The 262,874-nt window shown below is 39.5% G+C and overlaps 4 protein-coding genes and 1 non-coding gene across 34 annotated transcripts; 2 read left to right on the top strand and 3 right to left on the bottom strand.

The window, feature by feature from the left end:
* Positions 1-31,320: 31,320 nt before the first annotated feature.
* LOC144340284 (uncharacterized) lies at positions 31,321-39,589 on the bottom strand. Its single transcript, XM_077999456.1, has 2 exons — positions 37,977-39,589; positions 31,321-31,536 (listed from the first exon to the last, which is right to left on the bottom strand). The coding sequence occupies exons 1-2, from the start codon at positions 39,300-39,302 to the stop codon at positions 31,456-31,458; spliced, it is 1,407 nt and encodes a 468-aa protein (XP_077855582.1). The 5' UTR covers positions 39,303-39,589; the 3' UTR covers positions 31,321-31,455.
* On the top strand, positions 38,073-95,158 carry GPR161 (G protein-coupled receptor 161). 5 transcript variants are annotated; one of them, XM_028850125.2, is made up of 6 exons: positions 38,073-38,367; positions 69,985-70,402; positions 77,402-78,126; positions 84,028-84,132; positions 86,995-87,114; positions 88,925-95,158. In XM_028850125.2, exons 1-6 carry the CDS (start codon positions 38,361-38,363, stop codon positions 89,188-89,190), a joined length of 1,641 nt encoding a protein of 546 aa, XP_028705958.1. In that variant the 5' UTR covers positions 38,073-38,360; the 3' UTR covers positions 89,191-95,158. The 5 variants fall into 5 exon arrangements, with proteins under 5 accessions (XP_028705958.1, XP_028705960.1, XP_028705959.1 ...); XM_028850127.2 differs by having other exon boundaries at positions 38,082-38,592; XM_028850126.2 differs by lacking the exon at positions 38,073-38,367 and adding an exon at positions 38,735-39,017.
* Positions 95,159-98,848: 3,690 nt separating this feature from the next.
* On the bottom strand, positions 98,849-240,248 carry DCAF6 (DDB1 and CUL4 associated factor 6). Of its 26 annotated transcripts, none has more exons than XM_015125234.3 (22): positions 239,972-240,248; positions 224,308-224,369; positions 209,694-209,786; positions 198,682-198,867; positions 185,782-185,895; positions 182,132-182,267; positions 179,798-180,012; positions 170,701-170,794; positions 169,287-169,406; positions 168,487-168,747; positions 156,827-156,997; positions 149,672-149,731; positions 134,480-134,597; positions 129,849-129,964; positions 128,333-128,419; positions 127,777-128,104; positions 122,136-122,177; positions 110,514-110,652; positions 108,493-108,649; positions 107,767-107,855; positions 105,760-105,865; positions 98,849-99,313 (listed from the first exon to the last, which is right to left on the bottom strand). In XM_015125234.3, exons 5-22 carry the CDS (start codon positions 185,890-185,892, stop codon positions 99,249-99,251), a joined length of 2,415 nt encoding a protein of 804 aa, XP_014980720.1. In that variant the 5' UTR covers positions 185,893-185,895; positions 198,682-198,867; positions 209,694-209,786; positions 224,308-224,369; positions 239,972-240,248; the 3' UTR covers positions 98,849-99,248. The 26 variants fall into 26 exon arrangements, with proteins under 26 accessions (XP_014980720.1, XP_014980735.1, XP_001091235.1 ...); XM_015125249.3 differs by lacking the exon at positions 239,972-240,248 and adding an exon at positions 239,789-239,819; XM_001091235.5 differs by lacking the exon at positions 239,972-240,248 and adding an exon at positions 239,474-239,785.
* Positions 174,519-174,630, bottom strand: MIR1255B (microRNA mir-1255b). Its single transcript, NR_130432.1, has one exon. It is a non-coding gene; the product is annotated as a microRNA mir-1255b (primary transcript).
* Positions 240,249-240,487: 239 nt separating the features above from the next.
* MPC2 (mitochondrial pyruvate carrier 2) lies at positions 240,488-258,161 on the top strand. The gene is made up of 5 exons (XM_015125250.3): positions 240,488-240,752; positions 251,884-251,924; positions 255,739-255,823; positions 256,287-256,398; positions 257,951-258,161. The coding sequence occupies exons 1-5, from the start codon at positions 240,644-240,646 to the stop codon at positions 257,985-257,987; spliced, it is 384 nt and encodes a 127-aa protein (XP_014980736.1). The 5' UTR covers positions 240,488-240,643; the 3' UTR covers positions 257,988-258,161.
* Positions 258,162-262,874: the final 4,713 nt, after the last annotated feature.

The following is a 262,874-nucleotide window of genomic DNA, read 5'->3' as shown; positions in this document are numbered from 1 at the left end:
AAAAAAAACTCTGTAAAAGGTTTTAAAGAGATTTATTCTCAACCAATATGAGTCACCATGGCTCGCGGAATAGTCCCAAGAGGTCCTGAGAAAGAGCATCCGAAGCGGTGGCGTTACTGTTTGTTTTATACATTTTAGGGAGTTGGGAATTGCTGGTAAAGTAAGTCAATATATGGAAGATATACATTGGTTCAGGCTAAGGAAGTGGGATGTCTTGAAGGAGAGGCTTACAGATCATAAGTGGATTGAAAGATTTTCTGATCGGCAATTTGTTGAAAGATTTAAGCTTTGGTCAGGTGAGGTGGCTCCTGCCTATAATCCCAGCATCTTGGGAGGCCTAGGTGGGAAGATTGCTTGAGTCCAGAAATCTGAGACCAGCGTGGGCAACATAGTGAGGCCTCATTTCTACAAACCATTTTAATTAACTGTATATGATGGCATCTGCCTGTAGTCCCAGGCTACTTGAGAGGCTGAGGTGGGAGGATCTTGAGCCCCAGAGGCTGCATTGAGCCATGATCATGCCACAGCACTCATGCCTGGATGAGCAAGACCCTGTCTCAAAAACAAACAAAAACAAAAACACAGGCCAGGTGCAATGGCTGAAGCACTTTGGGAGGCGAAGGCGGGTGGATCACCTGAGGTCGGGAGTTCAAGACCAGCCTGGCCAACATGGTAAAACCCCATCTCTACTGAAAATACAAAACTTTGCTGAGCACGGTGGTGGATGCCAGCTGGCAATCCCAGCTACTAGGGAGGCTGAGGCAGGAGAATCACTTGAACCCGGGAGGCAGAAGTTGCAGTGAGCTGAGATGGTGCCACTGCACTCCAGCCTGGGCGACAGAGTAAGACCTTGTCTCAAAAACAAACAAACAAACAAAAAACAGTGTTAAGCTTTGTCTAAAGACTTGAAGTCAATAGAAGGGAATGCTTAAGAAAAGGGAGTCTGCTATCTGTCATGTGATGCTACACCAGTCAGGTTGGAAAGTAAGGCACACTATACCATTGCACATAAAAAAACATTTAATGAGATTTTATGGTTTGTAGGGCATGACTTAATCCTTGCCTTGCATGGCCATAGGTCTTGTTTATTTGTACTTATTTATTTATTTTGAGATGGAGTCTCACTCTGTCGCCCAGGCTGGAGTGCAGTGGCGTGATCTCAGCTCACTGCAACCTCCGTCTCCCTGGTTCAAGCAATTCAGCCTCCCAAGTAGCTGGGACTACAGGCACGCGTCATCTCGCCCAGCTAATTTTTGTATTTTTAGTAGAGATGGGGTTTCACCATATTGGCCAGGCTGGTCTCGAGCTCCTGACCTCGTGATCTACCTGCCTCAGCTTCCCACAGTGCTGGGATTACAGGCGTAAGCCACCGCGCCCAGCCTAGGTCTTGTTTATAGTATGGTATCATATTGCCACAGAGTGTTTTGTCAGTCTTATGATCTCTAGTTTAACCTTAATGGTGGTCAGTTGTGCCTCAACTCTAAAAGGGAGAAGGTATAGAGGTGTGTCTGACCTCTCTTCCCATCTTGGCCTGGAATTCAGTTTTTAAGGTTTTTCTGAGGTTCCCTTGGCCAAGATTGGGTCTTGTTTTCTATCTAAAATTTCTTTTTATTAAAAAAAATTTTATTTTTAATTTTTATGGTACATAATAGACATATTTATGGGGTATATGAGATATTTTGATACAGGCAAGCAATGTGTAACAATCACATCAGGGTGAATGGGATATTCATCACCTTAGACATTTATTATATTTTTGTGTTGCAAACATTCCAATTATACTCTATTAGTATTTTTTGTTTGTTTGTTTGTTTTTGAGACGGAGTCTCGCTCTGTTGCCCAGGCTGGAGTGCCATGGTGTGATCTTGGCTCACTGCAACCTTTGCCTCCTGAGTTCAAGCGATTCTCCTGCCTCAGCCTCCTGAATAGCTGGGGTTACAGGCACGCACCACCATGCCTGGCTAATTTTTGTATTTTTAGTACAGATGGGGTTTCACCATGTTGGTCAGGCAGGTATCGAACTCCTGACCTTGTAATCCACCCGCCTTGACCTCCCAAAGTGCTGGGATTACATGTGTACAATAAGTTATTGTTGCCTGTAGTCACCCTATTGTGCTATCAAATACTAGATTTTATTCATTCTAACTATATTTTTGTACCCATTAACCATTTCTGCCCCTCTTCTGTCCCTTTCTACTACCTTTCCTAGCCTCTGGTAACCATCATTTTACTCTCTATCTCCATGAGTTCAATTGTTTTAATTTTTAGCTCCCATAAATGAGAGAGAACATGCAAAGTTTTTCTGTGCCTGGCTTATTTCACTTAACATAATGTCCTCCAGTTCCATCCATGTTGTTGCAAATGACAGGATCTCATTCTTTTTTGTGACCAAATAGTCCTTCATTCCATATATATACCACATTCTCTTTTTTCTTTTTTCTTTTTTCTTTTTTTGAGATGGAGTCTTGCTCTGTTGCCCAGGCTGGAGTGGTGCAGTGCCGCAATCTCGGCTCACTGCAACCTCCGCTTCCTGGGTTCAAGCGATTCTCCTGCCTCAGTCTCCCTTAGTAGCTGGGATTACAGGTGCCCGCCACCACACCCAGCTAATTTTTGTATTTTTAGTAGAGACAAGGTTTCACCATCTTGGCCAGGCTGGTCTCAAGCTCCTGACCTCGTGATCCACCCGCCTCGGCCTCCCAAAGTGCTGGGATTATAGGCATGAGCCACCGCACCCAGCCTGTACCACATTTTCTTTATCCATTTGTCTGTTAGTGTACACTCAAGTTGCTTCCAAATCTTGGCTATTGTGAATGGTGCTGCAGCAAACATGAGAGTACAGGTATCTCTTCAATATACTGATTTCCTTTCTTTTAAGTATATTCCTAGCAATAGGACTGCTGGATCATAGGGTACTTCTATTTTTAGGTTTTTTGGGGTTTTATTTATTTATTTATTTAACAGACAGGGTCTAGCTCTGTTGCTTAGGCTGAAGTGCAGTGGCATGGTCATAGCTGTCTGCAGCCTTGACTCCCTTGGTTCAGACAGTCCTCCCACCTCAGCTTCCCTAGTAGCTGGGACTACAGGCACCACTGTGCCCAGCTAATTTTTGTTTTATTTTTTGTAGAGATGAGATCTCGCTATGTTGCCCAGGCTGGTCTCAAATTCCTGGGCTCTAGTGATCCTCCTGCCTCAGTCTTCCAAAGTGATGGGGTTACAGACATGATTGACCACACCCAGCCCATTTTTAGTTTTTTAAGGAATCTCCATACTGTTATCCATAGTAAATGTACTAATTTATCATCTAAAATTTCAGCTGCTTCTAGACAGGGTAACAGACCACTAATTTACATAATCAGTCATTTAAATCTCACTCTAAGTCATGTTATAATACAGTTTTCTATGAACTGGCCTTGATAGAGAAGTACCATGCCACCATTTCCAGAACTGAGGACTCAGTGCTTTCCTACCTACCTTCCCAGAACACTTGTCTCTTTTCAAAATTTTTCCAGACAATACATTATGAACACGTCCTCTAACAGGCATATTTTTATTTAAATATAAAATCTAACAAACCAGTTTATGACCTCCACTCCAACAATTTATTACAGGACCCTAAGACTATAATTCTTTGATTAGACAAAGAAGTAAATCTCTAAAGGTACAATTTCAAGCACACACACGTTACAGAGATATTTGGGTATTGGTGGGTATTTTCAGAGGACATGCAAGTACCATCATGCATCAACTATCTGTTTTATAAAACTGATTGTTGGGATGGAATAACATCTGGGATTTGATGGATGGAAGGAATTCATTTTCAGCCAAATTGGGAAAAGGATGTAAGAGCCAACTAACCAGTTGGTTATTAATGAGTTATTATAAAAACTTTATACATTCAACAAAACATTTTTTGGCAACTACTATGGTGCTAGAAACTGTTTTCAGGTACAGTTTATAAGGACACAGGAATGAATAAAAAAGGTAAGATCCCTTTCATCTTGGAACATGCACTGTAATATAGAAGATAGGTAATAAGTAAACAAAACTTACGATTTCAGATATTGACAGATTTTGTGCAGAACATTAACAAATTAAGTGGAGAGGGCAAGAATATGGGGAGTGGGGAACAGACTGGTAAAGACAGAGTGATCAAAAGAGCCCTTTCTTTGGAGTTTACACTCAAGCAGAGATCTGCTGGTAAGAAGGAAAATCCACAAGAAAATCTGGAGGAAGAACATTCCAGGCAGAGGTAGCATCAGGTCCAGTGGAGGCAATGGGTTTGTCCCACTTCAGGAAGAGCAAGAAGGCCAGCGTGGCTGGAGTGGAAGGAACTGAGAAGAGTTCAGAGCAACAGGCAAAGACTTGATCATGTACATATTGTAAGCCATACCATATCCTTTCTAAGCAATCTTATCAAATGAATGCACAATTTTTTAAAATGTCATTAAGCAGAAGCTTACCACCTCTAAACAGCTTGTGCCATTTGTGAAGCTCCAATGATAAGAATGTTCTCCCTTAAGTTAAGCTAAAATGTACTTCCTTGTTACTTATATTCTTTGGGCCTGGCTTTTCCCTCTGGAGCACCATGGAAAAAGCAAATTCCCCCTTCCACGTGACATTTTTATTTTAAAAGTAAATAAATGCAAAGAATACCATGACATCTGGCAATAAAATGGTGTGTATACATGGATATGGTATAGAGTGGAAGGAGTAATTAATTCTTCTGTGGAGATCAGGAGCAATTCCCAAAGGAACTGATCCCAGAACAAGGTTTTAAAGTAAAAATAAGATTTCAACAGGAGCAGACAGTCTACTTTAAGGACAAGGACAAGGAACAGAAGATGCATAGGTATGAAAGCATGGAACAGCATGTATGAGTAAAAGAAGTGGTAGGTGTGGGGCACAAAGAGAGCTTGCACCCCCTTGCAAGTTAGCTACCTCAGATGAAGTCATCCAAGTGTCTTCATGTCAGAAACGATTTCATCAGAGAGAAGGAGCTGGGGATTACAGGATCAGGGTGCTTGAAATCCTCCCAAATCTTACTACTCCAACTATAAATTTCCCACTCTTGGCCAAATAAATGTCCTAAATTCACACAAGCAATCCACAAGCCTGCAAACCTATGGTGAAATTCAGCAAGCTGTAGGACCATAACTGCAGCTCATTTTCTGCTATGTCAGCCATATGGCTATAAGAGGCCAGAGATGTTTATAATCATTGAAGAGACTTCCTAGTTTTCTGGCTTAACATGCACTAAGCCAAATATTTAAATTATATATTCTATTTCATTGTGTTTAGTGGTCCCCCTCCTTTTTTTTCTTTTTTTTTTTTAAAAAGTCAGGGTCTCACTCTGTCACCCAGGCTGGAATGCACTGGCACAGTCATGGCTCACTGCATCCTTGAACTCCTGGGCTCAAGTAATCCTCCTGCCTTAGCATTCTGAGTAGCTGGGACTACAGGCTCACGCCACCATGCTTGGCTAATTTTAAAAAAATGTTTGTAGAAATGGGGTCTTGTCATATTGTCCAGGCTGATCTCCAAACTCCTGGCCTGAAAGGATCCTTCTCCCTTGGCCTCTTGAGTCACTGGAATTACAAGCATAAGCCATCATGCCCAGCCCTGCCCTGAAATTTTTAACATGCATATTTAACAAAGTCTATTAATCTGTGTTACTATCCTCCTGTCAAACAACATAAGGATCTTAGAGTGTTTTAACTCTAAACACCAATCTCACTTTCTGTTATTTTCCTCCCAGGTCTTAAAAAATCCACTGGGTGACTCCCTGTTTTTAATCAGCTGTCTAAATGAAATTTTAAAAAATTCCTCAAAAGGAATTGTGCGCATCTCAAAACAAAACAGAGGAGGCAGCAGCTAGGAACCCTTGTTCTGTTCCAAAGTAGGCCATGAAGAAGAAAACTTCCTAAGAACAGTGGACGGGCTGGGTGCAGTGGCTCACACCTGTAATCCCAGCACTTTGAGAGGCTGAGGCAGGTGGATTACGAGGTCAAGAGTTCGAGACCAGCTTGGCCAACATGGTGAAACCCCTTCTCTACTAAGAATACAAAAATTAGCCGGGCAGGGTGATGTGTGCCTGTAATCCCAGCTACTCTGGAGGCTGAGGCAGGAGAATCGCTTGAACCAGGATGCGGAGGTTGCAGTGAGCCGAGATCGTGCCACTGCACTCTCTAGCCTGGGTGAGAGGGCAAGACTGTCTCGGGGGAAAAAAAAAAGAACAGTGGATGGAAGCAGCAGATCTGTGAGATAATTAGTGGAGACCTGGGAACAGGGAGCAGCTCTCAGGGAGTTGGCCTGGGGCCTAAAGCAGTCTTCAGGAATTATAGGCCTGAAGAAGGCTTCAGGATCCCTCAGTTTAGTGATGATGAAACTCCTAAACACAAAAACACATTCCCTAAGGGTGTAGTACCTTAGCTGAGTTACTTTGGGTTGAAAGTAAGAGAAACCCTCTGCAAACCAGCTTTAGCAAAGCAGCCTATTCTTGAAAGAGAATGATTTCAGGATTTGGAGTTACCTCTTGCTGTGTGAGGAGAAAGCGAACAATCAGGCCTCAAGAACGAAGGACTGAGGAACTGAAAAACCTGGGGTGCTGGTCAGCTGAACGCAGTCTCTCTAACTCTCTCACAGCTTCTCATCTCTCTCATTCTCTTCTTCAATTTAGCTCTCTGCTTTCTTCTCTCTTTTTGCAGACTAGCTCTGTCAGCTTCTCTTTGTGCGTGCTTCCCCCGCACCCATCCAAAACACACAGCTTCCCAGTAGACATCTTGATAGCCATTTCTTGGTTCACCTTTCACGTTCCCAAAAGAGAGAATCTGATTGGCTCAGCTTGAGTCAGGTGTCTATCATGGCCCAATCAACCATGACTAGATTTGGCCATGCTGGTATAAGCCCATGGGGTCTTGGGGACAGTGGTTCTCAGAGGCATATGCTCCCACATGCTCAATGTCTGTAACTGGCCTTTGTGCTAATTAGCAGAAGAATAAGAGGAGTTTTAATGTGGGACTGCTGGTATAGGCAAGCCCAGTGGTTGGGGATAGGGCTGGCAGAAAAAGGTAACAGAGTGGAATATGAAAAGAGGAAGGAGTGGCTGAGGGCGGTGGCTCACACCTATAATCCTAGCACTTTGGGAGGCCAAGGCAGGTGTATCACCTGAGGTCAGGGGTTCGAGACCAGCCTAGCCAACATGGCCAAACCCCGTGTCTACTAAAAATACAAAAATTAGCCAGGTGTGGTGGCACATGCCTGTAATCCCAGCTGCTTGGGAGTCAGGAGAATGTCTTGAACCCAGGAGGTAGAGGTTGCAGTGATTGATGGATTGCACCACTGCACTCCAACCTGGGCGACAGACTGAGACTCCATCTCAAGAAAAGAAAAAAGAAAAGAGGAGGGAGAAATGGAAAAAGTTGTAAAATTTAACCTGCATTTACAGTTTTTGTAGTCAAAAGCACACCTAATGTCCACCCAGCACTCTGGCAAGGTTTGAGGACCCACAAAAGCATGGGTAAAGAGGTAAAGCAAGTATTAGGGTATTTCCAGGTAACATGAAACTATAGTCAAAAGTCAAAGATAAAATTACTGTATGTAGGCTCCCCAAATATGCAAAATGGGAATATCTACTTATAAGTCAGGCTTCTAGGTCTTTCATATCTATAGTCATAATCCAATATACACTGATTTTGGATTATGAGAAATTAGGAGAATTAACACTTCTACTTTAGCTTCTAAACCATTTCTTTGAATTGACAAGGAAAGTGAATTTTCAGCTGTCTGGAGAGCTGATCAGCACCCACCATGTGGCCATTATCATAGCGGTCCCCCGCTTATGCTGTAATTAGTCCTCTCAGAACACTCAGCTGGGTTATAGTGGATCAGCTTGGAAATCAATAGAATTGTTTATATTGATTTTTGTCTTTGATGTTATTTTTTGGCAAAGTTTTCATTACATAAACATTTTAATGCTCTGATATATATATGTGCATATATATATATATAAAATACATGTACACATTGTCAGGATAGATTTAAGTGTATGGCATGCAAAGTGGCAAAAAGACCTGATGGGGCCAGGTGCGGTGGCTTATGCCTGTAATCTCAGCACTTTGAGAGGCCGACGTGGGCAGATCACCTGAGGTCAGGAGTTCAATACCAGCCTGGCCACCATGACGAAACCCTGTTTCAACTAAAAATACAAAAAAAAAAAAAAAAATTAGCCAGGTGTGGTGGTGCATGCCTATAGTCCCAACTACTTAGGTGGCTGAGGCACAAGAATCCCTTGAACCCTGGAGGCAGAGGTTGCAGGGAGCCAGGATCATGCCACTGCACTCCAGCCTGGGCAACAGAGCAAGACTCTGTCTCATACAAAAAAAAAAAACCCCAGCTAATGGAACATGGGTAAATAGGCTTACTTTAGAATCATTTATAAAGGGAAACAGCTGCACTATCTCATTGTTACAGTAATTAGTGTTAACTATTGAAGTAACTGTGTCCACTTTATAGAAAACTGGTGTTTTGGTATAAATGGGCATTCATTCAGGTACTCAGGAAAATATAAACATACAAAAGAGCTTGATTCAAATGTTACTTTTAAGGTTGTGAGAAAATCACTAGATAATTTCTTGTAAGACGTATTAGACCAGGGGTGTCCAATCTTTTGGCTTCCCTGGGCCACATTGGAAGAAGAATTGTCTTGGGCCACACATAAAATACACTAACGACAGCTGATGAGCCAAAACAAAACAAAACAAAACAAAACAAAAAACAAACAACAACAACAAAATCTGTGCATAAGTCTCATAATGTAATGTTTTAAGAATGTTTATGAATTTGTGTTGGGCTGCATTCAGAGCCATCCTGGCACATCTACATGTGGCCTGACTGCCATGGGTTGGACGAGCTTGCATTAGACATTTAAAAATGTGTTTCATAGCAATAATCTTTAGTACAGGATAGATTTTTGTATGTGTGTACTTTAATTGAGGTTACCAAAATGCCAAGCTATAAAACTTTAGGAGATGAGCAAAATATCATTATGGGAATTATTTCATCCTAATTTCTGAAGATAGAAATGAAGCAGGTGAACCAGAAATTTCTAAGATAGCTACCAGGGAAACAGAGAATAAAACAAAACCAAGCAGAACTATAATAGGAATTCATACTCTTTCTGTCCAGCAATGTTGTATGGTCAAAATATTTTTCTTTCTTTTCCCTGCTTATTTTGGGAAGGAGAAAAAGGGTAAAAGAAACTGAGGCAATTTACATGCAAGGAATTCGAATGGGCAAACATAGTCTTTCTGAAATCATAAGCTTAAGTTCAACCCCTGGTGATAGGAACGAGCTGGTAGAGGGAGGATAAAGGAAGACGAGGGCTGAGATCTAAGCAGATTCCCAGGTGGTGTCAGGCCTCTCTCCTGGTGAGGAAAAGCAGAGGCTGTTATTGCCACAGTCAGCTGTGGACCTGGAAGCAGAGCCCCATCACTGCAGTGTGAGTTCCATAACTGATAGGGAAAGGAATGGATGGGAAAAGAAGGGGAAGGGAAAGAGGAAGAAGAAAGGGAAAGGAAAGGAAAAAGAAAAGGTCCCAAGGAAAAGGTCCCAATGGGGTATTGCTATCATAGGATGAGATCAATCAAAGCAAGCTGAGCAGAGAAGAAAAAATTAGGCTTTGGCAAGTGGATTCTTCAACATTTACCCTGAAATGGGAAAAGTTGGCTGTGGCTTATGCTTGTAACCCCAGCACTTTGGGATGCCGAGGCAGACCAATCACTTGAGGTCAGGAGTTTGAGACCAGCCTGGCCAACATGGTAAAACTGCATCTCTACTAAAAACACAAAACTTAGCTAGGCACAGTGGTGTGCGCCTGTAATCCCAACTACTTGGGAGACTGAGATAGGAGAAAATCCAAGCTACTTGGGAGACTGAAGCAGGAGAATCACTTGAACCTGGGAGGTGGAGGTTGCAGTGAACTGAGATTGCACCATTGCACTCCAGCCTGGGTGACAGAGTGAGATAATATCTCGAAAAAAAGAAAAAAAGAAATGGGAAAAGTCTAAATATGTATGACGGTTAATACTGAGTATCAACTTGATTGGACTGAAGGATGCAAAGTATTGCTCCTGGGTGTGTCTGTGAGGGTGTTGCTAAGGGAGATTAACATTTGAGTCCATGGGCTGGGAAAGGCAGACCCACCCTTAATCTGGGTGGGTAGAATATAAAGCAGGCAGAAAAACGTGAAAAGACTACACTGGCCTAGCCTCCCAGCCTACATCTTTCTCCCATGCTGGATGCTTCCTGCCCTCAAACATCAGACTCCAAGTTCTTCAGTTTTGGGACTCAGACTGGCTCTCCTTGCTTCTCAGCTTGCAGATGGCCTGTTGTGGGACCTTGTGATCATGTGAGTTAACAAGTAATAAACTCATATATATATATATATATATATCTGCCTCCAGGGTTCAAGGGATTCTTGTGCCTCAGCCTCCCAAGTAGCTGGGACTATAGGCATGCGCCACCACACCCAGCTAATTTTTTTTTTTTTTTTTTGTATTTTTAGTTGAAACAGGGTTTCATCATGTTGGCCAGGCTGGTCTTGCACTCTTGACCTCAGGTGATATATGAGGTCATATATCACACATATATCATATATGTGTGTGTATATATGATATAGGATTCAATTGTATATAGGATATACAATTCTTCTTCCAATGTGGCCCAGGGAAGTCAAAAGATTGGACACCCCTGGTCTAATATGTCTTACAAGAAATTATCTAGTGATTTTCTCACAACCTTAAAAGTAACATTTGAATCAAGCTCTTTTGTATGTTTATATTTTCCTGAGTACCTGAATGAATGCCCATTTATACTAAAACACCAGTTTTCTATAAAGTGTGTGTATATCCTATTAGTTCTGTCCCTCTATAAAGAACCCTGACTAATACAATAGGGGAGGAACTTAAGTGGCTAAGCACCAGGAATATGGAGTTAGGCTGCCTAGGTTCAAATCTTGGCTCTGCATTTGCTCATTGTGATGTGACCTCTGCCAAGCCTCACTTTTTTCATTTTTCTCATTATTATTTCTAGTAATAGCATACCTCATAGTATTGTTAGGAAGATTAAATGAGATATACACAAGTCCCTAACATAGTGCCTCTCAAAGGTGCTCACTCAATACACTATCCATTAGTATTATAGAGTAGCAGCAATGGCCTTGTGCGTTCACAGTGATGCTGTTTCTCAAAGTATGGTGCTGGAGCTGCACGTACATTAGAATCATCTGGAATGTTTGACAAAAATCAGATTCCTGTTGCTCCACCCAGAACTGCTGATTCAGAGTAAGCATGGGATCTAATTCAAGGGGTGGTCTTGGTTTTTAACAAGGTCCTCAGACTAATCTTATATACACTCAACTTGGAGACTCTGGACTAAGGCAATCACAGTAGCTACTTACAAGCTGGTACATTCATCAGAAAGAGACAGAAGACACTTGGATGAAATAGGATGTCCCTACAAGTTGGTAGGCACAGTGCTTTTCTTCTGTTAGCTGTGTGTGTGTGCATGCACACTTAAACACACATGCACTTTGAGGAGTGAAGAGCTGGAAACTAGTAATAGTCATAATGATAATAATAACTGTGATTTATTGGGTACCTATTCTGTGCCAGACACCATGATAAGCATTTTACAACTTGAGTTCGTTTAATTCTTAATATGAATAAAATTTAACTCATTATTCTTTTACGTAAAAACATGTTATGATTTCAGATTCACTAATCGTATGCAGGTGAGACACCTGGATGTTACTACCATGAGAACACGACCCAGGACTCCTGCCAGTCTAGTAGCAGTTTACCCTAATTGCAGCAAAGTGGGTTCAAATAATTAAAATAGCTCCTGAGGATGTCTTGCTAGGATGTTGGATGGATGGATTCCCTGCTGGACATTGAAGTCATCCATGAAGATGGCAGGAAGGAAGGCAATGGTAGGCCAGGTACCAAAGCATTCAGTCAGGCTGAAGACAACAGTAAGGAGGAAAGGGGCAGCGTGGTGGAGTTGGGCGATATAGGCCTCTAGTGGTGGGGGGTTACACATGGAGGCAGAAAAGCAGTGGTCCTGAAGCATCACGGTGGAGTGAGGATACTGAAACCCACTACCATCTTGGAGGTATTTGGGTGAGAAAGAACGAGCTGTATCGCTCAGGAGGGCTGTAGGGAAGCAGAGTCCTCAGAGGAGAGTCAGATTTCATTAAGGTAAGAGTTTGAAAGGGGCAATAAGGCAACTTAAGAATTACTCTAATGGTTTGTTTTTCACAGGATAAGGATTCTGGAGGGTCCAGCAGATGTTTGGAAGGGAGGAAAATGGGGAATTTGGGAAGAGGAAAAGAAAACACAGAGCAGGACCTGGATGGGAGGAATGATGAATGACATGGGGGAGTAGAGGCCTGGTGGGATTTTAGGCACCAAGTTTTCAAGCAGTGCTCGGGCATAACACTGCCTCACTGGAGTTGCCCAGGTAGAGTGGAAGGCACCATGACACCAGCAGCTAATGGCTTTCTCTGTAGGTACAATGGGCCTGGGAGCAGGACCTAGGTGGCTGGAGCTGACTCTATAGTTACTGCAGCCCTACAGTGCAGGCAGAGGCCCCTTGAGAGTAGAGAACTCAACAGTGAACACTGAAACTACTGTAGAAACAGGCCCAGTGGGACACAGGCTTTGTCAATAAGCATTACATTCCTGATATTAGTAAGTGGCACCTCTACCCCATGCCATTCAGTCACCCAGTCTAGGATCCAGTGGGGGAGGGGGCACTGGTCAAGCCATCATACTCATCTGTTGATTCATCTGCTTAATAACTCTGGAATCTGTCCCCCTCCCTTCATCCTATCATAACTGTGCTTCAGAGCCTCACAGCTTCTCTCTGGGGTTGCTACAGCAGCCTCCCAACTGTTCTCCCTATTCTCCCCTCCTCTAGTCCTTACTCCACCCTGCAACCAGAGTGATTGTTCTGAAATGCACCTGTGAGTATGTTGTGTATGTGGTTGTTTGTTGTTGTTGTTGTTGTTGTTTTTTAATTTTTGTGGTGAGGCGGGGGTTTACAATCACTTTTTTTTTTTTGGCTACTCTTAAGGTAAAGTAGACTCCTAGCTGGGCATGGTGGTGTGTGCCTGTAGTCCCAGCTACTTGGGAAGCTTAGGCAGGAGGATCACTTGAGCCCAAGAGTTGAAGGATGCAGTGAGCTATGATTGCAACACTGCACTGCAGCCTAGGCAACAGATTGAGACCCTGTCTCAAAAAAAAAAAAAAAAAAAAAAAGATGAAGTAGATTCCTAAATATGGCCCCAAAGATCTGATGTTCTGGACTCTGCTTATTGCTCCAGACTCAGCCAACACTCCTTACCTCTGAGCTCCCATCACAGTGTGCTGTCTCTGTTTTCTCAATACAATGCTATGATCTATTCTCTCTCTTCTTCACTGTGCCCCATTATCTCAGTACTTGTTAGGTAACTAGCAAGATCACCTAATAAACTAATTTAAATAAGTATGCTAGTGATTTGCATGCCACTCCAATTTAATCATTAATGTATATTCCAACAGGGCTCTTCAATGCCTTCTTGCAAGGATCAAGTATTTTTTTAAAAAAGTTGCGACCTGTGACTAGATTTCTTTATTTACTCAAAAGCATCTACTGAGAGTCAACCATAACACAGGCTCTGACTAGAGTCAACCATAATACAGGCTCTGATTAATCAAAGATAAGGTAAGGTGCTGACTCTTTTTTTTTGAGACAGGGTCTTGCTTTATCGCCTGGGCTGAATTACAGTGGCACAACCACAGCTCACTGCAGCCTCGACCTCTTTGAGCTTAAGCAATCCTTCCACTCTGCTTCCTGAGTAGCTGTGACTATAGGCATGTGCCACTATGCTCGGCTAACTTTTTTTTTTTTTTTTTGAGTTGGGGTTTCACTGTTTTGGCACAGGCTAATCTCAAACTCCTGGGCACAAGCAATACTCCTGCCTTAGCCTCTCTAGGAGCTGGGATTACAGGTGTGCACCACCACGCCTGGCTTAGGTGCTTACTCTTTTTTTTTTTTTTTTTTTTTGAGACGGAGTCTCGCTCTGCGGCCCAGACTGGAGTGCAGTGGCGCAATCTCGGCTCACTGCAAGCTCCGCCTCCCGGGTTCACACCATTCTCCTGCCTCAGTCTCCCGAGTAGCTGAGACTACAGGCACCCGCCACCATGCCCGGCTAATTTTTTGTATTTTTAGTAGAGACGGGGTTTCACTGTGTTAGCCAGGATGGTCTCGATCTCCTGACCTCATGATCCACCCGTCTCAGCCTCCAAAAGTGCTGGGATTACAGGCCTGAGCTTAGTCTTAAGGTGCTGGGATTACAGGTGCTTACTCTTAAGGAATTTACTTCTACACCTAGAAGACAGATGCATAAATATGTCATTAATGCAAATAGACACATGTATGAAGTGCTATGAGAATACCAAGAAAGGAGCTAGTGACCAGACTGGAATGGTCATAGGATTCTCATGTGAAAGGCCAAGGAACAATGCCAAGATTTTCTCATGGAAAAGGCATGAAGAAGGAACAGTGTAGTGTCTTAGGTGAACTAGAGGTAGTTTGAGAGACTACAACATATCAACATACCTTATTCTTATTCAAAAACCACTGGCGGGGGTAGGGGGCGCCTAGCGCCATGGTTCACACCTATAATCCTAGCACTTTGGGAGGCCAAGGCAGGTGGATCACCTAAGGCCAGAAGTGAGAAACCAGCCTGGCCAACACGGTAAAACCCCATCTCTACCAAAAATACAAAAATTAGCTGGGCCTGGTGGTGCACACCTGTAGTCCCAGCTACTTGGGAGGCCGAGGCAGGAGAATCTCTTGAACCTGGGAGGGGGAGGTTTCAGTGAGCCAACATCATGCCACTGCACTCCAGCCTGGGTGACAGAGTAAGAGCCTGTCTCACAAACAAACCAAAAAAAAAAAAAAAAAAATAGACACTGGGGGTAGATTTGCTTCATTTGTGGGTTTGTTTAGGGTTTTTTTTGTTTTTTTTTTTTGTTTTTTTTTTTTTTGGTCATGCTATAAATAAGCAGTTAGTGAAAGTTTAATATCATTAGAATAAATAATTTTATAACATATTCCAAAAGAGAATCTTCTGAAAACTCACTTATTCTAAAATCTCAGTAATGAAATCATATTTCTAATAATACAAAATAATTTGGAAGGCTTTGATAAATTTGGTTTCACCTTCCCTGCACAAACTCTGATGGGTTAAATGGGACCTAGGAACCTTCTGAAAGTCAGGAAAAGTCAGCCTAGAACTCAACTTTTCTTCCAGAATCCCCATGATGGATAACCTATATGAAGATAAAGAGCATCTATAACACATATGAAGAAATGGGGCTAGATCCATATAAACACAAATAAAATGACTAGATCTGAAAGTACTCTGTCCTATTTTCTGAACCATCATATAAAGAATGAGCAATAAAATAATTGCTTTTGCATCCTACCAGTATAAGTCCACCTTCCAAATCAACTACACTGAACCAAACCATAGCTCTGCAGGTCAGGTCTGTTTTTATATATGTCACTGTGATGCCACAAACTCTCCTTTCTACTTCCTTAGGTCCATTTACTGTTCCAACCCGCCCCCGCCAGTTCTCTTTCTTCTAATTTCAAATAACTTTCAATTCCTCATTAATTTCTTCAAGTTGAAGCTATTGTCAAAATTCATCAGATTCCTCAAAATTCCTCTTCAGGAGCAGGGAATTCATCAGCATTAGACCAACCTTACATGAAATACTCAAGTGAGTCTTACATCTGCAAGTGAAAAGATAACAACCACAATCATAAAAACATGAGAAACTATAACACTCACTGGTACCAAGGATCAAGAGAAAGGAATCAAACCTTATCACTACAGAAAACCAGCTAACCACAAAAATAAACAACGAGAGGAAGTAGAGAAGAAAGAATACACAAAACAAACAACTAGAAAACAATCAATAAAATGAGAGGGCTAAGGAGGAAGTCCTCACTTATCAATTATAACCCTGAATATAAACAGATTAAATCCCCCCATTTAAAAGATATAGACTGGCTGAATAGATAAAAATATAAGACCCCAACTGTATGTTGCCTAAAAGAAACTGACCTTATTTATAGAGACACACATAGGCTGAAAGTGAACTTATGGAAAAAGATATTCCACACAAATAGAAACCAAAAGCAAGCAGAAGTAGCTATACTTATATCAGAAAAAGACAGACTTCAATTCAAAAGCTATAAAAATAGTCAAAGAAGGACATTATATAATAATAAAGGGACTAACTCAGCAAGAGAACATATGCACCCAACACTGAAGCACCCAGATATATAAAATAAATATTATTACATCTAAAGGGAAAGATTAGCCCAATACAATAAAGGCTAGGGACTTCAGTACTCCATTGTCAGAATTTGACAGATCAGCTAAACAGATAATCAACAAACACTGGATTTAAACTGTACCACAGGCCAAATGGACCTAACAGATCTTTACAGAACATTTCACCCAACAGCTGCCAAAAACACATTCTTTTCATCAGCACATGGAACATTCTCCAGGTTTGGCCATATGTTAGGACACAAAACAAGTCTCTAAAAACTTGCAAAAATCAAATCATACCAACTATCTTATAACCACAGTGGAATAAAACTAGAAATAAATAAAAGAAAACACTCAGAACTATATGACTATGTGGAAATTAAACAACACACTCTTGGATGATCAGTGAGTGAAGGAAGAAACTAAGAGTAAAATTTAAAAATTCCTTGAAACAGGTATAAATAGAAACACCAAAACCTACAGAACACAGCAAAAGCAGCATTAACAGGCAATTTGTTAGCAATAAATTCCTACATCCAAAAACTAGAAAGATTGAAAATAAACAACCTAATGATGCATTTCAGGGAACTAAAAAGCAAGAACAAACCAAACCCATAATTAGTAGAGGAAAGAAATTACAAAGATCAGAGCAGAAATAAATAAAATTCAGACTAAGAAACTGCAAAAGATGAACAAAACAAAATGTTGGTTTTTTTTTTTTTTTTTTTTTTAGAGACGAGGTCTCACTGTGTTCCACTGGCTGGTCTTGAACTCCTGGGCTCAAGCAATCCTCCCACGTTGGTCTTCCAAAGTGCTGTAATACCAGGTGTGAACCACCACAGCTATTTTTTTTTTTTTTTTTTTTTTTTTTGAGATGGAGTCTCACTTTATCACCCAGGCTGGAGTGCAGTGGCGTGATCTCGGCTCACTGTAAGCTCCACCTCCCGGGTTCACACCATTCTCCTGCCTCAGCCTCCTGAGTAGCTGGGACTACAGGCACCCGCCACCATGCCCAGCTAATTTTTTTGTATTTTTTAGTAGAGACGGGGTTTCACCGTGTTAGCCAGGATTGTCTCAATCTCCTGACCTCATGTCCTGCCTGCCTCAGCCTCCCAAAGTGCTGGGATTCCAGGTGTGAGCCACTGCGCCTGGCCCCACCACACCCATTTTTTAAGAACATAAACAAAACTGACAAACCCTTAGCTAGACTAACTAGAAAAAGAGAGAGAAAATCAAAACAAATAAAATCAGAAATGAAAAAGGAGATGTCACAAAGGATAGCACAGAATTACAAAGGTTCGTTAGAGATTACTATGAATAACTATATGCCAATAAATTAAAAAACCTAGAGGAAATGGATACATTCCTGGACACATACAACCAACCAAGATAAAACCAAGAAGAAACAGAAAACCTGAACAAACCAACAGTAAATAACAAGATTGAATCAGTAATAAAAGTTCTGCCAACAAAGAAAAGTTCAGAAGTGGATGACTTCACCAATGAATTCTACCAAACCCTTAAAGAAGAATTAATGCCAATTCTTCTCAAACTATTCCAAAAAATCGAAGCAGAGGGAATTCTTCCTAACTCATTTTATGAGGCCAGCATAAATCTGATAGCAAAACCAGACAAGGACACAACAAAAAAAGTATCCCTGATAAACATAGAAGCAAAAATCTTCAACAAAATACTAGCCTATCAAATCCAACAATACATCAAAAAGATAATATATCATGATCAAATGGGATTTATCCCAGGAATGCAAGGATGACTAAACATACACAAATCAATAAATGTGGTACATAACATCAACAGAATGAAGGAGAAAAACATATGATTATCTCAATAGATGCAGAAAAAGCATTTGATAAAATTCAACATTCCTTCATGATAAAAATTCTCAATAAATTATGTATAGAAAGAAAGTACTTCAACACAATAAAGGCCATATATGACAAACCCACAGCTAACATCATATTGAATGAAGAGAAGTTGAAACTTTTACCTCTAAGAAGTGGAACAAGACAAGGATATTCACTCTTCATCACTCTTACCCAACACAGTACTTGAAGTCCTGGCCAAAGCAATTAGGCAATAAAAAGAAATATAGGGTATCCAAATTGGAAACTGGAAGGTCAAATTATCCCTTTTTGCAGATGACATGATCTCATCATACATAGAAAACCCTAAAGACTCTATAAACAGCTTATTAGACCAGTTAGAGACTTTTTTTGTTCCTTTTCCACTATTGCTGCTTTACTTGACTATCCTAAAGAAAAACTTGTTATAACTGATTTAAAAATTCGGTAAAATTATAGAATACAAAATCAACAAACAAAATTCAGTAGTGTTTTTATAGAAAAAGAAATCAAGAAGGCAATCTTGTTTACAATAGTTACCAAAAGCAAACAAACAACCAAAAAAAAAAACGCCTTGGAATAAATTTAACAAAGGAGGTGAAAGACCTCCACAAGGAAAACTACAAAACACTGATGAAAGAAATTGAAGGGGATACAAACAAATGGAAAAACATCCATGCTCATGGATCAAAAGAATTAATATTGTTAAAACTACCCCACTGCACAAAACTATCTATCGGTTTAATGCAATCCCTATCAAAATTTCAATGGCATTCTTTACAGAAATAGAAATAGAAAATAGAATCTTAAAATTCATATGGAACCATAAAAGCCCCTGAGTAGCCAAAGCCTTCCTAAGCAAAAAAGAACAATGCTGCAGGCATCAAACTACTAAACTTCAAACTACACTACAAAGCTGTAGTAACCAAAACAACACATAGTACTGGCATAAAAAGCAGAAACAGAAACATAGGCCGGGAGCGGTGGCTCATGTCTGTAATCCTAGCACTGCACTCCAGCCTGCATGACAGGAGTGAGACTTCATCGCAAAAACAAAACAAAACAAAACGAACAAACAAAAAACCCAGAAACCCTGAAAAATAGACTGATGGAGCAGAATAGAGAACCCAGAAACTAATCCATGTATCTACAACCAACTAACTTTAGACAAAGGTGCCAAGAACATACATTGGGGAAAAGACAGTCTGTTTAATAAATAAACCATTTGGTACTGGGAAAACTGGATATTCATATGCAGAAGAATGAAACTAGCTCTTACCCTACATAAAATCAACTCAAAATGGATCAAAAACCTAAATGTAAGATCCAAAATGATAAAACTACTAGAAGAAAATATAGGGGCAACACTTCAGGACATTGATCTGGGGAAAGATTTTATGAATAAGATCTCAAAAGCATAGGCAACAAAAGCAAAAATAAACACATAGGATTATATCCAACTACAAAGCTTTTGCACAGCACAGGAAAAAATTGAGTGAAAGAACAACCAGCAGAATGAGTGAAAATATTTGCAAACTATTAATTTGACTGGGGATTAACATCCAGAATATACAAAGAACTCAAATACTTCAATAGCAAAAAAAAAAAAAAAAAAACACTAAAAAATGGGCAAAAGATCTGAACAATGGGCAAATGATCTGAACAGACATTTCTCAAAAGAAGACATACAAATGACCCACATTTATATGAAAAATGTTCAACATCACTAATCATCAGGGAAATACAAATCAAAAGCACAGTGAAGTATCATCTCACCCCAGTTAGGTTGGTTATTATCAAAAAAACAAACAAAACAAAACAAAAACAAATGCTGGTGAGGATGTGGAGAAAAAGGAACTCTTACACACCGTTTGTGGGAATGTAAGCTAGTACAGCTACTATGGAGGATGGCATGGAGCTTCCTCAAAAAACTACAAATAGAACTACCATATGATCCAGCAATCCCACTACTGGACATTTATTTATCCAAAGAAAAGGAAATCATTATATCAAAGAGACATCTGCACCCTCTGTTTACTACAGCGCTATTCAGAATAGCCAAAGTATGGGATCAACCTAGGTGTCCAACAGCAGAGAAATGGATAAAGAAAATGTGGGGCTGGGCCCAGTGGCTTACGCCTGTAATCCCAGCACTTTGGGAGGCTGAGGTGGCTGGATCACCTGAGGTCAGGAGTTTGAGACCAGCCTGGCCAACATGGCGAAACCTCGTCTCTAGTAAAAATATAAAAAATTAGCCAGGCATGGTGGCACATGCCTGTAATCCCAGCTACTCAGAAGGCTGAGGCAGGAGGCTCACTTGAACCTGGGAGGCGGAGGTTGCCGTGAGCCGAGACCGTGCCATTGCACTCCAGCCTGAGCAACAGAGATAAGACTCCATCTAAAAAAAAAAAAAAAAAAAGAAAAGAAAAAAAAAGAAAATGTGGTATTTATACACAACGGAATACTATTCGCCATAAAAAGAATAAAATCCTATCATTCATGGTAACAGACATGGAACTGGAGGACAATATGTTAAGTGAAATAAGCCAGGAATAGAAAATTAAACACCATATGCTTTCATTCATATGTGGAAGCTAAAAAAACTTGATCTCGTAGAAACTTTTAGAAAAATAGAACAGAGGATACTAGAGGCTGGAAAGGCTAGGAGCAAGAGGGAGTTAGGGAGAGATTTGTTGAAGGATACAAAGTTACAGTGAGATAGGAGGAATAAATTCTAGTGTACTGATATGGTTTGGATTTGTGTCCCTGCCCAAATCTCATGTGAAATTGTAATCCCCAAAGTTGGAGGAGGGGCCTGGTGGGAGGTGATTAGATCATGGGGGCGGACTGTCCCCTTGCTGTTCTCATGATAGTGAGTGAGTTCTCATGAGATCTGGTTGTTTAAAAGGGTGTAGCACCTCCCACTTCTCCCTCTTTCTCCTGCTCCCACCATACAACTTGCCTACTTCCCCTTTGCCTTCTGCCATGATTGAAAGTTTCCTGAGGCCTCCCCAGCCATGCTTCCTGTACTGCCTGTGAAACGATGAGCCAATTAAACCTTGCTCCTTTATAAATTACCCTGTCTTAGGTATTTCTTCATAGCAGTCTGAGAATGGACTAATACGTGTACTATAGCACTGTAGGATGACTACAGTTAACAACAATGTATTATATAGTTTCAGATAACTAGAAGGAGGATATTGAATGTTCCCAACATGAAGAAATGATGAATAAATGTTTGAGATGATGGATATGCTAATAACCTCGATCTGATCAGTATACATTATATGTATCAAAACATCACTATGTATCCCACAAATATGTACATTTGTCAATTAAAAATTAAATATAAATATATAAAAATTATTTTAAAAGAGCAAGCACCTTTTTTTTACTCATATCTATGTTCCCAGAGCCTGGCTGGAGCTGCAAATGACACTATGGCCAATCAATAAACTATTCAAGGGATTGTACAGACGATCTAGGGCTTGATTAATGGTAGGAAAGGCCAGGCTGGAAATTAAACGGACCCACAGGGTCAGGGCAGGCATTGGGATGGATTCTAGAGGTGCTTGGTGGGAGGATGCCCACAGCAACAGACAGACCCCCTCAGGAGAAGTCCAACACTAGGCAAGCAGGGAGGCTCCTGTTCTGAGTGGGAGCACAATATGAAGAGGCAATTCAGGCTAAAGGTCTACCCACAGCTAAAGGCAGTCACAGATCTGAGGACCAAGAGTAGGGCTCTAGTTCAACAGCAGTAAAGGGAGGAAGGCAGAACCTCATCCATAGAAAATTATAGTGCACCAAAGTATCAGACATAGAGGGAGAAAAGAGGGCTCCATTTCTGAAAACAGAGACTCAGCCATGGGGAAACAAGGGAAGCTTAGACGCTGAGCTGAGACTGCTCTTACCTTACTTTTTTTTTTTTTTTTTTTGAGACAGAGTCTTCCTCTGTCACCCATGCTGGAGTGCAGTGTCACAATCTCGGCTCACCACAACCTCCACTTCCTGGATTCAAGCGATTCTCCTGTCTCAGCCTCCCGAATAGCTGGGATTACAGGTGTGCACCACCAGGCCCAGCTAATTGTTGTATTTTTAGTGGAGACGGGGTTTCGTCATGTTGACCAGGCTGGTCTTGAATTCCTGACCTCAGGTGATTCGCCCGCTGCGGCCTCCCAAAGTGCTGGGATTACAGGCATGACCCACTGTGCCCGGCCTTATTCTTTTGTGTATTCTTACATTAAGCCTCTCAGAACTTGAGAAAACTTCACTGAGTTTCTGTTTCTTACAACCAAAGAGCTCAGTGGGGACAAATAACTACTTTTTTTTTTTTTTTTTTTTTTGAGGTGGAGTCTTGCTCTGTCGCTCAGGCTGGAGTGCAGTGGTGCGATCTCGGTTTGCCGCCAGTTCCGCCTCCCGGGTTCACGCCGTTCTCCTGTCTCAGCCTCCCGAGTACCTGGGACTACAGGCGCCCGCCACCACGCCCGGCTAATTTTTTGTATTTTTAGTAGAGATGGGGTTTCACCGTGTTAGCCAGGATGGTCTTGATCTCCTGACCTCGTGATCCGCCCTCCTTGGCCTTCCAAAGTGCTGGGATTACAGGCGTGAGCCACCGCGACCGGCCCAAATAACTACTTTTAACTTCTCCTTGAGTATCTCTCTCCCACTACTGTTTCATCCCCAAATATTCACATAAAATGTATCAGGAGATGCCAGGTTCCTGGGGAAAGGGAAGGAAGGAGTAGAAAGAGAGTGAGATAATTCAGACTCTGGAGAAATCAAAAAGAGGGAGGCATAATAAGGATGAGCGTATGAATATTTCTACAGGGTAAGGAGGTAGGGAAAGAGGATATAGATGATTTAGGATTTGTGGAGCTGAGAGAAGAGCAGAAGTTCATTGTATCCAAATTCATTTTCTTAAATGTTGCCTGTTCTCACTTGTGGCGTGATTTGGAAGTAAGACTAACTAGTAAAAGAGAAATAGTAGCCAGGCATTGCAAACATTCAGAGGGTTTCAGAGAAATATATTAGCTGTCTTAAGTTGCAGAACAAAAAATAAAAGGGTTCCAAGTTATATTGGACTTTGTTATTACATCAACATGAAACAATTCTCTTTTCCTAACAGAGCTGGAACTAATTGATTTCTGCATAACCATAATTTAGTAATATTTCCTAATTAAGGCAAATCAACTCAATTGCAATATCACATTAACTTGCCTAATCTCTTTCCTATTAATTACTCCCCTAAGAAATATCTTTTTTTTTTCTTTTTCTCCTGAAGAGCACATCTGGTGTTAAACCATCTGGGAATTGTCGTGGTTCCTCCCTAATATAAATGGCAGGTTGTTTGAAACCAAGGGTGGTTACTTAAGTTTGGCCATAACTGGGTTTGTCAAGAAGTGACTGAGTGTATAAGCCTCTTTCCTCCCTAAACACTAATAAAATCTTTGCAGGCTGGCAGAGACTGACTTCAGGGGAAGTTATATTAAAAAGACAAACAAAAGACAACAACAAAAATCACCGTGTGGTATAATGTGAAGAATACAAGATTTGCAGTCAGTAGATTTGTTAGTTTCCTGATTTGTTACATCCTGACTGTTCAACTTCAGGTAATTTTTTAAAAAGTTGTTTCTGCAACATAAAAGTAACAGTAATGATATTACTTGCATATTATTTGCCTTAGCTTGCTTACACCTGTGAAGTCCCTGTATAAACCATTAATTGCTGTACAAATATCAGTCATTATAATGGTTAAAAGTATTCAAACATGCAGCTCTGTTTTCTGAGTGGGGAACTCAATTATTGGAGATGTGGAAAAGATACACCATTACTAAACCCCTGACACACAGTTCTAGAAATATCTAGTGATTTTAGCTCTTTGTTGTGCTAAAAATAGAAGAGTAACCCTGGGGTCACCTCAGGTGACAGTAGGTAAAGAATGAGGGACCAGGACGTGAACTTCATCCTGGAATCCTCAATCAGCAGTCTTGCAAAGATTGTATTAGTCTGTGTATTCCAACATGTATGAGCCTGGTTTGTGCTGCACTGGGGATGGAGACAGGAGATATGGATTGTAACATCCAGGAACAGCCACGTTAGAGTGAATCGCAGTGTATAAGGGGGGTTGTAGGCCTGTAAGTAAGCCGAAGGGGGAATATTTTGATTAAAGACACATCTTATCCAAGAGAACACCTACTATGTATCTTCTGTATTCGAGGTGCTGCTCTAGATAACAGAGGTAAAAGACAACATTTCTCCCCTTAGGAAGCAGCTCGTGTATTTGGGAAAGGAGACATTTATGTATAAAAAGACGTGGGGCCGGGTGCAGTGGCTGTAATTACGCCTGTAATCTCAGGACTTTGGGAGGCCGAGGCGAGCAGATCACCTGAGGTCAGGAGTTTGAGACCAGCCTGGGCAACATGGTGAAACTCTATCTCTACTAAAAATACAAAAAAAATTAATAATAATTAGCTAGGCATGGTGGCCCCCACCTGTAATCCCAGCTAATCTGGAGGCTGAGGCAAGAGAATCTCTTGAACCCAGGAGGCAGAGGTTGCAGTGAGACAAGATTGTGCCAATGCACTCCAGCCTGGGCGACAAAATAAGACTCCGTCTCAAAAAAAGAAAATACATAAATAAATAAAAAATAAAATAAAAAGACATGGACACAATCTGCTTATGTGAGCTCCATGAGGGCAAAGACTTTGTCTACTTCCCTCACCGTGTCTGCCACTCAGAAGGTGCTTCAGAAATGTCAGGCGTGTGAACAAGGAATGAGCAAGGCAAATGCTTCAGGAGTTCAAAGAAAGGAACATGGCCTAGTGGTCAGGAAAGGAAGGAAATGGACAGTGCTTGTGTTAAGACCTCAAGGATGAAGCTGGATTCAAATAGCAGAGGTGGAAAAAACTATTCCAGTTGCTGAAGCATCATGTGCAGAGGCCAAGAACTAGGACTGCCCAAGAGAATGAGAAGAGGGACGATAACAGTGGTCAGCCATAGACAGTCATAGACACTGTTACAGACACACACTCATTCAGTCTTCACATGTCACAGCTCCGTGTGCTGTGTGTTATTATTACCCATTTGACAGATGAGGAAGCCGAGGCTGAGAGAGCTAAATAGCCCTGTTTCCCCAGTATTACATTGCAATTAAATGAATAAGAAAAAGAATAAAAATGTCACAGGTATTTGCAACCACATAAAATATTCCTATGTATTTCCTTCCTTCCTTCCTTCCTTCCTTCCTTCCTTCCTTCCTCCCTCCCTTCCTCCCTCCCTCCCTTCCTTCCTTCTTTCCTTTCTTCCTTTTTTCCTTCCTTCCGAGACAGGGTCTTACTCTGTCATCTAGGCTGTAGTGCAGTGGTGCGATCACAGCTCACTGCAGCCTTGACCTCTCAGGCTCAAGCTATCTTCCCACCGCCCAGATATCTGGGACAACAGACATACACCACCATACCTGGCTAATTTTTTCATTTTTTGTAGAGACGAGGTCTCCCTATGTGGCCCAGGCTTCTCTTGAACCCCTGGATTCAAGTGATCTTTTCACCTGGGCCTCCCAAAGTACTGGGATTACAGGCATAAGCAGCCCCACCCAGCCTTTTAATGTATTTTCTTTAAATCAAATTAAACCCAAACTCAAATCCCAGACAAATAGAATATGGACACCTCACCTGATCCCTGTCCACCCCTGCCCTTAGGATAATGCAAAGGTTCTAGGGATGAATCTAGATTTTGAGGGAGAAAAATGCTCGAGGAGGCCTTTCTGCTCTTGGCCTACATGTTCACCTCTGAGATGCCCACAACCCCTACCTACGAGGCCCCACGGCCTGTGCCCAGCCTCCTGGGAGTGTCCATTCCTCCTCTGAGGTCCTGCCTTCTCTCCAGGATTTAGGAGACGCGGGAGGAAAGTCTCTGCCAGCCGTGGTTTTCCCTTTTCATTGTGAAGAACTCGGTGTCTCTGATTTTGCCTGTGTCCCACCTCGCCTCTCCTCACCCTCTCCCACCAAACAATACAAATCTCCCTCAAAACTTAGGAGTACAAAACCTTACTTGCCTTTGGATAAAAGGAGAGAAAATACTGAGAGCACAATACAGATGGCTTTTTTTTTTCTTTTGGATAATTCCACAGCAGTAAAAATATATATAATATACAAATTAACACCACAGTAAATTAATCTACCACAAATAGTTAACCTTTCTTAGGAGCCTGCTGCATGGCAGGGGCTGTAGCAAGCCCTTCACCTATGAGGTAGGTATGATTACCATCCCTATTTTAGAGTCGGAGCAACCAGAGCTTAGAGGGGTCAAATATCTTACTTAATATTACAAGTAATAGAATCAAAACTCAAGCTCAAGAGCATCTGGCTGGAACGTCTGAGTTCTTTTCACTACACCATATAAGGGAAGCAATGCTTCCCCACTAGAGTCCAGAGCAGCAGTTTCTTTTTTCCTTTCTCTTCAGACAAAAATCAAAAGCAAAACACTCTACATAATTACAGATTCCGTATTAAGTAACACATCTAAAAAGAAATTTACTCTTAGTATCATAAAAAATGAAATCAATTTTTACTTCTTTGTCACCTTCTAGAACTTTCCATTTGCATACTTAATTTTTACATATTTACCACAATATAATAGGTAGAATTTATAGTCCACATTTAAAATTGCTATTATATTACACTATGTCACAGTCTCATTATTTTAATACATTCTATATATTGTATATATTGTATGTAAATATATCATATTTATATATTTTTATTTCATACACACATCATTATGTTTCCATAGTCTTGGTACTCTTTTCCTTACAACATCCTTGCCCTCTCTCTGTGCCCACCCCTCCCCATAAACAGAAACAATTAGAGTCTAGTGTGTATTTTCCCATGCATTTCTCCATAGTCATACACCCATACAATAGCACAAGTATTGAGGAATTGACCATTATTTGTTTCCTATATTTCTTACAATACATAGTTTGATACACTTATATACTCTTACAAAAGACATGTCTCAAGTTATTGCTGTACTTTCTTAACAATATACATTGCAAAATCCCTTCCAGGTCAATTGACATCACTTCAACTCTTTCTTGTTTAATAATACAATCTACTGTGTGGTTATTCTACAGTTTATTCAATCTTTCCTCTATGGATGGACATTTACGGTTCACTGCAGCCTCGACCTCCCGGGCTTAAACCATTCTCCCACCTCAGCCTCCCAAATAGCTGGACCACAGGCATGCACCACCACACCTGGCTAATTTTTGTATTTTTGATAGAAATAACGTTTCACTATGTTGCCCAGGCTGGTCTCGAACACCTGAGCTCAAGTGACCCACCTGCCTTGGCCTCCCAAAGTGCTGGGATTACAGGTGTGAGCCACCGTGCCAGGCCTCATATGTTTTTCTGTACTGGTGCTTTTCTTTCTTTCTTTCTTTCTTTTTTTTTTTTTTTTTTGAGACAGAGTCTCCCTCTGTCGCCCAGGCTGGAGTGCAGTGGCTTGATTTCGGCTCACTGCAAGCTCCGCCTCCTGGGTTCTCGCCATTCTCCTGCCTCAGCCTCCCGAGTAGCTGGGACTACGGGCACCCGCCACCACGCCCAGCTAATTTTTTTCTATTTTTAGTAGAGACGGGGTTTCATTGTGTTAGCCAAGGATGGTCTCCATCTGCTGACCTCGTGATCAGCCCTCCTCGGCCTCCCAAAGTGCTGGGATTACAGGCGTGAGCCACCACGCCTGGCCCTGGTGCTTTTATTTCTATGAGATAGAGTCCCAGGAGTAGAATTTCTGGGTCGAAGGGTATATATTTGTTGTAATTTAATAGATACTGCCAATTGTCATGTTCATGCAAATACATACTTTTATTAACGGTGTAGGAGAGTGCAGGGTCCTAGTTCCAAATGCTAATCTGAAGACAACTCACCTCCGGAAACATCCATCTAGAGGTGTTGAAAGGGAACCAGGAATATGGATAGTTTCAAAGCTCGACATGTAGTTGTTTTGTTTGGTATGGTTTTTTTTTGAGATGGAGTCTCGCTCTGTTGCCCAGGCTAACCTGCAGTGGTGTGATCTCTGCTCACTGCAACCTCTAGCCTCCCAGATTCAAGTAATTCTCTTGCCTCAGCCTTCTGAGTAGCTGGGATTACAGGCTCCCACCACCACACCTGGCTAATTTTTGTATCTTTAGTAGAGACGGGTTTTCACCATGTTGGCCAGGTTGGTCTCGAACTCCTGACCTCAAGTGATCCACCCGCCTTGGCCTTGCAAAGTGCTGGGATTACAGGTGTGAGCCACTGCGGCCGGTCTCTACATGTTTTTTGTTTGTTTGTTTGTTTGTTTTTTGGTTTTTTTTTTTTTTTTTTGAGTCTCTGTAGTTGCCCAGACTGGCGTGCAATGGTGGGATCTTGGCTTACTGCAACCTCTGCCTCCCGGATTCAAGTGATTCTCCTGCTTCAGCCTCCCGAGTAACTGGGACTACAGGCACGCGCCACCATGCCCGGCTAATTTTTTATTTTTAGTAGAGCCGGAGTTTCGCCATATTGGTCAGGCTGGTCTTCAACTCCTGACCTCAGGTGATCCACCCGCCTCAGCCTTCCAAAGTGCTGGGATTACGGGTGAGAGCCACCGCACCCGGCCTCTACATGTAGTTCTAATAGGTAATAGGGTTTGGGAGTCACAGGTTCACTTCACTGTAGGGTTTATCAAGAGGGAGGAATAAGGGGCAGGGATCGGGAGAGCTGTTTGATGTGGATTCCCTTTTCCAAAGAGCCTTAAATTTAAACTTTTTACCTTATCTCCAAATAACGTTATCAGCAACAGAGATACCCAGACAGGACTGAGGAAAGAAAATATTACTCATTCAACCTCAAATGTACGCCTCATTACCCATCCACCCCACTGATAATACTTAATTTTTTGTCGTTAGCACAATTACATGGAAAAACATTACCATCTGTGATGGGACATTTTAAGTTCTATTAAAACTATACCTTATGTGTGACATACGGCCACCATTCAAACGGAAATTGGAGCAATTTTTTCAGTAATCCTGTATTTTTTTTTTTTTTGTAAAAATACTATTGTTCATATCAAAATACTTCAATGATTCTAATTTTCCTGGGTAAAGAAACAAATTACTGCATGGTATGGGAGATTATTAAAAGTATTTATTTGCCAAAAGTAAAGTAAATTTATTTGCTAGAAGTAAATATTGAATGTTTTAGAAGCCCGTATTGTCATTTCTCCTTTTTTTCTTCTCTTTCCTGTCTTTTTCTCTCCCCACTTCCCTCTTCTCCTCCCACTTCTTCCCGTCCGTTCCTTTCCCCTAAACTCCCCACCCCCCGCCCCTCCCCGCCCCTTCCCGCCCCTTCCCACCGGTCTAGGAGGCTCTCAGAGCAGGTTGGAGCCCCTTTGCTCTCTGAGAGGCTCTTCTTGTTCACCAACCAGCAGCCAGGCCCACCCAGTATAGTGGTGGAGCTGCTGCAGTTCCACTATTGGCCACTAGGGGCCCTCTGCCTCCCTGGCCTAAGGGGAGAGGAAAAGAATGTCTTTTTACTTCTCTAACACTCCTAGTAGAAATGAGTCTCATGGGTAGTTCCAAAAGAAAATTCTCAAATAAACCAGGGGAAAATAAAGCGAACCAAAGAAAAGAAGCTCCAAATAACAAACATAGTTTTCGACCTTAAGGTGACTAAAATCTACTCCTGGTTGTCTTGGCTGACACAGCTAACTGGGCACAGCCTTCGTTGCTCTCTTTCCTCATCAGAGGAAGCACAAAGCACAGATAAAATTAAATTGACCGTGATACGAGGGTTAGAAGGAGCCTCACTGCCTCTCAAAACGTTGTTGTTTAGCAGCATCACCTGTCTTGACATGACCTTGGGGTCATTCTCCCAGCCCCTGCCCCTCCACCCTGGGGAGCTTTTCCTCTGCAACCATCCTGATCTCTGACTCTATCCACTGGTCCAAAGGCAAGATCTCCCAGGCTTCCTGTACCAGCCTGGGGGTTTCTTTAGCCCTCTTAGAGGCTCTGTGACCGTCCACACGGGAAGTTTGGTCTCTTCAGCCCCTTCCCTTGGAGTATCTGACTCTTAATCCTCATCTCACTGTGGGGTCGCGACCATCAACAAGCCTGGGCAGAGTCACGATCAAAATCCAGGTCTCTGGACTCAACCCATGGACTGATGTTTACACCACAATCTCTGCCTCAAATGCATGAGGTGACTAAAAAAAAAAACAAAACAAAACGCAATGGCAGTAAGAATAGAAAGGTATGAATTTAATACACTAACAATAATAAAGGATCTTGAGTTCTAAAACTGAACAAATTAAGTGTGTAGAAAAATAAATACACGTATGCCTTCTCAGGTGGTTCAGTTTCTACAGAAAAAAAAAAAAAAAAAAGATTTTCCCCAGCTTGCAGTGTACTCGTTTTAAAAAACTCTGTTTTTCATGACAGTGTACTTTCCAGGTACGCTGGGCTTAGATTCCATTGCTGGCCAACGTCAATGGCTAAAAGACAACACAAAATTAGCACAGTAGCAAACTGACAATTAATAATGGAGAGAAAGCCTGCTCAGGGTGAAATCATAAGGTGGGTGGGAAAGTGAGGGTAACATTTCTCACTCTGTCTCCTATTCCACTGGGTCATTCTCTTAGCTGGTGGTCAACCAAGTCAGGAATTATTGCTTGGAGTTTAACATAGATATTTTTTGACTTTCTTTTCTGCTCAACATTCATCCACCATTGCAAGATTTATTCAAGAATACTTCCTAGATGGTGTTGAGTACTTCCTATTACATTCCATTCCTGTGTGATACTAAGATTGATTGGTTCCCCATCAACTATTCACTTAATGGTTTTAGTATACATTGATCACTGTTGCCTGCAACAGTTATTTCATTAAGGGTTGCAAAATAGTGATTTTAAAATTCTATTCTTTGTGCATTTATTTGTAGAGTAGTCTTTGGTCACACCGAGTGCAATTCCTATTGGAAAAGTGGAATAAATGTTTGATTCCTTCGTTTTATTTACTAATTTTTCAGAGGAATGAATTGGTTGCCTAGTAATCACCAATGGTGACCAATTTTTTAAACTATAAACTCAAAGATTTTTCCATGTGGGTATTATCTTAGTCAGTTTTCTGTTACTATAACTTAATACCTGAGCCTGGGTAACTTATAAAGACAATGAATTGATTTCTTACAGTTATGGAGGCTGGGAAGTCCAAGGCCAAGAGGCTGCATCTTGGTGAGGGCATTCTTGCTGGCAGGGGCTCTCTGCAGAGTCCTGAGGTGGCACAGGGCATCACATGATGAGGAGGGTGCATGAGAGACAGCCAATCCAGACCCAGATTCTAAAACAGACCCACTTTTGTTACAACTAACTCACTCCCATGATAACCTATTAATCTATTAATCCATTAAATCCATGAATGAGTTAATCCATTCATGTGGGCAGAGTCCTTATGGCACAATCACCCCTTAAAGGCCTCACCTCTTAATACTGTTACATTAGGGATTAAGTTTCAACATGAGTTTTGGAGGATTCAAACATTGAAGCTTTAGCAGGTATGTTCCAATCCATTGCAATTCTTTTTTTAGAGATGAGGTCTCACTATAATGCCCAGGCTGCTCTCGAACTCCTGACCTCAATCCTTCTACTTCAGCCTTCCAAAATACTGGGATTATAGGCATGAACCACTGTGCCTGGCTTATTATTCTTTTTTATGTTCAAATTGTCCCTTCAGATCAGCTCTTGTATCTTTTCAAAATGACCCCATTGCTCTTTGAAACCTCTTTTCTGGTACACAAAGATGTTCTAGATTCATTTTATATGCTTAAAAAAAAAAAAAAAAAAAGTCTATAAAGTCCAGACCTGGAATAAGCCATTTCTGCAAGGAGCCTAGTTCCTCTTAATGAGAAGTGGTATTTTGAGACTACATCTGGTTGCTAGCAGTGTTCATTGCTACAGGAGTGCTCACTCGTTCTGTATTCTCATTACTTCTTGCCCTTTAAGTGGTTAGGGTTGGCAAATGCAAATTATTCTTTGCAGGTAGGTTTTTACTTACCTATTCACTTTTATATTTGATCACTTTTTTCCTTGCTAAAAATCACAGGTCCCACAACATAAAGGTAATTACTTATTTGCTTTTTTCTATATGTCTTTTTCTTTTTTATTCTTTTTGAGACAGAGTCTCGCTCTGTCACCCAGGCTGGAGTGCAATGGTGCGATCTCGGCTCACTGCAAGCTCTGCCCCCCAGGTTCACGCCATTCTCCTGCCTCAGCCTCCTGAGTAGCTGGGACTACAGGCACCTGCCACCATGCTCAGCTAATTTTTTTTGTATTTTTAGTAGAGACGGGGTTTCACCGTGTTAGTCAGGATGGTCTTGATCTCCTGACCTCGTGGTCCACCCACCTCGGCCTCCCAAAGTGCTGGGATTACAGGTGTGAGCCACCGCGCCTGGCCTTTTTCTATATATCTTTAATTGTTTCAGACAACAATACCAAAGTACCACTGACATAAGAGAACTGGGTGAGATTGAGATTTTTTTTTTTTTTTTGAGATTCTTTTTGTCCTAGGAACATATCCCACTAGGAAAGTGCCATCAAAATATTATATTCTAAACTGATTTTATTTATCTTTTTTTTTTGAGCCAGAGACTCACTCTGTTGCCCAGGCTGGAGTGCAGTGGCACGAATCTCAGTTCACTGCAACCTCCGCCTCCTGGGTTCAAGCAATTCTCCTACTTCAGCCTCCCAAGTAACCGGCACTACAGGTGTGTGCCACCATGCCCAGCTAATTTTTGTATTTTTTTTTTTTTTTAGTAGAGATGGGGTTTCGCCATATTGGCCAGGCTGATCTTGAACTCCTGACCTCAGGTGATCTGCCCGCCTCGGCCTCCCAAAGTGCTGGGATTAGAGGCATGAACCACCGCACCTGGCCCAAAAATTTATTTTTTTTAAACTTCTTTAAAAATGATTTGTCTTTTTCTTTAGAGACAAGGTCTTGCTATCTTGGCTAAGCTGGTCTTGAACTCCTGGGCTCAAATGATCCTCCCACCTCAGCCTCCCAAAGTGCTGGGATTATAAGCATGACCCATTGTACCTGGCCTTGAAATTCTTTATATTGTTGTGGCAGAATTGGAAGATAGCTTGACAAAGACGTCGTTTCCTAATCCCCAGGACCTTTGAATATAATGAGATATCACTCCTAGGATTATGTTATTTGACACAGTTGACCTTACGACAGGGATATTATCCAGGTAGACCTGACCTATCACATGAATCCTTAAAAGCAAAGAGCTCTCTCTGGCTGAAAGGGGAATGAAGGGGAAGCCAGAGAGATCAGGGTATAAGAAGGATTTGACATGCCTTTGCTGACTTTGAAGATAAGGGGGCCCCATGAGGAAGAATTGCAGGCAGCCTCTGGGAGCAGAGTGTGGCCCCACTGCCAGCCAGCAAAGAAATGGGGGTTTCCATCCCACAGTGGCAAGGAACTAAATTCTGCTGGCAGCCTGAACAAGCTTGGAAGTAGAGTCACCTCAAGAGCCTTCATGTAAGAGCTCAGATTAGCCAACACCTTCATTTTGGCATTCACATGAGCAGAAAACCCAACTGAACCTGCCTGGACTTCTCTCTAAAGTGTGAGATTTAAAAAAAGTGAGTGTTTTGCCAGGTGTATTGGCTCACACCTGTAATCCCAGCGACTCGAGAAGCTAAGGCAAGAGGATTGCTTGAGGCCAGGAGTTCAAGACCAGCCCAAACAACATAACAGAGTGTTTTAAGCTGCCAAATGTGTGGTAATCATTTTGCAGTGATAGAAAACTAATAAAAGTTCTTATGCCCCCAACTTGATATTCATCCTAGTTTTTCTTCAATTTTTGGAGGTTTTTTCTTTTTTAACTTTTCACAAATTTGTAAAATACATACTTAGTTTCAAAGTCATACAGCAAGGAACCTTCCTAGAAACCTTGCTTTCTTTTTTATTCCTTCTGTTTGTTCCTTTCCCTTATTGGAAACCTTCTTTTTATTGTTTTTGGTTTGTTTTGTTTTTCCACTTTTAAGTGTAAGCAAATACCTATATATTTATTTTCTTTCCTTTTCTCACATAAAAGATAACATAGGCCAGGCATGGTAATCCCAGCACGTTGGTAGGCCGAGGAGGGTAGGTCATTTGAAGTCAGGAGTTCAAGACCAGCCTGGCCAACATGGTGAAAACCTGTCTCTACTAAAAATACAAAAATTAGCCAGGTGGTAGTGGGGTGTGCCTGTAATCCCAGTGACTCAGGTGACTTGAGCCTGGGAGATGGAGGTTGCAGTGAGCTGAGATCGCACCACTGTACTCCAGTATGGGTGACAAAGTGAGACAATGTCTCAAAAAAAAAAAAAAAAAAAAAAGATAACGTATAACAAATATTCCTTCACCTTGCTTTTTTTCACTTAACATCTTTGACACCACTACATGTTAGTGTATAGAGATTTTTTTCATTCATTTGTAGCACTGAATCCTAACTTATACCTCTAATCCCTATTGACAGACATTTGGGCATTTTAAATCTTCTGTAATTACAAATTTATCCCAAATATATAATGTTGCCTTTTATTGGCAACAGAAGATAAATGTGTACTTGAGGATTTTTTTTTTAATAGATCAAAAGATAAATGTACTTGAGGATACTTTCTTAACCTGACACAAAATATGTGGAATTTTTTCCAACACCAATCAATTCTCTGACACCAACTGGGTATCCAACAATTCAATTCAATTCCAACACTAACTCCCTGAGATAGTGCAGACTCCACAGATTAGGGACTCAGTCCCACACACTATCCCCACTTCAGGCACCACATGAATGTCCAGGGCCTCCAGTACTTCTGATCGACTTGGCTTCAGATCAGGAGTTCCCATGGCCAATAATTTCCTATCACAGCTCACAGAGCTCAGGAAAGCACTTTACTTACTTTGATTACTGGTTTATTACAAAGGATACAATTCAAGGGAAGCCAAATGGAAGAGATATGTAGGACAAGGCAGTGGTGCGAACTCAGCTCACTGCAACCTCCACCTCCCCGGTTCAAGTGATTCTCGTGCCTCAGCCTCCCATGTAGCTGGGACTACAAATGTGTGCCACCACGCTCGGCTAATTTTTGTATTTTTAGTGGGACAGGGTTTCGCCATGTTGGCCAGGCTGGTCTCGAACTCCTGGCCTCAAGTGATCCACCTGCCTCAGCCTCCCAAAGTGCTGGGATTACAGGAGTGAACCACTGCACCCAGCCCAATAATGCTCATTTCAATATATCAGCCCTAGTGGATGACATCATGAAGTGGTCAGACACTTGAAATTATAGACAGAATCACTGCAAATGTGACATAGATATATAAATGTAGATCAAGTCACCTAACTTGTACTAGTAAATCTGATACCATGAGTGGCATTGTTAATAGTGAGGTGATTTCCAAAATACTGAACAACTCTTGGTAAGGTTTGAGTAAATCAAAGTGCAATCTTCCCTCAATTTACATAGTACTTGCATTCCTGGACAAATTGCTGTACAACAAAACCACGCAAAAAAAAAAAAAAAAAAAACCTTCCATGCGTATATGTAAAACAGTTTGTTTCAGACTTAGAAAAGTACAGACAGTTTTTATTGTCACGTGTGAGAGGAACTGTTCTTTTTGTGTAGGACTATTTCATGTACTGCAAGATGTCTGATATCCTGGGCCCCACCCAATAAATGCCTGGGGTGTCCTCTAATCATTGTGACAAACCCAAAATACCTTCCAAAATGTCATATTAAGAACCACTGAGTTAGATGCTTTCTGTTCCAACTAACAGAGAAATAAACCCATACTGATTTAATAAAAATATATATATATATAGATTGGCTCTTGTTTCTGATCAGTCCAGTGGCGCACCAGTTTCGGGGAAGTCTTCCTCTGAGGTCAAATGGTTTTACCATTCTATCAGCGGAGGTGTACTGTAAACAAATAAATAGAAAAATTGATACGTATTTTATAAATTTGGACACATTGTATGTAGAAAAAGAAGACAGCTATGAGAGAGAGAGCAGAGATCAGAGAATTTCTTTTAGATTGGTCAGGGGCTGAGTGCAGTGGCTCACATCTATAATCCCAGCACTTTGGGAGGCCAAGGTGAAAGGATAGCTTGAGCCCAGGAGTTAAAGACAAGCCTGGGCAACATAGCAAGATCCCATCTCTAATCAAAAAAAGGAGAGATTGGTCAGGGAAGACTTCTCTGAGGAGGTGACATTTAAGCTGAGATGTGAAGGGCAGGAAGGGCTTGGCCTGTAAAGAGTGGGGGAAATAACATCCCACGTGGAACAAATAGCATACTTCACAATTTTGCTTTCACCAGTTTTATGTGGACTGCTAGACTGAAATGATATTTTACATAAAACATGTTTCATATATAAATTATTCAACACACATGTGAGGTTCAGTTGGACATGGCCTCTCATTTTAGTTTATAAGTCTTTGTGGATGTCTCTAAAACAGAATGGTTTATTAAACTAATTTGGAAAAGGAGAATTAGTGTGTATCTTTCTCTTTTTCTGAAAAAAAAAATACATTCTTGCACAAAAGCAGTCACGTTTTTCACAATTATCACCTATACAATGATATACAGTGAAATAATTACTTTAATAACAATTTGTTTGTTTTCTCTGCATCTGACTGAATTCACTCATAGCTCAATATTAACTCCAGAAGGGAAAAAAAAATCTTAAGACAGCAATTGAAAATGCATTTGTTGGCAGCAATTTCTATCCCTGAATGCACAGTAAGTTCTGAGCTTATGAGCTCAGAAAAAAGAAAAATCTTTGTGATAAATAATGTATTTGATAATGAGCAGCAGGAGAAAAAAAAATGTCTTCTGTTGAACAGTTCAAAATGAAATAGAGTAAGTATGGGAAAAGGTTGTTCAGTATGAAGGACATCTTTTGCATCATGAATGGGTATGGAGCCAAAACAGCCGTAACTGTTTATTTTTTACTCTCATTCTTGCCATGCCAGTCCATGGCATATATTTTCAGACCTTTCGTGAATACCAATTTTCAAAAGGGTTTAGTTCTCCGAATTTATGACACTGGTGATTTAGTTACATGACCTCATTTGACCTTTTCAACTCTACAGATAGGAAGGTATGAGTATCCCCATTTTGTGTATGAATAAGCTGAGACTCAGGAAGGTTAACTCACTCCCTCAGGCTCATAGAGCTTAGCCGACAGCTGAGCCAGTGTAAATTAAATAAATAACAGGGAGTTCAAAATAAGTGTCTAAAATACTCTTAAGAACAGAAAGCTTTAAGCTCCTTCAAGGGTCTGGCTTGCCGGGTGACCTAGACTCTAAGTGGAGTGTCAGTTTCCAGTTTTTGACCAAATAAAGCATTTATCCCATAGGAATATTAAGGCATCCATTTACTTTTTTCTCCCCATTATCCCATTTGTCCCCGGAGCAATGTGGGTGTTTGGTAGGTGCCAGACAGTAAATTACTGTTCTAAATGGTGCCTCAGTGGCCCAATAATATTAATAATAAGGAAGCATCTCCCACAGTGTCAATCTGTAGACAAGGGAATAATTAATGTATTTATCAAAGCAGATGGATTTCAGAGGAATGTGAATCCTGCTGTAAGCACAGCACCAGGGTTTTTTTGTCTTTTTTTTTCTTTTGCTGAAGTTTAGTGAACTGGGCTTTATAACTTCTTACCTGATTATTTTGTTGCCCTGTTTGTCCTTCCTTCTTTCCTTTTTTAGCAGTTCTACTCTGTGCTTCAACTTTCCATCCCCTTATTAAGACTGCTGCATAGAAAACGTAGGAGGCTGGAGACAGGCAGGGAAAGTGGGGAGTGTGGAAGGCAAAACAAACATTCTGAGAAGGAACTGTTCCGTCCCCCGAGCTGACAGCGCCCGCTCTTTGTTTTGTGATGACTGCTCCCTGGCCTTTTGGCTCCGAGGGAGTGCAGGGCAGCAGTGTGAAGACCTGTTTACGTCCACTCCCCACTCCCCGGGGCGGATTCACTGTGGTATTCACAGAGCCCGGGACAGAGCCTGGCAGGACGCAGATGGATGCTCGTGCCCGTCGGCTGGATGAATGAAAGGTGAGCAGCAAAGGCGATACCAGGATCTTCCACGGCGGGACTGGAGGAGGAGAATGGGACTGTGCGGAGCCTGCGGGAAGAATCTGAAAGTGTCTGTGTGATGCAGAGAGACATGGAAAAGGGGACGTCCCAGCGGCTGGAACTGGGACGCAGGAACGGGAACAGGGAAGGCCTAAGTTAGGGACCACAAAGGTTTTCAGGAGAAAAGTGCAGCGAGCCGAGAGGGTAAGGGCGAGACAAAGAGCAGCAGCCGAGGCTGTTCGTGGGAAGAAATGGGAAAGCAGCAGCCGGGAGGGCGGGCGAGCTGACGGACGCGAAGGAAGGGGCGCGGGTGGGGAGGGGCGCCGGGAGCCGCGCGGGGCGGGGCGGTGCGGGGCGCGGGGAGGCGACTCGGGGCTTTGGGGGCCGGAGGGGCCCGGCCGGGCGTGGGGAAGGCGGGGCGCGGGCGCCGCAAAGTTACTTGGCCTGCGTTCGCCCGGGTCCGCGTGCTGGTGGCTGGCCCGCGGGAGGAGCGAAGCGGGGCTCGGCGGGCTGAAACCCGAAACCTCCAGTCCCGGAGCGCGGCGGGGAGGAAGGAAGCGGCGGCGGCGGTGGCCGAGGCGGGGAGGCGGCTGGGCCGGGGCCTGAGCTGCCGCGGCAGCGGCTCCTCGGTGAGCACTCGGCGTGGGACGCGGTCGCGGGCCCGGGCCCGGGCGGAGAGGGAGGTCGGGATGGAGCCGGGCTAAACTCATTGTGCGGGGTTGAGGGCTCAGGTTGCGGGCCGGGAAGGGTCCCCGCCCCCACGGCGCTCCCCTTCTCCTCGCGCCCCTCTCAGGGGTTGGGGCTGTCCTCTGGCCGCACTGCGCCTTGCTTTGGAGAGCTGGAGCTCTTTGTGGGAAGATGTTGGGGGCGCGCCCCTCGCCTGCGGCCTGGGGCTTCTGAGAGGCCCACCCCATTCTACTGGGTGCAGCCCGCCCCCGTTTCTCCGGCGCCGCCCGAGGCCCCCTACCCAGTCCGCTGGATGGGAGGGCGTAGGTGCGTGCCCGGGACTCGGCCGATGCGGGCCGCGCCCCCTGGGGCCAAGAGACTTCACGACCCGCTCAGGGCAGAGGGTGTGGGGAGAGGCGGTCACGCCCCTCGGCTGGAATCCGTGAGGACCAGGTGAGCAACCTTCTCCCAGCCGGGACTCAGGGCGCTGTCTCCCCGAGCCTGGGCGGACGGCGGATGGCGCGCCCAGAAGTGGCCCGGCGCCGCGGGGTGGGCGGCTCTGCCTCTCAGATCTGCGGGAGGGAGATTCGGCTGGTTCTTGGAAAGGGGAGGACTTGACCAGCCCTCGGCGCCTTCTGGGCCAAGCTTAACCCCCGTGCAACCTTTGGACAAAGGCATATGGGATGAGAACGTCTGTGGGATAAGTGGGGTGTCTCCTGTGCTTCCCGGAGGTCTGCTTACCAGTAACCACACAGCTGCGCATTGGCATCGCTTTATATCACATCTTGGAGGCTATTTTTGCTCGTTATTGTACCTTTCATCCCTTTTGCAAAGTGCTTTCAAGAGCAGGTCATTTGATCCTCCTCCCTGTGAAGCCGTGAGGAGGTGTGTGGTTTTGGAGGGAAAGAACCTCAGTTCCTTGATTGTCCAGTGGAGACACTGATAACCTCAGGTGAGCCTGTCTCAGCGTGCTAGGGGCTGGGGGAGGATGGCCATCGTTGTGGCTCCTCCGTGGAGCCAGGCGTGGATTCAGCCCGGCCTCTTCTCCCCTAGTGACCTGGACCTCCAGATGAGTTCTGGAGAGCTACTGCTTCGGGGGAATAGGCGGTTTTCCCTTGTAATCTATTTTACTGCAGCTACTGGGAGCAAGTGAAGAGAGGCATTTTTCAGGCCCTCAGGGCAGAAGGAGGAGGTGGGAGGGACCTCGGGTCACAGAGAAAGAGGCTCTTCAACTGTAACTGGAATCCATGGCACCCATTTCTGTTACTTCTTCCAGAGCACCTCTCCCGGTCCTCCTCCACACCTGTCTTATTTTATACTTGTCAGGTGCTTACAAGCACTTTCATATACACTTCTTCCTTCACACAACAGCCTTGTGAAGCTCTGCTAGCCCATTTGATAGGTGAGGAAACTGAGGCTCAGGAGAGATGAAGCATTCTTGCCCAGCTAAGTAAGCAGCCCAGATTGAACTCAGATCTTTTGCCTTGGTAATGCTTTTCACGTGGTTTCCTGATGGCACACAGGTGGGTCCTTTAACTCAGGGCTTCTCCCTGCCCTGTAGCTCCACCACCATAACATCAAGAATAGAGACCCCTCATTAAGAGGCCTGCTTGACATTTTGGAACTAAATCCAAGGCCGCAACGATATCCAAACCGTTCTCTTTGTGTTGCAGTCTGGTGCACTGGGAGTCCTCTGAGAGGTGAAGGAGCACTGTGTGGTCAGAGGGCTGTGAGCTCTCTGTTTGGGTTCCGAGGAAGACAGAATGGGCTGAACTGGAGCTGACCTAAATGTCAGCAAGAGGAGGTACAGTTCTGTGGTGTAAACGCCACTGCCAGTCGGGACCAGTCAGGAAGCCTGAGTGCAGGAGGCTGGTGGACAGGAGGGCTGAGTGGGAGCTGTGTGCTGCTAAGCCTGTCTCCAGTAAGGGGGCAGCTGCAGGTGCGGTAGGGCTCCATCACATGGTTGCCTGATCTTAGTTTTGGGGGAAGCTGTACATTTTTACGGAAAAAAAGCTTCATATGTTTTTAAAGATAGCAACTGATTCAAAACATTTTTTTAAATGTGCATGCAGTTTAACCAAATTATGTGTGCAGGCTGCTTGTGACCTGCAGACTGCCCTTTTGCGTCTTCTGTGTGAGACCTTTGGAAGCTCTGACTGTCATTCTGAGATGCAGTAAAGCATGACAGCAGGGGAGAAATGGTGTCTTCTTGCTGTTTTTGTATAAGAACAAAAAACATCAACAGAACTAGAGATAGCTATCAATGCTACCTGGAGTTTGGAGGAGGGATTGACTTTATGACTCCATACTTCATTCATTCACCCAGTACTCATCTATGATTCTGTTTCTACACCAAGAGAAAAGGCTTACAACTAGTTTTAATCTATTTCCTTGAACATTTTATGTGCTCAGCAGGGGAGAGGACGGCATTCATGGCAAATATGTTTAGGGAGTGCTGGAGCATGAAAGAATTTGCAGTTGGCCAGGGGTAAAACATGAGGAGGTATATTTCAATTTTATTTTGGTTTGTGTTTGTTTTATACTCAAGCAATGGGTGAGAGAACACTGTGTTAAGAGCACGATCTGAAGTCAGCCTACCTCCCAGCCCTGCCCCTTATAAACTTGTGACCTTAGGTAAATAATGTAAAGCATTCATGGAATATAGTAATTTTTCAAAACTAAGAGCTGTAAAATATTTTTAAAACATAGTCACATATAGGAAAATAAATTAAATTCCCTTCCACCTCTTCTCTATTCCTTCTCCCCACCTTTGAGATAATCACTGTAAATGTCTATCTTTTTAGGTCTTTTTCAATGTGCTTAATACGCTCACCAAGCCTGGAAACATAGGCGAATATATAGTTTATTGATATTATATAAAACATGATAAAATAGTATTGTCTACATTTCTGACTTTAGGACCAACCTGAATATATTGAATATACTTGAAAAAATACATAAATGAAGCTGGGCATGGTGGTGCACACCTGTAGTCCCAGTTACTTGGTAGGCTGAGGTGGGAGGATTGCTTGAGCCTGAGAGTTCAAGTCCAGCATGGACAACATAGTAAGACTCTGTCTGTTAAAAAAAGAAAAACATCCGGCCACTGCACTCCAGCCTGGGCGACAGAGCATGACTCCGTCTCAAAAAAAAAAAAAAAAAAGAAAAACATAAATGGGGTTATATAATAATGCTCTGTGGTTTATTTTTTTGATTTAACAGTGTGACTTAGAAGTCATTCAGTAACAATAACAGATACATTGTACTTCACTCTTTTTAATAACAGCATAGTATTTCATAGTGTCGGTTTCCTATAAATTATTTAAACATTCCCCTATTGATGGACTCTTAGATTGGCTTCCAACTTAATCTAGATTTTCTGTGTATCTTTATCTGTGTAAATGTACAATATTTCTGGGTAAAAATTGTTCCTGGATGTGAGATTTGTGGATCAAAGGAAATGTACATTTTAAGTGGTTATTTATGCAGAGTTCTCTTTGTTTCTTTAGGTCTGGAAGATTGTGTAGAAAAAGAGACTGAATTATTTACTGTATTTATTTAAGGTTATTTGTTTGAGAGTAAGTAGTGAATTGGAAAGGTATAGCATTCAAAAGTTATAAAAGGCAACATCTCCCTCCCACTCCTCTTTCCTAGCCCTCTTTTTCCTTTTTTGGATATAACTAATTTTACCAGTTTTTGTGCATTCTTTCAGAAATAGTCCATGCACCTGCAAGCAAATAAAATGTACCTTCTCAGCTGGGCACAGTGGCTCATGCCTGTATGTAATCCCAGCATTTTGGGAGGCTGAGGCAGCAGATCATCTGAGGTCAGGAATTCAAGACCAGCCTGACCAATAAGGAGAATGGCTTGAACCCGGGAGGTGGTGGTTGCAGTGGGCCGAGACCGTGCCATTGCACTCCATCCTGGGCAACAAGAGCAAAGCTCCGTCTTAAAAAACAAACAAATAAACAACCACAACACAAACAAACCCAAAAATGTACCTTCTGTTTTCTCTCTTTCAGAAATAAATATGATAGCATATTATATGCCCTGTTCTACATAGGGCATTAGAAAAGTTTAACCTAGATCTTGGAGACCATTTTATATCAGTTATGTGCATTTTATTTTTATTACAGGCGTGTGCCACCACGCCTGGCTAATTTTTGTATTTTTAGTAGAGAAGGAGTTTCACCATATTGGCAAGGCTGGTCTCAAACTCCTGACCTCAGGGGATTTGCCCCCCTCGGCCTCCCAAAATGCTGGGATTACAGGCTTGAGCTATCGCGCCCGGCCAGTTATGTGCATTTTAAATGCTGATGTATTCTTCCAAGTTTACCCTAAATTGATTGCTTACACTTCCTCTAATTCCTCCATCAAAATCTTTGCCAATTTTTTTAACTGAGCTGTTTGTAATTTCATCAACTTGTGAGGCTCTTTCTAAATTCTGGACTTTAATCCTTTTCTTGTTAATAAATCAAATATCTTTATGTCTTCTTCCCCAACTTTGCTTATTGTACCTTTGATTGTCCAGAAGTATTTAATTTTTATGAAGTTAAATCTCTATCATTTTTCTTTGTTTTCATGTTTTCTGTCTTGCTTAGGAAGTCCCCTCCTATTTCAAGAGTACATTTTCCTAAATTTTCTCTTTTCTCTCCATTCTTTCTTTGCTTTTCTCCATTTAAAAATATTTTAAATTTTGGCTTTTCCTGTATGTATTTTTCCTCCTTGTCACTTTAGCCAATCTATATTTTCTTTGACTTTTATAGTAACTTTTATTTTTTCTTTTTCTAACCAAGTCTTAAGGATGAGCTCTTCTCCAGGTGGGTGAGGAGGGAGAGATGGTATTCTGGGCGGTGACAACAGTGTACAGAGCCACAGAGTTGAGAACAACAGTGAGTGTTTGGAGAACTGTGAGAATTCAGGATGGTCGAGGTAGAGGATATCTGCAAATGAATAAATTCTGCAGGTGGCAGGGAATAGCATGAAATGGTCTGGCTGTGTAGGGGCCAATCAGGCTGGCAATAATTGGGAGGAGAGATTGGTGCGGGGCGGGTGAGATCGAAGATATGAAGAAGAGAGAAACGCCTGTTAATAGTCCAGGGAAAAGATGGTGAGGCTCTGAGCTGGGGTAATGGCAGTGAGGATGAAGTTTTGACTTAGAACTAGTGATGCACTGGAAGTCTGTGATAGAAAATGGAACCAATTGCTTACGTTATCTCATTCAATCCTAGAGAGTCAGTATGGAAATCCACGGCTCAGACATGTTCATTAATACACCCATGGTGACACAGTCAGAAAGTGTCAGTCAGGGCCTAAGCCCCATCGGGATTCCCTTAAGGAGTGGCCTAGGATGTCCTAGGCTTCTCTCCTGAGAGATTGGGTGGGTGGTGATGTTTTATCTAGGGTAGAGAAAAATATGAGGAATAGCATAGTGGGATGGTAGCAGCAGAGATGTGAATTCCATTTTGTGCATGTTATATCTGAGGTGCCTGAGTGTGACATATGGGAGACAACATCTACAAGGTGGGTGGATGTGAATCTGGAGCACCAAAGAGTTTCTAGGCTATAGATGGAGATTTTGGAGTCATCAGTGTTTAAGTGGGCATAGAGAGGGAGCATATAGTGAGAAGAGGTATCAGATAGGATTCTTTCTTTTGCAAGTGGTAGAATATCCAGTTCAAATCCACTTAAGCAAAAAGGAAAGCTATTGGCTCATGTCATTAAAATGCTCGAGTGTATTTGGCTTCTGGTGTGGGTTCAGGGTTCAAGTGATTTTTAAGAGGACCCATTTTCTCCCTGGTTTTTGACCTTTATGCTAAGATTCTGTGTGGTGATCCCCAGCAGCTCTGGCAAGGGGGAAAGCTGCAGGTTCAAATCCAATGTGAAAGGGATACCATCCTCCCAGCTGTTTCAGCAACACTGTCATTACGTAAGAGGAAGTTGGAAGATGCTGACTGGCAAGGCATAGGTCATGTGTCCCCCATCCATGACGCCACATGGATGCGGTGTGTGAAAAGGGTGGGTCTCCAGAGGAGCAACTGCTGGACAAGGGTAAGAGATATTGAGGAGGCTGACAGTTAATTTCCTCTGTAGATGAGAAAGGAATAGTGCCCCAGAGGGCATCTTGGAAAACTGCAGCACTTACGGCGTAGGATGATTAGCAGTAAGCAAGACTGGTAGGGAACCAAAGGATGGAGAAACAGGAGAGAGGCACTCAGGGGAGACAAGGGAAGAGGGAGTCTCAAAAAAATGAAAGGAGTCAGAAGTGTCAGATGCTGCCGAGAGCTCAATAAGGGCCCACTGGGTTTGGCTAGGATGTTATGGTGACCTTGCCCAAAGCAAAGAGTCATTTATTTTGACCTTGGCTAGGACTACCCTCTAGAGGACTCCTGTGCTTACCTGTCTCTGCATTGCCCACCTCAGCCCTGGGTTGGCCAGGTAAGGGCAGAGGGTGTAGTGATGGCAGTCAGGAAATTTGTGCTTTGTCAGTAGGTAGGTCTATGACTGTGGGTAACTCATTTCAGCCCTTTGGGCTTTCATTTTGTCATCTGTAAAATGATAGACTAGAATGAGTTACTTCGAAGACCTCTTTTAGCTCCAAAATGTTGGCATCTTTAAGGAGATTAGTGAATCTAAACATTTCTTAACACCTCTGTTACCATGACCCTGGTCCAAGCCTTTGTCTCCACTTGGGCCACAGCGGTGGCCTCCTAACTGGGGTCCCTGCCTCCACGCTTGCCTCCTGCAGTCCACCCTCACCCAGCAGCAGGCACAGTGACCTCTTGAAAACGTCAGTCAGTCATGTCTCTCCAGCGGCTTCCTCTCACACGTAGAATCCAATCCATGCTCTTTCTCCATGCCTGCAGTGCTTTTTGTAATCTGGCTCCCGACTGTCTCCAAAGTCTGCTGTTCTCTTCCTCACTCCTCTCCAGCTTTCTTGCTAATCCTTAAACACGCCGAGCTCATTCCAGCCTCAGGGCCTTTGCAAGGGCTCTCCCCTGTCCTGCCCGAGATTCCCTCGCATCATTTTCTGGTCTCTGCCCAAATGTCATGTCCTCGGAGAGCCTTCCCTGATGACCCACCCCCAACCCAGACACCCATTCCCTCTCCACTTACCCTGTTTGATCTTTCTTTACTGCACCTACTACCCAGAATTGTTTCCTATTTTTTAAATTTATTTGTTTACTGTCCGTGTCCCCACCTCCAAAATGTAAGCTTCTAGATGGGAGAGATTTGAGCATGTCTTGTTCAGGGCTATGCCCCAGCTGTAGAGTCGAGCTGGGCACAGAGCAGCTCTTCAGTAAACGTATTTTGTGTAGCTCAATGAGGAATGGGAAAACAAGAATATAGGAGTGTCCAGAAACCAGTGGCAGTGTGGCTATCATGGTGAGGGAGGGAGGGGACAGCCCTGTGCCTGAGGCATCTGTCTCACATATGGCCATCAGAAAAAAATGTACTCCTTTTAACTGTTTAAAAATAATATTCTCAGTTTTAGCAATATGGGCTTGGTTTGCCTGGCTCGATGAGGATAATAAATAAAAAATAATTAAGGGTAAAAACCAATTCACGTAGTCATTATTGTTTATCTTGTGATAGAAGTAATCATCTCAGTCTTGTTCTCAGCACAGCTTCCATCTCTTGTCTTCTCAGAGCATGTGTATGTTTTTGTTTATGGAAGGGCCTGTTTTATTTTTCTTGATCTGTTTATTAAGTACATACAGTAAAAAACAGAATGAGAAGAATGAACCCAAATTGTTCACTTAGAGCAGGTTTTCTCAACCTCCGCACTATTGACATTTTTGACCAGATAATTCTTTTGTTGTTGGGAGCTATCTTGTATATTGTAAAATGTTCCGCAACATCCCTAGCCTTAGATGCCAATAGTATCCCCCAGGTGTGACAACCAAAAATGTCTCCAGGCATATCCAGATGTGTGGGATCTGGAGAAGGGGGATTGAAAACTAGTGATGTAGGATAGTGGGGCAGGGAGTGGGTTTGATTGTTATCTAGTGTCTTCTGCTTGGACATTTTCAGACCCTCCCCAGCTAACCTCATTCTTTTCACTTATGTCATTTCAGCTCTTCTGCTTAAAAAGAAAATATATGCAATTTCAGGGAAGGGGTTTTGAGCCAAAGGAAGCATGGAATATCAGCCCCACAGTTACAGGTGGAGGTAAATTAAAATTTCATCTTTCTCAGTCAGCTGCTTACCTGGGTGCCCACAACCCTCAGCCTGAGCATCTGTGTGGTAGCTGAAGCAGCCCAGTTCTGGGAGGGGGCATCTTCCTACAGTGGGGCTTCAAATCTTGAGGCCCTGAACCCCTTACGGAGTCAAAGACACTTCCATTTTGCATTCTCTTGCAATGCATCTTTTCTGTCTTCCATTTCATCTCTTCCTTATCAACAAGTAGTTGATATGTTCTGGCTGTGTTCCCAGCCAAATCTCATCTTGAATTGTAACTCCCACAATTCCCATGTGTCATAGGAGGAACCCAGTGGGAGGTGATTGAATTATGGGAGTGGGTGGGTCTTTCTTGTGCTGTTCTCATAGTGCATGACTCTCATGAGATCTGATGGTTTTAAAAATGGGAATTTTTGCCTGCTGCCATCCATGTAAGATGTGACTTGCTCCTCCTTGCCTCCCAGCCATGTGTAACTGTAAGTCCTTTTTCTTAAACCGTAAAACCTTTTTCTTCCCAGTCTTGGGTATATTTTTATCAGCACTGTAAAAATGGACTAATAGAGTAGTTGAATGAAATCTCTTTGGCTTTAACTACAATTTAAAAAATTTTTTTTTATTTTTATTTTTTTATGAGATAGAGTCTCACTGTGTCACCCAGTCTGGAGTGCAGTGGCGCCATCTTGGCTCACTGCAACCCCTGCCTCTCGGGTTCGAGTATTCTCCTCCTTAGCCTCCTGAGTTGCTGGGATTACAGGCGCCTGCCACCATGCCCAGCTAATTTTTGTATTTTTAATAGGGACGGGGTTTCACCATGTTGGTCAGGCTGGTCTTAATCTCCTGACCTTAGGTAATCCACCTGCCTCGGCCTCCCAAAGTGCTGGGATTATAGGTGTAAGCCACTGCACCCGGCCAGCTTTAATTAAAATTTGAAAGGGAAAAAAAGAATTGAGTTTTCTTTTCATGTCTTAAGTAATTTTCGTAAACATTCCTTGAGTTTATCTTCTGACAACTTTCTGCTTGCTACTTTTACCCTCATTACCTCATAGATTCCTCTTGGCAGTCGTATAAAGTAGGGTATATCTACTCTGTTTTTTGGTCTTAGGAGAAATTGAGTCTCAGAGAGGTTAAGGGACACACACACAGTCACAGGAAATTCAGACCTGGGTTTGGTGAAGATTCCAAAGCCCATGTTCTTTCTATTCGATATCAGGTTTAAGTGGATATTAGTGTAGGGGGAATATAAAATATTTGTTTTCTCCACATGCAGAGTGCTGTTGGGAATTCAAAGGGGAAACTGAGGAAGCATTCATAAGCTTTCTGGAAGGGAAAACATCCTCACCTAAAATAAAATCTTGTATTATGACCGGGTGTGGTGACTCATGCCTGTAATCCCAACAATTTGAGCGGCCACTGTGGGCAGATTGCTTGAGCCCAGGAGTTTGAGACCAGCCTGGGTAATATAGCAGAACCCCCTCTTTACAAAAACAGTACAAAAATTAGCTAGGTGTGGTGGCACACACCTGTAGTTTCAGCTACTTGGGAGGCTGAGGTGGGAAGGTCACCTGAGTCCAGGAGTTTGAGGCTACAGTGAGCTATGATCACTCCACTGCACTCCAGGCTGTGTGATAGAGTGAGACCCTGTCTCAAAAAAACAAAACAAAACAATACTTATGTTATGAGAAGACATGAATGTCTGAAAGGATAACTAAAATATAAAAAGCAAACTGTAGACCAGAAGAGATGGTAAGGGTCATTGTAGAGGTAGCATTTCCTGGAAAGGCAAAGGCCTCTTCAGAGTTCTTAAGGTGGACTAGAGATAGATGGTGTTCAAATAAGTGGCAAGGTGAGTGGCCGGGGTAGGGAATGGCTTATGGTGGTGACCTCCGAGCTCTCTCAGGCTGCGTGCATCCTCTCCTGCCCTTTAGTGTCACTTCAACTGGAGAAAATGCTCAGTTACAGAAAGCTGCTGTGAGTGAATGACAACATAAACAAGGAATTTGAATTATATTGACCGCAATAGCATCTACAGACATTTTCAGAATAATAGTTTACATATGTGTGCAACCTCATTTATTTGGTCTTCAGACAGCTAGGGGTATATTTGGTTGGGAGACCCTTCACAGTAGCTGCCACCCACGATTTGGGAATGCCTAACTTAGAGGATGTGTCATAGTAGAGTTTATAGGGGAAATAAAAATAGGGCTGGGCGCGGTGGCTCACGCCTGTAATCCCAGCACTTTGGGAGGCTGAGGCGGGCGGATCACAAGGTCAGGAGTTTGAGACCAGCCTGGCTAACACGGTGAAACCCCCATCTCTACTAAAAATACAAAAATTAGCTGGGCCTGGTGGTGGGCGCCTGTAGTCCCAGCTACTCGGGAGGCTGAGGCAGGAGAATCGTTTGAACCCAGGAGGTGGAGATTGCAGTGAGCTGAGATTGCGCCATTGCACTCCAGCCTGGACGACAGGGTTTGACTGTCTCAAAAAAAAAAAAAGGGAAAAAAAGGGAGAAGCAAGATAAGATAATCAAGAAATTGTACATGTTATGCAGGCCCATGCAAATATCTTCTGCACTGACACCTATGGTCTCTTCAAAAAAATTCTTATTTTCTGGAGTTGGCCTTTTGAAAGATTCTAATGAAAGTCTTTCAGTATAAAACGTATTTGTCTGCACTTACATATTGGCCTTTCTGATGGTCTAAAATCCAACAGGACTCAAGAGTCTTGTTTAAATTTTTGTTTAAATTCAGCAGTTTCCCTCCTATAACTTAAAACATATTAAGTCCTACTCTGGGCCCTAGACTATTTCAAGGGTCCCTGTTTCCTGGAACAAATGAGCCCTCCCCAAAGGCACAGGAGGAAATGACTTGTGTCTGACAGAGTCTGTACTCAGAGAACTTTGCACTGAAGCCCTCCCTCAGGATAATATTAGCATTTACTTTACGCAGACCTTTAATACGCTTGACAAGGGAAACTGCAGATAAGTATACTTTTATAGGGAAAAGGGGCAGCTGAAAGTTGAAAGAAATTACAGAGAAAGTATAAAAAGGAGACAGAGAATGTGCAATACACATTTGATGTAAGAGGAAAACATTTTGGTTATAAGTCCATTTTGTGTTGCTATACAGGAATACCTGAGGCTGGGTAATTTATAAAGAAAATAATTTATTTGGCTCATGGTTCTGCAGACTGGACAAGAGGCATGGCGCCAGCATCTGCTTCTGGTAAGGCCTCCCATGGCAAAAGGAGGAGCAGGCGTGCACACAGCTTGAGAGGGAGTGGGAGAGCAATGGGAGGAGCACCACCCTCTGCATGAGCTCATAGAGCAAGAACTTACTACTATGGGGATGGCACCAAGCCTGCCCCCACGACCCAAACACCTCTAGGCCACACCTTCGACACTGGGGATCACATTTCAACATGGGATTTACAGGGGACAAATATCCAAACCATATAAACGACCTTTACCAGTCTTGAGGGAATCACTGTGTTTTGGATCATGTAATAATGACTCACTGTGATAACCCACTAGCTGAGTGACTGTGGGCAAGCTAACAACCTTCTCCGAGGTTCCAGAAGAAAATGCTCCCATTAGAATTGCTCTCTAAGGTTTTTCCCAAGTGAAAGTTTCACGTATCTTGGCATTTAATGACCTCAAATTATTATGAAAATTATGTTTTGTATACCTTATTTTAAAATACAGAAAAATGTGTGATAGATTTTCATGAATTTTGCTTAAAGGCTTAAAGAGTTTTGGTAGTTTCAGGGTGGTATTAATAAAACTCAACCAATTCAGAAAACTCAGCTCTCTAGAATGGAGCATTTCCTGAGGATTAGCTTGAGTGTTAGTGCATTTTTGAAAGGGAAATTGTAACTGGACACCCTCTTCTTCCAATGATTAGAATGTTTGATTTTATTTGGAGTTATCATGGAAAAAAGGGATACGAGTTAGGGTTGCAGCAGTGTTTGAACTGGGGGTTGAGGAGAATGGGACAGGGTGGACGGAAGAGGGAGATGGATGGGCAGATGAAGACGTGGTGGCAGCAATCCTTACCAGCAGCTGAGCTGACTGCATCATCATATTCATCACAGCACAGTTTGCCTTCCTCAGCACCTCTCTTCTCACTTTCAACCTGTGTGTCAAGTCAGGATTGCTTTTCACAACATGCGAAGGCAACCCTGCTACAGGACTTAACCAAAAAGGGGTTGACTAGCTGGGGTTGGGTGTAGTGACTTCACAGTTCATTAAGTAGCTTGGACTGCTTCAGCATCAGACGGACTTGGAACAGCCTTGGGCAGTTCTGATCTTTTGTGACCCAGCTTCACCTTAGGGATTTTCTGCTTTCTATTGCATGGGACTTACAGCTACATGATCAAAAAATGGCTCTTCACATTCACCTTCAAGCATTGACTTTGAGTTCCAGTCAGGAGAAAGGGAAAGGAGAAGGGTAAAAGCCACAGCTGAGTCTGTCCCTTTGTATTGGGGAATGACTTTCCACCACTTTGTAGACTGGGTCTAACGGCCACTCCAGCTTCCATGCAAGCAAGTGTGTATGTGTATGTGTGTGTGTGTGTGTGTGAATGTAATTTTTTTGAGACAGGGTCTTGCTTTGTTGCCCAGGCTGGGGTGTAGTGGTACAATCGTAGATCACTGCAGCCTTGACCTTCTGGGCTCAAGCCATCCTTCTCCCTCAGCCTCCTGATTAGCTGGGACTACAGGTATGCATTACCATGCCTGGCTAATTCTTTGTTTCTTTCTTTGGTTTTTAGCAGATACAAGATCTTGCTGTGTTTTCCAGGCTGCTCTTGAACTCCTGAGCTCAAGCAATTTTCTTGCCTTGGCCTCCCAAAGTGTTGGGATTATAGGCATGAGCCCCCATTCCTGAACCAAGCCAGTATATTTTTGTAGGCACATTTGGTACCCCACATGAAATCAGGGTTCTTTTGATAGAAGAGGAGAATGGATGTTGGCTGGATAATGAATAGTGTCTGCTACTCTTCTGCAGAGTAAACAGGAAATGCCTAGTGTGTCAAGGTGTCTAGTGTCCCATTGTTCCTATATTTATTCATCACAATTATTGAACATCTACGATGTGCCAGGCACTTTTCTAGGTGCTGATTAGAAAATTTACAGACCAAAATTTCCTCGCCCTCGTGGAACCTACAGTCTTGTGAAAGAGTAAGACATTAACAAGATAAATAAGGACACACACATGTGCTAAGGACAAAAAGCAAAGAAGGGGATGGGCCAGGAAGTGTTGGAGTGGGTATGAAGTGTTACATAGTATGGATGGGGAAGGCTCTGCTGAAAAGGTGAGTTAAAGGTAAGGGCATTCTGGGCACAGGAAACAGCAAATGCAAAGCCCCTGAGCTGGAAATGTGCTTGATGGATTTCAGAAATAGTGAGGAGGCTAGTGCGTTGGAGTAGAAAGAATCAAAGGTAATTTTTATTATGAGATTGGAGTGGTAACGGAGAGCCAGGCCTTGGAGGGAGCTGCAGGTCTAGGTAACAACTTTGGGCTTGCTCTGAGTGACATGGGAATCCTTTTACGGTTTTGAGCAAAGCCGTGACTTGTTTTGATGTCTGTTTTAACAGGTTCACTGTGGTTGCTATATTGAGAAAAGGGGAAGAGTGGAAGCAGGAGGATTCGTGGGAAGCTATTTTAATAATCCAGAGAAGATATAATGTAGCCTGGTCGAGAGTGGTGGTAGCAGAGAATAGTAAGACAAAGGTGATTTCTGGATACTTTTCAAACCTAGAGCCAGTAGATTTGCTAATGGACTAAGTCCAGGGCATGAGAGAATGAGGAGCCAGGAGTGACTCCATAGTCTAGGGCCTGCACAACTGGAAGGATGGGGTGGCGCACGTGGAATGAGGAGGAACACAGGAAGAGCAGCTTGAGAGGTGAAAGACTCAAAATCTGGTTTTGGACACAGGCTTGCAATGCCTGTGACATGCAGGTGCAGATGTTGGTCGGAGGTAGGAGTCTGGAGCTCCAGGGAGTGGCACTGGCTTATCTCCATCTGAGCAGGGGCTCCTGGCACGGTTGCCTGTTGAAACACCACAGCCACTTCTGGCAGCAGCGCCAAACAGACTTACAACAGCCTTGGGCAGTTGTGATCTTTTGTGACCCAGCTTCACCTCAGGGATTTGCTGGGAGGCCAGGCCATGGGCCAGTGTCTGTGGAGGCTTCCTCACGCCTGCTCTGGAAGGGCTGGAATTTCTGCCCTCTCCCACGGAGGGAATGACGTGGTTGAGGCTGGGGCAGCCAGCGGGCTACCAGAGGAAAAAATCCCTGCCTAATGTGCAGCTCAAACAGTGATTTCTGTGAGGACTTGCTTGATCTTCAGGTTGCTAAAGCTGTCACAGAAAGCTGTGTGGATCCCCAGCTGTTTTTTCTTCTCTATTCCTAAAGCGCTTTCCTCTGGGGACCTGAGACTCTCCCCAGTGTGAGCTGTCTTCATCACGAGTCCTGCTAGTTGCTTGTGGATTTTCTAGGAGGCTGACATGGACCTCTGCTGTCTGTGCTGACTGGGAAACATGAAGGGGTGAAGACCGCTTTTAATATAAGAGGTGGAGACCTGGGAGAGAGGCCAGTTGTCCTTTTAAAAAATTCACTGACTGTCTATGGTTGAGAGCCCAGTTTTGCTTAGGATTACGTGTCCCTCACATTTTCCTACATGCCGCAACAAAAACTGCAGAGGGAGTTGATTCACAAAAAGTAGAGTTCTGTTTTACCATGTCACCTGGGGAGTTGTCCCACTTGCTGGGGTGGGCGCAGCATGATTAATGGTTTTATTCAGTGGGCTCGGCCTTGGAAGTCACTGCTGTATTAGTTCCTTGAGAGCAATAATTAATGCCAGACAAGGTCTTAGTTTCCTCATATGTTACAGGAGGAGGTTAGACTAGATGTTTTCTAAGGATCTTATCTCTAACAATGGGTGAGAAGCTGTGGAAATAGCTGGCTTCCTTCATTTCATGACTCTCCAATCCCTGTGGGACAGAGAAGTTAAACAGAAGATGCCTAGATATGTTTTTTCTTCCAAAATTTTAAAATTATGGTAAAATACACATAACATAAAGTTTACTGTCTGCATTAGTTCGTTTTCACACTGCAATAAAGAAATAGCTAAAACTGGGTAATTTATAAAGGAAAGAGGTTTATTTGAATCACAGTTCTGCATGCTGGGTAGTCCTCAGGAAACTTATAATTATGGCAGAAGGCAAAGTAGAAGCACATACCTTCTTCACAAGGCAGCAGGAGAGAGTGAGCACTCAGGGAAACTGCCACTTTTAAAACCATCGGGTCTCCTGAGAACTCTGTCAGTATCATGAGAACAGCATGAGGGAAATTGCCTCCATGATCCAATCGCCTCCCACCAGGTCCCTCCCTCAACATGTGGGGATTACAATTTGAGATGAGATTTGGGTGGGGACACAGAGCCAAACCATATCATTCTTCCCCCGGCCTCTCCCAAATCTCATGTCCTTTTCACATTTCAAAACCAATTATCCCTTCCCAACAGTCCCTCAAGGCCTTAACTTATTCCAGCATTAACCAAAAAGTCCAAGCCCAAAGTCTTATGTGAGACAAGGCAAGTCCCTTTTGCCTAGAGCCTGTAAAATCAAAAGCAAGTTAGTTACTTCCAAAATACAATGGGGGTACAGGCATTGGGTAAATGTTCCCATTCCAAATGGGAGAAATTGGCCAAAACAAAGGGACCACAGACTCCATGCAAGTCTGAAACCCAGCTGGGCAGTCATTAAATCTTAAAGCTCCAAAATCTCCTTTGACTCTATGTCTCACATCGAGGGCATGCTGATGCAAGGGATGGGCTCCCATAGCCTTGGGCAGCTCCACCCCTGTGGCTCTTCGGGGTACAGCCTCTGTGGCTGCTTTCACGAGCTGGTTGAGTGCCTGCGGCTTTTCCAGATGCATGGTGCAAGCTGTCGGTGGATCTATCTTTCAGGGGTCTGGAGGACGGTGGTCCTCTTCACACATCTTCACTAGGCAGTGCCCCGGTGGGGACTCTGTGTGGGGGCTCCAACCCCACATTTCCCTTCTGCACTGCTCTAGTAGAGTTTCTTCATGAGGGCTCTGCCCCTGCAGCAGACTTCTGCCTGGACATTCAGGCATTTCCATACATCCTCTGACATCTAGGTGGAGGTTCCCAAGGCTCATCTCTTATCTTCACTGCACCTGCAGACCCAATACTACATGGAAGCTGCCAAGGCTTGGGGCTTGCACCCAGTGAAGCAATGTGAGGACTCCCTCACTACCACGAGAACAGCATGAGGAAACCACCCCCATGATCTGATCACCTCCCAGCAGGTCCCTCCCTTGACATGTGGGGGTTACAATTTGAGATAAGATATGTGTGGGGACACAGAGCCAAGAAATATTACCATCTTAACCATTTTTAAGTGCACAGTTGAGTGGTATTAAGTACATTCATTTTGTCGTGCAGCCATCACCACCATCCATCTGCAGAAGTCTCCAGCTTGTAGAAACCCTATTCCCATTAAACCACAGCTCCCCATTCCGCCCTCCATCCAGGTCCTGGCAACTACTATTCTACTTTGTATTTCTAATTTTGACTACTCTAGATACCTCATGTAAGTAGAATCATAAAATAGTTGTCTTTTTGTGATTAGCGTATTTTACTTAGCGTATGTCCCCAGGTTTCATCCATGTTACAGCAAATGTCAGAAGTTCCTTCCTTTTCTAAGACTGAATAATATGTATGTATGTATATATATACTACAATTTGCTAATCCATTCAGCCCTTGATGGAGATTTGGGTTGCTTCTACATTTTAGCTATTGTGAATAATGCTGCTATGAATATTGGTGTGCAAATATCTCTTTGAGACCTTGCTTTCAGTTCTTTTCATTATATACACAGAAATAGAATTGCTGGATCATATGGTAATTCTATGTTTAATTTTTTGAGGAACTGCCATACTATTCTCCACAGTGGCTGTACCGTTTTACATCCCTGCCAACAGCGTAAAAGGGTTGCAGTTTCTTTGCATCCTCACCATTTGCTTTTTTTCTTTTCTTTTCTTTTTGATAGTAGCCATTCTAGTGGGTATGAAGGTGATATCTCATTGTGGTTTTGATTTGCATTTACCTAAATCATTAGTGACATTGATCATCTTTTCATGTGTTTATTGGCCATTTACTCATCTTTGGAAAAATGTCTATTCAAGTCCTTTGCTTATTGAAAAACTTTTATTAACACATTTTTTTTTTGAGACAGAGTTTCACTCATGTTGCCCAGGCTGGAGTGCAATGGCACAATCTCGGCTTACTGCAGCCACCACCTCCTGGGTTCAAGCAATTCTCCTGCCTCAGCCTCCTGAGTAGAAAATTTTTTTGTGTATGGATTTAAGGGGTACAAGTGCAGTTTTGTTACATGAATGGATTGCACAGTGGTGAAGTCAGGGCTTTTAGCATATCCATCACTGGAGTAACGTACATTGTACCCACTAAGTTGTTTCTCCTCATCCACTCCCCTTCCTAACCCTCACCCTGCTGAGTCTCCATCGTCTACCACTCTACACTCTACACCACTTCTATAGTCTATGTCCCTGTGCATACATTATTTAGTGCCCACTTATGTGGTGTTTGTCAGAGTTGCTTCACCTAATATAACCCTTTGCTTATTTCTGAATTGGATTGTTTGTGTTTTTCTTGTTGAGTTTTAGGAGTCCTCTATATATTTTGGATGTTTATCCTTTATCAGATATATAATTTGCAAATATTTTCTCCCAATCTGTGGGCTGTCGTCTTTTTACTCTGTTGATAGTGTCTTTGGATGCACAAAATTTTAAACTTTTCATGAAGTCCAGTTTGTCTATTTTGTTTTCTGTTGCCCGTGCCTTTGGTGTCATCTATAAGAAATCACTGCCAAATCCAGGGTCATCTGTGACTTGATATATTGTCTGTGCTGTTTCCGAGCCTCAATCTCTTCTCTACCCCACTTATTTGTTTCTTTCTTTCTGTTTTTAAATAGAATTATTAGCCCAATAGATCAATAAAATGCTTTATACTTACTACATCTTCATTCATTCCACAGACAGGGAGAGTCTTTCAAATAAGCAAAAGCAGAGTGGAAATGGGAGAGTGCGGCATGGCTGGCTGCAGCAGACGGCCTGGGAAGGGGTTGGTGGTGAGGAGTCTGCAACACAGTGAGGCTCGACCTTGTAGCATCTCATCTGCTGTGGTGAATGGACGGATTGAAGATAAACAGTAGACTCACAGGCACATTACCAAGTTGTAGGGCTAATATCTACTGGTCTCTTGAACTAGTCGCTTAACCTTTCTGAGCCTCAGTTTCCCCATTTTATTTATTTAACAAACATGTAGCACTAAGCACTGTTCTAAGCACAGTACAAATATTAACTCATTGACTCCTACCACCAATCCTATGAGGTAGATACTCCTATTACCCCTGTTTTACAGATGGGGAGACTGATGCTGGGAGGGGTTAAGTAACATGTCAAGGCCACAGAGGCAGTACGTAGCAGAGCTGGGATTTGGAACTCAGGCTTTCTAGTTTCAGAGCTCATGCTCTTAACCATTATGTCATGCTGCCTCTTTAAAAAGGGGGAGAAGTCATCCCTACCTGTAAAAGTTATTCAGAAAATCAAATGAGATGATGTGTGTAATAGTATGTCATGTATTACACTGTGTTTTGCAAATACTGTCATTATTAATAATAATTAAGCAATACTCTGGAAATAGATAAAATTCTCAAGGAATCTCATAGGAAGAAAAGAATGGATTAAGGATTGAGCCTTGGGAATGTCTATACCCAGAATCCAAGAGCTTGGATTTGGAACAATATTTGATAGACTCGCTGCTGATGCCCTTGTGGACAGGGTCACAGTCAGCTGCAGAAGCTGGAGAGAAACCCCAAACTGCTGACTTCCAGCGGCATTTGCAGAAGGATGTTGTGAAGGGCAGTGAGGTGCTCAAGTTGATCATGTACGTGTGGAGAGCACCAAAGCCAGTTCTCTCCCACTGGCGAATTCAGAATTCAGAAGTCCGTGAGGCCATCTGGGGTTCTGACTCTTCTTTGCCTTCCCGCGGTGCATTTTCCCAAGCAGATCAGAGCTCAGACCTGCTGCACTTGTTAAGTGAGAGGTTTTGAACAAAGACATTGCTAGATTTGTGGTGCCCTAATGGGGAGAGGGCCAAAGCACTGTGCATTGCAACAGACTCTGGGTTGGCTGGGTGGGTACATGCCCCTGGGGTTGCAGAGGCCATGTCCTTGTGCCTGCTATCTGTGGGGCAACTTTCGGTCGAGTGCCAGGGAAGCATGGAGGGAGCACAGGAGGGAGCCTTCGCACCTGGCTGTTTACACATAGGTGTGGACACCCAGGGAGCCCATGATCTCTTTCTGCCTCTCAACGAGCTGTGTGGCCTGGTTTGTGGTTGGGATGAAAGTAGGGGTTCCCTTTCTTTATCTCAGTTACAGGGTGGTTATTAGAACCTTCTTCCCAAGCCTACCCCCACCACACACCCTGCCCCGGTTAGTGACTGATGTGTGTGAAGTGCTTTGAGGTGCTGAGATGAAGGGGCCCTAAGAGTGTGGCCAAATGGGCAGCGGGATGATTTCCCCCAGGCTTGTTGGAAGAGGTGTTGAGGGATTTTCCTCACCTGGAGGACTATTTATTTGAACAGCTTATGTACCTACCTGTTTGCACTTGATTTCTTTAGAAGAGGGCAGCTGGAGGTCCCAGCGCATCAGGCTGGTCCGCTCTTCGTAAGAATTGATAGTGGGATTCGCAGAGTGGAAATGGAATGGTGCATTCTGCTCTAAAGGAGCCTGTGGAGGAGGAAATGGAACACTGCCTCACTCAGGCAGATTTAAGGATATCAGAAGAGACCTTTATGATTTAAAAAAACCCATTTTCTCTGGAGCAGACTTCTGGAGAGGACAGGTGTGTCTTGTCCTATGCAGGAGACCCTCATTAGAGAGGCGTGAGGACCCGCCTCCTTCCGACCACCACACCCCACCAGTAATCCCAGGCCTGTGATTTGCAGGTTCTCAGGCTGTCCCTTGGATGGCCTCCTATATGAGGGGCATTGTGGAGATGGGGGAGGTCTCACTTTCCTTGCAGTGGCTTGTGAACTGGGACATAGATCTTCTGATCCTAAAGGGACACACTCTGGGGGTGAAGAGCTTCTCAATGCCTCCATATGAGAAGAGTCTACTTCCTAGGGGGGCCCAGGAGCCCATGGCAAAAAGAGGAGGAAAAGGAGGAGGCTGAGGCAGGCAGAGCTGTGCTTGAGTTGGCCTACACTTGACAAAGGGAAGGCTTCTGGTAGCAGTGTCCAAAGAGGTGGAGTCTCGACATGCGGTATGTAGATCATGATATATCAGAATATTAGGATTCTGTAAGTTGCAAGTGATAGAAACCCAGCAAAATTAGTGTAAGGAAAGGAAAAAAAGTGACTGGCTTATGTAACTAGAAAAAGAAGATTCAGAATCTCAAATCCTTTTATCGGCATTTGTGGATGAATTCACCTGTGTCCCCCCGACCTATCCACCCCTTTGTCCTGTGCTCTCATCCTCTGCTTTATTTGCTGGTAAGCTCCTCCCATGTAGTGTTAAAGATGGCCGGCTGCTGCAACCCTGGGTTCGTACTTTGTCACACTGCCAGCCCTGTGGTAAGCTAGCCTGTCCTCCAACGCTTCCCGCCAAAATCCTGGACCTAGGGTTAGGTGAGCATCCCTAGCCCCATCAGGGAGACTCTCTAGCCACCCTAGTTGAGCTGACCCCTAGAGCTGCAAGTGATGATGGCTTTACCCAAATCACATGGCCTAAAAATTTGAAAAGGGTAGGCCAGAAATAGGTCATTTCCCAAAGTAAAATCAGGTTAAACTCTTCAAATGGTAACACTAGCATGCAGTGAAGTGTTACTGTGCACCAGATGCTGCTCCAGGCACTTCGTACAAATGAACTCAGTCCTCACAATAGCTCTAAGAGGAAGATGAGACTCATTTTATAGACAAGGACACAGAAGGCAACTGTTTTACTTAGGCTTATGTAGCTAAAAAGTGGATGGGCTGGGCTTCAGATCCAGACAGTTGGCTTTAGCATCTGTGCCTTTTTTTTTTTTTGAGACATAGTCTCACCCTGTCTCTTAGGCAGATGGCGCAGTCTCGGCTCCTGGGTTCAAGCAATTCTCCTGCTTCAGCCTCATGAGTACCTGGGATTACAGGTGTGTGTCACCATACCTGGCTAATTTTTGTATTTTTAGTAGAGACAGGGTTTCACTATGTTGGCCAGGTTGGTCTCGAACTCCTGACCTCATGATCCAGCCGCCTCGGCCTCCTAAAGTGCTGGGATTACAAGCGTGAGCCACAGCGCCTGACTGGCATTTGTGCTCTTAACCATCAGGGCCACACAGTCTTTCTGACAAGTGCAGGGCAACAGCAATATGATCAGGAAGAAATTTTTACCTTAAGTCAATCAAAATGAAAGAGTTTTAGGTAAAAATGTGAGACCACAAAATAACCCAGATTTGCACAATAAATAATAGAAAGAACCTAGCCTTATGCTGTAGTAATCCTGTCCTTGAAGCTCAAGGCATTTCTGGAATTATTTCTTGGATATTACCATGCAAAGCAGTTTATAAAACACAACAGATACCTGTCTCAATACTCTAGTGTTGCCTTGTTTTTGATTTTTGTTTTTTAACTTTTAAGTTCAGTGGTACATGTGCAGGTTTGTTATACAGGTAAACTCATAACACAGGGGTTTGTTGTGCAATTATTTTGTCACCCAGGTACTAAACATAGTACCTAATAGTTATTTTTTCTGCTCCTCTCCCTCCTCCTATCCTCCACCCTCAAGTAGGCCTTAGTGTCTGTTGTTCCTCTCTGTGTTCTCATCATTTAGCTTCCACTAATAGGTGGGAACATGTGATATCTGGTTTTCTGTTTCTGCATTAGTTTGCTAAGGATAACAGTCTCCAGCTCCATCCTTGTCCCTACAAAGACTATGATCTCGTTCTTTTTATGTGTACATAGTATTCCATGGTACATATGTACCACATTTTCTTTATCCAGTCTATCATTGATGGGCACTTGGACTGATTACAAAATGGTATTAATTACTGAATTGAGTGATAAGATTTGACTTTGACCTGAAGCCGTTGCCAGTAGTCTAATCCAGCAGACAATTTACTATCTCTGGAAATGCACAAGAAGACTGAAGACAATTCTAAAAGAGGAGTGACCACAATACTTTGAGCTGTGGTGGCAAGGATGAGTTAGTGATCAGCTTCTCTGATGACCTGTCTGAGAGGGATAGCTCTCTTTCTCAGGGATAATTTCTGATAGGTTTACTTCGTCTAGCTGTTTCTCGGAGAAGCAGTGCAAGGTGATTTACTTGGCCAGGGCAGGATGTAGTGAGTGTGGGAGTTCTGAAGCACCTTTGTGTCTGGCAGCAGAACAGCCCCAGAGAGTGGAAATGTGAGTCACACTTGAGCTTGCTTCCATTCAATGGGCCCTGGCTTGTTGGGCCCTGGGTAAGCTGGCTGCCCGCCAGGAAGCCTTCTCTGGCAGGGGCATTCCAAACCACTTCTCTTGTTCTTTAAAGATACACCCTGAGGGATTTGCTGAGGCTTGTGCCTTCCCTACTCCAGACCTCCTAGCAGAGACTGGGATTTTGAATTTCGCTGGGTGGGCAGCTCTTAGGCCCACATTCCTCCTCTGTCTCCTGGGGAATGTTGGACCAGAAGGCCTGAAAGACGGCAGCCAATTCTGGGCTCTCTGATTCTCAGGTCACTGGTGTGCTTGCTAAGACAGAGTCTCGCTCTGTCGCCCAGACTGGAGTGCAGTGGTGCGATCTCAGCTCACTGCAACCTCTGCCTGCTGGGTTCCAGTGATTCTCCTGCCTCAGCCTCCTGAGTACCTGGGATTACAGGCACCCGCCACCACTCCTGGTTAATTTTTGTATTTTTAGTGGAGATGGAGTTTCACCATGTTGGCCAGGCTGGTCCCGAACTCCCGACCTCAAGTGATCCGCCCACCTTGGCCTCCCAAAGTGCTAGAATTAAAGGCATCAGCCACTGCACCAGGCCTAAATTTTATTTTTTATTGCTCCCATTTAGATTTATCTACGTATTTACCAATTTTTTTTCTTTTTTTGTTTGAGACAGAGTCTCACTTTCTCACCCAGGCTATAGTGCAGTGGCGCGATCTCGGCTCCCTGCAAGCTCCACCTCCCAGGTTCACTCCATTCTCCTGCCTCAGTCTCCCGAGTAGCTGGGACTACAGGACCCTGCCACCACACCCGGCTAATTTTTTGTATTTTTAGTAGAGACAAGGTTTCACTGTGTTAGCCAGGATGGTCTCGATCTCCTGACCTCATGATCCACCCACCCCGGCCTCCCAAAGTGCTGGGATTACAGGTGTGAGCCACCGCGCCTAGCCCAAATTTTTTTCTAACAATTGATTCTTGTATCCTACCTCTTGTCTCTGGATTGTTTCCTTCTTCGTGAAATGTATCCTTAAGCAGATCACTCAAGAGTTGTCATTAGTTAACTATTCGGGTTTTGTTCACCCCAAAAGTATATTTACCTTCTTTTGAATGATATTATAGAACTTTAGAGCAAAGGTTCTTTTCCTTAGATATTATTCCATTGTTTTCTGGCTTTTTCCGTTTCTCTGTATGTTGGTGTTTTCATTTTTTATCCTGATGTGTCTTGATGCAGGCTTTCAAAAAAATTATTTTCAGAATCTGTTATGTTCTTTCAATTTGAGGACTCGTGTATTTTTTTTTAATCCTAGAAAATGTTCAATCATACCTCTAAATTCTTGTTAACCCTAGTAGGTTGGATATGTTTGACTCAAGTAACAGAAACCCAACTGAAAATAGCTTTAAAACCAGTTTTTAAAAATGTATTACTTCACATAACAAAAAACCAGGAGAAAGGTGACTTCAGGATTTATTAATTTATTAACCCAAGGATCAGCCTTTCTTTTCAGCCACGCTCAGCATGTTGGCTTCGCATCCCTAATTGCCTCAAGATGGCTGCCACAGCTCCAGGCTCCCTTTCTGTCTTTGCCTCTAGGGTCATTGGAGAGATTTGTCTTCCTTGTGTCTTTGTGAGATCAAAGCAGCTTTACCCAAAAATCTTTCCCCTTCCCCTCATCAAAGACTTTTCCTCCTGCCTAACTACAGGGGAGACTGCCAGAACTGCAAGAAGAAAGGGAACACGGTGATTAATTTAGACCAATCAGGATCTGTATCCCAGAACTAGGGATAAGATCAGCCTTCTCTGAGGCACTTGGAGGAGGGTTGGACACCAGACAAAGTCAGAGGTCTGCCAGTTAAGAAAAAAACTGAGAATGGTTTGCTGGATAGGTAGCCAACAGTGTCTACTCCTTTAATTCTCTCTAACCTCACCTGCTGCCCTTTTGTTGGACACACGTTGGATTTTCTTAGCCCATTCTTCGTGTATTTTTGACTTGTATTTTGACTTTTATTACATAGTTTCAATTTCTTAATTTTTCTCACTGCATACTGAGTAATTTCCTCAGACCTCTCTTCTAGGAATCATCTTTCAGTTAATCATCTTTCTCTTTAGCTAAATCTGCTGTTTAACATACCCATTGGTTTGTCTTGCATTATGGTTTCTAGTTCTTTTCCTTTCTTTTTTTTTTTTTTTTTTTTGAGATGGAGTTTTGCTCTTGTCTCCCAGGCTAGAGTGCAATGGCATGATCTTAGCTCACTGAAACCTCCGCCTCCCGGGTCTAAGCAGTTCTCCTGCCCCAGCCTCCCAAGTAGCTGGGATTACAGGTGCCCACCACCACACCCAGCTAATTTTTGTATTTGTAGTAGGGTTGGGGTTTCACCACGTTGACCAGGCTGGTCTTGAACTCCTGACTTCAGGTGATCCACCCACCTCGGCCTCCCAATGTGCTGGGATTACAGGAGTGAGCAACTGCACCCGGCCTCTTTTCTTTTTAAAAGTTTTAATTGTATTGGTTTTATTGTCTCTTTCTTTTCCTTCCTTCCTCCTTCCTTCCTCCTTCCTTCCTTCCTTCCTTCCTTCCTTCCTTCCTTCCTTCCTTCCTTCCTTCCTTCCTTCCTCCCTCCCTCCCTCCCTCCCTCCCTCCCTCCCTTCCTTCCTTCCTTCCTTCCTTTTTTTAAATGGAGACAGGGTCTTACTCTTTCATCTAGGATGGAGTGCATTGGTGTGATCATGGCTCACTGTAGCCTTGACCTCCTGGGCTCTGGTAATTATTCTCCAACCTCAGCCTCCCAAGTAGCTGGGACTACAGGCACACACCACCAAGCTTGGCTAATTTTTTTGTAGAGATGAGGTTTCACCACATTGCCCTGGGTGGTCTCGAACTCCTGAGCTCAAGCCATCCACCTACTTCGGCCTCCCAAAGTGTTGGGGTTACAGGCATAAGCCACTGTGCCTAGCCACCATATTTTTTCTATTAATTCAAATTCTTGGAAGTCAGTTCTTCTGTTTTGTTGCTGTTGTTTTTGACCATCCCTCATGGGGAATGCTATGTGTTCACTTTCATCAGGTATTTTTTTGTGTGTATTGTGAGTGTGTAAATTCCTTATAGAGGTATTTTGATTTACTTCTGTCAGCATTAATTTTTACATGGGTTTATTAACTTGGATTTCTGTAGCATGCAGAATGTACACATTTAGTTGTGTTTGTTTTGTTTTGAGACGGAGCCTTGCTCTGTTGCCCGGGCTGGAGTGCAGTGGTGCGATCTCGGCTCATTGCAACCTCTGCCTCCCAGGTTCAAGCAAATTCTCCTACTTCGGCCTCTCAAGTAGCTGGGACTACAGGTGTGCACCACCGCACCTGGCTAGTTTTTGTATTTTTAGTAGAGACAGGGTTTCACCATGTTGACCAAGCTGGTCTCGAACTCCTGACTTCAGGTGATCCATCCGCCTCAGCCTCCCGGAGTGCTGGGATTACAGGTGTCAGCCACTGCACCCGGCTAGAATATATTACTTTAGAACCCTCATTAGCATGACGCATGTCTTAATGTTTGATTTCTCATGGAAAAAAATGTTAGTACCCTGCCCAGAGCCTCACGTTAAGTAACTATATTTTTGCCACTTGGCTATGCCAGTGGGAGGAGCTTTCTAATCCCTTTTCCATGAAGGAGAAATCCCTTCTAGAACCTACTCTTTATGTAGGATGTTGGTTCTAGTTCTCTGCTTTGTAGGGCCCAAAGTCATTCTGCCACCTAAAAACCTCTGCCCTAGGGGACTTGAACTATGATAGATCTAATACCCTGTAGTTACAGGTGTGAGGTTCATATTCTGCCTTTTAGTTTTTTCTCTGTTACCTGTAGGTTTCTTTTTTCAAGTTTCACTTTTTTAAAAAAATTAAATTTTGGGTTATATTTAATCCAACTTTTCTGTGCATTTGAAATAAGAAACATGTTCACGTCAGTGACGTCTACCATGTTGGGGGAGACTCCCATAGTAAGTGAACAACGCTATACTTTGCTTGGATAAAGTCATTATACCTTATGAAGTGCTTCCTAGTCATGTTTTCATTTGCCTTTTACATTTTCAATTTCTTAATCTTTCTGACTGCATTTTGGGGAACTTCCTCAGACTAATTCTTGTATTTATGCTTGAATAGTGAGTTCATACTGATACGTCCAATCACCAATCTAACACAAGGTGTTTTCTCACTTCCCCCATTCTGTAATTTGTATCTTTTATCTCCCACAGTAAAATACTTGATTCCCAACATAAGCATGGTTATAGTTCCAACAAAAGCATTTATACACAATTGCCCTACAGTCAAATAGGTGTCAAATTGCAATACCATTACCAACATCTAACCTAATAAGTAAACTTAGTAAACTTAATTTTTTTCTCTTTATGGTTATATCATTAATCTGACATTAGGCTTTTTTTTTCTGTCTACAGTCAATTTTATGTTTACTTTTTATAACTTTTTTATTTAAAATTTTTAGTGTGTAAAATATTTACATGGTTCAGAAATCAAAACTATGAAGAAATACTTAGAGAAATTTACTTCTATCTCTCTTAATTTCTGATTTATCTTTCCTGTGTTTCTTTTTAAATAAACATATTTATGTATATTTGTGTGTGTATGTATTCTCATTTCAACTTCTTTCTCACTTATTTCTAATTTTTTTTTTTTTTTACAACTAGTGCCTCAATGGATAAAATAACTTTGTCCATCTGTTATTTCATATTACCAACTTGCATCTTCAGGGTAGCGGAGTAGCTGGGCCAAGGGTGTGCAATGGTTTGGAGGGTTTGGACATGGTTTTGGGGGCCACGCCAAGTCTCATGTTGACATTTGATCCCAGTGTTGGAGGGGGGGCCTGGTGGGAGGTGTTTTGGTTGTGAGACAGATCCCTCATGGAGGACAGCATGGCGCCATTCCTGTGGGAGGGAGGGAGTTCTCACTCTTAGTTCCCACTAGAATGGGTTGTTGAAAAGAGCCTGGTACCTCCTTCCCTCTCTTGGCTCCTCTCTCCCCTTGTGGTCTGCACACACTGGCTCCCCTTTGCTTTCAGCCATGAGTGGAGGCAGCTTGAAGCCCTCACCAGAGACTGATGCTGCACCATACTTGTACAGCCTGCAGAAGGGTGAGCTAAATAAACATCTTTTCTTCGTAAGTTACCCAGCCTCAGTTATTCCTTTATAGCAATGCACACAGACTAAGACAGGGTGGATGCCCGTAGTATTTTTACCTTTGCCCAATTCCTCTCCCTAGGGTTCTGCCATTTGCATTTGTACTGGAAGCGTAGGAGAGTGCCTGTTTCCCCAATGCCTTGCCTGCAGAGACTGCTGCCAAACTTTGGAATTTTTGCTGGTCTAAAAAGAAAGAAATGGCATCTCATTGTAGTTTTAACATTGATTTCTCTTCTTTTCAGTGAAATTGAGCATCGTTTCAGTGTTTGAGTACCATTGGCATGTCTTTCTGTGAACTCTGTGTTTAGGTCTTTTTGTCCATTTTCTGTTGCTTATAACAAAATACCTGAAACTAGGTAATTTATAAAGAAAAGGAATGCATTTCTTACAGTGATGGAAGCTAAAATATCCAAGGTTGAGGGGCTGCATACGGTGACGGCCTTCTTGTTGGTGGGTTCTCTGCAGAATCCCCATGCGGCACAGGGCGTCACATGGATGGGGGCTGAGTGCTAGCTCAGGTCTCTCTTCCTCTTCCTATAAAGCCACCAGTCCCACTGCGTGATAACCCATTAATCCGTGAATGCATTATTCCATTCACGAGAGCAGAGCCCTCATCAGCCAGTCACCTCTTAAAGGCTCCACTTCTCCATGTTGCCCATTGGAGGTTAAGTTTCAATGTGAGTTTCAGAAGGTCCAGGCATTCAAACCATAGTAGTCTTATGGCCACTTTTTTATTCTGGGTTTTCATCTGTTTTTTTCCTCTTGATTTTAACTAGTTCTTTACAGATTAGGATGATAAGATTTTTATCTGTGATATAAGCTATAAATATTTCCTCTCTTTATTTCATTTGTCTAATGATTCAAGCTCTATTTTCTTTCTTTTTTTATAATTTTCACATTTATTTTAGATTTGAGGGTACATGTGCAGGTTTATTACATGCAAAGTCTGTTTTCTTAATCACCATGTTGTCCCTTGTGCAGTAATATGCTTATTTAGAAGCTTTGAGACATTAATTAATTTACCTACTAGCGTCAACAAACCCAGAACTCACCAACTAAAGACAAAAACCAAAAACAACCTTACGAAGACACAGGCATAGAAGGCACACCTAGAAAGTATCTTCACAGCACAAAGCTGGAGTAACTAATATGTTGCATAACTGAATCAAAATTCAGAATACTTTAGCAGCCTGGAAATATGGGCCAAAATGCTTAAAGGGAAATTTAGTCGAAATAATGTTTTGTACTTAGGCTTAAAAACATTAATTCCACATGTTCAAGATTAGGGACATCTGTCTTCATAGAAATTCATGTATGTATAAACTTTGGGATTTAGTTGATCACACACTTATATAAGCCCAACAGAACTAGCTAGTTGCTACAAGAAAATTTTTTGAGACAGAGTCTCGCTTTGTCACCCAGACTGGAGCTCAGTGACACAAACAGCTCACTGCAGCCTCGACCTCTGGGCTCAAGGGATCCTCCCACCTCAGCCCGCTAAGTAGCTGGGAGTACAGGCATGTACCACCATTCCCGGATAATTTTCTTTTTATTTTCTTGTAGAGACAGTTTCGCCACATTGCCCAGGCTTGTTCTCAGACTCCTGAGCTCAAGCAGTCTGCCCACATGAGCCTCCCAAAGTGCTGGGATTACCGGTGTGAGCTACCGTGCGCCCTGCCTCCAGAAAATGTATTCTTATGGTGAATAGTGTGAAGGGGATTATTCTGATCATGGAGAAAATTGCCCGTTTGGACTTGACACTTATCAGAATACATCCAGAATGGCGTGTTCAAGTTTGGGGACCACAAATCAAGAGGGTCATAGATATCTGAGAGCAAGTACAAAGCAGGGAAGCTGAGTTAGTGAAGGGTCTGGACATCACCGTACAGCTTACTATGAGGGAAACTTTCTCTCTGGCACTTATGACTGCTGGTGAGGGGAAGGACTGCCTTATTAACCCGCACACTCCCTCTGGCCAAAGAGCGTTTGAAGCAGTGGATCCACCGTGAGGGTTGTGAGGGTGGCCCCGCTGCTGTGTATAGGGAGTTTAGGCGGCAGAGTTTTTGTCTTGATCATGGAAAGCAATCTTTCCTTTCTTTTTGGTGTTTTCTATGTGCAGAGAATGAGAGCAGGTGGGGAAAGTGATCTGTGGGATTTTTTGGCTAACTGAGGTATATGAAGAGTTTTGGAGAAACATCAGTCTGTAGGATTTAATGTTAACATGTGTCAACCTGGGGCTTTAGCCAAGATCCCAAGCCAGTTTCCTGAGGGCAGGGACTGTACCTTATAGACAGTGATGTCTGTGGGCCAGGACCTCAAATGGTGCCTCTACTTCCCCATTTACAGTTAGTGCTTGCCCTCCCTCGCCGTGTCTGATGAGAACAGTAATGGTGTCCCCATATAAACTGCACCTGATTAATCCGTGCTCAGGGAGCTCACAACAATTCCCTTGAGAATCTTACTGTCAAACCGTAATGTGCACCAAAACCGACTGGCACTGGGGCTAAAATGCAGGTTTGTTTCTGTGAGATGGAGATGCGGAGCCTGAGGTTCTGCCTCTCTAGTGAGCTCCCAGTGATGGTGATCCTGCTGGTTCAGAGCCCATCCTGAGTAGCCAGGGTCTAAACACAGCAGTCTGCAGAGTGCCTCCCATAGACCACTTGTAACAACCCCCTGCCCCCATTTAAAATGCAGATTCCTAGGTTGTGCCTGTGATCTCTGCGCCCAGAACCTCTAGTGGTGGAGCTCAAGGATCAGCTTTCTAAACTGGCTCTTCAAACGATTCTTAAGCACATTAAAAGTTTTGAACCAATGGCCTTGGGAAAATGGATAGGATGGGTTAGACCAGAGGAAGAAATTGGTCAGGGGGACGTAAAGAGTTTCACACGTAGTTGGTTATAGAAAATGGCCCGCTTATGCGGCGCTTGTGTGGGGGAGTCCCGCTGAGAGTCTGCACTGGCTGGGTGACCTCAGGCGTAGCACTTAACCCCTTTAAGCCTTTCTTCCCTAAGGTGGAGACGATGATTTGATGAATCTTTTCCTATCCCCTGGTCCTGCTTTATCTTTGCAGTCGTCCAGCATGCTGTGCCCACCCCATGCCGAGGTGCACTGACCATGAGCCTCAACTCCTCCCTCGGCTGCAGGAAGGAGCTGAGTAACCTCACCGAGGAGGAGGGCGGCGAAGGGGGCGTCATCGTCACCCAGTTCATCGCCATCATTGTCATCACCATTTTTGTCTGCCTGGGAAACCTGGTCATCGTGGTCACCTTGTACAGGAAGTCCTACCTCCTCACCCTCAGCAACAAGTTCGTCTTCAGCCTGACCCTGTCCAACTTCCTGCTGTCCGTGTTGGTGCTGCCTTTTGTGGTGACGAGCTCCATCCGCAGGGAATGGATCTTTGGTGTAGTGTGGTGCAACTTCTCTGCCCTCCTCTACCTGCTGATCAGCTCAGCCAGCATGCTAACCCTTGGGGTCATTGCCATCGACCGGTAAGCATGCTTCACACTTAGAGAGTTGAGGAATTGCTGACGGGCACTCATCTGGTGCAGTGTCCCGCTGACTGCTTTAGTTCCCTGGAGAGTGTCAGGGGCTCCCGCCGGGGGAGGATGACCAGGTGGAGTTCTGCCTCTGGAGCCGTCTCTTCAACCAAAGCACGTCTCGTTTTGTCTGTGGATGTTACATACAATTTTATATTTTAAAAAGAGGTTCCGTTGCCTAGAATAAAACATTGTAGAAACCTCTGATTCTTGGTTTGTAGGTGAAGAAACCGACGCCAAGGCAGGTTTCGGTTCTGAGCCGCATTGGGTCCAGGGCCTCTGACTCTGCTGCTCTTTCTCCCAATGTGACCGCTGCTCTGTCTTGCTTTGATGTTGACCAGTGCAGCCCAAACAGGGAACACCCTCACTCCCCACAGCCCAGGACTGGAAGGAGAGCAGGGGGAAGGAAGACAGCCAGAGAATACTGCAGTGACACCGGGGAGAGGCCGTGTGCGCATTTGGAAACTCGGTTGCTCCCGCCCTCAACGTAGCTGATGCACGGGGAGGTCAGGCGCGGCTGATGTGCCTAAGCAGCATCTCGCAGGTTCTTCAGGTTCCTGCATTATGCTGTCAGATTTAGTTGTACAAGTCTCGTGGGGTTTGGCAGCGAGTTTCCCACAAATTAGTGCATTTATTAGAATTTTGCTAATGGCCACTTCGTTCATCACAGGCACAGGTTGAGCTTCATGAGGACAGGGAGGATAGATTCAAGGTCTGTGTGATTTGCCTGGAATTGGGGAGGAGAGTAAGTAGTGGGGTCAGGGAAAACACAGAGTGGGGCTAGCCAGGGATGTTGTCACTGGGTGACACAAGTCCCTGGACTTTTTTGAGACCATCAGTTTTTTAGCCGATGAGTGGTAGTGGAACTGTCCACTGGGAGCACAGACTGCACCTAGACCTGAGGCTGGAATCTGGCAGCTCTTTGTGGCTGCCTTGCGGAGGCAGAACCAATGAAGCCATTGGTCAAAACAAATCAGCTAGCTTCTCTCTCTTTTTTTTTTCCCTGAATAGTAAAAGTAATACAGAAAATATAATGAATGAAATTAGAAACACTTGTGATCTAACCATCAGAGCAATCACTGTTTATGTTTTTAGTATATTTGCTTCCAGTAATTTTTGGTTGTATACAGCAAATTTTTGAAATAGGCTTCTGGCACCTATGGTTTTCTGACCTCCTTTTTTCATGTAGGTGATGGTGAGCATTTTCTCTTATTTGCAAATATCCTTGAAGAAGGTGATTTTTCATGGTTACAAGGTATTCCATCCTGTGGAGGTATATAAATTATTTTCACAGTCCCCTATTACTGGATTAGGTGGCTTCACATAGCTTGCTATTCTCTATAGCATTCTGAGGAGCATGTGTGTTTGTGGAATTGCTGTATTCTCAGTAACAGTAAACATGCTTTCAAGGTTCTCGATATATAAAAGGCAAATAACCCTTCAGAAAGTTGTACAAATTTGTACTTCAGCAGCTGTTTGTCAATATCCTATCAGGACTGATTATATAACATTTTTTTTTTAAGTTTGGAAGTTTGTTGGCAGGGGGGAGGAATGGGATCTCATTGTTTTAACTTTTATTTATTTTTTGTATTTATTACGTTTTGAACATCCCTTTCTGGGCTCTGGGTCCCGTGGAACATGGAGTGAGGATAAACAGCTTAGTTGCAGAGATGGAGAGATGGTCTCTGAGTGCCCCTCTCAGAGCTGTCTCTATATGGATGCTCAGTAAACATGCCAGGCAGCATCTGCAGGGATAGCTCCAGGAGACTGTAAGATGCTTGCTTAAATCTGGGGTCTAGATGAATGAGAATGAGATTTTCTACCAGCAAGCATGACAAATCCTCAAATCATGCCAGCAAAATACTTCATCTGAGAGAGGGCTTACCTCTTTCAGGGCCTTGGATGTCTACTCCAGGAAAGGCCTGTGCCCAATCCTTGGGGTGGTGGGCTGCAGTCGTGAGCAGGACACAGACCCTGCCCACCAGGGGTTTACTGTTCAGTGGCAGAGGCTGACTTGTGGGTGCCGATTTAACACAAAAGTAGAAATAACCACCATCGACAGCTCCACCAGCCACTGCTGCTGAAGGGCTGGGCAAGGAGAAGGTGGCATTTGAGCTAGGCTCCTAAACAGCGAATAGGATAGCAGGTATGTAACAGGTGAAGAGGCCCCTTCTGACTGAAGGAGCAGCTTCTGTGTATTCACTTGGTAAGCAATTATTGAGCACCTATTATATGCCTAGCACAGTGGTTGGAGCTGGGAATACATAGCTGAATAAGATGAATAAACACGCTGAGGCCTAGCGTAGTGGCTCATGCCTGTAATCCCAACACCTTGGGAGGCGAGGCGGGTGGATCACCCGAAGTCAGGAGTTCAAGACCAGCCTGGCCAACATGGTGAAACCCCGTCTCTACTAAAATACAAAAATTAGCTGGGCATGGTGGCAGGTGCCTGTAATCCCAGCTACTTGGGAGACTGAGGCAGGAGAATCACTTGAACCTGGGAGGCGGGGGTTGCAGTGAGCCGAGATTGTGCCATTGCACTCCAGCCTGGGTGACAAGAGCAATACTCCGTCTGAAAAAAAAAAAAAAGAAAAAGAGAAAGTAGAAGTGGAGAAGAACAAGGGCAGTGGGCGTGATTTTAACTATAAAATGTTACACGCTTGTCATATTCCTATGTACACTGTTTATCAACATTTAGCTCAGCTAACCCTCATGATAACCTTGTTAGCCCCGATTTTGCAGATGAGCAAAGTGAGGTTTTTGAGGCCTTAAGTAACTTGCCCAAGGTCATGGGGCTGGTAAGTAACTCTCCCAGTTTTGAGATGCCCAAACCTGGACGCTTTGTCATTATACAACACCGTCAACTCAGTCATTCCAGCAGCCGGCTAGCATAGCTCAGGGTTTCTCCACCTTAGCACTATTGACATTTCAAGCCAGATAATTCTCTGGGGTGAGGAGCTGTCCTGTGCCTTGTAGGATGTACAACAGCATCCTGGCCTCTACCCACCAAATGCTGGAACACCTCCCCAGTCGTGACAGCCCAAAATGTCTATAGACATTGCCACATATACCCAGGGGTTCCCAGCTGTGGACCTCAGCTAAAGTAACTGGCCAGACAGATGAACCCAAAGAGTCTGTCTTGTAGCTCCATGAAAAGAGAGCAAAGACAGATATAAAAAGAATGACTGCCTGGAGCGAAATTCACAGTTTGTCAATGTCCTAAACCAGCCAAGTAGAAGTAGGGCCTGCTGGGGACACCATTTGACCTGCCAATGGTTCCACTGTGAACGTCTGTTACTTAGAAGAAGTCTGTAACGGTGGTCACCTCTATCATCGCTGCCAAGCCGCCGGAGTTCCGGGTCTGTGGAGAATAGTTCTCATATTTTCATTCCACACCACAGAGGGTGAAACTCCAGGTCTGAAAATAGAATTTCAGTACATGAAAGTATCTAGAACAATGGGATGAGTAGGGCTAGCAAAACTGACTAGTGCTTTTAGGAGACTGTTCCATGTAAGTTAGCATGTTACCCCTCCGTTGCGTGAAGTTGGCTTAGATTCTGTTTCTGTTTTCACTAAAGACAACTTATTAAGAGCAGGGCTTGCTGTCAAAGTGGCTGGTCTTGTGGCAGGAGCCTGAAGCATCGGAAGCCCCTTCCCACATTACAACTTTTCAGTTACCTGTGACGTCATGAAAGCCTCTTTGGGGTTCGAGAGTCGTGATTGGGCTCATGTCTAAAAATGAGTTGTCGGAGAAGAGATCGAGAGCCTCAGAAGACAGTTAAGAGAATAGAGGGCAAAGAAAAACCCCTCTCTTTTGGTCTGTGTTATTAGCCCACATAGGAGTCGGGAGTTGCTTTTGTTGTTTTCCCTTGAGTCTTCAACTAGGCTTAAATGAGGCTTCAGCTGCAAAAAACGACTTTGTAAATCTGTGATTGAGAACACATATGCCCATTTTTTTCTGAGGAGATGTAGGACTGTTCTTTTTTTTTTTTTTTTTTTTTTTTTTTGAGACAGGTCTTGCTCTGTCACCCATGCTGGAGTGCAGTGGGGCAATCATGGCTTATTGCAGCCTTGACCTCCTGGGCCCAAGTGATCCTCCTCCCACCTCAGTCTCCCAAGTAGCTGAGTCTACAGGCACACACCACCATACCTGCCTAATTTTGTTTTTTATTTTTTGTAGAGATGGGTCTCCCTATGTTGCCCAGTCTGGTCTCAAACTCCTGGCTTCAAGTAATCCTCCTATCTTGGACTCCCAAAGTGCTGAGATTACAAGATGTGAGCCATTGCGCCTGGATGGAATGTTCTGTATCTTGGTAGAGGTGTAGATACGTGCATTTCATTGTACCTACCTTTTATCCTCCCACCCCCATCAAAAACATACTTAAAAACAAAACCCCTGGAGGACATGGCTGTACATGGGCAGGGCTGTGCCTGTGGGGCTTCTCTGCCTGTAGGAGGCTGACCTTGACTGAGCCAGCACCCAGCTTCACTGCCCCAGCTTCCCGATGGCACTCAGGATGCAGCTGGGAGAAATCAGTGTCATGTCACACTGGAACTGCCTGTGCCTGAACCTCAGTCAGTGAGTGATATGGGTACCATTTGTTACAATAAATGAGAAGTCTTGCCATAAAGTAATAATAATAACTGGGTGTTGAGAAGAGCCAGAAGGAAATCTGGCAGAGGACAGCACATGAATTGTAATCATTTTTATGGCCTCCAAACAGGGTTGGTGGAAGGAGGCCTATGGTGAACATTCACCAGGCCTGGCTCCCACAGCCGGCTGTACACTCCCGAGGTGACTGAGGGTGAAGTGTCTGCATGCTCTGTAAAGGGACAGAGAAAAGTAGAAATCTCTGCCTTGTTTCTTTTGAAAAGTGAAGGAAACCTTCCTAGACCCACTGCTCCCCTCCCCGCAGTCCCACCCTAGCAACCCCCTCACATTTCATTTGCCAGCATGATGTCAGACAGGTCCAGGTCTCAGCAGGCCACCCACAACGGGAAGGAGACTACCGTGTGGCCTGCTCACCCCCCAGGGCTCAGAAGGGCCAGTGTCCCGTGGGGGTCATCGCAGGAGCAGGAGCAGTGTAGGGCTTTTGTCCTCAAGGAGGATGGGGGAAAGGTCGATGGCCAGTCCCCCATTGAAGGGTAGGCACCATCCGGGCCTTTTCCATGCTCTTCCTCATTCGTTCCTAGGAGCAGACCTGTGATGTGGGTGCCACAATTCCCGTTTTCTAGATGAGGGAACTGAAGCTCTGAGAGGTTCATCAGCTGGCTAAGGTCACACAGCTAGTAGACATCAGAGCTTCCATCTGAACTTGAATTTCCAGCTCCAAAGGCATGCTTTTTCCCTTGGGCTGCATGGCCTTTGCAAGATGCAAGCCCAGATAGCAGTGAAAGACAGTAATCACCTTACCCAGCCACTGTGCAGTGATTCTGTAATCGACATCCTAATCACTGCGCAATCTTCTCCTCAGGCCCCACAGCTGGAAATGCTCTCTTTCCAGGCTAGATCCTGGCCTGGGCTCAAGGCTCAGCTCAGAGCAGCCCCAGGCTCACCCCTGCTTAGGAAGACCAAGGAGGCATCACCTCCAGTTAGCACGTGGCAGTTCAGCTGCTGGGGCCCAAGGGTGACTCAGGGCGGTCCCTGTGGTGGAGCTGGCTTCCCAGGCGATGTGTGAGGCACGTAGCCACAGTCATTTCCCAACGTCCTGCCTGTGCCAGGCGGCATCAGTGTGGCAACCCGTCCCTTCCACATGTTGCCCCCATGGGAACATCCTATTTCCTTTGGATAAAATGTCTGGGTTGGGAGGGTGGTGGCTGACTTTCAGCCCTGTGGTCTAAGTCCTCCCACCCTTTCCAGTTAAAGGGCCAGTCCTTAGCTGGGCCTACATGCCCCGGCCATGCCCACCCGGCCTGCTTCTCTCCTCCTCTCTCCATCCTGCACTCTCTGTCCTGCCAGGTGGAGCTCCCTGTAGCCTCCCCTCTGAGATGGTGCTCACTCACATCGCCATACCCCACCAGGCTAGCTTTCTGCCTGGGGTGGTCCTGGTCAGTGCCTCCAACGCTGTGAGACCTGGGTCTGGAGCATCACCTGCATCAGGAGCCTGCTGTGACCTTCTGTGCTGGACCGGAAGCCTGCCAGTTTGAATTGATAGCACTCCTGGCCCACCTCCTTCCTGGCAGCACTGAGTGATTTGGAACCGCCCCCTTGACTGTGGAACAAGAAGGCTTACACAGAATTGCTGGGCGTGTGCACTGGGGATTGTAGAGTCAGATTGCCTGGGTTTATGTCTTTCTCCCATGGGTCTGGGGTGCATTATTTAGCCTTTCCCTGCTTTAATTTCCTCATCTGTAAAATGAAGATAATGACATACCCACGCTCATGGTTGCTGTGAGGACTCAATGTGGCCCTTACCACTCCAGGCCGTGATAGTTGGCTCAGGTGTCTGCCTCCCTCACATCTTCTCAACTGCATTTCCAGGACATAGCACAGTGCTTGGCACATTGCAAGCCTTTGGTAAATGTCCATTGATTGAATGAAGCCCATAGTCCTTCAACATCATTCTGGTTCTGATGATCCCTCTGAAAATTGATCTGAATCGATTAATGTCAGCAGCAGCAGAACTGATGTGGCCCAATGCATAATCCCTTAGGACTCCTGTAGGTATCTCAAGACTGGCCACACCCCCAAATATGAGTGGGCTCTGGTGTGGTGACTTGGAAACAGGAAGGTTCGAGCTCTGTGTCTTGCCGGTGTTGAGCTCTTCTCTGGTAAAGGGCTCTGCAGAGCTGTGGAACATGATGTGGTCTTTGTAACTTGTCTGGGGAGACCTGGGGGAAGGTGCTGCTTTTAGAAACATCCAGGCCAGTCATGGGAGCCCCTGACGCAGGAAAGCAGCAGTTTTCTCTCTGCTGACTTCTCTCTCTTGCCTCCCTCCATCCCTTTTCTAGCTACTATGCTGTCCTGTACCCCATGGTGTACCCCATGAAAATCACAGGGAACCGGGCTGTGATGGCACTTGTCTACATCTGGCTTCATGCACTTATCGGCTGCCTGCCACCCCTGTTTGGTTGGTCGTCTGTGGAGTTTGACGAGTTCAAATGGATGTGTGTGGCTGCTTGGCACCGGGAGCCTGGCTACACGGCCTTCTGGCAGATCTGGTGTGCCCTATTCCCCTTTCTGGTCATGCTGGTGTGCTACGGCTTCATCTTCCGCGTGGCCAGGGTCAAGGCACGCAAGGTGCACTGTGGCACAGTCGTCATCGTGGAGGAGGATGCTCAGAGGACCGGGAGGAAGAACTCCAGCACCTCCACCTCCTCTTCAGGCAGCAGGAGGAACGCCTTTCAGGGTGTGGTCTACTCGGCCAACCAGTGCAAAGCCCTCATCACCATCCTGGTGGTCCTCGGTGCATTCATGGTCACCTGGGGCCCCTACATGGTTGTCATCGCCTCTGAGGCCCTCTGGGGGAAGAGCTCTGTCTCCCCGAGCCTGGAGACTTGGGCCACATGGCTGTCCTTTGCCAGCGCTGTCTGCCACCCCCTGATCTATGGACTCTGGAACAAGACAGTTCGCAAAGAACTACTGGGCATGTGCTTTGGGGACCGGTATTATCGGGAACCGTTTGTGCAACGACAGAGGACTTCCAGGCTCTTCAGCATTTCCAACAGGATCACAGGTAACTTGGGCGTTGTTAGGATAGTCCCTCCGAGGCAGATGAAATCTGTGGTCCTCTCAGCCACGCTGGCCTGTTTGTGGGTGGGTTCTCAGGCTGACTGGTGGTGAGGCTCAAAGCACAGATTTCCTGTGGGAAGAAACATTCCAGAGGCTCTGCTGTGATTCCCAGGGAGCTTCCTGTCACTCAGCAGTTCACGGCCATGCTGACCAGGCCAGCAGAGCTCCCTGGTGCCCTGATAGGCATCCCAAAAGAACTGGGCAGGGGACACCATGGGCTAGAAATCTGCTTTCTGAAACCCCAGCCATGGCCCTCTAGCCTCCAGCGTATGTATAGTTTCTTTTACTTTTTTTTTTTTTTTTTTTTTGAGACAGGATCTTGCTCTGTCGCCCAGGGTGGAGTGCAGTGGCACGATCTCCATTCACTGCAATCTCTGTCTCCCTGATTCAGGTGATTCTTGTGCCTCAGCCTCCCAAGTAGCTGGGATTATAGGCACGCACCACCACAGCCAACTACTTTTTATATTTTTAGTAGAGACAGGGTTGCACCTTATTGGCTAGGCTGTTCTCAAACTCCTGACCTCAAGTGATTCACCCACCTCAGCCTCCCAAAGTGCTGAGATTACAAGTGTGAGCCACCACGCCAGGCCTGGGGTATATTTACTTCTTTACTAAAGGTAAAAGAATCCAAGCATTGGACCAGGCCACCTTCTCTTGGCACATCCACATCCTTTCCTTCAAAGTTTCCTCTTGTCAGCGCCCCCTCCCCACCTCAGCTGCTGTCTTCCTCCTCAACCATTCTCCTCCTGCTCACAGATCAGTGATCTCCTCAGATGGTCCCAGACAATCCAGGGGGTGTCCATGCCAAACCTCAGCCCTCCACTGAAACATGGCCTTGTATGTGCGAGGCTGCTCCTTTCTCTGATGACTGATCCAGTGTGCACAGGTTTCCGGACACAATCCCACCATTTTTGATGGGACCTGGAGGAATTACTGTAGTTAGGAGTTACATTTTTTGTTAAAACTTTTTATTTTGAAATAATTTTAGATTTAGAGAAGACGTGGAAAAACACTACAGAGAATTCCCACACACCCAGCTTCCTCTCGTGTTACTGTCTTGAAAAACCATAGCACAGTGATCAGCTCTAAAACGTTAACATTGGGGCAGTGCTATTAACTACAGACTTGATTCAGATTTCACCTGTTTTTTCATTAATGTCCTTTGTCCAAAGATCCAGCTCGGGATCCCATATTGTTTTAGTCAATCTTTGACAATACTTTATTCTTCCCTTGTCTTTTATGACATCGACAGCTTTGTAGAGTACTTACCAGGTATTTTGTAGAGTGCCCCTTAATTTGTGTTCATCTGATGCTTTCTCAAGATTAGAATGCGGTTATCCATTTTTGGCAAGAATGCCACAGGGGTGATGTGCCCTTCCTGTACATCACAGCAGAGGGCACATATGCCAATATGCCTTATTGCTAGTTGTGTTGCCCTTGATCTCTCGGTTAAGGTGGTGCCTGTCAGCTTTCTCCACAGCAAAGCTGCTGATTTTCCCATTGTAATTAGTAAATACAACGGAGGAGATACTTTGAGATGATGCAAATACCCTGTTTCCTCTTTGGCCCTCTCCCACTGACTCAGGACACATTTGTGGATCTTCCCTCTAGCATTTTTACTGTGTAGTTTTGAGGTCAAGTAGCTGGATTTTTAGGGCCAAGTTGAAGGGAGACCATCACCTGGCCGAGCCACTGGGAGAGAGATTTGGAGGACATTCAGCTCGGACCACAGTCCTCATCTCTTGCCAGATGACTTTGGGCAACTCTTCAAACCACTCTAGTTAATTTCTCCTCTTCATGAAATAGAGAGGTCTGTCTTCCACTTTTCTTCTCAAGAGGGCGAAAGAAATAATAACTCTAATTATGCACACCCAGTGGCAATGATGACAGGAGATCCTTTCCATGTGGCGATGAGACACACTGGCATCACTGATTTATTTCACAGGCTGATGGAGTTTTATTTCCAAGAGATGAAGGAAGTCTGGGACTTTTAACCATAGGAAAAAAAATGTCTGTGTATCTCAGTATTTTAACCACTGAGATGCCCACCGCTGCCAGTTGCAAGCCCACATTTTCACATATGACCTGGAACCCAGCAGTCCATTCAATGTTGGGCTTCATCTCACTGATTAATGTATTAGTTCAGGTTTTGTAAAATCACTTGTCTTCTAGGGAAAAAATAATAGATGTTTTCTATATCAATGAAGTTAAAATGAGGAAGGAAAAAAAATGAGGACAGAAAATGGAGCAGGAAAGGGTTCATAGAACAAAAAGAAACACCTGCTGTTGGGGCCAAGATTTTCCATGCAAGTCACTTGCAAGTGTCCTAGAAGAGCTGGTGAAGCTGTGAGCACAGGCGGAAAACACCAGCTGTGGTCGGTTTGGCACATCCCAGGCAGCTGGCAGCCTCGTCTTCATTGAGGGAAAGCAGGCTTGTGGGATGCTTTTGGGCTGAAGAGCTTATGGGATGGGTTCCAAGTCATTGGCCTTTCCGCGGAATGGGAGCTGGGGCGGGGGTGGGGGATGGTTCCTCTTGTTCTTCCCCGAAGGTCCTGATCCCAGGAGGAGGCAGCAGCATCAGTAAGAGTGTGGGAACCAAAGCAGAATGTGGTGCCCCAGCCCAGCCACTCACCCTGCGCTGTCCATGGCTTTCTGACTGCAGGAGAGAGCCCTGGCCTCTGCCTTGTGTCCCTGGTCCCTCTGTCTGAGCCAGGGCTGACCACACCCTCTATGGGCAAGGCGTTGATATGCAGCAGATTCTGAAACCCTAATCACTTCCCCCGCCACTGGCTCACCTTAGTGTTAACTAGAGGCACGAAGGATGATCTGATCTGTCTCAAAGCCAGCAAGAAGCAGCTTGGAGGTTCTTTCTTGGTTCTGTTCCTCTCAATTTGTATGGGCACTTGGAAAGGTTTAACCAAAGTAAATGGAATAAGCTCTCCTAAAAGTAGTACATATGAGCAAAGGCAGAAACAGAATCCCACACATTTCTGGCGCTTCCCAGCTGACCTGGATGTCAGGAGTCTCCTGGGCGCTTGACAGTGTGTCCTTTCTATCTAACAGATTTCAGCCATAATCAGTGGTTCTGCTTCTCTCGTTCTGTTTGTCCCAAAGTGAGGGAGTACAAAATCTTAGGCTTTCCCTGGGTGCCACATGTCACTGGGCCACCAGATACTTTCTGCTTGTGAGGTCTCCGTAGCCAATTCCCACGGGGAAGGTCACTTAGGAATTTAGATCTCTGGACTTCCTGGAGGTTGCCACGCAGCGCCACCATGTGGCGGATAGGTCAGCCCTGCATGGACATTGCTAAATGCTACCAGGTGGTCTTAGGATGCTAAAGCACAATTCAAAGCTGACTGTGGCAACTGGCAATGGGAGTCAAGAAGAGGCTTCAAAAGAAAGCGCAGGCAGCCCCTCCACCCGCCCTTCCGCTGGCCAACCCAGAACCTTCACTCCAGCCAAGGCTGGAGAACCCGAGCACCACCCCTCTACCCAGCCAGGGAGGGTGGCCCAGGCAGTATCAGGGGGCACCCCCTCCAAATGCCGCCCTTACGAGACCCTTGAAGCTCCTGGGCATGGAGCCTTTCCCGTTATCTCCTGCGAAGGACACTGACTCACGTTTGTCCAGGGGAAAGCTCCTTGCTCCAGGTTCTTCCTTGAGAGGGCCTAGCTCGAGGGCAGGGAGGGCGACCCTAGAGCCTTTGGATTCACTCCCTTGCCTTCCTAAGTTCCTTTGCTGTGTGTGGCATCAGGAGGTCTTCCAGTTACCTCAAAGTACCTGCAAATGTAAATCATGCCCCTGTTCTTTCAGCTTCTCAGAGCACTGTGACTTTTGCCCACCACATGCCTCTGGAGAGCCACAAACCTGATTCACCCAGCCTGTGCCTTTGTGCTTTTTTCTTGAGGGGCTGGATTGGGCTTAGCCAGTAAATATATTGTTTCATGTGAACAATCTCAGGGTAATTGTCTCCACCCTCCACTGGTAAATGCTCCACTGGTAAATGCTGCATAAACACAGAGGAGAGGGATGCCACCTGGCTGCCCCATTTCCAGACCTTTTAGCTGAGCCACACTGGCCTGGCTCAGACCATTCCTCCCCCTGGTGCAGACCAAGACATGTTCCTGGCCTTCACCGCAGCCTCAGAGATGGTGTCCAAAACCCGCTGCGGCTTCAGCCATCCCAGCTGGCAGGCGATGCCCCCACAGGCTCTGCTCCCTAAGCCAGGCCTCCTGCTGAACAGTCATGTTCCCAGGCCGAGACCTTGGGGGGATGGTCATGTGTGGGGAAGAGGATTGGAGCCTTTCCGGTCCCCGCTCCCTACAGCAACCCCCAGTCAAGGGGAAGGCCCCTTGCAAAAGCAGGATTCGCAAAAGCAGGGAGAGGGAAGTTCTGAGAGAAGCCTGCTGTGACCGCCCCTCCTGCCCACCCCATGTCCTCCTTGGCTCCAGGGAGGAAGGGGAAAGTGCATTCTATTGCCTTGTAACCTCTGAAGAATTGGGGCAGAATGAAGGAATGGGGTCTCCTCCTATCTGTGAGTGTATCATAAAATGCAAGAGTGTCCTTTGCAACAGACCACAGAATCTGCCAGGCAGTGGATCTTCTTCATGCGATCTGAGGACTTTGACTTCTTGTGCCTTGTTTTTAATTTCTAAGAGCGTTTTGTTATCTCCATGTTCCTTTTCTCGTAGCCTGCAGCTCTTTTTTTATTTTCCTAACATTCTGAGGATGACCCATTGTAATATTGTTTGGTTTCTTAAGCTCCCTGCATTGAATCTTCCGAGGTCCATTTTTCTTTTCTTTTTTCCCATCTCTGTCTTTCACGCTAGTACCTTCTCTTAAATGTCTAGTGATCCTTGGGCACTCCTTCACCTCCAATAACGAGGGCCTAGAAAACCACAGGGAAGCCCTGGGTGGTGGGGTTGCAGGCAGGCTTCCTGACTGGGGGTTGGTCTGGCAGGGCCATTTCACAGGCGCCTGACTCTCAGTGCCTGTGAGTCTTTTCTCTAGGCTTGGTGGATTTTGCCAGGGAAGAGTTCTCCAGTCTCCAGGCCAGGTTAAGTGGGACAAGGGGCCAGGGTCCCACCATTTAATACGTAAATTTCCACAATACCCTCAGTTTTCACTGTGTCACTTCTGGTGCACCTGTGCCCAGGGCTCACTGTCCTCTTCTACCAACACTGGGCTCTGGCGCCCGAGGCCTAGCCTGGGGAAGAGCAGTAGAAGGGCCAGCTGCTTCTTGGGGAGACTTTCTCTCCTGGCCCCTACCCCCCAACCCTGTTCCTGAGTTTTGGGAGCCTGGTGAAGCCTGCTTCTCCTAAACTTCCCCGTTGCCAACCTCAGTTCTCCATTCCAGGTCAGCTTATCACTCTCACCCATCTGCTTTCCAGCTGACAAAAATTCTCTCCTTCCTTTGGGGTGTAAGCCTCTTAAAAACCCCTCTTTGATAATTCAAGTAGGATTTCAGGAGGTAAGTGTGGGGTGGAACCCTCCATCTTTAACAGGAAGATCTTCTCACCTCACATTTTCCCTCCTGCCTGCCTTGGTGTTCTGTTTTGTCTGTTTTTTGATTTTGCTCCCTGGCCCTCTGTCATCACCTTGGTGGTGTTTGACGTTGTCAGGAGAGTTTCCCCTTTGGGGGAACCCAGTGAGTGCTGCTGACACAGTGGGACAGAAAAGAGGGACGAGCTGGGAGGGAGCAGCTAAGCTCTCCTGTTTTTCAGGGAGTTGAGAGTGAGTTTTGCAAGGGCGAACAGGAGGGCAGGAGATGGGTCTGTGGGGAAACGGAGGCTGGGGCCTCTCCTTGCAGGGTGTGATTGTGTTGTCAATGCCAATTTTGTCTTTCAGACCTGGGCCTGTCCCCACACCTCACAGCGCTCATGGCAGGCGGACAGCCCCTGGGGCACAGCAGCAGCACGGGGGACACTGGCTTCAGCTGCTCCCAGGACTCAGGTAACCTGTGTGCTTTATAAGCCTCTTGTCTGTCGCGTTTTCCCCGTGTTGCGTTTCCCCCATGTCGTTTCCCCAGTGCAGGCTCAAGAGCTGGCCGAGGGGCATTTCCCACAGTGGGTAGGAGGTGAGAATCGTAAGTCTGGGTTTCCAGTCATGGCTTTGACTTTTCAGCTTTCCTGTGTCTCAGTTTCTTCCTCTACAAAATGGGGTTCTCAGTTCCTGTTCTCCCTGCCACACCGTGTTATTGGGGGGTTGAAAGTGAGTGAAAGCCTTTGCAAAGTTAAAATGAGAAATGATGATAATAAGCACTGGCCCAGAAGGGCCTGGAGTCAGCCTGCCTGGTCTTCAGTCTCCAGTTGGCTTTTTAAGAGCTGTGTTATCTCAAGCAAGTTGCATGATCTCCTCCCAAACCCTCAATTTTCCCCATCTGTGAAATCGGGGTACTAATCCCTGTCACAGGGCAGCTCTGAGAATTGAGAGAGACCTAATGAATGTGCAGCACTCATCTTGTTCTTGGCACAGAGGGAGCCCTCCAGCAAGGTCAGCTGGCCTTGTCGCCTCACTCCCTGTCCTTTGATATGAAACTTAGTCTCCCTGTAGAAATGCATCTCCACCACAAGTCCTGCGGAGCCCTCCCTTTAGCCTCTGCCTAAAGGATCTTGCAAACCCAGGGCTGCTCCTTGTCTGAGCGGTCGGCTTCCTGGCATTAGAGCCATGGCACCGGGGAGGTGGGGATGTGGGGAGCTGCCGATGCTGTATCCTGTGCTGGAAGCACGCTGTTAGAGCCGCAGGAGGCCCTGGGCAGAGGTGCATGGGCAGAGGCAGGGAGTGCCTCTCTGTCAGTCACACCCATGGCTCCACATTGCTGAGGAAGAGCCAGGGTGTCTGGCCACACCTGCTGCCCATCCCCGGTCTGGCTGTTGGTGCACTGGCGCCTGGAGGGAGTGCTGCTGAAGCCGGGAGCACAAAGCCACAAGCCTGGCCGTGGGTCTGCCGCTCCCAGCTTCTCCATCTCTCTGCCCTTGGGAGCCTTTGAAAAATCATCTCTGACTTGACCTGTGTTTCCTGTTCCCCGTGAGTGCTCCAGGGCTGCGCCTGAGCCTGTGTCATGGAACTCAGGAGTGAGCCTTGGGGTTGGCACCGGGACCAGTCCGTGACCTCTCTTAGTCATGGAGAATTTTCCTTGGAAAATTTCTTACCTGGCAACCCAGAGGGCCCCGCACCACACGAGTCATATATGAAGCACTGATCACACCCTGCCCTCTAGGCCTGAGTCCCTCGTGTGAGTTAAGGAAAGTCTCTGTTACTCCCCAGACTGCTTCTCTGTTCTCAGACAGCTAAAGGGATCCAGAGGCACTGCCACATTCATTCATTCAGCAGATATTTGCCACGTTCCTGCCTTGGCCGGACCCTGTGCCAGGTGCTGGGGGCACAGTGGTGAACTGCCACTGTTGTGGAAGCTTCAGTTCATAAAATATTGAGCTGTAAAGTATATAAAGATTGTAAAGTATACAATTGTCATTGAATTGTATACTTTAAATGAGTCGGTTACATGGCATGTGAATTACATCTCTATACAACTGGCTTTGAAAGATGATGAATGTGTTGAGAGCTGTGAAAGGGGAAGCCCCAGTGGGGTGGGAGCCCGTGGGCTGCTATGGGTAGGGGAGTTAGAGAGGCTGCTCTGAGCATGCGATGGTGAAAGCTGAAGCATACGTGGCAGGTGCCCCAGCGCAAGGAGTGAGGGGAAAGCATTGTAGGCAGAAGAAAGAGCGTGGGCTTCAGGGGCACACAGACCTGGTGTGAATCTCAGCCCTGCCCTTTCTTCGCTGTGTCCTTATCAGGAATGAAGGCCCTCCATTTAGCCCTTGCTGTGTGCCAGCACTGTGCTGGATGTTTACATGTCTTAACTCAAAATCCCCACAACTCCGTGAGGTAGACTGAATGATGACCCCAGGTTTACAGACATGGAAAGATACTGAGGCATTAAATAACCCGCCAGTGATTCCAGGTCTGTCCGACCCGAGCCTATGTGTTTAACCACTGTATTCTACCTCCCAGAGGACCGTTTCTTCTGTATGTCAGGTAATCACACCTCTGCAAGGTGGTCTGAAACAGCATCTAAAGAGTTCTAGGTTTCCCTTTCTTCCTTATTTTCTGAGCTTCCAGGCCTTGATGGGTTGAAAGCTGGAAGCTAAGAACGGGGCTGGATCTGACACTGGCCCTAGTGTGGGGCAAGAGCACCATTGAGTGTCCCATTTCAGCCCTTCCTTCCCTCCCTTCCCTCTGTTACATCTTCCTCCCTCTGCCCGCTCTGCCCACCTATCTCTAGGAGGACTTCCCTGACCTTCTATCTTTATTTCCCCGCTTTTTAGGGGTACATTTGTCAATTATTTTTTGATCCCCAAAGAACTCTACGTTTTGGAGCTTTAAGTGTTTATTTAGTACAACATATTTTAATTGTGGTGATAGAAATTCAGACTGTAAGAAGAATCACTCAGAATGTCAAGTTCCTTTTAGTAGGACCCTCTCCTCCACTCGGCCCTTCTCCCCACTTCCCTTCCACGCTGGGCTGGCAGATGCCGTGCTTCTGGGGTCTGGCCATTGAGGCACACAACCCCTACTTCAGATAACTTGGCCGCATTTTCTGTGTGGCTGAAGCAGCCCCACCGGCTGTCTGCAAACTCGCTGAAACGGGATGACAGGCGGGTGTTTCTTGGGTGCGTGCTGTGGCACGCTCAGCTGCCCTTGATGATGGGTTTGGATGAACGGGAGAGGGGCGGAAGGGCTGTTGAGAGGGGAGAAGAGGCCAGGAAGCCTTTGGATGGTAGTGATAGATGTGCATTCTGCCTGTTGTTTTAGGGACAGATATGATGCTGCTTGAGGACTACACGTCTGATGACAACCCTCCCTGTCACTGCACTTGCCCACCCAAGAGAAGGAGCTCAGTGACATTTGAGGATGAAGTGGAACAAATCAAAGGTTGGTTTCTGTGACTGATTGCTTCGAGAAAACATAGGGAAACAGAAAGGATCTTAGGACAATTCCTTGGCTCAGACTGGCTCCCGTCCCGGAATATGCCAGGGCTCCATCCCTTTGCCCATTCCCTGGTTACTTCCAGCCCTTTGGTCTCACCTAAGTCCTTAGGCACCCAGCTCTCAGAGCAAGCAGCATCGAAGGCTGGGCATCCAATGGCTGTCAAACTCCACACCCACCCACACACCCCGCACATGTGTTCATACACACAGCCCAGATACTGGGTGAGGTATGGTTATAACTGAACTTGCTCTCCCCGAGCCTCAGTTTCCTCCTGTGGAAAATGAAATAATGGTCCAATGAGTGTGTCTGCTTTACTGGAGGCCGAAGCTGCCATCTTGCTTGTGCATCGCTCCTACAGCGGTGATGGCCCTTGGGTCCTGTGAGGAGAATGAGTTCTGCCGCAGACCAATCCCTATGTTTTTCCACTCCATCTCTTCCCCACTCACCCCCAGCGCTGTTGTTTACTCTGGAACTTGGGATTCATTTCCCATCCAGACATGCTGATTAGGAGAGTGACAAGAGCCATCCAGATACCAACATGACTGGGCTATGGATTTGCTGGAGTCCAGGGGCTGTGCCATGTAAGGAGGCTCTTCAGAAATGTTGAATATGGAAATAAACATGGCCTCTGTCAGAGTTTTAGGTTCATAATTAATCACATCTCATCTCCACACCCCTCCCTGAGTTCAGAATGAATGGAGAGGTTGTCACAGAGGTCGGAGGTGGAAAACAGATCATTCGCTTCACTGGCAAAGCAGATTACAGAACAGAGCCTGGGCGAGCAGCCTCATGGGCTTTATAATACATTGCCCTTCTATAGGAAAAAATGAATGAAATGCTCCCCAACCCCCCAGCCCACGTAGGACCACACTTGCCCCATCACGTCTGTTTTGTGGGCGTGGCAGCTCCAAAGGCACCCTCCAGGCGGTGCAAGAGCAAGGCCCTGCCAGGGGGTCCTCCCCTCCACGAGTGAGCGGCAGGGCAGAGAGTGGCCGGAGGCCCCTCCAGTCTTCCCCTCTTGGAGAGTGGGGTACAGGTTGCCTACTCTCCAGAAAATGTAGGGAGAGGATAAATTGTTCCCCTGAAATGTCCAGAGAAAATAGGGAATGAGTTAATAGTAACAGGGCACAGGGTGTGAAATTGAAGGGCTCCCCGCTCTCTCACTTCTGTTCATTTTAGTTTAGGGCTCCTAATCCTGGGAGGGGGCTTGAACCTGTAATGTCATGTCCAGCCTTGAGGTTCTGCATGGCTCGGAACCTTGAGGTTCTGCATGGGGAATCTCTGAGCAAATATGGAGAGGAGAGAGTGACATTAGGGTTTGTGGAAGTTTATGGACATAGATATTACACTGCTTCAGGGAGCTCGAAGACCAGAATACTCTTTCAAAGATGTAAAAATGTTGGTTAGCATTAGTAGAAAATATCAAGTCTTTTCTATGGGCCAGACATAGGCCAGACATCTTAGAAAGAATTATCTCCTTTAGTTATCACAGTAACTTTTTGCAGTAAGAGGTGTCTTATTATCTTCTCTTTACAGATGAGGAAACTGAGGCTAGTTAGATACTTTTTCTAAGATTTCCCAGGTAGGAAGTCAGGGAGTCAAAGCTTTTGGCCTAGGAATCGAACTTTGAAACCCACACCCTTAACTGCGGTTTGTCTCCCTCCCTGGGGTGGTGGAGCAGCAGCAGCTTGTCCCCAAGGTCGTCCCCAGGCCTGGCTCCTCAGCTGACTTTCTTTTCTGCCTTCTCCCTCAGAAGCTGCCAAGAACTCGATTCTTCATGTGAAAGCTGAAGTACACAAGTCTTTGGACAGTTACGCAGCAAGCTTGGCCAAAGCCATTGAGGCCGAAGCCAAAATCAACTTATTTGGGGAGGAGGCTTTGCCAGGGGTCTTGCTCACGGCACGGACTGTCCCGGGAGCAGGCTTTGGGGGCCGCCGAGGCAGCAGAACTCTTGCGAGCCAGAGGCTGCCGTTGCAGAGCATTGAAGAAGGGGATGTTTTAGCTGCCGAGCAGAGATGAGGGCCTCAGGGTGCCCTGGGGCTGCAGCCCGAGAGGCCTGCCTGGGGAGGAGTTCCCATCACCGCCTGTGTCACGGCCTTGGGAGCACGTCACAGTGTACAGCTGGCCACACACAGGGAAGGAACAGCATCTGCTGTGCAGCCACCAGGACAAGGACTGAAAATAATGTCTACAGCCCAGGGCTTCAGCGTTTCCAGAGACCACATGTGAGCTTCTTTTAGGTCCCAGTGATGGGACCAGAAGCATCTAAAGCCAAACAAACAAACAAACAAACAAAAAAACATATAGAGATGTGGCTGTGGCTTTTTGGGAGGTGGGGCATGGGAGGACCAGAGACGAAGGGCTTGGAAGGAGACCCCCACATGCATCATTTCCTCTTCTTCACACTGTGTGCTGGGAGTCCAGCCGTGCACTGTGCCAGAGGCCTCAGGAGGACAACCCTCCCCAGTGTACTGTGGAGGATGACACAGCACTTCTTCCTAATGACACGCGACCATCCTGGTGCTTCTACATGGTTGATGCGGGCAGTGTGGGACCCTCAGTTCTAGGACTGGTCCGCAGAGCGAGCACCCAGGAGTAGGGCGAAGCGGTCCTCAGTGGCGCCACCTGCTGGTGCTAATAGGAAGAGCCACAGGCCTCTTGACCGGCCCACCCTGCCCACTTCCCTACTGACAAGTTCTGTGGTATTTCAAAAGGGAGAAACCACTATAAAAGACAAGAGGAAGGGCAGATAGTAGGTGTTCCATTTCCAGAATTTAAAAAAAAAAAATCAATTTAAGATGTACCACTGTTTTACCAGGACTGAATGGGATTGTAGTGCCAAGCACAGCCAGGAAATAGAGAAACTGTTGTTATTGAAGGGAATTTGTTCACATGGGAAAGCCTCATTAAATAGATTCTATGTGTGATGTTTGAGTGACCAGTGAAAATAGCTGGCCTCGGCTCTGCAGGGCGCACTCCCAAGAGCAACAGTTACTATTATTACAAGCCTGGCATAAAATAAGATAGAAGCAGCCCTGGGCCCAGAGGCAGCAACCTGGGTTATTGGCCCAGCTCTGTCTTTGTATGCACATGTCATTTGGGACATCCTGTCACCTCTCTAGGTCCTCTGTAAAGTGGGAAAACGGAGTGGAGTTGGATTGAATGATCTCCAAGATCATTTCCGGCTCTGATCTTTGGTGTTCTCGGGATTTGTAAAGCAGAGATAGGTAAAACACAAAAGCAGACCCAGGGACCGACCTTCGTATAACTTTGGAGCGTGGTTGCTCACGTACATGTGAAGTGCAGCCAGATCAAGGTTCTGTGGCCTTGTCTGCGCTGTCCATCAGAGCACAGTCTGGATAGAATGCCAGCCACCAAGATGCGTGAGGGGCAGGGTCACCATCTCGGAAGGGGAAGTCCAAGAATGTGATTGGGATGGTTAGACCTCTCTTCTCCTCCCTTTGAGTTGGAACAGCAGTTGAAGTTTGGTCCTGGAGTAATCGCTGTGATGACTTGGGAAGCCATTGGATCTCCTCTTGCGTCTGCCCTTGAGCCTGCATGACTAAGTAAGTTCAGGACTGCTCTGCTTTGGTTGGCAGAAGGTAGATTCCAAGGAGATCTTGCTGGTTGCTAAGAGGCAGCTATTCTAGAAAGTGAATTACCCTTGTGCTGTTTTCTTTGGGGCCTAGCTAGCTCCTGGTGAGGTAGCGTTTTTGTGTTGTGTGGCAGAAACCAATGGTTAGCTGGTCCGCTGGTCTGCAGTTTGTAAAAGACCTTTCATGAGGACTGGAGTCTTGCTACCTGTGGTGATTGAACTCAACAACTATTCTGGCTCACTGGATGCCAGGCGCTGGCCTAGCTCTTGGATGGGAGTGGGAAGGAGCAGAGGGCAGGTTCACCTGTGCAGGTCAGATACTCCGCTTCCATCACTGGATGGCATTCCTACGTCTGCGTGTGGTTCACGTTTTCTATATATATTCCCTGTATGTATTTTTTCTAGCACTTGTCTACTTTCTGAAGGGACCGTATTCCTGATCAACTAGTGTGCACAGAGGTGGAGCAGGACAGAGAGACCTTTATCTCTAGGATGGGTGGCTGGTTAGGTGCAGGCGTTCTTGAGTGCAGCGGCTTGGCTTTGAAACCTGAGGGTTGGAGAATGCTCCCGACTGTACTAGACTGGGCTCTAGGAAAAGAATCCTGAAACAGCCTCCCACTCCCCCACTGACCCCACACTAGCTGAGATAGTATGGAATTTAAATAAATCTAGAAATACTGCATTTCACAAAATGATTCACTGTGTTTCCCTTTTTTAACTGAGGTCCAATTCATTTAGTCATCTACCAGACACTGCACATCCACTGTGTGCAAAGCACCAGGCTAGGCTCTGTAGGCAATACCACTGCAGTGTGCACTATGACTTAGGGAGCAGGACCTGAGGGATACCGATTCTAATAACTAGCAAAGTCAAGTCGTGGTTATACAAAGAAGTGTGGCTTCGGAGGGAGGTGGGTAGTTCCAACTACGGAGTCAGGGATGGCTCCAGGAGGTAGGTGACAGTTTGAGCTAAGTCTGGAAGGATATTTGGCAGCTAGAACCATATTTTTCATATTCAGGAATTCAAATTTGTCTTTATTCAGCTAGAGACAGAGAGAGAGAGAAGGGGCGGGTGGGGGAGAAGGAAAAGAATTTTCACACATTCTGAAGTTCCCAAGAGGCATTTTTGAGGATATCTGCCACTAGTGCAGAAGGTCGAAGCCCCCAGTGCCCCCACTAAACCCAGGTCCATTAGCTGTAAACTGCCATGCAATGGCAGTTCCGGATGGGACCACATGGACAGTGGCACATGGGACATTTGGCTACTTGTTAGCTTAAACACCTCAGTCCTGTGTCTTCTGATTTTGACAAGACCACATTTAGGACTGCTGCCCATCTCTGTCTCTCTCATTGAGATTTCCGCCTTACTGGGTCCCTGTGCTATGCCACAGATACCAGGTTTGGGGTTGTTTTGACCCGGAAGGCATTGGGAGTCCCACATTACAGAGCACACGCACAGCTCAACACAGCCATTTTCCCGGGCAGAGGCACCAAGACTGAAGTTCAGGCCCTTGGACACTAGGTGGCAGCGATGTGGCTGTGCAGAGCTAAGGATGAACCTGAGAGCTTGTTTGCCTCTGGCTCAGCGTTCTTGTTTTGAATTCCTTTGCCCTCATGGTGTAGTCCACGGCCTTGGTGACCAAGGACCACCTGGCTAGCCTGCTTACGTGCATGACCCCATCCAGGTTCACAGGTATTGCCACTGAGTGATCTTAGGTAGATCACTGCTCCTGGAGAAGCAGAGTTGAGGAGTGTAAGACAAGGGTCATCTAGTGCCAATGTTCCTTGATTCTTATTTGAGGAGCTACTATGTGGTCTTTCTGTAAACAACTGAACAACCAGTGAGACTAAATATTTGCAATAGATAGGCTAAGGAATTTGGGTTGAGACAGGAGAGGGAGGAAAAGTGCTTTGATACAATGACAGATTGTTAGTCTGTTCAGGTTGACCTGTATGAGTATTTTCCATCCCGACAATATGCCTCTTAGATACTTGCAGATTAGACATGTCTCTGGATGGACCACAAGATATATTCACGACATGTGTCCAGCCTTGAGCCCTGGCTGTGTCCTGTCTGGAAGGAACTGTGAGGATGATGTGGCTATCCAGAGGAGGCAGTGAGCTGGCATGTGAATGCCTACTGTGGGCCTGACCTGCTTGACATTTGAGGGCCTATGATGTGTTTGGTGCTGTGTTAGGTACTTCCAAATGTTTTATCTCATTTCACTCCAGTGCAGATGTGATATAGTGAGGATGGTGAAGAGTAGGTCTGGTTAAGTCATGAGCTCAGATCCTGTACTTCCACTTACTACCTGGGTGTTTTCAAGCAAGTCACTTGGTATTTCTACTTATGAGTTTCCTCATCTGTGAAGGGAAGTTTTGTCATCTGTTTCTATGTGGAGACACAGAATTGAAGGAGGCCTCCGTCGCAGGGCGATTGTCTGGATTCTATGAGGAAATACTTGGAAAGCATCAGCACAATGCCTGGGGTGCAGATGAAGCTGAGCCACTGGTGTTTCTTCACAGTATCTGTGGGGAGGGTGTGTTATCCTTGTTTTATAGGGATCTCTATAACAAAGCGAGAATCTTGAAAATATAACTGCTATCCTAGATGGGAGGTATTAAAGGTTGTTACCTTGGGAATTGTCATATTTGTTGCACAGCAAGGAAGGACTTTCGGGAAAGCAGGGACGTGGTGAGGAACAGAAGTCAATAGAGAGCAGGGAGGAAAGGCTAAGTAGCTTCTGGAACTTGAGAGGTCTAAGGGATCCAAAATGAGATTTTCTATTAAAAATGTCTATCCTTGGCCGGGCGCGGTGGCTCAAGCCTGTAATCCCAGCACTTTGGGGGGCCGAGACGGGCAGATCACCAGAGGTCGGGAGTTCAAGACCAACCTGACCAATATGGAAAAACCCCATCTCTACTAAAAATACAAAATTAGCTGCACGTGATGGTGAGCACCTGTAATCCCAGCTACTCGGGAGCCCGAGACAGGAGAATTACTTGAACCCAGGCGGTGGAGGTTGCAGTGAGCCGAGATCGCGCCATTGCACTCCAGCCTGGGAAACGAGCAAAACTCCACCTAAAAAACAAAAAAAGAAAGAAAAAGTCTATCCTTTATGCTACTGGCCTGTTTGTACAAAGATAAAATCATTCTGATTTGTCCTGAATGACTGTCAAAGATGATCAAACCCCCGGGGCCTGGTGTAAACTTCCATATCATAGCACAAATACAGCTTGACCTTCCTCATAGTCCAGAAAGGACATTCTCCCTGAGAAATGCCCTTGGTTGCTGAGGACAGCTCTGTCCTGTAGTGGCAAAGAGACTGCCTGGCTGTGGCTCTTGGGTTCACAGAATCCCTAATCTTCCAAGCCCCTAAGAGGCAGGGCAGGGATGCTACCCACAATATATGCAGAACCCCAGAGGGAGCCCGTGGGAGAGAGGAGATTACCGTTTTCACTGTAGGCAAAGGATATATGCCTACAAGAAGGAGCAGAGCCATACTGTCCTTGCGGGTTGGGAGAGGGGACACAGAATCCAGGGACATTGTCTGAGGTCTCTAAGTTAAGCCAGAGTCAGAGCCAAACTCCAAGTCTTGGCCAAGGGGCTGAGAAAAGCAAGGAGCCAGTCTTACAGGTCAAGGAGATGAGGGATAGTTAAGAGTCATCAATATCGTAGAACAGGCCAGCAGAGCCTTATTAGGTAGGTAGAACTGTTTTAAACCAAGGATGTTGGGAGATATTTTAATATCTGCTAGCCAGACCTAAAAACACTGAAGGCCCAAGGAAAGTGACTGGATTCACTGGAAAGTATTTGGCTTCCAAAGTATTTCCAATACCTTGAAGATTCCTTTGAAAATATCAAAGCACAAACTCAAATCTGCACAAGATTACAAAAGCACAATTTTGGTCAGTGTTATTTTTAGAATGCAATACACAAAGCTGTGTTCATTTCTCTCAGCAAGCATTTTCCTGGGCAGTATTAATAGCTTAGGAATCAAATGCCACTTTTGTTTTTCCTTTTTTCATTAGTTTGAAATACCACAAATCCCTAGTGAGTCAGTCCTCCCAGAGGAAAAGACAGTCCTAGGGAGGACCACAGGCCGGGGCAGACAAGGTCACACCGAGAGCAGCGGAAGGAACCTGCATGCTTAAGGGACAGAGGACTGTGTTGTGTTCTGATAACAGACCCCTGGATGCAGAAGTAGTTAAAAAACCAACCTTCGAAAAACAAAAATCCCAGGCTAATCCTGAAATATATTTAACTTGAAGTCTTTGGATAATTTTTTTAAGGTTAAAAAATGTTTAGGATTATTATAAATCAACATTTATAAACAAGCAACAGTGTATTTGGAATTTTTGTTTACCTGATTAAATGTTTTTGGTATGTGTATAGCTGTGGAAATGGTGAATTTGTACTTGGACTTGTGGTCTGTGGACTTTGTTGGGTGCCTCTGCCTTTCTCCCATTTTCTGCAGCCATATCCCTATTGCCAACCTCCCTTCCCATGGGCTAAAATGAGGGAGACTGAGCAGAAAGGGGTGGATTGCTGCAGAATTGATAGGGGAGTGCCCATACCAGAGTCACCTGCAAATACTCATCCATGCATTTTTCATAAATTCCTCCAAGGTAATTAAATTCAGAACTGTTTAAATGACCTACTTCTCACCATGCCCAAGAAACACTCTTAACCCAAAGTTTTTATAGGAGCTATGCCCTGTCTATCCATGTACAGATAAATTCTCTATCCCATAATCAAAGTCAGAGGGCAAGAGGCAGATTATCGTTACCATTGAGACTCAGAACCACCTCAGGGCACGAAACCCACCTTTTCCTGACCCCCTTACCTGCTACCACTGAAATCATCTTCCGAGTGGATGGTGGCCCTAGGGTCCAGTTTGGTGGGCTTTCTGGGGTCCTCTGACACACACCCAATCTTGGAAGCGGCTGGCACTTGTGAATTCTGCCTCTGTAGAATGTTCTCTCTTTGCTGCCTCCTGATGGCTTGTCTGGCTCGCCCTGCTTCTAAGCAATATACACCATCAAAACTGCAAAATCACTGTGGGTGGGGGACCCAGTTCATTTAACAAATACTTTATTTATTTATTTATTTATTTATTTTTGAGACGGAGCCTCGCTCTGTCTCCCAGGCTGGAGTGCAATGGCGCAATCTCGGCTCACTGCATTCTCTGCCTCCCGGGTTCAAGCTATTCTCCTGCCTCAGTCTCCTGAGTAGCTGGTATTACAGGCACAAGCCACCACGCCCAGCTAATTTTTGTGTTTTCAGTAGAGGTGGGGTTTCACCATGTTCGTCAGCTGGTCTCGAACTCCTGACCTCGTGATCCACCCACCTCGGCCTCCCAAAGTGCTGGAATTACAGGCGTGAGCCACCATGCCTGGCCAACAAATACTTAAAAAAAAATATTTTTTTTAAGAGCAGTTTTAGATTCACAGCAAAACTGAGCAGAAAGTAGAGTTTTCATAGCCCGTCTTCCCCATCAACATCCTGCACCAGAGCAGATGAATACCATTTTGATTTTCTTCTATTGTTTTTCCTGACAGTTACTCCTTCACCCCACTAGTCCTCCAGTATCCTCTGTCCTGTCAATTTCCCAACACGCTGCTATAGCACATCCCTTACTGTCTTATTACAGTGGAAGAAATAACATACTGTGTGCTTACAGTCTTTTCAGTTATCCTGTATAACAACCCGTCAATCTTATGGCTCCATCTTGCCCTAACATAGCCCCTGTGACATAGGTAGGGCAAATATGACCACCCCCTCCCCTTTAGAGAGGGAACAAACCCAGAGAAGTCAGGTGGCTTGAGCAAGGTACATAACTGAAAACTAGAAACTAAGACCCTTGCACTTTATGGAAGTCAAGAAGTGACCTTGTTTGGCTAAAGCTCTGATTTCTTTATCCTCTTGACCATTTACCACGTTTCCTAATGTGGCTACGCATGTGCCTTTGTCAAGCTGGATGTTGAAGTCCAGTTGAGTCTACTGAGCTTACTGAGTAATAACCTACTGCAGCTATTTTTCCGCTATACAAAAAGCTAACCCATCTTCTCAGCAGCAGATGTGTGTGGCTGTGGCGGAGAGATCCTTGTTCTCCATATGGGAGAGGGATGCCCTGCTTGACTACTGACTGGTCTGTGAGACCAGTCGTGGCTCAGCCAGGGGATATCATGTCTTACTCTCAGTATCTGACTTTGTCCTTTCTCTCCAAGACATTTAGATTCCTGAAAATAATAGGAACATTTCAACTATCTGCTAATTAAACAATAAGAGATCTATTACTTTCAACAAAAAAGGGCAGCTGTTATAGCACAAACACTGAAAGCATCAACAGACAGGGGCCCAGGTTTGAGATGACCATGGCAAAACATCACATTTGCATTGGCACCAGCCTCTTTCAGCCATCATGTATAGTCACCAATGGTATGATATCCACTTCCAGAGTGTGATCAAAAGCTAGAGCTCAAGGCTGGTGCTGATGATGATGGATAAGCTGTCATATGATCCACAGCTCTGACCTTGGCAACTCCAACATTTTCTTTCTTGTGTCAGTGTTATAATTTTGGCAGCACTGAATGGCTGTTTCAAGATGGGTTCAATGATCAGTCCAGCATGGAATTGAATGTCTCCTCCAGCTGCTGGTTGGCAAGGAGGTATAGTGAAGATAGTTACTGCTGGACTATAGGTCATGGAGAAGTTGCTGGGTTTATTTCTGTCCTTCACAAGTGAGACAGTTCCTAAGAGCCCACTGAATGGAAACTCAAAGACTTTTCCCACTAAAAGGGAGAAATGATGTGCCATCCCAGAAACCTACAATAGCAAAGGCCAAGCGTGTGTGTGAGGGTGTGTGTGACAGTGAGCATGCTTTTGAAATCGCGGACCACTAAACACAACACTCTGCCATGCTTGCGATTTTGCCTCCGAGATATTATGAGGCAGCAAACTAACTGCCTCACTCCCACCCGGCAGGTCTCGGTTCTAGAGGTGGCTTTGCATATCCAGAAAGTAGCAAAGAGAAGCCATAGACATGTACTATGCTCATATGGATGACAAGAGGAGGAGGGAAATCAGAAAGTATATAGAGAATAATTTGGTGTTAAGAAAAGATTTTATTTCGTGAATGAACTGAAGAGACATGAGCATGTGAACAGACTGAGGGGAAGATACCAGCAGAATGAACATTTAGTAGAAGCGAGGGAGGTTGACTGAAGGGTTAGGTCTGCAGGAGCAGTTTTGGGTCATAACCTATAGGGTATGTAGGCCTGGGTGTAGATGACTTGGATAGTCAATAACTTGCAGTGAAATTTAAAATTTGGAGTGAGAGGTAGGCCAGAAGCCATTTCCTTCAGGGCTAGTTTATGCTACTATGTGAGCTACCCATGATGCTCTCAGTCATTTCTGCTTGAAGACTAACTCCTGTATTTGTGTAATGAGGTTCCACTTATCAGGACAGATGATGTCTGGGGGTAAAAATATAGTTGACCCTTGAACAACATAGGTTTGAACTACATAGATCCACTTATATGTGGATTTCCTCTGCCATCCCTGAGACAGCAAGACCAACGCCTCCCTCTTCCTCAGCCTTCTCAACATGAAGACCTTTATGATCATCCATTTCCTCTTAGTGAACAGTAAATATATTTTCTCTTCCTTATGATTTTCTTAATAACACTTTCTTTTCTGCAGCTTACTTTATTGTAAGAATATAGTATATAATACACATAATATACAAAATATGTGTTAACTGACCATGCTATCAGTAAGGCTTCCAATCGACAGGCTGTTAATTATTTTGTCAAGTTTTGGGGAAGTCAACAGTTACATATGAATCTTCAACTGTGAGGGGGGCTGGTGCCACTAACCCCTGGGTTGTTCAAGGGTCAGCTGTACCTTGGAAAGACAAATGATGGAAGTCCTTCTATGTGATTCCATCCCACATAAGTAAAAAAGGAAAACGTTGTTAAATCTAGAAAATACAGAAAAATAGTTGTCATATGCTACAAGAGACTGGAAAATTGTGGGTCAAAGTAGCAAGGCATTAAATAAAAAGTCAAATTCAGGGTATCTTAAAACAACCAATTTCTTTAATTAGAAAGCAACAAACATGCAAATGGCAAGTGTAGAAATTTATTTGAACCAACATTTTCACTATGATGAAAATTATTCTTCAACATCGATCCAAGCTCCCACATTTGAAGGTTAGGGAAAATATTGCACTTTGCATTTTCTAGCACTCCTCATACATGGCAAAAAGTTTTAAAAACATTCTGCTAGTTTTGTTTTATACAATCTCCCAAATTCATGCACACAATCATTCCAAACCAATGTTAGGTTATCCCCAAAAAAGGGAAAAACTCCAAAAACCATAACCTTAAAATTTCACTAAAGCTCTGTAAAGAAAAAAAATATAATAAATGTCTTATACAAATTTCAGAACATTTAAGTGCTTGCCAAAAAGAGTTTATTATTCCTCATCCTCATTTTCATTCTCTTGACCAGAGCCTTCTGATCTGTCACCCTCCAACCGGTCTGGAAACACAGATAAGAGAATCGCAAAGAGAAATACTTTTAGTAATTACAATTATAAATATTTTTCAATGCCTTTTATTTAAAACTCATTAAAAATCAGTTCACCACTATGTGTGGATGTTTTTTAGAGGCAAATAAAAGAGTAGAGAAAACACAGTATTATTAGCTTTGATTATGCATGTTATTCTAAAACATATAAAAATGAAAAAAGAAACCCACTCCTATAATCTTGATATATTATATTCTACTGCAGTGGTTTTCAAACAGTGTTCTTTGGAGTCTAGGTTTCTAAGGAGGTACATCAGGTGCTGCAAAGGGGAATGAGGAGGCGGCTGTGTGAAAGAAAATATGTGGGCCATTGTTGAGGATTTGTGTAATTCTGTTTGTAAAACGATTTTTTTAAATTAAATACTATGTTCCAGGCATTGTGCTAAAACCTGAGGATACAATGGTGACCAAAACAGATTTAAGTTTCTGGTCTCAAGGAGCTTATTTAGGTTAAATACTCAAGTGAATATAAACTTACAAACTGGTGAGTACAGTATGCTCTGTCAAGTTTTCAGGATTGACACTTGCTATTCTTCTGCTTGGGATACTTTTGCCCAACTCTTTAGGTATAAAGGTTCTTACTCATCTCAATACAACTATTATCCCCTCTGTGAAACTTCCTGGACGTTTCCAAACAGGCTATCTGCAGAATTTTGAACTCCCTCCTCCACATTCTAGAATATCTTGTATGAACTTCATAATGATGATCCTAATTACAGTAACAGTTGTTTGCATGTCTTCTTGCAGACCAGACTGTGAGTTCCTGGAGGGCAGGAGTTACTTCTTTTTATCTTTATATCCTCAGAGCCTAGTATAGGATGTTCAATGAAGGTTTACTGAATAAATGAATGTAAGTTTTATGAAGGTAAGATACATTACATGAGGGTATTATGAAGAAGGCAACAGAATGAAATCACTACCACCACTGAGATGGAACTAGGATGTTTCTGCCCCAGAAACATTTCCACATGGTAACATGGAAAATATTAAGGTTAAGCATAAGGAAAACAGTTCAGTCCCACTGTCAACAGCAAGAGAAGACTGAATCCTGAGATTTTATTTATTATCTACACAGGCTTAAATGCTCCCACTGGCTCCTAGGTCAACAGCCCCAAGAAAAGTACACTGAAGGGACTATATATCCCTTTTAATTGTTTAATTGTCCAAGTGAATTAGATTAAATCTCCTCTATGCCAACTCTAATCCAATGTCAAACCAATGAGATAATATATGTGTAACCTTTATAACCTTAATTATACAAATAAGTATTCAATATAAAATAAATGAACAAAATGAATAGACCTTTATAGATCAGTAAGGAATTTAAACACAGTAGAAGAATTTCTGACCAATAAAATGCTATCTAAGGCATATTAGTATTAAAAAATTACATTGTTTTTATTGTGTGATACTTTCAAGAGAGAACAAAACATGAAGTTGCTATTCTACTTAATTAGGGCTCAGGAATGGGAAACCTGAGTTTATGACTGAATATATTCAAGAAACCTATTCTGTCATGTTAGAGCATGATAAAGCAATAACGGCCTATTTCAAAGTTGGCAGGCTTCTTACCCAAATTTCTTTTGGTTGTCACATTATAAAGAAGATGGGGCAATAGAGAGTTAAGAAAAAATGTCACAGCCTTTAAATCAGTAGTGGTTAGACTTTTGCACTCAGAAGCACACAATAAAGAGACAAATGAGGGCCAAGAGTCTTTTACGATAGGTGACAGAATAAGTGACAGTGGCTTCTGAAATGAGGAAAGCAGAATAGTTGTTCTCTCCTCAAATCCAATTCATTTACATGATGCACAATCACCTCTTCCAGAATATAAGCCCAACTTCTTGGAATAAATTAAATCTTCTGTTCATGAAATGCTACTGAAGTAGTAAGGCTGCAAAGCAGTTAAACACACAAATCTCTGGTTGGCAATTATGGACAAGAAGGTCTGAAGAACAGTGTATTCTTTTACATAAAAACTGGAAATAAGAATCACTTCTATGTATATTGTTTTTCAAAAGTAGGCAACGTCAAATTGCTTTTGTAAATAAGGTTTACATTTGTAGAAAGGTTCCTTTTATTCTCTGTTGGAATATTTCTTCAGGAAAGTATTTTTGGCGGGAAAGATATGATATGAAGAAATACTGAGTTTGCTGCAGAGAGAGGGAAGGTAAATAAGAAAAAAATTCCCCAATGGAAGCCTGTGTTCCACAAAAAAATACTGTTGTTTTATTTTCCAGGCTATCCTTTACAAAGAATTTATTTACTTTCTTTAAAAGAAATAATACAAACTCATTGTTGGCTAGAGATTTGATACTAGATGTGTACTTATTTACCAGATTATTCAATATCTATTGAGCCAACTACTATGTGGTAGGCACTGTTTTAGGAGCCTAAAGACCCAGCTGCCAATTAAGACAAACTGGGTCTCTCCTCTTTATAAGCTTACTTTCTAAGGAGGAAGACAGACAACAAACAAGGTACCACCTGTATTTTTCTCCTCTAATCTGTAGTAAGACAATAAATAAAGAAACTAAAACTTAAGAGTGATAAGTACTTGAGGAAAATAAGGCAATGAACAAAGAATGACTAAGTGAGAGGGAAGAAATGAGAAGACACAGAAAGCAACTTTAGATTGGGTGACCAGGGAAGACTTTTCTTTCTTTCTTTTTGAGACTGATTCTCGCTCTGTCACCAGGCTGGAGTGCAGTGGCGCGATCTCGGCTCACTGCAACCTCCGCCTCCTGGGTTCAGGCGATTCTCCTGCCTCAGCCTCCCGAGTAGCTGGGACTACAGGTGCGTGCCACCACACCCAGCTAATTTTTGTATTTTTAGTAGAGACGGGGTTTCACCATGTTGGCCAGGCTGGTCTCAATCTCTTGACCTCATCATGATCCACCCGCCTCAGCTTCTCAAAGTGCTGGGATTACAGGCATGAGCCACCACACTACCAGGGAAGACTTTTCTAAGGAGGTGATATTGGAGCTAAGTCCTCAATTGTATGTGAAGTCCTGGGGGCAAAGTTGGGCAGAGGAACAACAAGTGAAAAGGTCCTAAATGTGCTATTAAGCTTGATGAGTTTGAGGAAGAGAGGCCAGTATGGCTAAAATGTAGTGAGCTAGAAAAAAAGGTGGACTGAGTGGAAGTCAGAGGTTGGCAGAATGTTTGTCATGTAGGACCTTGAAGGCCAGAGTAAGAAGTCTGGGTTTTACTTTAAGAGCAATTGGGAGTCCCTGAGAATTTTAGGAGGGGACGATATCTAATTTGTGTTTTAAAAAGGTGGTCAGCAGACTATAGCCTATGGGCAAATACAGCCCACTTACTGATTTTGGTTTTGTCTGACACAGAGTCTCGCTCTGTCACCCAGGCTGGAGTGTAGTGGCGCAATTTTGGCTCACTGCAACCTCCACCTCCCGAGTTCAAGCGACTTTCCTGCCTCAGCCTCCCAAGTAGCTGGGATTGCAGGTGTGCACCACCACGCCCAGGTAATTTTTGTATTTTTAATTTTTTGTATTCATCTTTTTGTAGAGACGGGGTTTTGCCTTGCTGGCCAGGCTGGTCTTGAATTCCTGACCTCAGGTGATTCACCTGCCTTGGCCTCTCAAAGTGCTGGGATTACAGGCATGAGTCACTGTACCTGGCTCTGTTTTTATAGATTAAATTTTATTATAAGAGAGCCATACCTGTTCATTTACATACGGTCTATGGCTGTTTTTGCATTACAATGGCAGAGCTGAGTGGTTACAATAGAAACCATATCTGGCTATTAACAAAAAAATTGACCCATTTTGAAAGGATCCCTCTGGCTGCTGTGTGAAAATCAGACTGAATGAGGACAAGAGAAGTAGAAGCAGGCAGATCAAGGGTATGTAAATATTAGGTCTACTCTGGAGTAAAGTTAGTATCACTTACTGATGGAGTCAATCTGAAAACGATTTAATAAGTTACTGTGATCTCAATAGGATGACAGGCTTTGCAAACCCATGACAGAGAAATGATAATTATCTGTGCCAAGGTCCAGAGGTATAATGGGAAGAATGTCAAGAGATAATGCAGGGTTTTATAAGACATGTTAACACATTTGGACTCTACCCTAAGAACATGTGTGGGCAAAGGAGAATTTTACACAGGGCAGTAAAGTGATTCTAAGACATTCTAGAGGAGTCTAGAATGATCCATGCACACCATTACCATCTTTTCAAAGCCTCTCAAAACTTCCAGGGATGTTAGAACTGCCTTTCCATCTCAAGAGGCCACTAGACTAGCAGTCTTTAGTGCATTATTCATGAGATGAACTTTGGTTGCTTTTTAAAAATGTAGAAGCTTAATCTCTATCCAGCTAAAATGAACCAGAATCTTTAGCAGGTGAGACCTAGGTAAGTATTTGTAGTTTGTAAAAGCCCTACAGGTGATTTGAAGAGGATCCTTCATTAAAAATCACAGCTCCAATAGAAAGAAACTGTCTTCTATCTATTCCCTGGACTTCCTAGGAAGCCTTCTGGAGTAATGGATGAGCCAAGAGGTACTTTGTGGCTACCATGTGCTTATTTGATCCAAGTCCATTTTTAACTCTCCTGAACATGCACACATTATTGTACTTGGAATGCAGGACACTGGATAGGAGAGGAAAAGAGTGGTTGACTAACTGACCCATCAAATAACTAGATATCTTAAGGATAAGGGCAGCAGAAATACAACTCTTGGGCACTTTATTCTATCTAGTATTTTGTATAAGAGAAGCAAGAAGACAAGCTGACTAAATCAACTAGAAATTGTCTTTTTGATTGCTGGCAAAAAGAGATGAAAGAAAGAGAATTTTTATATTATAAAACATCTTATCTAATTCTAAAACCAAAGAAGGATGGTAGTAGCTATTAACTAACCAACCATTGCCACATTAGCACAAATTAGATTTTTGTGCAACTGGAAAGAGAATTTTCTGCAGGAAAACTACTGAAGAAGAGCCATCCACTAGATGGGTAAGCACATTTTAGGTGTCATTACCAGTAAATGTTTTTCTTGTTTTAAAATGCGGCTTCCTCAAATGTGGAATTCAAATGGATGAATTTTACGGGTTACTTGCTGTTATTGAACAAAATATATTTTTAAAAAGTTAAAGTGTTATTACAATTTAATAAACAGAGGAACCCAAAGAAGTATTACAAAAACATTTTGTTGGTCTACTAACATTTTTTGTTTACATTCCAGGTTTATTTTTTGTTGTTATTTTCACCATTTGAAGTTTTCCCTCCTTCCTGGTAATAGTTAACATTTACATTTGAGGATTATTTTCTCTCTAATTCTTTTAATTACAAACATATGGGTCTTCTTTCAATTTTTCAGATGTGCTACACTTTCTCTCCTCTGTAAGGGCTTAGAAAAATGCTATCTGCTGTCTACTTTGTGTGGAATACTTGTTTCCATTCCCCACTCTCTCTGAGGAAGTGATATTTAGTTCATTGCTCATGCAGTTCTTAAAATAAGAAGTTATCTTAACAGAGTGAGGATGGGAGGGGACAGCATGATTATAAAAACGCTGAGGTGGGAAAGAGTTTGATGTATCCCCAAAAATCAAAGAGGGCCAGTGTGGATGGAGTAGTCACAGAAGAAAAGAATGCTGTAAATCAGCTAGAATAGTTTGAGATTAGACCATCCAGAGGTTTGCATGTCATATCAATGATTTCAATATAGTTCTGTAAGTGAAACTTACAGTTCAAAGGGGAGTAAGGGCTTGGTAGCTAATTTCAAATTCTGGCTTTAACATTTATCAGTTGTGTGACTTGGGCTAACAATTGGAGCTAAATGAGGATAAAACTGTGAAATAATTAGTATAAGCCTGATACATTATAGTTACTCTAAAAATGGTAGCTATTATTATTAAATGAGAGCTAATACCAAACGTATAGAGACATTTATGAAATCAGTGAAGAGTGATAAACTCTTTTGTTTGATAAACGTATTTTGCTTATAACAGATACTAGACCTTTTGTTATAAATTATTCGATTCCTTCTTGAACATTAGTTGTAATATATGCATTTTTATGTATCTGTGGCACTGCACCTCAGAGTTTATCTAAAACAAAAAAATACTGAAAAAACAAACTGAGGTATGTTTCATTTCTTAGCATGTAACATTTATTTTTGTCTGGGCTATGACTGATTTTCAACAAACCTACCATTAAAGAATATGCACTATATCTTAAGGTCTACAAATGTAGTTCATGAGGAACTAAGTTACTGTGCTAAGAACAAGCATTCACAGAAATCCTAGTTTAGAAGTTAAGCTACCTTCATTTTGTGATATTAAAAAATATATAAACCCCTTTAAAGTAGATCTTAAATAATAACATGTTTTTCAAATATAAAAGTGGTTTTCGTAGTATACTTAAAGTTCCTACCAGCTCGGATATGATTCAGTGAAGCCAACATCCTCAACATGAAAGAGGCTGGAACTGTAATGGTGTTTCTAGTTTCTTCCAGCATGAGTTCATTTCGAGTTATAACCTACAAGGCAAGTTAAAAATCATATCAAAGATCAAAGCGTAACTGTACCTTTTCCTTGAAGATCAGGCAAACAATAAACAATCAGCCAGTACCAGGAGGAATTACTTCATTCTTTATGCATCTGATGTCTACATTTCTGCCTTAAGTCTATTCAATGCCAAACAATCACTGTAGCTTGCATTTAAAGGAGGAAGGTCAGAGAACACAACTCTTTCAACTGGCAGAAAAACAAAGGTCAAACTTAAAACATGAGGCTGCTTAAAACAGTTAAGAATTTAATTTAGCTTTTACTTGCAGTTTCTTTCTGAGAGCAATTTACTTTGTAGGTTCCTTGTTTTCCCTATAGGAGAACTGATAACTTTAGCGATACAATACAGTTAAATTATTATCCATGGGCCACTTGAATCCGTTCAGAAGATGTTGCCTTGACTGAAGCAGAGTAGTCTTCAAAAATAAATTTTGGGGCAAGGGTTAACAAGGAACTGAGCCTTAAGTACCAAGAATAGTACTTGAATATTCGTGAACATCCAGAGATGCAATATGTAACCATGAGCAAAGGAAAAAAGTGGAAAAGCAAAAAACATGGCAAAGGAAAAAAAGGATGAAAGGAAGAGTATCAGATGAAGAGAAAGATGCTACTCTGATCAACAATTCCCCAATACTGAAATAATAAATTCCCAACTCATTAGGGTGCCTCACAGGGCCCTTTATAATCTTACCCTCACCTACCTGTTTAGTTTGATTGAGCTACTTTTGTGCATGTACTCTAGGGTTCCAGGCACACTGATGGTTCATTTACCCTCTCATGCTTTGGCACATGCTGATCCTTCTGTCTTAAATGCTCCTTTGCTCCCAATCTGCCTGGTGAACTATTCTCAGACTTCTGTCCAATTCTTATTTCTTCTGTGAAGACCTCTCCACCTCATCTACCCCACTTACAAACACAGCTGTTCCTCTCTGTGGGCTTCCGAAACACTGTGTGTATACCTCTGACGGACACAGACCCCACTACAGTATGTTCTAGTTGTTTACACTGTCTTTCCTACTAAACTCTGAGGGTAGGGCTTTATCTTTTTTAAACCCAGCATTATGTATAACATACATCAAGTGTTTTATAAAGGTCTATTCAATGAGTGAAAGTATACATGGGAATTGTGCTACGAACAGTCAGTGTTAGTCTAGAGTAGTGGTTTTCCAACTTACTAACATTTTTCGCAATGGATTCTCATTTTCATAAGAAATAGTATATGAGAACCCACAAATAAAAACCCTGGCTGAAGTTGGGGGGGGAAAGGCCCAGAGTAATGCCTTCCTATTATCTACCTTCCCTCTCCCAATCCCAGAAGAAATCTAGAGCTCCAAAGAACTCATGTTGAAAATACCGTTTCAACAGGCTTAAAAATATCTTAAAATATAATGATAAAGGAAAAGATTCTTCAATCATTTGTTCTGCTATATACTAATTCTGAAAAAGAAAGTTCCATTTCCTTTTTAAGAAAAACTCAAAATGGAAAAATAGCTATACTAAAAATGGAAAAATTGCTATGCTTTTGGAGAAACAGCCATAATAAAATTATTTTCTTAAAAGGACAGAATTTTTTGTGTGTGATTCTTTATTGTAATGACGTGAATACTCAAACCTGTTTTTCTTAAACTACACACTAATCTGGTATTACTGATGATCAGTATTATAATTAGTAAGCTACTATTTTGATTTTACCTCCCTAGTATTATAGACATACTTTTATCTTAATTTTTCTTTTTCTTAAAATTTGACCTCCTTAACTGCATTAACTTGTTTCATATTAGCAACTAATAATAAACTGTTTTAATTTTTCTTAGGGAAGCATTTTAGGAACAAATTGAAATATGGTCTGTAGTAAGTACAATAAAAATCTTACTTCATCAGCAAGTTTTCGGTTAAAAATCCTTGACTCTTCTAATGGTGACCAGATCTTTATGTCATAATCTATGCCAGATGAGGCTAAAACTAGAAATGAAATTTACATATTAATATGAAACCTAGAAACATGCCATTAATTCAAGACATGCTTATATTATGCATATATGTATATATAGCAAAACTGAGCTTGAACAGCAATTGTACATTACACATTTAACTGTTAATTGAAAATATTATTTTGACAATTTCCTAAAGTTATCCTAGAACATAATTTTAAGACCATGTTGAAGTCATTCCAATTCACTGTTGAGGTCACTTATTCATTGTTCTTTTATGAGATATGTGGGCAATTTCAAAAAGAAGACAAGAGCAATGCTCTTTTGTTCTGATAAATTAATTCAGACATGGGAAGACTACAAATGACTGGATGTTCAATTTGGATATACAATAAAAAGTTCAGTCATATCAAACCTCTTACAGCTTGTAAAACTTAGAAGAAATATTGGGAGGATAAACTTTCTAACCTATTTTCTTTTACTTTGTGCAAAGAGCAGATTATAGGGGTGTCTGAAGTTCAAGTACAGCTATTATTGACTCTAGTGGTGCCTAGTCAGATAATTTGCATTATTCTTATAATATTAACAACTAAAAAAAAATTTTTGTGTGTGTGACTGATGAGTCATACAAATAATTTCTAGCGCTCGCCCTAGAAAAGAGATCTTACTTGGGTCAAATGGATGTGGCTGCAGGCAGTTTACCACATGATTATCAGCTTCCAGAAGCATCAAATGCTCAGCAGTGTGCCGATCCCAGATGAAAATGTGGCCACAGTCAGAACCACTCATTACAAAGTTAGCACCCCAGAAATTGGCTTCTTTTATCTAAAGGTTGAAAAAAATTATTTAAAAATTCAAATCAAAGTTATTAAAACAAATATTTATGCTGTTCTTACAATTTTTTTCATTCTTACATTTTTAAAAAACTGCCTTAGAAAATAGTAAAATTAAAAATTGATGCTGGGCACAGTGGCTCACACCTGTAATCCCAGCACTTTGGGAGGCCAAGGCAGGAGGACCGGCTGAGCTCAGGAGTTTGAGACCAGCCTGGGCAATACAGTAAGATCCTCTCTCTCTAAAAAAAAATTTGACAAAAGTCTGTCTTCTAGTTTCTTTAAATTATGATAGAAATTCATTAGCAAGGGTAAGATGGCAGTAAGTAATAGAAAATCCCCTTTAAGAATAGGGATTTTGCTTTGTTCAATACTGTATTTATAGCACCTGAAACAGTCCTTAGGACACAATAGGTGCTTAATTATTTACTGCTAAATGGATAAATAGGATTTCTGGGTTTTGGACAGTGTAATGGTAGTGTGTGTGTGTGTGTGTGTGTGTGTGTGTGTGTATATGTTGTTGAACTTTCCAAAAATTGTACCAATTTAGCTTTATAAGACTATGAAATAATTCACAGAAAAAAGAAATCATCTTTTGTATTTTGCTTTAGACTCAAAGAATAGAAAGCACCAATTTTTTCATTAACTATTATAAGCTAACACAACTGAGAAAGATATAAACATATTTAATTTTTGAAGCAGAATAAAAGGCATATGATATACTGGAATAGTTATAATGACATTTTTAAATGAATGCACACGAGTGAAACATCAAAAATCTTTGTATTTCAAACGAGGATTTTAAAAACCTTTAACTGCAGCTGCTACTTTGCCGTTTTTTGGTGCTCTCACAAAAGAGGGAAGACAATTTTATTGTTATCTGAGCTACTGTTACATTTACTTATCTTCTCCTTTCTCACTCCTTCCTCTAATTATGTTCATACTAACTTTTAGGCAATAAAATGCAAGAAATATAAATTGGTTACTTCTATTAATAATGAGAACCTTTTAAAAATGAGTAAATTGTAACTAGCAATGATATTTATAGAAAGAGCTAATTACTTCCCCACCCCAAATGTTAATTTTTTAACCTAGATCCTAAAGAAAGCAAGATACAAATTCATCAGCAAGAGTAATACAGCAATAATAAGGATTAAAACTGATTCTGTAGATACCTTATGATGCAATGAATATGAGAACAACACTTTCTAGATATAAAGGGATCAGAGTAACAGTTACACTAGTCATCTCAAAAACTTTTCTTACTAAGTAATTAATATCACACTGGGTGTAGAAACTTGTAGATTGTAAAAACTACAAAAAGATTTTAGAGATATTTCTGGTCTATTCTTATTTCATCTGGTAAGTCACTAAAACAAATTTTCACTTGTCGATCTTGAAAGTGGTAAAAGTGGCCTGACTATATTTTGCAATCAACTTAGATTTTATAGATCCAAATCCTTCTCTCCAAAACTAACAAAGAAAGCTAATACAAGCTAAAAAATAAAAAATAAAAAAAAAAATAAAATCTACCAGAAACTTTTCAGGTAGACAGTAAATGTGCGAGAGCAAAAAAAAAAAAAAAAAAAAAAAAAAAAAAAAAAGCAATGATTACTTGTATAAACTAAAAATTTTTTAATCTACATTTTTTTTAGTAGAGTTTTCTTGTAAAAAATAATGGTCTTTCACAATATATTATAGGACTAAAAGAACCATGTTGGATAAAGAGATAACCAAAGATTTAATAAATGTAATACTGAAATCCCACTGGCAATATATGAAGATAAATCATTATGGAAAAACATTCATAGTATGAAGCTGCAATTTCACCAAAAAATGCCATGAACATTTGGTACCATTGTCCTGGAGTTGCGATGGCCTTTATAAACCATTTTTACTAATGGCCTTCTAATGTTCAAAGTATCCAATTCTTCCATTTCTTTCCGTTCTTTTCTCCGTCTGAAGAACTCCTGAATACGGGCAACAGCAGAGCGTCTATGAATCACATATTAAAAAGCAAAAATAAATAAAAATATTCACAAAGAATGATAATGAGAAGCTGATGGAAATATAGTACATCTAGGAAATACATGAACATATTATCTCAATAAGGCACCCCCAACCAAAAGCATAAAAAGGCAGACACAACAGTGAGACATAAGACTAGTTGAGTTACTACAACAAAGTATTTTAGTTAAAAGATCACTTAGAAATTTGATACTGGTTGAAAAGTAAAGGCAATAGCATGCGGCAAACTGGTTTTTAAAGGGCTATTTTATAAAAACATAATACAGACAAAATTCATGTGCAATTTTACTATAAATAAATTTTATCCAATGTTCTTTCCCCTCTTCTCCATATTAAGAAAACACATAACGAGAAATGAAAAGAAACTAAGGGTAACATATAATAGCAGTGGATAGAATTCTATTTTGAGATTTTATTTAAAATACTCCTTAAAGAAGTTCCAAAAACAGACTACTCTAGGTAAAAAGAATAATGAAACCCCGTCTCTACTAAAAATACAAAAAATTAGCCAGGTGTGGCGGCAGGTGCCTATAGTCCCAGCTACTCAGGAGGCTGAAGCAGGAGAATGGCATGAATCCATGAGGCGGAGCTTGCAGTGAGCCAAGATCGCGCCACTGCACTCCAGCCTGGGTGACAGAGCGAGACTCTGTCTCAAAAAAAAAAAAGAAAAACAAAAACAAAAAACAAAAAACAAAAAAAAGAGAATATTAATATATAAGCAATAAAACAAGGACCTTCAAATAGCATCTTCTTTATGGACTCCATATTTTAATGGATTTGGAACTAATTAAGCAGATTTTACTCTCCTAAGAAATGGTTTGGTGACAGAAATGAGATTGAAGAACAAAGGATTCTTAAAAACTGATTTAACTATTAAAGTAAACTTCTCCTAACACATATTACTTAATAATTTTGTCAGTTTGAATTTATTTAAAATATTATATTTTGACACATAATAGACCAAATGTCCATAATCTTTAAAAAGTTTACAAATCAGTAAGAAAAACAGATCTCATAACAGATAACAAAGATGCTCAGTCTCACTAACAATAGGATAAAAACAAAAAACTGATCTGCAAATGTTTATTAGATTGAAAAGACTTTTATGTATATGAGAATGGTAAGAGTTCAGGAAAACAGGCATTACTGACAGGAGTTTGAAGTGGTTTTTACACATAAAAAAGATATTGTAAACTTTTTACTAAATATAACACATATACAGGAAAGTTGAAAATCATAAGGTAAAAAGCTCAATGAATTTTTGCAAACAAAACAGGTCCATATAATCAGCACCAGTATTTAGAAACAGTATAACCAGATTTCCTGAAGTCTCCTAAGTGCCCCATTCCCATCATTACTGTTCCTTTTAAAGGAAACCATTATTCTGACTTCTGATATCATGAATTAATTTTGCCTGCTTGTGAACTTTAATTAAGTGGCATAATACATTTTTTTGTGTCTAGCTTCTTTAGCTCAAAATTATGTTTGTAAGATTCATCCATGTTGTACTTGGCTGTAGTTTATTCATCCTTTCTGCTGCAGAGTATTACTTGGTATAAATATATTAATATTTATCCATTCTACTGTTGGTGGACATTGGGTTGTCAACATTTTTGATTACTAATATTAGGCTACTATCCACATTTGTGTATGTCTTTTGGCGAACTATGTACATACTTATGTTGGATATATACCTAGAAGAAGAGCTGCTGGACCTCAGTATGTGCATAATGTTCTGCTTTAATAGATACTCTCAAACTGAAGATCTATTTGTGGTTTTCCAAAGTGGCTGTATAAATTTACACTCCCACCCATAGTGTAAAGTTCCAGTAAAATATATTTTTGAAAAGAAATAAAATAATACAAGCTTTGACTCAGCAATTTAACTTTTAAAAAAATGTATATTATAGAAAAATTTAAATATGTAAATACATAAACTTTTTTTCACTGCACAACTGTAATTGAGACATATTGGAAATAATCTAAATACTCATATAGAAAGAATAGGTTAAATAAATTATGCCACATCCATACAATGAAATACTTATGCAGCCATTAAAAAGGATATGAATGATCCATAAACAACCACATGAAAGATATCACCATTATACTGCTTAATCAAAAACACAGGCTAAAGAATAATTCATAGAACAAAACTATATATGCATAGAAAGGGTTTGGAAAGATGGACATTAAATTATGACTAACAATTTTTAAAATAATGATGTAACAATTATATACTTCTACTTTCATAATAAAAAGATGTTTACTTTTTCATCAACTAAAATGGTATACTTTAAGTTACACAGACTTACTTAAAAAAGTGTTTTAAAAACTTTTTTCTATGCTAAGTATATCAAAGAAAAAGGAATCTCCACATACATTTTTAAGTTAGATACAGTTAGAAACTCCCAGAAAAGCTGACATGTTTAGTTTACTCTATCTCTTTCTGATTGGGAGGTGAGAATGGGAAGGGTAGAGAGGTCAAATATTCTCGAAAGAGACATACTTAAGACACACAGGCTTGGATCTCTCTATCATGTTTCTGAATGGAAGAAAAAGGAACAATGAATCAGTTACAAATATGTGATTAGCAAGAAACTAATAAAGAAAAAACTCTTTTGCTAAGAAAGTAGAGTTATAGGTAGTAGAAGAAATAACTGTGTTGCTAAGCCAAAGGACATAAGAGCTATAAATGGGAAAAAATTATGCAACAAGAATTTAGATGGCAGCTCAAACCATTTATTTTATCACTCAGGCTGGAGTGCAGTGGCGGGATCTCAGCTCACTGCAACCTTTGCCTCCCAGGTTCAAGTAATTCTCCTGCCTCAGCCTCCCAAGTACCTGGGACTACAGGCCTCCACCACGTCTGGCTAATTTTTGTATTTTTGGTAGAGATGGGGTTTCACCATGTTGGCCAGGCTGGTCTCGGACTCCTGACCTCAAGTGATCCACCTACCTCAGCTTCCCAAAGTGCTGGGATTACAGGCATGAACAACCGTGCCCAGCTTCAAATCATTTAAAACAAGATGTATGGACAAAATTAAGGCTGTATTAGTAAATGAGGTAGTAATAATTATGAATAAATGAGAACTGTATCAAAGCATAAATGTTCATTTAAAAAATATGCTCTAGGCCAGGCACAGTGGCTCACCCCAGTAATCCCAGCTACTCGGGAGTCTGAGGCAGGAGGGCTGCTTGAGCCCAGGAGTTCAAGATCAGCCTGGTCAACACAGTAAGCCCATCTCTAAAAAAAGGTGAAAAAAATTAGCTGGGCATGGTGGTACACACCTGTAGTCCCTGCTATTTGGGAGGCTGAGGTGGGAGGATGGCTTGAGCCCAGTAGTTCCAGGATGCAGTGAGTTAAGATCATGTCATGTATTCCAGCCTGGGTAACAAAACAAGGATCTATCTCTCAAAACAACAACAAAAACCAAAACTCAAGAAATCTATGGGCCAATTAATACAAATAACAGAAAAGGAATGTGGCTGGATACATAATCATATGCAAGTTAACTACATTTCTAAATATCAGCAAGGGACAATTAGCCTAAATTTTAAAAAGAATGCATTTATAACAGCAACCAAAAGTGTCTTTAAGTTACAAAAAATATGTGTAAAACTTGTTCACAGAAAAATAAAATGTTACTGAAAGATATTTTCTAAAAGGCCTAGGCTGAGCATAGCAGTTCACACCTATAATCCCAGCAGTTTGGGAGGTTAAGACAGGAGGATCCCTTGAGCTCAGGAGTTTGAAACCAGGCTGGGCAACATAGTGAGACCCCATCTCCACGAAAAAATAAAAAAAATAAGCCAGGAGTGGTGGCACACATCTGTGGTCCCAGCTACTCAGGAAGCTGAGGTGGGAGGATTGCCTGAGCCCAGGAGGTCGAAACTGCAGTGAGCCGTGATCATGCCACTGCACTCCAGCCTGGGTGACAGAGCAAGACCCTGTCTCAAGGAAAAAAGAAAAAAAGGTCTAAATAATTGTAGATATAACATTGTATAGTAAAGATAAACAATTTTCACCCAAATTTATTTTACAAATTTATTACAACTATAAGCATATTCTGATGACTTATTTGTAGAACTTAATAAAATCAACCAAAGGACAAAGAATAGCCAAGATCCTTCTAAAAATGAATAAAGAGAAAGAAGGGTCTTGCCTTAGCAGCCATTAAGATTTATTACAAAGCTATAATAATTACAAAAGTATGATACTGACAGAGAGACAAATTGTCTGATGAAACAAAACAGCCTAGAAACAGATTTGTGTTATATAAATCTTTGTAATATGACATACGTGGGATAGCAGATCACTGGGAAAATTCACCATTTCATAAATGAACAGGGGAAAAACTGGCTATCTAAATGGGGCAGGGAAAAGTTACACATATACATCATAAACAAAAATCATTCCCAAATAAATTAGTAACTTAAATGTCAAAAGTAAAACTTCAAAAGGAAATATAGGTAAATTTTAAAATTCCAGATAAGGACTTTGTAAATAAAATAAAGTGATATGCATAAAAGATCGATAAAATTTAACTATGTGAAAATTAAAAATGGTTCATCAAGAAACAGCCTAAAAACAGTGAAAAACATCATAAAATAGAAAAAATATTTGTGCACTAATACATGATAGTGGATTAGTATCAAAAATGCATTAAGAATTCTTATAAATCAATAAGGAAAAGAAAAACAACTCAATTAAAACAACCCAGTAGAAAACCAGATCAGGACCGGGTGCAGTGGCTCACGCCTGTAATCCCAGCACTTTGGGAGGCTGAGGCAGGTGGATCACTTGAGGTTTAGGAGTTCGAGACCAGCCTGGCTAACACAGTGAAGCCCCATCTCTACTAAAAATACAAAAATTAGCCGGGTGTGGTGGCATGCACCTATAATCCCAGCTACCTGGGAGGCTGAGGCAGGAGAATCACTTGAACCTGGGAGGTGGAAGTTGCAGTGTGCTGAGATCGTGCCACTACACTCCAGCCTGGTGACAGAGCGAGACTCCATCTCAAAAACAAACAAACAAACAGATCAAGAGATCAGGCTGAAAAACAAGAGATGCATAATCTTCTTTGTAAATTGGGCAACGAACATCAAGACCATGAGATATTACTGTACACCAAATCAATTAGAAAAATCAAGATATGTGACAACAAGAATCAGTGATGTGAATAAACATGATTTTTAAAAAATATTGTTATATATTGTATTTAATTTACACTCCCACTTTGGAGAACAATTTTAAATTATTTTGCAAATGGTCCATTCCTAGGTATATACCCAAGAAAAACTTTGTTATCAGGAGAAATATTTGAGAATGCTCAAAGCAGCACTGTTAATACCAAAAACTAGAAACAACCTAAATGTCCATTAACAGGAAAATGGATAAACTATGGTTTAGTCAAACTTATTATTAGACAGCAGTAAAAATGACTGGGCAAGAGCTACATATAACATGGATGAATCATAGTAAGATAATATCTGAGAAAAAAAAAAAGCCCCAGTCTCGTATACAGTATGACATCATTTTTATTTAAAGTTCAAAAGTGGGTAAAAATTTATGTTTATATGTTTATGTTTTGTTTTTTAAAGCAAGGCATGATAACCATAACATTCACACACTGGTTACCACTGGTGTGGTAGGCAGATGGACAAAATAGGGTGAACAGGTAGATTTAAGTTACAGCGAGTTTTTTAGTTCTTGGATTGGTTGGTGGGCTCGTGGGTATCTAAAGAAAGAAAAGGAACCAAGTATGAACTAACAATAATAGTGTGTCATAAACCAAGAATTATAAAAATACAATTCTCCCCTTCCTCAGGTTAGATGAGGGGGTCCTTAATACTCTCAAAGCCCTGCAAAGCTCTGTCAATGCAATTACTGTATTGTAACTATGTATATATGTCTGTGTATCCCACTGAACTGAGAGTTCAACGAGGGTAGGCGTTGTGTTATCATTATCACCAGCACCCATCAGAGTATCTAGCACATAAGAGGTTTATTGAAGTAACAAAATAATAGGTAAAAAATTGATTATCCAGCAATTTCAAAGTAATAACAAAACAGCTCAAAGTATCAATTATTATTCTATTTGGAAGAAACATTAATGGAGAAAAAGACAGTAAATCTGAAGGATGTACAACTAACCTAAGAAAATAAAACGTAGACTCCTGACTTTGTATTTTACTATTGCATATTCCAGGAAATCTGGAATCTTGGAGATAACGCCAAGGTTAAAGTATGAAGTTACATGAAACAGTCTATAAACCCCTTTTAAAAGTACTAGTCACATTTAGTAAAAAACTAGGCTAAAATAAGGAGAAATTCATTAAAGAGCACTAAAAAATGAATTACTTTGCATACCATTTTCAAGATGGTAAACCCTTTCATAAAACACCATTACACATAGGTAGAAGGGCACAAATTAACTGATATTATAGGTATGAGTAAAATACCTTACAAGAGAACAAAGACTTTTTAGGGTGGGAAAAACAGCATAATCAAAGATTAGGAGAGGATAGACCAGGAATGAAATGACTTAAGTAATTCAGTTACCAAACAAGGTTATTATATAAAGGATACTGTACTATGGATAGAATACAAGAACATGACTAGAATTATAGCAGGCGAATTTTGAATAAATTCGTAGAAAGAAATTATTTGCTATGCAAAACACACAGTGAAACACTAAAGGGAAATAAAAGCTTCTCCTAGTCCAGGTTTCTAAGGAACTCAATACTTGTCTAGAATGTAGTTAGAATAATCTGGAAACAGAGCACTTCTCAAACTTGGGATTTTTGTAGGTATTCCACAAAATAGGCTTATGATAAAGTAAGTGTGGAAAATGATATACTAAACAAAGCTTAAAGAGGTTTTTTTGCTGCAAGTCTTCTCAGAGGCTTTATTATGCCACAAGTTCTTGTGAATCTCACAAAGATGTATACACAATGTAGTATTTCCCAAATTTTGTGACCACATTGTAGAGCATCAGAACACTTTGGACAACAGTGACCTTCATCTTCTTAATTTTGTAATTAAATTATTCCACTCAAAAATAAATTGAGTGTGAATTTATTATAAAAAACTTGAGCTTGATTTTTTTCAATTCAAAGACTGAAGATCTAGGTTCTTATAAACATAGGAAAGCTATCCTCACCACCATCTCCTTCAATAGAAGAGTCTCTGCAACAATTATTACATTTCTATGTCTCTACTTTCACAGTAACTATAAAACTTTGCTATAAGAATTAAAGTTGCTATGCGTATGTGTTAAAGATGCATTCTCCAGGCATAAATAAGAAAAAGGATATTAAAAGAATAGATTAAATTCCATGTATTTATGGTTCACTGGAAATGCTCATTATAATTCTGAATACACTGTTCTTCAGTATATCAAGTTAAAAACCCCATCTCTACTAAAAATACAAAAAATTAGCTGGGCATGGTGGTGCATGCCTGTAGTCCCAGCTACTTGGGAGGCTGAGGCAGGAGAACTGCTTGAACCCGGCAGGCAGAGGTTGCAGTGAGCCGAGATTGCACCACTGCACTCCAGCCTGGGCGACAGAGCAAGATTTCACCTCAAAAAAAACAAAAACAAAAACAAAAACAAAAACCCAGTAAGTTCTTTTAATTTACACTATGTATATATTTTTCTTATATTAGCTTAGCAGTTCTTAGAAAAGAAAACCTCATTAATTTGAATCTTCTTATATACAACCTGTGATTATTCAGCCAGGGTGAAGCTAAAATTTTCATTTAAATTATAAATGTTAAAATGTTTGCAGTCCAATTGAATGCTATAAATAAGAGTCTAGAAAAAAGTTATTAAAAGATAAACATTTTAAGTGCTTTAAAACACACACTTGGTTTATAGTAAAAGCTATGTGCTATGGTTTGCATGTCCCCTCCAAAACTCATGGTGAAACTTAATCCCCAATGTGGCAGTATTGAGCGGTGGGGTCTTTAAAAGGTGATTGGATCATGAGGGCTCTGCTCTCAAGAATGAATTAATCTACTTATAGATTAACAGATTATCATGGCAGTGGGGACTGGTGGCTTTATAAGAAGAGGAAGAGAAGCCTGAGCTTAGCCTTCTCATCATGTGATCTCCTGTGCCAGCTTGGGACTCTGCAGAGTCCTTGCTAGCCAGAAGGCTCTGTGGCCCTGCTACCTTGGATTTCCCAGCCTCCGTAACTGTAAAAAATGCATTTCTTTTATTAATTACCCAGAAGATTTCTATCATAAGCAACAGGAAATGAACTAAGATACTATTAATACATCAGCGTTATCTAGCTTTATCAACAAAAAAGGTCTATATGTTAGAACTTCTGTCATTTCAACACGTATCTTTACAAGCATCTGAAATAAGTGAGGGAGATAGGTTGCTAGACAGTATCTTGCTGTTTCTGCTCTTTTGTGGGGGCAAGAAACTGGATTCTTTGCCTTACAATGTATTAGTAAACAAAAGTAAGGGATAGCAGGTCTGATGCTGCTATCTTTAGAAGGGTCTGCTTATAAGGCTGGCCCTTGGCTGGTGTCTGAGAACTTGACTTTTGGCATGTTACGTTGCTCTGCTTGCCTGGGATACAACCCTGCGGGGCCAGCTTGCGTAAACTGCAAAAGTAACATGATTTGTGGTAAACACCTACTTTCCTTCTGGGTCTGGAATTCAGGTGACTGTGGTTAGGCACACAGGCAGAGGTGTCTACATGACCAGCCCCCAGTAAACACCCTGGATTTTGAGTTATAAGCAGGTTTCACCAGGGCAGAAAAACTACACAAGTATTACTGTATTTTATTGGGAAGGGAGGTGCACATTCTGAAAGAGAGAACAGTGGAACATTGTGCCTGGATTCTTCCACTCTGTCTGATCTTTTTTCCTTGCCATAATAAATTATAGCCATGATTGAAGTGTAGCAAGCAATCAAATGTGTGGAGAGGCCGTGGGACCCCTGAAACAGTAATTCACTGGTTTCTCATTCACGTTTCAGGAAGCAGAGAAAGAAAGCAAAAACCCATATCATGCAGGGAGATACGAATAAAAATTTAGTTAGCTAGAGTTTTTGACAAAAAGGTGTCTTTGCCAACTTTTATTTCTGTGTGCCTGTATGTATTATACTGTCCTTAAAAGTGCTTACATTCTTATATATGAAAACATACAAATATACAATGAACTCTGACAGGTAGTACAGTAGGTGTATATAAGGGCCCATATTTTTGATTAGGGAATATATGGGCCAGGAAAAGTAGCTTAAGATGATGTTGAAAGATGAGGTGACCCAAATGATGGTAACAGTGATGGGAGGTCTTTTCTGTTAGAAGGCTCAGAGTATGTAAAGACACACTGGCTTAAGGCAGTATAATGTATTCAGAGAACTCCAATAGTCCTCTGAATGTATCCAGTGACACTCCAAGTATGGCAATGTAGAGAGCATGACCAATTTTTGGCAGCAGCTATATTAAGAAGTGCCCTACATACCAGGCAAGGAAGCTGGGTTTGTCTCTTCTTTATATCATAAACAATGGAGAAATACTGAAAGCAGGAGTAGAAAGAGTTGGAGAACTCCCTCAATAGACCAGGAAAGAGGTGATGAGGTAATAAAAGTAGGGGATGACTACCACTTTATTTACTATTCAAAGAAATATGGCACCTATCATTCAGAATCTTAGCAGATTACAGTAAATCACATTCCCCAAACACTGTAAGACAGTCCCTAATGAAGACCAGTCATAATGGACAGTAGATATAAACATCTGTGATTTTTTTTTAATTTTGTCTATCTTAAGCAGTTTACATTCTTTGAACATCTCCAATTGCTAAAAGGAGAAGCAGAACAAATGTGTTCAGTGGCAGGAAAATACTGCCTTATAATTAGAAGCTTCCACCAGATAATCTCTACATAAGAAATAAATGAGGTAGAGAAGAATGAGTCTCACCTCATTCACTCTTCTGCTGTTACATTTTCTGCTTTACCATTGTTTATCAGTTCATGATAATCTCCACGTTAGTGTTTTAGCTTTTCTAAAACTCAAAGCATCATGATACTTTATAGTTGCAATTTTCATTATGAAAGCAGAAACCAGCTTTGTGTACTTGGGATAAAAAGTATAAATCAGAATATCAAAGAACTCTAAAGCAAATTCCATTTTATTGTCATATAATTAATTAGAAAGTGATAACTAGGCCAGGTGCACTGGCTCACGCCTGTAATCCCAGCACTTTTGGGAGGCCAACATGGGCAGATCACTTGATGTCAGTAGTTCAAGACCAGCCTGACTAACATGGTGACCAACCCTGTCTCTACTAAAAATACAAAAATTAGCTGGGCCTGGTGGTGGGCGCCTGTAATCCCAGATACTCAGGAGGCTGAGGCAGGAGAATCACTTGAACTCTGGAGGCGGAGGCTGTAGTGGGCTGGGATTGTGCCACTGCACTACAGCCCGGGCAACAGAGCAAGTATACACCTTGGGAAAAAAAAAAAAGAAAGTGGTAACTAGTAATAATTTGAAAAAGTTACTTCAAATATACCTTAATGTTAAAACAGGCTAGAAACAACAACACAAAAATAAAACAAGTTTGAGAAGCAAAAACAAATTTGAGACTTGTAGTTGAGAATCCTCCTGAGAATGAACCATAACCAGAAATTTCCATACATCTATTATATTTTTTGGCTTATTTCATGACTTCTGCATTTTCCATTGGGAACTCTACAAACTTTACATTTCTGATTGTTGCTATATGTTTCATGTTCAACTCTGTTTTAGAAACTGATGTAAATAACAGATACATGCCTCTAGAGTTAAGTACAAGGTTGCTTTTGTCAGCAAACCAGGTTTTGAGTAGGTGATTGATGTGATTGAGGTTCACTTTAAAGATCTACCCAAAAATATACCCCATTGTCAGAATTAGAGAAGTGCTTGAGGATTATGTATCATCTTGATGCGACACTATTTCTAAACTATTTATAAGGAAACAACTTTCTTTCAAAAATCAGAAACCTATACACAGATTTAGACTTAAGTACATTTTTAGTTATTGAGCTCAAGGAAAAGGAGTATATATGAATAACAAAAAGTTGATAATTGTTATCCCAATCAAATTAAAAAAACATAAATTGCATTCTTCAACAAAATATCCAAAAAGAGTAACTGATATTTAAAGTACATCATTTCAGATTATAGTTACTTTGTCATATGACACATTTGAAGTGAACATCAGTTATATCTGCACACAGGAAATTTCTTTTCATTCTATCCCCATGCAGTGCATGCAGCTAAATATAGTTTGTGGAAAGCGACCTGCTTTACAATGCTTAGCACTTAGAGTTCAGTAAGTTCAAAGGAAGTATTAACTGTTAATAGGAAAGGTGGTTAGCTGTGGCAAAAGAGGACCTGGCAAATCCATCATAGAAAAAAATAATGAAGGAATATACTGAATTACCTCATTATTCTATCACCTATTGTTGTTCCTCTGATATTAAATCTAGTGAAGGGAACACAATAACTGAAATCACTTACAAAGACTTCAAAGAACCAAATATTTAAAGCATTAAGGTCACCTTTTTTAATCATCAATCATCTCAATTTTAAAAAAAACTTTTGTTTCCCTTTGTGACTTAAGGCATTAAGCAAGGAATATGTCAGTCAACTAAATGTATATGAAGAAATTAAGCGAACAGAAACACTCATTGAAGATAAAATAGAAGGAAGACATTGCACTTAATCCCTTTTATCTTTTAAATAAATCAGAACCCAATCCTGTCACAGTATGGGAAACTGCACTGGCTTATTACGAATGCCATCCACGGGAACACCTATACGCTCCTCAAAGCTGAGGAGCTCTTTGGAAAATAACTAATTAAGCCCTAAGCTGACTCACTTGGCCTAACCACAAGACTATATAACAAATAAGCAAAGAATAACATGGTTTGTAACTTCCTAGGAGTCCAGTTCTTTCTCTTTGACTATTTCTTTTCTCTCTGCAATTTTCTTTAATAAAGAGTAAACTGCAATAATGAGAAACATGGAAAGCGTGGTTATAATGATGACTGAATAAATGCTGCCAAATTTACAGTACAAGGAATTTTGGCTTTAAAAGTGAGGGCTATGCTCCATGGTCCAGGTATATGGAACCAAATTTCTATGAAAATAATACTTCTAAAACTTATTACAGGGCAATACAGGGTTAATATTATCACTCTTTAGGGAAAAAATTATTAGATCATCCTAACTGAGGATATAATTAAAAACTATTCAAGAGACTATGTGAGGACTTATTCAGGAAGCTTTCTTAGATGCTTGTCTTTTTCAGAGAGTAATTTAGGTTTTCTCTTGAGTTTAGAAACAGTAACAGCTACCAACCAGGCCATCAAATAATTTACAATAGATTTGGCATTGTAAAAGAAAAAAAAAAATTATATGGGCCAGGCACAGTGGCTCACACCTGTAATCCCAGCACTTTGGGAGGCCGAGGCAGGCGGATCACGAGGTCAGAAAATCGAGACCATCCTGGCTAACACAGTGAAAACCTGTCTCTACTAAAAATACAAAAAATTAGCTGGGCGTGGTGGTGGGTGCCTGTAGTCCCAGCTAATTGGGAGGCTGAGGCAGGAGAATGGCGTGAACCTGGGAGGTGGAGCTTGCAGTGAGCCAAGATTGCGCCACTGCACTCCAGCCTGGGTGACAGAGCAAGACTCCATCTCAAAAAAAGAAAAAAAAGAAAAACTTACATGAAGATTATCTGAACAGAGAACTCAACCACACTCTTTTCATTCCAAGGGCATATATATATGTTTCTTAACCCAGTATATGGCCAGGCACGGTGGCTCATGCCTGCAGTCCCCCAGCACTTTGGGTGGCTGAGGCTTGAGGCCAGGAGTTCAAGACCAGCCTGGTCAACATAGTGAGACTGTCTCTTCTAAAACTAAAATAAATAAATAAATAAAGAGTGCAGCAACATGCATCTGTAATCCCAGCTACCTGGGAGACTGAGGGAGCAGGATCGCTTGAGCCCAGGAGTATGAGGCTGCAGTGAGCTATGACTGTACCATTGTACTCCAGCCTGGGCAACAGGGCAAAACCCTGTCTCAAAAAATAAAACAAAACGAAATAAATAAATACAGTATATAAAATCACTAAGAGATACACATACTATTTTTTTGTTTTGTTTTGCTTTTTTCCTAAGTCAGACTTATTTTTGACATTAGGACTAATTTTATTTTTTTAAACACCATGATTAGAGAACATACATTTCTTTATGTCTTTTTTCAATTTATTTCCCATTTACTGTTCTATGTTCTTGTCTTACACAAAGTTACAGGGAACCCAAATATGTGGCGATTCATATATTTCATTGTTTTAAACTCTGGATTTCTGCCAGCAGAGGTATTTTACCACAGACTATAGTTTGACTTCTCTCTATAATACTGATTACTACAGAGCAGGTATTTGCAAGCTATGACTCTTGGGCTAGATCTCTGCCAAATGCCAATTTTTGAAATGAACCTTAGGCTAAGAAAAGTTTTTACATTTTTAAATGTAATATTTTAAATGGTCATATAGGTACCTACCATAATGGTCTCCATTTTGTCTCCTGGCCAACAAAGTCTAAAATACTTATGATATGGCTCTTTAGGAGTAAGTCTGCTGCTCTGCTATAGACTCCCAGTTACATTTATATAGACTTGCTGTAGTTAATGAGAAGAGCATTCCATTTAAAAATATCTATGTTAGTTGTTAAGGTCTTCATTTTCTAAGACATTTCCTTCTCATGCTTGATCTCAGCCCAAAAATGAAAACCTGGGTCATTTATTTAACCAAATTATAAGAAAGCAAATTTTTTGAAAAAATCATTACTCTGTATTGCAAGGAACTGTTCTGATATTTTTAGTAAATGTGTGTCAGAAATGACTTAGCTATAAAGCTTTTTAAAGTTTCATTTTAAAAATTAAATTTGGGACAAAAACTATATAGTTCTTTATATAAAGTACAGAATAAGTATACACTTTTATAATATTTAATTTTAGGACCATTTCTCCACTCCAACTAAACTAATATTGACTGGGCTTTGCAAATGGCAGCATGGAGGGAACTTTAAGACATACATCCTTTTAGGTGGGCCTTTCATCCATGTGTGCAATGTATCCTTGGAGTCTAGGAACCAAATATGATTTTTACAACAGAGCTTCACAACCCTTAGTCTCTTAGGAAACAGAAATTCTCCAAAATCATATGCCTAATTACAAGCTGGTAAGTGATTCTTTTCATGTTCTTAAGAAGCAAAATCTCTTAAACTTTCTCTTTTTAGAATAAAAGTCAAATAAATTGAGAAGTAAGATAAACTCGCAGGAGTGTCAATGATGAAGAGCCCTTAGAAAGGTGCAGAAATATTAAAAGTATACTTTTTTACAGTTGTTCAAGATTAAATCAGGATGGTACCAATAAAGTTAACAATTATAAAAAATGAGATAAAAGTCAGAGGAAATATTTACACCATTTACAAATTTTTTGGTAAAGAGCTAGAAAATAATGCAAATCTCAAAGGAAAATTAATGTAATTGTTACTCTAATCACTTTCTAGTTACCCTCAGTATACACATCTTTATACACACACACACACACACACACGTAATTGTATTTACTTTCATATATTAAATGTGTTCTATGTTCCTATTAGTGGCTTGGGTATTCTCTCTTCTTCATAAATAATTAAGTTTCTTGAAGGGTAAGAATTTTATCATTCTTCTGTTACTCTTCAGGAAGTTTACTACTGTATCTCACAAAACAAAATACCATGTAGGACCAACATAGGCTAAATACTCAAATGAGTGTACAGAATATTAAATAATCTTTAATTTTTAAAAAGCAGGGAACTAAATATGATCCCAGAGTGGTTTCAAATCCGGATCTAATCCTGAGAGTATGAATTCAAGAGTATATGCATGAAGTGGGATCAATTCCAGGCTGTTTGTTGTCACTGATTATCTCTCTTCTAAAAGATTCTGCTGGTCCAGTTCAGCACCTGAGTTTCCTTGGGTCAATGAGGTTACTGGGAACCAACTTTGTGACAGATCTAAACACTAAAAGAATCCCTAAAACATATAAATCATCTAAGGATTACGAAGATGATAAAGCTCTATAGAAAGATTACAGTTTCTGTATTCTCCAGGACCCACCCTCCCTCAAATCCTTCTTTCTCATTAATATTACAGTACTGTGTTTCAAAAAACAAAACTCCTTAGGTCTAGAATACAAAAACCCTTTGCTTAGCACCTAAGTTTCCTCAGCTATAAAGCAGGCTTGGTATTAGTGTTATAAGTAGCCTGCACAGAAGCTGCTAAATAGTTATGATTTTCTCAAAGTGTCTAATATCCATAAAAAACATTACTAGAAACTGGGCACTTAAATTTTATTTTCAATTATGACCTCAGTATCATGTTCTACTACTTAAATATAGAAAAATAAGACATTAGCTCATTTATATAAATGGAAGGCCATAAAGGTACAAGCTTAATTAAATTATAGAATCTAGCTCTCAACCCTGGGTTTTGGAAATTATCAGTTTGATTTTCAAATTGCGCTAAGCTTGCTAATCTCATCTGCATATATTAAGTGGTAATAACATTCTAAGGAACTCCCTCTGGGTATAGAAAGAAATAGAACCAAGGCTTACTTGCCTAAAATATATATTAAGAATGTTCAAGATTAATGTGTATAGGTAAAGAGAAGATGTTTGATTAATCTCTAAGTATAAATATGGGAGGAAATTCTTGGTTCGTATCTACAAAAAAAGTACCATGGCAAAGTAAACATTTCCCAAATATGACTAAAGGAAGAAACATACCCTTTCATAGTTAAGAAAAGGCAGTTCCCCTGAACTGCAAGCTATCCTCTTCAGGATTTTTGCCTGTTTTCTGTCAGTCTGTATCCCTAGAGTCATTTTTACTATAATTCTTTTAAAAATTAAAGGGGTCTCATAGACTATCTTGATTGTTTAATACAGCTATCATTTAATTAGTGCTATTAATATGAGCCAGGTCACATCATGATTGACTGACTGATAGATATGTTTTTAAATTCTTGCAATAATTTTAGATAATCATAACCCTATTTTATAGATAAGGAAACTGAATCTGTAAGAGTCATTAAGTAATTTGAATGAAAAAACATTGCTGGTAGGTGGTGAAACCAGTACTCAAACCCATCATTATGTTCTTGACTATAAGTGGTAAATTAATCTTTCATTATATTTTTCAGTTGACAGATACTTTAGCGTATCTTATAAACAGCAATATACTGAGCATATAAAACGTGATTTCAAATAGAATCTCACTCCTTTGTAAACCAGGATTTTAAGATTAAAACTAGGTTCTCTGAAAGAAGACAGAACTTACAATGAGATATCATAGCACTAATAACAGAAATAGTTTTCCATAAGTATGAAATGCAGTATACTTTAAAAATTTATTTTATCTCCCACAAAAGAAAATATATCCTTGTGATCACATAAAATATAGAAAAACTATATAAACATGTTGGCAATTCAATTTTTTATTGCTGCTACAGTATTTATTTAGTGTAATTTTTCATTTTCTAAATTCAGTCACTAAGTTTAGTAGAAATCAAAGAAAAACAGTGTTTCCAAACACAGAACTACTAACACACTACCTTAATCCAGGGTCAATAGAAAAGCAGGAAAAAATTAACATTAAAACCAAAGCAAAACTGATAGAGGCCTGGATATCTACAAGATAATCTGAGAGCTAAGTATAACCTTGACTTCATAAATAACCTGTGGGTCATTCTTAACCTTGTTTTCTCTTGATCTGTAAATTCAGAAGCAGGTCTCAGTGCTAGAGATAAGGAGAATGAAGACTTTTTATTTCCCTATTAATGTACAGTGCTCAAAAAATATAATATGTAAAATCATTTACAGTAAACTGTAAAGTTTCTTTAGGTTTATATGAAAAAGACACTCTTAGAGGAAGCAACTGTCAAAAATGGAGAGATTCCCTTACATGACTTCAAACAAATCCTCGTGAAATACATTTTTTACAGTTCATGTTAATTAAAAATTTACCAACCTATCACCAGGTCCTGCTCGATACCTTGCACCTGGGATCAGGACTGGGTCATCATCACTGTCATCTGTGTCCTGAAGAGCAGAGTCCCTGGTGGATGTTTCTTCATGAGCTGAAGGCCCGATGGCTTCTGTTTGGAACTGAGGCTCAGGATTGGTGTTATTTTCATTGGTAGCACTCTCAGTGCTAGTCTGATCTGAAGTTTCTGGTTCCTTGGCTTTTTCAGATGAAGTAGATTCTTCTGGAACCCCACAAGAGCTATCAAGATTGAGGTCATTTCTTTCTCCTGAGTTGGAATCCGATGGCTTGGCTGTGAACTTATCTGATTGTGCTGTCAGAAAATAAAGTTGTATGTAACAGGTGGTAAAGTGGGCAATATTAATTATTTAACCTAACTTAGGAGCTGACAAACACATTCTACTATGACATCTAATTCCTCTATAAGGGGAGGAAAATTCCACAACACATTTGGACATGGTCTCTAACTCTAGAGAGATTAACATATATTAAGGCTTTTTATTTTCTCATACAAAGCAATTATCTAAAGGGAGCAACTCACTTATATTGATATGGTTCTGAACTGGGTTTTCTGCAGATACTCCTTCCTGATATTTTGTCACATCCTCTGATGATTCTTCAGGAGTTTCTGTAAATAAACCAAATTACAGTCACCCCTTGGTATCCATGAGGGATTAGTTCTAAAATCGCTGAAAATACCAAAATCTGTAGATCCTCAAGTCCCTCATATATAATGGCATATTTGTATATAACCTATGCATACCCTTCCTTATACTGTAAATCATTTCTATATTACTTATAATACCTAATACAATGTAAATGCTATGTAAACGGTTACTAGACTGTTATTTTTAAATCTGTGTTCCTTTTTATTGTCATATTGTTATTTTGGGAGAGAGTATTTCCATGGAATCTATGGGCATGTGGGGCCAAATGTACCATTAAATCCAGATTTTTTTAGAAAAGTAAACATCAACTTAATACTCCAGCTTTCCTATGGATAAACGGTTCTTAACCCTTTCTGAGTCATAGGAACCTTTAACATTCAGCTAAAACCTCCCCTCAGTACAAGGCAAATATGTATTTGCACATAAAATTGTACAAACACTATCATGGATGGATGGGCCCACCGCTTCTTCCTAATGTCCAGGCATTGGGCTTCATTAACTCTATGTGCAGAATCTCTGCTTTAGACTATCCCTTACAGCTGAAATTACTTGATCCTGCATTTTACTAAGCTTCCCAAAATCTAAACTTAAAACTGAGCATTTTTCTGCCCCTCTATCACGTACTTGGTAAAATCTAAACTATTATGAACAAGTAGTCAAGCTAAATTCTGTTTTGGCCATTGAAAATACTTAATTCTGGAATTTAACTGTCAGATGCATGAAGGATCAGTCTTTAACATTCCTTATTGGACATTTGCTTACCAGATAGCTGTCTTACACATATTTAATTTTAAACTCTGTTATACTAAGGTACTTATACATTTATAAGAAATATAATTCATTTGTTCCTTCATGTATCAAGCATTTATTGAACATCTACTGTGTTCTAGTCTCTGTGCTAGACATTAAATTTCATGTCATTGTCATATAAAAATATTCTACTAGAAAAGGGATCTGAAAAATCCCCTAAGTGGCACTTCAGGTATTAAATAGATTCACTCGTAACCTGTTTAGATCCTACTTCTTTTTCCCCCTCTATAAACCACACACACAATCAAAACAGATACAGAGGATTTCACTGCTAGGTATAAAAATGAAAAAGATTAATTCAAACTAACATCTATATCTCATCCATTTACAGTATGATGAATAATTATCCTGGCCACTGTGTCCACAAAGAGGACTGTGCTTCACTATATCTCCTCATTTTAACTGCTTAGGGTCCCCATCTTTTGGATCTGCTATCTATCAGTTTTAACAGCTGGACTACAGAAGCAAAAGTAATTTATTAAAAACAAGAAACAAAAATACAGCATCAAAGGGAACAAAAAAGTAGGTAAACATCCAATGTTGGGGTTTTATAACAACAAAAGCAAAATAACATCTTACTTGTCTCACTGTCTCCTTCTGGGGGTTGCACTGAGCTCTGTGGGACCAAAGATTCCTCCTGACCCTCAGATTTGCAATGGCTCCCAATTCCTCTAGAACTTGACGCTATACTGCTCCTATCATCAAAACAAGATAAGTGATTCCACCAAAAAGTTAATAAATACAATCTTTTAGGATAATTTTTGTATTTTACAACTAGAGAGGTAGACCAAAAAATTCACAATACAAGTAAAATGTAGGATTTATTACTTTAATAGCATTTGTAAACATCATTTCAAACAAATCGAGATGACTATCACAACACACTTTACTCTTGAAAAAAAGATTTAAAAATATAAAGGGACTGCTTCTTCACTGTTTGGATCCTTCTATTATCTAGTATGTATTTCTACATGTCTCTGTATTGAGTTTTAAGTGAACTACATTGTCACCTTTCTTGTCTTCACTACAGGTGGTTCACCATATCCAAATCCTTAATGGTTACACAGATTTTTATGATACGCCCTTAGACTCTGTTATTCCAGGCTACTTTAAAAATTAATACTTGAACAAAAGCCTGGCCAGTTATTTGATCTTTTGAACTGCTCCCTGTGGATCACTTCCAGTTCTGATCTGCTGTTCAGATATGGCAGGTGACTGAGCATCATAGTTCTGTAGAAGGACAGGGTAACATTTTCTGCTTCAGTTTTAATACTCACCTGATGATGACCATAGTTCTATTAGCATTTCTGGCTATAGCAGAATACAAGGCCAATTTTTAAAGAAATAATTTTCAATGAGTATTCTGTGACAAATCATGGCATATGTGTAAGAAGAGGACTGAATGAGAAAGAGGACATGTATAACAATCTGACTGAGATTTAAATTAAATTCATAGAAACGCAACAATTCTTTAAGTTTAAAATAAATGTAAACAAGAAAAAAGTAAGATTTACAGTAACTTAAAAAAACACTAATTATAGACAAATACCAGTAACTCAATAAACAATACAAACTATCATGGACTTTTCGCCATGACAAAAACTCTTCTAGGCTGATTGCAGAAGTCGATTTGACTTAAAAAAAAAAAAAAGAGAGAGAGAATACATATATAATATTATTTAAGTAAAACTGTATATTCATATGGGTGTATATATGCAGAGAAACATGTCAGGAAGGCTATGCACTTGTGTTGAGTGTCATGTCAGTAGGATTACCACAGGTAAATTTTTTACACTGAATTTTGTGTGTGTGTGTGTGTGTGTGAGTGTGTGATAAACCTGTATTTCTTTTAAATCAGAAAGGAATATACAGCCATTTTGGCAAAGAAAAGCTAATGTGGTATATATATATTTATTTTTTCCATTGAGAAAGCTATGATTCAGGCATGAATAAAACGCTCATTGTATACATTATGATAATTAAAATAAAAAAGGAACAGAGACATATTAGTGGAAAAGACACAGTAACCGAGTAAATATATTTAACATATGTTAATATGGCATTTTAAATCACACAGAAACAAAAAGATTGTTCAATAAATGGTAATGAGACAAGAAAACAGCCATGTGGTAAAACCAAAGCTATGGCTTCACATTATACTTTATGGGAAAATAAATTCTATAAGGAATATATAGTTTTTGACACCAAATTATAGAAAATATGAGAGGAATATAAGAAGAACCTTTTCCCTTAATTCTAGGAATAACAAGGCTTTCCCATGCATGCTATCACAGGCAGAAACCATAAGGCAAAACCACTGTAAGTAAACTGAAAAACAAACACCAAATTGGGAAAAATATTTGCAACAAATGAAAGACAAATGGTATAACCCTCATGTAATTCTATAATAAATAAATAGCTCTAATAATGCAACAAGAAAAAGATAAACACCATAGTAGAAAACTGGGCAAAGTATCTGAAAGACAATTTACAAAAGATGAGAACTGTAGCTAACAGTCACTGACGGCCTTCTCAGGTGCCAATCAAGGTGCTAGTAAGTGCTATGTACTTTCTCTGCATGATCTCATTAAATCTTCATACTAAACCTATGAAGTAGGTTCTATTAAATATGCCCATTTTCAAGGGAGAAAACTGAGATTTAGAGAGGTTCAAAAACTTGTCAATTTCAGTCCAAGCTCTTAGCATGTTCTATTGCCTCATCTGTTACCAAAGAAAAAATAAAAGCAAGACACAATCCTGGTATAGATGAAAAAGACTGTATACTTTTTTTTTTAGTTCTGCCTGTTTGTTTGTTTGTTTTACAATGAATGTTGAATACTTGTATAATAAATAAAAAATGCAAACTGCTTTTCTGACAAAGAAATAAGAAATTGATGAACGAGAATATAGTTCATGGTCAGTTTTTAGAGAAGGAAAAGTAGCATTCAAAAGAAGAATGGGACTAATGATTTTCTCTAAAAAAAAAAACCTCAAAAAGTATAGATAAGATTCTTCAGAAGACGCCAGCTCCTTGTATACAGAATCATGAGAATGGAAAAGACGTGATAAGCATGATGACCTACTGTCACCTTAATTATGTATTAAGAAAAAGGACCACAAACATCACGATTTTTAAATGGTCAGGTACTAAGACTTATAAAGAAGTCCTACTGGCTGCACCTTCAAATATATATCTAGAATCCAATCACTTTTTTTTTTTAAACCACCTCCACTGCTCCCATTCTTGTCTAAGCCACCACCACCTCTAACCTTTCTTACTACCATAGCTTTTTAACTGTCCTTCTGGTTTATACCAATGGCATATGCTCAACACAATAACCAGAAATAACCGTTTCCTTTTAAATATCCTCCTCAATTTCCTGGCACACCTTATCTACTACTTCTGTCTCCACTGCTCACTCCACTCCAGCTACACAGGTCTTCTTAAGATCCTTGAACATACTAGGTCTGATGCTTCTGTTTCAGAGTCTTTCTACTGGTTTTCTCTCTGCCCCAAATGCTTTTCCCCTAGATATATATATATGTGGCTCACTCCTTCTCACTCTTCAAGTGACGTTTTGCCCAAATGTCACCTTCTCAATGATGCCTAGGTTTTCCAATCACCTTTACCTGCTCTACTTTCCTCCATTGTACTTAGTACCTTCTAACATACTATATGGTACACTTATTTATTATGTTTATAGTAAACTTCCTCCATCTAGAATGTAAGTTCCAATAAGGCAGGGGTTTAAGTACTTTTTTTCACTGATGTATTTCCAATGTCTAGAATAGTCCCAGGAACATAGAAGATATCCAACAGTATGTTAAGATCCTACTTAATCAAATATTTTAATATAAAATAGATACATACATACATAAACACAAATGGAAACCAGTGAATTTAAATAAAAGTAGTATCACATATCAACACATAGTTCATTACATATTAAGACAATATATAACTATATTATATTACATATAATATAGCAACATAACATGATCATATATTAATATACAATTAAATATTAAATATATTAATATATTAATTGTGAATAATTAATATATTGGTCATTAAACAATTGGCATAATTATATACTAACAAATATATAACTATATTATATATTAAGAAATACTATATCAATATATTAACTAATATATTACTATTTCTAAATTTAAATTAAAAATTTTGTATGCTCTCTCAATCAATTGGTCATGAGACAGTGGGAAAGAGTATAAAAAGCTTACATAACTTGCTTTTCTTAAATGTAAAATTTCAGTAGATTAATGAGCAATAAATATGATCAGAAACATTGTTAAAGAGAAGCTATATGACCATTAAATAAAAAGTTCAACCTTACTAGTAATCAGTTAAATAAATACTAAAAGTATTTTTAAATCAAATATAGAAGTTAAAAATAAATAATTATATTGAACACTAGCCTGGAGACAGTAAGTCATATACTTCCATATGTGCCTAGTAGGACTATAGTAAGTAAAGATTCTTTTGGAAATAACTTAGCAATATCTTTTAATCTAGATATAGTTCATTTCTGAAATATCTCTCAAATAAATAATCTTGAAGGCAGGAAAAAGCTTTATAAACAAAGATATTCATTAAAGCCTTATTTGGTAAAAAATGGTAAACAAATTTACGGCCCAATTAAAGGAAAATGGCTAAGTAAACTACAGTACATCTACTTGATGGACTATTACATAGCTAGTAAAATAATATATATTAAAATTAAGTAACATGGGAATATTTATTATAAAGTTAAGTCAAACAAATTCAGGGGAGAATACAGTATATTATCACTAAAATTATATTCTAAAACTCAAAACAAAAATCATACATATACACCTACCTAGGACCACAACTGCAAAAAGTCCCAAAACGTTAAGTTTATATTTTTGCACTAATTTCTTTTGATAGAAAATGCAAAAGTAATATTCTAGGATGAGCAACATTGGCATCATCTGGAAAGTTTTTAAAAATGCAAATTCTCAGACCTCCACCCTAAACCTAATTCTGAGAGTGGGGTCCAGTAATATGCATTTTAAAGAGCTCTCCCAGTGATTCTGAGGCACACTCAAGTTTGAGAACCAATACCTTAGAGCAAAGCAAAACATAAAGATGACAAAGTGTTAAAAATTGAAATCTAATACAATCCTACAAAATGGCTAAGAACATCTTTACAAAAATATTAACTTACCATTCATCTGTAAAGTTCAGTTTTATTGTGCTTGTAGTTGTTCCTTCTGTGCTGTAGTGCAAACTTAAAACTGGTTCACCTGTCCCTGGTTTGGGGCTCAGCTTTTCATTATTGTTATCTGAAAATTGTGTTTAAAACATTTGAAAAAGTCTCTGAAACCAGTAAAAAGATGACATTTCCTAAAATTTATAAAACTTATATTAGGTTGTCCTTGTCATAATTCTTTTTTCACATCTCTTATGGGTTTCATTTAAAGTTTGAAGGCAAGTGTTGTAGAAATACTCTTTATATTTCAAAGTAGCACTGCATCAAATTCTAGCTTTGTGTACATGACTCCCTTTGATTCAGATGGAAATCACACACATTGAGAACCATATTTAGTCATTAGGGGAATCAAAAAGTATTAACATGCAATGACATAGTTACAAACTGGTACCCTTACTTAATAGAATGCTCGTAATTCCTCAGTTGCTTGAGCATCAGTAACTACTTTTGGCTCCTTCAGAAACACTGCGATGTAAGATACAACGGCTCTGTGAAAAACGGTTTGGCAAAAACTGTGCTACCATGAAACGTTATCAAATTCCTTCTGTTCTTTCAAACTCACAGATTTATAATTTAGGGAGGAATCATAGTTTGCACTTCATGGGGGAGAGGCTGGTATTTACTGTGCTTTGATATTTTCTAAAATACACTTTGTTGTAATATATTTTGGTATATTTCCGTTTCTCTTCCTGACTAATCTTACAAGGAATTTGTTTAATTGTGGAAATAGCAATTTCATTTTAAGAACCTATAGATGATGTCTACAATACACATCTATCTCGGTGTATGAAATCTTTTTTAAATGATGAAATCAAGAAAGTCTACACAAATGAAAGTATTTAAAGCTACCTTCCCCACCTCCCAGAAGAATACATGGATATTCAAAGACATAATTAAACAGAGCTTTACATATTTTTCATTTTATGATGAACAGTTTGGGAAACATTAAAATACACAGGGAATACAAATGGATCCATAATCAAACATGATACATTTCTGCCAGTTGCTTGCAGAAAGAAAACTCTTCTGTGAGATAATCTTTTTCCTTGACACCAGTTCGACTGATTTAATACTAAAAATAACTTCTCTTGAAAAATAACAACAATCACTATTTCATAAAAGCAAATTTACTTAGGGTGTTTTTTATTATTGGATCTACTTTCTATTGCAATGAAGGACTTATATATTTTTTGATTCGTCTTGAAGATGTTGGAGCACACATTAAGAGAATCTCAGCTGGGCTCAGTGGTGGGAGGAACCCTTAAGCCCAGGAGTTCGAGTTGAGTCTGGGTGAGACCCCATCTCAAAAAAAAAAAGGGGGGGGAAGGGGGCGGAGAATCTCATAGAACCTCTGTTCTAGCCTTTATTCTGTGAGAGGACAATTAACAAGACTTCAAATACAGAAATGCAGTAGAAAAGTATTCCACAAGCATCAAGCTGGTAACAAAACTTAGTATCAATTCTCCTGTCTTAACTTCCAACTCTTGAGAAATCCTGTCCTACAGAATTGCTATTTGAAAATAATGTGAATTATAAACCTGACATCCCAAATGGTAAAGTCACTTTGTTTCTGCACTACTTTTGTTATGATTATGTCTTTGATTTAAACAACTCCTAGAAATGAATTAATAACCCATTCCAACTGTCAAAGATTTAGTATTACATTCAGTGTTTTGGAGGAGGTATTTTACCAAATCGCAATCTAATAAAAGAACTGAATTAATAGACCTTTAGCTTACAGAAATGTATTAAGGAAACATCTGCCCTATCCTTTACCCTCTTTCAAAAACTTGCTGTTTGCTGGTCATTTGTCCACAGTTTTCTCTTATTCTTTAGTTATGTTACTGAGATTTTTGTTTCATCACTGCTGTCTTAGCTTCTGGAATAGATGGGAACAGACAGCTAAAGACTGGATGATTGGATGATTAAGGAAACTGAGAGGAAGAGTTGGGGTTAGTTTTTTCATTTTCTCTCTCAGTATTTTATAAAGTTTTTGTTATTTATTTTTCTTTTAAGGTAAAGATGGTATAGAAAACAAAAGCAGGTGTGAGAGAAGTGTGAGACTGAATTTCTCAGATCCACCTTGATTACAGTTAAGACTTAAGTTATGAGAAGCCTTGTGGAATTTAAATGATATATGAAAACTTTCCTTTTGAGGAAAATGAAAGAGACAGTTATAGATATCTACATGCTATGACTATAGGAATATATTATAGTAAACAAACAACTATTAAGAGATCAGAACAGAGCACAAAACATTTTTATACAGGTTCCCCACCACAAGCAAGCAGCTTTCTAAGATGGTTAATGATCATTAAAACCTTCCTCCTACAGTATCTACTACAAAGTTTGTTGTTTTTATTTTTTTGAGACAGAGGCTCTTTTTGTTGCCCAGACTGGAGTGCAAAGGCGTGATCTCAGCTCACTGCAACCTCCGCCTCCCAGGTTCCAGCGATTCTCCTGCCTCAGGGTCCAGAGTAGCTGGGGTTATAGGTGCCCGCCACCATACCTGGCTAATTTTTGTATTTTAAGAGAGATAGGGTTTTACCACGTTGGCCAGGCTGGTCTTGAACTCCTGACCTCAAGTGATCCACCCGCCTCGGCCTCCCAAAGTGCTGGGAATACAGGCATAAGCCACCATGCCCGGCCTACAGAGTTCTTATTTGATCTCTCAGGAATATAATCTACATATTATAAAACATGTAAAATATTGGTAATATTCATTTAATCATAAAATGATTATAGCTGATATAATTTGTTCATTTAAGTTGTTAATGAATTCGTTAGCCTTGTGTAAAACTAGCCTGTTACTATAAAAAATAACATGAACTCTTCTGTTAGTCACAAAAACTTCAGGTCCCCGAATGCAGTTATTTCCTTATAGCCTACACTTAAGTAAACAGTGTCTCTGGCAGAAACACAACACAATGAAGAACCTGGTTTCTTCAATCGCAAGTTGTTTTGTTTTTGTTTTTGTTTTGAGACAGAGTCTCACTCCATCGTCCAGGTTGGAGTGCGGTGGCAAAATCATGGCTCACTGCAGCCTCGATTTCCCAGGCTAAGGTGATTCTCCCACCTCAGCCTCCTGAGTAGCTGGGACTGTAGGCACATGCCATCACACCCAGCTAATTTTTTGTAGCTTTTGTAGAAACAGGGTTTTGCCATGTTGCCCAGGCTGGTCTTCAACTCCTGAGCTCAAGCAATCCGTCTGCCTTAGCCTCTCAAAGTGCTGGGAGTACAGGTGTGAGCCCCTGCACTTAGCCCAACTGCAGTATTAATGACAGTATATATTCCAAGGTTTAAATTCATTTCCTAGCCTTTTCCCATTTCACTGTCCTTCTTTAATTCTAGTTTGCTTGGTCATATACAGCCTATCAGGTTACATTTTCTCAGGAATTAGGATTCCTGGACTACTAATTAATGCATTCACTATTTGTGATAAAAATGCATATTCTAAACTACAAATGTCTAAGAAAAATCTACTTTAATGATTTTAAAAATTAAGTATTTTTACTTTATTTGAAAAAAAAAGTGTAACTATTTAAATGTTCCCTAACTTCTCTGTCAGCAGTTGGATCAGCAAAAACATTCTAAAACTGTATTTTTCAAAGTCTTATTTACATAATGCACAGATATATTTTTATATATATATATAAAACATAGAAATATGTTGCTTAAAAGGTAGATTTTTATTTAAAACCCTTAAGGTTTAGAACTTCATCTAAATACACAAACAGCTTTATGTAGAAAGCCATCATATTAATAACTGTGATTTATTGAGCATTAGTGAATATATATCAATTGTAAATATATGTGTGCCAAAATATATACATTTCTTTAAAAAAACCTTTGTAATCAGTATTGTCATCTCCATTTTACAGATGATGAACTGATAACAATAAGTTTAATTTTTTCTCTAGTTACAGAGATTTCCTCCCTATCCCATCCTTTCCATAGACAGGGTCTTGCTCTATCACCCAGGGTGGTGTGGTGGCACCTTCATAGCTCACTGCAGTCTCAAACTCCTGGGATCAAGTGAACCTCCTGCCTCAGCCTCCCAAGTAGCTACGATTGCAGGTGTGTGTCACCATGCCCAACTTCTTTTTTTATGTTTTGTAGAGATGGAGTCTCGCTATGCTGCCCAGGCTGGTCTTGAACTCCTGGCCTCAAGTGATCCTCTTTCCTTAGTACTCCAAAGTTTTGGGATTACAGGTGTGGGTCACTGTGCCCGGCTGAGGTTTCTTTTTATAAGAAGTTCCTACTTAATATACAATCTTAGAAATAATCTAACTACAAAGACAAAAATAAGATTACTTAGATAAGTAACTATTTTAATTAAGAAATATCAATTGTTGGTGGTGTTACTCTTCAGAAATAAATAATTCATATCAACAACATTAATAACTGGTAAGAGTTCTGGTAGCCAAAATTATCACTTAGGCATTATAGTATAGGAAAACTATGTTATATCTTCTTTTAGGGCACTTAAGAAACTGAACTATTTCTTCCTCTAAAAACATTACAGGAGAATATTTCTTTGTAGTGTGCTCAGCGCACACACACAATATAGTGGGGGAAAAAATCCCTTTTAACTTGTTCAACACTGCTAAGTTTTTAGATAGCCATTCTATATTGCTCAGTAATTATGGTTATTAAGAATAACTGATGACATCAGCAACTTAGAGTGGTCTCTATGGAGGCAAATTACCATTTGAAACACAGGCTTCAGAAGCACAGCAATAATCACATAAACATCAGGATAAAATACTGTAAAAGACTTCATTTTTGGGGATTAGAAGTGAAAAGTCCATAACTTGAGATTCAGGAAACCAACTTAAAAGATCCTTTTCAGAAAAGCTACTAGAGACCTTTCAGGATAATGCATTGGCTCAGAAAAAAAAATTCAGAATGAGCTGAAATATAATTTGAAAGCAGTTTCCTTGAACTGCTATGTATTTAATTAGGTATCTTTCAAGTCTTTTGCATAAGAATCACAAAGTAACTATTTTTTGTAATGCACACACTGTGAAATGATTTAATCTGTACATTTCCACTACAAAATTATAATAATGAAAGGTTCTAAAAAATGCTCAAAGACATACAAAAAAAGTGTGATAACCGTAGTAAAAAAAAAATATGCTGAGTATTTTGTATATTTAAATATTGTTCAAAATGTTGCTATAGATCTAAATATCCAAATACTGATAAGGATGTTCAGACTTTAAGCTAGGATACCCCTGGATAATCTATCTCATATGTAAATCTAAACCAAATATTCAAAATGAAGATAATTAACTAGGTACAGCAACAATAATTTCTTTAGAACCCCGTGCCCAACATTTTTCTCTGCTGCTGGGTCACTATTATAACTTTATAATCACACATTAATTAACTATAGTAGTTTAGATAAGCTGTGGACTATATGAAAATAAAATAGTTTACCTAATGAGTTTTCTATTGTATAAAGATGCATGTATGATTATATAATGATATCCTATTTCCCATTCCATTATACCAAATATTTTTTTTTCTTTTAGGTCACAATACTGTATTGTATACTTGAAATTTACTAAGAGGGTAGATATTGTGCATTTTTTTTTTATTATACTTTAAGTTCTAGGGTACATGTGCATAACGTGCAGGTTTGTTACATATGTATACTTGTGCTATGTTGGTGTGCTGCACCCATCAACTCGTCAGCACCCATCAACTCGTCATTTACATCAGATATAACTCCCAATGCCATCCATCCCCCCTCCCCGCAATAGGCCCCAGTGTGTGATGTTCCCCTTCCCGAGTCCAAGTGATCTCATTGTTCAGTTCCCACTTATAGGTAAGAACATGAGGTGTTCATACCAAATATTTTTTAAAAACCAAAGTTAGATGGAAATAAAACATATGGTGAAATATTCTGAAAAAATAATAAAGCTTAACTATCTCCCCACATTTTGCACTCCAACTTACTAGACTTGTATAGAAAAGGTAAATTTATCAACCATAGTTTTTAAACCGATGCAAAATTTTCCATTTTCATAGGTCAGGGAATCCACAATTTTTCTGTAGATTCCAGATTAGAGGATCTCCAATTCTCCTTCCAACTATTTGTATAAGGAAGTATATCTGGATTCAAAGTGGAAATGCTGCTTCCAGCAGTAGACTGCTAACAGAGAAGATCTATCTACCCTACAGATAATTGTGAGGCAATGCATTTCATTCTAAAAAATGAGTGCTTACACTAGTGCAAATCTGGATTTATAAAATAGAAGTGGTATTATGTAAGCCAAAACTAAACAAAGTGCAACTTTAGTACAGATATTTATTAGGAAGTCCAATCTCTCTAATCTTTTTAACATTCAATCAAATTTTCTTCTGGCAATCACAACTCAACTCTATGTCAATTATAATAATTTTAACCCAAGAACTTTTTTCATGACATAACGTAGAAGTGTGAATTGAACTTAAACATGTGATTTGCATACATTTAGATTGAAAATTGTGCTTGGTTCCACATTCCTACCAGTATTCAGAATTTATGGGTTGAAATGTGGTAGCCATTTAACCTTTGCTTCCTTTTCTCCTACTTCAGAACCAGTAGTTTTATAGACCTCTATTCATAAACGTCTCCTATTCCTATTTCACTTTCAGTCTAGGGGGAGAACAGTATAGAATGAAAATAAGTAAATATGCCCATGCCATGTGGCACGTGAGCCCTGCCAAAATCCTTTTCCAGTATTTCCTTTCATGACTGTTTCCTTGGGTATACTCTCCTTTACCGGAAAAAAAAAAAAAAAAAAAATCAAATCTGCCTATCATAAATAACACTCTCATTTTGTAGATAAATTAACAAGTTAAAATGTGACTTCCAGATGAAAACAAATGAGGTAGACAGCTTAGGAGAACACTCCCTTTAACCACGTCCCCTTCCAGTTACTGTCCTCCTAGCTTATTGTTTTGAATTGCTTTTCTTCTCATTTCCATTTTTTCATCTCCTGCTCTAAAATCTGACCTCTGTCTCTGTCACTCTAGTGAAAGTGTTCTACGAATGGGGCTCAATCTCCACATTGACTAACTTAGGGGATAATTTTTTTGGAGCCAATTTACTTGACCTTTCAGCAGGACTCCAGCAGACAACACTCTCGTATTTGAAAATTTCTTTTGATCACAAGACACCACGCTATTCTATGCCGCCATCCACCTCTCTAGTTGCTCCTTCTCTATCTCCTTTACCAGCTCTTTGCTGGCAAAATCTTTTAATTTTATCATTTTTCTGATTTTTCTTGAGATGTGTTAGCTCTCTTACTCTGTCCTCATCTTTCTACTTTCATCCTAGTTAATTCCATCTACTTCATGGCTTCTTAACATTTGTATGCAAAAAATCTCCCAAATTTCTTTCTTGAGCTCGGATATCTTTTCTGAGCTCCATATATCTACATAATCAACTACCCAACCGATTTTCACCTTGAGTATCTCATACAGATAACTCAAACTCAATATATTCAAAACTGAGTTCATGATCACCTACCCCTACAAGTCCCTGCCCATGCTTTATCTCTTTTCCAGGGTTACCTGTTTAAGAAAATAACCATCCACTTAGTTGTGCTCAATCAAAATATGAGCTACTCTTGCAGTGGTTGAAAAACTCACCTGTTAATCTCCATCAGTACCTCCCACAAAGCACCACAAATAAATGTATAACCTAAGTAAAAACAGTGTATTTGTTTTACAAAAGATTTAAGACACAAGTCCTGCCCTCTCCAGACTGCTATTTATTACTAAACTATCTTCATAAGAAAATTCTGAAGTTGTTACTGCAACTTACACTCTAGATTCCTCCTCAATCCTGTCTCATTCAATCTACCACCAAGTCCTGTTTATTCTACATCCTAAATATTTCTTGAATCTCTTCACATCTCTCCTACCTTACTTTTATCACCAGATCAAAATCTCTGTTACCAGGAGAACTTCCTAAGTGATTTAGTCTCTAATCAATTCTCCATACTCCATTCAGAGCATCAGGCCATAGTCATACTCCCTAATTTAAACACTTCATTAGCTTCCCTCTGTTCTTAAAATAAAATTGCCAAACCTAAAATGTCCAAAAAGTCACTTTGTCCTGCATAGTGGGATTCTCCTAATCATCCTGTATGTGGCATTTGAGGCTCTGCACATGCTATTCACACTTCCCTCTACTCATACTCCTTCACCTAACTTATTCAGGCTCACCTTCCAGATCTCAGCTTAATGTCTCTTCCTCAGGAATGCCTTATTTGACCCTCAACCGGAGGGAATAAAGGCCCACTCTCCTATGTTCCACATTGTACTCTGCTATTGCCCCTTCCTTTCATAACACTCATCACACTTCTATTTAATTTTTCATCCATCTTTACTGTTAGATCAGGCAAAGCAAGTGGTTATGATCACTGATGCCAGAGCCAGACCGCCTGGGTTTGAGATACATTTCTAATGCTTACTAGCTGTGTGCAACCTTAGACATGTTTCTTAACCACGCTTTGCCTCAGTTCCCTCATCTGAAAAATGGGGGTAATAACAGTAATGGTTGTGGTAAGGATTAAGTAAATTAACATATAAAAAATTTGCTCCAAGCAATGTTTGGTACAAAGAAAATGTAGTATTAACTGTCTATGTTGTTGTTGCTGTTGTTATTATTAATCAACTCAATGCTCCCAGTACAGAAGACAGTAGTGTTATTCATTCATGCACCCTAGTACCTATCCCAGTACTTGCCACAAGGTAGGTAGGCATTTACATATCAGTTGAATTAATGAAGTATAGACATACAAACATGGCTCCACCACTTATTTCACTCATCTTTACATATTTCTCGGAGTCTTAGTTTCTTCATTAGTAAAATTAAGATAATTCACCTCATTATTAGCACAAATTAGATGATGCATGTTAAATTCTTAACACAGTGCTAGTCACAAAAAACTCAATAAATGTCAGCTATTTTTATGATAGACAATTCTAAGTTAAAAAACAAACTGGAGATACAGGTTTGATCAGCAGAAAGGTAGAACAAATAAGCATATGTAACAAAAATTAAATAGGGTTTAACTTCCAAAAGATCAAATATATCATTAACTGGAACAATCAAGACCTAGTAGTTGGGGATAGGAAGAAATCAGTTACTTCATTCCAGATAACTAAGTGGTAACTAGTTCTAAGGAATACAAAGAATTTAGAATGAAATTTTATTTCACTAACTTACTATTTCACAAGAATTTAAAATATACTATTTACAGATGTATTCCAGTGTGGTGAATATTGAACTTATATTCTTATTAATAGAGCAAGCTTCAATCACTAGATATTTAATAAAAATTAGAATTGTCAATATAAGTTTAAAACAATATTAGATAATAGTACTAAAATGAAATTTCAATTTGGTGACAGTATATAATCTTAAGGTAATACATATTTAATGCATGGCAGATCCAACTTTTCCATTTCTCAATCTATCTTAGTAGAATTAGTAAAATCTGTTTCCCTGGTTTTTGATTATCCACTAGTCTCCTATAGATGAATGTTTTACAAACATCAAAGATAGTTTATATAAAATGATACATAGTGGAAAATTAACATTTATAGTTTTCATACCTACAAATTAGTGTTTATATTTCTTTAAATCTAGAACAGAAAATTAGTGCCTTCAGATGCACAATTGCCTACAGACATAAGTTTCAAATCTGATGGCACTGTCAACTTCCACTTAATGGAATCACTGTAAGGAAGAGAAAGCAACTTGTTTCAATCATGGCCAAAACCTAAAACTCAGACAAAACAACTTTCTTGTATCCTCTCAAAAGTTAACTGTTCTCAAAAGAACAATTATAGATTCTTTTTGCTGTTGTTATTTTTTAAAATAAAATAAGGGGGAAATTGCTGGCCTACATACTTTTAAGAGGATAATTTTGTAAGTTTTAATAATATAAACAAGGTAAGAGAAATATGTCAGAAAAGAATTTTTCCTCTTATAATAGAGATAAAAAGGAAAACTAAAACTACCCATTAAAATATATTGTTCAAACTAAACAAGATGCATGATGGACATTATTGTGCTTATTCAAACAGAATTTCACTTTAGGCATAATTAGCACAGAAAGGCCATCAATGCGTTTACACACAACTCCAAATTTGGAGAACACTGGAAATTATTATAACAGGATACAATTAATAACAATGTGCATGTTACACATTTATTTCCCTACAATTTCATTTCTTAAAAAAAAGTAAAACTATTAAGACAACCATGGAGCTGCATTAATGAATAAAGATTCAGGCTAAATAAACTTCTGTCAAACTGTGACTTTGTTAAAAATTCAGGATAAATAAGCAAAGACACTAGTTGCACTCAACGAGCAAAGTACTGTGTATACAATTATTCAAAGAAAAAATTTTCTTCAGTAAGCAAGTCCATTAAAATATTTAAAAATTTTATCAGTAACATTTTTGTCCTTGGTAATCCTTCCAAATAAATCTATGAAAATGCTATGGAAAATTAAATTAAACAACATACAAAATCACTTGGGCACCTGGAAGATGAAGAAATATTTTGCGACATAAATATAAAACTGAACTATCAATTTTTAAAAAGCATTCATGTTTCATTAAAAGTATGAAAAAAAATTTTAAATATGCTTAAATAATCATTAGAGATAAATTCAAAAAGGAAACTTATTAAATGTACTACTTTTTCCATTCTCTATGGTAAAACTGAGAACAAGAATCTTGGTAAAGGTTAAAATTTTGAAAAAATTTTCAAAAAAATTTGAAAATAATTTTGAAAATTTGTAAAGTGTATCTGGGGAAATCCACTCTCCCTTACAACTTGAACAAACAATCTATTTACTCTATAAACATGCTCAGTTTTGAACCTACCACCACCTATACCTGACATTATCCTTGCTCTATCTTTCAATTCTTAATTGAGCTTATGAAAAGAGACATACCAAAGTCTCTACCTTTTGCCCCCAAAATGTTCTCCTCAAACCACTACTATCTGGCTTCTGCTTCCACTACATCATATCTCAGACTAAAATGTCAAAGCAATCACGTGGCCAAATTTAAAAAATGATTTATCAGACCTTTTGGGAGTTGGTACCATTGCTTCACAAGGCATTACTAACCTGTCCCTCCTTGCACTTCTTTTCTCCTGGCTTTGCATATGGCATTCTTTCTGCCCTACATACTTCTCTGATCATTCCTGTTTGGTCTCATTAGCTAGATCTTTTTCTCTACTTGCCCCTGTAGTACAGACTCCACTCTTCTCACAATATCCTCTTTTTCTAGACAATCTCATCCACTCCCATGGTTTCAACTGCTATCTATAAACTGATGATTCCTTATCTTTATCTCTACCTCAGACTACTTTGGTGACTTCCAGCATCATATAGCCATCTATGAGATTTCTCCATGTGGATAGCCAAAGACACTTCAAACTTAACATTTAAAAAAATCTCACATACTTTCTTCTCCCCTCAAATCAGCTGTTCCTCCTAAAATCTCTATCTTGGCTGACGGTTCATTATCACCCTATCAAGACACCTGGATATCATACTCTCATTCATTCCTAACTTATCAGTCTCAAAGTCCCATGAATTCAACCTTTCAACTATTTTTAAAATCTGTTCATTCCCACTTCTCACCACTATTGCCTTAGGTTGGATGCCTCATAATCTCTTAGGTGGACTATAACAATGGCCTCTTACATGTTCTTGGAATTTTCAATCTTACTCCTTCCAATCAATCATTTGTAATGTTGCCAAAATGATCTTTCCAATATGTAAATCTGATCACATTTCTCCCAAGCTGAAGTAATCCCTGCAGCTATTAAATAATTAATTGCTTAAAGAACTAATTTACTCACTCATTTAACAAATATTATTTACTACCTAACATATGATTTTAGTCATAGAGGAAATTATAGTAAATGAAAGTATTTAGAGAATATGCAGAAAGGTAGATACTAAACAATCCCCTAAATAAATGTATGATTACAAATTTGACAAATGCAATGAAGAAAAATAACAAGTCACAAAGGAAGAAAAAGAGGAGACCTACTAGAGACTGTGAACTTATATTATTTTTGAGACAGTAATATTTCAGTGAGTTTAAAAAATGAGAAGTTGCTCAACAAAAAAGTAGTTTTGGTAGAGTGAACAGCATGTACAAGGGATCTGAAAGGGAAAGGAGGTTAGAGTGTTAAAAGAAATGAAAGTAAGTCTATTTGGCAAGAGCTTAGTGAATGATGGGATAGTGGCCTGAGACGAAATTAGAGATATAGAAATCAAGTCATGTAGGTTTTGTAAGCCAAGGTATGGGTTTCGGTTCTTTTGAAAGGCTATGGGAAGCAATTACAATGTTTTAGGCAGATGAATCACATGATTATATTTACATCTTAAAGTTTCATTGTGGCTGCTGGCAGAGAATAGACTATAGCCTGAGTGGATGTGAGAAGACTAGTAAAGGGATTATTCCATTAGTCTAGGAAAGACAAATGGTGGTGGCAGTCTCTACTCACTTTTAGAAGTTATCTTTAGGTAATGGGAGCCTGAAATGTGAAGTTCTTAGTACTTTAAAAGTTATAATGCTGATGAACAAAAAGGTATGTAAAAACTCAGGATTTAATTAATTAGATATATTTTCTACCATTAGAATATTTCTGCTCAGAGGTCTTAATACAAAGCTACATTTCTGATAGTCTACTACGGTGCAGCTTCTGCCAAAGCCACTCAATACTAACTTCTTACATAGCACCTCTACTTACATGACTAAAATGCATATCATACTTTACATAGCCAAAAAGATAAAGAATCACCTGATTTCTACTTCCAAGCTACTCAACACTAGTAAATAGCCTTACCATTTACCATACCCAGGCAATGATGTAAAAAATCTGGGAGTTAATCATAATTTTTCTCTTCCTCTCATATCCCACATCATATGTAAATTAAGTATCAACTTAAATTGAATATAATATTCAACACTATGAAAATTATTGTATGTGATCAACTAGAATATAAATCTGGCTATAAAATCTCTGATAGTGATATATTATTTATATCCATATATCCTTAGAAAAAAAATCCTTTAATTATATAGTAGTTATAAACGGTAGTCTAATATAAGTATGCTACAGTTGTGTTTTGCCTTAATTATTCTTCGTTGTTAATATCTCTGTAATAAACATATAAAATAAAACATGCTTAATTCCTTAGTTTGCAAATTAATTTACCAATTCATTTATTCTTTCTCAAGAACAGAAAACCTTATAGTAATACAGGTCATCTCAAGTCCATAAGGAGTAATTTAAGATCAGAAATTCGTCTCAGGTTCATAAGGAATAATTTTTCTTTTTTTTTTTTTTGATACAGAGTCTCACTCTGCTACCCAAGCTGGAGTGCAGTGGCATAACCTTGGCTCACTGTAACCTCCACCTCTCAGGTTCAAGCGATTCTCCTGCCTCAGCCTCCTGAGTAGCTGGGAATACAGGCGTGGTCCACCATGTCCCGCTAATTTCTGTTTTTAGTAGAGACAGGGTTTCACCATGTTGGCCAGGTTAGTCTCGAACTCCTGACCTCAGGTGATCTGCCTGCCTCAGCCTCCAAAAGTGCTGGGAATACAGGTGTGAGTCACTGCGCCTGGCCCCATAAGGAATAATTTAAGATCGTAAGTACAAAAGAAGTTTTCTAATTCACTTTAAAATGAGTTTCTGAATATTTCTCTAAGACTATAGTTTAAATTAGATCTATTTCACACCAAATAAGTTCTACAGCAATATTTAATGTCTGCATTACTATTGACATATGAGTCATCTAAAATGTAAACTTTCAGTCAACCAAATCTTATGGCTTTAGTGCTAATTTTTAAAAAATGTTTTTGAAAGGAACATTTGTAAAATATATAAGTGCAATCATTTAGCTTTTTTTTTTTTTTTTTTTTTAAAGAGATGGGGGTCTCACTCTGTCACCCAGGCTGGAGTGCAGTGGTACAATCACAGCTCACTGGATCCTTGAACTCCTGTGCTCAAGCAATCCTCCTACCTCAGCCTCCCTATTAGCTGGGACTACAGGCATGCACCACCACACCCAGCTAATTAGTTTTTTTTTTTTTTTTTTTTAAGAGACGGGGTCTCACTATATTGACCAGGCTGGTCTCAAACTTCCGGGCTCAAGCGATCCTCCCGCCCCAGCTTCCCAAGTAGCTGGGATTACAGGGGTATGCTACCACGTCCAGCAATCTGCCTTTTTAAATAGAGAAAGTGAATATTGTGTTAAGTTATTCTTAAAGACTTAACTACCATTACTTATCATACTTTGTCACAATATATTTAAAATACTTCATTAAATCTGAGGTGAGACAGTAAAACATTTGCGCTAACACTAAATAGCCTTTTTAGTTTTTAAATAGTCTTCCTATCTCCAACCTTTTCAGATGTCCCTTCATGTCAGAATGTCTTCCTGTACTAATCCTTCTCTGTGCTGTATTTGATCTGCTAGTAATAAAGCCTGATAAATAAGTAACCTGTTTATTTCATGAGGCTCTATTCAAGGCTTGGAGATTGATTTTATACCTTTCCCACATTGAAAAGTACAAGTGGAAATGGGAGCTTCTGATTGATAGCTTTTGAGCTTACCTCTGGGTTTGTAACCATGTTCTTTAGTTAAAGCTATCAGGAATCTGGCTACCAGATAAGTGAGACATAAAACCAAGAATCATTACTAAAGCAATCTAGTAATATAGAATATTACTGTGTTTAAATAACTTATCCTACATAAGCAACAAGGTAGTGTTAACCTCACACCCAAAGTTCTACACAATTTTATGACAGATACCTAGAATTTTAAAAATGGATATAGTTTATGTCCATTACAATTTTGTTATAGGGAGAGAGTTCAAAGTTGGCATCAAGGGCCAAAGGTAGAAATTAACTTACGTAGAAAATAATTTGTGTAGGCCAAAAAGACCTTTTGTGTACAATACCACCTACTGTAATTTAGTCCACAAAATACTGACTGTAAGACCATAATCAAAATGAAATGCTATGAAAGGTGTGAGAAAGCTTAGTTTATGCATTGCAATAAAGCTATGGATGGATGGGCATAGCGCATCTCCTGTTGCACGCACCCTGTTGCTCATCAAGTGACATGGATCCGAGCTGTTTGTTAACCACAGAAGAAGGAGAATCTGAAACAAAAATGAGATTTCAACTTAAAAGTAAGCAGCAGAAAACTGCACAGCAATGTCATGATCATCTCTAAGCTTAAGAAACAAATGTATAAGGCTGGGGAATAGAAGTAAGTAATGTGGTGATTCCCAAGCAGTGAGTAAGCAGGGCCATGTGCTTAAGATGTTATTCCAGACAAGCATTTAGTAACTTTGAGAATGACTTGAGAAACTATTCTTCTATTTCCATGCATACATCTTTTATCAAATTCATACAGCAGAGGCACAAGGTGCAAGGTAGATAAATTAGAAATGGGGTATCTAGTTCACTACACACAAGACTCCTTGCCCTTCTCAAACTCCCTCTCCAGCTCCTTAAGATGGTTTTCATCCTGCCTTGGAGGATTCGAAGCATGAAATGAAATGCTCACTATACTTTGAGAGATGTTGTTTGTTTTACTGTGGGCTGAACAAGGAGCTAACATCAAGATTTATACAGAGAAAATGGTTTATAGGAAAAATATTCAATAAGGTAATTACCATTACAGAAACGTGCATGACTTTAAAAACTCTACAGTATATTGTGCATATTAAAACTATACTATGTAAAGGCTCAAGTTTCTTTAGAGTTACCTGGTGGGGAAAGGAAAAGGGAGACAAGGAGAAGGCTTAATGATCTGGGCTTTACACTTTCTACCTTGGCTTCAAATAGAACAGCTTTGTTCTTATCTTTTTAATACGCTGGGTTTCTATGTAAGAATTTATTTTATAAGTGGTTTCTACTGTTTGAAAAACACTGGTATTAAGGCAGGCAGCATAATAAAATGGAAAGAGCACTCATCAGAAGTTAGTAAGTTTTAATTCTAAACTTGATTCTGACAATAATTAGCAACTTTTTTAGGCCCAAGCTTCTCCTCACTCTCTAATCAGCCTGGGGATCTAGAAACCTAAGCAAGACACTGGGGAACAGAAGGAGGTGGCCCATTCTGTGTTCCAACAGGGCTACAGTAAAAGAGAAACATAGGTAATAAGCACAACTCTCCCTAACCAGTAAGTATAATTCCCAGTTTCTAATATCCTGTGCTCTAGTTCTTAGCAAATGTTAACAAAACACTTTTGGCCAACACCAGTTTCTGCTCATAATGGCATTTTTCACCAAAAAAGTAGGTATTTTAAGATTGTCCTTAGCTGAATAGCTAAGAGTTTTCCAATATATCCTGGATTCACATTGATTTTATAGGATTTGATTGCTTGCATTTGTACATTTAAAAGTCTGAATCCTGCTAGTGGTACCATTTGAATCAACTTTAAATCTTCCATCTTCTAGTATCACCAGTTTGTTCACGTATTTTTCTCTTACTAGATTTGGACAAAACATGATCATTATTTGAATAATAGCTTTTACTTATCCTTACTTATCACCTCTTTTTCATCAGAACAGTTAAACAAATCTATAGTACACAAAAAAGAAAGTGGGAACGATAGCATTCCAATCAGTTCCCTAATCTAGTCATGCTTTACTTTAAGATGACTTCTCATTTATGTTTCACAGTTGGATTCAACACTACCATCTATGCTGTTTTTAAAGAACAGATAAATTGGTCTTTAGGAAAAAAAATTAAACTCTTTAAAAAAACAAGAAAAATGTGACTTACAGCGAAATAAATATTGGAAAACTCTCCTAAAAATCTGTGAAAAATATTTTTCATCCATTTGGATTTGTTATACATTTCATTGCGCCCTCATTTAACAATTAAGAGCTGTAAGAAAATTATAAACTCTCCAATAAATTTTATCTTCAAATATTTAATTTTTCTAAAAAATACCATGAAATGTACAAATCTTGTTGAGATAAAATGCATCTTATTTTTAATAAAATTTAAGAAAGAGCAAGTCACGGGAAAAAAAAAACTATTAATGAAGGATCTAGAATGCTGCCATCTCTACAAAACTGTATTTTCAAACTCTTGAAGTATTTAAAATATTAAAGCTATGTTAAGACAAAGTATTAAACTAAAAGGGTTTCCTTTTTGGTTTTAGTATGCCATAGATATTGTGTATTTCTGAGGCATTTGCTGTTCCTCCCATCTTGAAGATTAATTTTGTAAAGAAATCCTTCCTGTTCACTGCTTTCATTCTATTTGTAATCCTGGGAACACACAACTCCTTTGGGAAGGATTACTTTCCTATCACATGAACATTTTAAGTGACATGTTTTTTTAACCACTATTCATAAATACAATACCTATAACTCCTATCTTACATAAATACTTTCAAATATTAACATAATAACCACTAGAATAGCTAATATTTAAAAAAGTAATTACTAGTTTAAGCTGACTGCTTCAGTTATTGGCATATTCTACTCTACCTCGCTGGGAAATACCTTCTAGAGAATACAATTACAAAATCAAAACCTGAATATATGGTCCAATGGTAGTTTATTGCAACATGAAATATGGTTGGTCAGCTTATTTGAAGTGTTTAGCATTGTAAATTTTTTTAAGGTAAAGATAAACTTTAAGCAAAAGCTCATTCAGTACTAAGCTCAGCATGTCTCATGTAGTTCCAAAAAATGTGTGGTTTGGTCTTGAGAAAATTCTTTAGCCCCCTGACACCAGAATTTTCTCAACTGTAGAAAAATGAGACAATTATAGTCTAACAGGTAAATCACAAAGATTCTTCAGCCACGCTTCCTGGGTTCAAATGTGGTTTTTCTACTCAGTAATATTGTAACCCTGGGCAAGTCATTTAACTTGTCTAAGTCTCAGTTTCTCCATCTGTAAAATGAGGATAATCACAATATCCACTACATAGTGTTCTTCTGAAGATGTAATATCATGTAAAATATTTAGACAGCACATAGGAATGGGTCATTTACTCATTACTTGACTATTTTTCAGACATATGATATTGAATGAAAAGTAATGGTAGGTACAAAGCTGTTCTGAAACATCTGGAGCATATTGTTATGTTTAAAGTTCCAAAAGACTCATCCCTGTTTTGCTTTGGACTCTGTCATTCAAGGTAGTTAAGGAGTGCTGGCAGAACTAGACTAACATCATATCTAATTTATTAACTATTTATAAACATCAAACACATAGATCCAATGCATCCGTCTGAGAGGTGCTTCCATGTGACTGTCATTATGGACACTGGGAAATCTGATGTTGTATAGAGCCTGCTTGCACAGGATCGGGTAAGTGCTGATTTTTTCCAATATGGCTCAGTTTTAAAAAGCCCTTTTTCAAAAACAATCACCAATGTTTTATACCCTTTTGGGGTATAAAAATTACTTTTTTCCAATTGGTAAAACCGTGCCATAAAGTGAAAAAACAGTTCCTACCTGACCCTCTCTAGGCTGGCTCCATGCTCCAGTGGGGCTCTGTGGTGGTTAGGTCAGTACCAGCAGACTCCACAGGGTGCTGTCACTCTGAGCAGGAGCCAGCAACCCATGACTTCAGGGGACCTGAAATGGAAAAAAAGAGTTGGGCTTAAAATCAGCCATATGCTGAATGCCTCTGCCACACCTGTTTGGGGCATTCATCTGATAAATGTACATATAGCTCATTCAAAACCCTGAATGCTATCAACCTTATGGGGCCTTTATATGAGGACATTTTTAAGTAGTAAACAACATACTACAATTAAGATAGTACATTATTGGCTGGGCGTGGTGGTTCACGCCTGTAATCCCAGCACTTTGGGAGGCTGAGGCGGGTGGATCACGAGGTCAGGAGATCAAGACCATCCTGGCTGACACGGTGAAACCCCATCTCTACTAAAAATACAAAACATTAGCCGGGCATAGTGGCAAGTGCCTGTAATCCCAGCTACTCGGGAGGCTGAGGTAGGGGAATTACTTGAACCAAGGAGGTGGAGGTTGCAGTGAGCCGAGATAGCACCACTGCACTCCAGTCTGGACGACAGAGCGAGACTCCATCTCAAAAAAAAAAAAAAAAAAGAAGATAGTATATTATTATGTGTACTGCTCTCCTTAGGTAGATAACTTTATATATACTGCATTGTGTAACCCATCCTTACATGGTCTCTGTAAATTACAGCAAGCTACACTAAATAAATCAATAATTGGGAAACTGAGGCATAAAGCAGCCAAACGACCTGCCCAAGGTCATCTAGTCATAGAGCCAGGGACAAGAGTTCAGCCAATCTAATTCCCTGGCACTGATGTGATAAAGGCAAATTCATTTCTTTTTGGTTAAAAAAAAAATTGTTAAGGATTTTACAAGTTACTGTATATTTCCTAAAAGTCTAGAAAACAAGTTATGGTGTATTTCCTAAATGAGTTGTGGTGTATTTCCTATTAGTCTAGAAAAGATATACTTTCAAAAAAACTAACTTAAGTAAAAATATTTTTAAATGATATATTCTAATTTTTAAAAATCATATATTTTGGAAATTAGTTCTAAAGAATTATCATTTATAGGTGTCAAAAATTCTTTTAAAGCACTGATTTGCAAACTGGGCTTCAGAGGAAAAAGGTAGCAGGGGAGCTTTAGGGATAGCAGGAGGAGCAAGCAGGTGGGTAGTCGCTCCTTATCTTGTTTCATGTTTAAGTCCCAACAGTGCTACTTTTATATACTTTCTAAGTCTTTTATATACTTGTCTAAGTATATAAAATTTATATTGGAACTTCCACATAAGACTGATGGCAAAGAGTGAACAATCAAAACGAAATAAAAAACCACTGTTTAACATCTTCTAACACCTATTTTATATAGCTCATTTTAAACAGTTTGAAACTTAAGGTGGTATCATTTGGTGCCTTAGAATGGTGTTTTAGTCTTCAACTGCCAAGAAATATCAGCAACTAAATAGATAATATTCCATCTGGGATTATCCTAAACCAGCATCAGGCCCCTTCCCAGTTGATCCCACTAAAAATGTAGGTGATTATTTCTACAAAGTGGTTTCAAGGTTTGATCTCACTTTCCTAAAGAAATTAGGTTTACCGATTTCACAAAATATTTCCATGAGTTCTATATATTTTGAAAAGAGAATAAAATGGCTACCAAACAATGTAATTCAAAAATTCTTTCTATACTTTTAAAAATTTCTTGGTTTCCAAATCATAGTAATGTTTCCTTTGAACATCTTACAGCTAAAACACTTATATAGGTGAGAAGACAACAGAAATATGTTTTACTGGCACTATCACCACTAACTGATACTCTAAAGATACCAAAGTATAATGGAAAACTATGCTTCTTACATATGATAAATGCATATTCTTCTATTATTAATAAATTAACATCTAGGAGGTTAATTTTGGTGCTTTCTGTATGGCTAGACAGTAACATCTATCATAAAAGAATGAATCAATTAATGTCCATATACAAAATTGCATTTAATTATTACGTATAAGATAAAATTTTGTAATTATTACTCAATTAAAATCTATCCTCCTGTTGAATTTCATAAATTTACTTTCTATTGTTGCCAAACTAGATATTTAAATAGAATAACACTTAGCGTTGGAAAGACAGCATCTAACTTCACAGAAACCATACACTCACTCTAAAGCTTTCTGATTCTAAAAAGGGCTTGCTTCAATTTAAATTCGTGAACTAGTTACAAAAGATTAGTGAATCTCAAAATATTTTTCCAACATCTACAATGTATACTTCTTTCCTGTTAGACAGTTTTGTTTTATACTCAAGATCATTTTAATACTAAGTTGTAATCAGCTAAATTTTAGTATTTTAAAAATAATTATATACGTAGGGACATTTTATTTTTCTTTTTATTTATTTTTAGGTTTCATGATTTTTTAACCTTCAAAATATGTTTGCTAGAGGTTTATATACAGTAAAAAAAATCAAAATATTTTATTAAATGTCATTATTGTAATCTGATCAAATTTTCTTGTTAATTGTTAAAGTATAGGAAAATATTTCCCCATAGGAAAAAAAAAAAAAAAATCAGAGGCCTCTGCCTGATACTCCATTAATATAATGCTAAATTAAAAATCAAGTTTATGATTTATCCCAAACATCATATCTATATTACAATGACTTAAATTTATTTATTTAATTTTACCACATATTATAAAACATGCTTTTGTTATCATAGCACTTACTAGAAAAGATAATTATAAAGTGGAGGTTGTCCAATTCTACCAATATATAAATTAGTTCCAAATAATCAAATTAGAACTCTCAAAGCCCAAACTCATCACTCTTTAGGGTAGCAGAACAAAGCATATCAAATAAAGCATTATAAACTCATTAGTATGAGAACCTAGACATTCTTGTTCCTAAATAACTTACTACACCTACTATAATATTCATATAATACTACAGGATTTACAGTATCTATTACCCATCTTGAAATAACTAAGTTGACAAATTATTTTGTGCTATTAATACATCTTTCATTAATTCTTTTAACAAATGTTTATTAAGCATCATGAACTTTCTGGTCATAAGATGACAGGGCATTAAAACACTCAGTGAGAAAAAAAGAGTGACAATTTTTACTGTGTTATCACAGTTTTATAGCATACTAAGAACATGAGACTGTGGAGTACTGTTGCTGCCCTAAATATGTTGATTTTTTGATTATGTATAGAGGAATAAGAAAGCAAATATTGAAATTTTTCAAATAACGACAGAAGGAAATAATTTAGTTAGCATGCTAGTATGGCCAAATAATACTATAATTCTAAAATCTAGCATTACTAGGTTTTAGGGATATTGGCTAACATTCAAAGAGGAAGAAGAAGAAGAGCTAGGAGCCATAAAGCATAGATTCATTTCAGCATACGAGAACTTTCAATAGAAAAATTGATGCAGGCTCTAAATTCACTAATTATTCAAAAAGAGCTCATCAGCTCTAAAAGTAATAAATATTTGCCCCTCTCCAAATATATTACAACTTTTAAAATCATTTTATATTCATCTCTCTGGCAAATGCTGCTGCCAATCTGTACCCCTAACACGTGATGTTGAATACCACCATATGCAAGGAAGGGAGGGGTAAGCTGCAAGCGCATTAGCTCTCTTTTTGAACGGGAAAAGGGAAGCACCTTATTACACAGTAGCAGTATTAAAAAACAATTCTATCAGCTGCTTAAGGACACTTGACATTAATAACCTGAAGCATGAGGGTCCTGTGAAGAGCCCTCATGAGAAGACTGATCAGAAGTGGAAGGCTGTTGCTGGGTATGTGCAGCTAGCTCTTGCTGCCTCTGCTGCTCAGCCTTCTTAAGCCTCAGTTGTTGCAGGCGCTTACGAAGCAAAGCTATCTCAGGGCCCCTTAAAAATTCTGACACAAATAGGAAAAGAAAGGTGAAAAGATAGTAATAAAATAGAAAATAATAAGAATTTGATTATACATTTAAAAAGAGGAAGGATATAAACAAAACACATGTCTCATAGAGGAATACTATAAACAAATTACTGATAAAGAAGAAATTACTGGTCATTAAATTATGAGACAAACCATACATACACAACCAAATGCTTCTATTTAACTACAATGAATTAGATACATATATTTCTCTAGGAATATTTAAGTAATTAAACCAAATGGAAATAAAAAGTCCTCCATAAGCAAAATATTTCAAAATGAACATACAACAAAATGATACTAGGAAAGAAACAAAAATTGAAAAAAATCAGTTAAGTCATCTGATTTATACACAAAAATTTAAGTTGCTTCATTAACTTCAATCAAATAAAATTCAATTAAAATGATAAAACGTTATGCATTTAGAAACAACTCGGAATTTATTGAGAAGAGCTCTAAGAAAGTGAAAGTTATATATTCTTCAGCTAAATATTTCATGTTAGAATTGTCATTCTTAAAAATTTTTTCAAGTTCAAAAATATTTACATAATCAATATTTCCTTGACCTTTATCTGAAGTGATCACAGATGAAAAGTAGAAAAATAATACTAAATTCTGCAAAGAGATATTTCCTGAATGTCGTCTATGTATGAGGCATTGTTTTAGGCTCTAGGGATAAATAAAATATTGAACAAAACAGTCCCTATTCTTGAGGAGTTAATGTTCTGAGAGAAAAACAGACATTTGCAAATACACAGGCACACGTGATGCTGAACATACGTGTTTGTGTCGTGTGGGGAAAACTGCTATGAATTAAATTGACAGGGTAAGGTAAAGGGGGTGGTGAATAGTGACGGCAGGGCAGGGGTTATTTTATATATGGCAACTCAGGAAAGCTTCTCTCATAAGGCACCACTTGAACAAACACTTCAAGGAAATAAACGAGTAAACCACATGGATACCTGGAGGAAGAGTGTTTCAGGCGGAGAAAAGAGCAAGTGCAAATGCTCAGGGGGCAAGTGTATAGGAATGGGCAATACATTTTAAAGGCAGTAGAATTTGCTGATAGTTTGGATGTAGAGTGATCCCAAAGTTTTTGGCCTAGGGAACAGGAAAAACAAGTAACCATTTATTAAGGTAGGGAACAATGGAGGAACAAGTAGTGTTGGGGGAAAGAATGAATAGATATCCAAGTGGAGAAATTAGGTAGGGACTGAATATAAAAGTCTAGAATTCAGAGATATAAATTTGGATGTCCCTTTAAGCCCCCTAAAGAGTAAGGGATGACACAGAAGAGGTCTAAGAACTGAATCTTGAGGCATTCAAATGTTTAAGAGGAAAAAGAACCTCTAGAAAGAGTAAGAAGGAAAAGCCAGAGAGAGAGAGAGCTGAAGAACTGAATGATCAGAGCTCTGTAGGCTAAGTCAAGAAATTGTGTCAAAAAGGATGGAGTAAGCAGTTGTGTCAAATGCTGCCAGTATACTAAAAAAGATACTAAGGGCTAATCACTGGATTTTGTACAATGGAAGTCATTGATGACCTCGACAAGAGCTATTTTAACTAAATAATAAGGACCAAAATCTGATAGCAGCAGGTTTAAGAGAAAGGGCAGGTGATGAAGTAGAGACACAAAGTACATATATTCTTTGTACAACTCTTGCTATTAGTGGAGAACAGATAAATTGGAAAACCACTGTAGGGGTTATAAAGAATCAAGGGAAGGCAGGAAGGGCACTGTGGCTCACGCCTGCAATCCTGGCAATTTGGGAGACCAAGGTGAGAGGATCACTTTGAGCTCAGGAGTTTGAAACCAGCCTGGGCAACACAGTGAGATCCTGTTTCCACAAAAAATCAAAATTAGGCAGGCGTAGTGATGCACACTGTGGTCCCTTGGGAGGCTGAGGTAGGAGGATTGCCTGAGCCAGAGAGGTCAAGGTTGCAGTAACCCACGACTGCACCATTGCACTCCAGTCTGGGCAACAGAGCAAGATCCACCAAAAAATGATAATAATAATAAATAGAAGTTTGTGGTTTTAGTTTGGGAGCTAATATACATGTCTGTATTCTGATGGAGAATGTTTAACTGAAGGAGAGAGAAAGATGATGCTTAAAAAAAAAGGGAAAACCACAGGAATGATGTCCCTGAGTAAACCAAAAGAGTTAAGTTCCAGTGTATCAGAGGAGGAACTGGTTTTGAATAGGTGCATAAAAACCTCATTAATTATAATCAAAGGGAGGCACAAAATATGCACAGAGATGTCAATAGTTAGATTTGGTGGTAGGAGCACAGAGAATTTCTGACACTAGCATGAAATTACACAAACTACCAAATAAACTTTCAGCCTCTCCAGATACTAAGAGTAAAAAATTTGGTTTACTGTTTCAGAAATCAATAATGCCAGGTACTAATTTCTTGTTACCATGGCTTCTATTTATAAAGCATTTTGTTCATTTGCCCAATTGGTAGTTAAGATTTAACAACTCACAATATCATAATCACTCACTGTTAGTTCTTCCTAGAAACTTATCCAGTACCAATAGGATAGTATTCATTGACAAACAAATGGTGATGCTCAGTGGCACAGTGCTTTGTTTTCAGGTATGTACAGATACCTTATTTATAGTCAGCATAACAGTAATGCTTTTAGCAATATAAAATAAAGCATTATTATATAGCCATAAAGTTTGTCACTTTAAACTTCAAAAGAAATCTACAAGAGAGAGGCCATATATGTCAAATTTTGCTAAAAAAGCAGAAAAATACCATCAATTTCATTGGAGTGTCAACCCTCTCTACTGAGTTACCAAATGTTTTATGAGGACGTAAATCTCCATCCCAGAACCAACTTGGTGAAGTGGCAAACAGCAAGATCTCAGTACACGTAATGATGCTCTAAAACTTGAAAAAAATCAAGATTTAGTTGTGATAATCTCATGAACCATTTATTCAATGTTTCCAGTGCTTTTTAAATAAGAATTTATCTGCTTTTAAGGCTGCTTGTATGGTGGCTTTTTTCTCCTTAGATTAAAAACAAAATCAGGCTCGGAAGAGAAGTCACCACATAGCTATTAACTAGGAAAAGCAAGTATTGAATTAAAAAATTCAAGGAGACATACCAGACTAAGTAACAGTTCTGCTAGCAGCTTGAAATATTAAAGCAGTTAACATACACACATATTACACCCTTTAAAAAGATATACACAAACATACATAATTTGTAAATGTAGATAAACGCTTGGAGAATTAGCTTTTGTCAACATGAGCCAAACTGAAAATTGAATACAATAAATACCTTGGATTGAATTTTAAAAACAACGATGACAAAAATTCAACAAGGTATTACAAACTGCTACAGGAAAATTGTACTTTGTCATCTCCTCAAACTACAAACCCTATTCTTGTTTTCTTCTGAAAGATTACAGGCTATTCTTCTACTGGCTTAATTCCTCTGAGACAGAAGAACAATAAAAACAGCTACAGTTGACCCAACAAAGGTCCACCTGGTTCTAACCGTAGAGGTTCCTGCCTCTACAATACATACAGTATTTTTGTCCTGGACTCTGGATCATTTTTATATCTAATTTGGTGATACTTTATCTGCCTGCTATAAATCTGTCTTCTAGTCCCAACCTATTTCTTGTCCTGGTAATGATCCTTGTGCATGTTTCTCTCTTCTCTTCTTTGGTTCCCCCTAAAATGGCCATCAACCTAATATTTCCACTTCTTTTTTTTTTCCCTGAGACACAGGCTCACTCTGTCACCCAGGCTAGAGTGCAGTGGCATGATCTTGGCTCACTGAAACCTCTGCCTACTGGGTTCATGCAGTTCTCCTGCCTTAGCCTCCCAAGTAGCTGGGATTACAGGCACGTGCCACCATGCCCAATTAATTTATTTTGGTAGAAATGGAGTTTCACCATGTTGTCCAGGCTGGTCTCAAACTCCTGACCTCGGGTGATCCACTCACCTCGGCCTCCCAAAGTGCTGGGATTACAGGCATGAGCCACCACACCTGGCCTCTCCACTTGTTTCTAACCTACAAATGGCCTATATCTATCTAACTAGACTAGACTAGACCTTTATCCCATTTAAGGAAGCTATAATTTGGATATGGGGCTTTGAAAGGTTTGCTTTGATATGGTGCACAACAGAGTTCTTCTCCGGCAATTTTTCTACAGAGCTCAATTTAGCTATAATAATTCTACATACGCCAAAATAAATTTGTAATTCCTGCTTATGACTAAATAAGCAGGAATCCACACACAGACCAAATCATATACTATCTTTAAAAAATTCTGGGTTGGGCGCAGTGGCTCACGCCTGTAATCCCAGCACTTTGGGAGGCCGAGGCGGACAGATCACGAGATCAGGAGATCAAGACCATCCTGGCCAACATGGTGAAACTCCATCTCTACTAAAATACAAAAAAAAGTTAGCCAGGCATGGTGGCACGCGCGTGTAGTCCTGGCTACTCGGGAGGCTGAGGCAGGGGAATCGCCTGAACCCGGGAGGCAGAGGTTGCAGTGAGCCAAGGTCATACCACTGCACTCCAGCCCGGTGATACAGCAAGACTCCATCTCAAAAAAAAAAAAAAAAAATTCTGATGGTCTGAGTAGTCTATTTAATTAAAAACACAGGGCAGGGAAGCTTTAAGTGATTCACATCTCAATATGAGCCCTAAAGGTGAATTTTATATATACTAATATCCCCATCCAATTCAAAGTTACCATCTTCTCTAAATCATATTCTTTAAATAGGTTAAAAAGAAACCAAAGAAAAAAATGAAATAACACACTTGGAAAAATGCCTCATTTAATAGTCTTTCATTATGAAAAGATTCTTAACATGAGAATAAACTACAAATCATGAACTAAATGACAACATTTCCAGGCTTAACTTAAGAAATAACTGAAAGAGCCGGGCGCGGTGGCTCAAGCCTGTAATCCCAGCACTTTGGGAGGCCGAGACGGGCGGATCACGAGGTCAGGAGATCGAGACCATCCTGGCTAACACGGTGAAACCCCGTCTCTACTAAAAAATACAAAAAAACTAGCTGGGCGAGGTGGCGGGCACCTGTAGTCCCGGCTACGTGGGAGGCTGAGGCAGGAGAATGGCGTAAACCCGGGAGACGGAGCTTGCAGTGAGCTGAGATCTGGCCACTGCACTCCAGCCTGGGCGACAGAGCAAAACTCTGTCTCAAAAAAAAAAAAAAAAAAAAAAAAAGAAATAACTGAAAGAGACATCTGAAAGGCCTTACTGAGAAGAGAAGAGAATATTTATAGTTATTTTGAAATATTTTTTATAAATTATGAAGGTTTCATTTTAACCTATACTTAGCTCATGGTCGTATCTTTCTCAGTTTTAAATATACAATTTTATAATCACATTTTAAAAAGCAGTCTTTTGTTAAATGTTCAAGAAAAGAAGATATACAAAAATCAAAATGTCTTCAAATTCTGGGCGAGGTATATAGAACATGGTTTCAAATGATCTGACATATGAATTAAAATAAAATTCAAGAATACAAAGGATAAAGCAAAAAAAAAAAAATCTATCAACTGATTTTAAATTCCATTTCAGTCTACTTACCTTCCTAATTTAGCTACAAAACTCCAAAGCCAACACTGTGACCCCTCCAGATTTACCATTCTTCAGGGCATTCATTTTGTATATTCAACTCACTCACAGCTTCAATTAATTACTTTCATACCCTTATTTCATACCCATATTCACCCATATATATATATATATATATGAGTGTGTGTGTGTATATATATATTATACACACACTCTTATGAGTGAAAAGGACAAACAGAAATATATATATAAAATCACACAATTTTTTAAAGTATTTCTGTAAGTTACCTTAAAATGTCTTCAGAACAACCTAAGAAAAATTATCTCCTCAGTCCTATGTGGTCTAGACAGTCAAAGGCAAACAATGGATCCAAAATGATAAATGGTTAGACAGCTAATGGCAGCATTTCTCTTCTAGGTGTTACCAAATTTTGGAAACTTAATGGTAACAGCCAGAGTAAATGACTAGGGCTAAAAGTATAATCTAAAGACTAAAATAAAGGTAAATATATCCTATCTAGTCTGTATCAGCTTAAAGACAACAAAATGTCTCATCATACTTTTAATTGTATCTTTACAGGGTGGATATTGTTGGGGAAAAAAGATGCTTACTCAGAGACAAGAAGATAGACAATATCCTGCCTTCATGAGAGCTTATTATAGTAAAAGAAATGTTATAAACAATCAAAAGTGAAAAAAATTATAAATTTTTATAAGTGCTTTTCAGAAAATAACAGGGTTATATAAAAGAGAATAAAATTTCAGCAAGAAGAAAAAGGAAAGAGGACTTTACCTAGGGTAGTTATGAAAGATCTGTCTTACACGACATTTGAGTTGAGACCCAAGGAAAAGGAAGTTGGCCAAGTGATAAGCCAGGACAAGGGCTTCCCAAGTATACAGAGAATAACACTAAGAACAAAGTGTAAGAAGGAAAGAAAAGATAAGAAAGAAAGAAAGATGGGAAAGACAGGAAAGGAGAAAGGGAAGGGGAGGGGGGAGAGGGAGGGGGAGGGAAGGGAAGGGAAGGAAGAAAAGAGAGAGAGAAAGAAAGAGAGAGAAAGCAAGCAAATGGGAGGAAGGGAGGGAGGGGAGGGCTGGGGGAGGGAAGAGGAGGGAGAAGAGGGAGGGGAGGTGGAGAGGGAGGGGGAAGGAAGGGAAGGGAAGGGAAAGAAAAGTAAGAAAGAATTTGGCACCGAAATTCTTTGGTAACCCGAAAGAAACCAGTAGTACATCTAGAGTGTAACAGTCATCAGGTACTGAGAAAATGGAATGAGATGAGGCTAGAGAGATAGGGAAGGGCAGGTCATATAAGTTCTTACAGGTCCAAAGTAAGGAGTTTGATTTTTTTTTTTCTTTTGTAGTTGTATTTCTAAATGCAATTAGGAGCCTCTGAAGGGATTTAAACAGCAAAGTTACATAATCTGATTTAACATTTTAAAATACTCATTCTGGCTCCTGCATGGAAAATACATTATAACGGAACAACAGTAGGTACAGGGAGATCAATTAGGAGACAAGAAATGATGGTGAGATGAAAAGACGTAGGATATAGTTTAGATACAGGAGCAACAGAACTTGCTGATGAACTGGCATGGGACTTGAGGGAAAGGAAGGAATCAAGAATAACTCACAGGTTATTCAAAAAAGCAAATGGACCAAGAGGGAGCCAATTAGGGAACAGGAAGGGTAGGAGGCTGCATTAAGTTTTAGTTTGAACATGTAAATTTACGATGTACAACAATAGGCCAGGTGCAGTGGCTCATGCCTGTAATCCCAGTATTTTGGGAGGCCGAGGTGGGAGGATTGCTTGAGGTTAGGAGTTCAAGACCAGCCTGACTAACATGGGGAAACCCCGTCTCTACTAAAAATACAAAAATTTGCTGGGTGTGGTGGCAGGAACCTGTAATCCCAGCTACTTGGGAGGCTGAGGCAGGAGAACTGCTTTAACCCAGGAGGCGGAGGCTGCAGTGACCTGAGATCATGCCACGGCACTCCAGCCTGGGCGACAGAGTAAGGCTCTGTCTTTAAAAAAAAAAAAAAAAAGATGTACAACAGTAACAAAAAAATACTGTCAAAATAGCAGTCAAACACAAGGGTCTGGAACTCGAGGTAGAAGATCAGACTGCTGATATATATTTGTGAGTCATCAATTTACGGGAAATATTAAAAGCTATGGGGAACTGACACAATCCCCCAGAGAAAGAGCATATGAAGAGAAGAGAAGAGAGCCAGAACTAAGGGGTTCGATTATAATATTCAGAAGGAGATAGAACAAGAAACACGAACAATAGTTACTGAAAACCCACCAGAATTAGTAAGAGTAAATAGGCAAATATGATATCATAGATGCCAAGAAAGGAAAGTGTTTCAAGAAGGAGTGACAGCCTATGTTAAATGCAACCGGGTCGAAAAATCTAGTAAGGTACTAACAGAGAAATATCCTCTAAACTGGTAAATGTCGCTGGTGACTTTGATTAAAAGTTTCAGAGGAAATGGGTTGAAAAGCAGATTGGGGTTGGATAATAAGGATAATAAGATGATAATAAGGTTAATAAGAAGGATGGCAAGAAAATGGAGATAGCATCTATCAACAACTCTTCTGAGGATTCTCATTATGAAAGCAGCAGACAAATAAGGCAATAGCTGAAGGGGAATGTGAGATAATTAAGAGAAAATTTTTAAAGAAAAGAGATAAGAGCATGTTAAGGCCAAAAAAACCAATCTGGCAAAAAAAAAAAAAAAAAAAAAAAAAGGCAATGATAATGCAAGAGAAGAGGCAAAGTCTTTGAGAAGCTGGAAAGGGATGGCAACTACATTGACTAGCTTTTGATTTCTTCCAAAATGTGTTTCTGCTTCTATCACAATGTAAGTACAGATGTTGGAAAGCTTGGAAATTATTGATAGTAGGAAAATGAGTACTTTTCTTTTCACTGTGAATGAAAGGTTAGACTCTGGAAGTGGGGCAAGGATGAAGGGGAGTGTTAAAGTTTGAGAGACATGAAGGCGTAGTCATTTTGTACAGCTGGAGAGCAACAGTGTGAGACTGCTCTGATGTAGTGTTGAGCACCCATTGAAATTTGTGGTCATAACTTTCTTCATTATCATTCAGTGATTCCACTGTAGACTAAGAGAAGGCAGACAATTAGGTTCAACTAGAGATGGAGCACAGCAAATTTTCATATTCCCATTGTCCCTTTCTTTGATATCACTAAAAATGATGGAGGACATGTAAAGCAAAGGGATAAACATTTACATAAAAAGGTATCCACAGCAAGGCGAGTATAGATAGAAGCATACTTTATCATTTTCTCTATCTCTATGCAGGGAAATAATAGAAATCATGGTCCTAAGCTGACATTCCCATCTACTACATTCACCCAATGGACAGTTCCCAATATTCACAAACACATTTGGACTTAGGTCATGGCAAATGCAAAAGAGACTGGAGAAAAAACAAAAACAGAAACAAAGTCCTTACTGCTGAAATGTTGAACTCCATAATAAAGAAAAAGCTGTTATCAGAACAATTACAGACATAACCTTTAGATGTTACATCTAACACCAAATCATTTTTCTCAATAGTGATACTGTCTTGATAACATGGAAATATTCTAATTATCTATAGCATAGTCAACCAAAATTCTCTCAATAATCTCCCAGTTAAAAATATTTCCTTACTTTCTATAAATAATTTCTTTTTTTTTTTTTTTTTTTGAGACGGAGTCTTGCTCTGCCACCCAGGCTGGAGTGCAGTGGCCGGATCTCAGCTCACTGCAAGCTCCGCCTCCCGGGTTCACGCCATCCTCCTGCCTCAGCCTCCCGAGTAGCTGGGACTACAGGCGCCCGCCACCTCGCCCGGCTAGTTTTTTGTAGTTTTTAGTAGAGACGGGGTTTCACCGTGTCAGCCAGGATGGTCTCGATCTCCTGACCTCGTGATCCGCCCGTCTCGGCCTCCCAAAGTGCTGGGATTACAGGCTTGAGCCACCGCGCCCGGCCACTATAAATAATTTATGAGTAAAAGTACTGAGTAGTGTTTCAACAATCATCACATGATCACCAAAAATACTTTTTCTTCAATAATTCAAATGACTGTCACATTTAATACTTACATTAAATATTGAAAGGAATTTAGCAATTTGAAATGCAGTATTAAAATACATTAAATAGCTTTAAAAAATAAAGTTCCAGGTTGGGCGCTGTGGCTCACGCCTGTAATCCCAGCACTTTGGGAGGCCGAGGCGGGTGGATCACAAGGTCAGGAGATCGAGACCATCCTGGCTAAGATGGTGAAACCCCGTCCCTACTAAAAATACAAAAAAAATTAGCCAGGCGTGGTGGCGGGCACCTGTAGTCCCAGCTACTCAGGGGGCTGAGACAGGAGAATGGCATGAACCTGGGAGGTGGAGCTTACAGTGGGCAGAGATCGCGTCATGGCACTCCAGCCTGGGGGACAAAGCAAGACTCTTGTCTCAAACCAAAAAAAAAAAAAAAAGTTCCAAATACTTTACTCATAAATATGTTTAAGAAACAACTAGAATTAGTTGAGATTCAGTGGAAGCTAAATGTAAGCTTGAGTCTTGTTGATAAGTTTTCCTAAAAACTTATAATTGATCAAAATGTTCAAGAATATTTCCAAAAATGCTATCACTTTAAAAATTCTTGCTTTTCCCAATTTTACCTGCTTTGAAACACAAACTTTTAACTACTTCTGCCCTTAACTCCCAAATCTTCCAAAATATTTTATTTTTCCATAAATTAAAATGCTATGTCGACTGAGTGTGAAAACCTTGATTCTGCAGCTCAGCTTTAGCTTATTATTATGGATAAAATATATACAGTGTTAACAGTTATGTAATTGACTCTGGCTTTTATTCCCATAGAAACTGAAAATGAATTACTAAACGTGGTATATACCGATAAAAGAGTGCTTAAATTAAAACATCCCATATTTGGTAATCTGGCATTAGTTTCCAGAGATGTAAGAATAAAGTGACAGCTTGGCAGCTAAGCTGTTAGAAATTTTTTTATAGGTTTCAGCTTAGGCCTGCCAGCTCATATTTCTAGTTGCTAATAATTCTGGCTCTATATTGAGTAAAATTCTTCCTTAGAAGAACCAAAGAAAACTATGAATAAATATCTTATTGGTTTTTATAATTACATGTATATAGTTTAAAGTGCCGAGTAAACTGTAGATACATCTGTTGAAAATTACTATTATAAATACTAGCACATTCTATAGTTAGGGGAAAAAAGTTGACCATGAGGATTTATAATACTGGGAAGAAAACAGCATTTTAACAGAATGTAGAGGTTTTTTACACTAGCATCAAGTATCAAGAAGATAAGCATTTGGTAAAATAATTCTTTTTCATGTAAATACTGGAGAAATAAATTTTTTGCTAAATTATATGTTGTTGACAAAATACCATATCAAATCCACTATAGAGAGTATATTAAAAGTACTGCATTATTTGAGGGAAAATAATCAAGAATACAGGCAAAATGAAACTAATACTGATATTTTCATAATCACTTTAATATAGACATAAAACCAAATAAATCTAGAAGAGATTTTGGTCTCTAATAATCTATAAAATAATATTTAAGTCAGGCACATTAAACTATGTCAAAACACTATCTTTTGGTACCTGTACTTTTAAAATAATTGTTTCATATAAATTGAAGATTCCTGCTATTTGTTAAAACCCATGCAAGTAAGACATAATTTTTGTGTTTAAGTTACATAACCATATATTACATCTCATTTTGATCATTTATTCCAACAAGAAGTTGATGTGATTTAGTATCTTTCAAAATAGCCAGTTAAGAAGTTTTCATTATCAAAAATCATGAGATGAACCACAGCATACTTAGAGAGGAATATCCTCACCAGACTGATGATGTGTGTGGTGTCCAGATGCCTCAACAGACTGCCTTTGTTCACTGTCTGGAGAAGACAGCAAAGGAGTAGAATGAGGGCTTTCTGTGGGAGATGATGTCGAATGAGCCTGAGCTGACATTGTAGAGGATGTAGAAGGCTGAAGAAATTGTTCAGGTGGTGTATCTACTTCCATTGCAGTTTCACTCCCTTCCAAATCAGGACTTGATGGGACCGTAGGAAGAGTTGAAATATCTGATTGACTTGTTCCACCTTCAAAACACCGATTAACACAAATTCAAATTTTAAATATTTTCCAAAACCAACAACTCTAAACAGATACATTCAGAAAACACATTTATATTTACACACATAAATATATAATTTCAGTGATAATAACCACTGGTGATTTGGTCCATTAGACAAAATAGGCCAGTCAAGAGGGGTAAAAATTTATCTACAACATATTCCTGTTAAAGCAATCTTTCCAATTACATAAAACTTGTTTATACATAGAATTTTACATATTTCCATTCTCAGAGCGCATTAAAAAAACACTTAAAATGGGGACTCTCAGATTCTTTTACTTTACTTTGAGAAAAGTAAAAGATATGCACTAGGTCTAATGGCACCAGAAGGGACAATTTATGTCCAATACCTTTTATTCTCTACTACTTCACACCATACAATAAGAACCTTGTGATTATTACAGACGTAAAACATAGTATAATTTACATGATATAAATAAAAACTGGCTTCAATAAGTAGTTTTTGCCAGCTTTCTGATGACTTTAATTAATATGAAAAATTACCTCTGGGTCGAGATCTTCCTCGTCCTCTATTGCTTTGTGCAACCTCACTTGCTTCTTCGAACCATCTTGATAACATATCAGACATTCTCTGCATCAATGACACATTGGGACTCTGCTCTCCTATTACAATATAGGTCTTATCAGTGAGTTTAGTAATAAGTCAGAATCTTTCATTAATACAAAAACCTAGATTTGAAGGGCTTTAAAATGAAAGCATTTTTTAAAAAATCAAATTTCCTAAATAAATTGTACGAATATATATAAATCTATTAGAGCTTTCATCACATTTTATAGTAATTGTTTTATGAGTGACTCTCCATGTGTATGGTAAAGTTTCTCGAGAACAGAGTTCACCTCTCACTCGTCTTTGCTTATTCTTAGGTACCTCTAAACCTCCCACCTCCTACCTCAACCTAAATTTTTAGTTCTAAGAGTACCCAGCCAAGAAGGGCTCATGAATTCTAAGTTTAATAAATTAAAAGAAAGGTTTTCCCTCCCCCTAAAGCATTATAATGAAGTACAGACACAAAATAGCCTTATGTTTTTACATGAAGTTTCCTTAAAGTCATTTTCATCATCATTTACTATAAGAAAATTCCAGATATTTGAAATTAACTGGAACCACAAAGTATTTTGTCTCCTCCCTCACTCCTTTCCCTCCTGCAAGTAAACAAGTTTTTCCAAGGGCATTTTCAAATTAAAAGTGTAATGTCAAATTCAAAATGTGACAACTCTATTCTATAGTCTTATAATTTAAAATGAAAATCAGTTCTCCTCACATTTTCTGTGAAATTGGAGTTTCTTTTACACTCTACTGCCTTTATATAATGTAGCTCATATGTTGGGGAATATGCTTTTGATCACAAAAAATGTTTCAGAGGTCATTATAGTAAGATTTTGGTTACAGACCAATTTAATAAAACATAATTATACAGAATTACAATTCATAGATTAATCATATTTTCAAGAGTGCTATCTTAAAGCTCCCAGGGTAGTTTCTTATGCTTATCAAAGGCACTTGATAGAAAGAAAAAAAATTTTATGTGCTAATATAAAACTCTTAGGCTGAGTTTTCATTTCTCTTAATATCTAATAGAAAGGCAAAAATTGAGAAGTCTGACAACACTCAATGTACTATGGGACAATGGGCATTCTTATACTTTCAGTGGGAATGTAAATTAGCACATCTTTTTTGGAGAGTAATCTGATAACAACTATCAAAATTAAAAGGTACTTATCCAGTGACTCAGCCATTCCACTTCTAAGAATTTATCCTAAGATACATTTGCATAAGTATACTTTTATGTACAAGAATGTTCATTACAGAATCATTTATAATAGTGAAGAAACTGGAAGTTAAAATATTAATTTTAAAATACCATATACAAGGAAAAGCTGACCAAAGCATAGTTACCATCTCGTTCTCGTTCACTCTCCGGCCTTGCTCTGGGTCCAGTATCTGACCAATCACCACGAAGTCTCAAACGCTTAACTGGTGGTTGTCGCAACTAAAAAATAAGAACAGGTAAATTCTATGTAAGTCTAAAACTCATCTACTGTACTCTTAAAACATACTTTATGTCTATTTCCATCTCCCGACTTCTTGAGTATGCAAATTAGATCTACATGAAAATATGAAAGACACTGGTATAAGTCACATCAGTCTTTTGAAGCACTCATTCTGAGGGTAAATATCCATTGATGTTGACAGCCTATATCTAATATCTTCAACCTAAAGAGTCTGAATGCAACTTTCAAATCATGTATGTGTGATTTCTAATCCCACCCGTATCACCTTCCAGCTGACAAAAGGAAGACATTTTTAACCATCTTGAGCCTTAGTTTTCAACTGTGATGATAAATATAGTCTAGGTAAATTACCCACATACCTAATTAACAAGGAGAGTCCTCATTATTTTTACTTATTATTGACAATTTACTCTTCGATTCCCAAACAGAATCTATTCCAACCCTTTATGACTTGCCTCAGGCTATCTATTCCATCCTGCTGCCCTCATTCTTGCCCTCTAACAATTTTTCCTCCTACTTCAGAGAAAATAAAAATGACATCATTTTCTTCAGCTGAATTCTACAAATTAAACCTACATCTACAACTTTGTAACTCCTTCCAGCCTTTCTTGAAAGGTGTATCATTTATTCTATTTAAGCCTAATTTTTCCATCTGTGCTTTTTATTTCATTCCTTCAACTCCTTGAGTATCCTGCTTGACCCATTATTCTCTCTTTTCTTGCCTACATTCATTTTCTTTCTCGGTTCTTTGTCACAACATGCTAAAGGTTCTTATCATTTTTAAGGAAAAAAAGCAATATTTCAACTTCATAAAACCTCAGTTTTACAGCTACAGTCCTTTCTCTTGCTATCACTTTACTCAAGCTTCTTGAGAAAATTCTATATTCAATCTACCACTTCTCCTTCAATCCACTGTAGTCAATCTTTCCATTGATATCCTATCTTTCCACTAACTTCATTCTCACCAGTCAGCAGTGAATGACCAATTGCCAAGTTCATTGATCAATTATAAAAATGCTCAATAATATGATCAATAATCAATTGCCAACTCAAACAGCATCTTTCAGAGCTTACTTGACATGTTTATGTCACCTATCACTCTTGACTGCTCCCTTTAATGTTTACATTTTTAACTTTTTTTTTTTTTTTTTTCCAGGCAGGGTCTCACACTCTTGTCCAGGCTGGATTGCAGTGGTCGCATCCTAGCTCACTGTAACCCCCAACTCCAGAGCTAATATGATCTCCAGCCACAGCTTCCTGAGTAGTTGGTGCATGTGCCACCACAACCAGCTAAGTTTTTAAAAAATTTTTTAGAGATGGAGTCTAGCCAAGTTGCCCAGGTTGGTCTTGAACTCCTGGCCTCAAGCAATCCTCCCACTTCAGCCTCCCAAAGTGTTAGGATTATAGGCATGAGCCACCACATCTGATCCATTTTAAACATTTTGGTATTGAAATATAATTAACATACCATAATATACTTAATTTTAAATTATACAATTCAGTGGTGTATATTCATAAAGCGGTACAACCATCATCATTATGTAATTCCAGACAGTTTTCATCATCCCAGAAACAAACCATCATCAGCCACTCCCCACTCATCCCCTGCTCAGATCCTGGCAACCACTAATCTACTTCCTGTCTCTGTGGATACGCCTTTTCTAAACATTTCATATAAATAAATCATACAATACATGGCCTTTTGTGTTTGGTTTCTTTCACTTAGCATTATGTTTTCAAGGTTTATTCATAGTGTAGTAGGTATCAGTACTTCATTTTTCATGGCAAATAATACCCCATTTTAGCAAGATACCCTATTCTGTTCATCCATTCGTCAACTGGTTGATGAATAAACTTATTCCACTTACTGGCTATTATAAATAATGCTGAACTGAGCATATGTACGAGTTTCTGTAGGAACATGTTTCAATTCTCTTGGGTATACAGGAGAACTACCCAAAAGAACTGAAACATAGTACCTCATTTTATTGCACTTTCCTTTACTGAATTTCACAGATACTGTGGTTTCTTTACAAATTTAGTGGCAACCCTGCATTGAATAAGACTATTGGTGCTATTTTTCCAACAGCATGCGCCCATTTTATGTCTGTGTCACATTTCAGTAATTCTCATATTTCAAACTTTTTCATTATTATCCTACCTATTATGGTGATCCATGATCAGAGATCTTTGATCTTACTATTATAATTGCTTTGGGGGGCCATAAACCACATCCATATAAGACTCTGAATTTAACTGACAAATGTTATGTGTATTCTGACTGCTTCACTGACCAGCTGTTTCCCCATCTCTCCCCCTCTCCTTGAGTCTTCCAATTCCCTGAGACACAACAATAATATTGAAATTAGGCCATTTAATAACCCTACAATCGCCTCTAAGTGTTCAAATGAAAGGAAGAGTCATATGCCTTTCACTTTAAATCAAAAGCTAGAAACGATTAAGCTAAGTGAGGAAAGCATGTTGAAAGCCAAGACAGGCCAAAAGCTAGGCCTCTTGCACCAAACGGCAAAGTTGTAAAAGCAAAGGAAAAGTTCTGGAAGGAACCTTTAGAAGTGATACTCCAGTGGATGTATGAACGATAAGAAAATGAAACAGTCTTATTGCTGATATGGAAATAGTCTGAGTGGTCTAGAAAGAAGATCAAACCAGTCATCACATTCCCTTAAGCTAAAGCCTAACCCAGAGCAAGGTCCTAAATCTCTTTAATGCTATGAAAACTGAGAGAGGTGAGGGAGCTGCAGAATAAAAGTCTGAAGCTAAGAGGGGTTGGTTCATGCAGTTTCAGGAAAGAAGCTGTCTCTCTATAACATAAAAGTACAAGGTAAAACAGCAAGTCCTGATGTGGAAGCTGCAGCAAGTTATCCAGAAGATCTAGTTAAGATAATTGATCAAAGTGGCTACACTAAACAACAGATTTCCAATGCAGATGAAACAGCCTTCTATCAGAAGCAGAGGCCATTTAGGACTTTTACAGCTAGAGAGGAAATGTTGATGCCTGGCTTCAAACTTCAAAGGACATGCTGGTTCTCTTGTTAGGTGCTTATGCAGTGGTGACATTAAGCAGAAGCCAATGCTCATTTACCATTCTGAAAATTCTAAGGCCCTTAAGAATTATGTTTAATTGAATCTGCTCTATAAATGGAATAACAAAGCCTAGGTAAGGGCACATTTCTTTACAGCATGTTTTACTGACTATCTGAAGCCCACTATTGAGACCTGCTGCTCAGAAAGAAAGATTCCTTTCAAAATGCTACTGGGCACTGACAATGCGCACCTGGTCATCCAAGGGCTCTGATGGAGATATACAAGGAGATTAACATTTTCATTGCATCCCATGGATCAAAGAGTAATTTCAACTTTCAGGTCTTATTTAAGAAACACATTTTGTAAGGTTATAGCTGCCATAGATAGTGATTCCTCTCATGGATCTGTGAAAAGTCAACTGAAAACCTAGAAAGGATTCACCATTCTAGATGCCTTATTAAGAACATCTGTGATTCATGGGAGGTCAAAATGACAATATTAACAGGGGTCTGGAAGAAGTTAATTCCAACCCTAATGGATCACTTTGAGGGGTAGAAGACTTCAGTAGAGGAAGTCACTGCAGATGAGGTGAGAACAACAAAAGAACTAGAATTAGAAGTACAGACTAAAGGTGTGACTGAATTGTTGCAATCTCATGATAAAACTTGAACAGATAAGGAGTTGCTCCTTACAGATGAGCAAAGAAAGTGGTTTCCTGAGGCTCAAACCACTTTCTTTGCTTATCCGTAAGAAGCAACTCCTAGTGAAGATGCTGTGAACATCGCTGAAATGACAACAAAGGATCTATTATAGAGTACTACATAAACTTAGTTGATAAAGCAGCAGGGTTTGAAACGATTGACTCCAATCTGGAGAAAAGTTCTATTGTGGGTAAGAAGCTATCAAACAGCATTACAAGCTACAAATACATCTTTTAAGAAAGGAAGAGTCTATCGATGCAGCAAACTTCACTGATGTCTTATTTCAAGAAACTGTCACAGCTCCAACCTTCAGCAACCACCACTCTGATCAGTCAGCAGTGATCAACATCAAGGTAAGCACCTCCACCAGCAAAAATAATACAACTTACTGAGGCTCAGATGATTATTAGCACTTTTTAGCAATGAAGTATTTTTAAATTAAGGTATACACATTGATTTTTAAGACACAATGTTATTGCACACTTAACAGACGATGGTACAGTATAAACATAACTTTTACATGCACTGGGAAACCAAAAGATCTGTGTGACTTGCTTTACTGCAATATTTTCTTTATTGCAATGGTCTAGAACCGAACCTGCAATATCTCCAAGAGAAGCCTGTATATCTAGGAGGGGAAGTATGGGTCATATAATAAGTCTAATTTTTGAGGGTTCCAGTTTCTCCACATGTTTGTCAACACTTGTTATTGTCTGTCCTTTTTATTTTAGTCATCCTACTGGGTATGAAGTGATACCTCACTGTGGTTGTGATTTGCGTTTCCCTGAGGACTAATAATGTTGAGTATCTCCTTATGTACTTATTGCCATTTCTATTATATGTCTTCTCTGGGGAAAAAAAAAAGTATTATATATTCAAATCCTTTACCTATTTTTAAATTTGGATATTTGTCTTTTTATTGTTGCACTGTAAGTGCTCCTTATACATTCTGGATACTAAACTGTAACCTGACACACAATCTGGAAAACATTTCCTCCCATTCTGTGGGTCCCTCCTTTTATTTTTATTTATTTTTAAAAACAGCATTCATTGATTTTTTTTTTCTCTGAAAATAAAGCAGGTTTTGATAAAAACTTGCTGACACTTAACTGTGAATTTTCTGATTTCTCCTGGAAACCATACCTACTAACATGAATAGAAAAAAATCTTTGCATCCTCAGCAAAGGAGACAGGAAAAAAATCCCCATAAATTCCATATTATGTGTAAGTATGGCTAAAGGCAACTGATAATAGTAAAATCTACACAGGAAGACATAAGTGTGTGACAGGGAATAACCAGAACAAAGGAAGCTTAATGTGAGAGCTGTACAAATTTTCAAACAACTAATCATTCCCAAAAGGACAGCGCTTCATCCTTTATATGAACTATTCTTAAAACAATATAATAGAATCTTGCTTCATGGTTTCAAGATAGAGGAATGTTTATATTACATAGGCAAAGAACTGGTTTTACAACTTCAGCAATTATTTCTAGAATAAAACCTTCAAATTAAAAACAATCCCAAGTTTGACTTTCTAAGTATGTGAAATAACCTAGTCAAGAATACTGAAAATGGCATTTCATTCACCAAATATTTTTTTGAGCACCTTTTATATGTCAGGTACTATTACAGGTATTGGAAAAGAACAATGGACAAAACACACAAAAAAAATCCCCAATGTCACAGAATTTATAGCCCTATGGAACAAACACCACATGAAATAAAAAAGCAAAATATACATAGGAAGTTATTGTTATGGAGAGAAATAAAGTAGAAAAGGGGAAAGGTAGTATCAGTTAAAGTATGTGATTTTTAAATAGGATAGTGAAGTAGAGTTTCACCAAGAAGGTTATGTAAGCAAAGACCTGAAATACAAGGGAATCAAAAATCCAGGTATCCAGGGAAGAGCATTTCAGGCAGACTAACTGCAAAATCCTAAAATAGAGTCATGCTTGGCCTGAGTTACTAAGCAAGTAGATGTGGTTAGAGCAAAGAAGAGAACAGTAGAAGTAATAATTAGGACCACATAGTATAAGATCTTGAAGCCACTATAAGGACTTCAGTTTTGCTTTAAGTCAGATAGAGAGCCACTTAGAATGTTGACGAGAAAAGTGGCATGATTTAACTTATGTTTCTAAGGATTACTTTGAATGCTGTATAGCTATAGGGCTGTAGGAAGTGAAAGCAGGCAGACTGGTTAGAAAGCTAGCAAAATCAAGTATAAAGGGGGACAGGTCTTGCCAGAGATGCTGACAGCTCGGATTCAGGGTGGTAATGTAGCAGGGTGGTGGTAAGCAGTAGTCAGATCTGGAGTATATTTTTAGGCACAAGCTATGAGGCCCAGAAGAAAATGAAAGAAAGAATTCAACAAAGAAGCCCAATAATAGGTAGGGCAGGTGGTAAACTGTCAAAAATAAGAAAAGAGATATGATAAAAAGAAAACAGGATACAAAAATAAGGGAAAACAGGAAGTACAAAAAAAATTAAGACAAAAGAATGAACCAAAGAAAGAAGGGGGAAAAAATGAAAGAAATTATTAGAGGTGGTAAGGAAATAGAAAGGCCTCCACAAATTGAGAAAATGCAAAAATATTATGGAAACATAAAACAAAATCATACAATAAACTTTTATTCATGCTTTAAAACCTTCCTCAGGCTTTACTAATGTTCCCGATTAAGATCAATTACTCCCTACTTTGTTCTACTTATACAGAACATAGTCCTTATACATAATTCTATATTAAGTTTTACATATTTATTTACTTGTATCTCTACTTCTACTAAGCTATGAATTCCTTGAGTAAGAGGTCATGTCTTTGTCTCATCATCCTTCATTTTCCAAAGTTTAGTTGAGGACCTGGTGTATAGTAGGCACCCAATAAATATTTGGTGAGTTGAGTTTGTCCGAACACTATCAGCAAAGTTTTATTACAAATAAGACAGGTTATTAATTTCTTCTATGCATACCTCTGAATTGTTTGGTTTGTTATAATACGCTTTTTTTTTTTTTTTTTTTTTTCCTGAGACTGACTTTCCCTCCTGTCGCCCAGGCTGGAGTGCAGTGGCACGATCTCGGCTCACTGAAATCTCCTTCTCCAGGGTTCCAGGGATTCTCTTGCCTCAACCTCCCAAGTAGCTGGGATTACAGGCACCCACCACCAAGCCTGGCTAATTTTTGTATTTTTAGTAGAGACAGGGTTTCACCATGTTGGCCGGGCTGGTCTCAAACTCCTGACCTCAGGTGATCCACCCACCTCAGCCTCCCAAAGTGTTGGGATTATAGGCTTGAGCCACTGGGCCCAGCCAATAAGCATAATTTAAATCCACTTTCAGCATTATTTTTCTTAATTTAGTTAATGCAATAAACAAGACCAAGGAAAATGCTCCCAGAAAAAAAAAAATGTTCATGACTCAGTCTCATTCACTCTGATTATATAAATATCTTTTGGCTAAGTATTCTATGGTATCAAAACTAGCTGGCCCACTTAAAATATCTATGGACTTCCAACTCTCATTATGTAACAATCACAGTATGACTATAACTACTTACCCATGTATTTCAAGGGGAAATTTATACAGCAGTAACAAAATGACAGAGCAGATTTCATGTTTTCAACCAGAATAAACTCAAAAATCATTTTATTAGCCATCATACCCTTCTTCATCAATTTCCTAATTCAAATAAATACATTCCAATGATAAAAATCTCAAAGTCTATTTATAAAGTAATACTGATTTCTCTTCTAATTTTACAGCCCTCTATACCTGAAATTATGAGGAATGAATATAGTTTTGTATCTCGTAGGAATTCCAAAATCACTGTTATTAGTAACGTTTAAAATGTATTAATAGGCATTGAGCCAATACCAAAAAGTCACTGAAAATAAAAATCAATGGTTAATTTCAAGACTTTTACAAGTCAAAGTTCAGAGTGAATAAACACAGAACATTATAAAATAAAAAAGCCAAAATGAAAAACATATTGACGAAAGAAGCTTAACAGGTTAGACATTTTTCTACAGTTGTATACCGTCAGATACCTTATTTCTACTTTTCCCCTTTTATAAATAATAAATTCATTATCTTTTAGTAGTTTTGTGAAAGTAATTCATTCACCTACTTTTTAATATATACAACTACTTTAACTTATCTTTTTCCCACTTATATTTATTTTATAAAATATACCTAGGGTTAATGTTATAAATCACTAGTATGTAACTGTGAAAGTGGCACAATTGGGAGAGAAAGGGATTGCTGTCCATATACGAAGAGTAAATGGTAGTAAGTAAAAATTCTATTGATCCATGGACATACACATTTAGTCTCTCGGAAATTTATCATCATATTTTCTATTATTTTAATTGCCTTTTCTGCAAGTGTTAGAACTGTTGATCTTTCTTGCTGCTGCTGTACATCTACAAAGTTAAGATAAACATTTTGCTATCAAGTATATTCTCTTTAAAAAAAATTAAAAATACTTTTTTCTAAAGCCTTATCCCTAATAATTCACTATTGAATACTTTAGAAATAGTATTTAGAATACCAATAATAAATCAGTAATTTATTATTACTAATACATTAAGTATAGATGCTAGTAATTATTAGTTATTACTAATAATACAAATTATAATATAAATATAAATTTTATAAAAATTATAAAAATAGTAATGACTATTTTTGTCATTACTACTTAGAAATTAGTAGTAACTAAATAATAATAGTAATTAGTAATAACTGATAATTTATTAGCTTCTATTCTTTCAAGTATGTCCATGTTTTTTGTTTTCTGAACTGTAAGTGCCTTGAAAATTAATGTTTTTTTTTTTTCTTTTTGGCCTTTAGGCCCCAAGAGTCACTGAATTTTTTCTGAATTTAAATAAAGGACATGGCGTTTTTTTCTTTTCCTTTTTTTTTTTTTTTTTTTTTGAGATGGAGTTTCACTCTTGTTGCCCAGGCTGGAGTGCAACGGCGCGATCTCAGCTCACCACAACCTCCACCTCCAGGGTTCAAGCAATTCTCCTGCCTCAGCCTCCTGAGTAGCTGGGATTACAGCCATGTGCCACCACGCCCAGCTAATTTTGTATTTTTAGTAGAGACAGGGTTTCTCCATGTTGGTTAGGTTGGTCACGAACTCCCAACCTCAGGTGATCCACGCGCCTCAGCCTCCAAAGTGCTGGGATTACAGGCGTGAGCCACCGCGCCCGGCCAAAGGACACGGCTTTGAGTAAACCTACCTCTTCTCTTCTCTCTTCTGCAGAAGGAGTTTTAAGTTCTCGTGCTGTATCATCTTTCGGGTCGAAAAGATATATGTAATCTGAAGAGTAACTAACGAGAATCTCTTGACCATCTTCACTGTAACACAGAGATGTCACTCTGCAGGACTTATTATTAAGATGGGAAGGAATAAAACGGGCAACCATTCCAGTAGTCCCTCGACCTGCATAATTTCCTAAATAAGAAACAAGAAGTTATTTAAAATTAATGTTTTAAAGAAAAACATTTTTTAAAACTCTTAATCTGAATTATTACATATGTGACTTAAAGTAGCAACATAAATAAAAGCCATCACGTTTATTTCTAGTAGAGGTTCTTTTTCTGTAGTCAGATTTTGTAACAAAACAAAAAAGAATATGATATAAAGGTAACATCTCTACAAAAAAAATTCATGATTGTCTAGAATTCCAGATTACATACGCTTTGTTGAAATGAGTTAATTAAGGAAAATGATTTATAAATACAGTCACATGAAGTCATCTTCCAAAAGTCTGCCCCAAATTAAGATAGTAAAGTTTTACAAAAAACTGATACTTATTAGCATACTACATAAATTAGTATGCAATGTATGCAATATCCTTAAGATGATACAACTTTTACTTTTTAAAAAAATTTCTGGGCCGGGCGCAGTGGCTCAAGCCTGTAATCCCAGCACTTTGGGAGGCCGAGACGGGCGGATGACAAGGTCAGGAGATCGAGACCATCCTGGCTAACCCGGTGAAACCCCGTCTCTACTAAAACATACAAAAAACTAGCCGGGCGAGATGGCGGGCGCCTGTAGTCCCAGTCCTGAGGCAGGAGAATGGCGTAAACCCGGAAGGCGGAGCTTGTAGTGAGCTGAGATCCGGCCACTGCACTCCAGCCTGGGTGACAGAGCGAGACTCCGTCTCAAAAAAAAAAAAAAAAAAAAAATTTCTGATTGCCACGAAATTTGCCTGTTATATAGTACAGAGTTAAGAATGCTATTCCAATTTTAATTAACTCTGGTACTCAATGCAATATAATAGGTGTACAACTGGCACTTTGTGCCCTGGGGGCCCAGAAATGCTAAATTCTAAGAATCCCACAAAGCTGTATAACCTTGCACAATGAAGTCTTATCATGCTCAAAATGTCAATTGTGTCCACCTGTTGAGAAACAATAATTAAGCCTATGATTCCATATTATATTACTACTGTTTCCCCTAAATGTACATATCCAAATAGACTGGACTCCTCAATTATTATTAGATATGTGACTTAATGTAGCAATATAAATAAAAGCTATCGCAGTTTCAAAAAGAAAGATCTCATCTGGCATTCTCATCCCAATAATCTATGCACATCTTTACTGACATTGTTGGCTTCTTCCCAAGTCCACCTTTATTTTTAACAATATAAAATATGTGAATATATGAATGTGCATTCGGGGGGGGGTGTGTGTGTGTGTGTGTGTGTGTGTGTGTGTGTGTGTGTGTGTGTAATCCTGGCCTTCCTTTACTGAAAATATGTGAATGGAAGTTGACTTCTAATTGGTTATTTCGGAAGTACTTTGATCCTACAGTGAGTGAAGGGAAAGAGCACTGGTTTATATTAGATTCAAATTCATTATTAATAGCACTTTAAGGTAATAGCAGCATTATTAATAGCACTATAAGGTAAGAAGGAATAAATATATGCTACATATTAATACATACCCAAGTCACTATTCTAAACAGAATGTGACCTTTACAGATGTAGTTAGTTACAATGAGGTAACTAATCGAGGGCCCACCTCACCCTAACTGGATTAAGGGTGGGCCCAAATCCAATATGACTAGTGCCCTAAGAGGAAAATGTAAACGCAGACACACATGGGGAGAATGGCATGTAAAGACAGTGGCAGAGATTAGAGTGATTCATCTATACCAAGGGGATGCCAAGGATTGGCAGCAACCACCACAAGCTAGGGGAGATTGTGGAACAGAACCTCTGGTAGAAACCAATCATAAGACATCCTGATTTCAGACATTGAGCCTCCAGAAATTTAAGAGAATAAATTTCTGTTGCTTTAAGATACCCAGTTTGCGGTCATTTGTTATGGCAGTCCTGCCAAACTAATACATCAAATGTTACAACTTTTTAAAGTTAAACTACAAAAGTATCATCCCAAAGGGTCATAAACACTTGGTGAAATGTTATTTTTTTATAATAATCCATACTAAACAAATACTATTTTCTGAAATTTTATAACAAGAAATTTTAAAACTGAAGATGTCATAAAGATTTACTCTTTGAACTGACAGTCTTGTATTTTCCCTAATATTATCTTCTTACCTGTAGCTCTTGTGCCCAGCATTCGCCGATCATATATTCGTACTGAACTATCAGAACAACCAACAGCAAGGTAATATGGTATTGGTGGGCAAATAGCAACAGATGTGGCAGCACGTCGACAGTTAATTAAAATATCCTATAAAACATAACATAATACCAATTACATACAGCTATACAGCAGAAGTGAAATTATACTTACAACATTTTCTCATTAGTAATTAGAATAACCATTCTCAGAATTCCTAATTCAGTCAAGAATGACAATGAGTGGAAAAACAATATGGCTTTAACTTTTTTTTCAGATTTCTACTAGAAATTATTTCTAATACATTCAGCCTATGTGAAATCAAAATAAATATACTCAATCAATATTTCTAAGAAAGATACTCTTTTCTTTATAGTTGGCCATACAACTCCAAAACTGATAGATTTCTACCACAATATTGTATACTTTCCTTATAAGCCAATCAAAATAAGAAAAAATATGAAAATACTAAACTTAATTAAAATATGGATTTTAAAAATGATCAGTATTTGAGCAATTAAATACATTCTAAAAAGGAAAAAATAAAAATTACTTTCAAATATAAGACTGAAAATACTGAGTAATTATACTAGATCAGCACCAGCTACAAAAAGATGGTAATAAGCCAAGAAACTCATATTTATGTGACCACAATTAAAACTCTTTCCAAACTAGCTACATTTCATACAGTGTTATAATACAATTTGAATTATTTCTCAGAAATGCCTGTTAAGTATTCTCATACTCATGAATAATGAACATCTTTAGAAATGTAAAAAATTCAAAATTACCTATATAATGTATCACTAAGTCATTAGTACCATTAGAAATGCCTGCTATTATTGGCCCACTTGACAGTAAAGACGGAGTTATAACCTACCTATGACAAATCTCTCATACTGTCTATGATAACTATTATTTATATAGTATTCATATTTTTTTCTCTTTTTGAGACATTTCTTGCTCTGTTGCCCAGGCTTACAGTGGTGTGATCACAGCTCACTGTAACCTCAGACTCTTGAGGTCAAGTGATCCTCCTGTCTCAGCCTCTCGAGTGGCTAGGACTACAGGTGCACACCACCATACCGGGCTAATTTTTAAAAATTTTTTGTACAAATAGGGTCTCACTATGTTGCCCAGGCTTATTCATAATATTTTAAATGTAACCATTGCTATTAAAATAGAGCAAAAAATTTACTTTTACATTTTATACTTTTTTTTACTTATAAAACCTTTCTCCTTAACCAGCTCAAAAATAAAGTACACATATAAATACAAACCCTGCAAAAGACAGGTCTTACTATAATGTTATTACTTATCTCTGTAGAATAATTAGAAAATGTAAGAGCTAGTACCCCAAACATATATCCTGAAGGCACTCTGTTGATTCCATACTGTTTTCTCTAATGACTCTCACTGCTCATTCTTCTCAGCAATTTTTTATTTTTATTTTTTCAGATGGAGTCTTGCTCTGTTGCCAGGTTGGAGTGCAGTACAACCTCCGCCTCCCAGGTTCAAGCGATTCTCCTGCCTCAGCCTCCTGAGTAGCTAGGATTACAGGCATGTGCCACCACGCCCAGCTAATTTATTTTGTATTTTTAGTAGAGACGGGGTTTCTCCATGTTGGTCAGGCTGGTCTCGAACTCCTAACCTCAGGTGATCTGCCCGCCTCAGCCTCCCAAAGTGCTGGGATTACAGGCGTGAGCCACAGCGCCCAGCCCCCAGTAATGTTTTTAAGTCAATTTAACCTTATACTTTATTCAATTACTAATTTTAGAACATTACTCTCATTATATAGAATTCATTAACCAAATGCCTTTCATAATTCTAAGTTTTTAGTAGTTAAGCATTACTCTAGTTACCAGTTTTTCTTTATACTCTCTGCTTCATTTCACTTTTATACGTAAAGGAAAAGTTTTACTAAGGAAAGAGTGCTTTCACGTCTTATCAGACTTGTTTTCGTATTTTCCTGGGGTTTTTGTTTAGAAAAGCACAACTGAATCTTACTACACTGAAACACTAAAATAGCTTTAGAGAGTTTGCAATAAAAAAATTTAGTACACTTACTCTAAGGAACAGGTATATCAAACACCTCTAATAACCTGATATTTAAACTTAGAGTTTAGTTCAAAGTTTCCCTATTTGCTTATGTGTCTATATACAAATACATAACAAAAAAACTGATTAAACTGTATGTTTAAAGGTTTTTTGGTTTTGTTTTGTTTGAGATGGAGTCTCGCACTGTCACCCGAGCTGGAGTGCAGTGGTGTGATCTCGGCTCACGGCAACCTCCGCCTCCCAGGATCAAGGAATTCTCCTTCCTCAGCCTCCCGAGTAGCTGGGATTACAGGCACCTGTCACCACACCCAGCTAATTTTTGTATTTTTAGTAGAGACGGGGTTTCACTATGTTGACCAGGCTGATCTCGAACTCCTCACCTTGTGATCCACCTGCCTCAGCCTTCCAAAGTGCTGGGGTTATAGGCTTGAGCCACCACACCCAGCCTAAAGGTTTTTCAATTTCTACTTTTTGTTTTCTTTTATTTCTCTGTTTCAAATATATAAAATAATCTTTTCACCCTAAAGCATGTTAACCAGTTGGTAACTGGTTTAGTTAGCAAGCACTTAACCTGATTAATAGTAATTTTTTTTTTTTTTGCAACTTTCAGTAAAAACATTTTTTGAATAGTACTTTCTTATTTCATTTCCTACTTCAAAATGATCCAAGGAAAAACTACTGTGCTCTAAATAATGTATGTCAGGAAAAATCACTTGGAATTACTTGTCTGGGGTCAAAAGACTGAATGATTTCTCAGGCCTTTATAAGTTTAAAGTAGTATTAAAAGCCAAACATGGTGGCTCATGCCTAGGAGTTTGACACCACTAGCCTGGGCAACATGGCAAGACCTCATATCTACTACAAATCAAAAGAAATTAGTTGGGCATAGTGGCACACACCCGTAGTCCCAGCTACTCAGAAGGCTAAAGCAGGAAGATTACTTGAGCCCAGAAGATTGAGGCTGCAGTAAGCTAGGATTTCACCACTGCACTCCGGCCTGAGATGACAGAGTGAGACCTTGTCTCAAAAAAATACATTAATTAATTTAATTAAATAGTATTAAAGCATAAAAAACTGATAGTAGAGATATTATCTTTAGGAAAGTGAGCTAAATTTGAACAAACATGTTGATAGCATGGTATCTTATTACTTCTTTTTTAAAAAGATAACATGTAATTACAGTTTAAAAGGAGAAAAAAAGACAATAAACTACCACAAGCTTTTATAACTGCTATTTAGCAAGTCGAAGTTGTTTCCATGAGTAAATGAGATATATTGATATAAATTCTTCAGATTTTTATAATATTAGAGAGTACATACTGAACAATTATTTGAATTTTCATAAATATATTTTAAATGTACAATTAAAATATAAGTTCCCCAACTTCAATATTAACATTTTACATTTTTCAATTTCTGATTATAAAAATATATGCTTATTAAATATTTTAGCAAAACAAAAATTTAAAAATTCACCCATAACCTTACCATCCACATAACTTACTGTCCAATTTTAATTATAACCTTAATTTTTTCTGCATCATTTGTATAAAAATTTAATTCTTACATCTTTACAATCTTCTTTTGTGCAGCTAGTTTTGATGCGTGTATCAAACCACCTAACAGTTCCATCTTCACCACAAGAGAGAAAAGTGTAAGGGTCATTGGGTACAGTCATAATCTGAAGATGAAAAGAAAAGTGCAGATAATCATACTGAACATTTAAACAGATGATTCTGAAAAATATTCCTACTATTTCATAAAATGATTAAGGTAAAGGTTACAAAAACCATGCATTTTGGTTATTCATGACTTACCCATACTATGATTCAGAATGGTACAATACAGATAGAAATAGATAAGAAGTAACTGTTGAATTAATAGGATTCAGGACTTTGAAGATTAGCATTAACTTAACTTCAGATAAAAAGTTATTTGAAGTTATAAACTTCTAACAACCAGGGAAGAATGATTCTCCCCTAGGCAGCTTGTTCAAACTATTCAAAGCTTAATTTTTTTATGTTTTATCTATGTAAATTTATAACTGTATAATAAATACGTAAGCAAATTTTCTTCTCTGGTAATGTTTAAGAAAACTGTGGCATGCTGAAACGATTTAAGTGCATAACTCACCTCTCAGAAAAATTTTAATTGTGGTAATGGTTACACAACATGAATATACTTAATGTCAACGAAATGTACTCTCGAAACAAATTTAAATGTCAAACTTTATACATATTTTACTATAATAATAACCTTTTTTAAAGAAGTACAATATTTTAGATATGCCTGTATCCACTTCTAATTTAGCAATGACAGTACTGTAAGTTGAGGCTGTCTATAAACCCTGCCTCAGTAAGTTCCTCTCTCCCTATGTCCCAAAGACCCAGTACTGGTCTGTAGCCTGTTAGAAAGTGAGTGGCAAAGCAGGTAGTGAGCAGCAGGTGAGCGAGCATTACCACCTGAGCTCCACCTCCTGTAGGATCAGCGATGGCATTAGATTCTCATAGGAGTGTGGACCCTATGGTGAAGTGTTTCTCAAAGGTTATGCACTCCTTATGAGAAGCTAATGCCTGGTGATCTGAGGTAGAACAGTTTTAAACCCAAAACCACCCCCACTCCATGTCCATGGAAAAACTGTCTCCTGTGAAACCAGTTCCTGGTGCCTCCGCTATAATGGTTTTCTGTATACAATATTCCTATGTTTGAAACACTGTGTATATGAAAGGTGTTCAAACTCAGCCATCAAGGAACTATAAATTACCACCACAAAGATATACAACTATACCATACCAGAATGGCCAAAATGAAAGAGACTTATAACATCAACTGTTGATGAGGATGTGGAGTAACGGAACACATTACTGACAGGAGTATAAAATGGAACAATCGCAATGGAAAACTATGTATCAATAGCTATTAAAGCTGATCATATGCTTCCCCTATAACCCAGCAATTCCACTAAAAATAAATGCCTGCATGGGGCATGTAAAAACATGCACTAGAATTTTCATAGCAGCACTATTGATATTAGCCAAATACTTGAAACAACCCAAATATCCAACAATAAACTAGGATTAAATTGTTATCTATTCCTAAAATAAAGTACTAAATCATTAGTAATAATGAACAAATCATTACTATTCCCAGCAACATAAATGAATCTCACAAACCTTCTGTGTGAAAAAAGCCAGACACAAAAGAGAAGGCACAGTATGATTCCAATTTTTATAAAATCGTAAAAAAGCCCAAACTAACCTGTACTTTTAAGAGCCTAGAAAGTGGTAAACCCTTTGAAGGGATACACAGGACTTATTGGGGCTGTTTCTTGTTCTAGATGCTGAGTTCACATGTATTTTACTTTGTGAAAATTAACCAAGTTGCACAAATATACGATGCCAGCACTTTTCGTTAGGTGTTTTATACTTTTAAAAAATTTACTTGGAAAACTTTTGTCTTAAAAGGTTTACTATCATTGTGGTAAGCAGAATAATGGTAGCCCAAAGATATCTACATCCTATTTGTTAGAACCTACGAATACTTTCCCTTAGATTGCAAAAGGGATTTTCTAGATGTGGTTGATGAAGGATTGTGACCATAAGGAGATTATCCTAAAATTATCCACAGAGGCCCAATATAATTTCAAGGGTCTTACTGAGCAAAACAAGGCAGGAGAGTCAGAGTCAGAGAAGGAGATAAGATGAGGGAAAAAGTTATAGAGAAAAAGAGATCTGAAGATGCTATGTTGCTAGGTTTGAAGATGGAGGAAGGGGACTTGCTCCAAGGAATGCAAGTAGCCTCCAGAAACTGGAAAAGGCAAGACCAGAAGAAATATACACCTGCCAACACTTCGATTTTAGCCTAGTACAACTTATTTCAGACTTCTGACTTCCAGAACAGTAAGACAATAAATTTGTTACTTTAAGCCACGCCCCCCACATATATATTTATATATATTTATGTATATACACACACACATATACTACATACACATATACAAGACATGGTTTGGTTGTGATCCCACCCAAACCTTATCTTGAATTGCCACATGTTGTGGGAGGGATCTGGTGGGAGGTAATAACTGAATCATGGGGGCAGGTCTTTCCCATGCTGTTTTCGTGATGGTGAGTAAGTCTCACAAGATCTGATGGTTTTTAAAATGGGAGTTTCCCCACACAAGCTCTCTTGTCCGCTCTCATGTGAGACACACTTTCCACCTTCCACCATGATTGTGAGGCCTCCCAGGCACGCAGAACTGTAAGTCCAATAAACTTTCTTTTGTAAACTGCCCAGTCTCGGGTATGCCTTTGTTAGCAGCATGAAAACGAACTAACACAATATATACTTTTAATTTACTGAACTACAATATATCAATGTCCTTTGCTTCAACTGAACCAATTTTTTTTTTTTGAGACGGAGTCTCGCTCTGTCACCCAGGCTGGAGTGCAGTGGCCGGATCTCAGCTCACTGCAAGCTCCGCCTCCCGGGTTCACGCCATTCTCCTGCCTCAGCCTCCCGAGTAGCTGGGACTACAGGCGTCTGCCACATCACCCGGTTAGATTTTTGTATTTTTTAGTAGAGACGGGGTTTCACCGTGTTAGCCAGGATGGTCTCGATCTCCTGACCTCGTGATCCACCCGTCTCGGCCTCCCAAAGTGCTGGGATTACAGGCTTGAGCCACCGCGCAATTGAACCAATTTTGCAACGAACACAGAATAACAAGATTTATACCCTGCAAAAAATATATAAAAAGTATATTCAACCTAAATAAGTATACACTTCAAGGAAAATGAGAATTTTTACTCATTTCATATTTGTGAAAATGTAACTAGTATTCCATCTAATCAAGTCAGCAGTGTTAATTTACTTATGAAACTATTTCATCAGTAAGAAATATTTATGTAATTTATTGACTTAGCTTTGATGACTTTATTAAGTAAAATGGTCACTTTTGCTTTGTATACTACTGTCTACAAATGAAATTATTGGAAGCATACATTTTCAAGGATATTTATTTTTAAAAACCAGAATACTGAACTTGTTAATCAAATTAATTAATGAACTATGAGCTGTATGCACTCACACTGCTATTATAAAATTAAATTATTAAAACACACATCTATTTCTTATAGTTAATGCCCTTATAAGTTATGTTCAGAAATCTGAATCATTTAGGAACCTTTCCTCACAATTTAACCTTCCTCAAGGAGGGGAAAGTATAAGAATGTTACAGAAGAAACATTTCTGCAATGGCTGAATAAGACCTCTGAAAATATACTTTTTTATAAAAGCACTGAGAACACTACAAAATTTCAAAATCAACTTTTTTAGAACTGTGAAAATTAACCAAGGGATTAGAACAATCCAAGAAACATTTATTCAAGACAAATAACTGAATCTCAAAGAATAGTGCGCTTTGAGCCAGTTTAACTTGTGATATTTTCCTTAAGTCAATGGCAGCCTTGTGACTATGGTAGTTGTAAAAAACAGTAACTTCGCAGCCACTGAAAGTCACAAAACAAGTTTGGAACTCCCCCATATGCCCTATCCTCAAAGACTTATCACAATTTAATCTGTCCTTAAGTTCCCTGGAAAAGCTGCCTTTTAAGGGCTTACATGAATTTGGCCATATTCAACCCTATCCTGAGGGTGTTTGTCAAAAATAATCAACAGCAATGATTTAACATCACAGTTGCTTGAGGCAGTAATACTAGGTGAGGCAAACAAGAAGCTGACCAGAAAAAATTAAAAGTAAAAAACAAGAATTAGACATTAATAGCAGAATTTGAACAAAAACAAAGTATTTCTGGGAATTTATAAATTATGCACATGTATAAGGACGTGCACATGTCAAAGAAGGACCCAAGAAGGCCCTACTCTAACATCCCTGGCTGACCTTGAGGCTCTGAACAAGCAAGAAGTGAAAACTAAGGCAGAGTTGTAAATTTCCAGGGCACCTGAAGGCAACCCAAACACACAGACCCCTTTGACAAAGACTGGCAGGCTTACTGGTTCAAGGCATTTAAAGAAATGTCTATCTAATCCTTAGGTGATGACTAAGCTAACCAAGCACAGACTACAGTGCCTACACCTGAAAAAGGATATAGATTTAACAGAATTAGTCTAGGAAAATCACTAAACAAACAGCAATGAAAACAACAAACAGCAACAATGTTTTTCCATTTATTCCATGCTCACGGATTGGAAGAATCAGTATCATTAAAATGACCATTCAGCCCAATACAACCCACAGATTCAATGCTATTCCTATCAAACTACTAACATCGTTTTTCACAGAATTAGAAAAAACTATTCTAAAATTCACATGGAACCAAAAAAGAGCCTGAATAGCCAAAGCAATCTTAAGCAAAAAGCACAAAGCCAGAGGTATCATATTACTTGACTTCAAACTATACTTTAAGGCTATAGTAACCAAAACAGCATAGTACTGGTACAAAAACAGACACACAGACAGACCAATGAAACAGAATAGAGAACCCAGAAATAAAGCCACACACCTACAGTCATCTGATCTTCAACAAAGCTGACAAAAATAAACAATGGGGAAAGGACTCCCTATTAAATAAATGGTGTTGGGATCACTGGCCAGCCATATGTAGAAGAACGAAATTGGACCCCCCTACATTTCACCATATATAAAAATTAACTCAAGATGATTTCCAGATTTAAATGTAAGACCTCAAACTATAAGAATCCTAAAAGAAAATACAGAAAACACCATTCTAGACATTGGCCTTGACAAAGAAATTATGACTAGGTCCTCAAAAGCCACTGTAACAAAAACAAAAATTGACAAGTGGGACCTAATTAAACTAAAAAGTTCTGCACAGCAAAAGAAACTATCAACAAAGTAAACCGACAACCTAAAGAATGAAAGAAAATATTTGCAAACTATGCACTCGACAAAGGTCTAATATCCAGAATCTACAAAAAACTTAAAAAATTTCAGGCCTGTAATCCCAGCACTTTGGGAGGCTGAGGCGGACGGATCATGAGGTCAGGAGATAGAGACTATCCTGGTTGACACGGTGAAATCCCATCTCTACTAAAAATACAAAACATTAGCTGGGCGTGGTTACACGCGCCTATAGTCCCAACTACTCGGGAGGCTGAGGCAGGAGAATCGTTTGAACGCGGGAAGTGGAGGTTGCAGTGAGCCGAGCCGAGATCGCACCACTGCACTCCAGCCTGGCGATGAAGCAAGACTCCGTCTCAGAAAAAAAAAAAAAAAAAGAACTTAAAAAATTAAACAAGCAAAAACCAAATAAGCCCCTTAAAAAATTAGCAAAATAAACAGACGCTTCGCCAAAGACATACAAGGAGTCAACAAACACAAAACAAAATGTTCCACATCCACTAATCTCAGAGAAATGCAAATCAAAACCACAATGAGATACCATCTCATATGAGTGAGAATGGCTATTATTAAAAAGTCAAGAAACAAAAGTTGCTGGTGAGGCTGCAGAGAAAAAGGAATACTTATATACACTTGGTGTGAAGGTAAATTAGTTCAGCCACTATGGAAAACAATTTGGAGATTTCTCAAAGAACTTAGAATGACCATTCAACCCAGCAATCCCAATCCTGGGTATACATCCAAAAGAAAACAAATTGTTCTACCAAAAAGACACATGCAATCACATGTTCATCTCAGCACTATTCACAATAGCAAAGACATGGAATCAACCTATGTGCCTATCAATGGTGGACTGAATGAAGCAAACGTGGTACATACACATAGAACACTATGCAGTCACACAAAAGAATGAAATCATGTCCTTTGCATCAACTAAGATGCAGCTGGAGGCCATTATCCTAAGCAAATTAACACAGGAAAAGAAAATCAAATACAACACATTCTCACTTATAAGTAGGAGCTACACATTGGGTACCTGTGGACATAAAGATGGCAACAACAGAAACTGTGAACTAGTAGAGTGGGGAGGGAGAAAGGGAAGGAAGGGGTGAAACACTAACTACTGGGTACTATGCTCAGTTCCTGGGTAATGAGATCATTTGTATCCCAAACCTCAGCATCATGCAATATACCTATGAAACAAACCTGCACATGTACCCCTCAAATCTAAAATAAAAGTTGAGGGAAAAAAATGAATCCATAAAGTAAGAAAAAAGCTACTGGGCAAACTGGTTATCTACATGCAAAATAATGAAGTTGGGTCCTTACCCTACATATGCACAAATTATTTCAAAATGGATTAAAGATCTAAACCTACAAACTGAAAGTATAAAACTCCTAGAAGAAAACACGGGGGAGGCCAGGAGCGGTGGCTCCTGCCTTGTAAGCCCAGCACTTCGGAGGCGGAGATGGGCAGATTGCCTGAGCTCAGGAGTTCGAGAGGAGACTGGGCAACACGGTGAAACCCCATCTCTACTAAAATACAAAAAATTAGCTGGGCGTGGTGGCGTGTGCCTGTAATCCCAGCTACTCAGGAGGCTGAGGCAGGAGAATTGCTTGAACCTGGGAGGCAGAGGTTGCAATGAGCTGAGATTGTACCACTGCACTCCAGGTAACAGAGCGAGACTCTGTCTCAAAAAAAAGGTAAGAAAACATGGGAGAGAAGCTTCATGACATCGGATTTCACAATGATTTATGAGATATAACAACAAAATCACAGTTAACAAAGCAATAACAAACAAGTGGAACTACATCAAACTTAACAGGGTAAAAAGGTAATCTATGGAACGGGTGAAAATATTTGTGAACCATGTATCTGACAAAGGGTTAATACTCAGAATATATAAAGAATCCTATATTAACAACAAAAAATAATGCAGTTAAAAAATAAGCAAAGGAGATTTCTCCAAAGAAGATATACAGATGGCCAAGAAGCATATGAAAAGAACCTCAACTTCACTAATCTTTGGAGAAATGAAACTCTCAACCATAGTAAGATAAAACTTCAAGTCCACTGGAATGCCCACTAAAAAAAAAATAGTAAGTGTTGGCAAGGAAACAGAGAAACTGGCACCCTGCACACAGCTGGTAGGCATGTAAAATAGCGGAGCTGCTATGGAAAATAGTATGGCAGGTCTTCAAAAATTTAAAAATGGAATTACCATATGATCCAGCAATCTCTGCTTCTGGGTATAGATCCAAAAAAAAACTGGAAATGGGATCTTGAAGAGATATTTGCACACTCATGTTCACTGCAGCATTATTCACGATAGCCAAGGAATAGAAGCAACCTAAATATCCACCACTAGATGAATTTAATTAATTAATTGTTTATTTTTGAGATGGAGTCTCACTCTGTCGCCCGGCTGGAGTACAGTGGCGCGATCTCAGCTCACTGCAACCTCTGCCTCCTGTGTTCAAGTGATTCTCCTGCCTCAGCCTCCCAAGTAACTGGGACTACAGGCATGTGCCACCACACCCAGCTAATTTTTGCATTTTTAGTAGAGACAGGGTTTTACCATGTTGGCCAGGATGGTCTCGATCTCTTGACCTCGTGATCCGCCCTCCTCAGCCTCCCAAAGTGCTAGGATTATGGGTATGAGCCACCACGCCTGACCTATTTATTTATTTTGAGACACAGTCTCGCTGTGTCACCCAGGCTGGAGTGCAATGGCATGATCTCGGCTCACTGCATCCTCCACCTCTTGGTTTCAAGTGATTCTCCTGCCTCAGACTCCCGAGTAGCTAGGACTACAGGCACCTGCCACCACACCTGGCTAATTTTTGTAGTTTCAACAGAGGTGGGGTTTCGTCATGTTGTCCAGGCTGGTCTTGAACTCCTAACCTCAAGTGATCTGCCCACCTTGGCCTCCCAAAGTGCTGGGATCACAGGCATGAGCCACAGCACCCAGCCTAGATAAATGAATAAAGAAAATGTGGTATATACATACAATGGAATCTTCTCCTGCCTTGAAAAGGAAATAAATTCTGACATATGCTACAATATGATCATGCTAAGTGAAATAAGTCAGACATCAAAAGTCAAATACTGCATAATTACAATTATATGAGGTATCTAAAATAGTCAAATTCTTAGAAATAGAAAGTAGAATGATGGTTGCCAGAGACTAGGATAAGGAAGAATGGGGGATTGTTGATAGATGCAGAGTACCAGTTTTGAAAAAAAAAAATTCTATGCTGATTAAAGTTTGTATATGTATTTGGCAAAAATCACCTTGGGTAAATGAGTCTATCATGTTAAAATGGCCTGTCTTTTGTTTGTGTGCTGTTTTGGATTTTGATTTAATTTTCTAAAAAATAAATTATGTTAACACAGAAAATTTCATATGGGGTAAAAAAAAAAAAAAAAAAAAAAAGTTGACTCAAGTTATACTGTAACAAAAGTCAAATCCAGATAGATGATAGATCTAAATGTTAAAGACAAAGCAATGAAATTAAAGTAGAAGAATATCTTCATAACTCTGGGATAGGAAAAGATTTCTTAATCAGGATAAAAAAGGCACTAATCACAAAGGAGCAGACCAATATACTAGACAACATTAAATACTTTTCTTCATCAAAAGACACCATTTTAGGCTGAAATCCCAGCACTTTAGGAGGCAGAAGCAGGAGGATCGCTTGAGCCCATGAGTTCTAGACCAGCCTGGGTAAGATGGTAAGGCCCCATCTCTACAAACAATTTTTAAAAACTTACCCAGGTGCAGTAGTGCATGCCTGTAGTCCCAGCTATTTGGGAGGCAAGACGATTCCTTGAACCCAGGAGTTTCAGGCAGCTGGGGGCTATAATCATGCCACTGCCCTCCAGCCTGGGTGACAAAGTGAGACCGCATCTCTCAAAACAAACAAAACCCCTCACCATTAGGAGAGTGAAAATACAACCACAGAATAGGAAAAGATAGGCTCATATGCAGAAGATATTACAAAAAAAAAAAAAAAAAAAAAACTCCTATAATAACAAGACAGACAACCCAACAGAAAAAAATAGGCAAGAGATTTGACTACACATTTCATAAGAGTACATCCAAATAACCAACAAACATATGAAAAGATGCTCAGCCTCAGCAGTATCAGCACAGAAAGGCAAATGGAAACCAATTAAGATGATACTATACATCCACCAAAGTAGAGCTGAAAATACCAACTGTTGGCAAAAATGAGAAGCAACAGGACCTCTTACATGCTGTTGGTGGGAATGTAAGTTGTTACTACACTTTGGAAAACTATTTGGCATTATCTCTAAAACAACCAAACATATATTCTACGACCCAGCAATTTTACCACTAAGTATACACCCAAACAAATGTGTGCATTTGTGTACTGAAAGACATGTAAAAGAATGTTCCCCAAACTTCCATCAGCATAGAACAGATAAATCAATTGTGGCATATTCATATAATGGAATACTATACAGCAATAAAATGGACAAATTATAGTTGCAAGAAACATGCATGAATTTCACAAATGAGTTAAGATTTTGCTCAGCAAAAGAAGCCAGATACAAAAACAACAACAAAGACACAAAAAGCCATGAAGTATGCTTCCATTTATATAATGTTCAAAAAACAGAAAACTCCAGAGTGTTAGGACTCAGGATAAAAGGAGCTTCAGGATACTTAATGTGCTAGGTGGTAGTTACATGAATAGATTTGCTTTGTGATAATTCACTAAGCCATATACTTAGGATTTATGTACTTTTCCTGTATGTTCTGTACTTCAATTTAAAAATTTTTAAATAGTGAATGGAATAAGGTCTAATAAGCAGGTCTGATATGGCTAATCAGAATTTCCCCAGACTACAAAAAAAAATAGAGAGAATAATGAAGTAGTAAACCAAAGACCTACTGACTGAAAATTTCCTATATTTTTCAAGATGCCAATTGCTCACATCAAGAACATCAACAAATCCCAAGTATAAATATAAAAAACAATCCACATCGAGACACACTGTTGTGACATAAAATTTAAAAAAAAAAAACGGCAAAGAAAAACAAAATTAAAAGTAGTTGAGGAAAAGAAAGAGGTTACCTATAGAGGAACCACAATTAGACTGATGTCTGACTTTGCAACTTCAACAATGGAAGTCAGAATATAATGGAGAATATAATCACCTGAAATAGTACAACTAACAAATGAAGTCCATACCCAGCAAAACTACCTTTGAAGAACTGGCATTAAAAAAAAAAAAAAAGACATTTTTCACAAAGGAAAGAAAAGGAAGAAAGGAAAGAATGAATGAAGGAAAGAAAAGGAAACTGAAATTGTTTTCTATCAACAAACTCTCATTTAAAAAAAAAACTGCGGGCCGGCACAGTGGTTCACGCCTGTAATCCCAGCACTTTGAGAGGCCGAGGCGGGCAGATCACCTGAGGTCGGGAGTTTGAGACCAGCCTGGCCAACATGGGGAAACCCCATCTCTCCTAAAAAAAAAAAAATACAAAATTAGCCAGGAGTGGCGGTATGCGCCTGTAATCCCAGCTACTCAGGAGGCTGACAGGAGAATTACTTGAACCTGGGAGGCAGAGGTTGCAGTGAGCCAAGATCATGCCACCACACTACAGCCTGGGCAACAAGAACGAAACTTCGTCTCAAAAAAAAAAAACAAAGAAAAGAAAAACTGCTAAAGGATGTACCTTCAGTACAAAATAATACCACACAGAAAATGTGTGATGGGAAGAAGGAAAGGTAAGCCAAAGGTATTAGTAAATACGCAGGTAAATCTAAATAAACAACAAACACCAACAGTTAACCAATAATATCTAATTCATGAGAGAAAACAGAATATAACTAAATCCTGCACAATCTAATCATATAAAACTGAACAAGGTATGTTCCAAGTTCCTTTATTCAGGAGAAGCGTAGAAATATTTACTGATGTTTGGCTTTGTTCAATATTCTTGTGAAAGTAGCTGGGGTAACCTCCGGAATAACAAAAATGAATGTCTATCTTACAAGCAAGAAACAGAAACACAATGGACAAAAAGTAAAATACTCAAGTAACTCGAAAGGTAGACTTTATTTCTGTTTTTTATTTTTGAGACAAATTCTCACTCTGTCGCCCAGGTTGGAGTACAGTGGCGCAGTCTTGGCTTGCTGCAACCTCTGTCTCCTGGGTTGTTCAAGCAATTCTCGAGCCTCGGCCTCCCAAGTAGCTGGGATTACAGGCGTGCACCACCATGCCCAGCTGATTTTTGTACTTTTAGTAGAGACAGGGTTTCACCAAACTGGCCAGGCTGGTCTCAAATTCCTGGCCTCAAGTGATCCGCCTGCCTCAGCCTCCCAAAGTGCTCAGATTACAGGTGTGAGCCACCACATCTGGCCTCAAAAGGTGGACTTTGAAAAGGAGAGGAAGGTTAATAAAGATTGGAAACTTTTTTTAAAAAGTAGAAAACATAGAATAGGGGATAGAAACAAATCCAAATATATCAGTACTCACAATAAACGTAAATTCATAAATCTCCAGTAAAACCCCAAAACTGTGAGACTGGATAAGAAAATAAAATCTAGCCATATACTACTCATATAAGTACAAACAAAAACATGAGGACATAAAAGAACTGGAATTCAAATGATGGAAAAAATACACCAGTTTAACACAAAAAAATGGGAAACCTATCAATAATTTAATACAAAAAAATGACATGCAAGTATTTCAAAAGAGCACTCTGGAGGCTGGTACAGTGGCTCACAGCTATAACCTTGGCACTGTGAGAGGCCCAGGTGGAAGGACTGTATGAGCTCAGGAGTTGGAGACCAGCCCTGGCAACACAGCAAAACCCTGTCTCAACAACAACAACAACAACAACAACAAAATTAAATTAGTTGGGCATGGGGACATACGCCTATAGTCCCAGCTACTCAAGAGGCTGAGGTGAGAAGATTGCTTGAGCCTGGGAGTTTGAAGCTACAGACAGTCATGGTCATGCTACTGCACTCCAGTGTGAGTAACAGTGTGACCTTGTATCATAAAAGAGCACTCAGTTGTGCAAGCATTTTTTCTGAACCAAATAAAGTACTATAATTGAGTCTTAAATTTATTCCACCTTATTCACTCAGCTCAGGTCTTAAGCTCATTAATATCCTTTAGGAATCTGATTCTTCTGTCTACCATACTAGAGTCCCTTCTATCATACAAAAATGTGATAAGCTACTTTACACAAGCGAGTGATTGTTTAAAAGGGTAAAGCCTAGTACAGAGTCATGCAGCACAGTAACAGAGGTATCTTTAAAGGTAAACATCTGTTTGCTTACAGCATGGTTGCTCAAGCAATTACAAACCCATCTTAGAGTACTATTACTTGCATCTTATTTCTTAACTTTATCCAGAAGGCTATCAAGACACATTTTCTCAAATGCTCTGCTGACACCTAGATATTGTCAATAATTTACATGCAACAAATATGCATACACACACATCTGTACATGTACACACAGGCATCTACACATGCATGAACACTTAATCAAAAATACACACACTTACATATATATCATATAATCATAATAATACCATACCTCATAAGTAGTTCCATAATGGCACGTAAATTGGCATTGTCTGTTGGTTTCTGCATCTTGCTCAACATTGGTATAAAATATTACTCCATCTCCAGAGCAGGATACAATCTGTTTATCATTTGTGCAAGGTAAGAACTTTGCACTAAATATGTTTGCTCGGTGCCCTGAACGAATTGTTGTCAAAACCTAAAACACATAGAGAAAGCAGTTAATGGTAACTTATTTCCTAGAAATATTCCTTTTTAATATAATCATAGCCAGTAATATATTCTCATTAACATTATCATCTTAGTGAAAGATTATCACTAGACTGCAAGCTATTATAATTTTAAAAAATCAGAACCCCATATATTTCTTTTGCTCCTGTGAGATGTGAATAAGATGGAGTACCATCAACAGGAACAGTGTCATGAAAATAAAACATGCATATTTCCATTTATTTAGTTTATCTGACTCACTCATAAAATCTCAGTAAATAACAAAGAACTACTTCGGCTGACTTTTGAAATGTACTGTATGCTAAATGATTAAGTTATTCCCTTTCAGGATGACAAAACAATAAACTGAATTTTAATGATTTTCATAAAATCAAAGTAATGAAATGGTACAGATAAGACGCAGCAAAAGTTCCTACTTGGTTTTTTGTCCTTGTGATAGTTTGCTGAGAATGATGGTTTCCAGCTTCATCCATGTTCCCACAAAGGACATAAACTCAGCCCTTTTTATGGCTGCATAGTATTCCATGGTGTGGATGTGCCACATTTTCTTAATTCAGTCTGTCACTGATGGACATTTGGGTTGGTCCCAAGTCTTTGCTATTGTGAAGAGTGCCACAATAAACATACATGTGCATGTGTCTTTGTAGCAGCATGATTTATAATCCTTTGGGTATATACCCAGTAATGGGATGGCTGGGTCAAATGGTATTTCTAGTTCTAGATCCTTAAGGAATCGTCACACTGTCTTTCACAATGGTTGAACTAGTCTACAGTCCCATCAACAGTGTAAAAGTGTTCCTATTTCTCCACATCCTCTCCAGCACGTGTTGTTTCCTGACTTTTTAATGACTGCCATTCTAACTGGTGTGAGATGGTATCTCATTGTGGTTTTGATTTGCATTTCTCTGATGGCCAGTGATGATGAGCATTTTTTCATGTGTCTATTGGCTGCATAAAGTCTTCTTTTGAGAAGTGTCTGTTCATATCCTTTGCCCACTTTTTGATGGGGCTGTCTGTTTTTTTCTTGTAAATTTGTTTGAGTTCTTTGTAGACTTTGGATATTAGTCCTTTGTCAGATGAGCAGATTGCAAAAATTTTCTCCCATTCTGTAGGTTGCCTGTTCCCTCTGACGGTGGCTTCTTTTGCTGTGCAGAAGCTCTTTAGTTTAATTAGACTCTTGTCAATTCTGGCTTCTGATGCCATTGCTTTTGGTGTTTTAGACATGAAGTCCTTGCCCATGCCTATATCCTGAATGGTATTGCCTAAGTTTTCTTCTAGGATTTTATGGTTTTAGGTCTAACATTAAAGTCCTTAATCCCTCTTGAATTAATTTTTGTATAAGGTGTAAGGAAGGAATCCAGTTTCAGCTTTCTACATATGGCTAGCCACTTTTCCCAGTACCATGTATTAAATAGGGAATCCTTTCCCTATTTCTTGTTTTTGTCAGGTTTGTCAAAGATCAGATGATTGTAGATGTGTGGTATTATTTCTGAGGGCTCTGTTCTTTTCTGTTGGTCTACATCTCTGTTTTGGTACCAGTACCATGCTGTTGTGGTTACTGTAGCCTTACAGTATAGTTTGAAGTCAGGCAGCATGATGCCTCCAGCTTTGTTCTTTTGCTTAGGATTGCCTTGGCAATGCGGGCTCTTTTTTGGTTCCATATGAACTTTAAAGTAGTTTTTTCCAATTCTGTAAAGGAAGTCATTGGTAGCTTGATGGGGATGGCATTGAATCTATACATTATTTTGGGCAGTATGGCCATTTTCACGATATTGATTATTCCTATCCATGAGCATGGAATGTTCTTCCATTTGTTTGTGTCCTCTTTTATTTTGTTGAGCAGTGGTTTGTAGTTCTCCTTGAAGAGGTCCTTCACATCCCTTGTAAGTTGGATTCCTAGGTATTTTATTCTCTTTGAAGCAATTGTGAATGGGAGTTCACTCATGATTTGACTCTCTGTCTGTCTGTTATTGGTGTAGAGGAATGTTTGTGATTTTTGCACACTGATTTTGTATCCTGAGACTTTGCTGAAGTTGCTTATCAGCTTAAGGAGATTTTGGGCTGAAATGATGGGGATTTCTAAATATACAATCACATCATCTGCAAATGGGGACAATCTGACTTCCTCTTTTCCTAATTGAATACCCTTTCTTTCCTTCTCCTGCCTGATTGCCCTGGCCAGAACTTCCAACATTATGTTGAATAGGAGTGGTGAGAGAGGGCATCCCTGTCTTGTGCCGGTTTTCAAAGGGAATGCTTCCAGGTTTTGCCCATTCAGTATGATATTGGCTGTGGGTCTGTCACAAATAGCTCTTATTATTTTGAGATACGTCCCATCAATACCTAATCTATTGAGAGTTTTTAGCGTGAAGGGCTGTTGAATTTTGTCAAAGGCCTTTTCTGCATCTACTGAGCTAATCATGTGGTTTTCGTCTTTGGTTCTGTTTATACGCTGGATTACGTTTATTGATTTGCGTATGTTGAACCAGCCTTGCATCCCAGAGATGAAGCCCACTTGATCATGGTGGATAAGCTTTTTGATGTGCTGCTAGATTTGGTTTGCCAGTATTTTATTGAGGATTTTTGCATCGATGTTCATCAGGGATATTGGTCTAAAATTCTCTTCTTTTGTTGTGTCTCTGCAGCCTTTGGTATCAGGATGATGTTGGCCTCATAAAATGAGTTAGGGAGGATTCCCTCTTTTTCTGTTGATTGGAATAGTTTCAGAAGGAATGGTACCAGCTCCTCCTTGTACCATTGGTAGAATTCGTGAATTGGTAGAATTGGTAGAATTCTGGTCGTGGACTTTTTTGCTTGGTAGCCTATTAATTATTGCCTCAATTTCAGAGCCTGCTATTGGTCTATTCAGGGATTCAACTTCTTCCTGGTTTAGTCTTGGGAGGGTGTGTGTGTCCAGGAATTTATCCGTTTCTTCTAGATTTTCTAGTTTATTTGCGTAAAGGTGTTTATAGTATTCTTTGATGGTAGTTTGTATTTTCTGTGAGATCAGTGGTGATATCCCCTTTATCATTTTTTATTGTATCTATTTGATTCTTCTCTCTTCTTCATTAGTCTTGCTAGCGGTCTATCAATTTTGTTGATCTTTTCAAAAAACCACCTCCTGGATTCATTGATTTTTTGAAGGGTTTTTTGTGTCTCTATCTCCTTCAGTTCTGCTCTGATCTTAGTTATTTCTTGCCTTCTGCTAGCTTTTGAATGTGTTCCCTCTTGCTTCTCTAGTTCTTTTAATTGTGATGTCTGGGGGGTCAATTTCCTGCTTTCTCTTGTGGGCATTTAGTGCTATAAATTTCCCTCTACACACTGCTTTAAATGTGTCCCAGAGATTCTCATATGTTGTGTCTTTGTTTTCATTGGTTTCAAAGAACATCTTTATTTCTGCCTTCATTTTGTTAAGTACCCAGTAGTCATTCAGGAGCAGGTTGTTCAGTTTCCATGTAGTGAGCGGTTTTGAGTGAGTTCCTTAATCCTGAGTTCTAGTTTGATTGCACTGCGGTCTGAGAGACAGTTTGTCATTTCTGTTCTTTTACATTTGCAGAGGAGTGCTTTACTTCCAACTATGTGGTCAATTTTGGAAGAAGCATGAAATGTGGTGCTGTGAAGAATGTATATTCTGTTGATTTGGGGTGGAGAGTTCTGTAGATGTCTATTAGGTCCACTTGGTGCAGAGATGAGAAAAATTCCTGGATATCCTTTTAAACTTTCTGTCTGGTGGATCTGTCTAATGTTGACAGTGGGGTGTTAAAGTCTCCCATTATTATTGTGTGGGAGTCTAAGTCTCTTTGTAGGTCTCTAAGGACTTGCTTTATGAATCTGGGTGCTCCTGTATTGGGTGCATATATATTTAGGATAGTTAGCTCTTCTTGTTTAATTGATCCCTTTACCATTATGTAATGGCCTTCTTCATCTCTTCTGATCTTTGTTGGTTTAAAGTCTATTTTATCAGAGACTAGGATTGCAACCCCTGCCTTTTTTTGTTTTCCATTTGCTTGGCAGATCTTCCTCCATCCCTTTATTTTGAGCCTATGTGTGTCTCTGCATGTGAGATGGGTCTCCTGAATACAGCACACTGATAGGTCTTGACTCTTCATCCAATTTGCCAGTCTGTGTCTTTTAATTGGAGCATTTAGCCCATTTACATTTAAGGTTAATATTGTTATGTGTGAATTTGATCCTGTCATTATGATGTTAGCTTGTTATTTTGCTCGTTAGTTGATGCAGTTTCTTCCTAGCATCGATGGTCTTTACAATTTGGCATGTTTTTGCAGTGGCCAGTACTGGTTGTTCCTTTCCATGTTTAGTGCTTCCTTCAGGAGCTCCTGTAGGGCAGGCCTGGTGGTGGCACAATCTCTCAGCATTTGCTTGTCTGTAAAGGATTTTATTTCTCCTTCACTTATGAAACTTAGTTTGGCTGGATATGAAATTCTGGGTTGAAAATTCTTTTCTTTAAGAATGCTGAATACTGGCCCCCACTCTCTTCTGGCTGGTAGAGTTTCTGCCAAAAGATCCGCTGTTAGTCTGATGGGCTTCCCTTTGTGGGTAGCCTGACCTTTCTCTCTGGCTGCCCGTAACATTTTTTCCTTCATTTCAACTTTGGTGAATCTGACAATTATGTGTCTTGGAGTTGCTCTTCTTGAGGAGTATCTTTGTGGCGTTCTCTGTATTTCCTGAATTTGAATGTTGGCCTGCTTTGCTAGGTTGGGGAAGTTCTCCTGGATAATATCCTGCAGAGTGTTTTCCAACTTGGTTCCATTCTCCCCGTCACTTTCAGGTACACCAATCAGACATAGATTTGGTCTTTTCACATAGTCCCATCTTTCTTGGAGGCTTTGTTTGTTTCTTTTTACTCTTTTTTCTCTAAACTTCTCATCTCACTTCATTTCATTCATTTGATCTTCAATCATTGATACCCTTTCTTCCAGTTGATCGAATCAGCTACTGAATCAGCATTCGTCACGTAGTCCTCGTGACATGGTTTTCAGCTCCATCAGGTCATTTAAGGACTTCTCTACACTGGTTAGTTAGCCATTCGTCAAATCCTTTTTCAAGGTTTTTAGCTTCTTTGCGATGGGTTCAAACTTCCTCCTTTAGCTCGGAGAAGTTTGATCGCCTGAAGCCTTCTTCTCTCAATTCGTCAAAGTCATTCTCCTTCAAGCTTTGTTCTGTTGCTGGCGAGGAGCTGCATTCCTTTGGAGAGGTGCTCTGATTTTCAGAATTTTCAGCTTTTCTGCTCTGTTTTATCCCCATCTTTGTGGTTTTGTCTATCTTTGGTCTTTGATGATGGTGACGTACAGATGGGGTTTTCGTGTGGATGTCCTTTCTGTTTGTTAGTTTTCCTTCTAACAGTCAGGATCCTCAGCTGCAGGTCTGTTGGAGTTTGCTGGATGTCCACTCCAGACCCTATTTGCTGGGTATCAGCAGTGGAGTCTGCAGAACAGTGAATACTGCTGAACAGCAAATGTTGCTGCCTGATCGTTCCTCTGGAAGCTTTGTCTCAGAGGGGTACCCGGCCGTGTGAGGTGTCAGTCTGCCCCTACTTGGGAGTGCCTCCCAGTTAGGCTACTCGGAGGTCAGGGACCCACTTGAGGAGGCAGTCTGTCCGTTCTCAGATCTCAAACTCTGTGCTGGGAGAACCACTACTCTCAGTAATAACTTTTTATTGGTGGATTTATCTTCTTAGTTGTGCTTTCCTTGGATCAATGTATTATGAGTTATTCTGAAAACACCCTAAGGATAATGCCCTAGAGAGGCATAATTGCCAGAGTAACTTAATCTGAGATGAAAATAACACACTGATAACTGCAATGATTACTAAACGTTAAGGTGGTCTAGTTGTAACATCTATCACTCTGCTGATTACCAGGTTATTTTGACTAAATAGCTGGCCAAAGTTGGAGTCTCTTTCCTTCTTTATCATGTCACGTACAACACTCCCAAAATGTGAAGCTTGGTCCAAAAGTATCCAGACAGTAGAGGATGGTTTCTTAATCCCTTGGTAAAAATAACCCTCTTTCAAACCTGACCCACAACCCTGTCTGAGGTATCAAATATACAGATTTATATACTCCTTTTACTAAGATTTATTGGGCTCCAACTATATGACAGGTAAATAAATAATGTTAAGTGTTGAAGATGCAAAAAGAAAAAAGAAATTGTCATTATCTCAAAGAAGTTGTCATCTAAGCACAACATGCAAACAAATAGAGTTATCCACAAGACAAGAACACAGATGAAGGAGTGGCTACATGTGTCTAGGAAACGTTAAGAGAAATATCACAAAAAAGAGCTGAGATTTGAAGGATGAATTTTAAATTTACCAAGTAGATGGGAGATACCTGAGAAAGCAGGTGATCTCAGAAAGAAAGAAGAGTATAAGCAAAAGCATACAGTAATGGAAACATTTTAAGCTCTGAGGACTACAAATGGCTGGCTGAGGCCAAATCAAGAAAAATCATGTACACAGTATATACTTGGGATTTATTTTACAAAAGATACTGCAAGACCAACTCTGGGCTTCCTTCTCTTTCACCTATGCCATAATGGGGTACTCTAATGGGACTCCGCAGTATATGATGGGGAGTCTCTATGCTATATATAATTAAAATATAATTGCATTAATAAGGAATATCCTCAGCCTCTTAAATCTACTAAAAAAAAAAAAAAACTAAGTGTTTCAAAATTCTTATTTGCAATAAATTAATGTTCCCACAAAATCATAGGATCTACAAATAATCCAACTATAAAAACAGGTAATATTTGACTCACGGTCAAAAAGCTTCTATTCCTATATAATGAATCATTAGTGTTTTAAAATTTTAAAAAGCCCTATAAAGGCTTATGATAATAATAATTTTTTTTCAAGATACCAGCTCTTGCTCTGTCATCCAGTCTTGGAGTGTAGTGGTGGAACGCCTGGGCTTAAGTGATCCTCCTGCTTTTCCCTCCCGAGTAACTGGGACTACAGGCATGTGCCACCATATCCAGTTAACTTTTAAATTTTTTGTAGAGACAGAGTCTCACTACATTTCCCAGCCTGGTCTTTAACCCCCAGCCTCAAGCGATCTTCCCACCTCATGTCTCCCAAAGTGCTGGGATTATAAGCGTGAGCCACACGCTTGGCCTATGATTATAATATTTAAAAAGAAAATCTGACTAATCATTTCTCAAGCTGGAAATGAGAAAAAGTAATCATTTTTTCAAATATACATATTCTATTGGAAATCGTACATCAAAGGAATCGTCATATCTTTAAAAATAAGCAAACAGAACAGGTCTTTCAACAATCATTCCTTTGGTACCCAAGTGATTATTTTGTATAATGTAAGAGTTAAAATTCTGAATAGTGATCATCAAAAAGCATTCTACATATATATTATTCCAGGAAATTTTTTCTATTATAAGAAAAGGGGGCTAGGCATGATGGTTCACGCCTGTAACCCCAGCACTTCGGGAGGCCGAGACAGGTGGATCACTTGAGCTCAGGAGTTCGAGACCAGCCTGGCCAACGTGGTGAAACCCCAACTCTTAAAAAAATACAAAAACTAGCCGAGCATGGTGGCACACACGTGGTAGTCTCAGCTATTCGGAAGGCTGAGGCAGGAGAAACTCCTGAATCTGGGAGGCAGAGTTTGCAGTGGGCCGAGATCACGCCACTGTACTCCAGCCTGGGCAGGAGCAAGACTGTCTCAAAAAAGAATAATAAAAAAGAATAATAAAAAAGAAAAAGAAAAGGGTTACCCTTGTAATTACTGACCTAAGAGAATTAGGATTTGAAAACATCAAGCTTTTTTGCTAAGCCAGGACAATTAAGTAAAACTTACTGAAATAAAACTATGACCTATTAAAGACAGCCTCAATATGAACTTCTTTTTCGGCTGACAGATGATACACACTTACTTAAATATCTTATTGTTTAAATGTGGAAAAACAAGAAATAAACAATTTATTCCATAAAATTGAAAATTTTAAATTAAACTTTGGACTGCCAATACCATGTTTCCACTGATACAAAAATAGTTGTATACTTCCCCTATATATGAACTCAGAAGCTAAGAGCCAATGAAAACCAGAACATAATCGTAATTAAAACTCATACGTTATCCCAGCTTATTGACCTGTATATCATGAAGCATTTCACTAGAACCTAGCCACTGTTTGTAAACTGATAAAAATCCAGTTTCTTAAACTACTTAGCTGAAGATTAGATTCTGTGAGCCTAAAAGAGTAAGTCTTAACCTGTAAGATCCAGCTTCAAACAGCCAGCCAGGCCCATTCATACATCACTATATAACCTAAATTAATAGACAAAAATGTTTTAAAACGTTTTTAGAAACAAATATAAAATATTAATATTAGAAAGGACTTTAGACATTATGACTCTCTTAATTTATGAAGAAAAAGGCTAAGGAAAGTTTAAATAACTTGGTCAGAATGGTAAAAAAAAAAAAAAAAAAAAAACAACAACATATAAATCTATATATGCCATTATAGTAATCATAATGTAATTTTAAAATTTTCATGGAACTCTTCTTCATTCAAAGACCTAAATATTAATGAAGTAAATTTTACATTGCAATAATACCAAGAAGTAGATAGAAGTAAGACTACTGTGCCACTTATCAAATTATCTCCTCTCAGCTCCAAATTTATCCTTCACTTTTATAGATTATGCAATGGAACTGAGTCCTTTAAATATTTTTGCTTTGCCAGTTGGCATAATGTTAAGCTTTGTCAGTAAAAAGCACTGAAAGGATAATGCAGGAAAAAGGAGTTTGCTTCCTATCTCTAATGTGAGCTCCTGCAACCATGCACAGTTTTTCCAGTGCCACGGTCTTCCAGTGTGGGCAGTTTCCCCAGCACCATAGCACCAGAGTCCTGCAGTCAGTTTCACCAGGGCCCACCTGCTGAATGAACAGTGCAACACCCAACAGCTTCTCCTGCTTCATTTCCCCATGTCCCCAGACATTTTGTAGCATACTACCTCTGATGAGAAACCTCTCCTTAAAAAGTATTTCTCAGTGCCCTAGAGAGAGGTGTTCCAGCAAGTTCCAGAGGGGAATTCCCAACAAGTTACACTAGCATGGTATCACAGAGACTTCTCTGCCATCCAGTGAGCCATGACACCCTCTTTAATAAGGTCTAAATCTCAGCACTCAGCAAGGGGGTCTCTTCTTTAGGGTGGTTTATCTCAGTCCCAGGGTTACTGGCAGTTCATAGTATCTGTTATTTCTTTATTTTATAGAGACCTCTTTACTTTTTAGTAGCCAAGCCTTTATTACTCCAATCTCCTGATATAGTTAGTAATTCTTTTTATTACACTTTCCCTATTGAAATTACTGTGTGGTTTATTTGACTAGAGCATGACTGATACAATCACCAATACACGGTTGCTACTACCGCAAAAAATTAAAAGCTAGAGTACATTTTTGGAATCACTATTAAAAGAATAGATGTTAAAAGACTTAAAGATATAGGAAATTTGGGCCAGTCGTGGTGGCTCATGCCTGTAATCCCAACACTTTGAGAGGATAAGGCGGGCGGATCACTTGAGGTCAGGAGTTCAAGATCAGCCTGGCCAACATGGTGAAACCCTGTCTCTACTAAAAATACAAAAATTAGCCGAGCATGGTGATGCAACAGATCCTTGGGAGGCTGAGGCAGGAGAATCACTTGAACCCAGCAGGCAGAGGTTGCAGTGAGCCAAGATCACACCACTGCACTGCAGCCTTCCAGCCTGGGTGACAGAATGAGACCCTGCTGCAAAAAAAAAAAAAAAAAAAAAAAAAAGATACGGAAATTTAAGACAATCAGGAGAGAAAAACGTTATCATTTGAGTTGGGAGGCAGCTAGGAAATATACATATTCCTATTCTTAACTAGAACTTTAAATGATGTGTTGAATGTTTAAGATCTTACAAATTTTAAAATAACTAGTCATATTTCCAAAACAGAAAATTTCTCATTTAACTGTTATATCAAGTGTAAAGAACATCACACACTTTCCTTTTATTACAATCAGTCGGCTGTTTATAGCTTTATCATTCAGTATCTAAATTTCTCTGAAATCATCCTTGTAAAGGAAACATTCTATGGATATAATGGACTGCTATTTGAAACAGTAATTAAAGTTATTTGAGAGTTAGAAAATTATTTAATTCTTAGATATCTCTTGCCTTCTAGTGAGGGGGTTTATTAGCTTATGGTAATTTTTTCCTTCATTGAAAGCATTTTAATTTTCTCAGTACCTCAAGAACTATTCACACAGCCATCATTTGGTTGTTTTTGTCTTTAAGTTTTAAATGTAAATTTTCTAAAAGACTAAATTTCAAATTTTTAAGAAAATGAAACAATGACCAAAGTTGGCAGCTTTATCCACACTACTCTTAACGTTAAAATAAATAACTTTTTAGACTGTTAAGATAATATATTAAGGTTACACATAAAAGTAATTTTCTCATTAACTCATACTTTATATATGGCACATTTTCCCCAAAAACGTGTTATTGAAATAATGTCACTTGTACCAATTATTATCCACTTAAATAAACAATATATTTAAATTTTCTAGAGCCCAAGGCTGAATAAAATCTTCTATTTCCCTAAGTAATCTAAGAGACCCACATGTACCTAAGAACCTCTAAATTATACAATAAACTTCAGCAAAACAGGGAGGATATTTTATTATAAATGCCCATTCTATGTTTGTTTACAATTACTTCATTTCTGCCTTCTTGATTTTTTTCTCTCATTAAATTACAGAGTTTTTAAACTACTTTACCTTTCTGCTGTAAGGATTACTAATTACTAATTTGGTGTCATCTGAGCCAGATAAAATATATTCTCCAGTGTCATTCCAACAGATTGTATTAACCTAAAAAGAAAGCACAAAAGAAATATAAGCAAATTGGACATAAAAGAAAATATGCCATCTTTCACTCACCTGGTGGTACAAAACTTTTACCACTAATGAGGTTATATGTTAAAAAGTATTTAACATAGGGGTGTCCAATCTTATGGCTTCCCTGGGCCAAAGTAGAAGAAGAATAACTGTCTCAAGCCACACATAAAATACACTAACAGTAGCTGATGAGCTAAAAATAAATTGCAAAAAACATCTCATAATGTTTTAAGAAAGTTTACGAATTTATGTGGGCCACATTCAAAGCTGTCCTGGGCCTCATGCAGCCCACAGGCTGCGTGTTAGACAAGCTTGATTTAACAGTTGATGTATTAAAAAAACAAGCTTCCAGTTTCCAGTTCCACATGTAAGAAGCTTAGCAGTTGCCACTCCATTCTAACAACAAATAAAAAGATAACAGACTCTAAAATAAATAACTGATCTTGGATCCTTCAGAGAGGCAAGGATACAGGACAAAATGCTACCTCCTAGATTGGAGAGACGAACAGGTAAACACAAGGAGTCTTGGCTTACCGGAGCACAGACTCATGAGCAGAAACCTCTGTGAGAAACAGGGCTAGGGTAGGAAAACCTGAACTATAATTGATGAATTGTTGGAGGTTCAGAAAGCGTAACTCTGAATGTTAAAAACTCCAGGGAAGGCCAGGCGCAGTGGCTCACGTCATAATCCCAGCACTTTGGGAGGCCAAGGCAGGTGGATCACCTGAGGTCAGAGGTTTGAGACCAGCCTGACCAATATGGCGAAACCCCATCTCTACTAAAAATACAACAATTAGCCAGGCATGGTGGCATGCGCCTATAATCCCAGCTACTCGGGAGGCTGAGACAGGAGAACTGCTTGAACCCAGGAGTTGGAGGTTTCAGGGAGCCAAGATCATGCCACTGTACTCCAGGCTAGGCGACAGTACAAGATTCTGTCTCCAAAAACAACAACAACAACAACAACTCCAAGGAACCCAGTCATGGGGCAGTGGGGTACGACGCAGAGGGTGTTTTTGTGATTTAATTTTAACTTCAGAGTTCAACCAGATTTTCACAATAAATTTCAGATTAAAATAGTCTTCCAGCAGAGGGAAGGAAAAAGAAACCATTTTGAGTATCCCAGAGTACTCTGCCGTTCTTAACAAGATCTGCCCTCAAGAAGAGCTATTAAACCACAGCCTACCCACTGAAGTTTTATCAGAGCCTAACTGACCTAGGCAAAGAGAAATACCTAATTCCAGCCTTCCACATTGGGGAAAGAAAAGACATAATTCCAGCCTAAACTACTAACCTGTTCCACCTCAGTAGGGGAATAGGAGGTGCGGATAATCCCTTGTGAAACCCATAGTCCAGACGCATAGGCTCTTTAAGAGACAGAGACCTAATCATAGGCCTGTAGCACACTTCCTCTCCTCCTACACTTTACCAGTAAATTCCTAAGGACCGATTTATATCATTACTTTTAATCAGTACTTCATGTCCAGTTATTAAGAAAAATTACAAGCCATACTAAAAGGCAAAAACACAACTTGAAGAGATAAAGTCAGCATCAGAACCAAATATAGCAGGACTGCTGGAACTGTAAGACCAGGAATTTGAAACAACTATGATTAGTATGCTAAGAGTTCCAATGGATCAAGTAGACAGCATATAAGAAGAGATGGGCAATGTCAGCAGAGAGATGGAAATCTTAAGAATAAAAAGGAAATGCTAGCAATCAAAAACAATGTAACAGAAATGAACAATGCCTCTGATGGGCTTATTAGTAGACTAGACACAGTTGCGGAAACAATCTCTGACCTTGAGGATATATCAATAAAAACCTATAAAACTGAAAAGCAAAAAGAACAAAGACTGAAAACAAGCAAAACAAAACATAATGTCCAAGGAATGTGGGACAACTACAAAAGGCATAACTCATGCATTAAGTGAATACCAGAGGAGAAGGAGAAAAGAACAGAATATCTGAAACAATGACTGATAATTTCCTCCACACGAATGTCAGAAACCAAACCATATATCCAGTAAGCTCAGAGAACAACAATCAGTATAAATACAAAAAGAACTACACCTAGGCAAGCATTTTTCAAACTGAAGAAAACCAAAGATAAGAAAAAATCCTGAAAGAAGCTGGAGGAAAAAACAATATTTATAGAGGAGCAAAGATAAGAATTATATCCAACATCTCCTCAGAAATCATGTATGCAAGAAGAGTGAAATATTTAAAGCAGTAACAGAAACAAAACATTCCCTGCAAAATTATCCTCCAAAACTAAAGGAAAAATAAAGCTGTTCTCAGATAAACGAACATTGAGGGAATCTGTTGCCAGCAGACCTACCTCGCAAGAAATTATGAAAGGAGTTCTTTAAAAAAAAGGAAAATAAACATAGGTCAGAGACATATATCTACATAAAGAAAGAAGGAGCACCAAAGGAGGAATAAGTGAAGATAAAACACAAACTTTTATTTTACTTATTCTTAATTGAGCTAACAAATTATTTTATTGTTCAAAATAATAGCAACAATGTATTTGATCACCTATGCTTATATCTAGCACATATATAAAAATATGCTTATGAGTACTTACACATAAGTGAATAACAGAAATAGTACAAGGTATAAGATGGAAGATTTAAAATTATTTTGTACTCACACTCCCTGTGAAGCATTATAGTGTTATTTGAAATAAAGTGGACTTAAATTTGTTGTATATGTATATTGAAAACTTTAGGGCAACTACTTAAAAAGTTTAAAAAATAAGTGTAACTAATAAATACTAAGGAAGGAGAGGGAAAAAACTATATGAAATGCTCAATTAAAACCACAAAAGGGCCGGGCATGGTGGCTCACATCTGTAATCCCAGCACTTTGGGAGGCCAAAGAGGGCAGATCACTTGAGGTCAGGAATTAGAGACCAGCCTGGCCAACATGGTGAAACCTTGTCTCTACTAAAATATAAAAATTAGCAGGGTGTGGTGGCGGGCATCTGTAATCCCAGCTACTCGGGAGGCTGAGGCAGGAGAATCACTTGAACCTGGGAAGTAGAGGTAGCAGTGAGCTGAGACTAAACCACTGTACTCCAGCCTGGGTGGCAGAGTGAGACTCCATCTCAAAAGGAAAAAAAAAAAAAAACCAGAAACAAAAAAACACAAAAGGCAGAAGAATGGAAAACAAAAATAGGAACAAAGAACAAAGACAAAAAGCAGAAAACAGTAACAAATATAGGAAATATTTATCCAGCTATACCAGTAATCACTTTGAATGTCAATAGTCTAAATTAAAAATTATTATTATTATTATTTTTTTTTGAGACAGAGTTCCGCTCTTTTGCCCAGGCTACAGTGAAGCAGCGCGACCTCAGCTCACTGCAACCTCCACCTCCCAAGTTCAAGCAATTCTCCTGCCTCAGCCTCCCGAGTAGCTGGGATTACAGGCACCCACCACCATGCCTGGCTAATTTTTGTATTTTCAGTAGAGCCAGTGTTTCGCCATGTTGCCCAGGCTGGTTTCGAACTCCATACTTCAGGTGATCCACCTGCCTCAGCCTCCAAAGTGCTCTGATTACAGATGTGAGCCACCACACCTGGCTACTTTTTTTTGTGTTTTTGAGATAGAGTCTCGCTTCATCACCAGGCTGGAGTGCGGTGGTGCTATCTCAGCTCACTGCAACCCTCCACCTCCCGGGTTCAAACAATTCTCCTGCCTCAGTCTCCCAAGTAGCTGGGATTACAGGCATGCCCCACCATGCCTGGCTAATTTTTTGTATTTTTAGTAGAGACAGCACTTTGCCATGTTGGCCAGGCTGGTCTTGAACTCCTGACCTCAGGTGATTGCCCGCCTCGACCTCCCAAAGTGCTGGAATTACAGGGGTGAGCCACCGTGCCCAGCCTAAAAATTAAGAGAGACGGTCAGGGTGGATCAAAAAACAAGATCCAAATATATGTTGTTTACAAGAAATCCATTTTAAATATAAAGATCCATATGGATTAAAAGTAAATGGATTGAGAAACATATATCATACTAATACAAATTAAAAGAAAACAGGAGTAGTTACATTAATTTCAGACTTCAAAGCAAGAAAAAGTATCAGAGAAATAACAATAAACAGGTCAGTTTCCCCAAGACAACATAGTTTCTGCATCCCTAATATGTATGTGCTTAACAACAAAATATCAAAATATGTGAGACAAGAACCTTAAGAACCCTTAGATCTATAAGGAGAAACAGATGAATCTAGTATGATACCTGAAGACTTCAATTCCCTCTATCAGAAAAAGACAGATCTAGCAGGCAGGAAATCAGTAAGGACACAGTTAAACTCAAAACCATCAATTATCTGAATATAACAGACATTTATAGACTACTTCATTCAACGACAGCAGAATAAACAGTCCTCTCAAGCTCACATGAAACATTTACCAAGACAGACCACACTTGAGCCCTTAAAATACACTTCATCAAATTTAAAAGAATAAAAATCAAACAGCGTCTACTCTTAGACCACAAAGGAATTAAGCTAAAATCAGTAACAGAAAAATAACTGGAAAATCCCAAAATACACAGAAGTTCAAAATAACACATGGGTCAAAGAAGAAATCTCAAGAGAAATTTTAAAAGATTTTGAATTCAATGAAAATCAAAACAAAGCGAATTAAAATCTGTGAGGGGCAACTAAGTAGGTCTCAGTGGAAATCTTACAGCATTTCTGAAATCCAAAATGCTTTGAGCATCATGTTGGCACTCAAAAAGTTTCAAATTTTGGAGCATTTCAATTTTTCAGATTTTCAAATTAAAGACACTCAACCTGAAGAAGATTTCCTGCTAATATCAAAAACAAGGCAAGGACGTCCTCTCTCACCACTTCGTTTCAACACCATACTTTAAGTCCTAGCTAATGCAATAAGACAAGAAAAGGAAAGAAAAGCAAAGGAAAAGTATAAAGATTGGAAAATAAGAAATAAAACGGTCTGCAGATAACAAGATCATCTATATGGAAAATAAAAATTTAAAAACCCTCCTGGAGGCTGGGCGCAGTGGGTCACACCTGTAATCGCAGCATTTTGGGAGGCCAAGGCGGGCAGATTATGAAGTCAGGAGATTGAGACCATCCTGGCTAACACGGTGAAACCCCGTCTCTACTAAAATTACAAAAAATTAGCCAGGTGTGGTGGTAGGTACCTGTAGTCCCAGCTACTAGTGAGGCTGAGGCAGGAGAATGGTGTGAACCTGGGAGGCGGAACTTGCACTGAGCCGAGATCGCACCACTGCACTCCAGCCTGGGCGACAGAGCGAGACTCTTTTAAAAAATAAAAAAAAATTTTTTTAAAACCCTCCTGGGACTAATAAGTATTGTAGCAAAGTAAAAGGATAAAAGGTTAATATTAAAAAGTCAATTATTTTCCTGTATGCCAGAAATGAACAAGTGGAATTTGAATTTTAAAACACAATACCATTACATTAGTACTCCAAAACAAGAAACACTTAGGTATAAATTGAATAAAATATGTGTAAGATTTCTATGAGGAAAATTATAAAACTCTGGTAAAAGAAATCAAAGAAATAAATGAAGAGCTATTCCATATTAATAAATAGAAAGATTCAATATTCTCAAGGTGTCAATTCTTCCCTACTTGTTCTACAGATTCGATGCATTCCTATCAAAATCTCAGCAAATTATTTTGTGGGTACTGACAAACTGATTCTAAAGTTTCAAAGACTCGAGCTAGCCAACACATATTAAGGGAGAACAAAGTTGTTCTTCTCAAGCTCACATGGAACATTTACCAAGACAGACCATATTTGAGGCCTTAAAATACACTTTAACAAATTTAAAAGAATGAAAATCATACAGTGTCTACTCTTAGACCACAACGGAATTAAACTAAAATCAGTAACACAAAGATAAGCGGAAAATCCCAAGATAGCTGACACTACCCAACTTCAAGACTTATTATAAGGAGCCTGTAATCCCCGCACTTTGGGAGGCCAAGGCAGGCAGATCATGAGGTCAGGAGTTCGAAACCAGCCTGGCCAACATGGTGAAATCCCGTCTCTACTAAAGATACAAAAAAATTAGCTGGGCATGGTGGTGCGTGCCTGTAATCCCAGCTACTCTGGAGGCTGTGGCAGGAGAATCACTTGAACCCAGGAGGCAGAGGCTGCGGTGAGCCCAGATCATGTCATAGCACTCCAGCCTGGTAAGAGGCCAAGATTCCGTCTCAAAAAATAAATAAATAAATAATTTTTAAAAATTTTTACTGTAAGACTACACCAAATAAGACAGTATGGTATAATGAAACAGAATTCAGAGCCCAGAAACAGACCCACATAAACACGATCAACGGACCTTTGACAAAGGAGTAAAGTCAATACAATGCAGCTAGTCCTTCCAACAGATGGTGCTGGTACAACTGCATATTCACATGCAAAAATTAAATTAAAAAAAAATCTAGACACATAACTTAAACCCTTCACAAAAATTAATTCAAAATAGATCACAGATCTAAACATAAACACAAAACTATAAACCTCTGAGAACATAGGAAAAAAACTCAGATGACCTTGGGTATGGTGATAACTTATTAAGTACAACACCAAGGCAAGATCCATAAAAGAAATCATTGATAAGCCTGACTTCACTAAAATTAAAAACTTCCACCCTGCAAAAGACAATGTCAAGAAAATGAGAAGACAAGACACAGACAGGGAAAATACTTGCAAAAGACACATCTAATGAAGTGCTGTTATCTAAAATACATAAAGAACACTTAAAACACGACAATAAGAAACAATCTGATTATGAGCCAAAGGCCATAACAGATACTGCAGCAAAGAAGATACACAGATTGCAAACAAACATATGAAAAGATAATCCACGTCCTATGTTATCAGGGAAATACACTACATACCTATTAGAATGGCCAAAATAGAGAACACTGACAACATCAAATACTGGCAAGGATGTGGAGCATCAGGAACTTACATTCATTGCTGGTGGGAATGCAAAATTGTACAGTTACTTTGAAGGACAGCTGGTGATTTCTTATAAAAACTAAACATTCTCTAAATGTACAATGCAGCATGCTCCTTGTTATTTATCCAAAGGAGCTGAAAACATATGATCACACATACACCTGCACACGAACGTAAACATATGTCTACACAAACATCTGCCCACAAATGTTTATGGCAACTTTACTCATAACTGCCAGTTTTTGGAGGCACCCAAGATGTCCTTCAGCAGGTGAATGGATAAACTGTGGTACATCTACAGAATGAAGTATTATTCAGCGCTAAAAAGAAATGAGCTATTAAGTCATGAAAAGATAGAGGAAACTTAAATGTATAAGTGAAAGAAAAACAATCTGAAAAGGCTACATACTATGTGATTCCAATTATATGACATTCTGGAAAAGGCTAAACTATGGAGACTATAAAAAGATCAGTGGTCATCAGGAGTTCGGAAGGTGGGTGAAAGATAGGTAGAGCACAGAAGTTTTTTTTTTTTTTTTTTGAGACGGAATCTCGCTCTGTCACCCAGGCTGGAGTGCAGTGGCGGGATCTCAGCTCACTGCAAGCTCCGCCTCCCGGGTTCACGCCATTCTCCTGCCTCAGCCTCCCGAGTAGCTGGGACTACAGGCACCCGCCCCCACACCCGGCTATTTTTTTGTATTTTTAGTAGAGACGGGGTTTCACTGTGTTAGCCAGGATAGTCTCAATCTCCTGACCTCGTGATCCGCCCACCTCTGCCTCCCAAAGTGCTGGGATTACAGGCATGAGTGAGCCACCGCACCCGGCCATCAAGCACAGAAGATTTTTAAGGCAGTGAAACAACTCCACATGATACTATAATGGTGTATATATATCATTATACATTTGTTCAAACTCATTAGATGTCTGAAACCAAGAGTGAACCCTATTGTAAACTATGGACTTTGGGTGGATTATGATGTATTAATGTAGGCTCATAAAGTATAGCAAATGTACCACTCTGGTGGAAGATGCTGATAATGGAAAATGCTATGCAAGTATGTGGGCAGGGGATATATGGGAAATTCCCATACCTTCCTCTCAATTTTGCTATGAACCTAAAACTGCCCTAAAAAATTAAAAATAAAGCATTAAATATTGACTGTCATTTAGTAAACACAATGTTCTGATATTTTACAATGAAATGTCAGAGCCACTAAGTTTCATTGTGTAAATTTACTTATTTGAATTTATTTAGTATTCACGGGCATAAAACCAGATCACCTAAAATAAAACTAGAAAAACCTATTACAAAACTACAGTAATCAAGACTGTGTGGTACTGGCAAAAACAAAGACATACAGATCAATGTAATGGAATTAAGAGTTCAGAAATAAACTCTTCCATTTATGGTCAAGTGATTTTTAACAAGAGATCCAAGACCATTCAATGAAAGAAAAGTCTTTTCACCCAATGGTGCTGAGACAATTACATAATTGCCACTAAAAAAAAAAAAAAAAAAACTTGGACCCCTACGTTATACTATATAAAAATTAACTGAAAATACATCAAAGATCTAAACAGAAGAGCTAAAACTATACAACTCTTAGAATAAAACAGGTATAAATCTTCATGATCAGTGATTAATCAAGTTTCTTAAATATGGCACCAACAGCCCAAGCAAACAGCAAAAAGATATTAGACTTCACCAAAATTAAAAACTTTTGTACATTAAAGGACACTATGAAGAAGGTGAAAAGACAACCCATAGAATGAAGGGAAATATTTGCAAATCATATATCTGATAAGAGTCTCAGAATATACAAATACAACTCAACAACAAAAAGACAAACAATCCAATTAAAAATAGATAAAAGATTTAAATAGACATTTCTCCAAAGAAGGTATGTAAATGACTCATGTGCACATAAAAAGATGCTCAACATCATTAGTCATCAGGGAAATAAAAACCAAAATCACAACAAATTACCACTTCACATCCATTAGGATGATTATAATTTTTTTTAAAGAAACAGAAAATAACAAGAGTTGGCAAGGGTGTCGAGAAACTGGAACCCTATATGTTGCTGTCAGGAATGTAAAATGGTATAGCTCTTTGGAAAACAGTTTTGATACCTCCTCAAAAAGTGAGGTATCAGTTTACCATATGACCTAGCAATTCTACAACTAGGTATACAGCCAAGATAATTGAAAACTTACAATACACAAAAATTTGTACACAAATGTTCACAGCAGCATTATTCATAATTGCCAAAAAATGGAAACAACCCAAATATCCAACAACTGATGAACAGATTAAATGTGGTATATCTGTACAAGGAAATATTTATTCGATCATGAAAAGGAATGAAATACTGACACACACTACAACATGGATGAACCTTGAAAACATTACACTAAGTGAAAGAACCCTGACATTAACAGCCAATATTGTATGATTCCATTTATATGAAATGTCCGGAATACACAGATTGGTAGAGACAGAAAGTATTAGTGATTGCTAACTGCTAAATGGAGGCGAAATGGTGACTGATAATTGGTACTCTTTTTCGTATGATAAAATTAGTGGAATTAAATAGTGGCGATGGCTCCACAACTTTACAAATACAGTAAAAACCACCGAATTGAACACTTAAAATGGGTGAATTTTATAGTATGTGAGCTATACCTAAATTTAAAAAAAAATAAATGTCCACTTCTAGTCAAGATGTCAGCACATGGACCAGATTTATCATCATGCTTGTAACAACTAAAAAAGAGCAAAACATACATTTTTTAAGTGTAGAAGAAACATTTACTGATAGAGATGATATTTTGGGCCACAGAACAAATCTTAATGTATTTAAATAAAAGACCACAAGTCATTGAAAGTATGTTGTCTGACCAAAATGGAATTAAATCAGAAATCATTAACATAAAGACACATTGGAAAACTAAGAAATAACAGATGGCCACAGAAATAACAGATGGTCAAAGAAGAAATTACAAAACAAATTAAGAAGTATTTTGAATTCAATGAAAATAAAAATGCAACATATCTCAATTTATAGATTACAGCTAAAACAATATTTAGAAGAAAACTTACAGTACCAAAAAAAACCTCTATTTTAGAAAAGACAACGGTCTCATATCAACGACCTCAGCTTCCACTCAAAAAATTACAAAACAAAGAGCAAATGAAACCCAAAGTCTGCAGAAGACTCAAATAATAAATATATTAGCAGAAATCAATGAAATAGAAAACAGAAAAACAACGGAGACAATTAATGAGAACAGAGGTTGGTTCTTTGAGAAGACAAAATTAACTAGCCTCTAGCCAAACTAATCAGGAAAAAACGTGGAGAAAATATTACCAGTATCAGTAATGAGAAACACAGTAACATACAATACAGATTCTACAACTATTTAAAGACATAAGGGAATATTATGAACAATTTTATGTCAATAAATTCAACAATTTACATAAAATAAATTCAGTGAAGCACACATATTAAACAAGGTTCACTCAAGACACAGATACCCTGAATAGTTTATTTTTATTAAATAAATGGAAACATAGTTAGACATTTCCCAGAAAAAACAAAGACACTTGGCAAAATCCAGCAATGATTCATGATGATAGCTCTTAGCAAGTTAGGAATAAAGGAGAACATCCTCGACCTGATAACCAGCATCCATGAAAAAACTGCTGATATCATACTAAATAGAAAGAGACAATGTTCTTAGGCCAAGCACAGTGGCTCATACCTGTAATCCCAGCACTTTGCTTTGGGAGGTTGAGGTGGGAGGTATCACTTGAGCCCAGGAGTTCAAGACCAGACTGGGCAACATAATGAGACTTCACCTCTACAAAAAAACAAATTTGCCGGGGTGGTGGCACGCATCTATGGTCCCAGCTAACTCAGGAGGCTGAGGTGGGAAGATAGCCTGAGCCCAGGAGGTCAAGGCTATAGTGAGCTATGATTGTGCCACTGCACTCCAATCTGGGCAACAGAGGGAAACCCTGTTTTTCCCTCTAAGATCAGAACAAGACGAGGATGTCTGATTCCACTCCTTCTGTTCAATCTTATAGTAGAATACTAACCAATGAAATAAGTCAAGAAAAGAAATAAAAGGAATTCAGACTAGAAAAGAAGTAAAACTACCTTAATTCTCAGATGACTTGATTATTTACATAGAATATCCTATAAAATCTTAAGGAAAAAAAAAGCTACTTGAATGAATATGAGAGTTCAGGAAGTTTCCAGAATACAGATGAATATGTAAAAATTAATGGGGCAGGAAATGTAACCACAACATGATACTACTAGATGCCTGTTAGAATGTCTAAAAAAAAAAAAAAAAAAAAAAAAAAAAAAAGACTGACCACACCAAATGCTGGTGAGGACATGGACCAACTGGAACTTCTACATATAACAGTGGGAATGTTAAATGGTACAACAACACTGGAAAACAATCAGTTTCTTAAGTTAAGCAGGTACCTAACATATGACTCATTCATTCTACTCAAAGGTATTTACCAAAAAAGAATAAAAGCATATGTTCATACAAAGACTCTACATGAATATTCATGGCAACTTTATTTGTAACAGTCCTCAACTGGATACAACCCAATGTCCACTGACAGGAGAAGAGATATAAAAATTATGATTTATCCATATAATAAATGCTCCTCAGCAATAAAAAGTAATAAATTATTGATAACACTCAACAACATGAATCCCAAAACAATTATTCTAAGTAAAATGTAAAGTTAAAAAAGCCAAATGAAAAAAGGATACATAGTCAATGATTCCATTTATATAAAATTCTAGAAAATGCAAACTGATTTATAGTGACAGAATAGAGATCATTGGTTGACTGGGGTTGAGCCTGATGTTAAGGAATGAGAGGGCACATGGCCAAACTTTTAGGGGATGATCGATATTTTATCATCTTGAATGTGGTGATGACTTTGCGTATGTTTACATGTGTTAAACATATCAAATAGTACACTTTAAATATGTACAGCTGATCATATCTCAATAAAGCTCTTAAAAATATAAAAATTTAAGCACAAATCTAAGAGGTAACTCACAAAAGTAATTCAAGTTATTATACAATAACAAAAAGTAATTAGGCTGGCAACATTCTTACCAGCTACAGTGAATACTAGAAAACGTTTGTATAAGACCTTGAAAACTACAGAGTGGGTGGAGTATGGTGGCTCACACCTGTAATCCCAGCAGTCTGGGAGGCTGAGACTGGCAGATCACCTGAGGTCAGGAGTTCCAGGCCAGCCTAGTCAACATGGTGAAACCCCGTCTCTACTAAAAAGTCAGAAATTAGCCAGGCATGGTGGCGCAGACTGTAATCTCAGCTTTTCAGGAGGCTGAGGCACGAGAATCACTTGAACCCAGGAGGTGGAGGTTGCAGTGAGCCGAGATTGTGCCGCTCCACTCCAGCCTGGAAGACAGAGTGAGACTCGGTCTCAAAACAAACAAACAAACAAAAAACTACAGAGTGAAAATAATGTCCAACCTAGAATCCTATGTCCACTCAGATCACCAATCAAGTGTGAAAGCTGAGAACAAAGGTATGTTTAAACTTGCAAAAAAACTTGGGGCCAGGAACGGTGGCTCACACCTGCAATCCCAGCACTTTGGGAGGCCAAGGTGGGCAAATCACCTGAGGCCAGGAGTTTAAGACCAGCCTGGCCAATATGGTGAAATTCTGTCTCTACTAAAGACTCAAAAATTAGCCAGGCGTGGTGGTGGGTGCCTGTAATCCCAGCTACTCAGGAGGCTGCGGCAGGAGAACTGCTTGAATCCAGGAGATGGAGGTTGCAGTGAGCTGAGATCGTGCCACTGCACTCTAGCCTTGGTGACAGAGCAAGACCCCATCTCAAAAAAAAAAATAATAATTAATCTAACACATAATATACTCTGTCTCGCCAATGAATAATTCATAAAGCGCCACATATGTTTCGGGCATTCCTGTTGATACTAAATTTAAAAAATAAATTTGTGAAGGTATTTTCTTGGTCCAGTATGCCAGGGCACAGGGGCAAAAGTGTAGACTATGAACAAATAAATTGGTTTGTTAATCATAATGCCAGATAGTAAACACATAAATAAAATGAGAAGGTAAGCTTTACAGGTAAGTGGGAGAAGAGAATTCTAGGTATAAGGCATAAAATATACAAGGCAGAGGTGTCTTTGGATCATCTTTTCAACAAATAACAATAAAAAGATATTTTAAAACAAGAAAATATGGACTATATATTAGATAATACTGAGAAAATAAATATTACTAAATTACATAAGGGCATTTTGGTTATATAAGAAAATGTCAATTGCTTTTTAGGCTTACATATAGGGGTAAAATAATATATCTTCAGCAAGGCGGATCTTCAGCAAGGTGCATGGGGGAAGAAAATAAAATAGAAAAGAAAATATGGCAAAATCTTGCTAATTACTAAGTCTAGGTGACAAGTACATTAAGAGTACATTTGAAATTTTTATAGTAAAAATTGAAAAGAGTTCTGTTTTGGATCTGCAAAATTTGGGATACCTATTAGACATGCAACTGGACATGTTAAGTAGACAGCTGGATATATAAACTCTGGGATGAGGCAGAAGTCATGTTTTCTTTTTTCTTTTTTTTTTTTTAGCCATGGGACTAGAGAAGGTCACTTTGAGCTGGAGAGAAAAGAGGGTGGGAGGTACTAGGACAGAGTCTTTGTGCAACCAACATGTGAAGGACCATAAGTGGTGGAGTCAGCTGAGACAGAGAAGATGTAGCAAGTCAATGGATCGGAATAGGAAGAAAACCAAGAGACTCTGGTGTTAGCAAAAGCCAAGAGAAAAAGTATTTCAAAAAAGAGGATATGGGTCAGGCACGGTGGCTCACGCCTATGATCCCAGTACTCTGGGAGGCCGAGACAGGCGGATCACGAGGTCAGGAGATGGAGACCATCCTGGCTAACACGGTGAAACCCCATCTCTACTAAAAAATACAAAAAAATTAGCTGGGCTTGGTGGCAGGCGCCTGTAGTCCCAGCTACTCAGGAGGCTGAGGCAGGAGAACGGCCGTGAACCCGGGAGACAGAGCTTGCAGTGAGCCGAGATCGCGCCACTGCACTCCAGCCTGGGCAACAGAGCGAGACTCTGTCCCCAAAAAAAAAAAGAAAGAAAAAAAAAAAAGAGGATATGTTTGAGCGATATGTCTAAAGTTTCTAAGAAGTGACCACTACATTTGGTGACATGAAGTCACAAAGGCAGTTTCAGCACAGTGAATGAGATGGAAGTCCTTCCATAGTAAGAAAACTCATCTGCACTTTAAAAAATCTTGCATACACTCTTCTAAATTCAAAATTTAATTTTATATTTTAATGTAAAACTTTACTCTCCCATTTTATTATAGTCACAGTCCTTTCTGGGAGGATTGGGACATTTCATCAAACACTTAAAAACACTTAGTATCAAAGCCCTTCAGAGTTGAGAATTAACAATTACTTACACAGCCATCATGCACATTAAGGGTTGCTTCAAGTTTTAATCTTTGGATAAATTCTCTTCTTCCTGTTTAAAAAGAAAGAACAAATTAAATAAATCACACAATTTGTTGCTGAGAAAAATATAACGTTGAAATTAGGAGCCTAGGATCTGGCATGAAAAGTAAATTCAAGCTCTAATTTCAGCTCCACCATTTATAAACTGAGTGATACTGGGCAATTTAACCTCCTCCTAAGACTTACTTTCCTCATTAGAATACCTCTACCTCATGCAGTTTTTTGTTTGTTTGTTTGTTTGTTTGTTGACACACAGTTTCGCTCTGTCGCCCAGGCTGGAATCTCAGCTCACTGCAACCTCTTCCTCCCAGGTTCAAGCAATTCCCCTTCCTCAGCCTCCCGAGTGGCTGGGATCACAGGCACGCAGTACTATGCCCAGCTAATTTCTGTATTTTCAATAGAGACGGGATTTCACCATGTTGGCCAGGCTGGTCTCAAACTCCTGACCTCAAGTGATCCACCCACATCAGCCTCCCAAAGTGCTAGGATTATGGGTGTGAGCCACCGCGCTCAGCCTGTACTTATTTTAAGAACAAAATCATTCAAAGACAGAAAGGGCTTAGCACGGTATCTGGACCACAACAGACACTCATACATTTCTTCATTCATTCATTCAACAAATACTTATTGAGTACTCACTCTGTATCAGGTAAAGTACATTTTACAGTGGTAAAACAAAAAGATTTCTGCCTGCTTATGAGAGGAGAAAAACAATAAACAATCGGTATAAGTGCTATAAGTTAGTATAGTGCTATGTGGAAAAATAAAGCAGGAAAAAGAGATAAAAGATGACTGGAGGTAGGGAGTAAGGTTTTTAATTTTAAATAGGATGGCAAACAGCAATAGTAAGTACCAACTATTTTTAAACATTTCTCAATTTCAGAAATGTTAAAGTTAACATTACAATGATGAAATCTGGCATTAAAAATCAGTATAAATATCCATCAATAGCAGACTAGTTTAAATATTGCAAAAACAGAGTAAGTTCCTTCTTTGAAAAAGAGAAATCTGTCCCTTTAAGGAATGAATCATCTTTACCAAACACAGATCAAAAAACATGTTTGTTCAGAAGCTGTAATGAAGGAAGGCTGAATTTACAACAAAGAACAATAATTAAGTAACCAGGCTGATGAGATCTCTCATAAAATTAAATCTGCCTATACTTTCTGTATATTGTCACAAAGGGCAGATTTCTCTATTGCACTTTCTTGCCATTCCATGTCAAAGTCAAGAGCTTCTTGAAGCCAATTTGTTTTACTTCTTTCTCCATGTTATTTAACTAGTAAGACGGCTAGGTAAAGGATAAACATATAGGTTAAAAAATAATTATGGATAATTATGGGGGCTTTTATTTTGGGGAGGGAGATGCTCTACAGTTTCTAAATTTACTGGAATAAAACCACCTAGTGAAATTTAGTAAAGTGTTTTCATGAAGTAGGTTGTACTTTAGATAATTAACTTTTCTTTTTTTTTTTTTTTTTGAGACGGAGTCTCGCTGTGTCTCCCAGGCTGGAGTGCAGTGGCGTGATCTCGGCTCACTGCAAGCTCCGCCTCCCGGGTTCACGCCATTCTCCCGCCTCAGCCTCCCAAGTAGCTGAGACTACAGGCGCCCGCCACCACGCCCGGCTAGTTTTTTGTATTTTTAGTAGAGACGGGGTTTCACCATGTTAGCCAGGATAGTCTCGATCTCCTGACCTCATGATCCACCCGCCTCGGCCTCCCAAAGTGCTGGGATTACAGGCTTGAGCCACCGCGCCCGGCCTAGATAACTTTTCAAATCTGATTTTCGCTTGTAAAAAGATTCTAACTTCAGTAAAAAAGATAAATTTTTAAAAACTCATTTCCTTTTGGCCAAAGGATTGGTAATCTCATTGAGTTATAGGAGTTAAGAAACCAAGTATTCAAATTAACAATATAACAACAATTAAAACTCACTAAAATATTAAAGTATTGGAAACTTTTTTGTCAAAATTTTAAAACCTGGGTTTGAAAACATGGCTCTAGCCATTTCAGTCTGGAGAAAATGGTGGCAGAACATAAGAATAGAAGATAAAGTAAGCTGTTTTAGCAAGAACTCTTATATATGACATTTGTACATTAGAACATGTATAGAGGCATAATACATTGTGGTTAGATAGCTTTTGAATGACATTTTTATATATGACTTTGGAGATAAAATTTATTGCATCGTCCAGACATCTCATAAAGTGTGCTTCTAGAGCAAACTAGCAAAAACATCCACTACCCTTTTAGTAATTAAACGTAATACCAAGAAATAGAAGCTAAAAGCCACCATAAAATAAGAACGGTACCTTAATAAAACTGAGCCTCCTCAAATTAAAATAAAAATAAACTCACATCTGAATGCATTAAAAGCTGTGAAGGGTCTCGCCTATTTGCAAGGTAACCAATTGGACTGCTACCTTTCTTGGATGCTAGCAAAAGACAACAGACTCCTAAGTCAGAGGCAAAAAATTTTACTACTCATGTACGGCAAGTAGCACGAGCTTTAGGTTCACACTGGTTCCTTTTGTCTTCCAAGTCCCATAGTGCAACTTGGAGAGGCCTGGGTAGATGCTGTGCATGCAATGGGTTTTAATCACAGCTGAGGAATCTTGAACTGTGGGAACCCAAATCTTATATCAAGCAAACCTGCCTGACCTTTATCCCTAACGAGACATTGTTAAACTGAACAACAAACTTGTCTTTGGCTCAAGAGGCTCTCAGTACTCCAGTGTTGGGTGCAAATATATATTTAGAATTGTTATATATTCCAAGGCTATTCACTATATAAACCTCACTGAAAAGATAGTCCAGAACAAAACGATTAGTGCCTCTGCTCCCAAGATGTTCAGAAATCCAAAGAGGTATCTAGAATCTTCTACCAAGAATTACGCACTTGTTATGGATGAACTCACCATTGTGGCTTCCAACTCAAATCTTTCTGTACCTCAAGGTGCCTCTTATAATTCTGTCTCTACTCTGGCATTCTTTCTATGTTAATAGGTTACAAACTCCATAAGAACACTGCTTTGTTCACCCATGTATTCCAAATACCTAACACAGTGCCTGCCACAAAGTGTGCATTCAATATACATTTGCTGAATCAGTGAATAAACGACTGGGATCATGATATTCATTCTGTTCTAGAATCTGTATTACCACTCAATAACACATGGTGATGGCTGGGCGTGGTGGCTCACACCTATAATCCCAGTACTTTGGGAGGCCGAGGTGGGTGGATCACCTGAAGTCAGGAATTCAGGACCAGCCTGACCAACATGTCGAAACCCCATCTCTACTAAAAATATAAAAATTAGCTGGGTGTGGTGACGGGCACCTGTAGTCCCAGCTACTTGGGAGGTTGAGGTAGGAGAATCACTTGAACCTGGGAGGCAGAGGCTGCAGCGAGCCGAGATCATGCCACTGTACTCCAGCCTGGGCAACAGAGTGAGACTCCGTCTCAAAAAAATAAAATAAAATAATACATAGTGAACATATTTCAATGGCAATAAATATACAGCTATTCCTCATTTTTAATGGTTGTGTAATCATTAAACCATTGTATAAATTACAACTTTGTAATTTGTTTATTCACATACCTATCTCCTTTACTAGACTAGCTGAGAATTAATTATCACTTATAGAGATGGTTGGGGCAAGAAATGTTGGAATTAGGTTTAAACATCTGACTTGAACATCCTACACTTACACTGGGCAAAACTTATTTTCACAGCGCCTTAGTTCTTACTTGGGGGTGACAAGTTCTACCAAGCAGAGACAAAACACAGAATAATTTCATACTTGGCACAGCACAGGACAGATGACTGATAGTTAAGAGATTTAGAGATCCAGATATGAGAGGCTCAGCAATCACCAAACAAATACAGTGTAAAAAGGTCTCACCATGGCAACATTATAATCAGACTGTCTGAAGTCAAAGTGAAAGAGTGAATCCTAAAAATGGCAAGAGAAAAAAAACATCTAAAAACAGTTAAAAAAAAAAAAAAAAAAAAAAGGACTAAGAAAGTGGTTATATAATATTAAAGAGACCAACTCAGCAAGAATATATAACAATTCTAAATATACATTTGCACCCAACACTGGAGTACTGACAGTCATAAAACAAATATTACTAGACCTAAAGAAAGAGATACACTGCAACACAATAGTGGGAAACTTCAACATCCCACTTACAGCATTAGACAGATCATCTAGACAAATAATCAGCAAAGAAACACTGGACTTAAACTGGACTTTAGACCAAATGGGCTTAACAGACATTTACAAAACATTCTAAACAACTGCAGAATATACAATATTCTCGTCAGCATATGGAACATTCTCCAAGACAGACCATATGTTAAGCCACAAAACAAAGTCTCAACAAATTTTTTTAAACTGAAATCGTATCAAGTGCCTTCTCACATAACAGCAGAATAAAACTAGAAATCAATACCAACAGAAACTTTACAAACCATACAAATACACAGAAATTAAACAACATGCTCCTGAATGACAATAGGGTCAATGAAGAAATTAAGACAGAAATTTTAAAAAATTTTTTTGAAACAAACGAAAATGGAAATACAACACACCAAACCTGTGGATACAGCAAAAGCAGTGCTAAGAAGAACACAGCAATAAATTTCCACAACAAAAAGTGGAAAGATTACAAATTAATAATCTAAGAACGCACCTCGAGGAACTAGAAAAGCAAGAACAAACCAAACCCAAAACTAGCAGAAGAAAATAAATAAAGATCAGAGCAGAACCAAATGAAATATGGACTAAAAAAAAAAAAAAAAAAACCACAAAAGGTCAATGAAATGAAAAGCTGGTTCTTCAAAGAGATAAAAAGAATTGATAAACCACTAGCCAGACTAACCAAGAAAAGAAGGGAGAAGAGACAAAATCAGAAATGAAAAAGGAGACATTACAACTGATTCCACAGAAGTACAAAGATTAACATAGACTATAATGAACTTTATACTCATAAACTAGAAAACCTACAGGAAACAGATACATTCCCAGAAAAACACAACCTACCAAGATTGAACCAGGAAGAACTAGAAAATCTGAATAGACCAGTAATGAGCAGCAAGAATTAATCAGTAATTTTTACAATTTCCCAGCAAAGAAAAGCCCAGTACCAGATGGCTTCACAGTTAAATTCTACCCAATGTACAAAGAAGAAGTAATATCAATACTCCTGAAACTATTCCAAAATATCAAGGACAGGCCCCTCCCTAACATATTCTATAAGGCCATTAATCACCCTGATAACAAAACCAAAGAAGGACACAAAACAAAGGATACAGAATAAAAAGAAAACTACAAACTAATGAACACAAATGCAAAAATCCTCAACGAAATACTGGCAAACCAAATCCAACACCAAATCAAAAAGATAACACACAATGATCAAGTGGGTTTTATACCGGGAACGCAAGGATGGGTCAACATACGCAAATCAATAAATGTGATACACCATATCAACAGAATGAAGGACAAAAACCATACGATCATCTTAATAGATGTGAAAAAAGCATTTAATAAAATTCAACGTCCCTTCATAAGAAAAACCCACAGTAAACTAGGCACAGAAAGATCATACCTCAAAATAATAAAGGCCATATATGATAAACCTGTAACTAACATGATACTGAATAGGGAAAAGTTGAAAGCATTCCTTTAAGAACTGGAAGAAAACAAGGATGCCTACTCTTCAATATAGTATGCCACTCTTCAATATAGTATTGGAAGTCCTAACCAGAGCAATTAGGCAAGAGAATGAAACAAAAGACATCAAAATTATAAAGGAAGGAGTCAAATTATCCCTGTTTAATGATGATATCATCTTATATCTAGAAAAACCTAAAGACTCCACACAAAACTCTTAAATTTGGTAAATGAATTCAGTAAACTTACAAGATACAAAATCAACATACAAAAATTAGTAGTGTTTCTACACACCAATAATGATTCAAGATGAAAATCAAATCAAGAACACAATCCCATTTACAATAGCTACAAAAAACAAAAAAAAGGCCAGGTGTGGTAGCTCACGCCTGTAATCCCAGCACTTTGGGAGGCCAAGGCGGGTAGATGACGAGGTCAAGAGATTGAGACCATCTGGCCAACATGGTAAAACCCTGTCTCTACTAAAAATACACACACACACAAAAATTAGCTGGGCATGGTGGCGCACACCTGTAGTCCCAGCTACTCCGGTGGCTAAGGCAGGAGAGTCGCTTGAACCTGGGAGGCGGAGGTTGTAGTGAGCCAAGATTACGCCACTGCACTCCAGCCTGGGTGACAGAGTGAGACTCCATCTCAAAAAGAAAAAAGGAAATTATAAAACACACACACACACACCCCCACAGACGCACACACAAACTAGGAATATATTTAACCAGAAGTAAAAAAAAAAATCCCTACAAGGAGAACTACAAAACACTGCTAAAAGAAATTATACGTAACACAAATGGAAAAACATCCCATGATCATTGGATATTCAGAAGAATATCATTAAAATGACCATACTGTACAAAGCAACCTACAGATTCAATACAATCCCTATCAAAATACCAAGATAATTTTTTGCAAAATTAGAAAAAACAATCCTAAAATTCATATGGAACCAAAAAGGAGCCCCAATAGCCAAAGCAATGCTGAGCAAAAAGAATAAAGCTGGAGGCATCACATTACCTGACTTCAAACTATATTACAAGACTATACTAACCAGAACAGCAGGTTACTGGTATAAAAATAAGACACACAGGTCAATGGAACAGAATAGAGAACCCAGAAATAAAGTCACATACTTGCAGCCAACTGATGTTTGACAAAGCTGACAAGAACATATATTGTGGAAAGGAAACCCTCTTCAATCAGTGGTACTGAGAAAGATATCCATATGCAGAGGAATGCAATTGAACGTCTCTCACCAATACATAAAAATCAACTCAAGGTGGATTAAAGACAAAAACGTAAGACCTAAAACTATAAAGATACCAGAAAACAGACAAATGGGACTCAATTAAACTAAAAAGCTTCTGCACGGCAGAAGAAATAATCAACAGAATGAAGAGACAACCAACCCTGTTGAATGACAGAAAATATTTGCAAATTATTCATCCAATAGGGGACTAACACCCAGACTATACAAGGAACTCAAACAATTCAACAACCAAAAAAATCTAACTATCCTATTAAAAAGTAGGCAAAAGAGATGAATAGACATTTTTCAAAAGCATATACCCAACAGGTATATGAAAAAATGCTTAACATTACCAATCATAAGAGAAATGCAAATCAAAGCCACAATGGGCTATCATCTTATCCTAGTCAGAATGGCTTTTATTAAAAAGACAATGTTGGTTATCATGTGAAAAAAAGGGAACTCTTACACACCATTGGTGGGAATGCAAATTAGTACAGCCTCTATGGAAAACAGTATGGAGATTTCTCCAAGAATTAAAAATAGAACTACCTTTCCATCCAGCAATCCCACTACTAGGTTTTTACAAAAAAGAAAAGAAATTAATATATCTAAAAGATATGTGCACCAGTATGTTTACTGCAGCACTATTCACACCAGCAAAGATATGGAATCAACCTAAGTGTCCATCAATGGATGAACAGGTAAAAAAAAATGTGGTATATATACACAATGGAGTAACATTCAGCCATAAGAAGGAATGAAATCAGGCCGGGAGTGGTGGCTTACCCCTGTAATCCCAGCACTTTGGGAGGCCAAGGTGGGCGGATCACGAGGTCGGGGATCGAAGCTAACACCGTGAAACCCCGTCTCTACTGAAGATACAAAAAAAAAATTAGCTGGGCATGGTGGCGGGCGCCTGTAGTTCCAGCTACTCGGGAGGCTGAGGCAGGAGAATGGCATGAACCCGGGAGGTGGAGCCTGTAGTGAGCTGAGATCTCACCACTGCACTACAGCCTGGGCGACAGAGCGAGACTCCATCTCAAAAAAAAAAAAAAAAAAAAAAAGAATGAAATCATGTCATATACAGCAACGTGGATGGAACTGGAGGTCATTATCTTAGGTTAAACAAGCGAGGCACACAAAGACAAGTATGACATGTTCTGACTCATCAGCGTGTGCTAAACAAATGTGTTCACATGGATGCAGAGAGTGGAATGATACAGAATGGAGTGGAAGAACGAGGAGGTGGGAGGATATTACTTAATGGATACAAAGAACGTTATTCGGGTGATGGATACCCTAAAAGCCCTCACTTGACTACAGCACAATCTATGCATGTAACAAAATTGCATATGTACCCATAAATTTGTACAAATAAAAAGTAAAAATAAATAAAAACATTATCTAAAATAACATTAATATGAAACATTTAAGGATAAACCTAACACCAAAAGTATAAATCACTGCTGAGAGAATCAAAGAATGCTTAATACATGGAGACAAACCAGAACCATAGATGAGAAGATTCACTATTGTAAACATGTCAGTTCTCCCTGAAATAATATATAGATTCAACACAAAATCCCAAGTCTTATTGTAGAAATTGACAAGCTGGTTCTAAAATTTTTATGGAAATGGAAAGGGTTCAGAATAGCCAGGATAACTATAAATTCTTTTTAAAAGACCAAGTTTTGGCCAGGCGCCGTGGCTCACGCCTGTAATCCCAGCACTCTGGGAAGCCAAGGCGGGCAGATCACAAAGTCAGGAGATCGAGACCATCCTGGCTAACACGGTGAAACCCCATCTCTACTAAAAAATACAAAAAAATTAGCCGGGCGTGGCGGCAGGTGCCTGTAGTCCGGTAGTCCCAGCTACTCGGGAGGCTGAAGCAGGAGAATGGTGTGAACCCAGGAGGCGGAGCTTGTAGTGAGCCACTGCACTCCAGCACTCTAGCCTGGGCGACAGAGAGAGACTATCTCAAAAAAAAAACAAGTTTAAAGTATCACACTAGCTGATTTCAATCCTCGGTATAAAGACAAGAAGCTAGATCGATGGAATGTGGCTAAGAAATTGACGTATACATTTATGGTCAATTGATTTTCAACAAAGGGAAAAAGGTAGTCTTTTCACACACACTGTTGGATCAATTGCACATTAATATGCAAAGAAATGAAACTTGACTCTTACAACATATATAAAACTTAACTCGAAATTGTTCACAGACCTAAATGCAAGAGGTAAAAAGAGAAAATCTCCAGGAAAAAAAAAGTAAAAATCTTTGTTACCTTGGTTTAGGTAAAGATTCTTAGATAGGACATAAAAAGTATGATCTATAAAAGAACTTGTTAAAAAAAAAAAAGACACGAGGGCCGGGCGCGGTGGCTCAAGCCTGTAATCCCAGCACTTTGGGAGGCCGAGACGGGCGGATCACAAGGTCAGGAGATCGAGACCATCCTGGCTAACACGGCGAAACCCCGTCTCTACTAAAAACACAAAAAATTAGCCAGGCGAGGTGGCGGCGCCTGTGGTCCCAGCTACTCGGGAGGCTGAGGCAGGAGAATGGCGGGAACCCGGGAGGCGGAGCTTGCAGTGAGCTGAGATCCAGCCACTGCACTCCAGCCTGGGCGACAGAGCAAGACTCCGTCTCAAAAAAAAAAAAAAAGACACAAACTGAGTGAAAATATTTGTAAAATACATATCTGATTAAGGACTTGTTATTTAAATAATTCTAGAATTCTTACAATATTAAAAAGTAAACCTGAACATTTACCAGACTATAAAATAAATAAAACAGAAATAAAAGCCACGAAAAGATACTCAACATCACTAATCATTAGAGAAACGCAAATTAAAGGCCAGACGCGGTGGCTCATGCCTGTAATCCCAGCACTTTGGGAGGCCAAAGCGGGCGGATCACCTGAGGTCGGGAGTTCAAGACCAGGCTGACCAACATGGAGAAACCCCATCTCTACTAAAAATACAACATTAGCCGGGTATGGTGGCGCATGCCTGTAATCCCAGCTACTTGGGAGGCTGAGGCAGAAGAATCTCTTGAACCCAGAAGGCGGAGGTTGTAGTAAGCCAAGATCACTCCGTTGCACTCCAACCTGGAGCGAAACTCCGTCTCAAAAACAAAAAAAGAGAAATGCAAATTAAAACAACAATGATATATTTCTACACACCTACCATGAAGGCTACAATTAGGAAGACTCATTACACCAAATGCTGATGACAATGTAGAGCAATTGGAACTCTCATATACTGCTGGTGGGAATGCAGTACGGTAGAATTACTTTGGAAGACAGTCTGGAAGTTTCTTATAAAGTTAAACATACTTACCATACAACTCAGCAATCCCACAGTAGATATCTACCCAAGAAGATTTAAAAGTGTTCAACCCTAGTTATTTTTTCCAAGATGTACATGAAGGTTCACTATTTACATTTTCTGTTAGCCATCAGCAGTGTTTAAAAAACAATTTTTTTAATCTCCTTCAAGTACTTGTGGAAGCCTACCCACCTTAAACCTGAAGCGACATTAAATTACAATTATAAGAACTACACACCATCTAGAACAATTTTCCAAACCTCAAGCTGAGACTCATTAGTGCATATTCCACCAGCTCAATACCAACAGTTTTAAGAATATGAAAAAAAACAGAATGCATCCCATCTAGTAAGGCTTATATATACATCTAGAGAATCCTTTATTTTCGTTGTGTATATCACAGGTTGCCACATAAATGTATTTTTATCAGGGATCGTTTTAAAAACATTTTTAAAACACTGACCTAAAGCATACCTGTAACATAAGCTCTATGCTACCAGAAGCTTCTAAACCTTCTAAGCACTTATAACTTCATTCATCCTATTTTAGGAAGCAATGAAACCCACAGTACAGCTATCACAGTGTCTATGGTTGTTATGATTGCTAATATGCCTTTGGTGTCTTGCCTTAAGGAATTATTAATATACTCTATCTTATGTTGGTCACAATTGACTGTCATTTTCCAATACTAAAATCATACATTTTTCAGCTTTCATTGAAATTTCAACACTAAAGAAACAAAATACAAATATTCCACTAATTTTTTCCCAATGGCTAAAAAAACGAGGCAAAAGTCAGAAGTTACTAATCTTCATATAATAAATATACTGTAACTTGGCAACATATTATGAAGAACCTGGTAATCTAGAATGCAGATGTATTCAAGATGCACTAAAGAGTAATCTACACGCAAAATTATTCATTTCAATACACACTGACTCTAATGATATTCAAAGGACATTGACTTCATAAACCCCTTACAGAAAGATGAGATTCAATCTCCACTAAAAAATTGTCACTGGCTGCCTAATCATAATTAACACATTTTACACATTATAATAAACTCCCTCGAAAAGTACCCTAAAATTACTGTTTTATCAATTGCTATCTTTTAATTTAGAAGTGTTAGAAAGTTGTAGGAGTGTCTGTCCAAAAGGAAAGAAATGTGAGTAGAAACCAGCAATGTGTTGAAATAATAGTTTATTAACGATGTTTATCTTTATAAAACTGTATATATATGGGAAAATAACATCTGTGTGGCTAATAAATCACTGATTTCCAAAAGCACTACTCTACAACTAGTATGGAGTAATTTGAGAAACTATTACATTTAAACATTTAAACCTACAAGTACCTCTGACTTTGATAATTATTCTTTAAAAAAAAAAAAATTCCAGGAGGCTGAAGTGGGAGGATGGCCTTGAGCCCAGGAGGTGGAGGCTGTAGTTAGTCATGATGGTGCCATTGCACTCCAGCCTGGGGGACAGAGCAAGACCCTGCCTCACCCTGCCCCCTGCTTCCCGCCAAAAAGAAAGAATCCTACATTGAAATTTAGACCAGGCTCACAAAGATTAAAAACCCTGGCTTATCCTTGAAATCCATGCTAGTCTAAAACAACACTCTATTGGCCCAGGTGAATCTTGTGGTTTTGCCAGCTCTAAGTAAACACATCTTTTAATCACAAACAACATATTCTCATTCCCACAACATAACAGGAAGTTTGGTGAAGTGTAATTTTCTTTGATGGGAAGAAAGGAGGTAATTAATCAGTTTATGTAAAATCAATTACAAAGTTTGAATACTACCATTGAAAGGGCACATGCTATGGTGAAATAACTGGAAATGTAAAAGCTACAAGAAAAATCTATCCATTTGTTCTATCCCAATTTTACTATTTAGCAGTAATTCACTGCTAAAAATTTGTAGAAATACAAATAATGAAAATGTATCAGAAAAATACTTAAATCTACAACCCTGTAGATAGATAATCATAATGTTTAAATATTAAAGTCTTAAAGAAAGGAATCTATTTCCTTAGGAAAATCCTAACTTGGAATTTGACTTTTAAAAGGAAGGCTTTATAAGTGTACCATATTTTATTATTTATTTATGACACAGAGTTTCCCTCTGTCACCCAGGCTGGAGTGCAGTGGCACGATCTTGGCTCACTGCAACCTCCACCTCCAGGGTTCAAGCTATTCTCCTGCTTCTGCCTCCCAAGGAGCTAAGACTACAGGCGTACACCACCACGCCCGGCTAATTTTTGTATTTTTAGTAGAGACTGGGGTTTCACCATGTTGGCCAGGCTGATCTTGAACTCCTGACCTCTAGTGATCTACCCGCCTTGGCCTCCCAAAAGTGCTGGGATTACAGGCGTAAGCCACCGCACCCAGCCAAGAGTACTATACTTTAAAAAGTCATTTTATCGCCACACACAAAAAAAGATGGTAATTATGTGACGTGATGGATATGTTAACTAACTTGATTGTATATGAAGTTATTAAGTTGTACACCTTAAATATAACAATTTTTAATTGTCAATTATATCCCAATAAAACTGGGAGGGAAAGTCATTTTTTTAAAAAAAAATCACTAATTCAAGCATTACCAACGTGGATTTTGCTGTTTCCTGAATGCAAAGCCAAGATCAGCACTGTAGTGTAGAAGAGTTGAATAACAGCGCAAAGGTCTACTAAGGGTAAAGGCCAGTCAGTTAGTTCTTTGAAAACATTTTCAAGTCTCGATACTTTCAAAAAGTATTTTCAAGTACTTAGAAAACCACTTTAAAGGAAGTCATTCCAAAAATGTCCTATTTTAAGAGTATATATCATATCTAAAATACTATTTAAGATAAAGAACTCCCTGTATGTACGTGTGTGTATATATATATACACATTTGAAAAACTATAATTCAGGATTTCTACTATAGTCAGTGAACCCTTCAATTCCCCTAGACCCAATATACAAATTCCATTTCCATTAGGGAGTCGGAGTAGGAGAGGAAAAAGAAAGTATATGGTTTTGTTATATTTTAATTAACTCATTTGTAGATATAGCTAAAGTAACTGAACCAAAGGAAAACACTAAAATATAGAACTGTATACAAGTACTTAAACTGTCCAACTGACATAAAGGACCAAATTATCAATGTATTCATGCAAAACAACGTTAACATTTGTTTTATTAAGCTAAAATTAAGTTCTCTCTCCACAAATAAATTCTAAAAGAAATATTGCACACTTTTTTTGGCAAATAGTTTAAAAAAGCAGACTCTAGCTATGTTCAATTTTAAAATGATTAATCACCACTCTAGGTACTTATCCTACAACAAATGCACAAAAGCTTGTACAATGATGTTCATTACAATGCTGTAAGGGCGAACGTCCACTTAAAGAAGAATGGTTGAGTACACTACGGTACTTCATAATGTTACATACTATGTAATAATTTAAAAGACATAATCTATTTTTACTGCCATGGAAAGATCTCCAAAACCTGGAGAAGTTAAAACAATGTTTACGATATGACACCATGTATTCAGGTGTCTCTCTCACACACACACACATATACACACACACCACACACACACCCTAGCATTTGTACATATACATACGTACTTGTAAGAATGCAAACAAAAAGGTCTGGAAGAATATTCAGAAAACAGAAAATATTATTTCTAAGGGTGGCGAAGTGAAATTGAATGGGAGGGATCAAAGGGATTTTTGCTTCATTTTTATTGAGCTTCTACAAACAAAATGTATTCGTATTTTACTTGAGACACTAAAAAGCAAGAATTAAATTGCATGCTAACTTTTCTTAAATAATTTACAAACCAGAACTGTTGGCTGTAATGAGATTTCATTTTCTTCTCTTTACTTGAAATCAAAAACAAATGACAGCAACAAACACTTTTTACCTAGCAAATGGCAAAACTGTAAAGAAAAATTTTGTTTGATGTTGTTTGCCATATCTCCAAATAGAAAGAGTAATGAAGAGTATACAGGAAGAAACAAAAAAGACCTTTACTAAGTACGTCCATTTTTACGAAACCAAACTTTTTAGTTGACTCGGGCGTGACCCAGAATCCTCAAAAAAAAAAAAAATGTTATGCAAAACGAAAAAAGTGGAATACTGTTCCCTCAAGTATTGAAGGTTGTTTTTAGAAAGCTTAACTAAGAAACTGTAAATGCCAAGTGTGTTTTCCAGGGGTGGGAAAAGGAACGTGAAACCTTACACCACCTTTAAGCGGTCAAAACGAACTGAAGAACAGAGTGGAACTGGGAGAGCGCGCGGGGGTGGGGAGAGCTCAGCTATCACTTTTAGGTTTTGGCTCAGCGCCGCAAGAACAGTTTACACGGATTCTGTCTGGAGCGTGAAGTCCCTGAGGGTGGTCAACGCGTCGCAGCCGACACCTAAACCCTCTTGAGATCGAAGACGAGGGTGGGCAACAACTTAGGTTCTCCGGCTCAGCGGGGAGAGCGCGCTGGAAAAGAGCAAAAGAGCTAACTTTTGCTCTAAACGCGGCAGCTCCTGGAGGTTCCGCAAGTCCCCCGAGTCCCAACCTATTAGCGACCCCAACACCCTTACAAGCCAGTACCTTCTGCCCTCGGCCCGGCCCTCCGAGGAAAACCCAGCAAGGGCGGCGGCTGGCAGCAAGCATAGGGGGCTTGACTGGGGGAGGCACCGCCACGGGATTCGGCGACCGAGGCCCCACCCAACACCCCAGAGTCTCGGGGCACCCTCGCCGAGACGCTGTCCCACCTCCAACAACCCCGGCAGTGCGCCCCCTCCCCCACTCTGGGCGGCGACCTCAGCGCCTCCGCCCCGGGGCCCCCGCTCACCCAGGTAGCGGCTCCGCAGCCGGGACGGGTCCTCCAGCCCAAGGGACCTTTTCCTCACGTCCCACAACAGGTGTGGGCAGGAGCCACCCCGAGACATGGCTCTGCCTGAGCCGGGTGGGAGGGGAGACCACCGCGTGGGGGAGGGGAAGAGGGGGAGGGGACACCGGATCAACACCCGAGCCGCACCGGCACCATCCGCGCGCCGGGCCTCCAGGGCGCAGCGTTAGATGGCGGTGGCAGCAGCGGCGCCTGGGCCCCCGAAGCCCGGCCGCACCCGGGCCGGAGCTCGCCTCATACTCTCCTTCTTAGACTAACCAGAACATCCAAAGATCAGCAACAGTCTCCTCCCTCGGCCCCCCTCCAACAGGAGGAGGCGGAGGCGGAGGCGATGGCGACTCCTCCCTCTCCTCGTCCTGGATACCCTCCCCGCCAACCCTTTCTCGCGAGATGACGACCACCTCGGGGACTGAGGCTGGTGTGTGCCGCGGCTGCCCTCACCGTGGAAAAATGCATTCGGGCCACTCTAACCAGATTCTTAAGTCGCTAGGGATAAAAGAGGAGTAGAGAGAGAAGCGACTCAATTCTGTAGTCTCTCGCTCACGAGTCTCCAGTCAAAAGAAGCAAAAGAATAGTGCAGCATCATCTTTAGGCACTGAAGGCCCGAAAAGCCCATTTTAACTACGGGCCTGCTTAGTCAAAGTTAAGGGGCAGTAGAGCCGGCGCAGCTTCACTTTCCCTTCTCCAACATGGCCTCGAGGGCAGCGGGGAGAAAGAGGAGGTTCCGCTGCACCCCGCCCGCGCCTCGGGGCGGGCCAATCATGGCGGGCAGCTCAGTCTGCGCAAGCGCGCTGCCAGGAGGGCGCTGGGCGGACTCGGTGAGGTGATTATTTTGGCACCTGTTGCCGAGGCTCCTCCTCCCTCTCTCCTGCCGGGGCGGAGGCGGACCAGGGGCGGGCCGTTGGCAGCCTCCGCCCCCTCAACCTTCGCGGGGTGCGGGCGGCAGCTTTTTGGTTCACAGCCGGGCAGCGAGAACCGCGGGAAGGGCTCTCCAGGCGAGAGACGGACGCCAGGCGTCGTGGCAAGGAAAAGTGACTAGCTCCCCTTCGTTGTCAGCCAGGGACGAGAACAGAGCCACGCTCCCACCCGGCTGCTCACGATCCCTCGGCGGCGATGTCGGCCGCCGGTGCCCGAGGCCTGCGGGCCACCTACCACCGGCTCCTCGATAAAGTGGAGCTGATGCTGCCCGAGAAATTGAGGCCGTTGTACAACCATCCAGCAGGTAATGGACCCTGAATGGCTCGTTATCGAGACCTTCCTTCCCCCTTCCTCTAAAATGGACCTTTTAGAGGCCCTCTGACAACTGCCACTAGAGGCATCCCACAGCCCCAACTCCTTCCTTCCCCTCAGGTGAAGCCGTTTACTCTCCTAGCCTCTGCATTTCACCCTCTCTCCTGCAACATCTCTTCCTAAGCCAACGTATCTCAAGTCAGCGCCCTTCCCCACCTATGTGACATCCGCTCCCTTACGCACGACTCCAACCCAAACCTGACCTCCAAATTTGAGCCTTCTCAGCTTCTGCGGCCACGAAAGTGTCTGCAGCCACCATGAAACACTCATTCTCTTTCTCTTTTCGAATTGTGGCATATTAACCCACGCTAGGCAGAGCTGGGTGGGTGGCTTGTCGCACTGTAGGGTTTGGAGTAAAGGTCACACTTTCTTCAGCTACTGCTGGCAGAGGCCTGCAGACTGAGCCCTCCCCCAAACTGCATGCTTTACTTCATCCAGGGTTGTCAGTGTCATTTCTCATCCCATAGGTCCAGTGTGTTTCTTTAAGTCTGTCCTTATTTATGAAATTGTTGAACAAGCTCTACCCAGAGTTTTTTGTGTGGACAGACCTGGATTTCATTCTCTTCTACCACTTATTATAGTTGTGACCTTGAGCAAAAGCCTAGATCTCTGTTGTGTAATATGCGGTCTGCGAGAATGACAGATAACATATGTGCTTGACTCTTTGTAAATGCTCAGTAAATGTTACATCTCTCTTGGCCTACTGGAAAACTTGTGTTCTTGTGGTTAAAAAAAAAAAAAAAACTCTATAAGAAACAAACATTCCAATGCCTTAAGATCTAGAATTCTGTTACCTCTTCTCTAAAGTGAGTTGTAATAATACTTATTTGGCTAGAGGCTAACATCAGATATATTCTGAGGTCTCTTTCAAGCCTAAGACTTGGCAAACTAGAAAATGTGTTGTAAATTGAAAGACTGAAGTGCTACCCGAAAAGTGGCTTTTTTTCTCCTACATAGTTAAAATCTGTATTCTGCAGTTGGTATCATTAGGAAAGTTGTCTAGTTCCCCCATTATCTGATTATGAACCGGCTCTCTGTAGTCTGAACTGGTTACTAAATCTGACTTCCAGTTTGATCATGGAATGAATTGAACATCCGGATTATACTGTAGTGTAACCCTTAATATTATTTACTGCAATATTGAACCCATTATAAAACTGATCATTAAGGAGAGTTTGTAACTGATTTTAAAAGTTTTTGTTTATTTGCCGTTTAGTTCTTTTAACATTTAGTTTTTTTGGAATTATGCTGTGTTTTGTGGCATAAGATTTTCAGGAAGGAGGGTTGAGCTATGCTTTTGGTAATAATATGGGCTTTACAGAGTCAACTGAACGTGAAGTCAACTCTGACCCTCATAAGCTTTGTGTTTTAGCTGTAGGATAAGGGCATGGCAGAGTAAGAGTAATTTTAAACTACTTAAAATAATACGAAATTGGAGAGTAGTCTTATCTTGATCCTCTCCAAGGCTTTAGTTTTTAGCCACCTGTAATTACTGCTTAAAATACTAGTCAGCTTTCAGAATGAAGAGGGATTACCCTTCACTTGTAGGATGTGCATTTCATCTGAAAATCCTTGGATTCGTTCAGTTATTTTAACCCCCTTTTCCAGTGTAGTAAAAGGAGCTAGGCTTTGAAGGGAGATAGACCTACGTTTCAGTCTTGGCTGTGTGACCTTGACCCTAAATTCCTGCCTTAGTTATCTCATCTATAAAATGGGAGTAATTATATAATCATTTCAAGATTGTTGTGAAAATCAGATGATCTAATGTCTCCAAAACATGCAGCACAGCGTTTGCACTTAGACTCTCAATAACTGTCAGTTCTAAGATTTGAACAACGTACAGAGTAAGGATATCTATTACAGCAAAATTATTTATGATCGACAAGTTGGAGACACACCAGTATAGAAATGGAGGAACTTGAAAAATGTGTTGACTGATGAGTGTGTAATAAAATCTAAGGAAACACTGATTATTGTCTTAAGAGTTATCCGGAGTGAATATTCAAGGATTTTGCATACTATTTTGCCTAACAGTATTTGTTATTGAATTATCATTGAAGCATTTGTCTAGATTCAACTACAAGGAGTTTATTAAATGATATGAAATGCTACAATTTTAACAGTTGGAAATCATACATTGCTGATTCTAAATGTTTGAGATTTAATTTTATCGCTGACACTGTATGTCTCGACAGGTAACAAGAATGTGTTTTTAGTGGGGTGCAGTGGCTCATGCCTGTAATCCCAGCACTTTGGGAGGCTGAGTTGGGCGGATCACCTGAGGTCAGGAGTTCGAGACCAACCTGACCAACATGGTGAAACCCTATCTCTACTAAAATACAAAAATTAGCCGGGCGTAGTGGCAGGTGCCTGTAATCTCAGCTACTTGGGAGGCTGAGGCGGGAGAATCGCTTGAAACCAGGAGGCGGAGGTTGCAGTGAGCCAAGATCGCGCCATTGCACTCCAGCCTGGCAAGAGAGCGAGACTCTGTCTCAAAAAACAAACAAAAAAAAGAATATTTTTATGTATAAATATATATTTTAGTCACAGTATTGCATCTCTGACCTATGACCCAGAGTTTTGAGGCTCTCATTATCCATTTGCCTATGTGTTGTTGCTGGCATGTCATGATCTGCCTCTGTAGGGAAGGAATAGAGTTCTAGCCAAATGTGTGTCTCCGTCAAGTTCCTCAACTCACAAAAAGGATGTCAGTCCCCGCATTATCCCCCACCTGACTATAAAATATGTGACTCCACACTAGCCAGTTGCATAGCTGTACTCCAGTGTTTGTCAAAGAAATAACCTTGAAGTTATGTTGCCCAATGTTATTTTTTCTTTTCTTTTCTTTTTTTTTTTTTGAGACAGTCTTGCTCTGTTCCCTGGGTTGGAGTGCAGTGGCATAATCTGGGCTCACTGCAACCTTGGCCTTGGTTCAAGCGATTCTCCTGCCTCAGCCTCCTGAATAGCTGGGATTACAGGCGCGTGCCACCATGCCCAGCTAATTTTTGTGTTTTTAGTAGAGACGGGGTTTCCCCATGTTGGCCAGGCTGGTCTGAAACTCCTAACCTCAGGTGATCCACCTGCTTTGGCCTCCCAAAGTGCTGGGATTACAGGTGTGAGCAACCACACCTGGCCCCAATGTTTTCTTAAAAGCTTAATTAAGGAAAACAAAAAATTAGCAGTGGAGGAGTGTCATTTATTTGTGAGTTCCAGAACGGGGTGAGTCATCCCAAGGGATGCACATAATGAAACATTGGAATGTAGGACGAAAATCATAGAACTTCTATTAACATTTACTGTTATTTCATCCATTTAAATTTTTCATTGTGTGTACATTCTGTAATACAAAAATATATTAGGGCAGTAATTCTATATAATTTATAAATATATAAACAATTTATAAAGAGGATGTATGTGCAAATTGTTTTTACTGATGGGGCATATGTTCAAAAGGAGCTGGAAGACCACAGCTCTAAAGAGTCTAAAAACTATCCTTTGGTGAAGTTAGTCCCAAAAACAGCTATCCGAACCATATCATTTTAACGCATTGTAGCTCTCCTTTTATTGAATTACATTTTGGCTTACATGGAAGAGCTTTTGAAAAAATAATTCTCTGAAACTTGTTGCAGTGCTTAGTGTGCTGGTGCTGAGAATATCATTCTCAACATTACATGGGTTCCCTCTGAAGACTCATGGGAAAAGTTACTTTAAAGTCTAAATAAGAATATTTGCATTTTTCCTAGATAAGATAATTAGCTTAATTTTAAAGACCTAGAAGATATTTCTTTTGAAATAAAAATAAATTAAATGAACCAGTGTTATCAGTGTTTATAAGGAAATATCTGTATCATAAAAATTTTAAATTCAATGCTAAGAGCATTGATGTTATAGTAGATAGTTAAATGCAACTTAGTTCAAATATATATTGTTCTATTATATGTAAATAAAATCAAATGTGGACCAATAATCAGTGTACATACCTACATAGTTTCCATTGCATCTCTATTAGAACTTATTTTGTTGCCACAGATTGTCAGTGAAGAATCTAAATGCCAGTCTAAGATATTAATATATGTCCATATATATTCTTAAGTGTACATTAAATATGTTTAAATATTTACACTAAATATACATATATTATTTTTTAAAGCAATAACTTTATTTAAAGAGAGAACTAAAATAGATGTAAAATTAGAATTTCAAATACAATTGTAAAATATTAGTGAAAAATAGAATATCTTCAAACAATCAGCTACCAAGAAAGTTGAATTATTCAATATTTATAGAGGGCCTGTTGTATATTAGATACTATTCTGGCAGTCGGGATAAATCAGTGGATAAAATAACAACCCACCCACACAGAGTTTGTATTCTCAGAAGAGTTCATAAAAAGGAATATCACCCAGGCACGGTGGCTCACACCTGTAATCCCAGCGCTTTGGGAGGCCAAGGCGGGCGGATCACCTGAAGTCAGGAGTTCGAGACCAGCCTGCCCAACATGGTAAAACCCTGTCTCTACTAAGAATACAAAATTTAGCTGGGCATGGTGGTGCACGCTTGTAATCCCAGCTACTCCAGAGGGTGAGGCAGGAGAATTGCTTGAACCCGGAAGACAGAGGTTGCAGTGAGCCAAGATCGCGCCACTGCACTTAATCCAGCCTGGGTGACAGAGCAGAATGTCACCCTCGATGTAGTTGTTCAACACTTAACATATTTTTTTCTGTGCTATCCTGCTTTTAAACTAATTTTAAGAAATTGGAACTGTTTATGCAGATGTGCTAAAGGAGAAAAAAGCCCTAAGAAAAGCTATAAATAGCTTTTCATTTCCAGGTCATGTAAAATATTAATTTTGCCTATAACAGAGAATGAAATATGTTCAAAGTGCAGTATGGTATAGTAGAAAGAGGACTGGGATCAAAGAAACTGTGTTCTAGTCCTTGCTCTATCCAGAACTCACCCTAAATTTCCTGAGTGTAAGACAAATTACTTAATTTGTTCGTGTCTCATCTTTTTCATTTATAAAAATGAGGGAGCTTGAACTTTCCTTAAAGTCTTTTCCATCTAATAATCTATAATTTGGTATTCTCTTAGGACTTTTCCTACATTCAGAACCTTCGGGAAACTCAGATTTCATTGGGGAAAGTCATATAATTATTGTTAGATTATGATTTAGGGATCTAGTTTTTTATCCTTGCTGAGTTATTTATTTTAAACAAGTAATTTGTTTACTGGGCCTCATTTGCCTGATTTATGAGTGCCTACAGCAGATGATTTCAACAGTCTCTCTAAATCTAAAAGTAACTGATTCTTCGTACCTGAAGAAATAAGTAAATTTAAAACGTATCATCCCTAAGATGCATCTTGGCTATTTTGGTTGCTTTACCTGTTCTTTACTCTGGAATTTCAAACCAAAGTGTATTTTCAGTCAACATTTTTAAAAACATTATCTACCCATGATGTTTTGGGTACTATTTTAGTGATAGCTATTTCCAAGACATTGTGGAAAATATTAAAATTATATGGTTCTAAATGGTAGCTTAGTCATGTTCTTAGTGTTAAATCAGAACTAGCTTTGGCACAAATAAAAATGAATGATTTTTAGCCATCAGTATCCACATCAAAGATTAACCTTTACATATTGGAAGGATTTGTATCTAGTTTGTCACATGATAGTAAACAGGTAAACTTGTGTAATGTAAGGAATTAAGAGGGGTGTTAAAAAGTAACAAATCATAAAGGAGTGGCATGAAAGGGATGGGAAGAGGTAGGGAAATTTAGTGATTTTATGACCTCTTAGCATTCAGTAAGAAACTTGATTTTTCACAGAGGAGTATAGTGAATACCTCAATTCAGTATTTGTAAGTGTGTATATGTGCTTGAGAGTGAAAATTACCTATTCTATTCCAAAAAGTAAGTCTTTACTTAGGGAGGGAATCATATATACAATAGGTGGCCTACTTTCTGGGTAGAATTCATATAATATTTTATTAACAGTAATTTCTCTCAAATAAGGAAATTAGGAAGTAAGTTTATGTCAGTTTATTGATAGGTTCATCGAAGTTCAAGGCAACTAAATTTGTTAATTTGAAAATTTCTGTCTATTATTATTTGCTTATGGTGTTCACTTGTAGAATTTCTCAAATTCTATGAAAAGTTTGAATTTAAAAACGTGAGTTTCACTTTAAAAATAAGACAATAAAACACAAAATAACTTATAGTCTGTATTTTTCATTATTCTTGAAAATAGTTCATAGTTTAAAATGAAGCTGGGCGCAGTAGCTCAAGCCTGTAATCCCAGCACTTTGGGAGGCCGAGACGGGCGGATCACGAGGTCAGGAGATCGAGACCATCCTGGCTAACACGGTGAAACCCCGTCTCTACTAAAAAATACAAAAAAAAAAAAATTAGCCGGGCGAGATGGCAGGCGCCCATAGTCCCAGCTACTCGGGAGGCTGAGGCAGGAGAATGGCGTAAACCCAGGAGGCGGAGCTTGCAGTGAGCTGAGATCTGGCCACTGCACTCCAGCCTGGGCGACAGAGCGAGACTCCGTCTCAAAAAAAAAAAAAATGTATAGACTTTTTTTTTTTCTTTTTTTGATACAGAGTTTCGCTCTTGTTGCCCAGGCTGGAGCACAATGGTGCAGTCTTGGCTTACTGTAACCTCTGCCTCCCGGGTTCAAGCGATTCTCCTGCCTCACGCTTCCCAAGTAGCTGGGATTATAGGCATGCGCCACCACACCCGGCTAATTTTGTATTTTTAGTAGAGACAGGGTTTCTCCATGTTGGTCAGGCTAGTCTCAAACTCCTGACCTCAGGTGATCCACCCGCCTTGGCCTCTCAAAGTACTGGGATTACAGGTGTGAGCCACCATGCCCAGCCTAAATATATAGACATTTTAAATACTTGTTTAATGTTTCTAAATTGTCAGCATTGGAGGCCTTCTTCAACATCCAGTAGTAGTGTTCTAAGAAACAAGATGAAAATGTGTTAATTGTTTTTCTAAAAGGATATATAGTATGTCTGATGTGGACAATTTTCTTCATCTTGGGCTATAAATTAATGTCTTTTGAGGAGATTTTTCTTCAGTATATTTTCAACAGTTCAACGTTTCCACCTAATCAAGTTATTTCATTTATCATAATGGATGTTGGCCAGGTATCTGTTAGTTTATACATCTGCTTATTCTAATATTATGGTATTATAATCATTTCACGTGTCATAATTATCTATTTTTATGCTCTCCCATAAGAATAGCTGTGTCATTGTACAGAACATAAGCCTGTGTTTTCTAGGTCTAGAATGACACATGTGACATTGTATTGTCACTATTTGAGTGATACCTATTTCTAAGTGCTTTGTTTTGTCAAAACTTTATGTTTAGAAATGTTGAAGTAAGTTGGAATGTTTTTTCACTACCATATCCACTGTTGATCAATTGCTGTTTTCTGGAAGACAGCCTCTGTATCTGATTTATATATGTCTAAATGTACTTGTCTAGCTTTATTTGACTTATTTACTCTTACAGAAAATAAGCTAAGAAATGTTAATTGAATGCTAATTAGCATTAAAATGAAAGGGTTACGTTTTCTTTAAAATTTTGTTAACCCATTATGTGACCATTTTTTCTTTTTTTAACAGTTAAGAAAACACTGTTTGCATTTGTAGATATTAGACTCTGATTTTTTTTGTCACTTGTCCACATCTTCTAGTATCTCAGAAAAATTAGCAATTTAGAAGGTCTTATGTATTTGCTACTGCTATTTTTCTGTTTAGTACATAGCAGTTGTTAAACTGAAATTAGAGCTTGTTTTCATAGTTTAAAATTATTCACTCACTAAAATACCTCTCTTGGTCCAGGTTCTAGCAACCATAATTTGATGGTTGAAGTTTTTTCAGTTCTTGTTTGGTTTGGTGGGGAAGGGCGTGCTGTTAATATTGTAAAACTATTACCTAGCTCTGGGCAGTTTAGTAAATTAGTTACCAGGCAAACCTACTGAAAAGATTGACTATTCATTAACCCCAAAGGATCAACCATTTAAGCTTGTCAACCATTTAAGCTTGGAATGGGAATCTGGAGACTTTTCTCAGAAAACAGTTTTGGGGTGACAAGAGAAACTCCAGCTTTGAAATAGAACAAGAGAAGTCTGCTGAAGAGTTCAAAGTAAAAATGAACACCCATTCAGTGAGAGACTGAAACAATACACTGACTGACTCTTGATTGATGAAACTCCATGCCAGGATAAAAATTAAACTTAGTAATTGATAATGCATATGAGCGAGAGACACTGTGTGTGACAAAGAAAAATGAACCAGGTGTAATGATAGGAATCCTGGGATCTCACCCTAAATTTCCAGAGAGTTTGAAAAGACTGTTTTATAGGATTAGTACATTATGTTATCAGACTCAGGGGAAGAGAGCCCTGGTCTAAGAGTAGAGTAACTAATAAGTGAAATCTAATATATCCTTGGCATAAAGGGAACCTAATGTCCCTAGAGATGAGTAAACAGAAAATTCCAGCCTTGAGGATGAAGCAGTGTTGAGGCAAATCTGGGTCAGATACAAAGTTTGAATATCTTTGATTAGCATCTATCCTGAACATGGTGAATCCAATTCAGTTCTGTTGGCACATACTTATTATTTGTCAAGGAAGATTAAGAAATGGACCTTGTCTTTGGGTTAATGTGACAGATGCATAAATAATCATTTTAACAGAAAATGATAGAAGAATATACAGGCTACTTCGGTAGTTAAGAGAAGGAGCGTTTAGCCTAACCTGTAGTTTTTTTGTTTGTTTGTTTGTTTTTTTAAGGCTTCCTTAGGAGATGCAACCTGAGATGAGTTTCTGATGGATAGGAGTTAGGTAAAGACTAAGCAGGATATTGAGAAGGGACAGCATAAACTGAAGATCCATAAAATAGCATGAAACTGGTTGAATGTTTGCCCAGCTTATCAGTTGGCCTAGGCCAGGATTTCTTAACCTTCTACTTTCTTGGAGCAGCTGTCCTGTGCATTGGAGGATGTTTAACAGCATCCCAGGCCTCTACCCACGAGATGGCGGCAGCAGCACCATCTGCAGCAGTTGGAGCACCACAGTTGGGCAACTAAAAATTCCCCTGGCGGGGACACTCCTGGTTAAGAACCGCTGACCTGGGCTAAGATTTAGTTAAATTAGGATTATATATTCTGAAACTCAATGGCTTCATGTTTTCTTTTATATTCCCCTTTTTCCCTTCGTAAAAATTTCTTTTCAAATTCCAGCCTAGTCTTAACCAAAGAAGAAACTAAATTATTTTATATCTTGTAGAGAGAAAAGGATGTGGCTAGAGTTCTATATGTATGGTGGCTGTGCCCAGAACAATGCTGTTTAGAGAACTGGATAACAGAAACTGAATATAGATAGGTTTTTCACTTAGCTGTAAGAACATCAAAATTTAGAACTCCCTTATAGTTTAAATTCTCTCACCAGCTGTTTCAGCACTGTTTCTAGATTTATTCTACAACTTAAAATACGGAAAATTCAAACATACACGAGAAAATGTAAAAATGGTTAGATACCAGATGTATGTGAGAAAATAAAGTTTAACATTATAATTGGCTGAGTAGGCCCACAAGGAACCACAGGATTTGTGCCATGATCTTTCTAGTGTTTGAAGAATTATTCTAATGATGATACCCAGCTTCTCTGAAGAATGAGAAAATGAAACTTAGATTGCTGTAGGACTTTAGGATTAAATTAGAAAATCAGCAAGCATATTTTAAAACTATTAAACGCATAAGCCAGACTTATCAGATATTTAAGTATCAGGCTGATAAAAACAACTTACGATTTTAAAGTACTTTAAAAGTTATTTGTGGCCAGGCACGGTGGCTCACGCCTGTAATCCCAGCATTTTGGGTGGCCAAGGCGGGCAGATCACGAGGTCAGGAGTTTGAGACCAGCCTGGCCAACATGGTGTGAAACCCTGTCTCTATTAAAGATACAAAAACATTAGCCGGGTATGGTGGCAGGCGCCTGTAATCCCAGCTACTTGGGAGGCTAAGGCAGGAGAATCACTTGAACCCGGGAGGTGGAGGTTGCAGTGAGCCAAGATTGTGCCATTGCACTCCAGCCTGGGCAACAGAGCGAGACTCTGTCTCAAAAAAAAAAAGGTTATTTGTATATGTGTGTGTATATATCTATATATTATATATACACATACATATTGTATATTACGGTAATAAATATTAGTATAAACTGCTTCCAACTCTACTTGCTAACTTTCCTTTTTATTTTCTATTAGGTAGTAGGGATACAAGTATAAATAATATTGAGCCACTAGCTTCGAGGAAGTCATAATCTTGATAGATACATAGATTTACAAATAACTAGAGTAAAATATGTAAAATGTACTGTGGTAGATTTTAAAATGACATTGAATTAATGAATTTGCTCTAAGAATAATGTGAATTAGTTTGAGAGGGATAAAAATATCAAGTACTATGTTAAATTGTGGAGGATAGAATGTGTAGCATTGCTATCACTTAAGGCTAAAGGCAAGTAGTTTGAACTATCTGGTGATACTTTTCAAAACCTGCATACTAAGCAAAAGTTGCAGGGAAGCAACTGCCATTTTTACATTTTTCAAATTTTGCTGCTTAATGTTAAGATTAACCAACTATTTGTTATAGTAATTCAGCCAAAATGCACAAAAATGGGGTGTTATCACTGGGTTCATTTTCACTTGGGATGAGAGTATTACTTGAGTGTAAAACTAGTATGAAAGTACATTAGAATCAAGGTTCCCTAAAATGTTTTTATATGGCAGTATATTTACTGAAAAAATTTTGCATGTAGTTGAACCTGTGCAGTTCAAACCTGTGTTATTCAAGGGTCAACTGTACTGTGATACTGTGGTACCTCTCTAAATGTTAACTGAAATACAAAGTATGCAAAAAGCATAGTAAAAGTGGTTAAAAATAGATTGATAAATCTTTTGGTTTTTAAAATTTGGTGACAGCTGTTAAAAGACATGTATAAGATACTTGGTTTATTCCTGAATTTTTCTTTTTTTTTCTTTTTTCAGGTCCCAGAACAGTTTTTTTCTGGGCTCCAATTATGAAATGGGTAAGTCTTGAGTTTTTGCAGAAGCTACGGAAAGAAAAATTCCTTAATAGGAATTTACTAATTTGAAGTAACTTTTATGAAGGATATGCTTTAGAATATTCTCATTATGCCTCTCGATTATTTCATGGCAAATATTCTCAGACATACCATTTTCTACATAAAGCAACTGTCTACTTTAGTTTTTCTGAACTCTTTAGATAAGAGGCCTTCTGGGAACATACTTGTTATCAAAAAACTTAAAATTGTGTGCCATAGGGACATGAAATTTCATTCTGAAATTTTATTACTAAGTAAAGCATTAAACTAGTTAGAACCCCCAAGTTAACTTTTATTATTAATTTAGTATGAGAACTGAAGGTGCTAACAACAAAATATAGGTAAGGAAAGTTAGTCTCAAAAAGCAGATGGATTTATTCGGGTATAAATATTAGCATTTGGTAAATGACGGAACCTAGGACTTCTGACTCCAAGCCCAGTGCTTTTACTCTTCCCCAGAGTTTTCTTTCTTAAAGTTCTCACTTAGCTGAAAAAAAACAATTGTGGTGGCTGTTTGTAGCAAATCATTGATTTTATGTTGAAAGGGCCTGTTTGGTTCTATAACTGTGCTTCTCAGTGTCATCTTTCTGGACCTGCAGTGTCATCATTTGAGAACTTGTTAGGCCCCATTACAGACCTACTAAATCTAAAACTCTAGACGTGGAGTCCGGTGAGATGTGTTTTCATAACTTCTTCAGATGATTCTCTGATGCCCTCTAAAGTTTGAAAACTACTGGTCTGTAGGCTTTTTTTTTTTTTTTAATGTGGTAAAATACACATAAAATTTACTATCTGAACCATTTTCAAAGTGTACAGTTCAGTAGTGTTAAGTACATTTACATCATTGTTAACCAATCTCCAGAACCCTTTTTATCTTGTAAAAGTAAGACTCTGTACCCATAATTCCCCATTCTCCTTCTCCCGGTCCCTGGCAGCCACCATTCTACCTTCTGTCTCTATGAATTTCATTACTCTAAGTACCTCTTGTAAATGGAATCAAAATGTATTTGTCTTTTTGTAGTTGGCTTATTTCACCTAGCATAATGTCCACAAGGTACATTAATGTTGTCACATGTGTCAGAATTTCCTTTCTTTTTAAGGCTGAATAGCATTCCATTGTATGTATTTACATTTTGTTTATTCATCTATATGTTGATTGGACAATTGGTTTGCTTCCACATTTTTGCTGTGAATAATGCTACCATGAACATTGATGTACAAATACCTTTTAAGTCAATACTTTTAATTCTTCTTAGTATACACCCAGAAGTTGAATTGCTAGATCATATGATTATTCTGCTTAATATTTTTTGTTTTCCTCAGCAACTACATTATTTTACATTTCTACCAGCAATTCATAAGGGTTTTAATTTCTCCACATCCTCATCAACACTTGTAAACTTTTGATGGGGGAGCGTTTTTGTTTTCGTTTTTATGATAGGCACCTAATGAGTGTTAGATATCTTGTTTTTATTTGCATTTCCCTGATGATTAGTCATGCTGAACATATACTTATTGTACTTATTCGTCAGTTGTGTATTTTCTTTGGAGAAATATTTATTCAAGTCCTTTGCCTGTCTTTAATCAAGTTGTTTTTTGTTGTTGTTGAGTGATGGGCTGTTGTAATTCTCTTAAATGTACTATTAAAATGGTTAGAACAATTCGGAAACTCAGTTGTAAATTCAAGTGGTTGAGAATGTTAGAGTTAGAATTGGTTATGACTCAATGTTATGGCCTTGGGCAAGTTTAGTCTCTTTGTCATTTTTGTCTCCTCAACGATAAAGTGACAAGATTAGAATATAAGTGATTTGGGAACTGTGTTTTACAGAGATCTAGGGAGCAGTTTTTTTTTTTTTTTTCATATCTACGTATTGAGAAAAGATCCTAAAACCCCCTATACTAATGGAAGTTACATTACCATTTCCTTCTTTCACCACCTACGCTTAAAATTACATAGTAATTATATGTCTTTATAGTGGAATTGATTGCCGAAGTATTCAATCATTTAAAAAGTTTGAGTGATTTCATCTGTTCACAATAAATTTAGGAGCTTCTTTGACCTCGAATTTACCACAGTTTAGGAGTTTATTGGTTTTATCAGTAACTTTGGTGTTTATTTGACCTGGTTCATTACTGTTATGAGATGTTGACAGCATTATATACTCATAAATGCCTTCTTGACTATCTGTCTCTTTAAGAACATCTATTTTAAGTACATGTTGAAATCTTGCATAGTCTCCAGATGACAGCATAGCAATAGAAACTTCTGTGTTTTGTTCTCTGGTCGGGAGACTTCTATTAGATACTTACCTTATGTACCTCTTACTGTGTTTTATTATCCCAGAGTATTTGATAATTAATCTGTAGAATTCTATACATGTCACATAACAGTTGCTTCTGCAAGCCACATATGTTCTATAACATTAAGACTCTTAGACCATGTGCCTTCAAACATACAACTATAGTAGAGTCCTTCGTAACCACTTTAGTTGAAACCACATAACTAATCATAAAGGTCAAAGTGGATAATCTGGAAAAAAAAACCTATGTACCTTAAATATTTTATTTTAACCTAAAGGATATAAATATATATTCTTTGATAATCAGTCTTTTTTAAAGCTAAAGCTTTTATTTGTGTATGGATTTTTGAGCTCCACATTTTCTATCCTGGATAAATTATACTATAGTGCATCCTATATAATTTCCAGCTTAGTTTAAAAAAAAATTTATTAAATCATATAAATTACATTAACAAGTAAAACTGGCATAAACAGATTGGGGGACAAGCATAATGACTTGGTAAAAATACAGCTCATCTGTTGAGAGCAAAAACGCATGATTGCCACATATATGCTGATGTTAAAGAAGAGTGGTCTTACAGCCAGGCCGGGCCTGGTGGCTCACACCTGTAATCCCAGCACTTTGGGAGGCCAAGGCGGGCGGATCACCTGAGATCAGGTGTTTGAGACCAGCCTGGCCAACATGGTGAAACCCCGTCTCTACTAAAAATATAAAAATTAGCCAGGCATAGTGGCACATGCCTGTAATCCCAGCTACTTGGAGGCTGAGGCATGAGAATCGCTTGAACCTGGGAGGCGGAGGTTACAGTGAGCAGAGATCGCACCATTGCACTGCAGCCTGGGTGACAGAGCAAGACTGTGTCTAAAAATAATAATGATAATAATATATGATCTAACCAAAAAACTAGAATTATAACAGGTTTTCTGATACTTATACTTTTAAAAAATAATTCATTAGAAGCCCAAACTTCAGCATCACACAATATACCCATGTAACAAACCTGCACATGTACCCCAAATCTAAAATTTAATTTAATTTAAAAATAATAACATTGGCAGAAAACATCAAAGGAAGAATCTATACAAATATCCTTAACAGCTTTCAGGTATCTTCCATGCTAGTGGTTAGTGGTTCCTGACATATATAAAGAATATATAAATTCATATGCGAAATAAGTAGACAAAAAAATGTATGTGCATATAATGCATACGTATATATCTTATCTATATATGTACTACTGACTTTCAGATATATGAGACTGCTTAGTGTACCTAACAAAGTAAAATTAGTTCAAAAAGCAGTTTTTTAATTCATTGTGCTTTTTTGTTGTTGTAGTCTACATTTTCTTAATGAATGGATACTAAACTTATAGCTGCTAACTTATGGAAATCTCAAAAATGTTTTGTGCTTAATTTAAAGTTAAAACTATTACTCCACACTCATGATACTTTTTTTCTTTCTATGTGTTAATCTGTAGGGGTTGGTGTGTGCTGGATTGGCTGATATGGCCAGACCTGCAGAAAAACTTAGCACAGCTCAATCTGCTGTTTTGATGGCTACAGGTAAATTAAATAAATATCTTGTGTGTTCCTTGTAGAACATAAATGATTTTTGTTTTGTTTTGTATCAGTTTATTTAGTGGCTTAGTGTTTGAAATACACCCACACACAAAGGAATTAACAGTATTATGTCTAGAAAGTTATTAATTATGGATGGGAGAGTCAGAGGAAGAATAAGTATCTGAATGGGCTTTTGTTTTTCAGGGTTTTGCCATGAGTATAGTTTTATAAGTGGGAAGAAAATTACAGTTAATAGTCACTTTACTCTAAAGATTCCTCTTTCATGTAAGAATTGAGTATTTTCTGTGACACTAAGCTACAGAAACATTATTGAAAATTCAGAATATAGCATTTCTTTGTTCCTCATCCTACATTATTGTTGTAATTACTTTACTCAGTATTAAGTATTCACTGAAGTTATTGCAGCAGTATGTATGCTTTTTAAAGTAACATTTTGTTTCAACAGGGTTTATTTGGTCAAGGTACTCACTTGTAATTATTCCAAAAAATTGGAGTCTGTTTGCTGTTAATTTCTTTGTGGGGACAGCAGGAGCCTCTCAGCTTTTTCGTATTTGGAGGTAAGCCTACCAGAGATATTTTTAAAACTGTTTCAAAAGCTACTCAGGTGGCACTAATTTTTTTTTTAAAGATTCATATATAATGCTAAGACAAGAAGTACCTAAAGTAGAAATTTAACGTTTCTAGAAAAGTCTAGGGGTTTACAAATAAGTTTACCAGTTAACTGGCTAAAATCAGTTAAGCAGTATGTTACCTTGTTTTTAGATTTAACTGTGCATCATTTAGATGGTTAACCATTTCACATAATCTCTTTTATTAAGACAATATATACAGTTTATGATTTATTAATTTATTATATAAACCTTTTATCACTTACTTTCAATTGTATATAATAAATTGGAACTTAAATGTATTATGTAGTATTGGAAATGATATTTAGAGTGAGGTCTTTGCTTTGATTGGAAAGTGTTCCATGAGCACTGGAAATTTTTAAACTATTTACTCAGTAGTTAATATTGTCGGTGACTTATGATAATGACATTATGATCAAATATTTGGAATCAGGATCTTTTAAGAAACCTAGGAGGTATGGTTAGCTTCATGGAATAAGTATCCTTCTTGTGCTTGTACTATTCTCCATTCCATTATAAGCTGGGAGGAATAGTAAATGAAGCCCAAGGAATGGTAGAAGGGAAGGAAAGACGGGCTCTGTGGTTACTTCTTTGGATTGAGAATTGAGGAAATGGTCCTTAGCGTTAGTGAATTTAAGTGTTTACAGGCTGTTAACCCAATAGCCTGCCTGCATCATAGAAGTATATTTTACCTTAGTGGTTAGAAGTATATTTTACTTGAGTGATATTTTACTTTAGTGATTAGTATATTTTACTTTACCTGTTGATCTTATTCTTACGAAAGGTGCTTTGTGTGTATACATTTAAAAATTCTAGATGACCACATTTTACTAAACTTTATACATATGTTCACATGTTTGTCACACTCTTGTAGAATTCTAGAATGAGAATATTTATTAAAATAATAGTTTTGCACAGGAAACTATATGTCAGCTAAACTGTTAAAAGTTTTTGGCAGGCCAGGCACAGTGGCTCATGCCTGTAATCCCAGCACTTTGGGAGGCTGAGGCAGGCAGATCACGAGGTCAGGAGATCAAGACCATCCTGGCTAACACAGTGAAACCCCATCTCTACTAAAAATACAAAAAATTAGCCAGGAGTGGTGGCGGGCGCCTGTAGTCCCAGCTACTCAAGAGGCTGAGGCAGGAGAATGGCATGAACCCCAGAGGCAGAGCTTGCAGTGAGCCGAGATCCCACCACTGCACTTCAGCCTGGCTGACAGAACGAGACTGTCTCAAAAAAAAAAAAGTTTTTGGCATTTGTCATCTTATTATCTGAAACAAAATCCAGATGCAAATGAACTCTTTGAATCCTTTCCCTTCTGCCTGTTTCTACCTATAAGCGCCCCGGGAAGATTCTGTTTACAACTGTATAGCTACTTGACCACCAAGAAAGAAGAAATGGAGTATGCTTTCCATTCTCTCCTTACCATAAGTTTATCTATTATTGATGATTATTTTTCTTTCTGTTTTCTTTATAGATATAACCAAGAACTAAAAGCTAAAGCACACAAATAAAAGAGTTCCTGATCACCTGAACAATCTAGATGTGGACATGACCATTGGGACCTAGTTTATTATTTGGTTATTGATAAAGCAAAGCTAACTGTGCATTTGGAAGGCACAATAAAACTAACTGCAACTGGTAGCTAGTGCTTGATTCAATAGAAAAATAAAGCAAACTTAATAACAGTCTCTCTACATGACTTAAGGAACTTAGCTATAGATATTAGTAACATTTTTCTACCATTTGTCCATAATAAACCATACTTGCTCATATATACCCCCTGCCTCCTTCTGTTCCAGTCAGCCAACATGTGTACATAAAAGAACACACAAATTCAAGAAGTTGGAAGATTAAATTATCTGCTTATTTAGTGTAGGATGGTCAGGTAGCTAGCTATAAGTGAAAGGAAATTTTGCTGAAGAAACTGAGAAATGGGTAGTGGAATGACCATCAAGGTGACCTCAAACTGTTTAAAAACATTTTAACTTGCCATGAAGATTCTTGATGATTTTTGTATAAATGTTTTATAAAATACTTTTACAGCTACAGATTTTTAAATAGGATCATTGTAAAGATTAATGAGATAATGTTTTAACATAGTGCCTGGTCCATGATAAGTGTTAAATTTTTCAATTACCCTCAGTAACTGATATAATGTAGCAGAAAATACTCTACATTCAGACAGACCTGAATTTGAATCCCAGCTCTATGACTTATGTATTGTGACTTTTTTTTTTTTTTTTTTTGAGACAGGGTCTTGCTCTGTGGCCCAGGCTGGAGTGCAGTGGCGCAGTTTCGGCTCATTGCAAACCCTACCTCCTGGGCTCAAGCAATCCTCCTCCCTCAGCCTCCTGAGCAGCTGGGACTACAGGCACACACCACCACACCCAGCTTATTTTTATAGAGGTAGGGTTTTGTCATGTTGCCCAGGCTGGTCTCAAACTCCTGGGCTCAGGTGATCTGCCCACCTCGTCCTCTCAAAGTGCTGGAATTACAGGCATGAGCCACCATACCCAGCCTATGCTGTGACTTTAGACAAGTTAGGAAAGTGCCTAGCAGAGTACCTGGGACATAAGCAGGTTTTCTGTAAATGTTTGTGACCTTTGGCTCCGTTGTAAGGAGAGACGGAGCATACATTACTCCACACTACAAATAACCATCTCTTAGATTTGGCTTTCAATGTGGAGTGCTGAGCTTTTTTTCTATAAGTGCTAATAAAGCCAGTCCTCATTAAAAATATAGTCAAATGAGTCAGCAAAGCAAGTTATTTCAAAATTTGAAGAAACAAGACAAAACAACTTTTTGAGTAATACTGTAACCTATGAAAATTTGGTAGTTAGCTGGCCGGGCGCGGTGGCTCACGCCTGTAATCCCAGCACTTTGGGAGGCCGAGGTGGGCGGATCACAAGGTCAGGAGATCGAGACCACGGTGAAACCCCGTCTCTACTAAAAATACAAAAAAAATGAGCCGGGCGCAGTGGCGGGCGCCTGTAGTCCCAGCTACTCGGGAGGCTGGGGCAGGAGAATGGCGTGAACCCAGGAGGCGGAGCTTGCAGTGAGCCAGGATCGCGCCACTGCACTCCAGCTTGGGCGACAGAGCAAGACTCCGTCTCAAAAAAAAAAAAAAAAAAAGAAAAGAAAATTTGGTAGTTAGCAATTGAAAACCTTGTACGTTATCATTTGTCCCTTAACCATGGTCTACCATTGAGGAGAAAAGATTAGAGAGCTTGACATAGTCCAAAATGAAGCGGTTCTGAAGAGTCAAATTATTATTGCTTTCATTTCATAAACCACACTGTTAAATTCATTTGTGTGTTTGACATGGGTGTGCACACATGTATGGTTTTCCTAGGTTAAGCATTTAGGAAAAACATATTATGAAATATGACATAGACACAAAAAGTTTCTTAAAAATTTATATGTGGACTTGGTGTTTCACTTCCTTTTCATTAAAACATCTTTTCTATGCGGGGTCTCCTACGTCCCTCTTGTCAGTCAAATTTATTGTAGCATTTAGATATAATCATAGGCAGTCCTCCTTTCTTGTTTCTCAGAAGTTTCATTGACAAACAGCCATCACATGCTGCTTTTCTGCCCCAAAACTCTTTATCCTATTTTTTAATCTTAAAAATTAAATCATGGCCAGCTTCGGTGGCTCACGCCTGTAATCCCAGCACTTTGGGAGGCCAAGGCAGGTGAATCACCTGAAGTCAGGAGTTCGAGACCAGCCTGGCCAACATGGTAAAACCCCATCTCTACTAATAATACAAAAATTAGCTGGGCGTGGTGGCACACGCCTGTAATCCCAGCTACTCCAGATGCTGAGGCAGGAGAATCACTTGAAACCAGGAGGCGGAGGTTGCAGTGAGCCGAGATTGTGTCTTTGCACTCCAGCCTGGACGACAAGAGCAAAACTCCATCTCAAAAAGTAATAATATGTATCCTGTCAAAAACTCTCATTGCCACTTGGAACACATAGTCTAGTTACCAGTTTCACAACTATTCTCAAAGACTTAGTAAGAAGAATATATATAATAGAAGTCCTTACTATCAATGCAGTTACTGAACTCCATAAAAATAATTTCCACAGTGGTGCAAATCACTTGATTAGTATAGTTGAGTTGAATTCTTTATCACAACTTTCTGATAGGTCCTTATTGATAGCTTCACTATGTAAGTGTTCTTTCTCAATGCCAGGTCTGACAGCCCTGGGCTTCAACCCAACTCTGCCACACATTAACTGTGAGACTTTGTTAACCTCTGTCTCTGACCTTTAATATTTTCAAGAACAAAATGGGAATAATCATGGTACTGACTTCATAGGATTGTTCTAAAGATTGAGATAAGGTTTTGGTTTTAACACAGTGCCTGGTCCACAGTAAATGTTAAAGTTCAGGAAATGGGCCGGGCACGGTGATGCATGCCTGTAATCCCAGCACTTTGGGAGGCTGAGGCGGGTGGATCACCTGAGGTCAGGAGTTTGCGACCAGACTGACTAACATGGTGAAACCATGTCTCTACTAAATACAAAAAATTAGCTGGGCGTAGTGGTGCATGCCTGTAATTCGAGCTACTTGGGAGGCTGAGACAGGAGAATCACTTGAACCTGGGAGTTGGAGGTTGCAGTGAACCGAGATCGTGCCATTGCACTCCAGCCTGGGCAACAAGAAGAAAGTTCAGAAAATGGTAGTCTTATTAATTGAAGGTAGACCCAGAAAGTACTTCCTTAGACTAAGGAAGTTATAATTTTACTACGAAAAGGATATACTGTGTTAACCTATTTGCATGGTTTCTGAACTAACAACTTTATAGCGGAAAAGAAGCTGCTTAGGGTAGAGGAGTAGGAGGTGGGGTGGAGAATGCTCAATAAGAGATAAATTCTTGAGTCTTTTTTGTTGTATGGCATTTTAAGGAAACTTTGATCCAAGGTATGTCAGTGTTGCTGTTTCCTCATAGTAAACATTTTCTTTTTTAACTTATAAAATGATAGTGAAAGGTTGAATGTTAACGAGGATGAACTTCAAAGCTAAGGTTCCTTTCTGTAAAACAAAGGTCTCTACTGAAGCCTGCTTATATAACGAAGCAGAAATAGAAAACACTGGCATTTATTAAGAATAGCTCTCCCTATGGTGATTGTTTAATTATTTGAGGTATGAGTCTAATTATAAGACTGGTTTCCACAACTCACACCAGAAAATTCACTCAACAAACAAAATTAAATGACCCTCTTGTTTTCCTCCCTAAGACAACTGTGTTTTACAACATTCTGAAGCACACAGTAAACTTAATTATAGAGCGGAGCTTTATATAAGAACATGCACAGCTTTTTAAATAAGATGTTTTAAATTCCAATTTTAAAAGCTGTGCCCCTAAATGTTAATTGTAGTTGTGATATACATAAGAACATTTAGAAAATCAGCACATTATTTAAGCGGAAAACACGCCAGCCTCTTAAAACACATTTTTCCAGTGTCACATCAGATAAAGAAAACTCAAATCCAGTGCCCATTGGATTTCAAGTTACCTTTGGGATAAATTTGGTTAAAAGTGTGCACTTAACCAGTCAAAAAGGGCAGGTATATAATTCTTCAAACAAAAATTTACCTCACAAATACGTCTGAAGATAAGTACTGAATTTATTATAACTGGTAAATTTCATAGTCCTGGTACAAGCTGTAACCACTATTGACTAAAATTAGGTGTTTGCTTGCTCTGGAGATACTTCTGATGATCACCTACCCAACTGTTGCCTCATTTCAACCATCCTCCTCATGGCCAAGGGAAGAATTGTGTAAACTACTCTGGGGTCATGTCAGTCTCCCCTGACCGTTGCCTCAAACGTGCGGATAAGAGAACCTGAAACAGCCAGTACTTGTACAGTGGTAGGTCACTCAGGTTGGCGGGGGAGGGGAAGGCAGTGCCACCCAATCAGGAACATGGTCAGTGCCTGTGGAACAATGAACTACTGATGAGGGTGTGGCCTGGAAAACGGCTCTTAGATGAAACTGTCATTTTATGGGTCAGCTATAGACAGACATGGCACTTCGGCTGTCTTCAGAATAATGTCACCCGGCCTCCTCTCCTGTCTTCTGCAGTCTTAAAAGAACTAGTCCCCAACTGAGGTCTGGCTTTTCCTCAGCCCTGGATGAAGTGGAGGTATGTGGAAGTAAGAGTCTCAGCGGAGAGAATGGTTGCAGAGCTGAAGATGAGGGCGACCATCAGGAAAGAAGACAGCTATTGGAGTGCAGAGGAGTGGGAAAGCCTGGGGCTAGAAGTCAGGGTTCACGTTTGCGTATACCTCTGTGTCAGTCCTTTACATGAGCTTAGAAGCTTGAAGGCTTAAATATTGCCTCATCTTATTTAACCTGGATGCTCTGTCTCTCTAGCTTACTGTCTTT

The sequence above is a fragment of the Macaca mulatta genome, chromosome 1 (genome assembly GCF_049350105.2).
Source record: "Macaca mulatta isolate MMU2019108-1 chromosome 1, T2T-MMU8v2.0, whole genome shotgun sequence".
NCBI lineage: Eukaryota > Metazoa > Chordata > Mammalia > Primates > Cercopithecidae > Macaca > Macaca mulatta.
The sequence above is the reverse complement of the archived record's forward strand: the minus strand, read 5'-3'. Positions and strand labels throughout refer to the sequence as shown.

What these genes read in the sequence shown, in the direction of transcription:
- LOC144340284 (XM_077999456.1), bottom strand. Translation starts at nt 39,302, where the DNA reads ATGGGGTGGGCCTCTCAGAAGCCCCAGGCCGCAGGCGAGGGGCGCGCC. An exon ending in CAGGGCAACAAAATAATCAG is followed by an intron (nt 31,537 to 37,976) that starts GTAAGAAGTTAT and finishes GTGCCACCTCAG; the next exon opens with GACTCTGCAGAGAGCCCCTG.
- GPR161 (XM_028850124.2), top strand. Translation starts at nt 47,157, where the DNA reads ATGCAATTTCAGGGAAGGGGTTTTGAGCCAAAGGAAGCATGGAATATC. An exon ending in CAGCTGCTCCCAGGACTCAG is followed by an intron (nt 84,133 to 86,994) that starts GTAACCTGTGTG and finishes CTGTTGTTTTAG; the next exon opens with GGACAGATATGATGCTGCTT. An exon ending in TGAAGTGGAACAAATCAAAG is followed by an intron (nt 87,115 to 88,924) that starts GTTGGTTTCTGT and finishes CTTCTCCCTCAG; the next exon opens with AAGCTGCCAAGAACTCGATT.
- DCAF6 (XM_001091235.5), bottom strand. Translation starts at nt 239,570, where the DNA reads ATGTCTCGGGGTGGCTCCTGCCCACACCTGTTGTGGGACGTGAGGAAA. An exon ending in CAGAAGAGAGAAGAGAAGAG is followed by an intron (nt 170,795 to 179,797) that starts GTAGGTTTACTC and finishes CTTATTTTTTAG; the next exon opens with TTGCGACAACCACCAGTTAA. An exon ending in GAGTGAACGAGAACGAGATG is followed by an intron (nt 169,407 to 170,700) that starts GTAACTATGCTT and finishes ATATTGTAATAG; the next exon opens with GAGAGCAGAGTCCCAATGTG.
- MPC2 (XM_015125250.3), top strand. Translation starts at nt 240,644, where the DNA reads ATGTCGGCCGCCGGTGCCCGAGGCCTGCGGGCCACCTACCACCGGCTC. An exon ending in GTTGTACAACCATCCAGCAG is followed by an intron (nt 240,753 to 251,883) that starts GTAATGGACCCT and finishes TTCTTTTTTCAG; the next exon opens with GTCCCAGAACAGTTTTTTTC. An exon ending in TGCTGTTTTGATGGCTACAG is followed by an intron (nt 255,824 to 256,286) that starts GTAAATTAAATA and finishes TTGTTTCAACAG; the next exon opens with GGTTTATTTGGTCAAGGTAC.